Source organism: Spea bombifrons, chromosome 3 (assembly GCF_027358695.1).
Source record: "Spea bombifrons isolate aSpeBom1 chromosome 3, aSpeBom1.2.pri, whole genome shotgun sequence".
In the NCBI taxonomy this organism is placed as follows: Eukaryota; Metazoa; Chordata; class Amphibia; order Anura; family Pelobatidae; genus Spea; species Spea bombifrons.
In genome coordinates this window covers 84691258-84951645 of record NC_071089.1, presented here as the reverse complement: position 1 = coordinate 84951645, position 260388 = coordinate 84691258, and the positions used below count along the sequence as shown (strand labels likewise).

Here is a 260388-nt window from a genome sequence, read left to right as displayed (position 1 = left end):
GAATTCTTTCCATATATTTACATATCCAATGATCAATGACCAATAATGCACTATTTCGAAAAAACTGATTCCTAGTGCTTTTGACAATGAACATGATGACAATTTCATAAGAATTTAGTGTGACTATGTTCATTAAAAGGCATAGAAGAATATTCTGTAATTGATTATATGAATCAGGTAGTAAAGCTATGTAGGTATCCACTCAGTGAAATTCAGTAATTTAAACAAGCATTTTTATCTGATTGTACAACTATTGTTTAAAATGACCTATAGAATATTATATATTCTTGCAAGGGAATCCTCCTTTCTCGGAATATTGTAAATATGTCATATAAATGTACAAATGCCTTTCACTTTACAAGATTCTCGAATATGAATAAGGTCATATAAAGTAACTACTAAAGTCTACTAGCCTTCTAGAGGCATTTCCCCTAAATACGTATTATATTGGTACCATTCAAAGTGCATAGGTAACAGGTCTTGTGTATCTGTATTTCTTTTTTTTTTTATAATAGGATGGTAAAATCATTCTTACCACACCACATATGAATGCAGACATCTAGCACCATTCTAACTGTGACTTAGTAATATACTAAAACATATTGGCGGTTTCTCCTTGTACGTCTAGGAAGCTCAGAGACATTTCTGTTCCCCATTCAGGCAGCTGACCATATAACAACAATTGCCCCAAGATTGCAAATAAGGAAGACTAAGCATTTGCGTGGATGCCCAATTCTGTCCCAGGAAACAAACAAAAGCATGGCTACAACCATTACAGTTGTTTGTTTGTGATGTGCGGGGAGTAGGTTCAGATCCTTCTACATAGAGACCAGGTTCCTCTTCTTGTACCAGTATATCTTAATGTATGTCAATGTCATCGTTCAGTTTTTTATTTGGTCAGCTGTAATGTTACTGGTACTTTTGTATTTTCTTATGTTGTAATAGTGCCATGGCATCTGCTAGGGCTCTATAATTATAATGTATAGGGTTTTTCCAAATAGAAGGGTGGATTAAAATATACGCAGCTATGAATATGTATCTTACCAACATACTGCCCATTTACAGTTAGGCTAGTGTAAAGTGACCTAGTGACCCAAATGGGTAAACTAAATGGGATGAATGTTTTTTATCCTCCCTTCTTTCTATGGACAGATCTCTGAAGCACACTTTGAAGCACATGTGAATATATAGCTGGATTTGAGGTGAAAACATTCATGGACGTCAGTTGCAAATCTCGACAGGTTGTCCTTAAAAGGAATAAGGTTTTAATTTTTGTATGACTGACATATAATATATAATAAATATTCAACAATACATTTTATTTCTGAATATTTGGTGGGATTGCTTGTCCCCCCCCCAAACATAATTAACCCCTTCAGTACTGGGGGTTTTTGGTACCTCAAAACCCTGAGCAATTTTGCCATTTTTGCGCAATGTCAGTTCAGCGATGATTCTCTTTTCCTGTGAATAGTGTACCCATGTAAACTATATATTGTTTTTTCAAGGAGAGATAGAGCTTTCTTTTGATAGCATAGTTAGTTGATTAGCTGAAGATTTAGGATAAGAAATTTAGTAAAAACTACCCAAAATTAGAAAAAAAAACCCCTTATTATTTATAGTTTCCCTCTGAATCCTCACAAAATGAGGTAAAGTGATGGAAAATCCCCCCAAGTTTATCAATTCATGTGTCCTGATTTCAGAAATACCTAATTATATAGATTTTCCATACTTTCCCAATGATATCACTTAGCTCACTTTATTGCTTTTTTTAATTATTAATTATTAATTTTGTTGTATTATTTTAGTGGTTTTATTTATTTAATTTAAATCACTAACCTTTTTTTTGTTCTTCGTTTTGTGTTTCAGTATGTCACTCTCCTCTCTGCGATACCCCTGCACCGATCACACTGTGATCTCTATGCAAGTCCCCACAGACTTGCATAGAGATCACAGTGTCTGTGCCTCATCGGAGGACAGGATATCCCCTGCAGGGACTGGACAGACGCTGCAGGGGATATCCTGTCCTCCGATAACCTTCCGGGTGACATCAGCGCGACCCGGAAGGGAATGCCCGATCGTGCAATTGTGCATGTCAAAATGTAACAGTTTTCCGGCGTTCGTGCCGGAAGCTGTTACATGAGATCGGGCAGCAGAAAGCCAACGATGCTGGCTTCTGCTGTCAAGGGGGAGTCCAGGCTGTCAAACTACAGCCTGATCTTCCGTGTAGCAGCAGGGATGTGTCCCTGCCGCTGGCAAGAAGAGCAGGACGTACCGGTACGTCCATATGGGATTCTTGGGATGGGTTTTTTTGGTGTACCAGTATGTCCATAGGGGACTGAAGGGGTTAAACATATACTTATATGCCTGCTTGGATTTAAACTGTGAATTGCTGAATTTCAACATTTCCACATACCATTTAAGGTTCAAAATGTAATACATGGACCAAAGCACAAAGGAAAACTTTTGATTTCACACATCTTTGATTTTACTTTTGTTAGTGGAACATAACGCATAAGACAAAGGTTTCCAAAGATATTGAATGCTGTTTGCGCAACAGTTGTTTGTCTCTCTTACTGTTCAACAAGGTATGTACTTCAGTGAACCTAGGTATCATAGTAACAGCTTTAGAAGATGCTAAATCATTAATCATCATGGGAGTGGCACCAAAGGTATTCCCTCGGAGATCTATGTACGTCATAGACTTATCTTTCTATCCTTGACAATCTCTTTAACAACCCACTCGTTGGCCAATTATTAGCTTTTATTCTACAAGCTGAGCAGTAAAAAAGGGCATGCTTTCTACTGGGTTTCGTTTCTGTACCAAGATTTTCACAGGTAATATATGTAACACTATAACAATTTTTTTAAGCAGTGTGTCTAGGTACCATGGTCTTCAATCCCACTAGATATTTAGGATTTCAGTACATCAGAAAGGATAATACCATAATTAAGTCTTTTTAACAGATCCAGTTATTGTAATTAGACTTGTGCATTCGCATTCGTGCAAACATGGAAACGAATGTGAAGAGTGTGTTTTTATGTTTGTCCCGAAGAAACAAAGAAGCGAAGATAGCGGCGGTAAAACGTACATGAAGACGCACAAAACAAAGAATCTTCGTCTTCGTCTACTAATCTCCCTGGTTCCTTCCCCATCTAGCCTACCTTATCCACGCAGCATTGCAGGGGTTGATGGAAGCGGAAATCTGTAGGTTCGCCGTCAGAGGTTAATGGGCCTGACGGCGAACCTACGGATTTCAGCTCCCGTCAGGGGTTAACTTGGTGCAACTTGGCCAGCAGAGACCACTGGTCTCCCTACTCCAACAGTTAGAAGTCCGTACGAATGTCCAATAAAGTTGGACCCTTAACTATTGTACGGACCCTTAACTGTTAGAGCAGGGAGACCAGTGGTCTCTGCTGGCCAAGTTGCTGGACCAGGATTTTAAAAGTCTGTACGAGCAACTCTATTGGTCGCCAGCAGGGGGCTTGTCTGGCATCAACCAATCCGGGGTTAACTTGGTACAACTTGGCCAACAGAGACCACTGGTCTCCCTGCTCCAACAGTTAAAAGTCTGTACGAACGACCAATAAAGTCGCTTGTACGGACCTTTAACTGCTGGAGCAGGGAGACCAGTGGTCTCTGCTGGCCAAGTTGCGGCACCAGGATTTTTAAAGACGGGAAGGGTTCTCAACACGCAATGTGTCTGTATGTATTACTGTATATTTGTTATGTGTGCAATCTCATCCACTTAAATTGTATATCACTGTGTAATTTATTGGCTTTTAATACATAAAAGGTAATAATAATAATAATAACTTGTCATTATTTAAAGATACACTTAATTGAGTCACCTGCATTGCAGCAGTGATATCAACCATAACATCTATCTCTGATCCTCCAATACGGTGAGAGGACTTCACCAAAAGCAAAATTTTGTCCAAAAGTTAACTTCCCCCAAAATGCGGACACTATCGTTGACATCCTCCCACCCGAGAATCGGACGAGGTGACATTACCGGAAGTGCTGTCTGCGGAGATGCAAAGATACAAAGATAGAAGCTAAGAGAGAGAAGACAAAAGAACAAAGATGAAAGAGAGAAGACAGAAGATGAAGAACAAGAAGATGCGGTTCTGCAGAAGCGTAGGTGGTCAGCAGAGAAGGTAGAAAACCATTTAGAGAGCATACGAGAATGAACAAGAATGAAAGTCTGAGTGACAGTGTGTGAGAGTGAATGTGAGCACTGGGCAAACGAATGCACCAAAAACAAACCGAAAATTCTTAGTTAGAATTATTTTTGACCCATTTGTACATGTCTAATATTAAAAAAAGTGCTACTTCTTTTGTGTAAGAAGATAATATTTTTTTTATCCATACTACATCCATAGTAAATATTACCAGTCTTTGGCACAATGGCAAGAATTAGATGTGCTCTGAATTTCTTTTTATATATACATAAGCATACAATAAGGTTTAAAAGTCCACTATCATCAATTTGTTTTATCTGACCATTTTATAGCAAAATAATAAAATAACAAAACATAGTATTCAATTAATACCTATTATTCATCCTTAAAACTGAGACAGATTAATTTTATATTGCCTTGTTAAATCATTAAGTGAAATTACCATTTATATGAATAACCTTTTCACATACTATTTGCTTAGAAATGTTCAAAACTGTTGTCACACTATATATTTAATTCAAAGGATAACATCCTAACACATGTTAAGTATTTGTCTTTTAAAGATAAACACCCAATATTAATTCTGTAGATACTGAATTGCTAGTACTTCTGCTAGTACTCTTGCAAGTTCTCTTATTAGGGTCTTTGAAGATTAACATTACTGAAATACCTTTTTGTAATCATGTCAAAGGAGCTTACTGAAGCAATTTGTGGACAAATAGTTCTCCTGAGTGCCGAAACACTTTTCCAGCCCCAAATTTGCAGCTAATTTAAATATTTCTAAGGGGACAGTAGAACACACACTGAAGAGATTTTATAAAACAAAATTATGTTCCTCCAAAGCAAGAGCAGGCAGACCTAAAGTGACCACAACGCTGGAAGACCAGTATATCAAGCTAGCGTCATTATGAAACAGAACAGCATCTGCATCCACAATTCAAACCCAGCTGAATCAGAGACGTCATACATCAGCAAACAAAAGCACAGTTAAAAGTTGAATGGCAAAGTAGTAGAAGGTTTGTAAACCACTTCTAAATTGAAAAAACAAGTCTAAATGTCTAGCGTGGGCCAAACAATACAATCATTTCAAAATGAAAGACTGGAAATAAGTCCTGTTAACTGATGAATTGAAATTTTAAACAGGCTCAACTAGGATGAAAAGCAGCCCTTGAAGTATTTGCACACAGCCCCATATATTTTTATGTGTGGTCGAGCTCATGTCCCCACAAGCCACATGAGAGGCATAACTAGAAATCACAGGGCTCCAGTGTAAAAATCGCTCAGGGTACGCCAGCTTAAAAAGCTACACAACTTACAATGCCATCTTTGCCCCGCAAACAGCTTATCTGTTCCCCCAAAAATGTTTGTATAATCTTCCCAAGGCAGCTTGTCATCTCTGCTTCAGAAACAGCTTGCCTGTGTCTTTTTTGCCACCAAACACTTATATACCCACTCATTCACTCACACACTCATTCATTCATTGTGGATAAGGAGATGACAGCATGACAGCCTAATACCCCAATGTGTAAAACATACAATAAAATATGGTTTATTAAACAATCAGGTGGGAGATGCTTTATCTATTCTAAAGTTCTTGACTTGTATACTTGCACAAGATCAACTACACTTTGACCAAAGGAAAGTGCCACTCTCTTCTGCAAAGCCATCCCGTCTCTTCTGACTTAAGGTTATGTGGGAGAGAATAATTTTCCAGAAGAGCAATGATCTTAAAAAAAAAAACCCAAAGCTGTACCATGCATATTGCAAATCCAATGTAGAGCAAGGAGTGCTAATTTACATTGCTTTTCCACCACAATCACCAGACATCACTCCCATGAAATTTTTGAAAACGGAAAAGTGAAACACACTGACATCTTTAGACACTCTCTGGGATGCTCCTAAGGAGTGTTGAAATAATGGGGACTGTAAGATTCTGAACAGATTTGTAGAACCAATGCCAAATTTAGGGACGTCATAAAGGCAAATAGTGGTCCACCAAATATTGAGGATTTTTTTATTTGTATTAAGATATATTTTTACTATTAGTGAAAACAATATATTTTTGTTTGAGAAATACTGTAGATTTTGTCAAAAAACATTTTGTTTCCAGATTGTGGAAGCTGAAAAAGCCCGGAAACTACTGGCTTGGGAAATATGTGCAAGGATTTATTAGTACCTCTAAGGATATACAAAATATCCATTACAGGGAAGAAAATGTAGCTAACCCAGAACATGCTTAAGACCTGATATCGTCATACTAATAAAATTATATCAGCAAGAGGTGAACGTTCACATTATGGTTGTTGTGTAGTAATAATAGTCTCATCATTTTCTTAGGGTGCCAGAAGATAAGACATTTATTGTACCCTCCATATCTGCTATCGGAGCACAGATACAGTGTCTCAACAGCATGAAATGCAACTAGGGACTGAATCAAAGGATGAAGAATGCTAAAGCAAAAAGCAGGGAGAATGCATTGCCCCCCTCTATTAATGTCTATTTATGTCATAATTAGGGTGCATTAGTCAGTCCTGTGTGGCAAACTTGTGTCCATAAAGAAGCTATGAAAAGAAGATAAATGTATTTTTTTATTAAACCAGAAGCCACTTGCTGTTTTAAACCCAATCCTAATTCTTCAAGATAGCATCAGAAACTCATGTAAAGTCTGCTATCATAATTTATTACCTTTGGTTTAATACTTTTCACAGTAAGCGTTGTGCTATTATATTGTGTTACACGTATTGTTGTTATTAAGCTGGACTCATGGAAGAGTTTACATAATTTACATAAACTTTGGTATCCATTCTCAAGTATATGGGTTTGTTGTCTGGGAAAGCATTTGTTTAGGGGGAATGCATTGAAACATTTGTGCGTTTTGCATACACACATTAAATAATTGTAGGAGGCATTGCTGCCGCTTAAAAACTATTTTGAAGTGCATGATATGCTTACATATTACCCATAGGATTAAATTTGACAGTGGACCAGCATCACCTGTATTATATACACACCCCATGCAGCGGAGGACAGTTATTGATGTGAGTGCTTCCTTATTTGTTCTTACCATTCAAATTGGCAGTATACAAAATGGACAATAAAATAAACACATAAGCGAAAGTGATGAAGAAGTAGAAGAAGAGCTTGCTTGTACAAGCTTAAAATATATTATTTTCCCTGTCTCTTTTTGTGTCAATAGTAGTGTACATGCCAAGCTTAAGGCAGATCATTCTATAGGAAAATAGGCAGTGATTTAATTTACAATGAATAAAGAACACAATGAAGACCCATAGTGTCAGGGGTAGATTCTATAGTATCATTTCTATCACATTATATTGATTTGCAATTACAGCCCATTGTTATCCAACAGCCCCCATACCTAAAGGACACTATTAGTCTACTTCAGATACTTTTAAATTTTGAATGGCAGAATAACTGGTAACGAGTGTCTACACCATCCTCAATCACAATAAGGGGTGTGGAGCAGTTAGACTCTTCTTGGAGGAGTCCAAGAAGTTTTGTGAAAGTCAAATCGAGTTCATAGTTCAGGGAATCCAGCTCATTCTGACCAATAATTATTTTTGGTTTGAGAATGATTTTTATTTGCATTTAACTGGAACTGCTATGGGGACTAAGCTGGCGCCCAGCTATGCTAATGTCTTAATGTCATCATGGGAGAGAGAATATATTTTTTCATCTCATAGCTGGGCGTCCAACTTAAACCTATATAGAAGGTATATAGACGACATTTCTCTAATTTGGAATGGTAGTCAGAAAGAGCTGGATTCCTTTTCGATATACCTCAATAATAATGATTGGGCCATCAGACTCGTTACCAGTAGCAGTTTAGAGAGGGTCAATTTTTTTGGCCTAGAAATCTCAATAGAAAATAATATGTTACATGCAAAAACTTATTTTAAGAAAGTTGACGTAAATAGCTTCATTGACACCAAGAGCAGTCACTTTAAACCATGGCTGGAGAACATCCCTAAAGGGCAGTTCATGAGAATGAAGCGTAATTGCACAAGAGACGTTTGATGAGCGGTGTGAAGTCTTAAAGAAACAATTTTATGAAAAAGGCTATAAGAGGGCTAATGTTCAACAACAATTTATGGAAGTAAAAGCGAAAAATAGAAAAGATTTGTTAAAAATGAAGGTATGTCTCAAAAAATGAAAGCATTCCAATAATCTTTAATTATACCGAACAACACAGGTACTTGAAAAAAATAGTTAACAAACACTGACACTTGTTAAATCAAGATGAAGAATTATGTGATTATTTGGGTTTTAAACCAAAAATTATTTACAGGGGAGGTCAAAGCATACGAAACCAGCTAATTAAAAGTTATGTAAAAACAAATACAGGAAGAGAAAAAATCTTTTTTTCAAAATGAAAATGGGTTTTATAGATGTGGATGATTTGTGGGTTGCAGGGAAACCAAAAAGATGGATAAAAAGATTTTGAAATTTGAGGCCCATACAAATGGAAGAGTCTTCTCTATTAATTCATTGATAACATGTAATACCAATAATCATATTTATTTATAGTATATGGGTAAGACCACAAGACTGCTCAAAACCCGCATTGTGGAGCACGTCAGAAATACAAAAAAAACAAGTTACCAGCCATAGCGTATCATCTCACTTTAAAGAGCATCACCATTCCGACCCCAATTTAATGTCATTTTTAGGAATCCAGAAAATAAATAAAAATTAGAGAGGGGGGGATTATGGCAAAGAATTAAGTTGAACAGAGATGAAGTGGATGTTCGAAATGAACTATATATATATAGTTTTGGATTTATTATTGAATTTCAACTGTATCTGTTAGTATTTCCCTTTTTCCCCTTTTCTAAAATGGCTGCCAGATTTTGCCTTCCATAAGAGCCTTTATAATGTGTGATGCCCATATTGGACTGAGTTTAAATATGGAAGGGACACTCTAAAGGTTGCACCAGGACCTAGGACCTAGCAGAAACCGGAGGTTGCACCGGAAGTGACCTACTGGAAACCGGAAGTGACCTACTGGAAACCTGAAGTCCGTGGAATTGGCGCCAAAACCAGTGTTAGGCACATTATAAATATGTAACCAAAGGATAAGGACAATACACTTGAAAAAGACATAAAGTTGAAACAGGTTGTGTTTTTAAATATACTTTTTATATTTGGGGAAATATAGGATTTTTTATACCTAGTTCTGCTTATTTTAATAAAAGAATCCAGAAGGAAAAGAACTATGTGGATCCTTTACTGCCTGGAGTGGGTTCAGAAGGAAAGCATCCTTTTGTTTACACTCCAAGTGGGCACCCTGAGCTGTTTACTCTATACCCCATTAAAATCATAATGATCTCTCTGTGTCTCAATTTACAGGGCTAAAAGAGAGCCCCTGTAGCCCTCAGCCCTCATTGTAGAGAAGAGCCCCAAGGCCCCCACTGTGCTAGGCCTACAGCTGGTGCCACGAGACGCACTCCTTCAGTCCGGAAACACAGACTGAGTCTGAGTGACGGGATACGATGTAATTTCTCAGGGCTCAGATGTAGGCGGCCAACAAAGGTTTTTTGTATGTGTGTTAGCATGCTACTGTCTGTGTGTGTAAGTAAATTCATATGTTAGTGTGTAAGTATGTTAATGTGTGTGTTACAGTGTAAGTATGTGTGTGTTATTTTACTTTGTGTGTAAGAATGCAACAATCTTAGTGTGTGTATGTTACTGTTTATGTACTCTAGTATGCTATGAATAATAATAAAATTATTGTATGCCACTTCTATGTTATATAATACTAAAAAACATTTTTCTCTTTACAATTTCTCATATGATCAGTTAAAGGAATACTGTATATATGTTCTTATAGTGCATAAATGCTTGGTGGTAGTGTGGATTTTAAGAGTCATGCGACACAAAGAGTAAACTGTAATATGATTCTTTATAATCATTCTACTGAAGAGAACTAGATAGTCTTGAAATCTTGCAATCCATTATACTTCAGTTAGCCAATAAATGTTTACCAAATTTGAAATTCCATATAAAATTCTAGCAAGAGCAGGCACATAAAGGTATGCTACATTTAAATAAAATATGAAACAGTAATGTTATCAATTCTTCTTAAATCCTTCATTTCGGCTATTAAAAAGGACAAAATATTAAATGTCTTGTAGCTGATTCCTGTTGGTTCTGTAGCTTTAATTGCAGAAAAACTGTCAAGGTAGCATTGTTAAAAAATGGCATTCACAGATTGCTGATTAACCATTAAAAGAAGGGAAGTATCTGTAAAATGACATATCCTGTTCCTTTATGTACATTTGTCAAACAGAGATAATTAAAAAATATGAAGTCTAAATAAACGAACAGTATGTTTATAATGCTAAAGCTCATTTCTCCATCTTCTCCATATTTATTACTTCCCAGATCAGTGATTTCATCGACGGATTCTGTTATATATAATTTCATATATATATTTATGTGTGTGTATATATATATATATATATATATATATATATATATATATATATATATATAAACCAGCTAAAGGGTTCGATTTGTTATAAAGGAAGTAATAGAGTGTGTGCTTCTTCCACTTGAGTAGTAATGCATATCAATCATTAAAAAATATATTGAAAGAAATAACAGGGGTAAAATGGGAAATGCTGTGGCATTAGTTAAAAAGTGCAAGAAGAATCTAAGGAATGTCAAAAAGTTTCAAATTCATGACAAAAATTGATCACCTATATTTTGAATCTTGTTCTTATATAAGAAATAATGTTAGTATACTTGGGCACAAAGTTCAAATGATAGAGAATAAAATATTATATACTTTCTTAGCACTCCCTTTTGTTCTGTTTAGTACACATCAGGTCTAGAGGAAACTGTAATACAAATACGTTTGTCACGTAGAAACAAATGGCACAAAATGACTTTTCTTGAATTTGCATGTAAAGGAAATAATATATAGTTATTAAATAATAATCAACGTACTGTATGAATTGCTAATTATACTGTATAATCATGTATGTTTTACAATCTCGTTTTCCCAGACTTACATTCTTTACAAATAACTCTTACGATTCACATAATGCACATTAGTTAAAATTTTAAGATGTCTATTGAGGTAGGTCTATTCCCAGCAATCTAATAAATAAACAAATAAAAACACGTTGACCCTTGGCAGCAATATGACAGGCGCATAGTCGAAATGTGGGCCCCCGGTAAAAACCCCACCAGAATACCCATCCCCAAATAAAACACGGACACCAGAAATGTAGTGGAAAATTATTTATAAATCCACAGCTTAAAAACATTGAACAAAAATCATTGTCATACAAAAACAATAAAATAGAAATAGCCCGACACCACCCACACCATGACAATGACCCAAACAATAAATTAACAGTGACCAAAAACATAACAATAAAGTGCCAATAATTTACATTTCCAACTCCTAAATAGGGGTATACCCAGATACCCCTACACCCCCAGGTTCTGAGCCACAGACCAGCTCGAAACCTACAATAAATAACAACCAACAACCATTCATTAACTTTTTCCACGAAAACCCCCATTCAAAACTCTCCAAACTTGCCTCTCCACCCCGCCGCTGTGACAAAACGGGAACCACCCCCCTAAAACCATAAATAGGGAGGGAGGGAGGGACAACAACAGGTCTGACAAGCAGGTTAAAATTATGAAAAACAAAATGGATGCTACCTATTTATATGACCCAGCCCCTAACCTTAACTGACCAATGAAATTAAATCAAAACCCCTAAGGCCCACCTCCTAGCACTGTCAGGGCCTCCTCCGCTAAGCTGCGCTTGCTCCAACAGCTTCAGCCTCATCGGGACATTTTTTGTAGTTGTGGACCATACACACCCAGTTGCGGACACAACCAGTTGAAGGATTACTGAATTAAAGTCGTTTTGAATAAGGTCAAGATAATTTAGTTGCAAAGCAATATTAAAAAAAACATGGTAGCTAAGCTTCACAATGCATTACATATTATGGATACTTTTAGCTCTATGGGTTCCTGAAGTCCTACAAAAGAGGGATGGCAAAATGGGGCAAGAAAATAAATGGATTAATTTAATAGGGTGACCTTTCTGGCATAAGACTAATCATAATATATTTTATGACAGGAATGATGATGTTAGTAAGAACAGCATTAATATAATATGAGGACATCATTAAGTAAGATGGGAGATCACTTAGTCTGTGATAAGAATAGCCCCTGTATAGCAAATACACAAGAAAATCTACTTCCCACCTAGAACGGTAACAGTTCGCTTGGGAAATAAATCAGTTAAAGGCAATTCAGGAATTAACACACAAGACGGAAAAATTATTTTGCAAGTGAGTACACACCTTGCTATTTGTACTTCATTGTATATTATAAACCACTTATCTGTGGCTCAATAAAATGTATAGCCCTTATTGCAATGAGATATATCTCTTAGAAGTGTTTCAATCAAAATGTGTTTATTTCACTCTCCCTATCTTTTTATTTTAAATTGTCATTTAAAAGTTGTTATTATTATCTTATTCAGTAGTTTCTAGAGTCATTGCATCATTAACAAAACCTGGTATCTGCATGTTTCTTCATATGCATACTGTTCCAAGTTAAATTTTTCTATTTGACAGGGGCAAATATTATTTTTATTAAGACTACTGCTACTAATAATAACATCTTATTTATATAAAGTCAGAGGTTCCAATATTCCATTAAATTAAATAAAACAATATATAAAGTAGAAGTTCCCTGCAGTGGCATCTCCAGCTTTCATATTTAGGCGGGGGTACATGGGGGGGAGAGGGACCAAAGTAGGGGGCAATTATAAAATGCTACATACACTACATATATATATATAATGCATGTATATGCATGTATATGCGTAATGCGTATATGCGTTAGACATGCATTTCTAACTACATAATATGTATGTATCTCTTTGAAGTAAAGACCTTGATTGAAATCTAATTTAAACATAACAGATGAACTGGCAGTTATTTTTCATTCTTTAATATTAGACCCTGCTTCTGATATATATTAATATTAGACCCCGCTGCCAATATATATAAATATTAGCCCCTGCAGCCAATATGTATTGATAATAGCCACTGCTGTCATTAAATATAAATATTAGCCCCTGCTGCCAATATATATATAAATATTAGCCCCTGCTGGTAATATATATAAATATTAGCCCCTGCTGCCATTATATATTAATATTAGCCCCTGCTGTCAATATATATTATTAGACCCTGCTGCCAATATATATTAATATTATACCCTGCTGCCGATATATATAAATATTAGCCCCTGCAGCCAATATATATATATATGGGCATTTGCCCATATGGTGGGGCGGTCGGCCCAGGGCCGGATTCACTTAGGGGCTGATGGAGCTGAAGCTCCAGGCCCCTACCTTAAAATAGGCCCAGTCAGGACCGAACTGACTGGGCCTATGCGGCACCTACGACCATCTATAACACAGGGCAAAAAGGGCACCTACCCCTTAACCCTGCAGCAACTGCGACCGGGCCCGCCACTCTAAGGGGCCCGGGAAACCCCCACGATCAATTCTGCGGGGGCCCACTACTTACTGGCCAGACGCGTGCAAGCCAGGGACGCAGGAATCCAACGTACGTCACTTGACCCTGCTGCGCATCTGCTTCCCCTGTGCAGTAGAACAGGTTGGTCTGCGAGCGGCACATACTTTTACATCTTCAGTTGTTCAGGTAAGGGGAGGCTGTATGAAGGAGTATTTCAGATTGAGTGAGTGAATTAATGAGTATCTTTGAAGGAGTGAGTGAATGAATGTTTGTGAATGAGTATATGTAAATGAGTATCTGAATGAGGGAATTAATGAGTATCAATGTATGAATAAATATCGGCAAAGATGGCAAGTCCTATTCTTCCAAACTGGGTCCTAGGCAGATATGGGTGCCAGGTCTGATTTGATACTAAAGGGGGGTGGCTGGCATAAATACACAATGTGGGGCTGGCTGACGGGGCAATATGCAAGGGTGTGGGGGCATTAATTCACAAGCGGGTGCTGGCTGGGGCATCACATAAATCAATACTAAAGTGGGGCTGGCTGGGGGCATAAATACACAATGGGGGGCTCTCTTGAGTGCATAAATACACACGGGGGATGGCAGCATCAATACATATAGCTGCGGCCATCAGCTGTATGTATCAACCCTCCAGATGCGGGTGTCAGTGTGGCAGAGCCTGTCCTGGGGTGTGTGTTTGAGTGTCGGTGTGGCAGAGCCTGTCCTGAGGTGTGTGTTTGGGTGTTAGTGTGCCAGAGCCTGCCCTGATGCGTACGAACACAGAAAAGAACCCCAGCACTCTAATCAGCTTACAAAAAAAGCAACGTTTCTGCCAAACAGGGCCTTTGTCAAGCTCAAAAGGCCCTGTTTGGCCGAAACGTTGCTTTTTTGTTTTGCATTCTCTGAATAAAGTAACCTAAGGACTGGAAGCTGATTGGCGTGCTGGGATTCTTTTCTGTGTTTGTATACTTCAAGAGGGTTTATGCTGTCCTTTTTTTCCTGTTAGCACCCAGGAGTGCTGAACCATTTTTTCTTTTTTAACTGTGTTGGTGTGTGTGTGTGTCTGGTGTTGGTGTAGCAGAGCCTGTCCTGGTGTGTGTTTGGATGTCGGTGTGGCAGAACCTGTCCTGGTGTGTGTTTGGGTGTCGGTGTGGCAGAGCCTGTCCTGGGGTGTGTGTCTGGGTGTCGGTGTGGAAAAGCCTGTCCTGGGGTGTGTGTTTGGTTATCTGTTTACTTAATTTACAGTAGGAACTATTTTATTTTTACTATCCAGAGCTAAAACTCCCTCCTGAATTTGTAGTGACTTCAGAGGACAAAACATTCATCACATATTATGTATGTGTATGTACATACCGTATTGGCCCGAATATAGGCCGCACTTTTCCCCCCCACTTTAAGTCTTTAAAGTGGGGGTGCGGCCTATATTCGAGGTCTTGCGCCCGACACCCGGGACATGCAGTCCCGGACGCCGGGCAGGCAGCAGGGTTAGGATACAGATCCCCCGCAGCGGTGCAGGGGACCTGATACGCTCAGACAGCCTCCCCTGCCGGCACTTTCCATCGTACAAACGTTCACCGGCAGCGGCGATGCGTGCGTAAACAACCACCGCTGCAGGCACGTCTGCTCGGTGTGATCTAACAATCTCCCTTGCTGGGAATTCCCACGGGGGGAGTCCCGGCAAGGGAGATTTTTAAAGCACATCTTGCAGGCGTGCCGGCAGCGGAGGTTGTTTATGCTCGCATCGCCGCTGCCGGTGAACGTCTGCGCGAACAATCTTCCGGAAGTTGAATACACGTTATGCGTAGATGTCCCCCGCCGGCCCCGCAAGAACCCGTGGAGTCTGCACCGGTAAGTCTGGTGGGGACATCTTGGGGACAGAGTGGCAGCATATCTCGGGGGGATAGAGTGGCAGCATATCTCGGGGGGTACATCTTCAGGACAGAGTGGCAGTATATTTCGGGGAGGGCAGAAACTTTTTACTTTAAAAAAGCACCTAACTTTTAGGGTGCGGCCTATATTTGGGTGCGGCCTATATCCGAGCCAATACGGTATATGTTTTTTCATAAAAATGGGCTGCTCAGTCTGAAATGCCCGGGCCTATTTTTTGTCCCAGTTCGGGCCTGGCCACACTGACTGCAGATTAGGGGAAGACTATGAGAGTCAGTGCAGTCTTCCCTCCTTCTGACCCTACCGTAATCATCCCCAGAGTCCCTTTGTCCCTCATTCACTAAACCACACCTCTCTTTTACTTACTCCCTGTAGTTCAGGCATAGATCAACTAAACAGCACATGGAAACAGCACGTGCAACTGAATAAGACATAGAAACCGTGTATTTGCAGGTATACATACTGATGCATATCACTAAACAATAATAAACAGTATACAGTATAACAACTATAATTTATAGCTGTACAGCCATCGCTGTAAAAGTTGTATAGTTATAGCAGTAAAACAAAAACTATAAAATTTGCCTTTCTGACAATAAAAATGCACCCATTTTAATTAGTCAAACAGCAGAAACCTAAGCAAAACTGAAAGGGGAAAGTCACAGGTGCAGTATAGAGTATATAAAAATCAAAAAACAATTCATTATGTCTTGCTATCACATTTTGGTGTCATGTATCATTAACAAATAGTATGTATTTCTTGCAGTTGTCTCCTTTTTTCGCTGATAGATGAGGAAGAGGTGGTCCAGAATTTTAAAAATTTTGCAAAGTGTGGAAGAGGCGAGGTTCAGATAATGCAATGTTAAGTGACACTTCTTTAAAAGTGAGGCTGTTCTAGCAGCTAGAATGGAGGCTGCGGGTAAAGTAAAGACGTAAAGTTGTGAGAATTCTCCCTTTGCATAATGCAGAGACAACACAGACCTTGTTGCTTGAGACGTTCACTAGGGTTTGCCAATGATATTACCGTATTGGCTCGAATATAGGCCGCACTTTTTCCCCCACTTTAACTCTTTAAAGTGGGGGTGCAGCCTATATACGGGGTCTAGCGCCCGACGCCCGGGACATGCAGTGCCGGGCGCCGGGCAGGCAGCGAGGTTAGGATACAGATCCCCCGCAGCGGTGCAGGGGACCTGCATCCTACTCCCCGATACGCTCAGACAGCCTCCCCTGCCAGCACTTCCCATGGGGGGGGTGCCGGCACGGGAGGTTGTCTAAGCGTTTTACCTCTGCCCCCCCCCGGGGGATATCTACGCAATACGCGTATACAACTTCTGGTGCCGGCACATCCAGTGCTGGCACCGGAAGTTGTATTGCGTAGATGTAGGAGGACAGACGTAGGAGGACAGTGGTAGCGTATATCGGGGAGGGAGGACAGCGGTAGCATATCTCGGGGAGGGAGGACAGTGGTAGCATATGTCGGGGAGGGAGGACAGTGGTAGCATATCTCGGGGAGGGAGGACAGTGGTAGCATATCTCGGGGAGGGAGGACAGTGGTAGCATATCTCGGGGAGGGAGGACAGTGGTAGCATATGTTGGGGAGGGAGGACAGTGGTAGCATATCTCGGGGAGGGAGGACAGTGGTAGCATATCTCGGGGAGGGAGGACAGTGGTAGCATATCTCGGGGAGGGAGTACAGTGGTAGCATATCTCGGGGAGGGAGTACAGTGGTAGCGTATATCGGGGAGGGAGGACAGTGGTAGCATATCTCGGGGAGGGAGGACAGTGGTAGCATATCTTGGGGAGGGAGGACAGTGGCAGCATATCTCGGGGGGGGGACAGAGTGGCAGCATGTTTTTTTGGTGCTTTTTTAAGGAAAAAAAACTTTTTCTTTAAAAAAGCACCAAACTTTTAGGGTGCGGCCTATATACGGGGGCGGCCTATATCCGAGCCAATACAGTATATAGTAACTTCAGGGAGACAAAATGGCAGGTGAAACTGCAAATTCCTTCTTTTTTAAACAGACTCTGCCTGGATAGATATACCTACAAATACCACTAAGGAAAACCCAATGACCATCACAGAAATAGTTACTAGCTCACCCGGTGTTATGTATAATCCTAATCCTAACCCAGAATTGCACCACCTCCCACCCTCTCCGTGCCACCAATTTGTAGGCTTTGGGAATAGGTTATTGTATTTAAATAACATGTCAACAACTACATGGAAATTAATTAATGTATAGATATGTTTAGAGAAAATTCAAAATGTTTGGATTTAATGTATTGCTTTATTTCAGGAACCTTACATTTCAGTGAATGTTTCTCCTTTTTACTTACATTCTGTGGTTTATTATATGTGTAAAGTTTGTATAGTATTTAAACAGTCAATTCAGTGCAAAGAATATCGGCGTGGAAGAACCAGGCAAGTGTAATTATTTTATGTGTAAGGACTGTAAGGGTAGAGTTTAAAGGTTTCTGAGATTACACTGGGTTGTTCCACATGTCTCTGATCAAGTAACTATTTATATTATATTATTGCATTGTTTAGTCATTGCATTTAACTGCTGTCTTTGCATATTAACCTCTGCAATAATAAAACTGTACATTTCAACACCACTGACCCACAGAAGGTGACACTAGATAAGTTCAGTATCTAAAATTACAAATATCAAATATCTGGCCCTGTAAAATTCTGGCCCATTCTATCTCACTGATGCAATCTAACTGTTATAGCTGCTAATGAGATCTAGTTGGTAGATTTAGCTCAAGACTATAGTTGGTAGATTTAGGGCCTACGCAAAATCTTTACCCTTATGAAATACATTTTGAAAATACTTTTAAACAGTATGGTGGCAAAGTCTGACATTTTCTGGTGAGGAAACTTTAAACAAAATAAAATATAAAAATATTATAACTTTTTCTCAAGCTTATTCAAGTTTGGGTTCAAAAATATCAAATGGTCAAATGGGGACCTAGGCATGTAGATGAAAGATAATGAATTTTCCTTGTACTGTTTCATTTATAAACAGATGTTTATATACACATTTAAGGCTACAAAACACTGTGATAAACTAATACCCCCTTAAACATTTTGAACTTCTAGAAAACAGGGAGGAAAGATGGAAAAAAGTGGGGTCTGGTTCCAAAAAGAGACACTTGGTAGCTATGCAACTTTTTCACAAGTTTAAATATCCTTTTGACAGATTATTTAGGCGCACACTCTCTGAAAATCAAATAAGCTACCCCTAGTATATATATATATATACACAGAACAATCAATCCATCCAAAACCTAAAAATTAAAGTACCGTATTTGCTCGATTATAAGACGACCCCGATTATAAGACGACCCCCCAAAATCAAAATATTAATTTAGGAAAAAAACAAAAAGCCTGAATATAAGACTACCCTATAGGGAAAAAGTTTTACCAGTAAATATTAATTAATGTAAATTATTTTCATGTTTAATAAAAGCTATGATTGAGAAAAATATATTTTTTAAATTTCCTTTTATTTGCCAACCTGCCCCCCCCAGTTATGCCACTCTGCCCCCAGAAATGCTTTATACCCCCCTATTTGCCACTCTGCCCCATGATATGCCTTATACCCCTGTATGCCACTCTGGCATATAGGGGGTTAAAAGGCATATCATGGGGCTGAGTGGCATATAGGGGGGTATAAAGCATTTCTGGAGGTATATAGGCATATCATGGGGCTGAGTGGCATATAGGGGGTTAAAATGCATTTCTGGAGGTCCAGAAATGCATTTTAACCCCCTATATGCCACTCAGCCCCATGATATGCCTTTTAACCCAGCATGTACTGGCTGCCTTGGCTTGATAGGAGTGTGATTGCTGTTAGCAGTTTGATATATATATATATATCAAACTGCTAACAGCAATCACACTCCTATCAAGCCAAGGCAGCCAGTACATGCTGGAACCTGGGGATGATAGCAGTGGGATTACAGCCTCCATATGCCATGCTACAACCCCCACCCCCCTTACACATCCATGCTATCACACACACACTCACACTCATTCACAAACATTTAAATACTCATTCATTCCCTTAATCACACACACTTCACACATACTCAAAAACCCTCCCCCACCCCCTCACCTGAACTGCAGATCTCCCACTCGCAGACTTCTGCAGGGGACCGGCTGTAGCAACTTCTCTGGCCCCGCCCTCAGAGGAGGGAGGGGGGAGATAGAGTTCTGTGAGGACGCTGCAAGCTTCCTGCCCTGCTTCTAACAGAAGAGACGCTGCTCGCGACCGGTAAGCAGCATGGCGCCAGCATTTTTTTGGGGTCTGATTAGAAGACGACCTCGATTATAAGACGAGGGGTATTTTTCAGAGCATTTGCTCTGGAAAAAACCTCGTCTTATAATCGAGCAAATACGGTACTCAAAGGGAATTTCAGAGACTCTCAGGAAAGAAAAACATTTGAGATGAAAATGATTACACATTTTAACACCATAAAAGAGGGACTTAATGTGGATTCTGGTTTCCTTACACACTACCAGAACTTCATATGAACTTCATCCAATGTGTGTCTAATTGCTGTTATTATCTTTGATGCTTTACTGTGGTTATTGGTTTCCCTGAGTTTATTTGTTCTGTCCCTGGGTTATCTCTCTACCTCTCTGCATTTCTCACCTCCAGACCTATTATTTATGACACTCAACTCAACCCCCCCCACCCTTCTCTTATACCATCACTTAAGTTGTAACCTCTATCATGTTGATTAGTATTGCTTCAGACCTGATGAAGGGAGGAAAACTCTCGATTAGCTGGACTAATACGGCTTCACCCTTTTACATTATATAGATATATAGATATATATATATAATAGCTGATATATATATATTGAGCTGATGGAGAGAATGTACTCTACGCTACTGGATATGAGAAAGTTAGGTTAACATTATTAACAAGCAAATTTTTTTCCCATAAGTTCTGCTTTTGTCCCTTGATTGATTAAAGTGGTTTCATGACCATTTCTTCCAGGTGTGTCAAGAAGTTTATCTCACTTAATGCGATGCAAATAAACAAATAGGTGACTGCAATGCCTCTAATATTGCCCTGAAGGAAGTTCGATAGAATTAAAATGTTGGTTTGTGTTATGGTCTTGCAAACACTTCATTTATTTAATAAAATCATTTTTGTTTAAAAGATGCATAGAGATGATGTGTTTTGTTGTTACTGTTATTTAAGGAATTGTAGATACATTTCCTTCGGTTTCATCTATTTATTTTTCATCTTTGCAGTTTTATATATCATTGTTATGATTTGTGTGCTCCCCCACAGGAGGTAATAGCAGATACACGGCAGAAAAAGGAAAACTTTCGGGCTGCTCACCTCCACCATCCCCACTCTCGCAGTCCCTTGGCTAGGAGTGTCAGCACGAACTCACCCACAGGGACTGGCCTCCGAATGGAAGTAGAATCAAATATATATATATATATATATATATATATATATATATATATCCAGACGGACTAATTTGCTTATCTGATAATACTTACATTGGGAGTGCGGGACTTTTTTCTTTGAACAGTAGACACACATTGGTAACATACTAAGTTACATTTGTTACACAGACAAGATATTCTCAAATACAGAAATATCTTACAGCAACACTTCATTTATTACATGACATTTATTTATAAAGCGCCGGCAGATTCCGCAGCGCTGTTACAGTCAGAAGAACAATTTAGAAACACATACAATAACAAACTGGTGCAAAGGAGAAGAGGGCCCTGCTCTTGCGAGCTTACAATCTAGCCGGTGGTTGAGGGGGAAGTTGAGATGATAGGAGAGGACGGCTTGGATGGGGATGAGTTGATCTGGTTCCGATGATGTGTTGAAGCTGTTCAGATGGATTGATTATGGTGATGGTTGGGAGCAGAGCCGGCCTTAGGCGTTGTGGCGCCCTGTGCGGACTACTCCTCTGGCGCCCCCCCTCACTACCCCCCTCTCTGCTCCTTCAAACTACCCGCCCTCTCTGCCCCTTTAAACTACCCCCCCTCAAACTACCCCTCCCCTCTACCCCTTCAAACTACCCCTCCCCTCTACCCCTTCAAACTACCCCTCCCCTCTGCCCCTTCAAACTACCCCCCCCTCTGCCCCTTCAAACTACCCCCCCCCCACTTACCTTGTTGCCGGAGTCCTGCGGTAAGAGCGGGAGGCATCCGTCTTCTCGCTCTGCCGGCATTTCATGTTGAGCGCCGGTATAGTCCGGCGCTCAACATGAGATGCTGGCACCGCGACGGAGTCACGGAGAGTAAGGGGCGCCGAGCGGTTGCCGAGAACTTCACGAGCAACCGCTCGGCGCCCCTGACCGGGACTTAGATTAAAGCATCGTTGTTTTTTTTAAACTTTATTTAACATCAATGATGTTAAATAAAGTTAAAAAAAAAACAAAAAAAAAAAAACGATGCTTTAATCTAAGTCCCGGTCAGGCGCCCCTGCAACCATGGCGCCCTGTGCGGTCGCACAGGTCGCACACCCCTTAGGCCGGCCCTGGTTGGGAGTAATGGGAAGGAATGTTATACGCTTCCCTGAACAGGTGGGTTTTCAGAGAGGTTTTGAAAGTTGCGTACGAGGCAGAAAGTCTGACGGAACGGGAAGGGAATTCCACAGGAGGGATGCGGCGCGGGTGAAATCCTGAATACGGGGGTGAGAAGAGGTAACAACAGTAGAAGATAGCCGTGCTATACTTATGAAAGTATACAGCCCTCACTGAACATAAAAGTTTCCATTGCAAAGAGCTGGGCAGTGCTATTCACCCCTTTGTGAAACTAAGCCAGAGAGAATGTGTTTGTTTCCTGGTGATATTTGTTTGAAAAGAATATGTGAGATGAGTACATAAAATGAAATCGCTCACAATACTGGAGATTATTCATTAGCTAGGAGGTTTGCTGACTGGGTGGTTGGTTAGAGAGATCGTTTTCACAACAGAAGAATTTCCAAGATATAATAAGCAAAGTAAATAAGTGCAAGGATAGGGAGGATAGGATATAGAATAATACATAACACATATGTATCACTAAAAGAAATACTAATTTCAAAAGGCAAACACATATAATACCATATATGCCTCTTTGCACATGCACCCATTACCTAAATAAACAGACAATAGAAGGCTTTGTAGGGATACATAGAGTGGAACATAAAAATGTGCACGCAACAGGTAAGGCTATTATTAAACATCACCCCTACACATATAAATAATCAGCTTTATGAGAAAATCTGGCCCAAACAAGACTCCAGCATTTATTAGTTCTGTATTCAAGCCATTTACCTTGAATGTATAGAATTACAAGAGAAGCAATTATGACAGGACTGTGAAAAGGGTTTAAGCATATAAAGCACAATAACCCACAGGTTAATTTATTATGTAAACCGAGGCCCACTGGGCATTTGCCCGATGGCCAGTCCAGGCCTAGAAGTGATATTTAACCTTAAATGTCTGAAGATACAACTGTAATGTGGGTAAGTATAGTATGTCTAAGCTGTCCCATGTATTGCTGCCTTTCTTCATACAATCAGAAGCTCTTAAACTATTGATAACTGGGAGGTGGCATAGGAGCAGTACTTTGTACTTTTATTGTGAACTGCAGCAGCCTGGCTCAGTTCAAAGTCTCTTGTGAGCATGTGAGTACAGCTAAACCTGGTGGGAACTCAACATACACAATTTGGAAAAAGTATTGGGACACCAAACCGTTACACAACAGGGATTAATATGACATTGCATTCTAAATACATAGACAATAATATGATGTTGGTCCCCCTTTTGCAGCTATAACAGTTTCCGCTTTTCTGGGAAGATATTTCACAAGAATTATGAGTGTTTCTGTGGGAATTTTTGCACATTCATCCAGTAGAGCATTTGTGAGGTTGGGCACTGATGTTGGACGAGAAGGCCTGGTTCGGAATCTCCATTCCAGTTCATTCCAAAGGTGTTTGATGGGGTTAAGATCAGGGCTCTGCACGGGACAGTCAAGTTCTTCCACACCAAACGCATCCACAGTCATGCTGGAATAGAAAAGGGTCTTCCCCAAACTGTTCCCACAAAGTTGGAAGCACTTTAGCAGATCTGTCAATTAATTCTTTGAATGAATGTTTAACCCCTTAATGACAAAGCCTGTACATGTACGGGCTGAAAATGCATTGTTTTCAATGGGTTTTGGGACCGCCCATTGTCCTTAAGGGGTTAATCACATGAAAACTATTATTTTCTACACCTAAACTTTGGCACATCACAAAAGTATGACAACTTTTTACTTGATTAAATCATTATATCTTGGAAGGATTTGGGCATTCAATAGTTGTTTTTCTAATGTAATATATATCCACAAAAGTGCTCAATTAGACAGCATTAGGAGGAACTGAACGTTTAAGTAATATATTCACTGAAGCCAGCATGTTCTGAGCTTTGTAAATGAATGTTTTCTGAAATATTTTCAATGTGACATGGAACCGAAAAATGAGAATTATACCTAGGAGCTCTCTGGGTTTGATCCAGGACACTTTCCTCTTTTTCTTGGCAGGGTAGTGGCCTTCTCCTTCCTATTCTCATGGCACTTGAGGTATCCCAGAGCTAGCCTTACCCATGTGCATGTTAACACCACACCATATGAAGCTAGCCTTATCCCAACATGAAGACACTTTCCCAAAAGAGGGAGCTCTCCAGGCAGCCAGGGAAAGTTCCCAGGCATGATGAGAATGAACTAATCTTATAAAGCGGTTGAATTGCTAATACATGAATGAAAGTAAGCCTTGTGTTTACATTATTTTTACAAATACTCTTTAAAGCTGACCAAAGAAAACAAAGTTGTTCTCTTTTTGTAAAAAGATGAGTCCAGTCAAGAGATAAGAAAAAAAAAAAAAAGATTTGTGCAGAAGAAAAAAGTTAGGGAGGACTAAATGTAAAAAAAGGTTAAAAACATAATAAAAGAGTTCAAATGTACAGAAGTGAGTCATCATTTAAATAGCACAGGAGATAAGTAGGCATAAGGGTGGGTAACAGTAAATATTTATGCATTCAAAAACTTATGACCTGAATTAGCCATAAAACTGAACTCCTGCCAGTGAATGTGAAAATTATTGGTAGTTAAAGCAAAATAGATAAATCAAGTTTTTTATTTATATAACAGTAGTAGTCTACAATGGCGACACAGCTTGCACAGAGTTTGTGTGCAACAGACAAGACAGGGCTCTGGAAGGCAGGAGGGATGGAAAACCGCAGTGATGATGGGAAAGGGAATGTGTGAATTTGTGTTAGTGAATGGTGATAACTCCCTAATCTAAATAATGACACAGAAATGTTATTTAAAAAAAACTCTAGACCTTAATATACGGATACCCACTATCTCCATGATAGTGAAACCTGCCAAAGCTGAACTGCTGGAGAAAAGTAGGGTCAAGTAGATACTTTTATTGGGTAACTGAGTAGATTTAGAATTTCAAGACGTCTCAGGTCTCTTACAAGTAAATGTGAAATGCGTCTCCCTTAAATACATATACACATCTCATTGGAAGACAGTTTAGATCTGTTCAGTACAGGGTTATGTTCTTTGATCAGTTAATGGTGGTATAATGAAGGTTAGATTGCAATCTTCACTGGGGCCAGGGTATCTGTATCTCTGGTGGGCAGGCTGGTCAGCAATGTGATAATTGGAAAGAAACTAACTATCATGGTTGAGGCCATTATTTAGACTGGTAAATTGAAGCATTAGTTTATATAATAATTACTAAATAATTACTTCTGTTCTGTTTTTGCAGAGAAATATGAAGGTGAGGGACCCTTAGTCAAGAGAAATAGGTCAGAAACAGCATGGGTTTACTAAAGAACGATCCTGTCAAACTTAATTTGTTTTTTTCACTAAGATAACAGACCAGGGAGGAGCTGTTGATATGGCCTATATAGATTTCAGTAATGCATTTGAGACTGTCCCCCCCCCTAGAAGATTTAGGAATAAATTACAGTCTTTGCATTCAAATGCCAAAATAGTTAAATGGATAAGGCAATTATTTAGTTATAGGAGGCAGAAGGTTGTAGTTAATGGTGCATAACTGGGGGGGCAGGTTGGCAAGCAAAATGAAATAAAAACAAAATGCATTTTTCTCATAGTTTTTATTAAATATGAAAAAATAGTTTACATATGAAGTAATATTTACTAGCAAAACTTTAGGTATACCACATGTTGTAAATGTTTTACACCTTCTTTGAAGGCATGGAAATGCACCATTTTTGTGTACAGTTTGTATTGTTATTTGAAGTTATTTTGATATTTTGTGTAGAACTTCAACTTGGGGGTGGTATGTGACAACCAGTGGCACTGGAGTATAAAGAACATCATACGGGAAATACTTCAGTATTTTTTGAGGAATATTGGTGGCTTTCTGTATCTGGTTTTGGTGCTGTTTTATAAAGTCTCCTCAGTTTCTGAAGGTGTTTGACCCAGTTTAAAGTATCAGAACAGATGTGGCTGGATCTTATGGTCTAGCTGTATATAATCAGCTTCTTGTGTGTTTAGGGTTGCAGCTGTTTTTCTGGTACATGTGGATGGAATTGTTCTTAATGCTGAAAGTGCTGTTCAAAAAGTTGATTTATGTGGATGAATAGCTGATTCTGACATTGATGCTGGTGTGGAAATTATTATACTTCTCATGGAAAGAGAGAAGTATTTTAGTTTTGCCATAAAAAAAGGTGCCATTTGTGTGCCCATTGCAGTCTCTACTTTCTGGAGGTAGAGGTCCTGTCCAAATCTAAATTAGTTATGGGTGAGGGTACATTGAATGAGATGAGTTACTGGTTCTGTGTACATTTTGTTTCATATTAAGTATTCTTGGCATCCTGTTATGCCACCTCTGTGTGGAATGTTAGTGTACGGGGATTCAACATCCATATTTGCCACTAGGGTGTTCTCTACAAGTGGATCCAGGTCTACTAGTTTGTTTAAAAGGTCTGTGGTGATTTGAAGGAATCTTGACCGCATTTTGAGCCTTTCTATCGTGAGGGGGCTCGCATGTGATGTCACTGGCCCCTGATGATCTTTATAACCGTTCATGTCCTAATTTTCACCCTGGACTGCCTATATTAACTCGGAATCTTTGTTTTCAGATCACCCTCAGTTGGTGTAACACTCCTGTGATTTTCCTGAGCTGCTTTAGAGAACTTATTCGTTTGACCAAGCTAGTCACTGGATTAGGTTGCTGATCCTGGTTCCAGATCTCCTTTGGGACGCCGGGACGCCCACTCAATTTGGGACGCCTACCCACCCAGCTGTCTTTGCAGACAGCCTTATCTCAGCATCGGGGGATCCTATTATTACTATGATTATTACAGTTGACTTCTTTGTGTATTTTTGGTAGCATGTTTAAGGAGCCCATTTTCGGATCTTCAGGTACCAAGGGTTTTATCTGGTCTTTAATGGTGGAAGAGAGTTCTTGTGTTATGCTTTTGAGTTGTTTTATATATATTAATTTGTAGGATCACCTTGTAGTTTCTGCTCTGATTGCTTGGCAGATTCTGCTGTGCAACCTGCTTTGTGCTTCAACCTCCGTAGTTTCTTCCTCTTAGTGTTGATGTAGAGTGTTTGTATTTTCCTGGAGTATTGGTCGGATCTGTTCATTTAAGGTCAATAACACTGCTTGTAAGTTTGATTTCCTATTGCAACATATCTCAATGAGCTTTTTGCATAGCCTCTGACATCCAGACATCCTGGTGCATAGTTGTTGTGCATATCTGCTGTTGTAGATGGTCAGAAAGAAGATCTCACTGTGCATATCTGCTGTTGCAGATGGTCAGAAAGAAGATCTCGCTGTCCAGGTATGCAACTAGCTGAATCTGAAATAGAAGCAGATAATAGCTCTACTAACTATAGCTAAAAAATGCCCCTATGAACATAATACACTATTGTCCCCTATTGCTCTGCTATTCATCGCAAAAGATAGTACACATATTCCCCACTTCTATTTCAATGTGTATGGCCCTAAACATATTTTGGTGCTCTTACCTGTCCTACCACAGTACATGCAAGGTATACGCTTCACATGAGCCCAGATTTGACTCATAGTCTTGGGTTCAAAAAATCACAGCAGATTTTAATGCCTCTTCAACCTACCTGCCAAAGGATTAAGGTCCCCCCCTCTTCCAGGTATAGTACTTGATCTTAGTCAAAATACCACCACCTAGACCTAGACCTTGAGATCTGAGAGAGCTCTTTCTCTCTACCAATGGACCTCGTTATAGTTGAGTGTCACCTTTCCAAGCCAGAATTCAAACTTTAATGGCCATACCAGCATGAGCTGATGTCAGATGCCTTATAGGTGAAGCCATTTTGCTGATCTTGTGACATTCCATGTGTTACATGGACATTGTATAACACTTTGCATTATCTTTGAAGACACGATAGAACTTGTATTTATTAAAAAATAATAAATAAGTGTGCCTCACATACCTATTGTTTAATAAGAGTAAAATTGCATAAGGACAATTTATTTCTAGGATTTCTTAGGACACACAATAAATGTATTGCACTTCCTTATGGTTTAGATATTAATCTTATTTTGAGGAAACTGACTGCCTTAAAATAATTGTTTTGTGCAAGGGCTGTAAGTTCAACATAGGGAAGTAACCAGTTTATTTAACCACCTATCATAATAGTAGTAGATATGAGTGCACTGAAAAGTAACTGGCACGCAATGCTGAATCAGTATCTACTAGCCCTTTAAAAAATAAATGTGTATTAGTAATGGGCAGTCTAAAGACAGCTGTCAAGCATACAACCAACTTTATATAATACAACACAATACAAAAAAGGTTCCAACTCTTCGAAATATTAATACAACTTGAGTACAGTAGAGGGCAGTATAGGCCCCTTCTATAAACCAGCTTTAAGATTCATACAGCGCATCTGTAAAAAGCATCATTCCTAAGCAGACATTCAGTGGCAGTGGATTCCTTAATCAGAATTCTTGCTCATGTTGCCATTTTAAATGAACACACAGTTTTTAGAAAATAAATACCATATATATTAACATGTAACATAGTTACATAGGCTGAAAAAAGACATGCGTCCATCAACTTCAGCCTTTCCCATTTCTGTTTATTTCTTGCTGTTGAGCCAAAAGAAGGCAGAAAAACTCAGTTGTGGTCCTTTTTGACACCAGAATGGCAGTCAGATATATCCTTGGATGAAGAAGCTTTTAAAAATTATATCCCTGAAAATGATATTATTGATCCAATTGTTATTTAAATGTCTGTACAGACTCTGATAAAACTACCTCTGCAGGCAGAGAATTCCACATCCTTATTGTCCTAACTGTAAAAAAAAAACCCTTTCCTTTGCCTTAGACCTACAGCCTTAGTCCAATGTGCGGCCCGCAGGCCACATGAGGCCCTTTTAAGTCCAAGGGGGGCTGCTCACAGAAGAGTTCTTCATGACAGGGAGAGGATCGTCACGTCAGAGGACAGCAGGGGGAAAAAGACACAAAAATGTAAGTGTTATCAAAAAAATTGTTACAGGACATTGTATAACACTTTGCATTATGTTTGAAGACACAATAGAACTTGTATTTATTAAAAAAAAATAAATAAGTATGCCTCACATACCTATTGTTTAATAAGAGTAAAATTGCAGAAGGACAACTTATTTCTAGGATTTCTTAGGACACACAATAAATGTTTTGCATTTCCTTATGGTTTAGATGTTAATCTTATTTTGAGGAAACTGACTGCCTTAAAAGAATCGTTTTGTGCAAGGGATGTAAGTTCAACATAAGGAAGTAACCAGTTTATTTAACCACCTATCATAATAGTAGTAGATATGAGTGCACTGAAAAGTAACTGGCACGCAATGCTGAATCAGTATCTACTAGCCCTTTAAAAAATAAATGTGTATTAGTAATGGGCAGTCTAAAGACAGCTGTCAAGCGTACAACCAACTTTATATAATACAACACAATATAGGAAAGTGGACCCATATTCAAGGGAGGGGGGGAATTTCCTTGGGACAAAAATTAAATAATACAAAAGAGGGGTGGCTGGGTTGTGGCATTACAAAATCAATAGGGGGGTGGCATCGGGTAATATACATGGCAGTGTGGGCATCAGTAGACAAGAGTCTACTGTCCTGGTGTGTGTGTGCTTGAGTGCCGGTGTGACAGAGCCTGTCCTGGTGTGTGTGTGTTTGGCTGTCGGTGTAGAGGAGCCTGTCCTGGTGTGTGTGTGTTTGGGTGTCAGTGTGACAGAGCCTGTCTTGGTGTGTGTCTGGGTGTCAGTGTGGCAGAGCCTGTCCTGATGTGTGTGCTTGTGGGGCAGAGTCTGTCCTGGTGTGTGTGCTTGTGGGGCAGAGCCTGTCCTGGTGTGTGTATGGGTGCCAGTGTGGCAGAGCCTGTCCTGGTGTGTGTTTGGGGGTCACTGTGGCAGAGCCTCTCCTTGTGTGTGTGTGTGTGTGTGTGTGTGTGTTTGGGTGTCGGTGTGGCAGAGCCTGTCCTGGTGTGTATTTGGTCATCTGTTTCCTGGCACTTTACTTACTGTAGGAATAAATGTAACTATTTAAGTTTTACTTATCCAGAGATAAAATGCCCTCCTGAATTTGTAGTCACTTCAGAGGACAAAACTTTCTAGGTCCAGAAATCAATGCGTTTGGGAGTCCGTTTGCAGGGCACCTGGCTTGGGAGTGCGTTTGCAGGGCACTCGGCTTAGGAACAGGAACAGGAACAGGAACAGGAACAGGAACAGGAACAGGAACAGGAACAGGAACAGGAACAGGAACAGGAAGTCCAGAAACATGTCAAGGCCCAGACTGAAGGGCTGGGCAGGTTTATAAAGGCTGTGTAATCCAGGAAATAAATTGCAGCTGCAGATGTTAATCAAGTCTGAGTGCTGCAGAGTGACAAGGGCGGCCACTAGTGGTTGGCAAAGAAAGTGAGCAGCACAGAGTGTAAAGAATTCCAGACAGCGAAGAGTGAAACGTTACACAATGAGAGGAAAAGTAAAAGTTTTGTGTTATTTACTCTGTTTTAGTGGCACTAAATTGTGTCTTCAGGCTTCTCATGTATAATGGCTTTTTTAGTGTACTGTTTACTCCCAGTCCCATCACATAGGATTCGGTCTTGTATTATCTGCCTCACACTGATGTCATCTTTATCCAGTACACACCGATGCCGAGAAGTTAAGATTCTGTCTATTTTATTTATTTCTATACAGTGGCCACCAAAATCCTCAGCACCAGGCCCGTGATGCTCTTAATCCGGCCCTGCCTCCAGTGTGCGTCAGATAGCTTAAATCCAGCTTGTACCCACAGTGTGCTCCAGCCTCGTACAGTTTTATTTGGCTAAGCTTGTTCTAAATGGTTTGTGGACTGACTTTGTTTTACTGTTTAGGTAATTTAGTATTGATAGAATGACATTTAAAAGTCGATCAAAAAAACGTTTCCACTGCTTTTTTCCTTATCAACAAATTAACCCTACTGATCTTGCCCCTCCCCCATCTCTACCCCTCTAGTCCCTCTCCTTTCTGTGCTATCTACCTTTTTTAGATTTCTGCCCCCCCCCCGCCTACAACTAGTTTAAAATTCCCTCCAACCTTCTAGCCATTCTGTCCCCCAGCACAGCAGACCCTCTTTAATTTAGGTGCAATCCGTCACGGTTATAAAGATTGTACCCAAGCGCAAAATCAGTCCAGTAGGAAAAAGCTCAAACCCTCCTTCCTACACCAATAGTAGCCTCAGCTTGTCATCAGACACTTCATACGGGAAGCCATTTAAAAGCCTCTGGTCATCTGAAAAAAATGGGAAATTCAGAAATAAATAATAGGCTCTATGTCTCATCCTATCATAAGTCTTTGAATCTGAATTCTGCGCATAAAGAAAATAGGTTCTGGTCACCCAGTTTACTAAGTTAACTTCAACTTCACTCTTACCCTGCTCTTATCAGCGAAAAAATAAATTGCTTTGGATAATAACTGTGAGGGCAAGGTTGTTTGTACATAAGGCCAATGCTTCATTGCGATAAGGTCACCGTTCATCCTGTGTTGCAATAATCAGGCTTTTCTGCCACATTATTTTTCCAAGGCATTTAGGTATACTCCCGCAAACATGATTTTTCTGATATCCCTCTTACTCATTATTAAGAGTACACTGCACAAAAAAAGAAAAAGTTACTCATCAATAATGTATTTCATTATTAAAAAGGCAAAGCTCCTTGGCAAATATTGAACTAGTTGAACACTTTGGCTTCAGCAGGAACTCTTGTACATTGAATGTTTAATCCTTAGACTGCTTCTGTCGGGACTTACCTCGAAGCCCCAGCGGCACAATACAATGGCACTCTTTCCCAATGCGGGTCCCCTCTTGCAGGGGGGTCTGTCATCTCCATGCCAGTCTGGTTGGAAGACCCATGCTTGCCAACCACAAGAGGGCGGCACGTGGGGGAGGGAGAATGAGGAAAAAAACAACAAATTTCAACTATTTCGAATTCAGCGCTTCTGTCTTAATTTTTGCTTGTTTTTTTAGGGCTCTCTGCTTCTTTTCAGATATTTGTACAAATCCGAATGCTCAAATGTCTATTGCTTAAATAAACTTTACATCTAAAATTTGCAGATATAGTCCAAATCTCTCCACCATTAGCTCTCTAGTATTCTTCTTTCCAGTTTATTGTTCTATTTCTGCTTAGATCACATGTACCATTTATAATATGATAATAATCTAATTAACATGTAAAATTCTACACATTTGCTTGCCTGTATAGCTATTTTTAAGGTGAGTTTTTCTGTGTTAATAGGTATACAGTATACAGGTATACAGGTGTATGAGTACCGAGTATGAAACGTTTTATTGGTTTGATTTTGTAACTTTTTAAGACACCAATACATAATACCGAATATCAGAAACCCTTCTCTTAAAAAACTAATCTCATTTGTGTTTAATTTCTTGCTTTCCCCTCACCTCCTCATACAGGCAGTCTCTTTCAGATTTTATCTTTATATTATACTTAAATCAAGAAGGACGCTCAATTTTATTTTACCTTCCAATATTAGATTTTACTGCAAACTCAGCATGTTTCATATTATGTGTAAAATCCCAAGGGTGTAAGTTCAAGAAGAATCAGTGATGTGCTCACCTCAGTCAGAGATAACAAAAAACTGCTGAAGAGGAGAAACATGGTTTCGTTAATCGGTCATACTATATAGGCATGAAAGTGTTTCTAGAAATACAACATACGAAAAGAGGGACTTCACTGTTGGGCTATGATGTATGAAGTGCATACGGGTCAGAAAAAGTACATGCCACAAGCATTGTGTGTTTCACAATCTCAAACAAGGGAACACAACAAACACAAGAATTTTAAGGGGCCTGTTTGATTTTCAAGGTGTTAAAAGTCTGTAGGAGAAATTGAGAGAAGAGGAAAAGTTTGGCAGAAACAGTAGTGAGTATCTGGAGAGTGAGGAAAAGGATAGGGTGGTGATGGGAAGAAAATATATATAAATTCTTTTTCGCTGTGGCATGGGTGAAATAAGTAATATTTAATAATCAGGACTAGGGCAAAACTAAACTTCACACATTCCATCTTTGTAACTAATTATAGCTACTATCATGTTATCCTTATAAATGAAATTCTTTAAAACATACCGTATTTGCTCAATTATAAGACGACCCTGATTATAAGACGACCCCCCAAATCTGAATATTAATTTAAGAAAAAAAGAAAAAGCCTGAATATAAGACGACCCTATAAGAAAAAAGTTTTACCAGTAAATGTTAATTCATCTAAACTATTTTTTTAATAAAAGCTATGATTAAGAAACATATTTTGGTTTTATTTCCTTCTATTTTCCAACCTGCCCACCAGTTATGCACATCTGCCCCAGAAATGCCTTATACCCCCTATATGCCACTGTGCCCCATGATATGCCTTTTAACCCTATATGCCACTGTGCCCCCAGAAATGCCTGTCTTTTGACCCCCTATGTGCCACTCTGCCTCCAGAAATGCCTTATAACCCTATATGCCACTCTGGCATTTAGAGGGTTAAAAGGCATATTATGGGGAAGAGTGGCATATAGGGAGGTTTAAGGCATTCAGGAGGCAGAGTGGCGTATAGAGGGTTAAAAAGACATTTCTGGAGGCAGAGTGGCATTAAGGGGGTTAAAAGGCATTTCACAGAGCACTCTGCCTCCAGAAATGCCTTATGCCCCCCATTTAACACTCCCCCCCAAACTTACCGGTGCTTCTGACTTCCCTGTCATGTAGCCGGGGCAGCGTGTAGATCCCACGCACTTACGCTGCAGCCGGAAGGAGGCGTGGCTAGCAGCAGGGGTTGTCTGCGTCCATCGCGCAGACCTTCCCCAACTGTCAGAGATCAGAGTTCTGATCACCGGTGCGGGGAACTCTGATCTCTGACAGCCGGGGAAGGTCTGCGTGATGGACACAGACAACCCCCGCAGCTAGCCACACCTCCTTCCGTCTGCAGCGTAAGTTGTCTACGCGAATCGCGTACACATCTACACGCTGCCCCGGCTACACACCGGGGACTCAGAAGCACCGGTAAGTGGGGCGGGGGGGGGGGACAGGAGGATCCAGGTACCCTGCAGCTGCGGGGGATCTGGATCTTAGTCATCTCATAGTCTATTTTCTAATATGCAAAGTCCAAAATGCAAAATATCATTTTCATGAACTAATTAAATGTAACTTAAAATTATTATTCTCGGGGTGGCCAGCATGTAGTCCGGGATGTCTATGATGGCTTGGTTGCAACCTCCTGATCAGTGTTTAGCCTCCTTGTTGCCTGGTAAGAACTCATTGTATTCCAGGGAGTCCTTTTGTGCATGAGGAGGATCAATAAAGAGGTAAGCTGGTCCAGGCTAGCAGTAGTTTGGCTTAAATTCATGTCACGTGCCTAAACGGCTTCTGGACCATCACTACATGCCCTATTAATAATAATCCATAACTCATAATGCCGTGCAATCACAGCCATAAGCAATGGCTCTTACACTGTCTCTTCCCACCTCTGTGCTGAAAGGCGTACAAAACCAACAAACAAATGAACAAAATGGATAATTAATATTTGGAGGGTTCTGGAATTAGGCACAATTAGCTAAAAATTAAGTTTGGATGAATCCAAATGCAAAAGACTATAATTGAATGACCATGTTGACATTGTACCCTTCGTGATTTTATTGGAAAATTCTGTAACAGATAATAATACCTCTATACACCAATCTTCATTCAATCAGAGCAATAGAACCACCAAATAAAACCACGTAACTCACGTTATTTAAATTTGACCTTCATTTATATGCAGTCATGTTTAGATTTACACATTTATCAATTGAATGTTATTAAAAGCTGTAAGCACATGCATTGAGCTCCATAATATGTGTGGACTAAAATTGATTGGTTTTACCCAACCCACGGCTAAACAAATGATGTTTCCACCAAGTGTAAGATTCCCCCAAGACACCAGCTATTCTTGATGGTATAGGTCAGGTTCACTGTACTAGTGCTAAATACATTTAGGCCAGGATTAAATGAATTTTTATTCTCTTAAAAACCACCAAGATACGTCCCACAAGAAAATATTATAAAACCACCCGTATACCGGTACTTCATACGTTTATGTATAAATCAATATTTATCAAAAAAGCAAACACAGGAATGATATTGGCCACAATTCAAGGCAGTGGCTACTTCTCATTTTGCAAACAGAAGCTTTAAAATACTATGCAGCAAGAATGACATTTATGAAATTAGTAAAGCAGATCATGTAATGTTTCAGCTTTTATATAGTGTAAGTATCCACACAAGCAACATGTAGAAAATAAAAAAATACAGAGAAGATCTGTGCTTTTATTTTTATAAACTTGAAAAGAATGTGTAGAACAGGGGATAAAAATCCTTATAGAACCCTAGAGAGTTACATCTGCTGAATTATTGATGACCAACTAGTAGACTTCCTTATTAAAGGGGAAATGTAACTTGCAGATAGCCTACTTGCAAAAGTTCCTACAAAGAGCTCAAACGAAGAGGTCATTAGAGTTAGAAGCATAATCTCTGTGCGGTAGATGAGCAAGCAAAATGGAGGCTTTCCAGAACAGAGAATTGCAGTCTTGGAATTAGTTGGAGTTGAAGTTTGGTTAACACGGCTGTCACAGAACATCTGTGGTACTGCATGAGAGAGAGCAATTCCCTTCTGACATGATGAGAGAAGGCATTCACAGAGCCCGCAGTTGTACAGCTACACATGCCAGCTTATTAAAGATATGATGAAATCAGGGCCAAAGTCTGTACTGAATCGCTTCCTGTGTTTCATACTCTAAAATCTACTTGCAATGTAATAAGATGTTTAATTCAACCCATGCACATCTACTTGATTAGGTTTGCTCTTTGATAAATCTAGTGCAGTTAATACAATTGCTAAATTAATGAGATTTCTTTTGAACGTGATGCCCTTCATAAAGGAAACTCCAAAAAGTACACTGTAGCCCTAAAATAATTACAATTTTGGTTTTCTGTACATTTTCATTGTTGTTTTTGGATTTGTTAATTTATTATAATTAAGTCCCATTAAAAGTCGGAGATCTGTGCTCCAGAGAAGAGGTTACTGCACCTCTTTCCCGAGCTTTGTCTAAAGGCTGTAGTACAGCAGACATTTGCTCTCAAGGGATCCATGTATAAGTTGGATATAAAGGCAAAAGGTGATCATTGTTAACCTTATTTGCACACACCTACCCAGAATCCCTTGTGGCTGTGGCAACACCACAGGATTTCTGATGGAAAAACAAGGTCTGCTGGGTGTAGATTAGTGTTTATTAATCTGCTACCGCCAGAGAAGCTAAAACCAAAACTAGCCTATTAAATAATGCATGTCCAGACTAACCATATGACAAACCAGGCCAATATCAAAATGTGCGGGTTACTTACCCATACCTGGGAACTTTGGGGCCCGGGCTACCCAGAGCCTACACTTGCGGGAGGTGGCTAGGACTGCCCACTAACATCAGGGGCATTCCCGCTAACGTCACGGAAAACACCCCCATTTAAAGTGGGAATGGGCAGATGAGTGGGGTGTGTCAAGACCTGGAGGATTTGGGGGTTGACCTGGAGAACTGGCGCTTCTCCCGGAGTTCGTCTTGCCAAACCCGGAGAGTTTCCAGGTATGTTGCATATCTTGGCCACCATTCATGCCGAATATCCTTTGTTTTAATGCGGCCAGACACACACAGATGCGCATTGCACAAGCAAAAGGGCATAGTGTGTGGCCACATGTATCCGGTAGATGGACATGAAATGCCAGGGCACTTGTCTTCCACAGTCAGAAATAATGTACATGCCCCTGCTACACCCAATGGTTAAAGTTGCTTGAATAAGCTTTGATTTATTCTGATTACGTAAAAAGATTTTATGTTTAAAAAATATCTAGTTTATAATTCTGTTCAGCATAAATACTGTATATAACTACTAATTAATTCAGAAGGCATAGCGATACCTTTCTTGAAAGCTGTCCATTTGTCAAACATTGTATAATTATAAGAAATATATATATATATATATATATATATATATATATATACCTGGCAGATCATGTTTATTTATACCATAAACTTTCTTGTAAACAGTGCTTGCTCTAACATTATACAGTTACATTCTTATTGTTAGTGTAATATAATTTGTTCTAAGCATACAGTTCAATTATAAAATGTATTACAAAGTTAATATAATTAATTCCAGTGTCATTTAAATTAACAGGGCAGTCATGCTCAAATTTATTTAAGGATCAATGAAGCAAACTATTAGGCAAATTTAATATCAGGTAGTTTACTGTGCATCTCTCAATTCCTTCGCAAGTTATTATGAGCTTTGTTCCCCATTAAGATCATCAGGTGCTGAATTCACTAGTGCAACTTGTGTGAACTTGTAATGCCTAGGTTGCCATTAGTTGCTGCCTTCCACCAAGCTGTTAGAGGACAAGGATGGCAATGGGAAGCTGTTAGGGGACAAAGTTGTCACTGGGAAGCTGTTAGGGGACAAAGTTGGCACTGGGAAGCTGTTTTCGGGACAATGTAGGCACTGGGTAGCTTTGGACACGGTTGGCACTGGGAAGCTGTTGAGAGGCAAGATTTGTATTTGGAAGCTGTTTTTCGGATAATGTTGGCACTGATAAGCTGTTAGGTGACAAGGTTGCCACTGTGAAGCTGTTTTTAGGACAAGGTTGGCACTGGGAAGCTATTTTCCGGGAGATGGTTGGCAATGGGAAGCTCCTTTTTTAATAGGAAGCTGTTAGGGGACAAGGTTGGCACTGGGGAATTGTTTTTGTGACCAAGTTTTGTGAAGCTGTTTTCTGGGACAAGGTTGGCAATGGGACCCTGTTTTATGAAACAATGTTGTAAATGGGAAGAGAGTATGTGATCATGGATGTCTAATTATGTGTGTGAGCATGGATGTCTAATTGTGTGTGTGAGCAAGCATGGAAGTGTAGGTGTTTGTGCGTGAGCATGGATCTGTAATTGTGTGTGAGTGAGCATGGATGTGTATTTGTGTGTGTGAGAGCATGGATGGGTAATTGTGTGTGTGTGAGCATGGATGTGTAATTGTTTGTATGAGCATGGGTATCTAATTATGTAAGCGAGCATGGATGTATATTTGTGTGTGAGATCATGGATGTCTAATTGTGTGTGTGTGCATGTATGTGGGGTGAGATGGAGTGTGTGTTACAATGAATGGGCAAATGTGTGTAGTGAGTTTGAGTAAGTGTGTGTAATTTGTGTAAGCATGTTTACATATGTGTGCCAGAGTGTATGTTGGAGGGGGGGGCAATGATGGCACAGGCAAGCAAATTGAGGGCAATGATGGCAAAGACCATCTGTTTGGGGCAAAGATGACACAGATAAGCTGTTTGGGGGCACTGACAAGCTGGGACAAAGATGGCACAAGCATGCTATTTGGGAGTTAAGATGGCACTCAGGGCCGGCCCTACAATGGAGCCGACTGGGGCAATTGCCCCAGGCGGCACTTTTGAAGGGGCGGCACTTTGCCGCCCCAAGCGCTCTTTTTTTTTTTTTTTTTTTAAGCGGAGGAGAGAGAGAGAGGGGCGCTGAGTGGTTTTCGCTTACCCGCTCGGCGCCCCCCTCTCTCTCTCTCCTCTGCAGCGAGTCTCCCTGTTCGGTGCCGGCTTGTAATGCAGAGCGCCGGAAGTGACGTCAATTTCCGGCACTCAGCATTACAACCCGGCACCGTGGCAGAGCAGGGAGACTCGCCGCAGGACTGTTTAAAGGTAAGTACCTTTAAACAGGGGGGTAGATAATGGCGTCGGCGAAGTTTAAAATGCCGCCCCCCCCCGATGTCGGGGGGGCGGCATTTTAAACTTCGTCCCAGGCGGCATTAAGTCTTGGGCCGGCCCTGATGGCACTGATAAGCTGTTTGAACTTTCTTGAACTTCTTGATTGAGAAATGTCCTTGTTTTTTTAAAGAAGTTAATTTTGTCCATTAAAATAACATCAAACGGATCAGAAATACTCTGTAAATGTTGTTAATTACTATTGTAGCTGGAAATGGCTGATTTTTAATGGAATATCTTCATAGGGATACAGAAGCCATTTACCACCCCTGTGCTCCAATGACACGTTGTGTTCACTAATCCACGTTTAAATGTAAAATGCTAATTGATCATTTTCCAATTATGATTCAGCCAGAAATGTCCTTGTTTTCAGTAGTATATAGATATTTGCTTAGTTGATCTATGTGAATACTGGGGGTTGTTCTTTTTTCAGCAAATTTCCACAAGATTTCAAGATTTGTATTAACCTGGGTGTTAAAACCCCTATGGGTTAATAACCAGATGTAATGGAATCCTATTTGCAGGTAGCTATTTAAACTACCAAATGCATGTTTTCATTTCAAAATACTGGCATTCTTAATGAACCATTTTAGAGGTAAATATATTGGTGAATATTGTGTAGTGGTTATGCGCTGTGAAAACAGATTCCAGAGAGTAACTATTGCATGTGACCATTCATACACGGGGTCATCTGTGGTTTAGGTATTATACTTCCCCAATGAATAAATGCACAGGTAGCAAAGATATTGACAGTTCTTCAAATTGACTGAGATTACTTGACACAATGTATAAAAGGTCACATGAAAAAACATATATCTATATTTTCTAGTTTTTGAAGTAAATATATTTGTACCGGAGGTTTCCTATTTCAGCTAGATATAATGTATATAGAAACCCAAGGTACATTTAGTCAAATGTCCATCACACAGCCTGTTGATGTTTATGTTCCAGGCATTCCCATTTCTGACCCATGTAATCAATATCTTGTTTCTGTTCTCTATTTCCGCTTCAATTACCTTAGTCATTCTGCTTCTGTGGGTATTGTTCATTGCTATCAGTGTGGCTGCTTTTGCATTTGTGTACGTCTTTCTTGGCCAAGAATCTATTATTTGCTTCTTTGTATATGTGTCTTGTCTAATGGTGATCTGTTTGCTTTGGTCTGCGTGCAGCCCATCTGAATTAATCCCCTAACTTTATCTTAAAAGTGATGTTTCACCTAGGGGGCCTCTTACAATACCCCCAGATACATGCTGAAATAAAAACCTGTCATTTTGGTTTTCTCCTTAATGTTTCCTGTCTCTTAAAGTTTAGAGGATTATTAAAGTACAGATGCCTAGAAACAATGTATTATGTCACAGGAGGAAAGTTTAAAAAAATATTTATGCTGTTAGGTTAGTCCTGTATTTTTGTTTGCACCTAAATTTAATTTCCTAAAAATTTTGAATTCACCTCAACATTCATCTACCACACACTCATACTAACCACTCGAAAGTTTCATATTCGCTCCTGTGTTTTGGATCATGAGCATACCTGTGAACACTCCGGGAAGCACCGCTTCTCCAGGTCATCACAGAGAAACTCTGGGTCGTGAGAGCAGCCACGCCAATGTTTCTCCATGTTGGGCCAAAGCTACAAACTAAGCGAGAGGATTGTCGCTTAAAGCAATTCCCCACCCCACAAAACTGCATAAAATGAACCCATTCAACAGACTGTCCACACTTAACCAAGTACCCATCAGATAAGGCGGTATAAACAGAAATCTTTTCATACGTATGTCTGTAGCTGTATCTTCCTAGCTGGGCATCCTCACACATTGAATCTGGTACTTACTCACTGTAACAAAAGGAGCTTCTTACTGTCTGATCCTGCCATGCACCAACCAACTGAACCCCAATCTGGCCACACACATCATCCAGCATAGGAAGTACTGTATTCGTGCTGACACGAAATTACACTACAGTAAGTAAGCAGCTAATGAGGACCCCTTGCCCCAATGTTAACCAGCCCCTTGTAGTCATAACCAGTATTAGCCATAGCCAGCTGCTGTTGACTTACCCATTTTCACCATTGTACTGTTCAAAATGTTTTTAATATCACTGTGTTTATTTATTGTTAGAAGAAGAGGGCGAATGCAATGTGAATCTTGGCATCTATAGGATAAATGCCAACATATTACTACCTTATTGCCGCTTTGCTACTCTCCACCAAAATATTGCACAAATCTATCGGCAAGTAAACATTTATTTGTACTGGCACTATTATTGTAATGCAACTCCCAGGTATTTGATTTATATTCATAGTTAAGTGTGATGAGCTGGAGACCCAATTTACTGAAATTGAATAAAAAAAAGCAGCAGTAAAATGTATGGTAATAAATAAATTCAATATCTAAATTATAAGTGTGCGCTGCGTCCCAAGATATGCTTTCTTGGATTAGGCTGTGATTGGCTGTGTGTCATTAAACAGAGACTCATGGATGATGGACCAGGTACACTTAGAGGGAAATGGCAGCTATACAATAAGATGAACTGTGCTGCTGTCAGACTCCAGACACTCCGTTTTGATGATTTCATTAGTTGCATGATCCTTTTGAAGCAAATGTCATGGGGTAAGGCATATGAATCCACGCAGAGTTTTCAACGCTGCAACACATGAGCTGTGTGCGATATGGCTTCTGAATCTGCTTGTGCTACATAATCACCACCATGCAGTGTTTATACATTTAAATGATATGCAAAGACATCCACACAAATAAACAATTAGCCTTTTAAGTAGTTGAAACCCAACACATGACCAAAACCTGGGAAGAGAGCCAGAACAGGATGCTGGAGCAGGAAGCCACGATTAGTTCATATTCCTGTAAATTCTGAAGAACTGGTATATGTGCCAATATATATTATATACACACACACACACGTGTGTACATTTACACTTGTTGTGCTTTGTAGCCCTTATATGGTACAAAAGAAAAAAAGTAAAAAGTGGTTTTGTTGAAGAGGCGTTGGTATTCAATGGACCAGAAAGTTTAAAGGAAGAGAATTGAGAAGATGTAGAATTAGAGAATGCGGGGCAGAGCTACACCACTACTTCCACTCCTTCATCCCCCAATGCACGTATTTATTTAATACAAACCATTGTACTTTAAAAATAATGCAAAAAATTAAGTTCTCAGAATTTCAGGACATACTGCAGAGTCTATCTACTATCTGTATGTGAGAGTTGTATACCCATCTTTATATGCCCAATCAGTGCTTATTCTTGCTATAGTGCAGTATATTTATTTATGTAGCACCAGCAGATTCCGTAGCGCTGCTACAGTAGGAAGACGCTAGTTAAAATACGGTATCTAAAAAGGCAATCTAAAAATAGACATAATGGTACAAGATGACCATGGTCTTTTGAGCTTACACTCTATGTACTTGTTCCATAAAATACTTCATTTTCCCCGTGCTTTCAGCGAGAATATGGAAATTTTGTTAAATACATTAATAATATATGTTAACAGGGGTGATATTGGCTTTGAACAATAGCCTTTTATGAAGGCAAAGATAAACAATAAACACCATAGGGGAATAATCAACAAATAATAAAAAAAAAACTCCATGCCAATAACACAGCAAGGGATCGGGGCAAAAGTTCAGTATTACAAAGGACTTATAGTACAATATTAAATAATTGTATATATAATAATTGTATATTTATATATAATACAATATAATATTAAAACTAAAAAGGATATATATATATATATATATAACTGTATTCCTACTGATGGAGATATTAATAGGCGTTGTAGATTTGGAATGCCAGACCCTGAATTTAATACTGAGAGTGAAACAATGACCCTTTTATTTGACGTGTAAATAGGCAAAGAGATTTACAGCGGCCCTTTTGTTTTCCGATCCGGCGGGAGGCGGAGTCAGTACACAGAGCTCGCACACCTGCTGGCTTCATGCAGTGCAGGCAACCCTGGATGTTGATGGTTCCCAAAGAGGGCTACTTGGGCTATTAGGTCTAAACAGTCCAGACCCCTGGCTAGATCAACGAGAATTTAATTGTGATTTAACTATATAAAGAATCCACGTGTTTAGCTGTATGGTTGAGCTTTTGATTATGCTTTTACATTTTCTCCAGACAGACATGTGTAATGAACCAATGTTAGCTATAAATAATTACACTTAGTTTTCGCACTGAATAAAGTTAGCAATTAAATGTGTAAATTAAAAGCTATCTGCGATGTAATACATCAACATTAAAACATGATTTAAATAAAATTATATACGCGTCCTCACACAAGATCTGCCTTGGCTTACAATTAAAATCAGCTGAATTTGTCACAGTTTTGCATATCAGATGATGCGTAAATATACATTGCCACAGGTTATCGCTCACATATTTCAGATTAGAAATACCGCAGATAAAGCAGCAGCTATTGCTTCGTATTTTTGATCAAATCAAAGCCAAAAATAGTTGAAATACAAAGTTTTAGGGATGTAGAACACAATGATACTCCTCATCAAACATTCAGTGAAGAGGGAGGTCGGAGAAGGAAAGGGTGACAAAAGAATTTTGGATTTTGGAGAATTGTAGACAGCATGATAAATACTTTGTCACTATAGCAGATTGTGCTTTGGATCAGATAGTTTAGCCCACAGACATTGTAAAAAAAAAAATATATATATATATATATATATATATGGCCTCCACCAGGGGGAATGCTTGGTGTTAGGACCCTGGCCCCCTCATGCAACAGCAGAGGCCCTCTGTGACCAACTTTCTTGCTTGTCGCAGGCGCAATGAGCCATGTCATCAGCTGACAATTCTTCTACATTCACACTGACATCACATGCATTGCTTCTTGATTTTAATCCCTGCTTGTCACGCATTAATGGGAGGTTTTGGCATGGGAAGGATGGGCACATGACGGTGGGCACTGGAGAGAGGGAGACAGAAGTGTATGGACACTGGGGGAAGGCAGGCGGAGGTTTATAAAAACAGGGGCAAGGACATTAAAGCGGGGAGGAAGAGGACAGGGGGTATAGACACTAGGGCTGGTGAGGCAGAGGTGTATGGACACTGGGGAAAGGGAGGAAGGCAAATGAATAAGGCCACTGCAGGGAGGGAGGCAAAGGGGTATGAAAACAGGGACGTGGACACAAAGGTGGGGAAGTAGAAGACAGGGGGTATAGAAACTGAAGGTGGGGAGGCAGAAGTGTATGGACACTAAGGTGAAGGAGGGAGGCAGAGCGGTACGAACACTGTTGGGAATGGGGGTAGAGGGGTACATAGGTGGGGGGGAGATGGGCACTGAATGGAGTAGGAAGCAGAGGGTATGGCCACTGAAGGGAGGGAGAGTGATAGGAGACATCATCATTGTCATCATCATTATATACCATTAATTCATTGTTAAGGTAGATAGGAAACCCAGCCAGCCAGGGACAGGAAAATTGAAACAGAACTGGGAAAAAGAAGTGGGTTTATAGAACATGGAGTGTGGTTGTAATGCTGATCGGGGGCTATGCACAAATATCCTTTCTGGGCCCCAAAATGCCTGATGGTGGCTATATATATATATATATATGAAGCAGAGTGGGCCAAGAAATGCTTTTGGGGACCTAATGCACGATGCGCCTCTGTGATTGGAGGTCAGCTCTCGCGTGGCAGCCTGGGCGTGTTTTTCCCGGGAGCTGACACCAATTACAGAGGCGGCCAGCAGTGACAGATATTTGATCCTCATGGGTGAGCTCTCACTCTTTAAAAAAAAAAAATATATTATTTCTATACATTGAGTTGGGTTAATTCCAGGCTGAGCCTGGACATAATATAGTTTGATTTCACCTTTCTTTTCACCCCGCAATGGTATTTCATAAACTTTTGCATATAGACAAGGTACTGTTGCATATAAATTCTCACTTCCTGATAAGTTTAATTTTAGTTTTAACTTTCATGACATAACATAATGGATGTGGGCTGGTTTTTGCAGCACTTTTATTTCCGGAGGGGGGGGGGGGGACATTTCACACTTCCCCCAGGCAGGACAATGTCCTCACCTGTTGTTTCTGTAAGTCAAATTGTTACGTTATATACAACTTGTTATGTTCTGTCTGCCCATTGTACAGTGCTACGGAACTTGATGGTGCTATATAAAACAATAACTATTAATAATATATATATATATATATATATATATATATACACTATATGGCAACAATGCTATTTTTAAAAGTTGCTAGTAACAGACTTCTATGGGAATTCCACTTTACTCCAGTGGAGTAGATTTTCCCATTTACAATATACTGAAGAATCAATGGATAAAACATGCACACTTACTTGACATATGATGGGTGTAAAAACTACCTGTAATCGAAGAATACAGAGCAGTATGAGCTAAACTAGTCCCCTGTGAACATTACAAACGTATTCACTTCAATGGGCCATATCTATATAGATCGGTTAATGTAGACCAATGGGCAGAAACAATTGATTGATTGCTGTGGAGGCTGTCCACATTCACAACATTGCCTTAAATCACCTAGTTATATATATAAGTCAGTGTTGGGTATGCACTTGTTCCCCCCCCCCAAATTGACTAGAGCCATGTTTCTGGTGTCCCCCTCTTCTAAATGGTCTTACTAGTTAACATAAAAAAGAACTCCATGGTGGAACCCCATTATGGCACCATACGCATATTTATATTTATATAGTAGAAAGGGGCCTACAAGGTATAGACAAACTTTGAAGGGACATGACCAAAAGCAGTGTCACAAAGAAGGCCTTAAACGAACAGTCATATGTAATTTGTTTAGATTATTATTTATTGCTTTATATAGCGCCATCATATTCCGTAGCGCCGTACAATGGGTAAACAGGACATAACAAGTAACATAGAAACATAGAAACATAGAAAGTGACGGCAGATAAGAGCCAGAAGGCCCATCCAGTCTGCCCAACCTCTGAGTACTCTCCTTTAGTACTTGCCCTTATCCTATATCTAGCTTGGCATTATGCCTATCCCATGCTTGCTTAAATGACTTTACTGTATTAACATCTACCACTTCCACTGGGAGGCTATTCCATGCGTCCACTACCCTTTCCGTAAAGTAATATTTTCTGATGTTACCATTAAACCTTTGCCCCTCTAGTTTATGCTTGTGTCCTCTTGTTGCGGTTTTATTTCTTCTTTTAAATAAACTTTCTTCCTTTACTTTGTTGATTCCCTTTAAGTATTTAAATGTTTCTATCATATCCCCCCTGTCCCGTCTTTTTTCCAGGCTATATAGGTTAAGATCCTTTAACCTGTCCTGGTAAGGTTTATTTTGTAATCCATAAACCATTTTAGTAGCCCTTCTCTGCACTTTCTCCAACATATCTATATCCTTCTGGAGATATGGTCTCCAGTACTGTACACAATACTCCAAGTGAGGTCTCACCAGTGATCTGTACAGCGGCATGAGCACTTCCCTCTTCCTACTGCTAATACCTCTCGCTATACCACCAAGCATTCTGCTAGCATTACCTGCTGCTCTACTGCATTGTCTACCTACCTTTAAATCCTCAGAAATAATTACCCCTAAATCCCTTTCCTCACACGTTGAGGTTAGGACAGTACCAAATAGTCTATACTCTGCCCTTGGGTTTTTATGCCCCAGGTGCATTACTTTGCATTTATCCACGTTAAATGCCAATTGCCACAGCTCTGACCATTTTTCCAGCTTACCTAGATCGTTTGCCATTTGGCTTCTTCCTCCAGGAACATCAACCCTGTTGCAAATTTTTGTGTCGTCGGCAAATAAACATACCTTTCCATCAACACCATCTGCAATATCACTAATGAAAATATTAAAGAGAATGGGTCCAAGTACAGATCCCTGAGGTATCCCACTGGTAACAAGACCTTGTTCTGAATATACGCCATTGACTACAACCCTCTGTTTTCTGTCACTCAGCCACTCCTTAATCCATTCAACAACATTGGGATCTAAACCCAGAGATTGCAGTTTATTTATAAGTCTTCTATGTGGGACAGAGTCAAAGGCCTTACTGAAATCCAGATACGCAATGTCTACTGCACCACCTTGATCAATTACTTTAGTCACCCAATCAAAAAAATCAATAAGATTTGTTTGGCAAGATCTTCCTGAGGAAAACCCATGTTGTTTTTGATCTTGAAAGCCATGTGACTTCAGATGTTCAACAATCCTTTCCTTTAACATTGTTTCCATTAATTTTCCCACTACAGATGTAAGACTAACTGGCCTGTAGTTGCCCGACTCCTCCCTACTGCCTTTTTTGTGTATAGGCACAACATTCGCTACTTTCCAATCCCCAGGGACAACTCCCGTTACCAATGATTCGTTAAATATATCAGTTAACGGTTTTGCTAGTACACCCCCAAGCTCTTTTAATAACTTGGGGTGTATCCCATCAGGCCCCATCGACTTATTTGTCTTTACCTTAGACAACTGAAGTAAAACCTCCGCCTCGATAAACTCACATATTTCAAATGATTCAGTCTTTTTTCCCAACTGAGGTCCCATTCCATCATTCTCATCTGTAAAAACTGAACAGAAATATTCATTGAGACAGTCAGCTAAACCTTTATCCTCTTCTACATATATGCCTTTTGTTTTTAGTCTAACTAATCCTTGTTTAACTTTCCTTTTCTCATTTATATATCTAAAAAATGTTTTATCTCCATTTTTTACTGATAGGGCAATTCGCTCTTCTGCCTGTGATTTGGCAGTTTTTATAACTTTCTTTGCCTCTTTCTGCCTAATTTTATAGATCTGTCTATCTTCCTCACTTTGGGTATTTTTGTATCTACAAGTAGTATAGTAGTATATAAAACAACACTATGACTTACAGAAACAACAGGTAAGGAAGCTTACAGTCTAGACTCTATGTCTATGGCTCCTTGCGGTGGGAGTATGGATTTTACACACAGCATTTGATCACATAAATATTACCTTTTGTGTTTCTGTAACAATTTTCCATTGAATTTGAAAGGAATTGTGTCAAAATAAAAACAGGCGAATACACACGATAAGTAGTAGCATTTGTAACCTTTTTAACTTAACACTACTACCTAAGAAACCCGTCAGAGATGGATACAAAATTATATATATATATATATATATATATATATATATATATATATCTAAAATATAGTAAGTAAATGTGTGTTTTATTATCCCAAATGAAGGTGCAGTTTTTATTTCCATATAAACTATTGGCCCCGTTTGTAACAGATATTTTGAAGGTATGTGAGGTCTGCAGCCAGGCACAGTAGCTAGGAATGGGGATTTTGAGGCCCCTGTGGCACAGGAGGAGTTAAGTGCTGCTGTGGCTGTGCAGCTTTTTGAATGATCTCCCAGCTGCTCGGTGTCACATTGTTTCCAGTTTGTGCGGAGGGAGAGTGAGAAGCCGCTGAGCTCCGGGGACCTGCTGCACCAGCGCGCACACACTCACGCACACACACGCTCTCACTCACACATACACACACACACAGCCATCTCCTGCTATCCCAGGGAGGGGAAGGAAGGAGTTAGGGCCGATCTCGCATAATCCTGTTGCCTGTGGAACCGTGAAGATGGCGGCTCCCATCCCTACCAAGCCTAGCTGTGTAGGGGGAGGCAGCAAACCTGCTCCCCCCGAGCTGGATTTTAGATCTGGAGCCCGGATAGAGGAATTAAACAAACTCATCGTGGAATTCAGCAAGCATGATCAGAGGGAATACGATGACCAGAGAGCCCTGGAGATCCACACCGCTAAAGATTTCATCTTCTCCATGCTAGGTAATAGGCTGTGCCTGGGCTCAGCTCTCCCTGATTGTAAGCTAAAATATCACACCCTGTTCTCCGCACACATGCAGGTATATGCACATAATGATCGGAGCGCTTTAACTCCACCATTTATATGTAAAACAAGAGCTGTATGTTTCTAGCTGATCACATGCGCGATCGAACGGCTTAACACTAGTAGGAATGTTTCCTATCTTCCCATGTCATGTACATGTATGCAGATTCAGATCAAGTATGTCTTGCATCATTCAAGCATTACATGTTACAACCCCAGCTGCTCACCTCATTCTACATACACGATTTATTAAATATAAGGGCATTCACCTCATGTACACAGTAAGTGCCACATACATGCATTGTATGTATGTTTGTGTGTGTGTATATATATATATATATATATATATATATATATAATCAGTGTGTGCGGTGTAGTGTTGATCACTACACTACACATTGGGGTATCTGGATGATTAAGAGGTGGTATTGTTCAGCTGTATGTGGAAAAGCTCTCCATATACATTAAGAAATATTTATTTCCCAAGTTTCTGGATTAAACATAAAAATGATTTGTCCCCAGGGCTGTTGACTTATTTTAGAATGAATGTATTTTTCCTGCTGATGAGCCCAAATATTAGCTGCCAGGGCCATAGCAAAATACCCCCTTCCTGTACCTAATGGCACACAGAGCTTGTAGTCACATTAGGTTCCACTTGTAACTATCTGCATATTGCTTCATTGTATAATAACTAACCTGAGGCCAAGGTGTGGCATATTTACACATGGTGTTAGATCATCAGAGATACTCCTTCCCTCGGGGCTATTTTGGAAGTGAGTTCAGAATCATAGTGTGTTTTTTTTTAATTAGTTTATCTGCTATTAACATTAAGTTCTACAATAACTTCTTTCACAGTTCATTTCAGTGGTATTGAGTTATTGACAGCAATTATGCTTATCCCAGCCAAACCTCACAACTTGTTACTTCAAATCCTCATGTACAGCCTAGTATGTAATGTGCGTTAACATCACTGGAGTTATATATTTCAGAACAAATTCTGGTGCAAAATAGTGCATGTGGGCTATTCGGCAGAATACATTCTGTTGGTTGCTATTGTGCACCATGATATAATATATATGTATATATAAACTCTAATGTATTGGTTTATTATACTTCTACTGATCATGGCACAAATTTCTGTCCTACCGTTTTTATCAGTCGGTAATTTACATATTGGAATTATACATTTTTAATACCGTATTTGGTGTTGCATGTAAAATTCTAATAAACTCAACAATACATCTTTATGATAATATACAAAAATACCCATTTTGCCAGTAGGACACTGCCTGGGGCCCCTGTTGGAGTTTTGGCAGGGGCCACAGCAACCATTACAGGGTTTGTGGGGAGGCCTCTGCATTTTATATTACAGTAAGATGAGATGTCCTGATTTACCACCCTGCCTGAAGCCCCATGGTATCCATCTCTGATGTTATATTACAAATCAGAAGCTGTAGCCTTGATATCTAATTAATCTCATATGAATATAACACATATACCATAACCATTAATTGTTTGAGATTAAATAATGCCCTCGTTTTAGAGGCAGGTTTAATGGCATGGCAAATGTGTATACAATTGTAGTTGTCCTCATATGGTTTTACATTTTATGACACTCGATGATCAAGTTTCTATTGCCCCAATAACCCTGTGTTTTAGGTTATTTCAGTTTTCAAACCCAGTTTCTCCAAGATGAAAACCATAGGTCTCTTGCTGTGTCCCTGTTCATTTCGTTACCATGGTTGTTGGCGTAATATTTCCTCTATAATATATTTTATTCAAATGCTGTCAATATAACATAACATACACTGCCAAGGAAAATTCCTACTTCTCTCTTATTTATTTGTTTATTTAAATATCCACTATTCAAATAGGTCATTCTGCAACACTGCTGAGTATACTAGTTCGTAATTCACTGTCAACACAATTAGAATGTCTATCAGCTTTCTCATAGGAGATGGCAGGGTTTGTGCGGATGTGATTTGGAAGATCTTTTAACCTTCTGTTCTGTTACAAATAATCAACGCCTGCGCTTGCTCTTCAACAAAATCAGAGTTGTCTTCTTTGACATACACCCAGGCAGCAAAAAGACAGATTGGTACAAAAAAATATTGTCATGATTTGGCCAGTGTTGTAAATTCTACACCGGATGATTGTGTTCTTGGTTCTAGTACTTATTTTCAGAGACAACCTGGCAAGGGTCACAGTAGAAGGACATCAATGTGCTTTCTTACAAGTCACCTATAGATTCCTGTGCGCTCCATAGCATTTGTCACACCACAGTGCTTATAGGACATCAGTGAGAACCTCCGAAGCACTGCAAGAAGAGATGGCCCAACTTTGGGTGACCTGCTGCCATTTGTTACCCTAATAGGACTGTAGTTACCCCTTTTAAGGACAAAAGATTTAATATCATTTTTAGATGCTTGATCACTTTATTACAGAGTGATCAGCAGTCTACGTACAGCAGCCTTTACCATAAAGTTATTTTTCTTCCTTTATTACCGTATTGGCTCGAATATAGGCCGCACTTTTTTCCCCCACTTTAAGACTTTAAAGTGGGGGTGCGGCCTATATTCGGGGTCTAGTGCCCGACGCCCGGGACATGCAGTCCCGGGCGCCGGGCAGGCAGCGGGGTCAGGATACAGATCCCCCGCAGCGGTGCAGGGGACCTGCATCCTACTCTCGGATGTCCTCAGACAGCCTCCCCTGCCAGCACTTTCCACGGGGGGGGGTGCCGGCACGGGAGGTTGTCTAAGCGCATCGTCTGGACGGTCACCGGCTGCAGCGATGCGGGTAAACAGCCTCCGGGTTGTTTACCCGCATCGCCGCAGCTGGTGACCGTCCACACGATGCGTTTTACCTCTGCCCCCAAGACTTACCGGAGCAGACTCCCGGGTGTCTTGCGGGGCGCCGGCGGGGGACATCTACGCAATACGCGTATACAACTTCCGGTTGTATACGCGTATTGCGTAGATGCCCCCCGCCGGCCCCGCAAGACACCCGGGAGTCTGCTCCGGTAAGTCAGGGGGGGCAGAGGAGGACAGTGGTAGCATATCTCGGGGGGGGGGGGGAGGAGGACAGTGGCAGCATATCGGGGGCAGAGGAGGGCAGTGGCAGCATATCTCGGGGGGGGGAGGACAGTGGCTGCATATCTCGGGGGGGAGGACAGTGGCAGCATATCTCGGGGGGGGAGACAGAGTGGCAGAATGTTTTCTTTAAAAAAGCACCAAACTTTTAGGGTGCGGCCTATATACGGGGGCGGCCTATATCCGAGCCAATACGGTATTATTATTTGCTTTATATAGCGCCATCAAATTCCGTAGCGCTGTACAATGGGTACATTTAAACCTAAGGGTTGGCCTAGGTTTAAATGGCCATATCTTAGTGCAGATCCATAGATTGAAGTGAAAAAAAATCATAAACTAAAAAAGTGTATATACGTGATGCAGTTTTAACCCTACCATGTCCATGGCATCTGAAATCAGGACAAGTACCTAAATATATCTATTTTTTTCATCTGCACTGGCTAGGCATAATTTTAGTAAACACTGTTAAACTTTTTTAAAATATTGTATTACTCAAAATAGATGGCAAAAGTGCTAAAAAAAACATTTGGCGCAAAAATAAAAAATTACCCTTAGTCCTTAAGCGGTTAATGACTTCTCTGCCAGATGAGTATGGAAGTTACAACATTAGCATAATAATTATAATAATAATAATGAAAAAAATACAGTGTGACAACCCTTAGTATAAATGAATCCAGAAGAAAGTATATTTTGTTACAGTTAAAGCAGAGCTCGTGTCAGGGTAGACAATGTAGGGCAAGATGTAATAATCCATGGAGAACATATCCATTTTCTGGCATACTGAAACTACGTTTCCTGTAATGTTATTTGTGGGTTACATTATATTAATTATGCTGTTCTCTAAAGAGCAACTACATGTCTGTCATGTTTTGCATGATATAATTTCTAAAACAGGGTAAAAAATATTTTAAAAAATTGCCCAATCTCTAAAATGTTCCCCAAAAAGTCTATTTTTTTGCACATCAATACATTTGTTGCAAGAGCAATCTGAACTAGTGCCAAGTGGCAGAAACCTCTTCCAAAACGATGTAAGGAATGTGTCTCTTTACTTAGCTATTAAACTAGCTGTGACTTGTTTTGAATGGGTAAAAGTAAATGTTTAATTGGAATTCTGTTCTGTTGGAGAGCTTCGCATACCCCGCCATGGATTGCAGTGAAACTGATTAGCACAGGAAAGTGAATAGACAGCTCCCCATCTGTTGCAGAATGTTAACTCCCATGATGCTCAGCTGGATATTACTGTCAGGGGATCATGGGAGATGTAGTTCCACAAGCCCTTGGAAAATGCCTGTTGGCTGTTTTTGGCTTAGCGTTGAACATTTGTGTGAAATCTGCCTGCAGGGAATATATGCAACCGACTACTCTGTGCTGCCCTTCATATGTGAAGTATGAATGTGTGACAGGAACACATTTACATGCGTGGAAGCTGTTCCATCCATGTGGTCCTTCCATTCATGACTTTGTGTAATGGTTCTGTTAACCCTTTATGTTCTCTGGTGCTCCCATTGTAATGCATAGTGAAGGATATTGTAATTCCCAAGTGATGCCCATCTGGTCAAGTAAGTATCACTTTTGTGTCTTATACTCCGATTACTTATCCGTTTGGCATTAAAGGGGTTTTGCAACCACCATTCTTTTTAGTCTTCACTAAATGCACTTTAATGCATACGATAGCTGAGAGGCCCATTTAAAATACCACAAAGTATTTTTGTGCATGGGGGGTTCTGGTTTTCACACCCTGGTGTAATTGCCTAAGTAGTGCAGCAAACTTTATTAATAGGAATGAATTCACCGCTTTCTTTCTGTTTGCTCTTACTTTACTATAACTGGAAGCCCTTGATGATGGTGAAGCGGTAACGAGAATAGTAGCCCAATCAGCTTGGACAAGTCAGGGGTCCGGCACAAGGTAGTTCTGCATCTATGGACAGTCACACGTGGATATAGGTATCTGCTGTTGCGTAAGGTCACTTAAACAAATAAGCTCAGGCTTTCATTATTACTGACATGTGAAAATTAGACTTCTGTATTATTTAACTCATTCCTCTTCTGCCTCTACTGAAAGCAGGAAGCATTCGTATGTACACTTCTGGTACACGGCCAGTACCACTCACATCGAGATCTATAGGAGTAGCAGTGGCCAATCGCATGTATGCTATCTGAGAACTGATGTTTTATTAGAATACACAGGTGCTACTGAGCATGTGCGTAAAATCTACTTCCTGAGTTCAGTAGAGGCATGCGAGGGGAGGGAACCGAGTGAGACAGAAGTCTGCTTTTTTAACTCATGCAGTAGAATGCACACTCCAACATGCAAACAATATATCATTTTGGGGGCTATGCTGTTCCTTTAAATCCCTTATCACTTTAGCCCTGCATAAAACATTTATTTTTATAAGTGCCCCCACTTAAAGTAGCTGCCTGGTCGGTATAATAAAGGGTAGTGGTTTCCACCCCATCTTCAAGCTTATTAACAGGGCAGTATTTAGTAACTACCACATTCTATTGCAATAATGAGATGGACTGCTGTGACTTTAGGAATGGGTTGGGAATGGCAAGGATTGGGCAGCGTCCTCTCTGTCAATAGCAGCTAAATCACGCCCAGACCCATTCATGATTTCCAGCGGCAACGAGCAAGTTACTATTCTGACAGCGTCGGTGAGAGATTCCCGCGCATAGCAACAGGGTAGCTTCCTATGACCAAGTGTCTCTGACTTTTTTTGTACATGTCCCTTGGCATGTAGCCATCAGCGTTATTTAAGGCTCTCAAGGCTGCCACATTGCAATTAGTTAGACATGTAAATCACAGCATCACCAGTACATGACCTGCTAAAACCACTATGAGCTCAGCACTATATCCAGCCACTGTAATGCATTATGGGTGTTAAAATAGTCTCACACTCTGAAGATGATATAGTCTCACACCCATTATGGCACGAAAGAGACGAAACATCAATCCCTACACCAGTTGTCAGATGTTATCTGTCTCCAGAGACGGTTTTCTTCGTGGAAGCTGTAATTGGTGCCCATGGTTATGTGCACATCTAATGAATTAACAATGTATTCCCATTCGTGAGATTGAGGTCTCTTTTATTATTGTGTCATATATGAAAACCTCTGTCTAATTATTGTGGCATATACGATGGCCTCCGTCACCTTTACTAGACTCCTGAAATAAAAATTTATATACTTAATTAAATCGCCTTTAAGGACAAAAGTGTCCCACTAATGACCAAATCAAAGTACTTTGTAAGTGCTTTAACCTATAGACGTAAAAGAATTAAGGCACTAACTGTTAGGAGAAGCTGCAGCTTCAGAGCTGCAGGGTACCTCCTCCTCCACTGTCCTGTTTTCGTGCTTGGAGCAGCCAATCAGTGGCAGGAACTCTTGCTCATATCGGAGCTGGCTGGTGGTGGGTATATTTGTGCATGTTCTTTGTCAGACAGAAGATGTGTTTGGCTGAAATCATGCAACATCAGCTTAAAAGAGGCAAGCTACCAATGTTGGGGTTTCTACCTAATTTAAGAAGCAACACAATTAAATGAGGGGAAAAGATATCAAGTTATCAAGGATATTGATTCTTGTGATTTGCACACAAACAATTTTATACTTGTGGAGTTGCTCGGGATGTAAAATACGCAACAAATAAGCAAATAAATCAAAATGTACTTTTTTTTTTTCAATACCAAAGAAAAACAGAATAATTTTGTAGATAGTGGAGAATTGTAATTGAAATATCTACGGGTGCCCCACGTGAGCTAGTCTTGTCTACATTACCATTTACAGTGATTCTTAAATAAGCAGATACGCCTCGACTGCTCAGTTAAAATATATCTTGAAATAATTTCTGACACTAATAAGTGGGTTTATTGCACAGCAACTGGTAGAGTTATGACTTATATGTTACTATGTGTCTTATATAGTCCTGACATGCTCGTTTTTTTTTTCTTGGGTCATAAGGGCTTTCTATAATTACAAGCTGTGTTAGCTAAAAGATAAGTGACGTGAGTCATCCCACATAAGTCACGTGCTGTCTAGACAAATTATATGGTACAATAACATCATAGCTTTAACTGTGATTTAATGATGACAGTTGTTAATACATATATGTAATGATCTTTTATATAACAGCAGGAATGGGAAGGACAGACCAGACACCACAGCTCTCCTTTTGCTTTGTTTAGTACGGATGTCTGCTTGAAATCAGCAGAATTCACAGAAGCTTAATGTCATAAATGCAGATGACCAATTTTGTGGGAAATTATACAGTATTATTTGCAAATGTGTTAACTGCCTGTCTGATATTTCTTTTCATCGTTGCATTTTTTTGGCGCTGAAAACTCAGACCTCAAAACAAAACCTAATATTTGATTAAAAAAAAAAGGACTTGAAAGAGGAAACACATATATTGTTGTATATTTGTCATTTCTTTATTAAAGAAATGTATACAGCACCCAATTCCCCTAGTAGGAAAATATTCAGCAGTAAAATACTTATTGTAGGTATTGATCAATCTTTCACAACACCATGGAATAATGATGGCCCACTACTTCATGCCAAATCTACTTTTTGGGGTTTTCAAGCATAAGTTTATCATTTTGGGTTCTGCTTCAGTACTGCAATGGGGTTAAGGTTTGGGCATTCCAAAACTTCAAATTTCTTCAACCAAGAAACGTTACATTTCTTTGTATGTTTTCCCGTGTTTTGGATCATTGCCTTGATAGATGGCCCAGATGTCCTGACATTCTTCTATTGACTTCACAGCACGGTTCTGCGTGCCACTGATGATGGGAAATCGTCCAGTTCCCAATGCAGCAAAATGCCCTCAAACATTTACATTGCTGTTTCCATGGTTCCTAATGTGGAATGCATTATTTACTTTTCGCTAAATGTAACGTCTACTTGTTTGACTCTCTGTCCACAGAATGTTGCTTCAGGACTTTTGAGGAACATCCATGTGGTTTTTGGCAAACACGTGTTCTTTATAGAGAGCAATGGTTTATGCCCTATCACTCTATCAATCCTGTCCATTGTTTTTCTTAAGGTAGCGTCCTGAACGCTGACCTTAGCTTAGGGAAGAGAGACATGCAGGTCCCTGGATAGAGATATAGGAGTTTTATTGTGATTTCCTTCTCTTTCTGATTTGCTGTTTCAGAAAGTTTGACAGGACAGTGACTCCCACAAAGATTCATTACTGCCCACAACCATTTGGTAAATATGGCTCTGATAGTTATCAAGAACCCCAGAGCCTTATAAATGGCTGTACAACCCTCTCCAGACTAATATCAGCAACTGTTTTTCAGGAATGTCCTTTGAATGTGGCACGAGGTGTCTTTAAAACCTTGTGTCTAGTGGCAATGGTCAACCTTAGATTTATATTGGAGAGGACTGACCCAAATCAGGGCTGCATGTTTACTGAGGTCTTCAAACCCCAAATAAACCATTTGGGTTGCCTTTACTAATTGGGAGAAGAACATATCCATACCTAAATATTGCATGTTTAATTAACTAGTACGTATAAAAATGAAAAAGCATTAGCCTTTAGTGTCGTTTTTTTTTTGTCCGACATACTACAACACACAAGGTACTGTAACTCAACAAACCATGGGGCGGTCATTGTATCCTTTAAATTTGTTGGTGCTATGAAAGCTATTGAACCCTTTTGATTTCTGTACCGTTGCCTCTTGAGCTAATCCCCTAGCTTTAAACATTCACAACTGCCACAACCAGATGCCATTCTGTTTAAATGTGCGCTATATCTCTCTGACATTGATAAGGTAGAGACCTACAATGTTCTAACAGCCAGGCTATTTGGTATATAATCACACTGGGCAAATGCTAATTTTAAGCTATTGGCTCATTGAGATTTGCCTTTTCTTGATAAACATCTATTAATGCTGAATCTGAGCAAATTAAAGTGAATGCATTTACCAGCTGTTTATTTCCTCATTCTAAGTGCAGCTAATAAGGTAGAAAAGCGTTCCTTTCTAATCTAGATAAAATATTTGCCTTTCCTTCTGTATAAACCACCTATTTACCATGGGAAAAGAAAGCAGACACATTTCTCTGAAGACATTACATAGCCACTCTTGCTGAGCAGGCTGTATGTTACCGTTATGAATGTTCTATTCATTAGTGTCATTTCATTCCTTTCCAATTTTTGTATTCTGCTTCAATTGAATTAAGTGTCCAATCCTGCCCCCGCTGAAAGATGTATGCTTTATGGGGAGTTCTTCCTGTCGTTTGCAGTCTGCTGGGGGCAGTATCTGCGGCTATGAGGCAGTCACATTATCCCTATGATGCATGGCATCTCCGCTGCATTTTTCATTCTTTATTAAAATGTTCCCATCACTGGGAGTGTTTTGCCAGACAGGATAGAAGCCCTTTTCCTTTGACTTCAAGGCCTGGGAATTTGATTGCTCTCTATCTTTCGGCAAGCTTATCCACATCAAATAGTGTAATAAGAGCTTCGCTTTGATAGATGTGGAATAAATTATATCAATTTGCCATATACTTGCATTTTAACCTTCTTGTTGCTGGAGATCACTGTATTCTCCAACTTGGCACTTTGCAAAGGCAGATTTAGCGATGGCTAGACTTTTTTTTCAAAAGCAATAGTATTCTACCATCATCTAATACATATACATTCTCTGTACATTATTCACCATTCTTCATTCAGGGAAGTAAGGAAGTAGTTCTTAAGATGTGTGAAGACGTTGAAGTGTAAAATGTGTTCTTCACCTGTATTTATCGGTTTGTCTTGTCATCCGTGCGGTGAAGGTTGCTGTGTGATTGATGTCTTAGTTGTAGCTGTGAGGAGGACCAGATATCAGCTATGTTTTTGAATACCCAGTGGCATGTCCAAAGCAAGTTACTCGTCAAAGAGTATCCCCTGAGTACTTCACTCAGCAGATGTTGGTCCAGGGGGCTGGCACCTTCTGGCCTTGGGGACAGGTACAGATGGTTGCCCCCTATTAGAATCACTTCTGTGCATTGCTCCTTCTTCCCGACAGAATGTTTAACCCTTAGGATCCTTTGCCACTTCTGTTTGTTTCCATCCCTTTGAGAAACATTAGTAAATGGAAAAGATATGGTGTTTTCTTAGCTAATGTCCTGTAGACATTTAGCAGTTAATTCTTTTCTGTTGAAACCAGTGCTGTCCCATGAGAGCTTTATTTTTAAAGGCATTAAATCACAGTCCTCAAAAACATAAACAGATTTAAAATTAACATCCTATCCTGGGAATTTACTGATCTACAAAATAAAATGACTATTTTGTATATATGTAATACCATTTCAATGAAACGGTTTGCTTTCAGTGAGACCTTTGCAGACTGTCTCTTAGCATCAACAATAAATCCCGGCAGGTCTCCTATTCATGTAGACCACTTCTGGTTTTAATGCCAAGATGTCGATGGCCACTGACACGCTGTATAATAAGAATCCTCATTATTTAGTTGTAATGTTCTGTTTCTTTATATTTGTCTTGTCTGGCTCTAATGGACCAAAGGAACATGCAAAAATCTGTAGTCTTAGTCTGCCAACCTTTTCTTTTTTATCTCCGTTTCCCTGGATCTTTCCACAAATCTACCCTTTTGCCTCACGTCTAGAGATTTCATGGTTGTGAAATACAAGACATTTTATAGTATACTGTTCATGATAATGTTACAAGATCAAGCAGATAATGCCCTTAGAAATCTAGAACATATTTCTTATGGAGGTGCGTGAATGCTTCTTGAGAAGTTCTTATCTGCTTGTCATGTACAGTATATCCAGTTTTTCTAACTCAAAGGCTCGACAGTTGTAGAGATGTTTTGTGCCAAGTCTGGGGGGGGGGGGAATAGCTGCTCGGTTTCCAAAAGTAAAATGAACAATCACCCTTTATTATCCATCAGCAACCTGTCATTGTCTCAAGGGGAAGCATCAGTTTTAAATAAAAGCATAACTGTGTAATTGAGTGTTTTAAACTAGTCTGGTTTTCTTAATTGTTTTTTATCCCCCTTCCTTTTCCTGGTGCATGTAAGGTTTGTTACTATGTACTATATGGGGCAATGTCCCATTCCATCTTCATTGTATCCATGGAATGCTCTGACTTCACATATTATTTCACAGTATGCTCAATTTGGGCATGCACAGTTGCTGGGACAACTGACAGATGGGTTATGAACCCTGCTGTTAGGACTGTTCTGGCATATTCAAGACTGTTGGCACCTGTGGTTTCAATAGACGTCTACTTCCGGGCTGCCTGGCACACTTTCGGAACCAAATGATTTCCAACATCTGATTTTAAAAAGTACTTAATCATCGATGTATTTATAGCTGTGTTAGGATATTAACACAGGAACAACTATAAATAGCGGCCGTTTAGATGTAATGATATGTGGAGAGCAGAAACATTCTCATATTTTATGCTGGCTGTGTGTTCTTTGGGGAAAAATGGTTAGCTGCGGAGTAAAGGGGCTTGGCAGGGGAAGTAAAGTACAAGGGTACCCTAGAGATGCAGAAAATATGAAGTGTCTGATATTGAATAGTCAAAGGTTTGAAGCTTTAATTAATTTCTTAAATTGAATTAAATTACGCAAAAGTATAATAATAACGGAATGCCCTTGAAGCACATGCCTAAGCAATACAGATTATTTTCTCATTGATAAAATGGTTATCAAGTACATTTCATTTAGAGTTGTTTATTCTGATCAAAAAGAACATAGTTGAAGCAACTCATTGTGCAACAAACAGCAGCATTACATTTACATTTTTTAGTGTACAATGATTTAAGCCCAAACGGTAATGGCTTATATCTATTGAATTTAGAAGCTTAGATTATTAGTTGTGCTATGATTATTATATTTCTGAGTACTCACACAGGTTATGACTTATTAGTTTCAGGACGACATTCAATGACCATGGTCCACTGCCATAACTCCTGAAACTGTGTACATGGTTGCAATGCCGCTTAGGCCCATATCCAGACATGTCATTTTAATCCAGAGAGAATTGGGGTTTGTTGGTTACATTGTCATGAACGTTTGTGGTTTCAGCTTCCTTATTGAATGAGCCAATACTCAGGCCCAACGCTGACAGGTTTCTTCAGCAAAAAGCCAAGACTGTCGAGGAACTGAAACACAACGCTCCCTTTAGCGATCAGACCCAAACATATGGCCTTCATAGAAAGAACAGGCGGTAAATCTACATTTCTCATGGAAACAGTCTATACAATCAGCAGTGATTGAATAATAAGACTTGTTTGGTGAAAAAGTACATTTGTGGTACAAATTCAAAAATTTCTGTACCAACAGAATTAGTTCCTCTCTCTCGTGTTGAAGTGCCTTGAGGTCATGAAAATGGGTCATGCCCCAGCTAACACAATGAAGTCTTCTACATAGTGTGATGGCTCAGAGCAGATTAAGTGGAATATTACAGTGAGGATTACATTTCCTTAAGTGTATAAAACCTACTGCAGGCTGTTGCTGCATAGAAGAACCACTTTTATTCCGTTTGTGCGAATGCTTGAATTGGGTTAAGCTTTCCGCCTTTTTTCTTAATACCTTATAGGGAGTTAATATTATATGGTATGCTATATATATATATATTGTATTGTTTAATGTAAAAACATATAAATATTATATTATTATTATTATTATGTACCCATGACGGGCAGTAACCTGAAGTTTAGATCTTGTTATTAAACTAAATTCATGCTAAAAAATTATAGTCAGTGGGTCATATTTTATAACAAGCAATTCTAGGGGGAAAAGTCAATGTGGAGAAATCAGTGGGAACGTTCTATTGGTTTCCATGGTAACCTCTGTCCATCTAGTTAGGAAAATGTGCCACATGCATAAAAGTGGAGTGAATTGGTCATAACAGCTATTTTTTCGTATAGAAACACTGCACTTAGAGACTTTCAATTTAAAATTTAACATCAGATAGAACAAAGTAAGTTTAAATTACAATTTTATCATAAAGATAAACCCTTTATTATATGGGAATTCTTACCCCAAATAGCCATGCCCTCCTTAATTGTTGAAAACCATTATTTCCATTCAAAAGGATATGCAGGCATGCTATAGTTCCTTATAATCCATGAAATTCATTATGCAGTAGACTTTCTGAAAATTAATGAAGTGAAAAGGTAGCTGACAAGAACTGGGGCTGTTCAACTTTGGAATGTAAGGAATTTGCCTTGGGCTGAGATCTATGGCTACTCTGATCTACAATGCCGTCTCAAAGTTAACCATTTCAGCACAATCAAAAATGAAGGCCAATGATGCATTGGAAATCTTGTCAGCTGTATCTTTAAGAACAGAACATTTTGCAAAATATATGAAGGTAAAGTATGTAGAGACGCCACACTTATTGCAGGCAGCACATCACAACTGCTCGCTGTAATTGGATGCAGAACATAATTGGTTCCGAATGTTTTCTAATAGCTTTACCCTATATGCCACTTCTCCCTGGACATATCTAATGTTTACATGTTGCGGACCACCACCTATTAGGTGCTTCTCTAATATATACAAGCCTTGTTAGATAATTGACTTAATTCTGTGGATTTATACATCTCCCATATTGCACAATAGATCTATAGGAAGTGTATAAAACATATGTGTCCAGGAAAAAAAATGTCAACCCCACCACCAGTAACAGGCAGATTGTTTGCGATGACCTCTGGTATTTCCACTGAATCCTTTTAGAATTGTGTGTTGGGTTCCACCTGCACCATCTGTGCCTGCTTTATTAATCTGTATAGCATCAGAAAGAAAAGTCACATGTTCTGCAGGCAGCACCTCTGAACAGGTTTGAATCCCTTACCAGATGGCTTTCATTAAACACGTGAACCTATTGTGTCTGCCAAGTCTGCAGACCCAGCATCACTTAATAGGAAGCTGGTCCAATAATCTCACCACTTGTTTTGTGGCATATTCTCCCACCAGTCTCTGTGTCGGATTAATTCTGGTTTGTTCACACCAAGCGCAGGAGCTGTCGTTGCAAAGTCATTTTTAGTTGTGAAGTGAGAGATGCTTTGTGTTCTGGGATTTAATCAAAGCTGATTTGTAAAGGGAAGACATAAAGAATTGCTTTATTATTGATTGATAGTGTTTACTTTGGGACCTTGTTAAACCCAGCTTCTCTTCCCTGTCATCGCTGTAAGCACAGCGTCTGATTGCACGGGCACAAAATATGACAGTCGCCTAGATCATAGGTGCCTATCCAGGCATACTCTGATTGTTGTAAATGTATGAAGTAGAGCAGATTGAGTATAAAACTCATATCAGCAATCTGCTTTAATGTATACCCGGTGGAAAATAGCTTGGATTCATGCAGTTGTGCCAGTGTAGCTGCCAGGCTGTTGAATGCATACACGCTGCCAAACCCATTGAAAGACTTTTTTTTCGGTCAGAGTTTGGCAAAATAGACAAATGCTGGGTTTAATCATTAACTCAGTCACCAGTGCCTCATCATAGTGTGTGCCTGCAGCACTCGATAAATGTATTCGCCCCTGGCTTCTGAACGGAGAAATAAGCTTAATGCCTGTGCTGCCTAGTTTTGGGGCACGTCACCATTTCCATTAAATGAGAAGTTAATGAGACTTAAGATACAGTCTACTTTTTGTGTAAAACGTTCTCTTAAACGTGTTAGCCAGGCTGAAGACACCTGGTTAAACTGTTCACTTGTAACTGTAAGGATCACTTGTATCTACTGCAATGTATAGGACTATGGTTTCGTGTTGATATGTAATCTAAGGTAGATCATTAACCCCTTAAGGACAATGGGCGGTCCCAAAACCCATTGAAAACAATGCATTTTCAGCCTGTACATGTATGGGCTTTGTCATTAAGGGGTTAAACAGTTAGCCAAACACAACCAGCCTTGTAAACAAATCTTTGTGTGTGCAGTGAGCTTTCTGAGTGGGGGTGATTGGGTGTTTGCTTACCCCAGTGCCCTTTTGCTCAATGAGTTGATAAGACCTTCAGTGTAACCAGCCCATTTATACAATGGAGGTTTGTCAATGAGCAACACAGCGTCTGTATGATATGTTCCACCGTGCATTTATCTGTGGCAGATCTCTAGGATGCAACATCATGACCTGGTGTTTAGAGAAAGAGACCCTCCTTGAGGTAGATTCTGGGGACACTCCTGTAACTACACCACAGCTCAGTGCCTCTCCAAGACACCATGCCTCTCCAAGACACCATGCCTCTCCAAGACACCATGCTAAGATTGTGTAGACCATGCTACCACCATATGAGATTGGACCAGCAAGGAAAATCAAAGTTCTAGACATTGCTTCTTTGTGCATGATACAACGAGCTTTGTGATTTCCATTTATCTCCCAGAGGCCTGTGCGGGCTCTGTTTCTAGGAAACAGAATCTTCACACACAAAAACCTAAATTCCATATGCCCTGTGCTTTCAACGAAATGAAAAACTGACATCAGCTGCAGCAGCTATCGTGACATTTTTTGATTAAGTGAGTAAATAAATTATAATGCTTGCTAAGTGGCATTTGGAGTGTATGCCATTTTCTACACTGTTTCTAATTATGATATTTTTGCTAACCAATTTGTCAGTGCATTACTGCATCGAGTGAAAGGCAAACAATGGATGCACTTAACATGTAAGTGATACATCCGTTCTAATAAAAGCCTTAATGTCGATAGGGCTGGGGTAAAATTGATACTGCTCCGCTTCCATGAAATTGCATCCTCTGTCATGTTGGTTTATATTGAAATTCATGTTCTCTGCCTGATGCTCCCAATATTAACACAGAAATCACTTAGAGAGATGAGATGACCTAGGGTTAGCAGTGATGGATTTAAGTAGATCTTTGGTTTACCCCAAAGAGGTCATATTCTGAATGTGGTGCAAATATTATTCTAGGCTGACTGCATTATTCTTATCATTGATAAAGTATCATTTAATAACATAACAGGAGATTCAGTAAAGTAAAAAAAAAAGACAACAGAATATATGACCTTAATATAACATTACAGTGGAAAAGAACTTTAATTTTAGTTTGACAGGATGATAGAAAGCTGCGACACTTAAAATTATTTCCAAATGTAGACTTAGAGAACTTTAATAGAGCTGAAACCTAGAATCTGCTGGCGCTATATATAAAACCAAATGTAATATACAAAACGTCTACCATGTCACACATCCGTAACGGATCACTGTCTCAAAACACCTCATGTACAATAACGTTTAACTGGCTAGATAGATAATATTATATATTTGGTGTTTTAATAGAAGGCACAATAAAAGTTGAGAACATGCTGGTTGGGTTAATTCAATAAATTTAAACATGTTAACTCCAAAACTTAAGTATCAGGGGCAAGTTCATTCTACAACAATCTGCCGTAACTAATGCATTAATAAATGATAGATTTCTTGAAGTTTGTCACATTAGTTCAAAATACAAGGACAACTCCGTGAGTTGAAATGCTTTTTCTAGTCTAAACCCACCTCTATCTGCTGTGTAAAGATTGAACCCTTTGTATGTATATAATAGAAGCATGACAAACTACTTTTCAAGGGCCCAAAAAGATTGGGGAAGTACAATATGACAGATGTGATAACGGCTTCGCTGGTACACTTACATCTTACCTGCTGTAATTCTTGCATATAACACTACTGTTCAAAAGTTTGGGGTCACATAAAATTAGATTTTCTTTAAAAAAAATAAAAAAAAAAATAAGAACATTGCTGTCCATCAAATGGATCGAAAATACAGTATGGATATTGATTATATTGTAAATGACTGTTGTAGCTGGAAATGGCCTCATTGGTGTCTCAACAACCAGCACTCCTGTTTTCCAGTGGGACATTGTGTTTGCTAATCCAAGTTTAAAAGGCTAATTGATCGTTAAACTACTTTGAAATTGTTAGGAAGGGTGGGAACGCCACCATCGTAATTATTGTTTACATGGTACACACTAACAATTGTGCATGAGACACTTGTGTAATTTGTTGTTTTTGCTAGAGAGTGCTACCAGAATTGAGACAGCAACAATAAATAACAGTTTATCTTGTTTGTTACCTACGTATGTTTGTCTCTCTCTCTATATATATATATATATAAACAGTATTATATGCTATCCACTCTTATATATCTTTCTTCTGATTTTATTCCTTAGAATGAGCTAATACATAAGTATGCATTTTTTCTCTGTATAGCTAGAAAGATTAATATAATAATAATGATTATAATAATAATAATAGACCTAACCATGAGTTTGTTCTTGTTTGATTTTTTGGGAGTGTGAGTTTCCCCTACCTCATAAAATCATAGTGGTCCTAATAGCTTAACCAAGTGATTTACAAACAAAGAGAAACTAAGGGTAACATCTAACTGTTTGACAACACACTTGATGTAAATGTATCAGTAGGCTTCTCATTGTACCCACCCTCAGCAGACTTCATAACCTGTGATCTTTGGCACAAAGCTATTTTCCATCATGTTGGCTGCGGAATTGGAAAGTCCTTTGGGGGAATGACCTTTGTGGGAATAGGATTGCACTTTTCTAGTAGCAGCATTGCATGAAAGAAAAACAGAATTTAAAAGATCTTCATGGGGCTTCATGAAGAGCAATATGCATTAAACAACGAAGCATAGGAGTTGTAGTTAGCTCAAGAGTTAATTCTGCAGAAAAAGCGGTCTGTTTCATTCTGGTCAGTTGACTTCTGATGTCAGGTGTGTTTCCATAGCAATCAGCAAGAATGATAATAAATCTTTACGTGCAGGGTTTCCTCACATGTCTTCATCTTGGACCATTGCTCATATGAATGTTAATCATATTATAAATTTGTAATATATACATAGGCATATGTATTTTATAATGTGTGTGTGTGTGTGTGTTTGTGTAATCATCCAATAAGCATACATAGAGAAATTTCAGACTGCTAATCTTTGCCACCTGAATGGGATTATAAAAGTCATTTTTCTTTTGTCCCTGGCATTAGGATTTCATCTGAAATCTAACAGCTCTTCAGGTACCAGGCGGAGAAAGAGTGCTAAAGTTTTGAGCCTGCATTGTCCTTATTTCACCTGCTTGCTTTTTGTCTTAATATTCAAGGCATAATATCGTGCAGAAGAGGGGCATTAGACTCCAGACACACTAGGATTTCAGAGGAAAAAAAACCCTTAGCAAGCACATTGTTCCATGATACACCAAGCTAATATGATAATGAGAGAATCTGAAAATGCTGACAGAGGTGCTGAAGCTGATACCCCTCTCCGTCTGCATCCATCAACCATGCTGAAGTCTATCACTTTTCACAAATCTTACTAAATAAATGCACTAAATGAACATATCAAATGGTGAACAGCGTCTTAAGTTTCTTTTTTAAAGCTATGCATGGTTATTCATCCGCAGTTACTTATATCGGGCATTCCCTTTCGGTAAGTGTCGGTGCTGACATCAACTTGAGGAACAAGAGATAATTATCAGGGTCTTTCTCCGACTGTTCCCCCTACTGGTTGATCACACAATTTGCAATCAGCAATGTAGCATTGTGGAGCCCTGCTTGCAAATCACAGTGTGATCAGCATATAGGGGGAGGAGAGGGAGAAAAAATTACCCCCTTCCAAAGACTTAAAAACAAATGTATATCACTATCCCAAAAGCCAATAGTATTACCCTATGTAATATAGAGTAACACGTGAAGGGTGGATGCGGCCCTCTTAAATATAAATTATGTATGTGGGGTATGACTGGGGATGTTGCAAATAGAGGTGTGTTTCTCCTGAACAAAACAATTTGTACGACTTCATCAAATATGGAAAAGGGAATTCTGGTTTAACAAACGTGTGGTAAAAATACCACAAAAACTTTGGTACTTACGGAGAATATTAGAGCCCTGGTCCTGAACAAGTTAAACTAAGCAGCTTCAAAGCAATTAGAGATTGACAAACATTTCAAGCTATGTAGTGTTTATTATTATTTATTGTTTTATATAGCGCCATCAAATTCCGTAGCGCTGTACTCTTGCCCTCCCCTGACTTACCAGTGCTTCCCTAGACTTCTGCCTGTGCTTCAGATTCCTTGGTGTCTAGTGGGTCAGCCGTTGAACCTCTGCTGCCCGCACATCCAGTGGCGTCGCTACAGGGGGGCAAGGGGGGGCAATTGCCCCCCCTAGGATATTCCTTGCCCCCCCTGTTGCCCCCCCGCCGAAATTGGAGCCACCCAGGACAGTCCCCTTGACTGCTAACAACGGCATGGTGCCGTCGCTAGCAGTCACAGTCGGGTGCTAACGACGGCACCATGCCGTCGCTAGCACTATCTTACCTTGATGGAGGTCTGTGGACCTCCATCACCACCTACCCCGGCGATCTGCCCCTCACACTGAAGGGCATCACCGGGGCCACCCGATCCGGCCGGTGACGGCACGCGCAATGACGCGATGACGTCACCGCGCAACTTTATTAATAACTGACAATTGTCAGTTAAAGCGGTATGGGGGCATGCTGCTTAGATGCCTGTATCTCAGGCATCTAAGCAGCTACAGACCTCCAACATATACCGTTGGAAAGGTAATTATCTCACCTTTCCAACGGTATATAGCTTGTAAAAGAATTTTAAAAAATTACGTTAAAAAAAATGTAAAAAAATGATTTAAACATAAAGTAGTTAAACTTTAAAAAAAATTAAAAAGTTTAAGTATTCTAGCTAAATGATCACTGTGATAGGCAATGTTACCACAGCGATCATATAGCTATAAAAAGTCACATTCCCTTTTTAAAAATGGCCGATACTAATTATTAATCCCACGATCCCTTTGATCATGGGGTTAAATTTAGCCAACGGTAGAGGGAGGCAATTTTTGAAATCCTGATGAACTGCAAATATTATTAAAATCAGCCATTTAGCCTGTGTGGTACGTGAGTAACCATCTCATCCCTGCAGCGCCTTGCATTTTTACTGCAAAACTTATTTTTGCTGTAAAAGTGATTTTTTTTCTCCCTTTACCATCATTTCTTTGGGATTGTAAGGGGAAAGAATGGTGTGTGTGCTTATGTGAGTGAATCTATGGAAAGTATGGTGTGTGCTTCTGTGAGTGAATGGAGATATGAAAGGCGTGTGAATGATCAGTAATTAGGGTTGAAGCCTTGACGTGGCATTACTGCTCATGTAGGAAGTTAAATTATGGCACAAAAAGTACACATTTGCAAGAACTACACACTTTGGCGCATCAAATGAGGGGCTGTGTGTGTTTCTAGTACAAACATGGAGTGCGCTAGACACAAATGAACATGTCGCTATGGATAGAAAAAAACATATTTTCTAGCCAAAGCGACATATTCCATCATTATTTGTGCACTCAACTTTTGTCCTAGAAATACATGTAGCCCCTCATTTGAAGCTCCAAGGGGCGTAGTTTCTTAAAATGGATGAATTGTCTGAATGAGGGAGACCATGAGTTAATGTGTTTGTGTGTATCATAGATGTATAATTGTGGAAGGGCAAAGATGGCACTAGCAGGATGTTTGAGCCTTGGGGACCGAGATGGCACAGGCCGGGTGTATATGGGACAAAGATGGCAAATCTTATGTGTGTTATCTGGGTGCTGGCCAGGTTCTATGTGGACAGCGTGGACGCCAGGGCTTGCTTTGGGGTGTGCAGCCTGTAATTTAGGGGGTTTTAAATATACCTTTAATGCTGTGTTTTTATGTGAATTCCAATTGATCTGTACCTGCAAAGCTGGGTTTCTGTGTTATTCTGTAGATCCATATCTGCTATGCTATGTTTCCATACATTATTTATGTATACCTGCAAATACAGGGTTTGTATGTCTTGTTCAGTTGATTAATACCTGCAATGCTGTTTCCATGTATTTAGTTGATCTATACCTGCGATGCTACGTTTCATTTATTATTATTGTATACCTGCAAATACAGGATTTGTATGTCTGATTCTGTTTATTTGATATATACCTTCAGTGCTGAGATCACAAGTGAATTTAAATTGATCTATACATGCAAAGCTGGGTTTGTGTGTTAATGTGTTGATCTATACCTGCTATCGGCAGCAGGGTCTAATATTTATATATATATATATATCGTCAGCAGGGACTAATATTAATATATATCGGCAACTGGGGCTAATATTAATATATATGGGCAGCAGGGGCTAATATATATGTATATCAGCAGCAGGATCTAATATTAGGCCCTGAAATCATTTAGTGCAAAAGTTAAGGTATTGTGTTGTTTAAAGGATTTCAAGGATTAGTCGTACTAAATTGTGGCTTCAGGCTTCCCATGTTGAATGATCAAGTATTGTATTGTCCAATAACAAAAGTATCATTCCATAGCACATTACTTTTGGCAATATATATATATATATATATATATATATATATATATATATATATATATATGTGTGTGTGTTTTTTCAGTGGTATCATTTAATGGTGGAAATTATTAATGCCCCCCCAGTTTGACTGTGGTATCTTGTGTGCCCCCCCTATATATTGTTTCTAGAGTCGCCACTGCGCACATCCGGGGCTTCTATGATTGATGTGACGCTGGCGCTCCATTGTGGAAGCCCCGGCAGAAGCTGTCTGCCCGCATCGCACAGAGCTGCACCGGCTGCCGGAGAGAAGGATCCAGGTCCCCTGCATCGCTGTGGGGGATCTGGATCTTAGTCTTGTAGCAGTCCCGGACTGGGACAAAAAATAGGCCCGGGCATTTAAGACTGAGCAGCCGATTTTTATTTATTTATTTCTTGTTAAACCAAATTCTGACAAATATAATATACCATTTCTTGTTGTCTATTAGTTATATTTCCGCATGCTTTTGTCACTGTAATCAATTAGCATTACATAAATATATAATAAATTAATCATAACGTCATGCAATTTATAAAGTGCTATACACAAACACCAGGACATGCTCTGCCACACTGACACCTGCATCCGGAGGGTTTCCATGGACTCTTTCCCTTTGATTTATGTGATGGCCGCAGCTGGCTCTCTTGTGTATTGATGCTGCCAGCCCCCACGTGTATTTATGCACTTAAGAGAGCCCCCATTGTGTATTTATGCCCCCAGCCAGCCCCACTTTAGTATTGATTTATGTGATGCACTGATGTCCCAGCCAGCACCCGCTTGTGAATTAATGCCCCCACATTAATGCCCTTGCGTATTGCCCCGTCAGCCAGCCCTACATTGTGTATTTATGCCAGCCACCCCCCTTTAGTATCAAATCAGACCTGGCACCCAGACCTGCCTAGGACCCAGATTGGAAGAATAGGACTTGCCATCTTTGCTCCAAAAACAGCCCGCCTGTGGCATTTTTGGCCCCAAAACAGCCCGCCTGTGGCATTTTTGGCCCCAAAACAGCTTGCCTGTGGCATCTTTGCCACCAAAACAGCCCGCCTGTGGCATCTTTGCAACCAAAACAGCCCGCCTGTGGCATCTTTGACCCCATAACAGCCCTCCTGTGGCATCTTTGGCCCCATAACAGCCCGCCTGTGGCATCTTTGGCCCCATAACAGCCCGCCTGTGGCATCTTTGCCACCATAACAGTCCTCCTGTGGCATCTTTGGCCCCAAAACAGCCTTCCTGTGGCATCTTTGCCACCAAAACAGCCTGACTGTAGTATCTTTGCCCCCCCCTTACACATCCATGCTATCTCTCACACACACATATATTAATTCACAAATATTTACTCACTAATTCACAGATAATCCATTCAATCATTCAGATATTCATACATTGATACTCATTAATTCCCTCATTCAGATACTCATTTACATATACTCATTCACAAACATTCATTCACTCACTCCTTCACAGATACTCATTAATTCTCTCACTCAATCTCAAATACTCCTTCATGCAGCCTCCCCTTACCTGAACAACCGAAGATGTAAAAAGTATGTGCTGCTCGGCGCTCGCAGACCAACCTGTTCAGTGCACAGGGGGAAGCAGATGCGCAGCAGGGTCATGTGACGTACGTCACGTACGTCACGTGATTGTTGGATTCCTGCGTCCCCGGCATCCTCAGCTCGCGCGCGTCTGCCAGTAAGTAGCGGGCCCCCGCGGTATTGATCGTGGGGGTTGCCCGGGCCCCCTTGAGTGGCGGGCCCGGTCGCAGCTGCTGCAGGGTTAAGGGGCAAGTGCCCCTTTTGCCCTGCGTTATAGACGGCCGTAGAGGCCGCATAGGCCCAGTCAGTCCGGTCCTGACTGGGCCTATTTTAAGGTAGGGGGCTGGAGCTTCAGCTCCATCAGCCCCTACGTGAATCCGGCCCTGGGCTGCCCGGCCCACCGGGCAAATGCCCGGTGTGCCCGATGGCCAGTCCGGGCCTGTCTTGTAGTCAGACCTCTATTTGAGGTCTGATTAGAAGATGACCTTGAATATAAGATGATTGTTATTTTTCAGAGGATTTGCTCTGAAAAAACCCTTGTCTTATAATTAAGCAAATACGGCAGACTCATTATTTGCATCTTTATTTCTTCTTTATCCATCACATTAACCCCTTCAACAGCACACCCATTACTTTTTATTGGCGCATATTATTGTTTTGTATTTACCTTGTTTTCTTTTGAAAAATAAATGATTTATACCAAGTCCTTAATTACCATATATATTCAACTTTGACATTTGGAGGGAAAAACTATTAGTTAATGTAAAATTATGAACAAAAAATCATATGCCAGCTTTATTGCTTTTTTTTTTTTTTTTATATATTTTTTTTCTTTACATGATACTTAATCTAAATAAATCTGTGCATGAATGCAGCAGATTTTAATCTTGTTGCATAAGAGATTAAAACTGCCTGAACGATTTGGGTTCTTAAAATCTAAGCACTGGGTAGCTGACAGAGCTTTTTCATTCCTTTCGTGAACTGGAGGTGTTTCATTTGGTCATTGTGAGGGGTTCTAAAGGTAAAGTAAACTTTGGAGGAAAAAAAAAAGTGTAGACTTTAATATACCACTAGATTTTGCTTTTTAAATGGACCTAATAAAAATATTAGTCAGATTTAACGTGGGTCTGTCATCTTCTCACATTCTTCATCTTACCGTACTATACACCAAATAAACCAATGGAATGGTTAAAATAAGAAATATGTATATAGAATTAAAACATGTTTTATATTTATACAAATAACAAAAGCAAGTTGTAGTTTTAATTAACAAATGTGGTTTTGCTAATGGCTTTGATGGTGACCCTGACCCCAGTTTTCCTTTTTATGTTTTCAATATGCTCCTTACTTATTTTTCAGTGGGACAAAGAATGCAGATTTTACTAGCATACATCCAGTTTCTGCATTGCTATTGGCGTTGAAAATGATAAAAAAAAAAAAAAAAAAAGGAAGAAAATGCTTAATACTCGAGAATGCCAAGTAAATATTACAAGACAGTACTAGTTTTGTGGGTTTTTTTTCAAATCCTTGTTATTTAATAGGAAGAAATGTACCTTGACCCTTTTTAAAGGAAGGTTTGCACCACTCCTTGTTAACAGCACATACTTATCAGTCTGTAGCATTAATTGTTCATTTCATGAATCATAGCTCCAATCTTTGTTCTTCCTTTACCTACAACCAAGGATTGTTTATGGTCAACCAAATCCAATCCAGGTTTCCAACAACATATAATACTTTGCCCCTTGATAAACACCATTGATTATAAGCCAACATGCCTGCCGTGTGTATCTCTTAAGCAGCAGGAGATTCGGTTTTAAATAAAATTATACGTATCTATAAAGTACATTATTTTTATAAATGCCTTACTTGGTTATACAAATGTCACAATATCGCACAAAAGTCTTGGTAAAGCCCAGGTCTCTAACCACATCCACTAAAACAATGTGTCCACCTTTGGCCAGGAAGGGTTACCTGGTCTGTGTTAATTAGAGAAATACTAATACTTTGGCAGAATTACACCCTTTAGGTTGGACATCTTTGCATACAATGGATGAATATGCTATAGAGACTATAATTCAGGAACAAAGAGAGAATATATAGGGCTGTTGGAATAAAACTAATATTGCCTGAATATTTAATTCCTTATTCTGCATGTGCTTTTATAGAGATAACTCTAACATTTGACATCCCAAGCTGTAGGTACCCTTCTACATGAGGTCATGTGAGACACTCCAATATATGGACTATATTCATATGCCTAGTATAGTGCTATTCATCACAAGGACAATTCATGATAAGGTTATGAAAGTGGACGCACAGTGTCCATGTGATGCCCTGCATTTAGACTTAAGTATCAAGCTGTCAAAAGTTAATGTCTCGCAGTGTGCATCAGTAAGTTGTATCCATCACATCTCATAGTTTGATTGCACAAACATAACTAGAAGTATCAGTAATTTTCCCAAGTGAATATAATTTCTGCAGCTTTAGTACGTATTATAGAACTATGGATTCTTGAGGTTTAGACTTTAATCAAAATTCTTACCACTTGAGTGAGTTCTCTAGATTGCATGATAATAACAAGCTTCACTCCTTACTTACTAAAAAGGCTGCTATCAGTACAAGGAGACTTTAAAGCTTTCTTCTGCCAATATGCCTTGACACTTTGTGTAGATTTCTCCCTTTAATGGACAGTATTATTAATATACTCTTAAAGTAAATCTGGTATTTCCTAAAACTCTGAATGTTAGCATTCTATACACTAAATAACCCATGTAATATTTGCAGATTAAAATGAGCAATGCATCGCCTGGGGAATCTTTTCTCAAGATTTGCATGATTATTTTATATTTATACATAATTTAGTTATGGTTACAGCTTTGGTGTTGAGTTCCAGTTTGGGCATTTCCCCCGTTTGCACATGACCCTTCTGTGAGCTTGAATGGATCATTAAGACTACCTACAGATTTACTGTCAGTAAATTAGATTATTTGAGCAATGCTTTTGGAATATGATGGGTCGTAGAAGTTGGAGAGCCTGCTAGTGGCCAGCATGGAGAAGCTCAACTGTGGCTCACGCCCCAACATTCTTGAGTGAAGTCCACGATGCCTTGCCCAGCTTTAATGATTTGCTATAGTTCAGTTCAGTGGAATGTGGTTTTAAAAGCTACATCACTAATGTATTTGCCCTATCCTCAACTCAACTACCTTCTCCACAAAGACTGATGGATATCATACAAGATCTAACAGTGCAGAGAAATAGGCTTGGTAGTTACCAGATCACTATACATATTTAGGATTGTGTTCTTTAAAATACAGGATTTCAGAGTTCAAGTTCCACAAAACTCAAAGCTTAATATGCTATAGATAACTATAAAAATATATATTTTTTGGTCACAAAGTTGCAAAGTCTGTCAATTCTTGTCTTGTCATGCCCCTTGAGTATATGTTTTGTATAAAGTACTGCGTAAATTGTTGGCACTGTATAAATAAAAGAATAATAATTATAATTATAATAAATTGAGGTTGTCTGCGCTTTAAGTATATGTGTGTACATCTATACGTATAAATGCCACATACCTTGTTCACGTGAATGTGTTGGGTGGGAGGGGTAATAAGTGTTATCTCACAGTAAGATTGAACCCCTACATGTCAACCATTGGTTTCTCTCATCCTGTGCCTTTTTTTCTTTCTCTAGGCAGTTTCTCACTTTCCAGCAGTCTATAAACATCAAAGCAGTTCCTATTGGAATTTTTACAAACAGTTGTGGGAATTTCCCCTTTAATCCAATGGAACGCAAGACTGGTGTTTACAATGAATGCAGACATACAAATCATACAGTTACTGTGTGTCTGGATCAGATCAATTTGTGTACTACTTTTAATTGGGTTTAGAGCTAATGTTTTAGAGCTATGGTAATATACAGAATATTCCAACATCCTCCCTTTTGGTAAATATCACTGTTACTGTTACTGTTCACGGAATGTAACTACTATAACTGAAGCTTGGTCCATACATCATAATATATAGAATTATAGGTTACTATGAAAACTCTTTGGGCAAAAAGGATGTGTTCATGTACACAATTTATCGACCCTTCCTTTATAACAGTATCCTTGCGTGATATTTGGCCAGTAATGGTTTATCAGCTGGCTAATTATTATAGGATTTGAGTCATCCTTTTGCCACATTGCAGATTTCTCAAGCATTACGCTTCTCGTCATCACCAGTGATGTTACCTAATGAGTACAATGTTTAAAATTTGTGGTGGTGCAAATCAGTAACCATTGTCGGTCCTTGTGCCCAGTTAATGAACAGCACTGCATTTCCACATACACGGTGAATGGACAAAAATGTCCACTAAAGATATAGATGTACAAGAGGCTATCAAAAGCCTGAGTACAAAACTGTCCAATGACAGCTGAGAAAAATGTATACATTACATATTTAAAATACAGACTCAAAGCCTCTGTGGCTTAATAATACATGAAAACCCAGTACAGATTTGGTCAGCATGGTGATATACTGCCTGCCTTCCTATTTTGTCTTGGCCGTATGGTATATGAGACCTATATTTGTCCAACTATAGTATATATTGTATGCTGCATTTACAACTATAAAAAGTGACTTTGCCAAGCGCCTTGATTCATATTCAAGAAGAGTTCTAATTTATCATGGGAAAAAAGAAAAAATGTTTTTTGTTCTGAGAGCTCTAACATTCAGGGGATTGCTCTAAATGTAACATTTTGTCCCAGACTATCTTTAATTCTGCCCTGATAAATATGGCTGTAAGCAAACTACTTTTTCTGCTGTTGCGTTAGCTAGATGAGAGCTAATTCTAAGAAATGGTATACTGGGATTGCTGTTCTGGATTTCCGGCTAAATTTATTGCTGTGTTTTACAGTGGTTTAAAGTCCCAGAACTTTAACCTCCAGCTATGACTGTTAATCGATTTTCAAGTCCGTAGGACAGCGTCACCACCCATGCCTGACTGCATGTCAGCAAAACTGCCCGGAGGCCATAACTAAAACACTTGTTAGCACGGAGCTCTGTCAATTAGTACAAATTGTTATTGTAGTGTTCCTCCCTGCAGTACAACAAAAAGTGTATATGCTGCGTTGAATTTTGTGTCATGAAGGATCGAAGGATCATTTTACCATAAACAATGCGTTTCACAAGCTCGAATAACGCCTCAAACTGTGAAATGTTCCAGCTTTATAGAAATAATGCAATGAATTGTTTCAAAACCTTTGATTTCTGTTCACTATATATATTACATTTTATTGACCTTATTTGACGTTGGGTTCAAAAACTGGACCATAACATTGCCGTTTAGAAATACTCTCAGTAACCCTGCGTTAAACACTTAAACATTATTCAGAGGAGGTTTGGTACCGTGAAGTTATTTGGGATCTAATAACTTCAGTGCCTCCCCTGCTTTGGCCTGAAGACTACTTTCTGCAAGTGGGTCACCATCATCCCTGGAGTCTACCAGATGAAGCGGCACTTCTTGGGGCCACCGTGCTCTGAGTCGCAGGAGCAGTGTTTAAGCAAGCCCCCATTCTCTATTCCCCTCCTACCTCCCCATAGAGATTTATAGTATCTGGGGCTAGCACCGCTCTTTGTAGGTGGCGATCCTTACCACTGCGTGGCTAGCTCCATCCACGTATGCAGCCAGCCACCCCTTCGCTAAGCTGCTCCCCTCTCGAAGAGCCAGGAAGAACCCAGTTATGGTTACAATGTTTATTTTTAATGAAAAGCTTATAAAAATTCAAAATGCTAGGCTGCCCAAAGAATTATTTTTTTTCTTTCTAAAGGGATTATCTAGAAAATGAACCAGTGGTCTTAAATCAGGACTGCCATAAGTATACCGTGCTACAAGCTAAATAAGCCCACTTTTAAATCTAAAGGACTGTGTCCCTGTCACTGTGTATTTGTGCTATCTGTACTCTCTTGTGTGTAACTATATTGTAAAGCAAGTAAACAAAAGTTTGAGAATACCTAGTTATAAGCAATTGACCACTTTTGTCATTAGTAGCAGCATCAAAGCACTACTTCTGCATCTGGATGCTATGTGGGAAAGGTTGCCACACTGGCAAATTCTTTTCCAAGACAAGCATACATTTCACATGTTGCAGACCAGTACATGTAAAGTGCTGCCTTCTGTAGAATGCGGGGTATATAAGCTCACAGAGGACAGTCACTTACTTGGTTTATACATCCCAAGTACTGAAGTTTATATGTACAAGTGGCGGCGTTATTGCATTTCACTCCTGAGTTAATGAGAGAGACTAACTAACGGGCCCAGAAATGGCTAACAAAGATTAACTAAGTAGTAATACTTAATGTTCTTTCATCAGCCGCTCACAGGCCAACTAAATACATGCGTACGTGTGCTGTACTGCCTGTCTACATTCACATTAGTAAAAAAAAAACTGCAGGTGCGGCTTATGGAGATAATGCAAACGGAGATAATGTGAGCCACAAGGGAGCCTCCTATGCCAAAGATCTCTCTAACACAGCAGTGTTGAAGTCTTGTGATTTGTCTGGGTTTGATGTTATAGCGCAACGTTATCTGTCATTAGGGCCTTCAAAGCATAAAGTAGGGGCCACAGAGGTTCGTCTTCACAGCAATATGGGCTCTTGGAGGCACTCTTTTGCAGCTTTCTTCTACCAGGCCTTTAAAGATTTCATGCCTCAGAAATGTGTTCTTTCTATTCTTGAGGTGAGGTACGGGATTGGAAGAAGGTAAATCTGGTGAGGATAGCATGGAAATGTCTATAAGGATTAGAGGGAAAAGGGTAGTAGAAGACAGAATAATGGGGGAGGGTGTTTAAGGAACAAAAGGCAGAGCGGGGGCAATAAATGTCTGCTGTTCTCCTTGACTCTGCCCTGATGGGTAAATATTTTCTGACCTCATCTGCATCATCTCCTTCGTGTATATGAGGTTATAACACCTGTGTTAGAAAAATATTTAGTAGGCAGTATACTGTTTCTGTAAAGGTCTGAGGGCAAAAATAAAGGTTTTATTGAACAAGGCACGTTCTTTTTATATGTTTATTTCTTTTTTAGTGTTCAGCAGTAGGGTTGGCTTTAAAAAGGACACTTTTCAGTATAAGGCTTTTTTTTTTTCTCATTTCCATTTTTTGTCCTCATCTAAATTTAGATTTATGTAAAGATGACGGCCTGTGGAAGAAGAAATTCACACAGCCAACCTTTATTCTCCTTTTCTGTGTTTTCTGGCAGAAAAGGTTCTATTTTTCCTCTCTTTGTCCACCTAGGGATTTCACACAGCTGCGCATTTAATTTACAGAGCAAAATAATACTCTCTGCTGTCAAAGAAACATTCTATGCTCCGATGACTTTTAGCGGAAGATGCATTGTTTTAATTAACGTTGGCAGGTTTCTGTTTCTTAAACAAACACAAAACTTCTGTATTCTACTGACATTATGTCTTTGGGCGCATACACCTTAGAGAAGGCCAAGGCTAACATTTGTAATATTAAAAGACAAGCCTTACTTCACTTAACGTGGATTCTGGAAGAAGTAAATCTAAATTATGAATTTTGGTAGTGTGGGTGCATGAGGCAAACAAAATAAAATACACATGTGCTAATATGAATTTGCTAAAGTTTCTAAAGCATTTTAGGAATTCCAGTCACACATGCAGATACGGTCACTTATTAATTCGTTACCCATTGTTCCATGAGCTTTGGGCATACCTGGGATGCTCCTCCGGTTCTCCGAGTCAAGACCCAAATCCTCTGGGTCACGGGGGCGGGGTCTCGATGCCCAGCTCCCCACCCATTTTTCATTTTAAATGTTAACTCCCATTAACATTAGCGGGACCGCCCACCGTCAGCAGGACCGCCTGCTGATGTCAGTGTACAGTCCTGGCTGCGTCCCGCAAGGGAAGGCTCCGGGTAGCCGGAGCCCAGAAGTTCCCATGTATGGCTTTGGGCCCTGGAGCAATTATACATAAAGGGCCCCTTCAATGGCTTTCCAATAGGAAATACTTATATATACCTGTTACTTTATAAATAATTTTCAGCACAGCATGGCTTTGTATGATGTGCAAGCAAACCTAAAAAATGTACGAAAATGTAAGCTTGTGAGCAGCGCGCACTTTACTATATAAATAAAAGGTGATAATTAAGTGAAGATTATTATATAATAACATCACCTTGGTTAATATATATTTGGTGCTTTTTGTTATCTACATCACCATTGTACTGCTATATCAGTAGAGTTGTAATATTATATTTAAGGTAATAAAAAGCTTTCACAGGGGACCAAATCATTGAATGTTTTCTACCTACCATTTGAGTAAATGAATGTCATCAGTACAAATTCATTTTCTGATAAAAAAAATCTCTAATGTTTTATTGTAGCTTAATTGGGCAGGCTGAGCTAATTTGGTTTGGTCCTTTGGGACCTATGTATTTGGTTTTATTGCATCTGCTGTCTTTTTATGTTGATATTATTAGAGATAAGATAAATATAGTATAGGGTATAGTTAATACTTTGATAAGGGTAATACCTTCATATACAAAAATAATTGATACATTACATTACTATAGAAATGTGTATGTCTAAGCCACATCCCAACTGTTTTCTTTCTCCCTTTTTCTTTCTCCCTTTTTCTTTCTCCCTTTTTCTTTCTCCCTTTTTCTTTCTCCCTTTTTCTTATCACTTATTTACATAGTGCCAGCAGATTCCATGGTGCTGTGCAATGGGTTATACAGAGAATAACAATTATAGGCACACAGATAAGGTATGGAGGGCTTTGTTCATTAAGTGTCTAAAGGTGTCTAAATCTATAGGGTGCAGACTAATGATTAGAGGTGAGAATAGTAGCTGGACGGTCGCACATCTGGGCTTTTACAGATGAGGACATCAGAAGGATATTAACAAGCACTAGTTTCAGTGGGATGGTTTCCCATATGACTGCGGCACCTAATTTTTTGCTGATACAGCAGGGATTTAGTAACACACAGTAATGCTGCTCACAGCATACATATGTCTATTTTTCTGCATGTAAAACCTACCGAATAAGATGTCCTTCACCCTAAAATCTTCAGTTTGCAAACACAGAAATAAAAGTAATTGATGAGTATTGATTTCTCAGCCAATGTGTGAAAGATATGTTATGCTTTTCTTCTGTTCTTCCAACGTTGAAGCAACTGGCTTCTGGTAGTCTTCACAGAAGTGACGTTACTCTGCTTACCTTGAGGCTATGAAAATTTGCCATTGCACCTCCATCAGATGCTGAACCACTAATTACTTTTCCTGACCCATGGTACACTCCATAAGTCACCTCAATATGTGCAGCAGATGGAAAATACACTGATTGAACTCAGATCCACAGTAAAGAAGGTGAAATGAAAACTGTAGTTCCAAAATAAAATAAATTTCAACCCTTTGTGTTCTAAAACGATGTTATAACATCATTAATACTCTGTAGTGAAATATGTTCCAGTCCACTAATCAAAGGGGTTAGTACATTATGCATGTAGCTAATATGTTTTTGAACAAGGGCTGCCAACCATTTTTTCTATAATTGCTCCAGAGGGAGATGCCGCCAATTACATATAGCTTGCATGGGCTATATTTATAAAGAATAATTCTTGAGAGCAGTTGTGTAACTGCTGATTAACCAACACCACACTAGAATAGTTATTTGTAAGTAGAAGTGTGTTTACCTTTGGCACTGCCCTTGGCCTGACCCAGGGCAGCTCCCCCGGCTGCCATCTTCACTAGATTATACTATCATGTCATAGCTTGGCGCTCATGCAGTGTATGGACACCTTTCCGGTTTTCCCTGTCAACACCTTAATCCACTGGGTCGCATGAGCGGGGTCTTGACACGGCGCACTCCCCATTTCCCCTTTAAATGGAGGTGTTTCCTGTGATGCTTGGCGGACAGTCCTGGCCGCACCCCAAGGATAGGCTCTGGATGGCCAGCCAACAAGTTCCCAGGTATGCTGATTAGCTAAGTTGGTGATCTGCCTCCTGGTTTTGCAGAAGATCTGCGGCCCCTCTGGACCTGCCACCCTAGCCCAGGAGTTAACAGTATCTTTTTGGTCCAACGTGAAATGCTTATACATGCCTTAATAGTCTTCATACGCTTTAATATTTATTATTTTATTACTGTTCCTTTCTCTGTTTTCAGGCTGTGTGTGACAGATCCACAATAAAGAACTGTTGTCATATTTGCTGTCTATTTTAAAACTTAAATCTTAATGTGATATTTTGACTGCTTCATCCTTGGAAAGCCAGTACTTCAGGACTTATGTTGAGGGGCAAACTGTTACTAAAACAGCTTGAAAAATTCTTCTTACTTGGATAAAGTTATTGTCACATGGGATGTGCTTGGACGAGTGGTAGCTTGATTGTATTAGGAACACAACCCAGCTGAATATATTATTATATAGTCCTAATTCCAGTACTTAAAGGCATTTATGACAGAATTCATATGCAAATAAATGGAAATGTACTTAATAGCCCAACATCTGTCAGACACAAAAGTTTACAGTGATTTATTACAGCCATTTGAAAAAGAATTTTCTACAATGGCCAGCTTTGCCAGGTTTCCATTGGCAGTCTGCAGTACTATTTTCCTGACCTGGTCCCAAGCTTCAGTTCAGGTTCTCTCCCTGAGCACATCCACACTAGTAGTTTATGCTTGTCTATATCTCAGGATGTTTTCTTTGACAATACCTCCCAAGTGTCTGTTTTCGCGTTACAATCTCAGTTTTCAGTCACTGTCTTTCCGTCCTACTGTCCTTATTTTGAAGGCAGTAGGGATCATGGGCCAGTTGAACAGATCCCCTTATCGGCTACCTGGAGCCTACCCTCACGGGACACAGCCAGGACTGCCCACTGACATTGGTGGGTGGTCCTGCTGATATTGCAGGCAACATGGCAAGTTAAAGGGAAAATGGGTGGGCTGTTGGGTGGTGTCAAGACCCCTCTCCCGCGACACGGAGGATTCTGGTGTTGACCTGGACAAACGGTGCCTTTCCCGGAGTTCTCTGGCCTAAACCTGGAGAGTTTCCAGGTGCAGACATCCATCCCTCTCCCCACCTCTAGTTATAGGAAGTAGCGTTTTAGTGATTTACCATTCAAGAAAATGCATCTCTGTCAGGTCTTTATGTTCCTCCTACATTAAAGGGACACTGCAGCCTTCATATACACTTTTATGCACATTATAGCTGTGTGGCCACCTTAAATTCTCATTCTCAAACTGCATGGGGGATTCTGCTGAATCTCCCAAAATCCATTTGCCTCTTTCCTCAACCCCAGCTAAATGTTATGCAGGAGATACATTTGGTCAACCATATCTTCCTGCATATGATATACTCGCAACCTTTCAGCTCCAGTGCTGGCTCTGGTAAACACTACATGCAGGGGTCTATTCAGACCTTAGTGTGCATGTGTAACATTACATGAGATATGTTAAGCATATCTATGGATTTATTAAAGTTACCAATGGGTTGAACACCTCTTAAGATTAAGTACTCATGCGAAACATGTTTTTTTTCAGCTTTTTGCTCCTTTTTATGTGATCTGCACAAATAAGATCTCCACAAGCATCTCTTTCGGAGTTCTCATTTGTCAGCCAAGTGAGAGTGCCCAGGGTTTCTATAGTTTGCATGTGTAATATCTTCCCATTGATTTTAATGGAGCAGTTTCATGCCACTGATTGACGGCTCCAAGCAGTCAATCAGTAGCCAGAAATTTCAGATCCTAGAGGAAGAAGAAAGCTTTTTTGCTGCAACGGTTGTGTCAAGGAAGTACACAGGAACTTGATGACTTGCAGCTGTACTGATTTGAATGAGTCCTGTTCACATTGTAAGACCAGTTTCAGTAATCAGTGTGCCACTTGCGGTTTTCCAAGGGCTACAACTGGTTTACTGAAGTTGTTTCTCAATGTAATTGCTAACCGAATTTCCCGAAGATGCATTTTGACAACAGTGGCACAGTACACGAGAGGCAAGGAAAAGGGAGCATCTGGAGGAGCTGTGTGAAATAACTTCCAGCATTATTACACACACTTGACTGAGCCAAGCAGCAGTAAATGTTACCAATCAGCAGAATCAGCTGGGACTTATCATCTAGTCACTCAATAAGCTAAAGGAAATGAGGTTCTTAAAGTAGCAGTTCAAAATAATCTGTCTAGAGTTTAGATGTAATCGAGGAACCCAAGGTAATGGGAGAGAAAGCCAGTTCCATAGCTGATAAACCACTTGCCTCTAATGATTTCATTCACAGTATGAGTGTTAAGCTGCCACCACCACTAAAATAATAATGCTAGTCCAGATGAATTTTATTTTTTTCCCAAAGCTAGATGTTTCTGTTACATGTTTTGTTGAACTTGGATATTTAATTTCTACCTTTTTAAAGATCCCATACATGTCTGGATAAGGTGTGTAGGTTACCATGAACATTTAACAAGGCCCAGAAGGAAGGTTCTTCACAATACAAATAGCCAAGGCTCCCGTCTTCATTCAGGATACATGTTCCATCTACTTGAAATACGCCCACTTTTATGTTAGTCTTACAGTAAAAATGGTATCTAGAGGATTGGTGCTATTTTTGCTCCAGCGAGTGGGGAGCTGCTTCATCATGATTCTTTCAAATGCAATCCAAGCTTGTTTTACAGCCGAGAACTAGAATGAAAGCACTCAAGAAACTTCCAGTCCATAAATTAGCTGTTCTGTTGCCAAAAGCAGTTAAAGAGAAATGTCAGCAAATTATCTTGCTAGCACAACTCTTTGGTAAAGACTCCAAAGGGAAATACAGCAATATTATATGTTGTGATTTTAGTCTTCATGTGGCCTATGCCTCTCGGGGATACACACTATAAAAGCTGGGTGTATTGCTTAAAAGAAATGAGTGCAGACAATCTATGCCTTTTTTTATTTTGAAGTCCATGTTCTGTTACGATGTATGGCTTTTAAATGGTTATCTATGTATATATTAGCCCAGGTCCCTTCCATTGAAAACATTTGCCCATAAATTTTCTCCCCATGAATTATTCACTCCCACAAAACTGGTAGCTGTGAAAGCGTATTAAGTAACTTCCCTTCTGATTCCATAAAAGAATCTGTTTGCTGCAGGGACTCGGATTTTCTCATGTGTTGTAAATAAGTAATAGATAATAAATTATGATTAATTATAATGTACATATGCTAATCATGAGAGCCCCATCTTGGTAAAATGTGGAATTTCTGACAGATTTGCTGCAAAAACTAGGTTAGGACAAAATGTAACAATGAATAGGCAAGGAAAATTATTCTCAAGAAATATATTTAATTTATCGCAAATGAACCATACAGTGCATAGCATTAATTTGGTGCCATTACTCTCTGTATTTATAAATGCCTTTTTTTTTAATAATCCAGATGTGGGCATTCTTTTCTGAAACATTCTATAGATATCACAAGTTATGCAATATTAAGAGAGGTAAGCCTTTCGCCGATTTAAGCTGTGCTCATTCATATGTGTTGTAAAATTGTGGCTTATTAGCAGTATGGGAAGAGCAGTGCGTTATAGGAACCTATAAAACTTTTCTGATAGTTTGAAACACTGCTTTTATGTGTCTGATAATTCTTGAAGAAGTTCTCAATTCCATTTATTTTGCTAAAACATTACATGTGAATTGCTGATATCTACAAGGTAGTACTTGCCTTACTTGTTTTAATGGGATATGGTGATGTATTGACTTGAAATGTGTCACAATTCATTTGACCCTAAAAAAAACATGTACAGGTTTCATGTCACAAGTTACAAAACAATCAAAGTAGATATAAAACAAAAGCGTGATCCCTCACCATCATCACGATTAAAGATGTGACATAAGGAAGTCTACATATGCAAAAATGTTCCGAGCCCAATTTTTCCTTTGTCTTTGTTTCCCACAGCGTCTCTGGGGATTTAATACCAACTCAAAAGAAACGTGGGCGCGTTGGTATCCTCAAACAAGTTCGAAGCAGAGTGTCCAGTAAAAAGGTTAATCCGCTGTTGGTTACCATGGGGCATCGTCATAGAATAGGCATACCAAAATTAGCTTTTATATTACTCATATCCCCTTGATTTTGCAACCACCAAACAGGAAAAGAAAAAAAAAGGAAAACAAGACATACAACATGAGCCAGTAAAGGAACACGAAACCAGTCTTGCGTTCTTCCTCCTTTTCAGTAAAATGCTTATGTTGTCCGTCGCGATTCCGTTGTCCTCGTCGGTCTGTAATTTCGTCCATAACAGGACCAAGTCACACCTGCAGCTAAAATAGAATTATCACTCACACTGCTCCCGTAGTGATTATTATCGGGGATTGCTGTAAGAGTAGTCTCGAGCAGTGGTTCTCAACCCGTGTATCCTCACGACCCACATTTGTCTTTGGTCATTAAGTCGCGACCCAAAAATAAGTACATGCCGGACCGGAGGCTGCCTGATGGCCCTGATTGTTGCGGCCGCAGTCCTGACAGCCTGCCGCTCGCGGATTGCTGCAGAATGTGTAAGGCAGCCCCAGGAAAGTGAAATTTTCCCAGTATGCCTCCAGTCCGGCCCTGACCCTCTGTGACCCACTGAAGTGAGGGTCGCGACCCATGAGTTGAGAACCACTGGTCTAGAGCAATACCATGAAATGTATTTGAAAGTCTCCCTAATTTTAATCTTGGTAAAAACCAAATCATTTTATATCCCAATGGTCATAAGCTTTATAGCTTTGCACCATAAACCATCTGTGCCCTGCTTGCTGATGCTTCTTTAATGGGTTACCTGTAAAGTAATGGAGATGAGATTTAAAGGTGGATGGCTTGTGTAAACACCAGCAGTGCCATGACTTTGATGATCTTAAAACACAAAGGCATTTTCTGGAATAAAAATCCAGCTCCCCTTTCTTTGCTTTGAACAACATACTCTTCACTGCTCATTGTTGCTTGGAATGCCCTGCAAATTATCGTTCCATCGCCAAACTGTTCCTTCTAATAAATCACTGGTTCCTTGAAATGCTAATGCTGGCTTTCTCTTTGTACTGAGCCCTCTGGTGTCATGCTAAGAAAGAGGCAGGGGACAGGAAACCAAGCAAGCCTTGTTTATTCCAAGCTTTGTGATTTAAGTTTTAGAGAAAATCCATACAATAAAAAGAGACAACAATGGCGGCGCTCAGTTCTGCAGCCCTTTATAGCCTGGTGAACTTTTCTCCTTTTATTTCTTTCTGAGAACGTTATTCGTGTCGTGAAAGATCACACTGTAGCATGTTTGGAGGTTAAGCAGCACAATGTTATTTGCAAAACATGCAGATTAACTGAAGTGTTGATTAAAAAGTTTGTCCATTTAAAGGAAAGAATTGGAATTATAATTATATATAATTTTAAAGCATTTTTTATGAATATAGTAGGTTTAAAAACATATTTGTCTGAAGTGTCTGTTTTGTTTGTGACCGTGTGCCCTTAGATGGTTAACATCTACGAGAATTGTTTTTGTTTTTTTGTTTTTATGTGTATGTACGCCGATGCTTGAGCAATTGTTCATTCACTTCTGTCTGCTGTTGGTATCCATGACTCTTATGGTTATTCTGCACTGTTTTTTTATGAAGAAGTTGGATTCTTGAAGCACCAGTTTGAAGCATTGTTTTTCTGTTATGCTACAGTACCATAGTACAAACTTTAAATGGTTCCTTATGATTCGAGATTCAGGGAGACAGGTAGTTTCGGGTCTATGAAAAAGCTCAATGTGTCAGAGAGAGAACATGGAATTTATAGAGAATTCAAAAGCAACTGAAAAACAGCTTTGGCTTCACCCAATTATTATTATTATTATAGCTGTCCTTTAAGACATTTTTCTAGAGGGTCCGCAGCATGAAGTTTATGAGGGCAGTCACTCTTGTGACACCTGGACCAGGCTGCCCTAATATTTCAGCATTTGCTTGCTGGTGTGAACACCCTGTGAAGCAATGAATTTGGAAATCTAGAAAACCTATCCTTTTAACTGCAGTTTCAGGGCTATTGTGGTGGAGCACGCTCCAGTGAGTTTGAGCTGAACGTTTAGGCTGATGTTTGCCAACAAATTTGATTGATAGACAAAAAGACAAAAAAAATCAGTTCTGTTGGAGGAATACCTATATATGTCGAGTGATTGTTTTGTATAATGCAAAATAACGTCAGAATGTGAATTTGCAAATAGAGGCAGACAACTGGGTGAGGCTTTTGATACACCTTAGTGGAATGGTAAACAGTATTTTACCTAATGAACAGTAATACATGTAGTTTAACATTTTTGGTATCTATTATGCAGAAAATGCTTTATGTCCCCCAGGATATGCCACTCTGCTCCCTAGATATGCCACCCCCCCAGACATACCAATGCACCCCCAGACTCCCTGGTGTCACGTGATGCGCGCAGACAACCTCCGCTGCTGGCACTTCTGCCAGGGCTTCTATGGTGGAGCACCAGAAGGTTATGTCATGCCGGTTCTTCCCCATAGAAGCTCCAGTGGAAGTGCCGGCAGCGGAGGTTGTCTACGCGCATCACGCAAACATCCACCGGCTGCCAGAGAGTAGGATCCACGTCCCCCGCAGGGCTAAATGAAAGAAAAAAAAGAAAAAAAAAACACCCGACCAGAACTGCATGTTCCGTACATTGGGTGATATGAATTGCGCATTCCTGCGCTAAGCCCCGAATATAGGCCACACCCCCACTTTAAAGACTTAAAGTGTTGGGGGGGTGGCCCATATTCGGGCAAATACGGTGTGTGTGTGTGTATAATGTACACCGATCAGCCATAACATTATCACCACCTGCCTAATATTGTGTAGGTCCCCGTTTTGCCAGCAGAACAGCCCTGACCCATCGAGGCAAGGACTCCACTAGACCTCTGAAGGAGGATGAAATGTTCACTTGCTGCCTAATATATCCTACCCACTGGGATATGCCATAATAACAAGATTATCAGTGCTATTCATTTCACCTGTCAGTGGTCATAATGTATATATATATATATTTATAAAGCCTGAGCTGTGCGCACTATCACAGTTTAAGCCAATAGTTAAGTGAAAATAACTGTCCTTGATCTCTGCACCTATTTTATACTCAAAATGTGACTCCTATCATTGTCTATAATAGCATATGGTAGTATTTGGTTTTTAATAGCGGTACACAAGATGATAGAGTGGGAGCCTGGCTGCCAACACTGACAAACCTCTCTTGTTCCTGTTATTGTTCACAGCTGTTCATCGGGTTGCCAAATAATGGCATTTACCCAGCATTGCATTACACAGGATGATATGGCACAGAAGGCTTGAGAAATAGATTGAATGGTTTAAATTCATATATTTAAGATAGAATTAATAATAGTCCTCAACATTTAATGTTTCCTGAACATATGTGTAACTTGTTCGTTACATACTTATTAACCACCCAATATTTAAATTGTACAGTGCTGTGGAATATGTTAGTGAAATATTCTTCTTCTCAGTAGCGTACCTAGCGGGGGGCGGGGGGGGCGGTCCGCACCGGGTGCCGCTCATCAGGGGGGTGCCAACTTGCCGGCACCCGGCACCCCTCCAGAGACGGACAGTAATGTCCGCCGCTGGAGGAGCAGGCTCGCAAGAGAGCGGTATCGGAGGTCTTTAACAGACCTCCGATTCTGCTCCCTTGAGTGATTTTAAGCCGGTTCCCCTGAACCGGCTTAAAATCACTCAAGGGAGCCGGAGGTCTGTTAAAGACCTCCGATTCTGCTCCCTTGCGATCCGCGCGGCAACTGCTGCTGTGCAGAGGGCACTGTGGGCGCGGCTTCAGTGCCGCCGGGATCTGACAACAAACCCCGGCGGCACTGAAGCCGCGCCCACAGTGCCCTCTGACCCGGAAGAAGACAGTAGAAGAGGAAGACTGCAGTAAAAAGAAAAGACTGCTGTAAGAAGAAAAGAAGTAGAAAAGAAGGTAGGAAATCATTCATTAAGACTGAGTGACAGTGAGAGTGGATTGGTATGTGTGGAATGTGTGGATTGGTATATGTGTGGAATGTGTGGATTGGTATATGTGTGGATTGGTATATGTGTGGAATCTGTGGATTGGTATATGTGTGGAATCTGTGGATTGGTATATGTGTGGATTGGTATATGTGTGGATTAGTATGTGTGGAATCTGTGGATTGGTATATGTGTGGAATCTGTGGATTGGTATGTGTGGATTGGTATGTTTGGAATCTGTGGATTGGTATATGTGTGGAGTGGTATGTGTGGAATCTGTGGATTGGTATGTGTGGAATCTGTGGATTGGTATGTGTGGAATCTGTGGATTGGTATGTGTGGTATGTGTGGAATCTGTGGATTGGTAAGTGTTGATTGGTAAATGTGTGAGAGTGATGGGTGTTATGCTGTACCATTTCCAATGTCTTTTTCATTATAATTATGCTCTAAAGTACATCATAACTCCCATCACTCTATACTGTTCCGTACAGTGGCAGAGCTGGGAGACAGAGGCCTTGCACCCCCACCGCAGGGTGCTGGTCAGGTTCTATGTGGGCAATGTGGACGCTGGCTTTGGGGTGTGCAATCTGTGATCTATGCCTGTAATTTAGGGTGTTTTATCTATAACTTTAATGCTGAGTTTTTATGTGAATTCCAATTGATCAATACCTGAAAAGCTGGGTTTGTGTGTTAATGTGTTGGTCTATATCTGCTATGCTATGTTTCTATACATTATTTATGTTTACCAGCAATTACAGGATTTGTATGTCTTATTCAGTTGATCAATACCTGGGGTGCTGTTTCCATGTGTTGTTTATTTGATCTATACCTTCAGTGCTGAGTGATTTCCAGTTGATCTATACCTGCAATGCTGGGTTTGTGTGTTCTGTTGATTTATACCTGCAATGCTATGTTTCCATACATTATTTATGTATACCTGTAAATACAGGATATTTATGTCTTATTCAGTTGCACGTGCTGTTTCCATGTGTTGTTTATTTGATCTATACCTGAACTACGGGAGTAATTAAAAGAGTTGTGGTTTAGTGACGTAGGGGACAAATGGACTTTGGGGATGATTACGGGGAGAGGACCTCCCAATGTCACGATGCAGTCAGAAGAAGGGAAGGCTGTACTGACTCTCACAGTCTTCCCCTGATCTGCAGTTGAGGGCAGTACAGCATAATCCCTATCACTATACATCGATCTAGACATTTACAATAATGCAGCATAACCCCTACCACTATATACTAAGCCAGACACTGAAGTGGTAGGCCTACACCACATCAATGGCTTTGTATATAGTGATATGGGTTATGCTGCATTATTGTAAATGTCAGGCTCAATGTATAGTGATATGGATTACGCTGCCCCACCGTCAATGTGTGCTCAGTATAAAGTGATAGGTGTTATCCTGTATCACCGGCAATGTGGGCCTCAGTATATATTAACAGTTATGTTGTACCACCGTCAGCGCGTGCCTCAGTATATAATGGAAACAGTTATGTTGTACTACTGTCAGCGCGTGTCTCAGTATATAATGATAGCAGTTGTGCTGCACAACTGTCAATGTCTGCCTCAGTGTATAATGATAGTTATGTTGTACTACTATAAGTGTCTAGCTCAGTATATAAAGATAGCGGTTATGCTGTACCACCATCAATATCTGGCTCAGTTATAGTGATAGGTGTTATGCTGTTCCACTGTAGTATCTGGCTCAGTGTATAGTGATAGGAGTTATGCTGTTTCACTGTAATGTTTGCCTCAATATATAATGAAATTACTTAAGCTGCACCACCGTCAATGTCTGTCTCATTATAGAGTGATAGGCATTATGCTGTACCACCGTCACTGCCTGGCTCAGTATATAGTGATAGGTGTCATGCTATACCACAGTCAGTGTCTGGTTCATATGGTATATATAATCATGAGTCGACATGGCAACACCACTATATATGCAAATGCTTAAATAAAAAGAGAACAATGTTATGGTGACTCCTGATTATAATATCAGAATTTTTTTTAGTTTATAGTGTCTTTAGCTGCTTAGCCAGTACTTAATTTGTAATGTTTGTCACTCATTTGTTAGGGTTATTAAAGAAAGCACTATTATATGTTCAGTAAATGTTATTTAAACATATTTATTTTACTTATAAGTTATTAATTTATTTTTTCAGATTTCTTGTTGTTTACAGTTGACATACAGTTTACAAATTGGTGCAATAAATATTCTTGCCAACATAATTTTGTAGATGTCTTTACATTGGGGGGGGTGCCACTTACAGGATCCGCCCCGGGTGCCAAATACTCTAGGTACGCCCCTGCTTCTTCTTATTATTAAAAAAATGTCCAGCTCTGGGAATTGAAAGCAATGATATGTTTTCCAACTTATGTAAGCAACGCATTAATCTTTATATAATATCACAGCATTTTTTCTTGCTTCTGTCATTTAGCTCGCTTCACTCTAAAAAACCACAAAATCCCTTCCATTCTCATTGGAGACTTATTTCTGCATGACATGGGTATTAAATCATGCCCTCTACATTAAATCCTCTTGGTAGAATCTTTTAGACACCGTAATCCTTCTATGGAGAAAAAAAATCTTTTGTTAGCATGTCACTTCACTTTCATCCAAGGCTAATTCGTCAATGTAAGCCTTGCAGCGTGCATATTATGACACAATATTCATGCTGCACGCTAAGTGAATGGATTACTTGAAGGGTTCCACCTACAATTGGCCACTAGGTGGTGCCAGTGTTACACACAGCTAGGTAGATAGCTTCTGAATAGCCTAGTTTTTTTTCTCCAAACCATTGGCCAATGTTTATTCTGGGGCAACCTCTAAATGTTGAGCAACATCATTGAAACCGATAGAATGTTTCCTGCTAACTTATTCACATTCGGAACTGCTTTTTATAAATGTTGTCTTTAGTATTTTCTTTTGATTAAGAACCATTTGGCTCATCTAGTCTGCTCATTTTACATCCTGATGTAAAGTGTCAGATCTCAATCAGTCCTTAGTTTTGTCTTAGATTCAGGATAACTTTATGCCTATCCCATGCATGTATAAATTCCCTCACTGTATTAGCCTCTACCACCTCTGTTACCAAAATGTGTTTTGACAGGCATTCCAGACAAAATCGTAAATCTCAGCAATTAATACTTACACAAGGGCATACTGTACAATATTTCAAAAGGCTGAAGTAAGGTTGTGGCTTAGCAGAGCACTACCAGTTCATAGTACTAAACTATTTAACAATACTTAATTTACATTAAATTCATTTGCATGTACAACAGATCGGACTGGTGGCAGCTTCATGTAATTGCTATTAATTGTATTTCATTCCACAAACATTGGCTCCCAGCAGAAATAGATGATCTTTTCTTATTGTTTGTCTGGACTTTAGAGTCTTGGAACCAAATCTATATGATAAATCTCTCTATGCTTATGTTGATTTAATGATAATGACATATTTTCATAACTGATGTCTGATTTATATTTTACTTATATTTTACCGTGTTTTTCAGTTTTATTCATACCTTTCCTGGGGGGGGCAAAAAACTTTTGTTTCACAGTTACTTGAAACAACACAATTGTTATTATGTTGATTAAGCTAAGGTAACTTTGGTCCCTCAAATAATTTTGATATATTTTCAATTCCCTTGATGCACAAGGGTAACACTGCACGATAGAGAAGCCAATTTGTTATTCCTGCTTATGAAAGGCAGGTTCTGATTCCACCCATGCTTATACTTTAATCCTTACCTAAATAATAAAAAACATGCATGGGGTAGACATAAAGCTATCCTGAATCTAAGATAAGACTGATTAAGGGCTCACTCTTTACATCTAGAACAATGGGCAGAGTAAAATGGTTCTTATCTGCTGTCAAATTCAAGGTTTCTATGAACCAGTAGAATGTCCCTCGGGCCTGCACAGTACTGAAGAACAGTTTGATAAAATACCAAGGAGAAAAAAGAAATGTCTTTAATGAAGAACAAGATATCCAAACTGTATTTGTATTGGGCATTTTTGTGTAGCAGCTCCTGGTAGTAGGAATTCATGGCCACTTTAACTGTTGGCTTTTTTTTTTTTTTTTTATTAGCGAGACATTTCATCAAGTTCTTCCTAAATTTTCCACCGTAATTATAATGCAAAGTTTTCCATTTTAAAGCCATATTAATGCACTGATCATGACATTGTATTATTCAATCTCAACATTATGGATTACTAGCAGATATGGATTTGCTTAGACTATGGATCCTAATTTATCTACTAATGGGCCTGGCAACAAAGAATATCAGGACATCTTAATCAGTTTAACAATTAATAAGGTTTTCCAGTGAAACTGCCTTGGGGGAAGTTTTAATTTTAATTGGTGGTTTCCAGGGCCCTCTTGTGGCTAACAGAAAAAGTCACTCAAATGTAACAAAAACCACAATCTCATTGTAATTGTCCCCTCTCTGTAATGATGCCTAGTAGTCGCTCTTTTATTTCACAGTGTCTCACGACATATCAGTCCCAAATCCGTGCTCACTCCACGTTAAATTCAGCTCTTTTATTCAAGATGTTCTGGAATGCTATACATTCTAAACGGATTTAATGAAACTTCTGTCCCACTGTGGTTTTCTTAATGGTATATTTTATGTGAAGTTGTACATGAATATAAGGGGCTTATTTAATAATTTCTATTACATCAGATACATTTATTAAAAACCATTTGATTAGTACCATTAATGAGTTAAAAGGACTTGGGTTCTTCATCAGGAGATGCCAGAGATCCCTGTATCTGCCCAATTAAAAATAGTTTGTGGCTTTAGTTCATTCAGAGTATATCAATTACACTTTAGCCTTATAATGTACCCTGTATAATTTCACTGTTTTATTCTTGTGGCTGAGGATAATTGGAGTTTTTCTCTCCAGAAACAATAACTGCCACATGGATTATTCATTTTCCATGCCTCATTTAGATGGCATTGTAAAGCGATGCTAAAACCACAGAGAGTCCATTATTCATAGGCTTAGTCCACAGTGATTGGTTGACGGAGTTCACCCATTTGTTTTAATGTTGCATGCCGTCACTTATATAGAGGGGTATATATTTTATGGATAGGATTCAAAATACAAATGGATTGAGGACTAAACTCTTCAACAATATACTAAAGGAAGAATTGAGAACGTATGGCCATTAGCATCTAAATGCATATCTAGATTCTTTTAGCAATCGATTGCCTTCACTGTTTAAAGGTTTTTTAATTGAGGTTTAAAAGCATAAATTGAAACGGGAAAAATAGCTGACATTGATCTAGTGATGCTGGAGTTGCATATAAAAAGTCAGCAGTGCCATGCAGTCTGCCTCTTTTAGACCTTTTTGTTGGTACGAGGGGACATGTCTTTTCAGGGGTTAAACACTTTTTAACACGTTAGCGCCAACATGGAGTACAAGGGCTCCTCACTCCTATATTATTGCTTTTGTTAGCCAACATAATAATAATAATAATAATTATTATTATTATTATCTTTTATTTATATAGCGCCAACAATGTTGTTGTACAATGAGCTACAGGCAATGGTAATTTTACAAGAAGACAAGAAGGTATTAGGGCAAGTATTATTGTAAGTAAGGGGCAAATCTAATAAATGTTAAGTAAAATTAGCAGAACTGAATTCAGTGAATGAATTAGAAAATATAAAGACACCATGGTTGAGATAAGGCCATACTGCTTGACTTATTTATACAGAAGAAACGTTGAAGTCTGAGAATGGATGAGAACAAAGGGAAGATGAGGAGTTCCGTTTTTGTTGATGTCCTTGGAGGACATCTAGGAAGGGACAGTAGAAAGACAGCTGGTGATGCAAGCCAAGTATCCTGAGTGAATTTTTCTATGAAGTATCACACAGTCATTTTGATTTAATGTTTTAAGTGAATTTTTATACTTATTTTAAAAATGTGAGCTTTTAAAGTGCTCTGTGAACTTTTTAACAAACTAAGCCTTCACCTTACATATTAATATTTCTGTTTTTCTTTTTGTTACAGGAATGGTACAAAAACTAGACCAAAAGTTGCCGGTAGCCAACGAGTATCTGTTGCTTTCCGGAGGTGTCCGGGAAGGCGTTGTGGACCTGGATCTTGACGAATTAAATGTTTATGCTCGTGGAACCGATTATGACATGGACTTCACACTTCTGGTGCCAGCATTAAAGCTCCATGACCGTAACCAGCCAGTGACACTGGATATGCGTCATTCTGCTCTGTGCCACTCATGGCTAAGCCTTCGGTTGTTTGACGAAGGAACCATTGCGAAATGGAAAGATTGTTGTACAATTGTCGACCATATCAATGGGGCCACTAACTATTTCTTTTCACCTACAAAAGTTGCTGACTGGTTCCATGAATCAATTAGCATTGTTCTGTCTGAAATTCAGAAGAAACCGCAACGTGGAATGCCGAAGGTTGAGAAGGTTGAAAAGAATGGTACAATAATTTCAATCATTTTGGGAGTTGGTAGCAGTCGCATGATGTACGATATTGTTCCTGTTGTCTCGTTCAAAGGGTGGCCAGCTGTAGCTCAGAGCTGGCTAATGGAAAATCACTTCTGGGATGGGAAAATTACAGAAGAGGAAGTTATTAGTGGTTTTTACTTGGTGCCAGCATGTTCGTTTAAGGGTAAAAAAGATAATGAATGGAGATTGTCATTTGCCAGAAGTGAAGTCCAGCTGAAGAAATGCATCTCCAGTAGTTTAATGCAGGCTTATCAAGCTTGTAAAGCCATAATCATTAAGCTTTTATCAAGACCTAAAGCAATCAGTCCATACCATCTGCGTAGTATGATGCTTTGGGCATGTGATAGACTTCCAGCTAACTTCTTAGCACAAGAAGATTATGCAGCCCATTTCCTTCTGGGACTTATTGATGACCTGCAGAATTGCTTAGTCAACAAAATGTGCCCAAATTACTTCATTCCTCAATGTAATATGCTAGAACACCTTTCCGAGGAGACGGTAATGCTTCATGCCAGAAAGCTATCTTCTGTAAGGTCAGATCCCACTGAACACCTGCGGACGGCAATAGAACACGTTAAGGCAGCAAATCGGCTAACACTGGATCTCCAAAGGAGAGGAAGCACCACTAGCATACCATCCCCTTTATCAGACGGAGGAGACAATAACCAACCGGATGATCGATTAGCCAAAAAATTACAGCAGTTAGTGACTGAGAACCCAGGAAAGTCCATCTCTGTCTTCATCAACCCTGATGATGTCACAAGGCCTCACTTCAGGATCGACGACAAGTTTTTCTGAGAGTTGCCTATGCTTTCTTTGAGACTCCATGTGTAGTCTGTGTGATGTCCTGTTTTTACATATCCAGCATTGATTGGATCTGTTGAGAACAATATGAACTTCTTAATCCTGTTTGTGCAGGACTTTGCAAATTTTGAAACAGTATATTACTATTTCATATGCTGCTTTGACAGTTTTTAGTTTTAAGGGAGAACATGAGCCTTAATGACCATTTTATGTTTTCAGTCATGTCTATTTAATTTGTATACATGTTAAGCATCCACGTTTATGTTCGGAAATAGGTTTGTTGAATTGGGCTTCCATTATTTTGCATGGAGCTTGATGTTAAAGTAATGACTTGCAGTTGGATTTAATATTCTAGACTTTTGGGGTGTGTATGTATATGCATATGTATAAGACATATTATATACAAACATACATACAAACATGCGTACAGTGTATAAAATGTGCACATGTAAGTATGTGCATATAATTTATATATGTTATATACATACATTCAGAGTAGTATAGGAAAGCTACTTAAGTAATTTATGTGCTGTTTGTTTAAACTACATCTTCTATTTGTCTATTTACATAGATGTTCATTAAATGTTGATGTCAAATAGGTGCTTTGAACTAAAACTGATCATTTATAACCTTTTTTCACCACCCATAGGCAAAAATGTTGAACCGAGGAGATTCAATATCTTATGTCATATTCAGAAACCCAAAGAATATTTTACTGAAAACGCGTTTCCTGGCCCATGTCCTTTAATGGGAACATCAGTAACTCAGATTTATATTATTTTTTTTTTGTAGTCGGAATATAGACGCAGTCATTTATTTTTTGGTCGTTTTTTCAGTCTACTATATGCTGTGCATTTGAATACAAATCTAACAAGAACCGCAGCAGAAACGCATGAGTATTAATTGCAAATAACTCATACAGGTTTTAGTACTAAATGCTGCTTTGCCGTAAGATGAAAAATTGCTGTATCACTGTCTGAGCTCTGAGGATAAAAGAATATGGTAATGTTTTTAGGCTAGGCTTAGGACAGCTGCCCTGTATAAACACTTGCCTAATATCTTTCATTTTAATAGACTGAGCTAAAAAAAGTGTTCCTTTGTCACAGATCTCCATTAGTTGCTTCCTCTAAGAGCTCCATCAGTGCAGTGTCCCATGTTATGATGTCATATGCTGGTTGTCTGCACTGTGCTGCTGTTGCCAGAAGTAGCCAGCCATGGATCAATCTGTGTTTAAGAATGCAAATCTCCTCCCTCTCTCACAGCGGCCTATTGCCCCATCATATTGCTTTGGTAGACCTTGCTGACCTAAGATCACCCCAGGTGACAACTCCTGAGAAGGCCTTCCTTAGGTTGTTCAATGCAAGAAAAACTGCAAAATATCTAACTCTGGGGTAACTTCCATCTTCTGAAACTCTGCTTTTAGTAAACAACCCCAGTAAGGCTATCTGGTGTTCTAGATATCTGGTGTTCTAGCTACTCACCACCTGCTCTGATTGATAGAACTATTTTTTTAATGTATAGAGTTTCTAGCCTGCCACCATTTTTGACAGAAGCCAGCATAAGGCCAATGTTACAGGCAAGAATACGAATGGAATACCAGAATGATTCAGGAAACGTGTAAATCACTTTACCTAGACTTTACCTACATTGTCTAAACTGGACACAGACAAACATTGAAGTTTAAGCTTTTTTTCAAATCCCACTTTTTTGGTGTACACCAAATAAACCAATACCATGGAGCTTACACAAGATAAAGCAGCATTTATTATTTAAAACCTACTTTTTCATATGCCTGGGGAGCTGACATCACAACTTTCTATTTCTATTCTTTGCTTTCTCTTAAGTGGTAACTCATTTAAACCAAACACAATTATGATACTGTGGGGGGGGGGTCATCTTTTAATAAATGAATGTAGTTCTGCTAAAAGCTTTGTAGATGACAGTTCCACTAAAAACTTTATTAAACAGATGTGGGGCTTGCTTTACTTTATCATGTGAAAGGTAAATTTACATTTTGAGTTTTTGTTATCGTTCCTCCATTATTTTTATTTAAGCACTGTAATTCCCAGAGTAGCATTACATGTTGTATACAATACCTGGTTTGAAGGGTGGTTTTGGGCACTCTCTATACTGCCTGACGGCACCTTTTGCAAATTATGTATCTTATACTGTATGCATATGGATGAAGGCCCCAACCGGAAGTTGTATTGCTTTTGGATAGGCCTTACATCTGATATTAACACTAAAGTAATTCATACCGAGAAATGTAGGGAATACTGGTAATGGAATAGATAGGGGTAGACTTTATTCCAGCAATGGTATTTTGAAATCCAGTCTACTTGGACTCTAGTGGAACAAAACAACCTGGATGTAAGTAGTTTCTCACAGTCACTTTGACATGGCATCAATTCTGAAGGAAAATAATATATTTAGGAATATTGTGATGATTTAATACTTAAAAAGGTATCTATTTTAGAAAGCCAAGGAGCTGGGGGGAGGAGTATATTCTTATGAATCTCAACATTAACTTGACTGATGGCTTAAGTTTGCCTTTAGCTATACATTTGAAGGGTCAACCTTGGTAGTGTGTCCTGCAGAAAAGCCAGGGATGGGGTTCCATAATATTTAATAAAGCTGATGAAATGTTTCTTGTTGTCGCAGCTCATTAAGGTTTATTCCCTAAAGGGAGAGTAGGCAGAAGAGTTGTGGCTTCTGCTCCCTCACTTCTCTATTCATTATGACGGGCCAACATCCGTGAGTTTCTCCAGCAAGAAATGCTAAGCTGGTACTGTATAATGCATAATTAAATAGGTAAGAATATTTGGAAGACATCTCACTAATTTAAGTATACATTATACAGAGCCAGAAAAGGTCTTCCTGTAGGAGGAGAAGGACCTTTATAATGTATAGGGGAGTCAAGTTGCTGAAACCACAACTTTCATGCCCTCCTTTCAACAGTTGTTGGGCTTTTCCTTACTTAAAGAACAAACGTTGAGAAATGAAAGATAAGCCAGCCCCCTCTTCAAGACTATATCAGTACTGCACTGGTGTTACCAAAATTTTATTAGGGTGTATGTATTTAAACATATCCTTCCACATTTTCAGTGCTGCTAATTGAGAACGGGACAGTGTGCCCCCAAACCTTTGGGTGTTACCATGAGCTATCATGAGCTCAGCAGTATGATCCACTAATACATTTTGGTTACACTACTACATTGCCTATATAGTCTTGGATTATATGTTGGCCGTATGTTACACCCAAAAACATGATGAACCTGTATGGCTACTATTCTTACTTTTTGAACAAATGTTGCTGGCCTTGGTAGGGAGCACACATATATCTTCCCTATTCAGAGCTGTGTTTAAATCTATAGAGATGTAGGCTTCTAGTTGTATACATGACACAAAAGTACCTAAAGGCTCATACTGAAGAGGAGGACCGCTGGCCACCACAGACAGAATCTTGATAGGTATTTGCACTTGCAGAGGTGGAATTAGACCCCAAGCCTTTCTCTTACCAAACATAAGCCCAGATCTACTTATGTAGGTTGTAGACCCATTCTAATGCTACAAAAACTTTAGTAGCTTGAAGTTTGCTACAGGTGGCAATTTCTGATTGTCTTTGAATAGCTTTGTATAGGTCTACATAGAATCAACTTGAACCGGGAAATACACTCCAGGCATTCGGTTGTGGATCACAATCTTGGATGTAGGATTGCTCTATCCCTAGTTTCATGTAAAATTCATAATGAAATTCTTTTTTTAAAGCATCTAAATCAGTGCACACCTAAGAAACTGGTGGTAGAAAACTAAACTCACACCTTGTTTTGATTCCATATGCCTCCAGGAGGTTATCGTAAGAGCAAGTACACAGCAGACATATTTGCCCCCCCACACACACACACACACACACTTTTTAAACAGCTATACTTTTGGGCTGTAAATCTTAAATATAAATAAAAGTACCTTTGGCCAGGTTCCTATATGTAATCCGTTATATCTCAATCTAAATTGCCTGTTGCTGCTTGCATAAACTGGGAGAGTATTTCTAGTAATTATTATTTCTAATAATGAACATTACCATTCATGTTAATTTGCACTAACGTTAGTTGCGTCTTATTTTCTTTGCTCTTAAACACGTTATGGTTAAGATCCAATTGGGTTATATATTAAGGAGCGGTTCTGGTGTCATTAGAACAAATTATAATTTGGTACTATGGTGATTGCACCAGACCTGCTCTTTATGCAAGTTTTTTTTTATTTTTTTAAAACTGTTCTTCCTTCTCTTTCATATGGTATACACATTCAACCGGATCAAACCCCACCTTTACCTTGTTTGTGTAGAAAAATAAATAAATGTGTCTATCATAAGCAGAATCATGAGACATGAAACAATATGAATTCTCATTGTATGTCTGTGCTGCTATCAAACATAAAATGTATAAATTGATATGCATTTTCCTTCATGCAAATTAAAACATAAATAATATAACCTATACAAGGGTTGTTGACATTTTTTTTAGTCTAATCATTTTAATTCATCACATAAATAAGTCCAATTTGCATAGGACAGCTGTTTAGTGAACACTAAATCCAAGAGGCTTCTTTTTTTTAATGAAGAAGGACCTGCCTCTCTCATGCTATCTGTCCTTTTACCGCAGAGCATCCCCTAGGACAGACACGTACCGTACATATTTACTGACATCATATAGCAAATGTGATATGAGCAGGTAAAATGTATGTGTGTGCGACATTAATTGAATATGATATACAGCCCTGCAGTGAAAACTGTACATAAATTAACAATGGATTGAGCACTTAAAATACCGGTAATAGAGCAGGGACAGCAGATTATAAATGTGCGATAGTATCATAACACAAAGATGGGGCTTTTTCATTAAAACTCAAAGCTTTACACTGCATTACATTTACCTATGTTGCACCAGCAGATTATGTTGTGCTGTTACAATAAGGGGTAGTCAACATAAATGACAATTTTACACATACTGCTACATAACACATAACACATACTGTTACAGAAAGAAAAGAGGGTTCTGTGCTTGTAAGCTCTATTCCGTGGTTGAAGGAAGTGAGACAGTAGGAGGGGACTGCTTGGATGAGGATAAATTGATTGAAGCAAGGGTGACATGGAGAGGTCTGTTGACCTTGCAGGTGGCTTCATTCAGATGCTGGTTGAACCAGCTTGTGTAACCAGTGTGCCACATCAGTGTTAGTGTGTGCGTGTCTCACTGTATGGTGTTAGCATATTGTTACAGAATTACTAACTGATTGAGTGTGTGCCAACATATTGTTTTAGATTCCATGTACACTATATGGACAAAAGTATTGGGTCACCTGACCATTACACCAACAGGGACTTTTATGAATTTGCTTCCAACATCATTGCCTGACCTCACCAATGCTCTACTGGATGAATGGGCAAAAATTCCCACAGAAACTACAAAATCTTGTGGAAAACCTTCCCAGAAGAGTGGAAGCTATTATAGCTGCAAAGCGGGGACCAACTACATATTAATGTCTATGTATTTAGTGGTGTAATGGTCAGCTTTCCCAATACCTTTGTCCATATAGTATATGTGTTAGTGCAGGGGCGTCCAACGTGTGGCTGAGGACTAAATGAGGTCAGCCAGACGTTGAGGTGCGGCCCGCATGAAATCTGCCGTGGTAACCGTAACGTCAACCATTGCTGGATTGGGGGGGTGCAGATTGCCCCCTCCAAAATAGACAGAGGTATAATGTGGGAGTAGAGATAAGCCTGGATGTCGGAATTTACATCTTTATCTTCCTAATTTCCATGAGGAGGCAAGGTTGGGCGAGGTCACAATGTCCTGAAAAGCAAATAGGTAAAATACTTAATTTCAGAAGGGCAAACTTTGACCTGCTAAGGTCAACTATGGAATGTGTAGACTGGGATGGATTGTTCTCTGGACTAAACACAGAGGACAAATTGAATACATTTAAGAACACATTGCAAAATTACAGATCTCAATTATTAATAATAATAATATTTTTTATTCATATAGCGCCAACAGTTTACGCAGTGCTTAATACAATACATAAATTCAAGGGGTATGACAAGACAAGAATTGACAGAGTGGCATATAGGGGTATAAGGCATTTCTGGAGGCAGAATGGTGTATAGGAGGGTAAAAGCCATATCAGGGGGTATAAGGCATTTCTGGGGGCAGAGTGGCAAGCCTGGGGGCAGGTTGGCAAATAAAAGGAAATAAAAACAAAAAAATAGTTTACATGAATTAAACTTTTTTCCTATAGGGTCGTCTTATAATCAGGCTCTTTCTTTTTTTTAAATTAATATTCAGATTTTGGGGGTCGTCTTATAATCATCGAGCAAATACGGTAATGGACTTTATTTTTTTATTTTATTTATTTTATAATTTTTTGGACCTTTTTTTTTTTTTTTTTTTTTTTACATTTTGCTGGAACTGGATTAAATATTTTACTAATGACATAGTGATTAGAAAGCTGGGCTCCTTTGACTTGCATGGTTGAATGCAGACCTGTATTCAACCTGCAAGTAGAGCCAGAATTCTCTAGAGGGACCACTTTTCCAACTTTTTTTTTTAAAGGACACACCGCCATCTTGCGAGTGGCGAAATCACTCGCAGAAATCACTCGCAGTGATCACTCCAGAGTGGTCACAGCGCGTCCTGGGGTGAGTGTTCGGTGTTGCTGAATGCCTCGTGATCGAGGCATTTCAGCGACACCATTGAAGTTTAAGAGGTGATCGTTGATCGCCTCCTAGACTTTTAAAACGGCCGTCCGCTGCCACACAAGAAGGAATTTTTCCCTCTGATGGCAGAATTCGAGGTAGCTTAATTAGGTTTTTTTTGCCTTCTTTTGGTGCAAGAGTAGGAAGATTAGTAGAAGGGTTGAACTTGATGGACTTAGGTCTTTTTTCAACCTTATGTACTATATGTGACCCCAACAGAGTAGCTATGTATGTGCGTCTATGTTTATATGTCAGGCTATGTTTGTTTGTGTGTCTGGGTGTGGAAGTGTGCATGTCTCAGTATGTAAGTATGGGTAGGTATGTTAGTGTGTGAACATGTGTGTGGGTGTGTCAGCGTGTGTCTGGATATGTTAATATGTGTTTGGGGGGGTCCGTGTATAACGGTGTCTTTGTGTATGTTTTTATGTGTGTATGTTAGGGTATGCTTGTGTGTTGGGTATGTTGGTGTATGTGGGTATTTTACGCTGTAAACGTGTCTTTGGGTGTGTTTGAGTTTGGGTATGTTAGTGAAAGTGTGTGTGTCTGGGTGTTAGAGTGTGAATATGTGTCTGTGCATATGTTAGTGTGTGCGTCTGGTATGTTAGTGTGTGTCCTTGGGTATGTTAGTGTGTGTGTGGGGAGGTATTTTAGTTTGTGAACATGTGTCTTCTGGTGTGTTAGTGTGTTTATCTGGATATTTTAGGATGTGTACATGTCTGGGTATGCTAGAGTGTGAACATGTATCTTGGGTATGTCAGTGTGTGTGCCTGGTTGTTAGTTTCCGTATCTGCGTATGTTTATGTGTGTGCATGTGTGTTAGCGTTAGTGTCCAGGTGTGTGTTTGCATGTTTGCTAAGTTATACCTGTATTAACATGCATTACACAGCTATATGGTCATATTAGCCATATGTGGGAGCGCATCCCACTTACACATACAGTGAGCCTCGGGTAGCATTGTGCAAGAGAGTAGGGAGGGAGATAGTGTATGGTTTTAGAGCGAATGGGTGTTAGTATGTGCATATGTTTTAGTTACGAGGCACCTAATCCTATACTAACTCATGAGTATTGGACTATAAATCTAAAAATGGTATCAAAAGAAAGCCTTATTCTTCCTTAAAGAAAAAAAAAATGTGTGGATACACTTGAAATTATAAAGAGGGATCATCATGGGTTAACATGGTAAAAATGCATTAAAAATGCTCCAGGATTTAGAGTAAGAAATCCCTGGGTGAGAAAGGGGTTGCACGGCCAAAACAAAGGATGTAGTTTTAATGTCTTATTAGAATGAACCCAAAAAGTTAACTAAAAAAGTGGAATGGAGTGCTCCAGCTGAATGAATCACTACACTTACAATGAGACAGGGTTCCTATGTGTGTGTTTTCATGTTTCTGTGCAGAAAAAGATGGGAACAAAAAAAACTAAGTATAAATGGCAACCTTCAAAATATTGATTGGTCTACTAATTATTACATTAATGTCTGTCCTTGAACATACATTTTAAGTCACAAATGTGTGCTGTGTTTTTCTTAGTTATTTTTAACTCATATACATACTCCCAAAAGACACTTTGGATAGAGGCGTGGCTGGAGGCCGGTCTTACGGACTTTAAAAAAAAAAAATGTTTCAGATGTTTCTATGAAAAATAATGTATTTTATTTTTACAGTTCACAAACACATTTTCTATTGCTTCTATACACATTACTGCCATGTGATATACCTAATACAATCAAAACATTATGAAAATATAGTAAAGGACAGGAGGATTTAGATCCCATAGGGGCCACTACAAAATTGGTGACACCTGGGAGCCTATGGTATGATTTTTAAGAGGACGTTAAATCAAAAGGTTGCATCATGGATTTTCCTTATGCAATGCAGTAAAGTGTTTTTTATTTTATGTTTCAAAAATGTAGTTCAATTTATTTCATATAATTAATTCAAATCACTATAACCAAGAATTGGTGTTTAAATTGGTAAAGTTGTAATCATGTAAAAAATTACAGCTCTTTTAAACTTATGTTCTAAAGAGTGTAAAGACACAATGGCAAGAACACACTACAAAATAAATATTGGTGAAATAATAAGTGTTAAGTGTATAAGGTTAAGTGCACTACAGTAGACTAGCGTGGTGTCCATGGTCTGTAGCCCGTCTCTTCTTTTCAGGTGATGAGTAAATTCTTCATGAGTATGCAATGCATGGTCTGCGTGCAGAGACTTAACCTCTAGTAATATAAGATGTCTCTTCCCCATTCAGCCTGGTTATAAACAAACAACAAAGTGAGGAACATACACACATGCCAGGTCCATACTGGCCAATATTAGGAGCAAGGAAACATAAAATACGAACACACCAAAATGTATTCAACATAGTCTTGAATCATTTAGAGTAATAATCATGGTAATTTGTTGGGTGTATACAATGCAGATTTATGAAACCAAGAAGATTGGGTATATGTTATTTTTAATACTTTTATACTAATTTGGGTTTTGGAGAGTATGCAGGGCAGCTGCAGCATGATCTCTCTGACTTTACTGCATTACAAAGGTCCAACCTCGCTAAGCTTCTACTCCAAGTAAGTAAATTCAAGTGCCCCCCCTCACTCACTTATATATATATATATACACCCAAACATACATATATATATATATATATATATATATATATATATATATATATATATATATATATATATATATATATATATATATATACACCCAAACACTGTCTTAACTGGAGCCTGCCCATCTGGCATTGTTTGAAGAATCCGTCTCCTGCACCAGCCTACTCCTGGCTCCAAGAACAGCTTAGGTAGGCCTGCATAATGCATATTTAAATCAGTCAGATTTCTTGACTTAACTATGCATTATCTTAGCCATTCATGCAGAGGAATTTGCCGGGCATGCCCTTTATAATGCTTTGTGTAATCAGTGAGTAAAAACCACAGCTATCAAGCCAACTCCCCTTATAAATAGTTCACTAAAGAGGAGCAGTAGTAGTAGTAGTAATCCTTAGTATGGGATACAGAATTGTTTGCCTAACTGTCATGGTTCTTTGTAATCTATTTTCTTCTGATTCTGGTATTAGTTTTAAAATAATTTGTAACTTTTTTTTTTCAGATAACCAATAAGTAGGCAGTACAGTGTCTCATGACTGTTCCTATAGGTTAACAGCTTCACTAGATCATCAATGGTATATTCCTTTATACATGGGACACATATTGTAGGGGAGTAATATTGTTGCGTAATAATCTGATACTTCCATTCCTGGAAGCACCCGTTAAGTCATCTATAAGAGGTCTGTAGGTGATATGCTTCTGCAAATGTGCATTTAGCACTTGTTTACGTTCTGAAATATTGCATTTATCAAAAATACCAACGCTAACAAGACCGCCTGTAAAAACAAAAAAAAAAGGACTTTGGGGGCCCTACATAAAAGTAGGGTGTCCAGACATGGCTAAATCCAAATTTCATTAGTCATGAAGGGTGATCTACACAAATGCTCTACGTTGGCCTTCGGATTCACAACGATTGGCGTTCTTGAATTATTTACAGCTTGCTTTAGAACCTGTTGGTATCAACAAGCTGGACATTGGGAAGATAAACACGGTCTCCAGCTCCAGAACAGATGGATGGTGGACCTGGACCTTATTTAAAGGGCAATTATAACTTCAGCATCTCTACATGAAAGAGCATAATGTAATATTCACATATCTATTATTCTTATTTATTTTTATATAGCGCCACCATATTCTGTAGCGCTGTACAATGGGTAGACAGGACATCATAATAAGTAGTATGTGACATAACAATTTGACTTACAGAAACAACAGGCGAGGAGGGCCCTGAAACAAAATCATTATCGTAACTTGCATGTGTGAAATAATTCTGTAAAGTAAGAATAGACGTTATTAGTTTATTTTTAGCATTTAAGAAAAAAAATCAACACACTCACGGGAATTACTTCCCAAGTAAGAAAGAAAATCCAATCTTTATTACATCGCCGTTTCAGACACCAACCAAGACCCTTTATCAAGACATAGACATTTTCACAAAATAACTCTTTGGGGGGGAGGGGATGTATTAAAAGTTACAAAAAAAAGGTCAGTACTGATGCAAGATACCAAATGCTACCATATGCTTAAACAAAGCTGAGATACAGTGTACCTGAGCTGCAGTGCTCACTGTACTGTGTGTTAACATGTCAGATTGTTAAGCAGTTTGCTGCACATTACTCCACTTAGGACAGGGTGTTGTTATAGGGAGGTGACAAGCTCTTGGGCACAGCCCTATATATATATATATATATATATATATATATATATATATATATATATATATATATATATATATATATATATATATATATATATATATATATATATATATATATATATATATATCACTGTATGGAGCAATGTAATGTGACGTGAGGTGACTCCCTGCGCTCAAACACCGGTGACTGACTGTGTGATCTCTCCGGTTCCCCGTCTGTAGAGGAAACGATCCATGTCGCTTCTTACCTCCCGGCTTCGCCGACTGGATGCTACAGAAACACTTCTCAAGATGGGCCGTGCATTGCTCGGAATAGGGGAGAACTGTGAGCATGCGCAGTAGAGGGCAGCGCTCTCCCTTCTCGTACATAGAGCTGGGCTGTATAGTGGGCTGATCTGGCACTACACCTGCAGCACCACAGCCAGAGGACAGCTCCGCTCTGCAGCATCACACTCAGGTAACCTACACGAATACAATGGCTTTCACTAGTCTGATTGTTGCAGTAAACATCCTTAAGGCTTTTAATTGCATCTAACATCATCCTTACCAATGTCTTCTGCCAGCTGATTGCAGATCCAGGGCTGCAGGGATCCGGAAGGGGGGGAGAAAACCAGCATTGAAGAGGATTCCTGCAGGAGAATCTTCCGATTTCAGAGTTCTATAAACTTCCAGGCACTTAAGAAGAAATAGAAATGGAAACCAAAGGTAGGGGATCTGCTGTGTGTGGATGTGTGTGCGGATGTCTCGGAAGGCATGTGTGGGGTGGAATAAGCTGGTGACTGCAGTGCTGCCGGGGTCGATAGGAGCTCCTTATTCTGCACATTGCAGCATTGGTAAGGGATGTGTTCTGGGAGCCGGGGCCCCCGTAGCGTGCAGCATCTGCTGGTGTCATTGTGATGTGCTGGAGAGGCGAGGCTCATCACACCGGGGCTGCTGGATTGTGCATCATTAATATATGCAGTATGTCTGGGCAGGGTGCTGGGGCTGCTCCATCCACACTCTGCTTCAGCGATCACAATACTGAAGCAAAGTTCGGCAGCCCTAGATGTCATCTGCCCACCATGATGTGATCATTAGCCTCAGTATCCTACATTCTGCTTAAACTGGAAATCCTGTGGGCAGCAACTCCCATCATGCTCAGTTAGCATGGTTTTGCCAGGTCTTATACATATAGGGGGAGGCGGTTTATAGTTCTGTTTACTGTGCATGCATATAGAAAATGGTATATAGTTCTACGCTGTTAAAGATCCATGATGCACACGGCTTCATTATTGTCAGGGTGGTACGTAACGTATGGAAGTTTTACTTTACCGAGAAGGTGGTAAATAAATGAAACAGCCTCCCATCAGAAGTGGTAGAGGCTAATACAGTATTAAACATGCATGGGATGGGCATAAAGCTATCCTGAATCTAAGACAAGATCAAGGACTGATTGAGTCTTTACAGCAAGAAAAATGGGCAGACAGGATGGGCCAAGTGGTTCTTATCCACGGTCCAATGTTTAAGTATTAGATATATTTTAGAACTTGATACACGTGTAGCCAATCATTTCATGAATTCCAGAGCCGGGAAAGAGTTTCGCTATTTAGTACTCCACGGCGTCAGTGTCCTGAAGGTCACCTATTACACACTAATATTCAAAGCAGAGCGGTCGTAGACAGTTTCTGCCCTTGAGGAATTACATGGCGGGACGCGCTTTTCTACGTAGTGTATAAGGCTTTTCAACAAAGAAAGAGAACAAAAGTACGATGTCTCAGACTTTAAATCTCCAGTGGGCTCTCAAAAAGAATATTTGCTAATTTCATTTATATACATTTCGGCAGCTTGTGGTGTATTACCTTTTTATAAAGTATATTTTTGATTGCATTACCCTATTTCTCCATAAGAAGGAAGGGCAACTTTCGTTTGTTACGAATTGATTGTAAGCTCTGCTGGTCAAGAAGTTTTTTTGTCTGTTTTTGAGTCTTTGTTGTTAACACATCAATATTTACATCAATATTTCTTAACTGTGAGCATGTATATATATATATGATTTACAATGCATTTTCTGTTTAACCGCCTATTTGCCAGTTTTGAAGGCATCACAGTTGGAAGGTAGGGGAAAAATACCTAGCCCATTATATATATGGTGTTAGGTGTTATGGGTTTGTTGAGCAAATATTACATGTTACCGTAACACTGATGAAATCAATTTGATGCATGAATAGGAGGTATTCATAGTAAATGTGTAATAAAAAATAGACAAAAGTAGGGAAAAGTTTAAATGTAAGGGGGGACAGTGCAATCTTTCAGTAAGTGTGGAATCCTATGGCCTATATTTACAAAAACAAATAGTAATTTAGATTATTAAATTATTCTAGTGGCTTCCAAATATGAGACCTATTAACCCCTTCCAAGTCAAAGTCTATACATGTACGGGCTAACAATTTCTTGTCATTAGAGGGTTTAAGGACAACCAGTTGTCCTTAAGGGGTTAATCCTATTAATAGCTTGGTGACTACTCCAGAATGTATTCCCAGAGTATTGTTGAGAAACATTTCTGGAAACTTTCTACTGTTTGAGATGTTATGGAGATCTGTTCATTTTCTAACATTTATGATAATGCTATCTAGTCCTTTGTTGCTGACTTTTTACTAATTGGTAGCGAAACCCTCATTATGTTTATCCCGCATTTCTAAGAGCATGGACTGCTTTACAAATCCATCAGTATAGTTTTAGCTCATGAATCATTCAGTTGGTTTTATAATGCCAATTGTTATACTCATTTTAATTTATAAAGAACCAAGCTCTGTAACATAGAAATGGAAAATGACTAGGGGAAATAACATATTGGGGTTAAACTGATAGAAGCGCATGCAGTATACGTTTTAAAGGGTCTGTTCCACTCGCGCTACTAATTTTTGCAACTAAATGCGGCATTAGAAAGATAATACTTTTTCACATTAAGCATGTTTAGAAAAGCCTGCTATTTATCTTTGAATGGACTGTTAAACAGAGTCTGTTTCATCTTCTTTGTTCGAGAAACTCCATATTTCAACTGACTTTATAAAAGAGCTTAACTTCACCCTGTCCATGGTTAAGTTCTTGCATTAATGAGCGCTGGTCAATGGTCTGGTTGGGGACAAAGGAGATCTCGCTTATAACCGGTCCATTGATGCTACAGTGAAAAGTGGCCACCCGGCACAGCCGCTTTAGCATCGTGTTCTGGTGCATAGCATTGAAGACACGTGGCACAAGGAAGAGGAGACACTGGGACGTAGTTCCCGAGGGCCGGCTGATGGATCTGCCTGTATTTGGTACCATATTAAATGAAATATAGTGCACTAAAAGTTGGCTTTGCTAAATAACACATTCTGAACTTATGCCTCAAAATAAAACAAATATATTACTACAGTAAGAGTTATCAGGATAAATAAAAAAAAACACTTTACTGAGGTAGTAGCTGCCCTCATCCTCTGTGGTCTAACGATTCTCAGTTGGATCACTTTCCTCGCCTGTATATAGGGAGCTGACTGGCGGTAATTACCATATATCATGTGCATGGTGCCCCGCCAAAGGCAAAAGGTAAATGTATATGGGGGGATTCCACAGTAATCACCCATGCATTTACAAAAGGGACTATACTTATATTTTAAAAGAACCACTTAGCTATTATGTGCATTAAAGTGCATATGATGACTGGAGCGTCCCTTGAATTCCTACTGTGGTTTCAGGTACAACAAAAAAAAATACAAAATCATTTTTATAATAGATTTGAACCTCAACTGCTGTTCAATGATGTTCTTTTTTATGAAATATGTTTCAGTTACTTTGTAGTTATGTATAGTTCCTATTCTTAGGATACTCCTTGTAGCTCTACTTTCAGGATGCCATCAACTGAGTTGGTGCTTCATATGAACAGGTAATTAGTAGACCTTTTTGTGGCGTAAATATCAGTAAAGCCATTAGGACTTGGCATGGGACATGTAGGAGTACCAAATAATTTTGAATTTTAAGAAAATAAAAATGATCCCGCAGACAGAATGGGGATGGAAAAAAGATTTCAGACAATGTATGATTTCTCTTTTCTGGGTCATCATTTCTTAAACAAAATAAATCTTTTTAAAAGCTTCTCTAATGAATTCCAAACAGCTTTCAGCATTCAGAACATAGCTCTAAAGCGGACATGCAATTTGTTCAGTTCCGTACCTGTAAACTGCGTTGTCCAGCTTTTACACGGGGAGTGCTGTATTCCATTCAGAAACATAGGCAGTGGACCAACATCTGTTAACTGTGCTGTAAAATGAACTATATATTATTTTAATCCCTAACAAGACGTACAGGGTGTTTCTGAAGCTACGGAATGTACCTTACCATTGAAATGCAATGTTGTCTTTGCCAAAAGAGTAAGGGAATAAGTAATGGAAATATAGAGATGAAGATATGGAAGATATGGAAATGGAGATATTGCCTTGTTTTCTTGTATTTATTTTGCATTTACACAAAACCAATATTTTTTGGTATAAGCTTTGAATCCCACCACCTTAACACTACACATCTTCCATCTACATGCTAGGTATACAGAAGATAACCTTTTAGTGCCAGTCATAATAAAGCTTTGTGCTGATTGGATTGACTCACATTCATGCACACACATTTTAATTGCTACCAACCAGCTGTTCCTAGTATTAGCATTCATTCAAATTAACAGACTTGGAATAATTGGCCCTGTTTTATTATTTGTAACTACTGGATTAATGGTCCGGGGGAACAGCAGGGCTCTCTATGTTGGCCATATCCACTCCCCAACTACTATAGATGTAACATGAACACGCACCTCCGGTCAAAACAAGATGTGTGCATCAGGAGTCAACTGTCCTTACTGACCCCACTTCACAAGTGAATTAAACTCCTCTGTATCCCCCACTTACTCTTAAATGTTGAGGTAAGCGCCAGAAATATTATGTATTATTATGTATTATTAATATAAAAATTATGCTGGGCATCACTTATTTAAAATGACTCAGTTTTGATTATTGATTCATAAGTGAACTCCCAACGTGTTTCTGGTGCTCGGTCAAAGACTCCGTAGGTTTAAAAGTACTGCCACATATGTTCATAATTATTATTGCTGAATATGTATCATTCTATAAATAAAAGCAAGGCAGATCAATGGGGAGCACTCAATATAATGTCCTTATGAATTAAGATACATTCTGGAAACTGAAAGGCTTCTACACATGGTCCAGTGGTGACAACTTCTTTATGTTACTTATCTGGCACAAGCATTTGTATAAAATATTCTTTAAGGTTTTTGTCAGTTTGTGAATAAAATTACTGCAAACACATTCCTAGATATGTAGCTGGAGCCACTACATGAAGAATCTAATACAGAAGAGACACCACTAGAGCCGCCTAATCGTAAAAACATCAAAATGTTACAAAATAACAATTGGTGTATGATTATGTCATCACCAGTGTTTGAGATCGATCCGAAATTCCTTGATCCCAGGCTTACAAAGAGAGTCTGTGGACCTTCCCAGGCATTGTGAGTTGGGCACTGCCACCTAAAAGACTTCCAGCTAAACAGGTAGGGATTGTTTAATTATATTATATTATATATATTATTATATTGTATATAGTGGTCAGGCAAACTTTTTTTTTATATAGCATTCATATGGAAAACTCATATAAGAGAAACAAACTGCAGCCAACCCACTTAGAGTATTTACAATGTGGTTACTGCTGGTAACAGGACCGCAGAATTTTTGTATTTTTTACAATGTCATCCGTAATACCCTTGTTACTCAATTAAAGGTGCAGTTCCACACAGATGTTTTCCACCAACATGTATTGTGGTAATGCCAGGACTATTAAAAAAAAACTTTTAAACGCAGTTTTTAAGAATATTAAAGAGAAAACCAAAATGACAGATAGCTTTCCCCACACAAATTGTTGTTTTTTTCAGCACAAGCAGGGCCTTCTTTTGATACCATATTCATATATGTAACATATTATTTTAATATTAATAATTAACATATTATTTTAATATGAATTATTATTAATAAAATCTAAAAAAAAGAAAAAAAAACGTTTACATGTATATAAACTGTACAAAGCTGGAGCTAATAGGAAAAAATACATAAAATGTATTAATTAAATTGCCCTGATTTGCAAACTACCCTATATGTCTCAGATTTTAATCGGTTTTGTTTGTTACATGGCAGATATCACAAACGTCAAAGTTGCTCATGACGTTTTTCAAACATTTGTTTTTCCAAATTAAGCATGGTGGGACTCTAACTTCAATAGTGGTCATCGTTATGAAAATAACCCCTATATATTACTGAAAAGAAGATATTTTTTACGATATATCATCTTTTCGAATCAGACGAGGGCAAATGTTGGCGTATTAGCTGAATGTTACTTGCTGGGTTTTATTTTTATTCTGAGGATGAAGCTTTGGTGATAGACCACCCTCTGTGTGTTCCAGACACAAAGACTGCACTGCTTGCTACATAGCTATGGATCTGCAGTTTAGCTGAAGAGCTGAGTTAGCGAGATGCTCCTTCCTCCTTTTAGGTCTTGTCATTTCTCTTTAGCATGATTTCCAAATACTGAATACCTTTCAGTGCATATTATATAGTATTTCAAACATCTCATGTATGGTGTTAAGTCTGAACCAGACAAGGGCCTCTCCTCTAATTCCCTGATGTATCATGTTTGTTCCAAACCGAGTCCTGATTTATTAAACAGTGAGAGTGCTGCATGCATTCCTCGTGCCAGGCATGGACGTCTGTGTGTGATTTTTCCTCATTCAGTATTGTCAGTTATCAGCCACATTTTGCCCCTACCTCTGGCATTAGGGTTTGGAAGAAGTGCAAGTTGACCCTAGGGACCTGACATTCCCGCACTCATACCTCGGATTTTGCAGCAGGAGAAACCTTTGATGCTCCATTAGTGGTACAAAGTAGCACTGTCAGAGGCAAACATTTATTGGCACCATAGATAGGAATCCAGAGAACTACCCATTAAACCTATAATAAAGCCCAAGAACATTTTGAATAGGTGGCATTTCCAATTAAAAGGGAATAAAAAGTCATATGGATAATCCATGAAGTGCTTAAGAGAACTTGTCATTTCTGGTTATTAAGTCAAGACAATTTTGAAGTTAAACCATGGCTGCTATACCCACGTGTAACACTGTAACACTGGAAAGTCTTGCTACAACTTTAACATATTGTTATTACATTATTAGAAGTGTCTGGCTAAACAACACTTTCTTCTTCTAATCCCTATTGTTTATTAAATTGTTTCGCTGAGACTACCTTTCTTTTGGCGGTTAACCAGCAATTTGTTAGAGGATCTGACAACATTGTTGAATAAAGCTGAATATAAAATAAGTAAACAAAAATAACTTTTAGATCGTGTGACTATACAATGATCTTCACTAGATAATTCTTAAACAGAATCTAACCACATTCATATTATACAATAAGCAAAGTACGGTAATTTACTTAGCATTTGGACGTGATTCCTTCTAATAATATGTATCCCTGGGACCTACCAAGAATCACATAAATCCTTGTTTGAGGCGTCATTTATTGCTCACTCTGTAAGTTCTATATATTAAAAATTAATCAGATTGATCTCCCATCATATATGTCTGGCAGATACAGAAGATTCTTATTTCTAATTCATGAAGGCATTACTAAGTGCATTTCAGAGAGAACCATCTTGTGTGTTTTAAGCAAAAACCTAGTATGTTCAGAAATACGCATAGTGCACAGCAAGAGATGTAGATATACTGTATGCTGTATGCAGGCAATGTGTTTACTTCTTTAAGGATGGTTTGACAATATTTTGTTCACTATTTATTATGTAGTTCCTGGATTCTTCATGAATATGGACAACTAAATTGTCCAAGATCTCTAACCTGAAATCTATAAGTGTCTCAATACATTTCATGTGTAACTTCAGTTCTATTGTAATTCCCGATTTTAGACTGTCTAGAACCTACTCACTATTATTTGTGTGAACCAAACGTTCTACACTTCCAATGCCAGATAAGTAAGCTTATAGATGTTTAATGCATTGGTTCAGTCTGTGTAGTGATCTAAGATTTTTGACCTTGAGTTGGGCCCTTTATCCTTACATAATGTATAGCTCATGATGTCAGAAAGTAAGTATGCATTATCCAGTTCCAGATAAGCCCTTCTAGCAATAGAAGCTTACTGAGGTAGTGAATATGTTTCTTAATAAATGAACTCAAATATACAGATATACTATAACATTACCATCTGCCATTATATATTAAGAACTGTTAAGAATTGACATATATCCGGACAGCTTAAACCCTTGCCATGAGCTACCGTTATAATGTAGTTCACTATACATAAAAAAAATATATATTTTTATATTAAGAATTTTTTTTCTTATGTTTAAGCTGCATATTAGGATGTCACCTAAATATAACGAGAGTAAAACTATGAATACTTATACTACTGATATACCCTGACCTCCCAAATGGAAAAATATGTCTGGACCCCTGGTACTCAAAAGGTTAAAACATGATCTGCCTGGAATATTCCGTGATGTACATTATAACATTGTGAGATGAAATACTGAAAGTCTGACAGAAAATTAAGCTGGTTAAGCAAATAAACAGTGTTTTGCTGAGCATTTTCAAACATCTTTCCTTGCATTGAAAATAGAAGTCAATGTATTGACCTGTGCAGCTGTGTTCTCTGGTTTCAGCTTCTGAAGGGGGCAGGTGGAAATCTAAATACATATAGTATTACACATCACCCACAGCAAAATGGTCTATATTTAGCATTTAACTCACATGATAGGTACAAAAAAAATAAGCGCTTTAAAATAAGGGGAAAATGCATAAAGGAACCATTGTATTTAACCTTCAATGTTATAGCTGTCAGCAGTGTTGCTCTTGAGGGACAAACTGAGGCAGGATTACACTAGAATGAATAATAACATATTTTTTGTAAGGACATTATCCAATTCTGGAAAAAGAAGCTGCATTTTCCATGTAAAAAAAATATTCTAACGGGGGACTTATTCAGGATATACCTCCGTAATGCTTAAAAACTACCATAAAAAGAAAAAAGGGCGTTCACAGAGACCATCTGACTAATTTAAAGATATCAAAGGGATCCCAGGGCAGAATATCACTCCTCTCAATTCATTCTTAGACCTATATTATCAACCATCCACATTTATGTTGTGTTCTAGAATAACTTTTAGCAAACTGTGGTCCATTGCCCAATCGCGACTGCAAACTTCCAAGGACAGTTGTCAGAGTGGTTCAAGGAATGGGATAGATTTTTGTAGGGGCGAAATGATGAACCAGTAAAAAAAAAATCTTAAAACATTTTGGACCCCCCATGCTCCTGTTTTCATGCACCTGATTGAAATGAATTGCAGTTCAAGATATTGCACTCCTTATAATGTAAATGCTTCTTAGTTTGTAGAACGTTTCTAGGTGTTCTTGGAAGACTGCCTGTCTGCATGAGATTTAATTCTGAACTATACAGACAATTGTTAATCCTTTTGGAACATGACCTTAATCTCATTGGTATCACTATATATATTTCAGGGCATTGCTGTTCAAGGGTTTCAGCTGATAGTCAGAGGTTCAAATTCCAATGAGAGATATCCTTTCATGAATACATTACTTAAAACAATAACAATCCCCTCTGTGTTTTGATGCCCCTTTATTTTTCACTGGGTCAAGATGATTAGGTTGGACGTTCTCAAAGAATGGTTGATTTCCTCTTTCTCACAGAGATATTAGACCTTATATACTTAATGCACAATGCATATGGTTGCCACTTGTTCTTAAAGGTGCTTCGCTTCAGTCTAGAATCTCTCATTTCAACATAACTTTGTAGGTTTGGGGGGTGTATAAGTGGAGTAGGAAGTAAAGTTGTTCATCTTGAAAATACTAACACATCCTTATCTGCATGTGTCCCAGCACAGATATTTTACTGTGAATTTCCCTGTTTTCCCTGCACCTGAAGATGTAGTCAGGACGTGACGATGATCATAGTTTTACAGGTGACGGCAAACATGTTTAGTTTACTAGAGTGAAATGAGAGAATATAATTAGAAGAAAGGGGAGAGATAAAGAGAAATAAGATAGAATAGATTAACCCCTTCAAGACCGGGACGTACCTGGTACCTCCGGGTCAAAGGTCACCGGCAGACCATGATGATGCGTCATCGATGATACGCGATCCAGCGTGGCTATGAACTCTGGGATCGCGAGGGGCTGCTGTTACTGACCACTGGGTGTCCCCAGCGATCCGTAGCAGCCACTCCCCCTCAATTCCGTGCACGTGATCGCTTTGCAGCGAATCACGAGCACGGAATTTAAATATTTTTTTTAAAAAAAAACTGCAGTCTTCAAGGGAAGTCGCAGTTTGCCAACGCCGGTCCTGAAGGGGTTAAAAAAAGAAAGTAGAAAAAATGAATACTAATAAAAAAGAAAAAGCCCTTACATCACATTGCCCTAGCACTACATGTAGCACTGCCACCATTCACTCCCACCTTTAAGCTAGAAGTATTAAAAATACCACCCTATAAGGTACTATGTAAGCGATGGGTGTGGCCCTCTTGAACATAAAAAATACATGTATCTGGGGTATGTCTAAAATCAGGAGATGCTGCGGAACACAAATTGGGTCATTGTTCATCAGGGGCACCTAATATGTAGAAGAAATGTTCTATTGTAGGTTTTTACATACTAGCACTCACAATTATTACTTTTTTGGCATGTTTTTATGGTTTCAAATTAAAGCCCTATTTGTTCAGAAAAAAGGATGTATAATTTGTGTGTACATCAAACATAGAAAAGGGGAATATTATTTAAACTCGCATATGGCAAAAAAGGAATTTAGGGTACTATAAAACCCTTCCTTGCTGAAGGTCTTACTTATTTAGTATTGTTGGTGGGGCTGCATGGGACTTGGGAGTTCCCCAAGTATACCTTTGAACAATAAGCAATGTTCCACAAAACTGTACACCCAAAGCTTAGATTCTAGACTTCTGCATTCCGATTTCTACAAATTTTAATTTTAACAAAATTCACAACTTCTCCTTGGTTCTTTCTTCTTTGTCTGCTTCTCTGTGAACCAGGCCTCCCATCGCACTTCCACCAAAGGGTGGAGCCTCTGGGCACACACTCCCTTGATTGGAGGAGAGACTGTGAATTAGTGATCCAATCATATTATCACACTGACAGTGATATTTGGTTTTAACGCCACAATACACGTTACCCTTACATTGGTCATATCATTTGTATGTTGCCCAAAAGTTTGATGTTTTTTTTTTCTAGAGTCCCGAGGTATCTTATGCTTTTCCTAAACAGCAGGTCATCATTAATCAAAAACCACCTTTGGAATCATGCGAGGTGATACAATGCCAGTAATACCCACATCAGGAAGTAAAAGAAAATTAAAAATAAATAATCCTTTCATATCTGTATGGGACAGTATAACTGTTTCAGTATTTGTGGGTACTTCTTAAGTATTTGCATTAAGAAAGCTAAATGAGTTTCCATAACCAACCTACTCATTTTTTATTATTATTATTTAAACGCTTTTCACATAATTAAACATAATGTATTTGTGATTATATACTTTTTTTTTTATACATAATGTTCTATACAAATATAGGCTTTTTTGTACATTATGTTCTACACAAACATCCAATTCACTGAAAGTTAGCTATAGACACCCTCGGGGTTGCTATTGTTAATATTTAAGTACACTGTGAACTGTATTGTGAGAGTAGTTCAGGTTCAGTTTTGAAGACAATTAGCCCTGATGTTCACACTGAAATGTACAATACTCCTAACTGCGTAGAGGTGAGATCACATAGCGTTAGATGTGAACAGAAATAATAATTGTTTGAATGCTCCATCTTTCATAACAGCGAGCTATATTTTTTCCACCTTCTCATAAGTATATTTCAGTACATTTTGGTAAAGGTTGTTCATGACGTTCAGCCATTCAAAGTTATCCCTAATCAAACAGATCTAGAGAGTGATGTATGGTATTTAGGTTGGGCACTGCTCCAGTGCTCCTTGAAGCCCCTCAGGACATACCTCCACCAGCAACCATCTCTGGTGCCAAGTACAACTCACTCTGGAGGCTGTGCCAGCTAGGTACGTACCTCCATATTATGATATTCAGGGTAATCTCCCCAACTGGCTCAGAGAACAGGAGCACACCAGGAAACGTGACTGCCTAATAGAGATTTTCTACCAGTGTTTACCACTGGATCAACATAAAGAAAACCTACCTTCTAAGCAAATGCCTATTTTACCCAGACAAGAGTGGTGGGGGGTTGGATCCCTCTTGGCATTTGGACAGTAAGAATAATCCTTGGATCATCCACTGTATAAACTGAAAATGTTTACTTATATTTAGCGAAAAGGATTTCTGCTAGGGCACCCATATCTTAAACTCTAGATGCCCCTACATTGATATTAATTCATAATACACTATGAAACTAGTAACATTCCCCTTCTGACAACTAAATAGTATTATTTGTTTCATATATCCTGTTTGCTTATGTATTTCACCACACACCAACTGAAATCATTAGTTGCATGGTTGTCACTAAATGTTCTCTGGATTTCGCATTGAAACTGTAATTAGAAAGTTACTCTAAATTTGCATACTGGTAGTAATCTTTGTCTTTTATTTGCAAACTCAACATTAGGATTTGTCTGTATTTACCGTAATATAATTGAATGCACTGCAAGTTAGCTATATGCATGCAGGAATATAAGTGTATAGTTTATAAAATGTAAGTATGGATCTTTTATATGCAGTAGATGTGATTAATGCGGACAATCCATGCAGCAGTTTTTATAAAAATGTCTAATGCAATGTGCTTATAATTCTGTATTTGAGCCTTTGGTGTCCAGGGTAAAGGTCCCCTGTGAAGCTCTCATTCACATTTAATGCCTGTGCTGCCTCCAGGAATGAGCCTAGGGTTAGGGGCGCCTGAGTGCGGTATTTCTTTGCCCCTCCCCATAACACACACACTAACACACAAACCTGCTATAAAACCATACACGTGCGCACTCACTTTAGTATTATACACTTACATATACATACACATACGTACGCACACAAACTCTGTCTCCTTCTCCCAGGGGCCACTAACGTTCGAGTCACCCCTGACACCAGACACCGACCCTTAACACATACGCTAATACCATACACTCATACATGTGCTAACACCACACACCAACACACTTACCATACCCTTGTACTAACACACACTCTGACATCATACACATATGCTAATACACACTCACTCTGACATCATACAATTAGACTAACACATACACACACTTTAATAACATAAACATATATACATACTCATGCACTTTCTTTCTTGCCCTCTCTCCTCCTCTCACCATCTCTCACTTCTACTCTTCTTATTCTCGTCTCCATCTATCATCTCTTCTCCCCTCCTTTTCTTTCTATCTCCTATCTACAGTAGAAATCTCCTTCCCTGTCACCTCACTTGCAAAGGATCCATATTTAGTGCAACTCATACCTTTTGTGCAAGCTGCCGCTGCTACCACAGAGTGAGTTGCATGACCCTGCAAAGCCCCTCTGTTACCCTGGGTGCCCTGAACCCACGGCATCCAGCTTAGACTGTCTCCCACAGTCCCTAGAGGATGTCACTGACCACAGGGAGCCATTCCAGTCACTACCTAGGTGCATCCTCTCAACTGTCCATTATTAGTAAAAGTTTAATGGATCTCTAATTGTATTGTAGTTGCACGTGAACTTGTCTAGAGGAACTTGTTGTGAAGCACTATATATTATCAAAGTAAAAAGTAGTTTAGTAACACATGGCCAGGGATACCAGGAACGATTCTAGTACAAAGTAATAAAAAAGTGTTGCAAAAGCCATAGCAACCCATGCAAATTCCTTGTGATTGTCCCACCTTTACCACCTTACACCAGATATTTCTAGTTACATATAACTCTATATCAGTGTCATTCAGTGTGATGGCTTTGAAGTTATTTATCTTAATACAATGTAACATACCTTTCTTCATAATTGTATAATACCTTGGAATCCACGCATCTCTCCGTGAGCTGTCCCTTTATGCTCCTTATCATCGATGTATTTATTTTGGGTGCTGTTTTAGGATTAACAAGGTCCCACACTCCAAACAACCCCTTTCCTCACTGCAGAGTGCAGGGAGCCCCCATAGTTTAAATGTGCCAGTTGGGGAGATCAGAGATCTCAGTTTAACTTGCCCATTGAGCAGTAACACAACATAGGGGCTGATCGCCCACGATGGCAATCCGGCCCAGGTTTTGGTGGCAGGGGGATTGCCACCCCCAGGACCGTCTGCCTGCTGCTCCTTATAAGAGACGCAATAAAGAGGTGACCAAGACAAGGGGACAGGGCTAGTGCCAAATAACCTCAGAAGGGGTAATGAGTGGACATGATCCAGTACCACTCTTATGCTCATTAGTCTGGAAACCTAAACTTATTAGGTTACTTTTAATCATCTGATATCTCACCTCTCCGCTCTTCGTAAACCCTTCCCAAACTTGAGACTTTGTTACAATCAGCATATCTTTATCCATCTCAGTGTGTGCAATAATCTCTCTCAAGGCCATGTATTCATTTGGCACTAGCTATGAAAAGGTCAGGTTTCATCCTTACGTGTCAGTCATTATATTTAAAAAGTGTTGAACTGACATTTTGTTAGATAATTGGTTGTTTTATCAGTGGGGACGATTATGGAATGGAACACACTTAGCTGTATGCCGTGAGTTCAAACCACTAGGGTGCTTAAAGCAAGGGTGGCCTCTTTCTGGCTAAAGTTGGATTACTTAGTTATATCTATTAGAACTTCTTAATTATTATTTTTATATACAATATCATGGCTGTTTTGTTTTTAAGGCTACCTCTGGTGTTTACTGGTTCACCGCATGCTAATTAACAGCAAATGCTATTCGTTAACTAGTGTTTAGAAATAGTGCGGGAGATGAAGGAATCAATAACGGACAGCAACAACTCACTTGGCGACGTGCAAAACCTGGTATTCAAGTTGATTTATCTTGTAAATTCAGTTTTAAAAAAATAGCATTCAGTCTTCCTTTGTAGTTCCCTAAAAGCGTTGATCCATCTAGCTAACACTCGCATGGTTTCTTTTAACCCTTCCATGCCAATGGGGTGAACACCGGAATGCATTTGTAATACAAAATTGGTTGATTAATTATTGATCTAAAAAGACCGGGCCATTTAGATTTTAGTTGATGTGATGGCTTTGCAAAATGGACAATCTTCAATTTAACTTGGTATATTTATATATATAAAAAAAGGTTGTCATTTGATATCAAATGTTCTTAAATGATCAGGGCAATCATAGACTAATATTTTAAATGGGCTCTAAGTGGCCACTGCTGCTGTTCATTGTATCCTAATATATAGCAGCTGTGAACAGCATATGGAGATGATAACAGGTGGGACTGGCAGAAGCCACCCTTGTTGTCTCCCTGTCCTGCTGTCTGGCTGTTCTTTCTAAGCTCCTCCCATGTTTACTGCATTGCACATGTGGGGAACATAGCAAGTGGATCTGACTCAGCTAACGTTTAATATTGCGTTCCTGCACTCTCGTCGCCTACACCAATATAGCAAAGAAATAACCTCCGGTGGCAAAATTCATATTTTTCTTGGGCAAATAAAGCATATTTTGTGGGTGCTTTGCTGTCTCTATTATCACAATTCTGTCCTGGATAAATGTTTAGTGTACCTGTATCACAGCACATTAAATCTGCCCAGTGCTGATGTGTGTAGAAGGAACAAACGAGAAACAAAGCAGCTCCATTCCAATAAATTCGAAACAGTCAGATCATGACTGTTAACCCTGTGTGCAACAGTAGTCTCTTTTACGCAAAAAAGGGGGTTAATCTCTTCATGGAAGGATATACAATGGACAGTGCTCAGATGGCTAATTAATAATTGTTTAAAAAAAGATCAATTACAAAAAAAAAAATCACAGAATTTTATCAGGAAACATACTTGTGATTTGATATATCAATGATTTTAAAGAAAGTTAAACAACATGAATGACTAATTTTGAATAGGCAGTAAGGCGTTAGTAATAAGGTGTGGTTCTGAGGGGGCTAATTGTAATCGTTATAAATCATTTACTTTTTATTTTCTGTCCACTCTCTCCCAAAAAAGGTTTGTTAGAAAGCAGATGCAACAAAAACAGGGTAACAGGCAACTTTTATGCTCCGATAATGGTGGTTGTAATCTTTAAAGCACAACCTCCTTATTTAATAGGTGGTATTTGTATTAAAAAATACCCTTTAATGCATATTATAGCTGAGAGGTCCCTTTAAGTTTACGTGATGCACCTTTTTCAAGGTATAGGGGTATTCTGCAGAATCAGGAGAACACATCTTTATATCATATTTTATGGAATTCATATTCATATTAAACTACTATGCATTCTTCATTACTGGGGCTGTCAGGGACATTAAACTATCCCTTTTAGCATTACTTCATTGATCTGAAAGTTGCTTGTAATGGGAGCTATAGATTTATTTAGGTTTAAAGCTAGGCAGCATCCCATGGCATTAGAGACACGTGAAGTTCATTTGTTAGTCTCAGAAGGGGCATTCGTTACATGAAGGCCCAAGATCACTGTTCTAGGCCAATCAATAAGAGCCATTAGTGCTAGAGGTTGTAAAGCAGCCTTGAGAAGCCTACAGCCCTATTGCTTTTGGTTCATATGACCATGGTTAATTTGTTTATCAAACCATGTTTTAAAGATGCTGTTCCACCTAACCTTCCTGACTTTAACATTTTAGTGTGTGTGTGTATTTTTGTGTTGCAGAGCAGTAAAACATGTGTGAATAGGAATACACATTTGTAAATATTTTTGGTTTGACGCAGGCCTGATTTTATTGTCTGCATTGCATAATATCTAGCAGGCCAACATGCCGTTTACAGGGACAGGGCACAGCAGGATTCATCCCCATCTTCCAGGGGAGAATTGGGATTAAATAAGAGGATATACACGTACAGGAAACCAGGTGCTGAAGGATTTATGTCAGATGGAAGCCGTAAGTAAACAATCAACATTTCTCCTCCAAAATGCTTCTCAAATTCCTACTGACATTGTGATCGATGTCAGTTTGATCAGCTTGATTCACTGATCTCTCGGGGGGTGGGGTGGCATGTCTTCTCTTAAATCATCCCAAATCTGGCGGTTTGAAATGTTGGGAGGTATACCTGATCCACCGTTTAAGCCTTAACACAAAATGTTCTGGTCTTCTCAGCTCTTTTGTTTAAGCTCTTTATTTGGTTCTGCTGTCCTGCTTGTTTATCACCTCTAATCCCTAGCTTTGTTCAGCTGCACTGAATGGGAAGGAGTTTCCACACGGGACCTTAATCAAGCATCACCTGCCGTGAACATTTACTCCTACCCAAAGGAGGCATTTCTATAATGTACGCGATGCTCCTTTCTGTCCTAAATATCTACATTGGTACATACAAATGTACAAACATTTACTTTGGACCTAAAGATATATATATATATATATATATATATATATATATATATATATATATTATCTTCTGTGGTCATTTTATGCTTTTAGCTTTTGTGGTTAGTCATATATTACAGCTGGATGAGCCAGTGTAGGCTCGAACTCGGTGCCCATACTATGACAATTAGAGGAGTTTGAGCCTCCTAAAATGCTCCCTGAGTTTGGTTATTCACAAAGCCACCCCTAGAAGAGGGAGCACTCCAAGTAGCCTATCCCGGGAAGTTCCCAGGTATATGTGTGTGTGTATATATATATATATATATATATATATATCTCACATTTCAGACTATAGTGTGTTGAGTGTGTAATTTTGTATGTGTTGATATACTAACTCTATATAGTACAATTTGTTAGTTAACATGTTATTTCAAATGATAATGTAGAATTGCATTTTGCAAAACTCATATTCATTGTATTGTTTCTCTACTCCTGGATATGCATATTCAGTTGCAAGCTTTTCAGGCTAGCAACTGATCATACTGATGCAGAGGAAAGTATGTGTTTTATGTTTTGTGTAATAGAAGGGAGTACATGGGGGAGCAGGTAAAAGTGATTTTCAATGTGCAGGTAATACTTTGTGCATAATGCGCATCAACAAGTTATCAACAACATCTGTTGTACAGTACATTCTGTTTCTGTGATATGTATTTCAGAGACATAGTTATTGGCATACCTGGGCATTCAATATCATTTGATCTACCTAGATACATGTTTGATATGGAGATATTTAGAATTTGTGAGAATTATGTTTCTTTTGGAAAGCACTTTACTTCTTAAAACTATCAGACTCTATAATTTGGGGTAAATACAGTGCTTACAAACTTGAATTTTGTATCAGATGTTACATTTAAGGGACCAAATGGCTTCAAATGAATCTTCTGTGATATGCCAGCGCTGGCTAGGTTGAGAAATAGGAGAGACCTTTTCATTGTATAGATAGGGATTTGTCCCATGTCCTATCCACTTATTTATTTAACAATACTTGACACAAGATTTGTTTTATTATTATTGTTTCTATTCTTCATCATTTATATTTTCTTAGATTTACATGTTACAGAAAATAAATGGATTCTACATTTGCGTTTATATAACTGTGTTACAAAACTTTTCCCCAGAATAAAGAACACACGCCTATACATCATCACATGTACATATATTGTGGCCATAAAGGGATAAACTAGAATTATTTTATCTGTGCTTATTAGGTTTTTATAAGAGGAATGTCCAGGGGTCTCTTACAGACCCTCACCTCTTGTAATAACTCAGTAGACTTCATTGATTGAAGGTATTGGTTTGTAGGTATTGTGTTTCTTCTCCAAGTAATCACAGGTTGGACCTTTTATATTACATAGTTCATGATTACATTTGCAGTGGTTGCAGCTCATTTCACAGGACTCAAGAAGCTTTTATTGAGTCATCCTACATGAAGCATCTTAAAAAGCTTGAATTTTTCTTTGAATTGTCAGATACAGACAATTTACATTAAAATCTATATATAAAAGCTGTGTCATCGCTCTGTGTCTGTAATGCTGACCTCACAGGCTCAGAGGGGTGATCCGTGCAGTGATGGATTGCAGACCTGGATCTCACGGTGTGCTTTCTTGGCATGGTCCTTCTCGTTGACCCTTCTGTCTGTGCTGTCCTTATGTTCTGTAAAGCCAGTGCTCCTGGATACACTCACTTTGGTCAGTTTGTTCATGCAAATAATGTCAGTGTATCTGCTCAAGGCTAATCTTCTGATAAAGAGATAATTACTTGCTAGCAATGGAAAGTACGTGGCTGGAGCAAATCCAAAATAAAACCCTGAGATAAGTTTTAATTGGAACGTGTTAACTGGCAGAAGAATTTGTTCAGTTTTCATCAGTATGCTTGAAACACATCATGACGGCTAGCCCAGCTGTCTACAGATGGGGCCGTGCATTAGCTTGGCTTGTGGGGATGCGCGGAGGGTGACCTTATTTTATTAATGGTGTAGTGCAATTGAACCTATTGATTTGAAATATCTATACCCCAGAACAAAAGAGATAGATGTCCAGGAACTAAACAACCTTAGGAAATCACCAACATTTTACACTTTCATCCCTGATTAGCTTTCAACGACATGGAAAACCCCTGTATGTGGTAAGAGGCAGATAAACTGCAGACGAGGTAAGGTGTAATAGAGACAAGTACCGTATTTGCTCATTAAAGAAGACGACCCCCCATAATTTGAATATTAATTGAGGAAAAAGGGGAAAGCCTGAATATAAGACTATCCTATATGAAAAAAAAGTGTTACTAGTAAAAATTTATGTAAACAATTTTTTCATATTTAATAAAAACTATGATTGAGGAAAAGTGAATTTTCTGTTTTTATTTTCTTTGCCAACCTGCCCCCCAGTTATACACATATGCCCCCCAGATATGCCTTAAACCCCCTTATATGCCACTCTGCCCCCCAGAAATGCCTTTTACCATTCTATATGCCTCTCTGCCTCCCTGATTTGCAGCTCTGCCCCAGATATGCCTTATACCCCCTATATGCCACTCTGCCTCCCAGATATGCCTTATACCGCCACTTATGCCATGCTGACCCCCAGATATGCCTTATATACCCTATATGCCACTCTGTCTCCCTGATATGCCACTCTGCCCCAAGAAATGCCTTATACCTACCTATATGCCACGATACCTCGCTTATATGCCTTATACCCTCTATTTGCCACTCTGACCCCAGATATGCCTTATGCACCCCATATCCCTAGTCACTGCAATGTGCGTAGAAAAAAAGGGCACTATGTTCTTAGTTTTGTTATTGCAGGGATATGAGCAGGGGGAGGCTGGTCCAGGGGGGCAGCCAGATTTTGTGAAGGAAGGCTGTTCCAGCGTTAACCTTAACACTGGGCAGGGTTGTATATGGTGCCGTTAACGGGCCCCGCAGTAGGAGAGAGGCGAGGATGTGCTTATATCATTGTGGGTGCTGTAGGCCTAGGGCAGGGAGGCAATTACTGGTCACCTTTTCTACAATGAACAATTTTTTTTCCACTTTATCTTTTGTGTTATGTTTTTGTAGAAAAATATTTGTGTGTGAAAATAGAGCTGCTTTTTGTATAAGTGATCCAGGTTCCCAAACTCCATACCTGGCCTTGCGTGTGTCTTGGCTGGCAATAGGAGGACAATAATAATTAATTATGACCCCTTATGAATTTTCCCTTTTGAATTTGCACCTTTGCATTTCTTTGCACGTGATAAACCCACTGCCAGTCAGCTCCAGAATGCTGTGCGAGTGCGTGGAATTCAGTCTCACTGATTTAAACTGGAGAAATTTCCTGCCACTGATTGCCTGCTTGAAGCAACCAATCAGTAGTGACAATTCTGGAACCATGTTTCTGCTGCTTCTCCACTTCTCCACTGCTATTTTCTTTTACAAAGTAATATCCTATGCATTATGTGTTTAGGGACTGCCTGTGAGTGTTGCTTTACATTATTGACAATATGCAGGATACATTAAGACATACAGGCAGATAAGTAAAATAAGTAAAATATCTCTAAATATAACTGGAGCTCAGGAAGTGACTTCATCATATTACTGTAAGTATGGTAACATGCTTAACGCATTCCCAAGTGTGGCGGTATGACCTCCTAGCTCTACATTGTAAGGTTGCTTGAGCAGAGCCCTCCTTATCTTTTTTTGTTTCTGCAAGTCCAAATTGCATAGCAGTGCAGGATAGGACGTGGATATATAAATCAATATTTTGCACTTGCATTGGCTGGACCTTGGGACAGGTAAATAGCTTTGAATGCCCAAGTAAAAAAAAGGAAATGCCAGCTTTTGGGCATTCCAACATTAACGATAGGTTATGTAGAACAAAATGTAATAGTCGCACTTTCTAATTTATCTTCTGTTTATTTATATTAAGAATCTAAACATTTTAAGATGTTGCGTAGCTGACTACACTATGTTATTTTTGCAAACACAACAGTGCTGCACAGTTAGCGCACATTATTTTTAACTGCTTTCCCAGAAGACACTGTATACCCAGTAAGCACAACCAAGAAATAAGAACAGTTCGCTTGCGTTTTGCAAAATCTCTCCAGAGACACGTGGAAAGTAACCATTTAGGAACAAATGAAATGTGTTGGTAATTAACAATATCCATGAATATGTAACTAGTGTTGAACAGTGTGCTAACCATTGACAGGGACCCTATTTAAAAAGCATAAGTAACTGCTTACTAAGCATTCATTTGGGTGTGATAAATATATGGTATGCTTTAAAGAATGTAAAAAAATATAACTACTTATTTGTTTCATTCTTGCAGTTTTTTTGTTTTGTTTTGTATTTTGCTTGCATAGCATTAAGAATCTCTGGCATTTGTTTTAGCTATAAGCAGGTGCCTTCCACAAATTATTACGCAGCAAACACTGTATTTGGTTAGTTAGTGGCCAGATACTTCAGCATGTGCGTCGCAGGCATCTTAAATGTGTCTTATATAGAAGTGTTTGATTCCATGTCTATGGTATATTATGTGCACATTCATGTAATTACATATACCGTTTAAAGGACCATCTTGAAGTTTTAAGACGTTAGTTGCAATACTTCACCATCAACTCAAATTTTATTTTTCTTTGAAAACAATAAAACATTCAAGTGGACTCATTTAAATGGGCTAATTTTAAGACAGGGCAATGGGGACAGGAGCCCAAGGTCAACCATTTCTCAGAGGCCTACAACAGTGGTCCTTCTGCCTGGCTTAGTTGATATGAGAGAAAGGAAGGGGTATTGAGAGGAAGGAGTTTAGGGAATCCAGAGGGGACGTGCTTTGGGAAAAGAGTGGTGTCACATTAATTTTAATGATGGCCCTGTACGGGGGTATTTGGAAATTTTAACTTTTAAGTAGTGGATTCAAAAACAAGTATAAAAAAATAAATGGAATTCAAAGCCAGAAAATAAAAGATGGTTCAAAATATATTCATTTTCTCAACTAATCCTACATTTTAGAATAAAGACATATTTTATTATTTGCGCACATGTTTGTAAAGGCATATGTAGAGGTTGTCTGTGGTATGTGGGAGTTGCAGCTCCATAGACGCAGGCTAAGTGGCAGGCATGTTGTAGTGTAACAGGAACACAATGGCAGCGTTTTACCAGCTCATGGTTGATGTTGAACTGAGCTGTTATGTTGACCCATTATCCTCCTCTAGTAGCGAGACATTCTATTGTGATGCTGTGCATGACAATCCAATATCTGAGGAGTTAAGTCTGTGTGTTCAGCACTGCAAAACCTGACTACCATGAAACTGCTGACTGAAGTGTTTGTGTTGTGCACGAGGGAATAGGCCATCGACAAAGCAGCTGATCCAGAGCTAAAATAACAAACTCATAATTCATGTGACCGTAACAACTGTAGACGTCACAGACAGGTCTAACGGCATGAAGCCATTTCAGTATAAAGAACAGTGCTTTCCAGTGTAGTTTCCTACTGCCTGGAATTGAAATAATCCACCAAGCAAAATCTGTACCAATAATTCCCTAAATTGATTCTTTTTGCTGGTCTCCAGACAAGTCAATTCATGCTTATCACTTGTTCAACATTCAACCTAAAAATTGGATTTTTTGTTTATCTCTAGTAATATAAAAATGGAAAAAAAAAAGTGGATGTTTTATCCATCTGTTTTGGGGAAAAAGTAGAGTTCCATCTATGCATTGCAAAATCACTTGGGGAAATTTTACTCTTACCAAAGTTTCTTCACTCCTGGCTAGTGGGCCATGCAAATATCACCTCTGCACAATCCTAGAATGAATTATGCATGATATTTTCCGAAAGTAAAAACAGTATAACTTTTGTCTTCATCTCTACCTTTTCTAGCAATGTATGTCCTCTTTAAGGTGCTCCAATGTAATGTTTCAATGACAAGTGTTTCAGGAAGACACACACAGAATTTAACACATACCTATATAACTGTCTTTTCTATATATCTTGCGTTTCTGTTTAAGCCATTACTTCTATCAAAAATTAAGAAAAGTTATTTTTTCGAGAGAAAGGAAAGATAATGAGAAAGATGAGAGATGGGGGAAAAGGGGGAGATATAAGGAAAGGGAGAGAGATAGTGAAGGAGGGGTCAAATGGACTCTGGGGGTGATCACACGGCACCAGAATACCTAAAGCTGGCCCTGATCACCACTAGTACATCAGATTTTGGTCCTGCCAGACCCACACCATTCATTTAGTATGCAGTGGGCATAGTATTGCCCTCCTCCCCTGCCATGCGTGTGTGGTGCCATTTCATGCGGAGTCACTATAGGCTCCGAAAAATTGCACTGACTCTGTAATTGATGGTTGTAGCGCAAAGCATCCCTGAAAATATTTTGTAATTGTTGGCCAATATGCATAAAGTTGTAATGATGTTTTGATATCGATATATTTTTTGTTGGAAATATGACTGGGTATAGCTAGCCTTGCATTGGATCTGCATAAAGTTATCCTGAATCTAAGACCTAAGACTGGTTAAGGTCTGAGTCTCTACATCTGTTTATATAAAAAAACTGTTTATATAAAAAAAAGTAGTTTATCATTGCATATCCCTATAATAGCATACAGTACCTGTAACGATCAAAAACGTCTCTATTTCATAAAAAGATATATTTAATCCCTATGGTTATTCTTCTTAAATTAACTTTTTTTCATCGTCAAAGAAAAATTCTAGACCAATTCAAACTACTGCACTGATCTCAATATCTTAAAAAAGCATTTTAAGATGTTAATAGGTTTGTATTTTGAATATTGAAGGATAAAGGGAATTGAATTAATTATGTGTAATTACATTTATAGAGGATCTGTTTCTAACATTTTTAATAGAATTTCTCATCGCTAAACATCCACATGCTTTCACTTAATATGTTAGTAGGCACCATAATCGGGTTACACGAAACTAATCGTAATAAGGGATAATCCTTAAAATCGGAAGCTAGCGCGTTGTCGTGATCTTCTTCAGTGAGAGAAATCCCGTCATCAATAACCGTTCATGTAAAGGCAGGATTATTGCAATATCCCTCCAGCAATTTAAATGCAATTTGATGTCTTAATGTCACTTACTTTGTATTGTACAATTAACAAACAGAATGATTTGCTTCAAGATGAACAGCAATTATTTTAAGCTTTGCTAAACAATGATGTCTGTTGTGTAAATAAATGCAATGACCTAGGTCTAATCCTATAGAAATATATCTTTAATAAAATAAATCACAGTCCAAAACCAAACAACTGATCCAAACATTCAGGCTTATGGAAGCCAATGGACAAAATTCGAAACTGTGGCAGTCAAATCATTAACATCAGTAATGTATCATGTATGGCAAAAAACCAACAATTTAGCTTTTTTGAGGGGATTTAGATAATTTTGCTGCTTTCTGATTGAATATGTAAAAGTATGATAATTCCCCATGTAGTTTGTGCATTGTCTGCCAATTACTGAGGTTTAAATGCTGATGCCTGGAAGCATTTCTTGGTAGGTCAATTAGTTGGCTAAACTGAAAAAAATAGGCGATTACTCAAAAAATGAATAGTTGTTAACATTTTTAAAACCTAAAAAAGCAAAACAGAAAATCATCGCAGACATTTACCCCTGTATATATATATTTAAAGATGGCATAATATTTTAGTATTATTTCTATACTTTTAGGTTTAGTGCTTTAGGTCCTACAACCATGATTCTCAATATAATCTCATTATAATATAAAGTATCTTCTTTATTGTTGCAGTTTTTAGCGTTCTATAAATTATCAATTATGTTCGGTAACCAAAATATGATACAGAGCTATTCATTTTTTTTTATTCTTTAATTATGTTAAATCATTTTCACATTCTAGCAAAAAAAAAAAAAATGCACAAAGCCTTATTTTACTTCACATAGAAAATTCTGCAAGCGTTTATGTTTTAACTAAATGCCCCCCTTGTGTATCATGCAAGAGAAAAAAATCCTTCAGGCTACGGCTGAAATTTCTAGCTGGATTGAGAGGGTTGGATTAAAATATATGGCATTCCCTAGCGCCCAAAAATGAAAAAGCAGCAGAAGAGATTTCTCGAATATATTTGTGCATTGTAATTACATGCTCCTGTACTCAATCATTCATTGCTGAGCTGATCTGTCTAATTATAAAAAAATAAGTGCTTTTATTGTCATATTGGAGTCTGCAAGGACTTTATACTACAGTACAGTAATGAATTGCTATCATTTTTACATACGATTCTCGGGCTAGGAGTGCAGGGAAATTGAGATGTGGATAAGTGGTGTAACGTGTGCTTTGATATGGTCATGGTTTCATGCTAACACAGAATTTCGATGAAATCATGACATCCTGTATCTTGTAAAGTGATTAAACTGGCCACAGAGACTCTAAGAACTTGATTCTACGGACCTGACTAAATCTAGATGTAGTCAGAAGATACAGGATGATCGTTGTGTATAAAGTATGTACGTAGTAACTTAATGCCCCTAACTAAAAGCAAACGAAGGTCTGTTCTCACTCAAAATGCACATAAACAAACCACAAAGTGTGCAACAAGAACGGTAGAACCACTTAGCAACCAATTAGATCAAAGGAAAGTTACGAAATGAAGTTGGAGCACGACTCTGTGATACGACACGACACGATAAGCCACAGGAAGTACTTATTACAGCCAATCCTGAGATGGGAAACTAACAAAACCTTTTAACAACCTTAGCATATAAGCTATATAAACTCCTGAAACACCAAATATTACACAATTTTTAAACTTTTATATGAACTATATGTTTAATTGTGTTTCTACTGCCGCGTGTACAGCTTCGGGGCCTAGGTCCTAGTCCTAGGTATGCAGGAGTGCATGCTTTGTCATGTTGAACATATTAACAATTAACCATAAAATACAGTTACAAACTCAATCCTACACAAGAGCAAATGTAGTAGACAGTAACATTTAAAAAAATATATAAATCTTGCAGTTTTCATGAAACATAGGTACCTAAAGCCCTGACAGTCTGTAATGGGTACAGTATATGTGATTCTAGAGACTGGGTGGATGTATATGTTTTTTGCTCCTAAAAGAAAAAATGTTGTCCTTAATTAACAGGTTAATTTTCCAGCAAGTGGTTACTTAAAAATGGATTCCTGACCAATTAGTCATCATGGATGGTATTCTACTGTGAAGAGCTACATTTGGAGCAATGAAAGGTTATTCAGGAGAGTCCAGATTTACACATTTCCGTCATAATTCTGTCAGTTTCCTCTTGACAGCTGTACCGCATAATTCCCTATAAGTCCAGTTAACACACATGTCATTCTGTATACTTCCTTTAGTAAAAATGTTATGGAAAAAGAAACACCATAATGAAGTTGCTCACACTGGCTTGTCTGGTTAACACATCCAGATCAGGCTTAAATCTTGTTTCAAGGATCATACAAACACTGCTGGCTCTGCACTTGTTCCTGGCCTTATACGTTAGTTAATAAGGTATTGTGTAATTGTAGAAAGTTGATCTTCATGTTTCGCATGACATACATTCATGGCATAGACTAGGCCAGAAGGCAGCTGTCAGAAACAAAGTGACATCTCCACGTCCCTCAACAAGAGAAGATGACAGAGCCTGTGGTAGAGGAACAAGGTCAGTGTGTTGAGATAAATTACATATCTGCAGGATTTGCTACTTTCTACAACTTGTTTTAGAGAGATACATTTGCATCAAATCGATGTAGGCAACTTTTGGTCTGGGACAATAAAAAAAATACCTAGTTACCGATAATAAATAAACTGAAATTAATTTGCTGTGGCTGAGTCCCATACTCATAAACGTAATAGGAGCAAGCTATTTCTCAGCCAGGACAGCCAGCATTTCACAAACTGAGAATTGTATTACAGACACTTGTGTGTTGCTATTCATATAGTACATTGGAATACACAATTGAGCTAAATAAAATACAGGATAAGGGAGCAAAAAGTTACATCTTACCTTACAACTTTATCTTCCTGGATGGTTCCGCCTTAATACCACCCAACGCCTTGCCTCGATGTTACAGTGGATGTCTCCACTCCATCTCTTCTTTTCACTACCCAGATTAAGAAAATAGCTAAAACCTGCAGCTTCTTTCTGTGAAGTATTGCTTCTTGGCCTTTTGGCTAAGATCAAGTGAGTACGTATGGCAGGGAAAGCTTGATCCTCTGCCTTAAGAACAAAAGAGATGTTTTGATTTTGCACCAAGACTAGTCCGGTGTTTGTGTGTGCGTGCATGGAAATTTGTCTGTAAGCTCTTATTTTACCGGTTATGGAGCGATTTCCACTTGCAGTCTCTATTGGCCACTCTACTAGAGTTTGGAACTCTGGCTACAATCTAATTGTGTCAACTGGGCCTCTTTATCTGCTACAACCCTGACCTTTAATACCTGCTTCTTTCTGCCTTTTCATTATTGGGTGTTGCAGCTTTGTGTTGTAGCCAAGCAAGCACCCTGCCTGTGGAATATCCAACTTCTGCACTCTCCATGAGTTTCCAGTATGTTCTGCCTGTCTGTCTAGTCACAGCCCTGCCTTGGGGCAGCCCTCTCTTGTTTGCACCATCCAGCCCAGCCTGTACCTCTCAGTCTTTAGTCTGTAGCTTCCAATACTAAATAATGCATCATGAGTCCTTCTCATCCCCTGCAGCTAGGCTCCTCCCTGATTTTCTCCTATCACTAGGATTGGCAGTATTGGAATTGTTATGACTTAGGGAGTATGACCCCTGGAGACAACCTGGGGACCTGATGGCTGCTGTGGCCCTTACACATCTAAACACTGATCCTTGGGGCTTCAAAAAATTAAAATCGCTAATAACCTGCCAATGTCTCTCATGCTACTACCAAACACTTATGCATTCACTAATCATTTCATCTCTAGGCTACGCCATCTTCTTGATCACTTGGTCTTCCTGCTTCACAGACCTCTCCTCTATAATCCATTCTCAACTCCTAAATACTCTTCCTTTTCTCCAGGGCATTAACCCCAGGCCAACTAAAAAAAAATATAGACTAGATGGGACTAACGGCTGTACTTTAGACTTGTTTGTGCTGTTTGAATTTGTTTTTTTCCATAAGGCTGCCTGGCAGTAAAGTGTGGGATTGTTGTTTTTTTGTGCAGGAAACTGTGCTTTTCATTACTAATGGCTAATAATTAGCCATGTAATAATTGTCATTTAACAACAGTAACTTGTTGCATTCTTAAATATTACAGTGGCATTTATTTTAATGACTATAGTGTAAATGAATACAATCTGCTCAGCTTTAGACAGATCATTATTGTTATGGAGCTATTTAAATCCATGGTTAGTATTTATTTTGTAAGTGAAATGTGAGGACAGGTAAGCATAGTGATCTAGGTTGAAAAAAGTCCATCAAGCTTAACTTTGCTGATGATTCAGATGATGGCAAAACAACCTATTGAAGCAATTTCCAATTGTGCCTCAAAAGGGGGGGGATTCCTTTTTGACTCATCCACAAAGCCAGTTATACCCCAGTATTTTCTTCTTTTTTAATAAATTACCATTGACTTATACAGAAGAAAAATAATATTTTCCCCATTTGTATACATTATATTATTATTGGCCTTTGCTGCAACTGCCTGGCTTTGAACACTTTTGCTAAATGTATTACCTTCAGTTAATCCCAAGTCATTCTCATTTAATGATTTCCATGAATACAACCACACTTAAGGTATAATTTGAACATTTTATTTATTTTCCCAAAGTGCATTTGGCATCTGCCACTTAGCTGCCGCTTTTCCTATTTGACAAATAGTCCTTGCAGGGACATTGTATTTACTTATAACGTACGGTATTACCATACCTAGCAATAACATTTGGTTTTCACTAAACACTGCAATATCGTTAACCCCTTAATGACCAGGGGTTGTACTCCCCTAAGTGACCGGAGCTTTTTTGCCATTTAAGCATACTTTTGTTCAACCATGATTGTACGTATCCATGTTTAGTGTACCCACACACATAATATATTGGGGTTTTTTTAAGGACAGATAGGGCTTTCTGTTTTTGTCCCTTGTTCTATTATCTGCTATTAATGTATATAGTGTGAAAAAAACTGAAAATTAAAATATTTTTGCAATTTTATTTTGGATTTCTTTTATATTTTAATTTATATTCAGCAATATCCTGCGAGTAGAATAATACCCCACATGCATAGGTTTTTGTTAATTTTAAAAGGGAACAAATTGCTCCCTTACTACACTATTTTTTCTTAATTTTAAACTTTGGTGGCAAGGAAGTGGTTATTTAAATGAGAGGTGCGCAAGGTGTTCAGGCACCTATTTTTCCATTTAAATTTTATTATTTTATTTTACTTTTTGCAATTTTGTGAATTTAAGCCAGTTTTCAATCAAGGTGCAAGCAATATCTAATTGTCATTAAATCTTTTAATTTGTATAGTAACCTTTGATGCACGAGTGTATCACATGCAAATTCCAAATTAACCAAATCTATTTGTGGAATTTCTGCAACAAGATATCAACCTGAACTAAAGATTTGAATTTCTATAAGATCCAAACTAGTCAAAAACTGTCCTGTGGCGTGCAGGTAGTCCACTCTTAAAAATTAACGTTTGTATTGTATACCTCATCCAAAACATATTTTGCCCAAAAAATATTTTTCTAACATCTTAAAACGATTGTCAGTGGTGACATAACACCAGAGTTCACAGCCATGGTGGTATAATAATTTTAGAGGTGTACCTTGCCCATCCCCGTTCCTCCCAGGCTAAGTTGGTCAGAAACAAACATGGGAACAGGAGTATATTTGTAGGACATGAGGATTTTTTTTCCAGAATATTAACACGAAGCCTGCTCCTGTGCCCAAGTCTACTAGAAACTACTAACATAGGCATAGCCACCCACATAGCATCCTCTGCGTTGTGGACGTTGAAGTTCCGCACTAATGCCAGCCCTCAGGGTGCCTCCTCACCCCTCCACCATTGATCCTGACCTGAAACAAAGAAAAATTGGAAGGGAGGAAAACAATTTCTTGAGGCAGACTTTTCCAGAGAGAGAGGTCTGAATACAATGTAGCTCTCTCTGTTATACCCTCCCATGATACCTGCTCACAACCTCTCCCCCTTCCAAAGCATAATTTCTTATGCCCAATTCACACTGACCTGCGTCAGAATATGGAAATAAGGAATATTCTCTGGGGGGGGGAAAACAGCTCCACTTTTTAAATTATTCCCAAAAGGTCTCATATTCATCATCCCCTATACTTATTATGTTCTCATTAATGTTATTTATACATCAATATACATTTGTAGATAAATCTATATATGGTAATAGCTAGATTGTATTAGCTGTGAGCTGTGCATTTCTATCTTATGATAAAATATTAATGATAACGGTTTACTGTATATGGGAATATGGTCCATGTGTTTTCTGTGTATATACCACCATCTAGTGGCTGCATAAAATGCTTTAGATGCCTTCCCAATTGCATTGACAGTTATTCGTTATATAGGTTTTGCATTAGTTCTATTATTATTTTTATTATTAATATATTTTATTTATATAGCGCCAACAATCTATGCAGTGCTTAATGCAATACATATATTCAAGGGGTATGACAGGATGAGAATTGACAGACTAAGACAAACATACATTATGTGGAGAGAGCCTTGCTTGTCTACTATCTATCTATTTGAAGTGATGAGGCTTATATCAGTGTAAAGGATTCTGGGACAGCAGGGAATCTGGAAAAAAAGAGAAGGACTGAAAATATATATATTTTTAAAAGATATTCATAGTATAAAAGCTATTCATTATTTTTTTTAAAAAACATAATGCACTATGGCAACATCTTTTGAAGGATTCACTCAGCACCCACTAAATGAGGTGTCTCTCTTTGTATCTGGCGTATTTCACCAACAAAGTATATCAAGGTCCATGGGTAGGCATGCTCAACAATCACCGAAGGAACCAGTCTCTCTCAAACTAAACACACACAAAAAAACCAATATAGTGATGTAGGAATTTTACTGTGGAATCAGGCCATGTACTAAGAATTATGACACAGTCTGCATTATTTTATGCTTGCATGGCACAAGATTCTGGGTAATCTTTAATGTTCCATCTTTGTTTAAAGAAACATAAGACTAGGAACAGTCGTCACCTGCAAATATGCAGCCTCAGGAACATCTGTCTCACAGCACAATAGCTGTTATGATTAATTAGGGTAATTCTAATTCCTTCTAAATTTGTATAATCGTCCTAGCATAGTAAAAGGATTGTGCATTTAGAGGCAGGAAAGATCGTTACAGAGGCAGTCTAGTTACTCCAGTTGTTTGTTTTAATATTCCATTTTCAATTTTGTGTTGTTTTCTGCATGTTAATAACTGCATATATATTTTGTTTTTGGAGGACAATGGGCGATCCCTAAACCAATTGAAAACAATGAATTTTGAGCCCGTACATGTACAGGCTTTGTCATTAAGGGGTTAAAAATCGGCTTTTGTTTAATTTTGTTCTCCTTCTTTCTCCACTGTATGCAGAAAGCACACTTAAGCATACAACACATGTGTAGAAAGTGTATTTAAGTACATGGAAATGATTTGGAAATCTAATTTCCTTACCCTACTAGCCCAAAAGAGAACAAGCTCTGATTTACATGCAGTAAATCTAATTGAGGTCCATTGCAATCACTACACATTTTACTAAAATAAATGACTGGAGTGTTCCTTTAACTAATAACTAACCCGTAACATTATATTCAATGAAACAAATCATCTTTATATACCAGGCAGGCTGAGTATCTAATTGCTTTATATTCCTCTTGAATCCCATTTTTCTTTTACACTATATGGACAAAAGTATTGGGGCACTTGATCATTACACCAGTACACCAACAGGAACTTTTAAGACATTGCATTCTAAATGCATATTACATTAATATGTCATTTCCCCCCTTTGCAGCCTCCCACTCTTCTGGGAGACTTCCCACACACTTTTGGAGTGTTTCTCCGGGAAGTTTTGCCCATTCATCTAGTAGAGCGTTTTTGAAGTCAGGCATTGATGTTGGACGAGAAGGCCTGGCTCGCAATCTCCATTCCAGTTCATCCCAAAGTTGTTCGATGGGGTTGAGGTCAGGGCTCTATGTATACGTATACATTTTAAAATACAAGTTCTATAATTCTGCTTACTCTGATTGACTGCTCTCTAGAATTCTTCCCATCTATATTATTAGAATAACGGATAATCTAAGGGTTACGAATCCTGGTCGCTATGTGGGGCAAAATTTAAATTTAAAGCAATCAATAAAAGCATTCCATTTGTATATATGGTAACGGCTGCCAGACTAAACATAGGTGATTATACAGGCATTTCACATGATTTACTATTGGTTGGAAATGTTATGTGGTATATATGACTATAATAGTCTAAAATGCCATTATGAGGGTAAAACTGTCAATCATGAGGAAACCCTCCTCACATAATGAGCAAGACGCCTTGATGATGATGTTCATCTCACTTACTAATGTGTGCCCTTTATTACTCGGCGCAAGCAGAAGTGATTCAGGAGGCCAAATTAAATTGCCATTTTGCAGGTGATATTACTTGTTTTATGAACAATAATGAGGTGATTAGGAAACTGGTCCATTAGCAGCAGGACTTTGTAAGTAGGGCTGAAAAGTAACAATTACATGGATAACGATTCAAAGTATTTTATATAAGAGAGGTTGTGCTGAGGGGTCCATAATAAAGTCTCGTGGTATGGCTACCACCTTCATTTTTACCTCACAGTAACTGTTGTCCAGTTTAAGTAAGCAGAAAATCTTTGGAATTCAACTGAACCTGGCCAAACTCTTTGTGGCCCCAGTAGTCACACGCTAAACGAATTATGTTCTTTGCTCCGCCCAAACTTTTTCAAGTTTTCAAACAGTTTGCTTATGTTTTAACGCTTATGTTTTGATGTCATAAGAAGGAGTAGGCAACAGCAGAAATCGTGACATATCGTACATCCACTAGATGACTCATAGACACCTCATGCCTTGCATGGACATTTGGTCTAGCCCTGAGCCACTAACAGCAGATGGCTGGTCTAGTACAAGTAGTGCAGAATTCTTAGGTATGTCATATTGAAATATTGAATACGTATTTTGACATGAAATGTTCTCCTCCAATTTAAAGAACAAATCTTTGAAATGTTTTCAATCGCTCTGCCATACTGGGACATTTTTCAAAATTAAAAATGTGTTTGTTATTGCAATATTCTCAATATTATTGTAATGCAACACAATTATTACAGCATTCTCAATAGTTTTGCAATGCAACATGTCCTATTATTGAGCTGTATACTATTATGTCACTGCTTGTGCCTGGTAAAGGGGAGGAAGATCTTGTGTAAATATTTCATGTTCTTATAAGACACTGAGAGCTATTCTCTAAAAACTAAAATACTCAAAATATATTGTTATTCCGAGTACTCTGCTTCCCTCTGCTGGATTAGTTTGTACTAACAGTCTGTACCAAAAAAAAAACGTCTGCGAAGCGCTAACAAAACAAATGAATGCACAACTCATTGTCTGGGTTTTATCACCTAAACAAGCAATATGCAATGAACACTAATTTCAACTAATAGGATAGATATCTGGGGCAGAGGGTTTTTATAGGTCTTCTACATTAAACTCTTGAAAAATATAACACTAATAACCTGAGATGTTGATTGACCTGACCGTGAATTTATTTTTTTCCTTTTCAGTCAACAAATGTTTTTGCCCATTCAGTTCGGCAAAAAATTCGGGGGTATTTTCAATCCCCTGTGTTCAAGTGAGGGAAAAATAATGGCACTTGTGGTGACATCCTCTCCACCGATTGGAGGATCATGAGGAAGCTGAACTAAGGAACAATAATTAAACAGTTATTAATAAATATTGAATAGAAACATCAAGAAAACTGTTTTCTTTTAGTAATGACAAGAGAAATTAAACCTACGTATTCCTGTGAGAGCAGCAAAGAAACAAGATTTTTATTACCGGACATGGATCTTTGTAAATCCAAGGACTTTTGAGTTAAGGAGGGTTAGTTGAGATCTGTGTTGAGTTTTACCTATTACAGGGGTGTCCAACCTGCAGCCCTCCAGCTGCTGCGGGACTACATCTCCCATACTCCTCAGCCAGCCCCTTAGCTGAAAGAGGATTATTGGAGATGTAGTCCTGCAGCAGCTTGACCTATTATGTTCCTGAACATGTATGTTTGATTTTATTTTGGTGGGAGTTTAACTAAAGAAAATATAACATAATAGGAGCCTCCTATCTGCCATAAAATCAGTGATTGCATAGGAAGAGCGTTCACCATTAATTTAAATGTAATGTATTTCCTGATTGGAATATAGTATTGTTAGGGATACCCACCAATGCAGTATATTTTGATGTTGTGATACTTATAATTCAATGCATATCCCAGGATAAAAAAGGGTGCATATGTTTGGGGCAGGAGGAGCAGCAAGTCAAACTCCAATGAAAACAAACCAGCGGTCATATCTGCCACACTGCCTGGATGGGAGGCCATATCTATCAGCAGTTGTCTATTCCCATAGAGCTTCTAGTCTTCCCAGAGTTGTGTTACATGGTGTTGGATGGCTATATGAACTATCGACTGCCCTTCTTATGACACCCAGTACAACCAAAGGCCAGCCTTGAGAGACAGTAAATAAAAAATTAAATAATAGCCACGGATATTAATTTATCTTGTAAAAGTCGCCCCTCGGGTTGCTGCCATATCGGTATCATTACTTTTGTTTGGTCTGTTCAGATAAGCTTGTCCCTGTCTGATGTTGCCTGTGGCTTACAGCTGTAGGACACAAGTTAAAAATAAGTCTTCTTTTTCACAGGAGATGAAGTACCTGTGAGATGAGGGATTATTTTCTTCTTACTTCTAGTACAGACGAGTGTCTATTTTTGTCATGGCTCTTAAAGCAGACTAACATGTTTCAACTTGTTCATCAGACTGCAGCCACTTCACGCAGATTATTAACCAGAGCTCTCCTGCCAACACGAGAACCCAGGATAAAAAGTATTACTGGAAGAGGATAGTGGATTGCCAAAAGTCTGCTATACCTGTCTACTTGTCGGTCACTCTCCTGTGAAAAGGAGTAGTAAACTGACCTTAAGGGCTATAAACATGTAGGGCACCAATAGAGTGATTAGTGGTCCAAGGGCCAGTTCCTTTTTTTTATATTATGCCAGAGGGAAGTTTGGTGAATTTTCATTTTGGCCACCCATTGTGCTGAATGTTTAAATTCGGGATTATTAAATTCTTATCCCAGTCATACCCTTTTTTCCCATATTTATGTTTACACATTTGCTTATATTTTTATAGATATTCATATAGCTATGTTGTTATATAGCGATTTACTAATTTTTATATGATTATCATCTCTGTGATTAACTAATTGTGTGATTTTTTTTTCCAAACAATTATTTGCTTGTGATATATGATGTTATTAATTTATAAATACTTTTATGTCTACATTTTCTGCCTGTCGCTTTAATTGTTTGTACTGTATGTTAATTGGTCCCTCTATCTCTATGCCGGTTGGTTCTGGAATTGCTTGTCAGGTGCCTTAAGTTCGGCGGCTGCCGTAGTTGGTTTGTAACCTACAAACTTTGTTGCCTTAGGATTGTGTTGCCATGGTGATTTCTTCATATAATATACATCAGGCCTACATACCTCCAGATGGATAGACATAAACTAAAGCAATGGTTAAAGCCTCTAAACATTTCATACAATAATGAAACAACTGGTGAATATCTTTCTCTGTCCATTGTCCCCACATATACTTTTCCCTACCTCTTTTGCACTTGTTCCCCCCGAAGCTATATTTTCTATGCTGTTGCTATAAAGAGTGCCAGCTGAGTTTGACTCATGAAGCGTGGCAGAATCATTGATTTGCATGCAAGGTCCAAGGTTTAATGAGCATGCGGTAGCGCACATTTAAGCACACAAATAATTATGATTATAGAATAGAAGTAAATCTGTGAATTTACCCAAACCCTATATATTTAGTTCTTTGTACTAAATTAACCAATGTAATTATTATTACAGATTAAAGTAAACAAGATATATATGTATTATTATAGCATAGGGGAGCCTATGGTATCTCTGGCTTATTGTTAAGTTGCGGGAGGGCAAAACCTTCAGGAACAGGCATTGATTAGAAAATGTTGGCCCTGCCACTGATTGCAGGCTCCACAAGGGGAACCTTTAAACTAGACGTTTCCAAAACAATTACTCGCAAAAAACGAAATGCACTCCAGGCCAGATTAAGGAGCTTTGCCCTGGAGCAATTACTCGGGAAGTGCCCTCTCCGGGATTTCCTTTCCTTAGCAAGCACCTTGTGATGCAGTCCCGCTTCATGACACTGCCCACCAGGCCCGGACTGGCCATTGGGACCTTAAAATAGGCCCAGTCAGCACCGGGCTTAAGGGGCTCTGCGTTAATGCGGCCGTAGAAGCCGCATAGGCCCAGTCAGTCCGCTCCTGACTGGGCCTAGTTTAAGGTGGGGGCCTGGAGCTGCAGCTCCATCAGCCCCTTAGTCAATCCGGCCCTGCCGCGGGCCCGGTCGCAGTTGCTGTTTGCTCCGGCAACAAGGTAAGTAGGGTGAGGGGGGGTGCAGTGAGAAGAGGGGCAGAGGGGGGGTTAGATAGTGAGAAAGGGGGAGAGGGGATAGATAGGGGGGGTACATATTGAGAAGTGGGGAAGGGGGTACATAGTGAAAAGGGGAACATAGTGAGAAGGGGCAGATAAGATGGGGAGAGGGGGTAGTGTGAATGCGTATGAGAATGAATGAATAAATGTGTGGATGAATTGTGTGAATGCGTATGACAATTAATGAATTCATGTGAGGATGAATTGCTTGAATGATTTGTGAGACTGCATTAATGAATGTGTTAATGATTTGTGTGAATGAGTAAATGCAAAGATGGTACATGAAGTGTGGGCTTTAACAATAAGTAAATAAATAAAAATGGGCTGCTCAGGCTTAAATGCCCGGGCCTATTTTTTGTCCCAGTCCGGGCCTGCTGCCCACCAACAAGTTAACACATTTTCGGGTGCGCAGGGTCAGCGAGGGGGATGGTTGACGGATATCTCGAGACCCCGTCGGATCGCTGCTTCGTGGGACAGGTGAGAGGTATGGCCCAGTCAGAATGCTGAGGCCCTGGAGCAATTGCTCATTGTGCTCCCCTGCTAAACCAGCCGTGAATGCACAAGCTATAAGGGGTTTATATTTATTTAAACCTGTGATGTCGGGAAGCAGCACAGTACTTTTACAATGTTTATCATTAAAATGCTTTGCACAGTATTTGACGTAATGTAAAGTGAAGTAAAAAGTATTATCGGCTTTAGATTTCCTTAAGAAACCCATTTGCCTGCTTTTATCGTATGTCAAGTCAAAATATATAACGCAATTACACAAAATGGCATATCTTTTCCGGATAAATATCGTGATACCCATCCAGGCACTTTAATTGGCTTTAATCTTAATTGTTTGTATTTTGGAAGTTTGGCAAAAACTTTAAAAGTCTTAGAATTCCAGCAGATTTAGATCAATCATCATGAAACCACTGTGACACTTGCCAGGGGATACCAAAGCACGCAGTGAAACGTAAACGCTGCTTACATCTCTTCCCGTGTTTGTTCTAAACTGTGTATTAAGTCCCAGCTCTTCTGACATTGCTGTTACCAGGGGCAGTGCACTCGCAAGTGGTATTATAATCCTCCATAGACTGGGAGCTGTTTAGCACATTCTGCTTGACAGCAGAATCTGTTAGCATTTCCTACAGGGAGATTATCTCTTTGTGGAATATTATCAAGTGGCTTCTCCCTAATAGGTAAATACTGGTCTTTCATCACTTGTGAGATCAAGGTTGAATAGACAAACAAAAGCACATAAAAATGCATTTAACATAAAAGTTTGGATGTTGTGAGGGTTTGTTTCAAACTGGCTTAAATGAAATGGCAAAAGCAAGCAGAGGAGAGAATGGAGTACATTAATACACCAATACTGGCTACCATCTGGTCCACCAGAGCCTTCTGAGGGTGGTGGTGGAGCCATTTATTAGCAGTTTGCCAGCTTTGTATTGTGTCCATGAGGTGGTCAGCTAAATCGGTTAAACAAGAAATCGATGATCAGCAACTGGATGAGTACAGTGGCCACAAAAGAGACAGGGCTAATCCTGAATGTCTCTATGATCCACTGACACACTGGGCATGTGCTAGGTAACCGCACAGTTCATTGTGGTACAGTGACATACACTAACGTTGTCTTATTGTCCTGTTAGGTATTTTGATGTTTGCTAACTTACCCCTTACCCCAGGAGATACTCACCGGGGATTGTTCTTCATCATTCAACCAGGGGCAGCCCGACAATGGAGCTGGAGTGGGGCAACCGCTCCAGGCGGCACTTTTGAAGGGGCGGCACTTTGCCGCCCCAAGCCCTTTTTTTTTTTTAAAGGGAAAGACAGAGAAAGGGGCGCCGAGTGGTTTTCGCTTACCAAGCTGTCAGTACCCGCTCGGCGCCCCTCTCTCTCTCCTCTGCGGCGAGTCTCCCTGTTCGGTCTCGGTGCCGGCTTGTAATGCTGAGTGCCGGAAGATTACCTCATTTCCGGCGCTCAGCATTACAAGCCGCCACCGAGACCGAACAGGGAGACTCGCCGCAGGACTGCTGAAAGTACAAGGGGGGGGGGTAAGGCTAGATAAGGGGGGGGCGGCATTTTGCCTTGGGACGGCCCTGCATTCAACTCACATTGTACTGCAACTCACCTAAAATTACTGTTTAGTAAATAACCCATTGTTACACATACCTTTTGATTGGGCAGGAGCCTAGTGTGCATAAACTGCTGTTGTCAAAATCCCCAGAGAGAAATAGTTCTCCTTCCCCAGCAGGCACTTTATTGTTTGTTAAGAGTTACTATAATCTATAATATGGAGGCTATACCCAGTAGAGGGCTGGCTAACTCCAGGTGTCACCCACAGGCAAACAGCCAGTTTACATATGCCAGACAAAATGCCCAGTGCTTGCAATCCAGTCCTGTCCAACACATATCTACCAAAAGATGCCTTTTGGTAAGCTAAACAGAACACAGAGATGATCATGATATAAATGCTATATAAAAATCCTTGTTATATAAAACCCCCATTTATATATGAAATCGCAAGTAAAAAAACATCAAAGTATCCAACTTGTAGTGACTTTTAAGTTCAGCCGAGATGGCAAATGTCCACTGTCCCCCTGACAAATCAGTAAGTTACTGGAGACTTGATTTGTTTTTAAATTATAATTTAATATATTTCTTTTCTACCATGTGTTGTCAGTTTGCAGTTTTGTTTTTATTTTGTTAAAGCGTAACTTTGATTGCATTTGTATTACCTTGACATATGTTACTGTGGAGGTTCTTTTTAGTATCATGCAAGCCTTTGGCATCAGGTCAGCATTAAAACCTGATAACAGCATGACATTCTAAGGCTACTCTGTCTCTAGGGCTCTTGACAGTTTGTAAACACACACCACAGTTAAATTAGGAAGCTTTCCATATGCTTCACTATAATCCTGTGTTAATACAGTGCAATTGATAGGACCATTTCTCTTAAAATATTTGTAATTTTGATGCGTTTTTGTTGGATGCAGATTTTTGGTGGTGTTTTCTCTAATTGTGTTAATTTCAGTATTTCATATATTCTGGCTAATTTCCCGTGGAACCAGAAATGTACTCATTGGGCTGTTAGGTTGACGTGTATATCACACCTCCTGCAGTGCCTGTGACACGGAAGGGTTTATAGTATGATAAAGGCATGTTGGTGTAAGGGTTAATTGTTGATAAGATGGTTAATATGCTTTCTGTTCAGTTATTCTCTGTATACAAGTATAACAGGGACTTTAAAACATTATCTGAAACATATTTTTGATTTAGTGGGACTGAACACAATTGAACATGTCCTTGAACCTGGGATTTTGGGAGCTGGAGTACCCTGACTTTCAGGATAGGGAGTACAGCATGGGAATCGTGTTAAACTCAATGCAACGTTGCTAAAAAAAATAGTTAATGTACATAATAAAGGTAGACAGACACTTACATAGACTGTCGTGTATTACTAAAGGTATAAATTTGTGACCCAGCAATTAAGAGACACTTTTCCACATATCAGTTTGAGATGCCTGATTTCTAACCCTGCAACCCATCTCACACTGAAGCAGCGTATAGCTTTGAGGGTCTCCCAGTGCAGAAAGGCATGTGAACATATTCTGTTTCATTGCTCTTTTATTGCTGGTTATTATGCATGTATTTTGATTTGGTTAATAAACTATATGCATGATCGCATCCATTAAGTGCAAGTTTCATCTCTAATAGCCTCTGCCACCTCCCAAGTGCTCCTCTTTTGAAGGGACAGTCAATATTTGGCCCCCAAATCCCTACAGCTATCTATCTTTTCTCCCCATATGTGTCTTTTCTAGGAGTTCAGCTGGGTATGGGTGTATCACAGCATTCTGCAGGACTAAAAGTCACAATTATATGTCTATAAAGAGCAGAAAGTAGTTCTCACATGCGTGTGTATGTCATACTTCCCAACATTTCAAAATGTGAAAGAGGGACACTTTTTTTTTGTTAAATCTTGCGGAACTCACCAATACAAGCAATTGCACTTTATAATGTCGCGCCTGCATCAACACTTAAAACACACTTTTTTTTTGTCAGCAGTCATGCATATTAAAAATAGCCAACACATTGAATTGAATTCCCATGAGGCTCAGCCAGACATACTACTTCCATGGTGCTGGCTGAGCGTCATGGGAAGTGCAGCAACAGTAAAGCTGCAGATGCTAGCTGTGAACAAACATTCTCATGATTCTCAGCCAGGTGTCCACCATAATGCTGGCTGAGTATCATTGGAAGAGTAGTCAACAGCAGCAGAGATTTTTTTAAATGAAAAAAGGCTAATTTAAGCCTCCCTTCCATGACCCCTACACACACCTGCCCATAAACACACATATATACATACACTGCCTTTACACACACACATAAACTGCCCTTAAGCACACCTGTCCATAAACACACGGATACACATACACTGCCTTTACACACACACATATAAACATACACTGCCCTTACACACACACACACATATACACGTACATTGCCCTTACACACACACATACATGTACACTGCCCTTACACACACCTGCCCATAAACACACATATACACATACACTGCCTTTACACACATATACTGCCCTTACACACATACACTGCCCTTACACACACATATATACATGTTCACTGTCCTCACACACACATACACAAACACTGCCCTTACACACACATATACACATAAACAAGTACACTGCCCTTAGACACACACACATATACACGTACACTGCCCTTAGACACACACATATACACGTACACTGCCCTTACACACACACATATATACATGTACACTGCCTTTATACACATACATGTACACTGCCCTTACACACACATACACTGCCCTTACACACACACACATATACATGTACACTGCCCTTACACACACACACACACACATACACTGCCTTTACACACCAGTTAACAAATACCTATACTGCTCTTACACACACCGGCCCATACACACACAAGCTTACAAACACATACATACACATACACTGCCCTTACACCCTTTTCTCCCCATCTCTTACCTCTTCCACCATCCTTCATCCTTCTTCATTCTGCCTCCATTTTGTAGGGATGACATGGGTAGTGATTAGGGAGCAGTAAAGCAAGGTCTGAAGTGACAGACCTCGCGCTTCCTAATGTTGAGCCAGCTTGTCTTCAGGCTGCAGCTGCTGATCGGGTGGGAGATCCCCAGATCTCAATCCAATAGTGCATCTGTGGGATGTGCTGGACAAACAAGTTCGATCCATTGTGGTCCCACCTTGCAAATTACAGGACAGGATCTGCTGATAACCTCTTGGTGCCAGATACCATAGCACACCTATTCTAGTGGAGTCCATGCCCTCACGGGTCAGGGCTGTTTTGGCGGCAAAAGGGGAACCTACACAATATTAGGCAGGTGGTCATGTTTTGGCTGATCGGTGTGTCTGTGTGTGTGTGTGTCTACACACCCCTGTTAAAATACCAGGTTCTTGTGATTTTAAAGAATGAGACAAAGATAAATCATGTCAGAACTTTTTCCACCTTTACTGTGGAACGCCTGAAGCTCTCCTTGTTCTGCTAGGAATGGCTTCGGGTGGAGGCGTGCCTAGCGTTGTTGGAGGAGGGGCTATGTCTATGCACTTGTCCATAGGTGTCTTGAGAGAGAGACAAAAATAGGGAGGGGGTAGGTAGTGGGTGTGACTAAAAACCACTCCCTTGCCTAGAGGAAAGGGAAAGTTATAAGCATTGCCCTAGTAAGGTATTCAAAAATAAGTGCCCCTGTTTTAACATAAAAGATGCTGGGAGGTTTTTCACCTGTCACAAAAAATCCCTTAGTCAGTAGTATGACCAGATGGTCCCTTAAACTCACAACATAAATGTCTGGCCACCCTACACAAAAGCAAATCTTTTTGTACATACTTAACAATTAAAGAAGTTAATAAGAAGTCTGTTCACCAAAGGGAAAGTTTTCAGGAGAGAATTACATTTCTTCACTATATATTATGAAGGTCAAACCCCAGAAAACTTTTCATGCATGAAGAGCCGGCCCTGTATAGTTTAAATCAATGAGATTCTTTCAAAATGTCCTAATCTGTTGATAAAGCATTATACAGGGCCAGCTCAGCCCTTTTTGCATTGTACGCTAAATGAATGGGTGCATAAATTTACTACCGTTTAAAACTTTGGGGTTTTCATGGAAAACAAAAACAATTTCTAGCTGTAACATACCGTATTGGCTCGAATATAGGCCGCACTTTTTTCCCCCACTTTAAGTTTTTAAAGTGGGGGTGCGGCCTATATTCGGGGTCTAGCGCCCGACGCCCGGGACATGCAGTCCCGGGCGCCGGGCAGGCAGCGGGGTTAGGATACAGATCCCCCGCAGCGGTGCAGGGGACCTGCATCCTTCTCCCCGATACGCTCAGACAGCCTCCCCTGCCAGCACTTCCCACGGGGGGGGGTGCCGGCACGGGAGGTTATCTAAGCGTTTTACCTCTGCCCACCCCCGACTTACCGGAGCAGACTCCCGGGTGTCTTGCGGGGCCGGCGGGAGACATTTACGCAATACGCAAATGCAACTTCCGGTAACGGTACCGGAAGTTGCATACGCGTATTGCGTAGATGTCCCTCGCCGGCCCTGAAGACACCCGGGAGTCTGCTCCGGTAAGTCGAGGAGGGGGGGCAGAGGAGGACAGCGGCAGCGTATCGCGGGGAGGGAGGACAGCGGCAGCGTATCGCGGGGAGGGGCGGCAGCGTATCGCGGGGAGGGAGGGCAGCGGATCTCGGGGAGGGAGGACAGCGGCAGCGTATCGCGGGGAGGGAGGACAGCGGCAGCGGATCTCGGGGAGGGAGGGCAGCGGATCTCGGGGAGGGAGGGCAGCGGATCTCGGGGAGGGAGGGCAGCGGATCTCGGGGAGGGAGGGCAGCGGATCTCGGGGAGGGAGGGCAGCGGATCTCGTGGAGGGAGGGCAGCGGATCTCGGGGAGGGAGCGCAGCGGATCGCGGGGAGGGAGGACAGCGGCAGCGTATCGCGGGGAGGGAGGACAGCGGCAGCGTATCGCGGGGAGGGAGGACAGTGGCAGCGTATCTCGGGGAGGGAGGACAGTGGCAGCGTATCTCGGGGGGGGAGGACAGTGGTAGCATGTTTTTTTTGGTGCTTTTTTTAAAGAAAAAAAACTTTTTCTTTAAAAAAGCACCAAACTTTTAGGGTGCGGCCTATATACGGGGGCGGCCTATATCCGAGCCAATACGGTAATTACAAAAGAGCCAGGGATAAAGCTGCGGGAGCAGAGGTAATTGGGGGCAGGTGGGATGTATGTATATGTGTAAATGTGTTAGTATGTATGTGAGTATGGAAGTGTAATTGTGTGTGTGAGCATGGATGTGTATTTTTGTTTGTGTAAGCATGGATGTGTAATTTTGTGTGTATGGGTGTGTAGGTGTTTGTGTGTGTCAGCATGCATGTGTAGGTGTGTGTGTCAGCATGCATGTGTAGGTGTGTGTGTCAGCATGCATGTGTAGGTGTGTGTATCAGCATGCATGTGTAGGTGTGTGTGTGTGAGCATGCATGTGTAGGTGTGTGTTTGTGAGCATGCATGTGTAGGTGTGTGCCAGTATGCATGTGTAGGTGTTTGTGTGTGAGCATTTTTGTGTAGGTTTTTGTGTGTGAGCATATATGTGTAGGTGTTTGTATGTGAGCTTATATGTGTAGGTGTTTGTCTTTGAGCATATATGTGTAGGTGTTTGTGTTTGAACATATATGTGTAGATGTGAAATGGAGTGTGTGTTTCCAGCTACAATAGTAATTTACAACATTAACAACCTGTACACTGTATTGCCGATCTATTCATTGTTATTTTGATGGACACAATTGACCCCAAACTTTTGAACGGTAGTGTACATATTATAATAATTACATTTAGGGTTTTTGGTGGCAAGACAAGGTTGTTTTTTCCGAGAATATTTTCTACAACTTTTTTTAAAGAACCTTAGCAAATAAGGTAACATTAGCAGAACTGTAATAATGATTGGCCTTGAGTTTTGGCTATTTGTATATTTAAAACTGACAATATGAAAATGAACCTAGGGAAAATATAAAATGAATTGTCATCTGTGCAGCTTTGAACATATGGTCAGTGGTCTGATCACTTGCATGTTGCTCTCATCACTTGCATGATCATCTTGTCATCACAACCTCTGTAGCCACACATCTCGATCATGCTGCTCATTCATGCAAACATGTATGGTGCATTTGGACAGCTGTACTGATGAAAGCATGGCAGTGCTCGAAGGTCTATAAGTAGAACGTTACTATAAACTAGGTAAAAGTTAAATATATTAATATTATTTATTGATTTATTTAGCAAGATCATATTCCATAGAGGTGTACAACGGGACAAATATGCAATCAGATTGAGTTCTACTGTCACAGAGTCATGGTCGTAGGTAAATGATGCTCATGCTCATAACACTAACCATTTCAGCAATGTTATATTAGTATAAGTAGTATACTTATACTAGTATAAGTATTTTAACCCTGCACTATTTTATGACAAACAATGTGAGTCACCCCCTGCTCCTGCCTAGGCATTCATATGCTAATGCACTCATCCTCCACAGACATGCATAATAAAGTAATGTGCACTATGCAAGACCAAACAGTGGCAGATAATGCAAGGGGAAAAAAGCTATACCGATTTATACACTTAGAATAGGCAAGCATGTGTGACTGTTTTACATAATGTGATGTCTCTATCTAAGTTTGCCCCTATAAAGCTACTCACAGAATCAGAACTTTCCATGGAGCTGCTGTAGCCTAAGACTCTGTATGGCCAAATCACTTGAGACTGTGGGGTGGTGGTGTAGCGATATGCCTTTTTATATGCTTCTTATGCTTTGATTTTAATATGAGAATATTTTTTTTTACTTTTATCCAAGTTGGCACTCTGTGGTTTATTTCATTGAGTGACACACACCATTTTGTAGAACAAAAAGTGGTTGCCATGTAAATTCCCCCAAACAGTTTCCTGTTTGCAGATAACAGAGAACAAAGTGGACCTGTAACAATGCTGCATCCATTGCTTTAATATACGTAGATCCAGACATTACCAGTATGTTTCCATCTAACAGACAATGCAAGTTTGACAGCACGCATTTTTGTAAAGTATGTCCTGTTGATTGATAATAAGTTTAGCTAACTCAACAAAGGTCCACGTAGCACACAGCTGCTTGCCATGTCTTTTGGGGAAAACAGGTTTCTGAAAAGAAAAAAATGAATAAATAAAATAAAAGCCATCTCCGAGTTGTTGTTGTTTCCTGAGTAATACTATAATGCGTGTCTGGTTCTTTCTATAATCAAAGATGATTGTATATACTTTTTTATAGTCCATTTCCTTTATTATATTTAATGTCTTATATTACATGCTCTTCTGTTTTTCTGAGTAGCCACTGCTCATGTGGGACAAATATCAGCACTGTGTGTTTTTCCTTTATGTGCGTATGGATGTATAGCAGGCCTGGTGAGGTAGAGGATCGTTTCCTTGGCTAATCTCATGAGGATGGGAACTCCCTTGTGTATCCTCAGTATCTGTCATTTCCTATGCTTTTTCCACAGCCCAAGGCAGAAACCAAAGCCTCTTAAATACGTTCTCCTCTGGGTTATGCCTCTGCCCTTCTCTTCTCCCCAGTGGCATGAGGCAAACAAGTGTTGCTATAGTGGCAAGTTGTGTAATTCTTACTTTATCTTCAATAGGGTTTTCTAGGTGATTTTCACAAAATCCAAAGTGGTATTTGGTTTTCTTGTGGTGCATACATCAAACACACAACTCTGTTTGCTCAGAAACTATAAATGGAAGCCAGGGACTAGGTAATGTAGGCTATGTGGCATGCATTCTAAATGGTTATATTTGACACCAGTTCACAAGGTAAATGTGGAGGGGGTTGTTTTATACTCGGTGCGGCAGCCACTCATCAATTAAAATCTGATTGGGATATCACGGGGTTAATTGTTCTAGAGTTTTATTGGTTTATCCTTCTATTTTCAAATAAAATTGTGTTAACACAGAAAATACTCCCTCAATTGTAATAAATGTGCTAAACAGTCATTTTTTTTTTACATTACATTTACAATTAACCGTGTGTGCCCAAGCCTTCCCATGTCCTGCAGAGTTTCTTTGTGAAACACTTTGCAGGGGACCTAAGTGTGTGTGCGAGCATATGATGAGACCCAGCATGACTGTCTCTTAAACAACCTGTGACAAAGAAAGCAATAAAATACTATATAACAGTAGCCCAATTGCAACCATCAACTCGCATCTGGTAGATAATTCTAGGAGCTGTAGTCCAACACGTTCAAGACAGCTCTTTTATAGAACCACAGAAACCCTGTGTCCCTTAAAGTTTTGGTTTTAAAAGAACCTTAACATGGAATCTAAGTTCTAAAACCTTGCAGTACATCTCATAGTTCTGTGGTATCAGGATTGAGAATAACAAGTACTATTTTTATTTACTCCATGGAAATCTGGTATGTCTACCAGCCAAATACACGAATCTTTTGAAATTCTGTTTCCATAAACAAGTGTAGAATTAGGTCAATCCAAGACTATAGGGTCATAAAGAAAAAGAAAAAAAAATTGCATTTACTTATAAATGTACACTGTATTATAACTTTACCATCCGACAACATAGAAACATAGAACATCTGAAACATCAGATTCTAGTTTATTACCGGTACAAAACCTAAACTACCATTGTTTTAATAAAGCATAGTAAATAGGACATATACTGGATTTTTGGAATTGGATTTTTGGTCTGGCTTGTAGCCTTTTCCTTCTGCGTATTGTATGTGTAGTTAACTGTACATGTTCATTTCTGTATGAGTTGTATGGGGAGGCATTCCTGCTTCTACCAGCTGATCCCTGTGAAGTGAAAGCTGGAGCAGCCTGTTGTCTAGATGTTCAGGCTCTATAGAAGGAGGCAGGGCTAAGAGTAGAGTCAGTGTTTTCCGGCTGACGTCCTCACAATGATCTCCCCAGCTCTGCCCTTTTTGGCAAACTGCCTTCATTGAAAAGTCCCAACATGTCACGTTTGATCAGTTTTTAATCCTCTGATCTCGACTGCTACTCGCAAACCAAACACCAGTCCATGTCACGACGGCAAGACAACCCGTGCACTGGGTGACGAGCTGCTGACTCCTTCACATTGTGAGCCTGTCAAGGATTCAGAAAAAAAAAAGTCAATCAATGAAGATTCTTGGGCATTTCCTTAAGAAAGGAGTGCATATGCTGCAGTGTCTATGTGGAAATCGCTTGAAACAGAACAAGAATTCAAGTGGTGAGTGAAGATGCTGAAGTCTTCTCCTGTACTATAGCTGCTTCCCTGTTACTGATTCATTCAACAGCTCTGGAGAGAATGCATTTCACTTTGATGCTTCTTTACCATCCATTAGAAGCAGGCCTGCTGGTACTGCCTCATTTACACATTCATATTCATACAGCAATGAAACAAATCAACAATTCCATTATGTGTTTATCGAGTGAATGACCATTTTACATTGTAATTGGTGCTTAACTAAAGGAGATAATGTTGAACCGACAAACTCAGGGATACATCTTAATCGGGGATAGAAATGCCTTAGTTTGTTATAAGTCAAAAATGCACAAAATAGTAAATGTCATATTTATGTATGTTTTGAACATTGAGTAAAAAATACTTTATCAAAGGCTTTTTTGTCTTGAATGTGGAAGCTGCTGACTTTTATAATGATACCGTCATTAACCGTAGATTTCTTACTTGCTATGATAGTTGAGAAGGTACCGTGTTTTAATACAAGAATTCTGCACCTTTGAATACCCATGGGTTTAAGACTTTTAACCAAGGCGACGTGACTTTAGGTACTTTTATCGCACCGGCAGAAAAATGGCTTTCTTTTGTTATTGAAATAAAGCGATATCTGTATGAATCACAGTTACATTTCAAAGTAATCGCAGAGAATGATTCAGGACCATGGACAGATCATCACCATTTCCATATAAATGCCTTCGTTATTTCGTTTACTTTCTGTACTATTTGTAATAGACAAAGCTTTGCTCTGGAGTACGTTGCCTAACCCAGCAAGTGCTAAAGATCCAGAAAACAGTCTAATGATCTCTTACGTGGTGAGTGAGTGTGGGATAGGTTGTAGGGCATAAACTTAAAAGCATATAAAACAAGAATGTGAAGTAAGCATGTATGTGATCGAAACTTTCCACTGCCTGAGCTGAATAATAAGCCATTTGTAATATGTTTTGTTGCAAATGTTGTTGCTGTTATTATCACTTCATTCCAATAAGTAAGCTTTTTTTAATTGAGACTGAATGTGTTGGTCTCTTGTTTTTATATACTGTTATGATATGATTTTAACCCTTTATGAGTCAGAGATGTGGGCAAAGAGTTTCTGGGTGATACTATATGGTTTATGTGAGTAACTGAATCAGGCATATGAATTTATATACGGATTAATGTGTGCTCATGGTATCTACATACTTTATATTGGTGCAGTTTATTAAATGTATATCATATTATAAGAAAGGTAAATACAATGTGTTTTTTTCCTAATGTGTTACTTAAACCATATTTAAGTAAAGTATTTAAGGTTATTTTAGCTCCCAAAATCTATTTATAGGGCTTACATTTTGTCTGAGAGCGCTTGCTGTTCTTGAGGTTGTCTTTGCTAATTTCCTATACGCATTTTTGATGACTGTGAATGAATTGCATACTGACCGTGTGGGGGAGACCTCATCACTCTTACAGTTAGTATGTATAATGTGAAATGCACTGCTGTGGTTACATTTGCCCATCAATACCTTAGTGTGAATGTTCAAGTGGCACTGAAACTTTTTTTTCACTATTTCTTTCCCCGGACAGGTGCCTAAATCTCAGCAAGCTTTGTCTTGCTTTCCCCACTGCATAGGGCTTGAGATATATTGATGTAGAAGTGTCAGAGAATGTTTCAGGTATTATGGATTTCAGTGTTAGAAGGAGTAGCAGTGAAGCATGTAGTGAAGCACATAGCTCAGTCAAAGACCTATTGGTAATATATTCAATTAATAGAATAAAATAGGAAATCTGACTTGGTTTCAGTAGGATTACAATTTTAAAAACAGTAAGTTGGCCTCTTCCTTACCTGCTCGTCAAACTACATTTTTGAATTCCCTAGTGGAGAAGTTCCACCAAGTGACCTGTTTGCAATAAATGTGCACGAAGATCTTGTTGATTTGGGGTATTTTGGTACTAAAGAGGATTAGATGAATATTTAATTAGCTCTAACATCCAGCAAGAGCCACATGAATAAAATGTAGAAGATTGTTTTAAGCTTAATAACATTTGTTCTTGACTTTGCTGTATTCTAAGAAGACAATTATTACTGAAAGAGTTCCTTAAATAAAAAAAAAATGAAAACATTTTGTGCATTGTGCTATTGTTATTTTAATAAGATTTATTGGTTGATCAGTGCTGAAGAGGAGTTGTTCACTTGCTGTCGGTCACTTGAAGGGTTAATACTTTACATGATTTACTCTTTGAAGGGACGGTGTTATAATGAATTCAGCATAGCCACTTGATATTTTGGTAAGAATAAGCTGGCTAATCCCCTTGCTACTTTAAATCGGTGATTATAGGGTTTTCTCCTCACATATACAGCACATAATCCCCTTCTAGATTGTTATTTGTGCAGGATCCTCCTCATCTTTTATTTCTGTAAATCCAAAGAATGATACATAAATCATTAATAATAATAACGCTATATGTTTGTTACATATACACCATGCTATATGGCAAGCCAATCGGAGATATGCCCATCAGCATGAATATGACTGTCATGGGGGGGCTTTCCATATGTATTTTTGTAGAAGGATGTACGGTGCACTTGAGTTTCATTCCAGGTCTCGGAACGTGACTTCCTAAGATTCTTTTCAGTCTGGGCTGATAACCGCGCTGCTCTAGAACATTAAGTAGCCCATTATACATACTCGATATTCTTGTTCATACAGGCAGTGTTTCTAATAAATCTCCCAATGGCCATGATGTCGCTTTAGTTTTGACTTAATTGCATTTACTCGGCTGTCCTAAATAGGAGAAAAAGTGCAATGCAGATACTAAATATAGAAATGATAAAAGCTTTATTTATTTATTTTTAGCGCTTTGCCCTTACTAGCTCACTTGGTAATAAAATTACCCACAACCTGTTGCAGTTGCCCATGTTCCTTTCCTGATAAATCCAATTAAAAAGATGCAGGAAACTGAGATCGAGATCTGTAGCTGCTAATAGCGCATTTTTCAACTGAATCAGAGGAAAATGTGTATATGATTACAGTTGGAAGAGTGGATATTTCAGCAAAAGATTACTTTTTCTTAACCAAAAAAAAAATCTGCCTGTAGGTAGCATTCTGTAATAAATTCAGACTGTGGGAGTGCTTGAGCCGACCTTCCAGACATTTCGACCATTGAAAGGGTGAATCAGTGTTCAGTGCTTTGCATGGCAGTGAATTAGAAATCAAATATTTTTTTTAAAGTTCAAAACATTTGCTATTACAGTGTTTTCATACAGCGACATCAGATTCCTTACTGTTCTTACGATAGGAGAGAGTAAAAATTAAAACAATAAAAAAATTAAAAAAAATGGAAAATACTCAATAATATTAACATGTTCACACATAGTGGTATAGAAGGAAACAATGGTCCTGCTATTGTAAACTTACCAGTGTATATCTATATTTATCTTAGATTATATAAACTGGTAGTATGTCTTATGTTTAGACATCATTGGCTATGCTCCATTCATTGGGGTTTATGTGGAAAGAGTAGTTCTGTTTAAAAGTAGACAGAGTGGTGCAATCACCAAAGCAATCAATGGAATGGTGCCCCTTATTGCTCCATTCTTAGTCTTTTATACATATCTCAATCTCAGTTGTGCAGTGTCAGAATATAATGTATTATTTTTTTTCCTTGGTTCAGATTAAGGCTACCATTTAACTGCAAAGACTCGCTTTAAACCCCATTCAGAAAAATATTAGCACTTAGTTCTCAGCTGTAGAGTAATGTGCCAATTTGTTTATAATATTTCTAGTTAAGAAGGGCATTTCGGAAGTGACAGTCACATTGCAGCCCTCTGGCATGTCTTTCCAAAAATGCCAGAGCTGAGATGAAGAACGCAGAGATTAAGGCAGAGAGGCTTTAATAATGTATTTTATTTTAGGATGTATATGATGAATCTAAAGGTTACCTAATTTTCCCCATGATAATTTAATAATGTGGACCTTTGGAATATCCTGTATTTACCAGGAAATGTCAGTAGGATCCATATGTGTTTGGGACCCTGCTGATTTTGTTCACTTATGAAGTTTTTGCTTCAGCTCAACACTTTTAGTATATCCACCAAATTTTTGGCCAAAAGTGTTACTGACTACGCCATAGGTTACAAAGAGGTTAAGACTGATCCTGGAAAGACTTTCTGACTGTAGGTACCAAACCATGATTAGGCCCAGGTGAGTACAAACTAAAACTTGGGGATTGGTTTGCATACCTCCTAGGAGGATATATTTTGGCTATAAATTTTGATTTATGAAAATGATTACCAAGCAATTGCTAGATAAGTGTTTCAAAGGTTAATAAACGTTGGTGAGCAAACTACTAAACACCCAATGCTTCCCTAAATTTATAAATAATGTATATGGCAAACAATTAGATGTTGCTCTGGTGTGAAGGCCACACTGAAATAGGTGTGAACAAACATAAAGAAACCTTTTAGATACATGGTGAAAGTTATCCTAACAGTCGACCGTGAAATGTGGGAGTTGGGGGAGTTGCAATGGCTACAATTAATTTACACTAATTTCAAAAAGTAACAAAAAGGATTTAGCATCATAACTGAAAACTCTCCAGGTTTTGCCTGGAGTCCCGGAGTAAAGTCCTGCTTGCCTGGGTCTCTGATTCAGTTTGTTCTTTCTCCAGGCAGGGGAGTGGATTTGGCCACCCCACCCCCATCCTCCTCTCTCTTACTTTCCAGCCACTCCCAACCCACCAAGGGATGTGTAGTGCTATCCCTGCCCCTAATCATGACTAGCCTGGCTCCATCACAAGAACAGACCTCAAGTAGACCTCAAGGTAGCCTCACTGGGACTTTCCCATGTATGCCACTCATGTATACTACTCAATTACTTTAATTAGGGGAATTGTTTTCAGAATGTATTAAATCAAACCATGTCACAGAATGCCCCTTAAAATTAGGACACTACGTCAAGGACATTCAACGGTGTGTGACATCATTTTCAGTACCACCATTACTTGGGATGTGTTATGACATCACATTTAAAAACAAATCCCTCTATTCCACCATTTTTATGCATGTGCAGTCCCCAGTTTGGGGACTGCACATGCAACTTTGTGCAACTGAGACACTGGTCTGGACATCAGTCAAACAGGATATATGTTTCTATGAGCAAAATGATCTGTCGTATAAAATGGTTTTCGTTCTGTGTACAAAAATCAGGGATTGTACACTCATTTTTGTTTCTGTTCATTTTTAGTATGCACTCCCACAACATTTCTCTGCCTTTCTAAAGTTATGTTACCCTATATTTATTTGCATGTATACCCTCATGCTGGTCCTTGACATCACCATTTTAGTGATGTCACAGTTACATATAGTGAGCTAGTTCCCATGGAAACAAGTGGATACATTTTAAATATCAATATAAACATAATAAACAAAGGGAAGATATATTTTGTTTGCAAGGACATAATGAAATAAAAAAGAATGTTGTGAGTTACCATAGAAATGCAGAGCTCAAAGTTAGAGGCTACATAAGTCGTCAATAGAGATCAATATATTATAAATAATGCAAGAAGAAAAGTTCAAATGTAAAACGTTGCATACAAAAAAATATTCACATGAGATTATTGTTTAAAAATGTAATTCACAGATAAACTGAGCTGAAACACCAACATAACTAACCATTATGGAAGGCACAAAATTGGCTGGGCCGCCCATCAAGATCTATATTTAAATCAAAAGTTTAACTATGCCTTAAACAAAAATACCCTTTTTGACTATTTAAAATTTTGGGTGATAACATCGTATCAGCTAATAGCAGGATTGGTCCGTCTTGATATGACCTTGTTTAAACTTTTAATCACAGTCAGTCTTTATATATAGTTGCCAACGTTCTTGTTCAGGACACCATTCCCTTGGTTATGTCAGTTTGGCCCCACCCACTTTGTGCCAGCACATCCCCAGCACATCATGTGTGTGTATAAAAGGGGGGGGGGTGTAGGTAGCATTGCCTACTCAGCATTGGCTGTACATGATTTCTATTACACCTGCCCTTCTTTTTCAAAGAAGAACACTCATTTTTCTCACATTAAAAGCAATAATATTAAACTACATGTGATTATACCCCCTTGCGCATTTAAAAGCCTGTTTGATCACACCAGGATGTTGTAGGGGTTCTGTGTAATTGTGTGTAAATGGCAATGGGTATTTGCTGTGAGTGGCAGGGTTTTCCTGGGATGTTGCGTGGTTCGTTGTTCTTCAAGACTGTCTCTTGCATTTGATGAGTTAACAAAGTTGCAATAGTTACGCCAAGTGAGATAGTTTTAATGGCAAGGAATAACTAAACCCACCCTGAGGGCAGTGAACTGAGATGGATACTCACACCACACATATACACACACACGTGCACGTACACATACACACACACGCATGAAGAGACCTGGGAAATTACCTGATTTCACCCATAATCTCCAGGTGAAACTCTGCTTCCCCAGTGTTCCAGGTTTGCGTATTCAACCATTCCCTGGGTCCCAGTATTTTGTCACATAGTATTATTATTATTATTATTATTATCTTATATAGCGCCAACAATTTACGCAGCGCTTACTACTCAGACAGAAAAGTTTGCAAACTAGAGCAGAAAAGTTACCAAAAACCAATTGGGGCAGGTATATAATATATGTTGACTGTGACATAGGAGCCATGATCAAATACTGAAAGTGGAGCAAAGGAGCAGTCTAGGTGGTACACGTGATTCCCATCAAATTTCTGTTTCTGTGTCTCTATGAAAAACCTCCGCAGGGCTGCGGATCTGTGCTATAATTGCTCTGTGAATAAGCTGATTTTGTTCTATGTCAGATGCGTGAGTCATACCTCAGTAAAGAGGGAACCTCAGGGATACTGTAGATACAACAGGTTGTCATGGTAACACTTGTTTTCTTACTTGAGCCTGGTCTCCGGAGAAATAAATTATTCACAACTCAACCACATAAGTAAAAGGGGCAGAGCAAGGGGCATATTTATGCTGTTATTATGTAATCAGAAATATGACAAGTGTGTGACTTACTACCCTTGAGTCATATTTTTTAATGCAGGAGAGGCACCCCTGACCTTTGTTGGACTACAAATACCATGATCCCCTGCCTAAATTTGTGTATACCCATGGATCAGAGTGATATATGACTTATTCTACAGCTCCATCTATAAAGCATCGCATATACTCCAAACTGAATTTGGTGCAGGGTACATTTTAAAATGCATGCATTGAAATTTTAGGCATAGCTGCCAACAGCCCTGATAATATTACATATGATTTACCTCCATTATATTCTGCACTGCATGTGTTTGTGATTTCGGCTACGGACCACAGACCACAATAAAGCTATAACAGCTGCTTTTATATAGATCTGGATTGAGCCTAATTCCTTTGTTCCCATGATGACCTATTAGACATTGGCTTTGGGGTAAGCTCTTATTGTTCGTCTGCCTTGTGAGGCTAATTGCATAGTGCTGTGGGACTGAACCAGCGTATATTGTGCTGCGATATATTTCATGATTATATAATATAATTCATAAAAACATATATACACAGAAGTGATCCATCTGTGGAGTAAATGTTGCGTTTAGGGCTTGTTGCTGTAGACACTTTTACTTTAAATAAAAGTGCAAGACTCACAAAATAAAAGGTTTCTGGAGCAAAGTGTTCGTACTCTCTATGCCGTTTGGCTTGGTTGTGATCTTCTCCTTTAAAATATACTCTCGCTTATGTTATATTTTGGTTAAACCTTCAGTCTTCTTTCTATTTTATTGATTACATTAATTGTGCTTTTATTGCTATAACATGGAGTTCTTTGAACCTCTCATAGCATTTTTGGGTTGGAGGATCTGGTTGGCTTCACCCCCACCAGGATGTTCTTGGAAGGTTTGATGGATATGGACTTCTGCTGGATCTCTTATTCTGATGGAGTTTTGCAGATGTTTTATTTACATGTTTAGTGTTGAAATCAACTCTCGCAACAATCAAGCTCATTTTCACAGGGATGCAGCTGCAAAAGACGGTGGAGTCATACCATTCTTGGAAGCACTCAGTGGGACTTATGTATGAAACGAATTCTGGTACGAAGTTATAAAAGTGCAAAATAATATAGTTTGCTGTTGAAAACAAGACTTTTTAAGGGGTCTCTTTATGATAACCCTTGCTAGGCCACCAGCAAATTCTGTAAGCGGAGCTTTGTGACACGCGTGGATAGGGGCTATTTGTCGAAATGTAAGTACACTTAAAGTACATAAGTACCAAATTTTGGTTTGATGTGTTCTACATTTGCTAACTAACTATGGAGACAAAAATTGAATAATTAGACCAAAGAGTGCGATGAACAGAAGAGAACTGTACTGCAGATGTGGCATGTTTTCCTATTTCTATAGAGAAGGAAAGTTTGTGAATGCTTTTTTAGACGCTTGCTCTTGACCATCTGAGCGTATTCATCAAGTTTAAAACACAGTCAGACTCTTGCTAGCCTCTGATAATAACACTGAACCTCTCCGCTGGGGATATGGAAGCTGTTGCTAAATTTATGTCGAACCACCCACAAGCTTCAATCATGACTCACGGATGTTGTGTATTCAGTTATCCATTGGAAATCATACTGAGTTATAGCTGCCGAACGGCACTTTTTCCCCATATTGAATGGCAATATTGAATGAATGCCAACCATTAAACCAGTCTTTTATTCAAGAGGCACTTCTATGTTCAGTATCCATTGTGCATCTACAGAGTGGGATGTCTGACAACATATATATATTGTGTTCACTGATTACATTGCCTATTTTGTATTTGTAAATTACTTTTTGTATTCGTCGTCTGGATATGCAAGGCCACTTTTTTTTTGTATGGCCGGGCATATGCTGCTGGCATACTGCGGCACCCAATCTGCTGCTGGAGTGGTAGATCTGGTAAGCGGGGTGCTGATTGTATTAATTCATTTATATTTGTGTAATAATACAATATTTGTTACATTTACAATCACAGTGGCAATCGATTTTCACTTGATAATGTTTTATTTAAAAATGTCCCATAGAATAGACCTATCTATATAATGCTGGAATGGGCCACCCCTTACTAAATCACGAAGGAGCCAAACATGGTTCCCACGTGGCCCACCCAATGGGGTTAACCAAAAGGGTGTCACAGAATTTTCTGTTTATGTATAGTTAAACTTTATTCAACAGTATGATTACAACAAGAAACAAAGTATGTCTTTTTGAAATAAATATATCCCACAGCTTTGAATCTAAAAATAGGGTGTTTTAAAAGGAGATTTGCCTGGAGAGAACAGACATGCAGAAGGAGAAATGATCAGGGGTGGAATAAATCCAGGTTGATTAACTTTTCATTCTGGCCTTTTCCCGCTTCATATTAGCCTAATGTGAATGCCTTGATTCCATGTTTAGGTAAATAACAAATGCTTCAGATGGTTGTTTCTAGGGGAATGAACAATTACCCATATGGGTAAAGCAGTTTCATTAACTCTTCCTTGCTGTAGAGGATAAAACACGTTGAAGGCAGAAACAGACACAGTGGAAGGATTGTGAATGGAGGAAGGATAAGGAACAAGCATCTGTTGGGGTGTGACAGGTGTTTTATAGCCTTCTGGGGTTATGCTCTATTGTCCTATCTGGAGTAGTAGCACCACAGGTGTGTGTAAAGTGGGGGGGGTTGCAGGTAGTATTGTCTGCTCAGGATTGGCTGTACATGATTTTTATTATTATACCTGTTCTTCTAAGAACACTCGTTTTTGTCACATTAAAAGCAATAATATTGAACTTTGAACAACCTAGTGCTGAATTTTGATTCAAACACTATTTGCTTCCTTGATACTTCTGAGACATAGCGGATTTATATTCCAGGACGCTGCCTTCTGATGTATGCAAGTTATTTATTTGTTTTACGCACACACAAGCTTATTATCAGTGGGATTGAAAATCCTTCCGTGGCTTGAACCTTGAAATCCCTGCCTAAACCGTTAAACCATGCCTGGGCACAGCTGGCTATAGATGCTGCGATAAGTCAGAGAGCCCCCCCATTGGATTCTCTTCCACATCTGCTTAATGTGAACTGGGAAGGGATTGGACATTTGCTCAGTCAGGCTGAATTTAAACATTGCATTGCTCTATAACTGGGACAGTGGTGTCTTTTTATGTCCACATTTCTTCTATATTTAGAAATAAGGTCACATTATGAGCATTTCTGGCAACAAACAGGCTGTACTGAAATGTCTCCGAACCACATTGCTTAATGTAGTACATGGTCCATTGCTCCTAAGAGGACTTTTTTGAGTATTATAAATCACACCTGCAAAAGGCAAGTCCTAGTGTCCTATTCGGTACCTTAATAGACAGCTCCTTAGTTACAGTAACCAATGCTTCCATAATGCATGAGAATAGCAAAACCAAGGCAATGTTGCCCATTCCTTCAAGTCATCTGTCTTCGTCTTAAACTTCTTCGATAGACCCTTAGGCCACGGGGTAGACAGAATGCAAACAAGCAAAACATTTCTTTCAGTGTCATACAATAAGCTTTAGTCTTCTGGAACAATGCTGCCTGATTAGTAACTACTCCAGAAATATCCATTCTTGTTCTCCTCTGGCAACTCCAAAAGTGATTAGTTTGCAGTCTCTGACACTTTGAAGTTCTGCTCCATTCAGGATTCTCAGCACACAGCCTGAATCCAAGCAGCCTCTGCAGCTGGAAACTCTTCAATCAGCTCATTTTATGAAGTCCAAAGATCAAATACTTTTTCTGAATGTTTCTCACCATCTGGATAACAAAAAAAATAAATAAATAAAACTTTTCTAAGATTGTGTTCTGGTACAGAAAATTTAAAGTAGTAGACATATTTCAAGTGGCTTGGTCGAGAGATTACACAGCATTCATAAGAGATAATCGTGTAAAAACGTATTTAATATAAAAATATAGATAATAATGTGTGCAGGAACATATCCTTGCCGATAGTTTGATCAGGCACCCAGTGCACCGCTGCTCAGTGGGCCGGTTACAAAGGAGAATCCTGATCTCTCCAGGTGGCCCATTCGCACAACGGAGGACTGAGCTTCTCCTTTTGTACCAGTATGTCTTACTGTGTGTTAGAGCTATTGTCAAGTTTGTATAGTATTATTTTTTATGTTATTGTTCATTTTCACTGTCTCCTATTGTAATAGTGCTATGGTATATGTATAGTGACAACGGTTCTGATCAAAGCGATACTTGCTTAAAAAAACAAACAAACAAAAACATCAACTACTAAACTTATTTCTACATCAGAAAATGATGTAGATATAATATGAACATTATTTGGAAAGGACACAAACGGAAACTGAGGGGCGATAATAAAAAGACCCAACTCAGGACTTATTGCTATGTCCCGGAGAGAGTTTTTGAAGATGATTTCTAAAATTACAATAATTGTTTGAAGCTAATTGAAAGAGTGGTACCGGAAAAGGGTTGCACTTTCTCACATGTTAAGAGGACATTAGAGCTTTGGAGGTTGCTACAATTTAGGATTCTGTTTTCCATCATTATGAGCCATAAAAAATTCAGTAGGCAGATTGATTGTAAACATTCCAAGTATATTTATATGTGCGAGCCAACATTCCGCATCATGGATATGTTGTTCATGTGACAAAAGATTTTATCTTTATCTTTTTTTTCCTGGCTTAAGAGAATTTCTGTTCATGAACATACTTGAGATTTGTAAGGTCCAGCAAATCATTGTATAAAACAGGTTTAGGATATTATTGTGTTGGCTACTGTTATCTGGAAGAGAAAAATCCAGGCCAAAGAAGGAAACAGTACCAATAACATCAAACAAATTAAGTACTTTAAATTTATAAAAAAAAAAAAAAAAAAAACTATCATTTTTGTCTACCCTGCATCTTTCACCACTGCCGTTAGTGGAGACGTGTATCCAAAGCACATGAGCACAAGCATCAACAGTATTGTACAACATAAGAGAACTGAATCTAGCCAAACCAGTAGTAACAGTACTTTAGCTGGGTTATCACCACTCTGATAAGGATATGGACTTTCACCCTATTTTTAATTATGGCCTTCGCACATCTAAAGGGTTAACTAGGCAAGGTATGATTATTATTATTCAAGCTATCTCAGCAGTGCTGTCGCTGCAGGGCAAAATGTCACCTTCTTATACCATTACTTAAATTATTTACCTAATAAAAATAAATAAAAATTCTCAGTCTATGGAAAAGCCGGCAACATGTTCATAAATAAACTGTTCAGCAGGGATAAAAGAGAATCATAATCCCTTTATTATGAGCACACTGAAATGTATCTGTAGGTATAGGCATATATTAGCTTTTCCTGTTTCTTTCTCTAATGTGACAGAACATCTTTGTATCTCACTTAGATGGTAAAGATTGTAAGCTTGTGAGCAGAGCTCTCTCCACCTAATGTATCAGGTTGCCTTAGTCTGTCAATTCTAGTCTTGTCATACCCCTTCAATATATGTATTGTATTAAGCGCTGCTTAAATTGTTGGCGCTATATAAATAAAGGATAATAATTATCATAATAATAATAAAACAGAAAGGTACTTAGCAAGTCATATGTGATGATGATTGTCCATCAAAAGATAATACATTATTATTACTATTATTTTTTATTTATATAGCGCCAACAATCTACGCAGCGCTTAATACAATACACATATTCAAGGGGTATGAGAAGACGAGAATTGACAGACTTAAACAAACCGATACATTAGGTGGAGAGAGCCCTGCTCGCAAGCTTACAATCTTGAGGGAATGGGGTGACAAACATAAGGCACAGAGAAAGGTTGAGAGATAGTGTGGTGGTTCTATCAATGAGAAGGAAGTTCTAGCAGCTAAGAAGGTGCGGTTTCTCTGAAGAAGTGAGTTTTGAGATGTTTCTTTAATGTCGGAAGAGAGAGTGAATGCTGAAGGTTCAGTGGAAGTAGATTCCAGAGATATGGGGCAGCCCGAGTGAAATCTTGTAGATGGGAAAAGGAAGAGGTGATAAGTGAGGAGTAGAGCCTAAGCCGATGGGAAGAACGTAAAGATCGAGTAGGGGAGTATTTGCTTATGAGGGCAGAAATGTATGGAGGAGCAGTGTTATGGAGGGCCTTATATGTTAGTACCAGGATCTGATGGGCCTCCAAAATGCATAGTTAGTAGACTTGTGCATTCATATTCGGGCGAACATGAAAACAAGACGAAGGGTGCGTTTTTGTTGTTCAGCCCAAATACTGAAGAAAGTCAAATTAGTTGCGCTCATTGCTGTTTTCATTACAACTGGTAAAATATGCTGAAGAAGCCAATAAAATGTTTAAATGTTCTGTAAAATGAAACAAGCACTTTGGTGACAAATGACTTGACCAGGTAATAAAACGGCTATCATATCTTCTAAAATTATAATTAAAAAAAAGAGTATTGGAGTATGTGGTAGTGCATTTTTAATAGAGTAACAGTTTCTAGGAAAAGGTTTGGAAATTATCAACATCTCCCTGGAAAAGGGAGGTTGATTTTCTTGAAAGTGTGTAACAAACAATTAAACATTATTTCACTAAAAAAGGTATTTTTTGGTCTAATGCTGTTATCTTGAACTGCGTAAATTACAATGAAACCTTAACTCTGAACATTGTGTTAATTCTTTTTGTACCACTAGGTGGCGATATTGTGCTTCAGGTTTGACTAAAGAAAATCTTTCCTTTTACACGTTATACATTTACAGTTCTAAACATACTGTTGTTTTTAACTCAGAATGTCCCGGAATATATGTATATTTCACTAAACTTTAATTTGGAACCTTTGTTTCAAAAATGAAACACAGATTGTTCACAAAATGTTGTTCACAATTCTGCTATGTTTTAGATATCATTTGGAAGAGGTGAGCATGCATAAGGCAAAATTCCTCAATATTGGTTTACACGGTTATCCATGGCTGGGTTCTTTCCTGGCTTCTAAAATAGACCTACATAGATTTGCTCAGTTCTGCATACGAAACCCTACATCAATACCCTACCTATACTCTGCCAGTCTTTTGGTGTTATTCCTGTCACATAAGAAGACCTTTGTCTGCTGAGGGGCACTTGGATCAACTTGCACGCCAAGTAAGCTTTTACTTGGACCTTCCCTTTAGATAGCAGACTTGTGCTGGGTCTGCATGCACATAGAAGTCCGCTCACAAAGAAATCTCAATCTGCCTACTACCTTATGTTGCAGAGTGCCAGGAAATTATCCTGGAGACCAACATTAGGTGGTGCACAGACTGCAAACGAGGAATGGTTAATTTGCTGATGGCAGACTCATCTAGACTATGGAGGTACTAGGGTAGGCTTGCCCAGGGTCATCATCAGGCCGGACTGGGACAAAAAATAGGCCCGGGCATTTAAGACTGAGCAGTCCATTTTTTTTTTTTTTTTTGTTAAACTAAATTCTGACACATTTAATATACCATTTCTTGTTGTCTATTAGTTATATTTCAGACACTGTAATCAATTAGCATTACATAAATATATAATAAATGAATCATAACGTCATGCAATTTATAAAGTGCTATATCTTTAATGAAAGATTCAAGGCAGTAACTAATTTTTTACCATTTAGTTGGTACTTAGAAAAAAAACTAGTGGCAGTGTGGCACTCCTTGGGCCTTGGCTGGTCAGATCACCGTCACGACTCACAGCACAGCACAGCAGGGAAGAAACTCAGACCTCAGACCACCCCAACTGAATTGCGGCGCAATGTGACTAAAAAAAGTCATCATACACAGGACCCCTGAAGCCACAATTTAGTGCCATAATCCTTTTTAATAAGATACGCAGGTTGAAATAGAGTAAATAACACAATACCTTTACTTTTGCTCTCACTGATTTCTGGGCCTAGAATATTTTGTCCTCTAAAGTGACTACAAATTCAGGAGGGCGTTTCATCTCTGGATAAGTAAAAATTAAATTCCTTTCCGTTCAATTTATTCCTACAGAAAGTAAAAGGCCAGAAAACAGATGACTAAATACACACTAGGATACACAGAAACAAAGGTTGGAATACAGCACTCAGTAGTGAGATGGTGCACGAGCCAGGGTACCACCAAGTCCTTCAATAAATCCACGCCAGGACAGGCTCTGCCACCCAGATACACATGCAAGGACAGACTCTGCCACACCGACACCCTAACACACACACCAGGACAGGCTCTGCCACACTGACACACAAACACCAGGACAGGCTCTGCCACACTGACACCCGCATCCGGATGGTTTCCACCGACAGTTTCCCTTTGGTATTGATTTATGTGATGGCTGCAGGTGGACCTCTTGTGTATTGATGCCGACAGCCCCCACGTGTATTTGTGCACTCCAGAGAGCCCCCCCAAACATATACACCAGGACAGGCTTTGTCACACTGACACCCAGACACACCAGGACAGGCTCTGCCACACAGACAACCAAACACACACACACCAGGACAGGCCCTGCCACACCGACACCCAAAAACACACAACAGGACAGGCTCTGCCACACCGACACCCAAACACACACCAGGACAGGTTCTGCCACACCGACACCCAAACACACACACCAGCAGAGGCTCTGCCACACCGACACCCAAACACACACACCAAGACAGGCCCTGCCACATCGACACCCAAACACACACACCAGGGCAGGCTCTGCCACACTGACACCCGCATCTGGAGGGTTTCCACGGACGGTTTCCCTTTGGTATTGATTTATGTGATGGCCGCAGCTGGCCCTCTTGTGTATTGATACCGCCAGCCCCCACATGTGCACTCTAGAGAGCCCCCCTTTGTCTATTTATGCCCCCAGCCAGCCCCACATTGTATATTTATCCCACCAGACAGCCCCACTTTAGTATTGATTTATGTGATGCCCCAGCCAGCACCCGCTTGTGAATTAATGCCCCCACACCCTTGCGTACTGCCCCCAGCCAGCCCCACATTATGTAATTATGCCAGCCAGCATAAATCAAATCAGACCCAGACCTGCCTAGGACCCAGATTGGAAGAATAGGACTTGCCATCTTTGCCCCCAAAACAGCCTCCCTGTGGCAACTTTGTCCCCAAAACAGCTTGCCTGTGGCATCTTTGCTATCAAAACAGCCTGCCTGTGGCATCTTTGCCACCAAAACAGCCTGCCTGTGGCATCTTTGCCCCCCGTACACATCCATGCTATCACACACACACATATTCATTCACTTGTTCACAAATATTTATCCACTATTTATCACAGATAATCATTCACTCATTCAGATATTCATTAATTGATACTCATTAATTCCCTCATTCAGATACTAATTTACATATACTCATTCACAAGCATTCATTCACTCACCCCTTCACAGATACTCATTAATTCACTCACTCACTCAATCTCACATACTCCTTAGATGTCAGGGTCTCCCCTTCAAGTGATCAGAGGAGCCATTTCTGTAGTGCAGGAGAGACTGCTGGTTAGCTTTTAAGTGATCAGGCAGCAAGCCAGAGAAAGTCTTGTACATCCAACAGAAAGTAAAACTAATATATTAATATATAATTAATATATTAATATTATTGCTTGCTTCCATGATAACAGACTGATGGGGGAATTAAGGGGCAATTACAGTGTTAGTTCATGCTCACTGTTCCATCAAGGATGAAACAGCTGTCCATGAGTGGCAATCTGGTTTTTGCACCTTTGTCCATGGCTTTGTTTAAAAGCTATCTAGCACAACAGACATTAGCAGTAAGGGATCCATGTATAAAGTGGCAAAATAGATGATCATTGTTAACTTGATTTGCATATACCTACCCCAAATCCTTTGCTTTTTAGGATTTCTGTGGGAAAGTCTTAAGGCTTGTCTGGTGGAAGGGGCGTAACTTGAAACCACCAGGCCCTGATGCGAAAATTTCCCCTGGGCCCCCCAACTTGAACAGCTAGTCTATACCATCATTGCCCCTCCCCCCCCTCCTTCCAACATAAAACGTATGGAACACACAAATTACACAGTTACTCATGCTCACTAACGCTCTCACCCCGCTTACACATCCATGCTCACACACACAATTACACATCAATGCTCACACGCACACACACACAAATCCATGCTCACACACAAAAGTACACATTCATGTTCACACACAATTACACACCAATGCTCACACGCACAATTACACATACATGCTCACACACACACATACGCATCCATGCTCTCACACACACGTACACATTCATGGTCACACACACACAAGTACACATCCATGCTCACACATACACAAGTACACATAAATGCTTACATACATACATATATACACACACACATATACATATACATAAGTACACATCCATGCTCACAAACACACACACAAGTACACATAAATGCTTACATACATACATATATATACACACACACATATACATACACATATACATACATCCTTAAACTGATAGATTAGGGATGAAACCGGATTAGTAATAGTAATCAGGACATCCGCCGCGTATAAATTAATCTTAGCTTCTGCCGAGCCTGATATAAAAGCTTTGATGCTATCAGTATTCCTTATATTAATGGCACAGGGCTCTATGTATGGACAGAATATAAAGAAGTGGAGACAGTAGGCATCCCTTGCAAGTTCTGTTCTGCAGGGGAACCACCCTGCACAAATGTTCGGGCCTACAGTTCTTGCCATAGGGTTGTCATATAAAAGACAAAATTGCTCTATATATATCTAACCTTTGTATTCCAAACTTTAGCAACGTGCTTTTTAGAAAGTTCCAATTGACTCTGTCGAACGCCTTTTCTATCACTTTTCTTGTCCCCACCATAATATATTTTGTGTGTTAGTCTTAAAATGCTAAATGTTGAGGGGGAATTCTATTTGTCCACAAGGTGGCAGTGTGGGATGACTAATACCATTTAAAATGTAACATCTTTGTATCTGTTAGACTTGCGCATTCTGATTGGTATGATTCTCAATTTTCACAAAATTGGCCAATATTGTGAATTGGTACAGATCTCTGAAAATGAGCAGGGACCACCAAAGGAGTAAATGAAAATTTAGCTAATCAAATAATAATGCAAACATAATATACAATTTTTTTATTATTTGCATTTACATTCATCTTATTTTTTGGCAATTCTTAATACTCAAGTCCAATATTAAGAATATAAGTAAAACCTGAATCAAGCACTCAGCACAAGGCATGTAAGTAAGGGATAGTGCAAAATATGCAGGAACCCAATAGCTATCACATTAAAACACAGCAGATGAATACAAACTGGAAGCTTTAACAGACTGCTGTTTATGTTAAAAAACATCCATAGGAACATTTTTAATGTCAAGGGCAGATTGAATGAGATCACTATGATCAGTGCAAATACACACACACACACACACACACACATATATATATATATATATATATATATATATATATATATATATATATATAGTAGAACATCATTGTAGGGTTACCATTATCAATTTCTTCCTAAGCACAAATACACATTTCAAATATTAATGACTAGTAGTTACTGCCCCATACAAAATGGAAAGAATCACAAACGCTGATGTAACTACAGTGGTCACAGCTGCAACAGGACCATGCCTCTAAGGGGACCGGTGCGATCCCTTCAACCTCTTCTTCCTGTCCCCCCCGTGCCGGTTTATAATTGTTTAGAAAAGGCCCTTCAGACTTGAACCGCACCTATCCAAGTCAGAAGGGCCCTTTCTAAACTATTTTGAACCAGCTCGGGGAGACAGGAGCATATCGGGTCATGTAACGTCACTGGTGGTGAAACTGAGGTTGCCCGGAGAGAAAGCTGTGGGGGCAGAATGTATATATGTATATATATATATATATATATATATATATATATATATGTATATATATGTATATATATGTGTGTTTGTACAAATGTATGTATGGATATAAGCATGGGTGTGTACTTGTGTGTGTGAGCATGCATATGTAATTGTGTGTGAGCATGCATGTGGAATTGTGTGTATGTGTGAGCATGTAGGTGTTTGTGAGCATGGAAGTGTAAGTAGGGTGGGATGGAGTGTATGTTATTGTGTACGAGTAAGTGAGTGTAATTTGTGTGTTTGGGGGGGTTTCTAGTTACGCCCCTGGACACAAATGCTCAAAGTTCCCATCAGTATTTATGTCACTCAAAATGTGTAAAAAGAGGTGCCATTAGATGTGATACACAACATAATAGTACATGGACAAATCCCATGCTCGCTTATGTATAATGGAATATTAAAGTACATGGCCATGTTGTAAAAGTATAGTAAATAATGAAGTTGCTTGCTATGCAAGAGGACCCCTCAACAACATTGAAGATGAACCCTATCATTCCCTGCTTTACTGATTGCAAGAGCACTAACTGTATACACAAAACTGTGAAATTCTGTTGTTATAGTGCAGATTGTGGTGTCCTTGAAACTCTTACAGTATTTTCGAACAAATCAATCATATATTAAAAGGACCTTGCTTAGCACTTACACAACCGTATCTGTCTTCTCATTCATTATCTGTATCACTTTGGAGGGGTTTACTGCTCACTTGATGGTGTTTGCAAGTATTCTGACTAGCTTTATCCTCTTTTTGTAGATGACATTGTTTTATTTTTGTGTTCTAGACATAGTATCCTTCTTATTGAACATTAGCATCAGTATTCTGCAGTTTTATAGACGGGCACCTTGTGCCCTGTGACAGAACCTGCATTAGCAGATGCCTGGCCAACATTTTTGGCTGTCGTTCAGCCAATAACAAAATGAGACAGCTAAGCAGCAAGTGCCCCCTTCTCCTGTTGCTTTGATGGATATGTTGCTGCCGTCTTTTTGACGTGACCCCGGAAAAAGGTCGCTATCTGTCTTTGGATATCTTGTAGCTACAGTTCTATACCTTTCCATACATAAACACTGATACACCCAATGACAGCGCAAGCTCAATGAATTCTGGATGAATACAGCATTTCCAAATCAGACAAAACTGTAGTGTGACATGTTATGGGAGTAAAACAAGTAATGCAATGATTGCTTACAGCCAGTGTCAGATACAAACCAGAAAACACACACATTAAAAGGTAACTCCGCAAAGAAAGTCACCAACAATATCCCATTACTGAATGTAAGTGGCAGCCTTCAGATCTACAGATAAAGGAAGTAACATAAAACCAGGTTTCGGTCAATTCCAACCTACATTATACAACACTGTATTTTATGTTCAAATATTATTCCCTGAGACTTTACATGGGATCACTTGCTGTCACAGCTTTTGACATAACGGAAATCATTTGTTAAACTACCTAGAGTTTGGGGTTTTTTCTTGTCCGCCTGTATAGTTGGCTTAGAGATATTTAGTTAAAATGTTTACTTCAGAAAAACTAAAGTCTGTGTCTCAAACTGGGGCAACTGGAATAATATAATCCATATTCTCTTCTGAAGTTGTCTCCTCACCAATTAACAGTCTTCAGAACATAAACATGAGTCATTTATAATGTACAATTTAATATGCTTAACATCTTTTTAAATACAGTACAATATTGCTTTATCTACCAGAAAAAAATAGTGGTTACATAATTGGTAAGTGCTATTTAGTTTGGTAAAAATAACTAAATGGAATTTAAGTTAGTAAATGCAGCTTTCACTTCTGTTGTGCTCCTTATATCCATGGATTCCAGAGTATTCTTTGTCAATGTCCTTTGGAATGATTTTTGGCCATTGTTGGTCACACTAGGTGGGGTTTAAATATAAGTGGAGCAGGGCTCCTGGGCAGTGTTGTGGGGTAGGGGCTGCTGGACAGTGTTGTGTGCAGGGTTGGGGAAAAGTTGTTGTATAATTGTGTGCAGGGTGGGGGAGGGTCTTCTGAGAAGCATGGCGTGGGGAAGGGCTGCTTGACAGGGTTGTATCTTAGGTGGCAGAGGGGTTGCTGTGGACAGAGTGCTTGTATTATAGTGTTTTGTCCAAGGGGTAAGGGACTGCTGGACAGTGTGTTATGGTATCAAAAATTGAAAAGAAACAGAGAGATGAGAAAGAAGAGAGGGGGAGAGAGGAAAGATTTGAGAGAGAAGAAAGGGGAGTGAGGTAGAGTGTAAAGAAGGAAAGAAACAGAAAGAAGAGGAGGGGAGAGAAAGAAGGAAGAGGACGAGAGAAGAAAAAAGAAAGAGAGAAAAATGTGTGCATCATTCTCACAGACAATGCTAATGGATTTTTTGAAGCAGGATACCTGCTGTTTCATATGTTTAGAGGATGCCAGTGCTATGTTATATTCCACTCATCCACAATGTGTCAAGAAATTATAGAGGTATATTTTAGCTCTTACAGTACCAAATGTGCACACTGGAATACAACACAATGCATTTCACACGTTTCTAGAACTGAATGAGTTAAAATAACACGTTCAAATTTAAAAATAAATATTTCGGGCCTTCACGTGACAAAGGTATAAATGCAGATTTTAGGTTGCTGCTTAAACATGTTGAATGAAAGACAGACCTCAAGGACAGAGGGACTGTAATGCTCGTAAATGGTGGAGATTCCAATCCTCACTGAACCAAAGAAGGAACGAGACAACCACGGCAACACAGTCTCGGGAAGCAATGCGAGTTTATTAAAGTGCCGTAGCCTCAGTTGGACAAACTGAGAGGCCTCAGTGCTTAATCATGAATGTCATGCCCTGAGGAGGCCAAGATTTATTTTCCTTATAATCTAAGGCTAACAACAGAGACCTACAACATTCTTGGCTTTATTATAAGCTTCCATTAAGAATTGATGAGAATACCCTCTAAAAATAATATTTGGATCAAATCTGCTGCTCGCACCTGAAGCAATTTGAGCAATTTCTACATAAAAATGTCAAAACTGTGCATTCCCCAAACCAGTATTGACTGGAGATAAGTATAGCATGAGCAGGGAGATCTGCTCGGCCGAACACATCTCCAGCATGGGATTTGGCAGGTGGTTAAAGGGGCAAAAGAACCCCCCCATGCATTCGCAAAACTGGCAATACAAAAATTTAAAGGGAGCATGAAGCTGTCAAATGTATTAAAGTGCATATGATGGCTGGACTGCCCCTTTAATTCCTCCAAAACTAATCTCTAAAGAAAAAAGCTACAATTGTATTTTGGCCTTTTAAATAATTTATTTTTTTCTCCTCTACCCACATTTGAAATATATCAGAGAATGTTTCTTTAATAGGCTGAAAATCAGAATGTGGTTTTAATCCTGAATTACATTTCGTTAATGATGAACCCACTTCATTATAAAAAAAACATCTAAAGCACCGGGTTTACAAAAATTCATAAAAGAGAATGGAGGGCCACATATTTAATCCTGAGAATTATCTGGGTCATTTGAAGTCTTCATTTTATCTTTACCAGGCGTATCTAAATCAAAAATTTTCTCTCAATGACAGTTTTTCCTGACCATCTTTAAGACTCATATTATGTTTGTCTTTAAGACAGTAGTACACACATCAAAATGTTTTCTCAATACTAAATTATGTACAAAATGGTTTATATCAAATATAGTATTAAAATATATATCAAATGATTCATCAGGACATTTTCAATAGAAGTTTAGTTGTGCGGATATAAGTTGATATTTAGACATGTTTATAACATCCAGCGATGCCATGGTGTCCTTTCTCTCATCCAGTGACTACCTCCCTCTCTTGATATTGCTGTCCTGTGGGGTATTTTGTACTGTTTCTCTTCTCTCTGTTTTTTTTTTAACGTTACTGTCGACCAGTGGCGACTCTAGAAACAATATATAGGGGGGGCACACAAGATATCACAGTCAAACTGGGGGGGGCATTCATAATTTCCAAAAGTAATGTGCTATGGAATGATACTTTTGTTATTGGGCTAAAATAATACTTGATCATTCAACATGGGAAGCCTGAAGCCACAATTGAGTGCGACTAATCCTTGAAATAAATATTATAACACAATTAATAACTTTTCCACTAAATGATTTCAGGGCCTTGAACGTTTTGTCCCCTGAAGTCACTACAACTTCAGGAGGGCATTTTATCTCTGGATAAATATAAATTAAATAATTCCTACTGTAAGTTAAGTGCCAGGAACAGATGACCAAACACACACCAACACAGGCTCTGTCACACCAACACCCAGACACACACACCAACACAGGCTCTGTTACACCAACACTCAGACACACACACCAGGACAGGCTCTGCGACACCGACCACCAAACATACACACACACACACCAGGACAGGCTCTGCCACACAGATACCCAGACACACACACCAACACAGGCTCTGTCACACCAACACTCAGACACACACACCAGGACAGGCTCTGCGACACCGACAACCAAACATACACCCACACACCAGGACAGGGTCTGCCACACAGACACCCACACACATCAGGACAGGCTCTGCCACACCCACATCCCAAACACACACACACACCAGGACAGGCTCTGCCACACAGACACCCACACAGATCAGGACAGGCTTTGCCACATCCAAACACACACACACCAGGACAGGCTCTGCCACACAGATACCCACACACACCAGGACAGGCTCTGCCACACTGACAACTGAACACACACATCAGGACAGGCTCTTCCACACCCACATCCAAACACACACACACACACACACACACAGACAGGCTCTGACACACTGACACCCAAACACACACCCTAGGACAGGCTCTGCCACACTGACAACTGAACACACACACCAGGACAGGCTCTGCCACACCAACACCTATACACACACACCCGAGGACAGGCTCTGCTACACTGATAACCAAAAACACACAAACAGCAGGACACAATCCACGTCACAGACGTCTGCATCAGGATGGATTTTTCACACTGCATTGTCGTTTATACCCCCTTAGTGTTTTTGCCCCTGCTGCCCATATATATTAATATTAGCCCCAGTTGCCGATAGCAGGTATAGATCAACACATTAACACACAAACCAAGCTTTGCATGGATAGATCAACTGAAATTCACTTGTGATCTCAGCACTGAAGGTATATATCAAATAAACAGAATCAGACATACAAATCCTGTATTTGCAGGTATACAATAGTATATGAAACGTAGCATTGCAGGTATAGATCAAATAAATACATTGCAGGTATTAATTAACTGAATAAGACATACAAACACTGTATTTGCAGGTATACATAAATAATGTATGGAAATATATAGATATGGATCTACAGAATAACGCAAAAACCCAGCTTTGCAGGTAAAGTTCAATTGGAATTCACATAAAAACATGTCATAAAAAGGTATATTTAAAACCCCCTAAATTACAGGCATAGATCACAGGTTGCACACCCCAAAGCCAGCCCTGCCGTCCACACTGCCCACACAGCAATCACACTCCTATCATACCCAGGCAACCAGTAAATGCTGGTACCTAGGCATGATGGGACTGTGCTCGCTGTGATTGCTGTTAGCAATCACACTCCTATCATGCCAGGTCAGCCAGTACATGCTGGTACAGGGTGGCTGTAAGTGATGTGTAGACCCCATACTGCTGGCAGCATCAATACACAAGGGGGGCAGCTAGCTAGGTTTTAGCATGTACTGGCTGACTTGGCATGATAGGAGTGTGATTGCTAACAGCAATCACAGTCCCATCATGCCTAGGTTCCAGCACTTACACATCCAACCAGTAAATGCTGGAACCTAGGCATGATGGGACTGTGATTGCTGTTAGCAATCACACTCCTATCATGCCAAGTCAGCCAGTACATGCTGGTACAGGGTGACTTTAAGTGATGTGCAGACCCCATACTGCTGGCAGCATCAATACACAAGGGGGGCAGCTAGCTAGGTTTCAGCATGTACTGGCTGACTTGGCATGATAGGAGTGTGATTGCTAACTGCAATCAAAGTCCCATCATGCCTAGGTTCCAGCACTTACACATCCAACCAGTAAATGCTGGAACCTAGGCATGATGGGACTGTAATTGCTGTTAGCAATCACACTCCTATCATGCCAAGTCAGCCAGTGTATGCTGGTACAGGGTGGCTGTAAGTGATGGGCAGACCCCATACTGCTGGCAGTATCAATAGACAAGGGGGGCAGCTAGCTAGGTTTCAGCATGTACTGGCTGACTTGGCATGATAGGAGTTTGATTGCTAACAGCAATCAAAGTCCCATCATGCCTAGGTTCCAGCACTTACACATCCAACCAGTAAATGCTGAAACCTAGGCATGATGGGACTGTGATTGTTGTTAGCAATCACACTCCTATCATGCTAAGTCAGCCAGTACATGCTGGTACAGGATGGCTGTAAGTGATGTGCAGACCCCATACTGCTGGCAGCATCCATAGACAAGGGGGGCAGCTAGCTAGGTTTCAGCATGTACTGGCTGACTTGGCATGATAGGAGTTTGATTGCTAACAGCAATTAAAGTCCCATCATGCCTAGGTTCCAGCACTTACACATCCATGCTATCACACACACACTCATTCATTCATATACTCATTCATTCAGATTCATTCCCTCAATCACACATTCTCATTCAAACTCCCTCCCCACCCCTTACCTGCAGTGCAGCTTCTGGACGCCGCTCACAGACTTCAGCAGAGGGCGCGGCCTCCCTCTGCGTTCTCTGGTAAAGCACAGAGGAAGCGGGACTGGAGCAGAGTCATGTGATGTCACGTGAACTCTGCTAGGTTCCGCTTCCTCTATGCACTACAGAAGACCCTCCCACAGGTAAGTAGCAGGGCTCGAGGTGCGGCCCGCGTAAAATCGGTTGCCTTGGCTGCCGACCTTTCTCGGGCCGCACCCTCTCTCTCCTCTGCGTGAAAAAAAAAAAAAGAAGAAAGACGGGATCCAAATTCGGCAGGGGGGCAACAGGGGGGGCAAGGATTAACCTAGGGGGGGCAATTGCCCCCCCTTGCCCCCCTGTAGCGACGCCACTGCTGTCGACGTCATTCAAATAGACACTGTCCTATTAGCTTGAAAGTGATTGTTGGTTAAACATAAAGGTATATGAAGAAGAAGAACCAAAGGACAAAAAGGTACCGTATTTGCTCGATTATAAGACGAGGTTTTTTCCAGAGCAAATGCTCTGAAAAATTCCCCTCGTCTTCTAATCGAGGTCGTCTTCTAATCAGACCTCATTTTGCTTCGGCCGTGCTGCTTACCGGGCTTTGGTCGCGAGCAGCGTCTCTGCTATTAGCAGCAGGGGAACAGGAAGCTGGCACAGTCCTCACATAACTCTACCTCCTCCCTCCTTCCTCTGGGGGCGGGGCCAGAGAAGTTGCTCGCACAGCCGGGCCCCTGCAGAAGTCTGCGAGTGGGAGATCTGCAGTTCAGGTAAGGGGGTGGGGGGTTTGAGCGTGTGTGTGTATGTGTGATTAATGGAATGAATGAGTATTTAAATGCCAGAGTGGTATATAGGGGTATAAGGCATATCATGGGGCAGAGGGACATATAGGGGTTAAAAGGCATATCATGGGGCACAGTGACATATAGGAGGGTATAAGACATTTCTGGAGGCAGAGTGGCATATAGAGGGTTAAAAGGCACATCATGGGGCAGAGTGGCAAATAGGGGGGTATAAGGCATTTCTGGGGGTAGAGTGGCAAGCCTGGGGGCAGATGTGCATAACTGGGGGGGGCAGGTTGGCAAATATAAGGAAATAAAAATATATTTTTCTCAATCAAAGCTTTTATTAAATATGAAAATTAGTTTACATGAATTAATATTTACTAGTAAAACTTTTTTTTCCTATAGGGTAGTCTTATATTCAGGCTTTTTGGTTTTTTCCTAAAGTAATATTTTGATTTTGGGGGGTCGTCTTATAATCAGGGTCGTCTTATAATCGAGCAAATACGGTATTTTAAGCAAGGAATTCTGTGCTAGAAAAGGACACTGATCTATTTTTTTCTTAAAAATAGATAAGTTATGAACAGTTAAAGGTCTGTACAAGCGACTTTACTGGTCGTTCGTACGGACTTTTAACTGTTGTAGCAGGGAGACCAGTAGTCTCTGCCGGCCAAGTTCCTGGGAAAGGATTTTAAAAGTCTGTACGAGCGACCCTATTGGTTGCTAGCAGGGGCTCGTCTGCCATCAACCAATGAAGTGCAGGTGTACTTCATTGGTTGATGGCAGAGGAGGCCCCTGCAGGCGACCAATAGAGTTGGTCGTACGGACATTTAAACTCCTGGCACCAAAGCTGCCGCGTAGTCTGTACCGTGTTAACCCCGTATTAACCTCTTCTAAAGAAAAAACGGACAAAACCAAGAACGCACACGAATATTCTCCCGAACAAAAGACAGGAACGGGCGAATATTTGTGGAATACAAAGATTTTTCCCCCCACGAAGACGAACACAAAGAGTTGGCCGGCGCCCAAGTCTCTTTATTATTATTATTATTATCTTTTATTTATATAGCGCCAACAGTTTAAGCAGCGCTAAAGTGCATTGAGTAAATAGATACATACAGTAATAATAATGGAAGTCACTAAGAACAGTAGAGCCAGGCTGCTTTTCGCATAATAAAATGAATTCCATATTCCATAGAAATAGTACATGGTGGGTATTATCTGCCTCATACTATATGCTGCACACCTGAATCTAAAATACATTATACTCTTAGGAGTGATAATCTCTATAAAAGCTTTATGCTAAAATGCAACATTCTCCACATTAGGAAGTTCCAAGAAATATCAGTGTTAATACATGCAATGGCTTTTTTTGCCTTTAAGCCTGCCTAAGGCTATGTTTCCAGACATCTGCTGTAAAAGAGGGTGTTTATGGGGAACACAGCCCAGTAGTGTTCATTTTTTAATAAATATCTATTCTATAAGAAGTCTGATAATCTTCTGAGTTATTGCCTAGGGCTTTACATTTGAAAAGCTGCATCCTGATAAGGTTTATTTTCTAGCAATGTCTACTTTTAGATGACTAGCCTCTATGAATACTGATCCCGACAATTACTGTAACAAACCTTGCTCTAAAGTTGGTTAAATTACACAGTGCAAGTTATATGGGGCAGGGACGTTCTGCACTTATTGTACCTTTTTAACCTAAATTTGAGCAATTTATATTATATAGTCACTTTAGCTTTCTCAGCTTTTCCAACTGATTTTACTAAAGCCAAAAATAGAAGAGTATGCATTTTATTTTAATAAAAACAATCTACAAGACAATGACAATAGAATGTCACAGAAATCATTGTTCCAGACAGTGTGGCAACTGAACAGGTGAAAGGATAAACTATAGGCATAAGCGAGGATTTGCTCAACAGTGAGTTGGTTAAAGTCCAAACCACTTCAATCATACTCGAACATACTTCATGACAGGCATCATGGCCATATGGAATCTAGTGATGACAATATAAATTCCCAAGTTACACCTGTCGGAGCCTTTCTACAAAACACATGTCCACACATTGACTTCTTCAAGATGACACTACCACTTGGTCATCTTAAATTCTTAAATTATCAAAACCTGGTACAGGGCATTCATGTAGATGTTTTGTAGTTGTTTTGTGATTTGTTCTTGGTGGAAATCACATGAATCTGTTTTAGAGTGTTTACCAATGAACACATATGTATTGGTTATAACAGGAGGCACAAAGACATTGATAGACCCGACTTGTCTTGCTTAACACAGGAGAAGACATTACTGGAACCTTTGATGGGAGGCCCTGGACAAATGTCCCATATACCTTTTTAAATAAAACAACCCTCCATATGACCTTGGCTTTACATGACATGACCACAATTCAGTGCCTGCTTAGTTTTATCGGAAAAGGTTATATTTATAGCTACACTGTTATATAACTAAAAAATAATGCATTGTCATCAGTAGAAAATCCCACTAACACCTGAGCCATTCAACACACATCAAAACAAACATCAACTTGACTGTAATGAGCTTCTGCTGTGGTAAACCTTTACTTGTGTATTATCCACCTATTTTTGTATTAAAAACAAGTAATTTTCAACAAAATAATATTTATAACATTTTATTTTTACTTAACTTTCTTAACAAAATTATTAATACAAACAGGTACAGTGGCTCCCCGGATAATAAACAAGTACCCTAATCAAAGATTCTGAATTAGGAATGCATCCTCCAGTTTGCATGCAGTAAAATCCACTTGAATCCGAGCAAAATGGATGCAACATGCATTGAAAAATAAAAACTAGACTGGGGACTAAACCTTTCTCTTAAGAGAAATGACAGATGACTCCACAAGGCATCAGACTGTCTACTAAACTGTGGAAGCTCCTTATGATTCAGTGCTGATTTGGGTAAGCCAATATAAGAAAAAAATAAGTTAGCCATGTGAAGGTGGGCCAGCCCTAGCTTGTTGCAAAAGGGGAAGGGATTCGGTGGAACCTGGGCAGGGTGGGCATGACACCTCTCCCCTACCTAGACAATTCAAGTACTAACTTGGGTGTATCACCTTTTAATGTGTCTCCTTTTTTAAAAAAAACAAAACAATAAACCTAGCAACATTTAAAAACAACTTCAAACATGTTGTGTCACTTTCTGTTAGAACAGCTATTTTCACAAGATACTTACACAATTTTTGTAGCAACTGCATATTGGCGATTTGTACGTGTTTAGGTCTGTCATCCAGGTCCAATCTACTATCAAGCACACTAACCCTTTATGATACTGCCTTGCATAAGCAATAGAATAAATAGATAAATAGTCTTTATCTTTACTTTTATTGGGAAAATTGTGAGACAAACCCCTGTACTCTTTAGTGTTACACTGTATTACTGTACACTACACCCCATTTAAGATCAACCTGATGAGTAATCCAATTGGGTTACCTGGTCTCCTCATGTCTATGAGAACTCCTTTTTCATATCATTACTCTGATACTGTTTTGCTTCTCCATGAAGATGGAAGGTAATAGTCACATTCTCCAGTTGTCTCAGCTGGACCTGAGTTCACTTGAGATGCAATAAAATGCTCCATAAAACATCTGGTTTGGGAGATTCATCATTGCCTCTTGAAGTCAGGAATGGAAAGACATGCTGTTGAAAAGATTGTCAGTGAATTAAAAAACACGAAAAGCTGATTTTTTTGGTATATCAGACTGTTTCTTTGCTCAGTACCACCAATGTTTCATGTGATATGACCATTTACACAGGATGAGCTTTGTTATCATCCATCATCTACAACGTATAACTGAAAGTTGAGTTGAGACTTTCAGAGAGTCAGTTGGCATTACGAAGAAATAGTTGCACAGCGCCAACACAGTTAACGGCCTATTTTATGACGGCCTAGTAAGAATGGCGTGTTACCCTGTATGCACTTTTCCCAGTACCGTGAATAATTGAAAAATCTGCTTTAGCTGCATGTCCATTGACACGGAGGTAACCTATGTGCTTTCCTCCTTCCTTTAGATGTTCTGTGCCTAGGGGAGAAGCATGTTTCAATAAAGTGTTACTGCATTTAAAAGCATAGCTTCATAGATTTGAAATGGTATAAAGTATAATATGTGGGCAGCATCTTGAAAGCACTCAATTAGGGCACATTCATGACTTATAATATCATCTGTTAGCATTTAGTGGAAAAGTAAAAGACTTTTTTTATAAAGCTCCATGAGTCTGATGTGCTTTACCAGGTCACACAGCTCACAATAAAATCGTTTGTCAGACAAAGTAGACTTTAACACTGCTCTGGGTGCTACTTCAGTACGCAGGGTAGGGGGTTATTGGATTATGAAGACCATTCAAAATATAACATAGTATGCTACAGAGTCATATGGTGAGCAGCTGCGGTGGCACTTGTCTGCTTTTCTCTGTGCTCGCTACAGACTATCATTTGAAAATGCATTTTCTGAATTCCCGCCTGTCACATTTGCTAATGCTGGTGATAAACACGAGGCGCTTAGTTAAAATTCCAGTAACTAGTTCCCCTCGTTCCCTTGTCATCGGATTCATCATCAGATAACTGTGGCAGGGAAAGCTGGCATGAATCGGCCATTTTCCTGGAATAGATCCTCTTTCCTCATCCAAATCTATATATATTTTTAAGAGAAAAAAAATGAATCTCTACAAGCAAAAAACCCTTATTGAGTCATTCTTTGTACAACTTGAAAATTCCGCTGCTGTGAAGTAGGGTGCGATTAAACTGAGCGATTTAAAAGAAATTCAGAGTCCATATACTACATTATTTATTGAAAATCTTTGTGTGTATATATATATACATATATATATATATATATATATATATATCTTTTGCATTGTTATCTGTTGTGTTCAGGGAGAGCATGTATTTTATAAAAAATAGTTTTCTGACACATATACATTCATTTTCTCGAGTGTTTTCATTAGGTTAGTTGCAGAATGCGCTCATTGGCACCAAATTAATATAATCCCATGTTACTTTATGTGCTGTTGGTGGCAGACCATGGGTGATTTGGTCTATATACATTGTGCCATGAAGACGCCATTTTGACTTTATCCCTGAGTATGTGCTAGGCTGTAATGTTCCACATTTGTATGACCCAAATCCAGCTCTACTAATTGCCACATACGGTATAAGACTTGTAGTCCGGCATTGAAGAGGTTAACTACACAAGCACAAAGTAAAAAGGCAGAGCGTTTAGTGCTTAGCTTGTTGGGTTGCTTACAATAAATTGAATACTTTGTATCCAGACTGTTGTAAGTGTTTGTTACATTGTGTCTGACAATAAGGAGCCAGCTATATGGCTTCTACATGATCTGAGTATCCCGCTGGCAATGGGCTTGACCCTAACTTGGTCAAATACTGGTCACTTGGCAATAGTGGATGGCTTTGCATGCCACATCCTGAGGTGCGCTGATCTGGCTTAAAGACAGGAGGTTGGGATTCAATGCCAGTGCCTGTCAAAAGCTGAATGAACCTATTGTGTCAATGGCGAGACGGCAGATCGCTTTCACAGATAAAAGAGCCTGACTTGATGAGTCTCCAGAGGGGTATAATAAAATCGTTTGGTATCCAGAATTTGGGCATTCTTCAAGGAGCATACATCAGTAGGGACACAGAATATGGCTCAATAGAATCTTAATCAGACCTTGTTAAAACCATTTCTGTCTGTGTCAGCAGTAAAGTTGTATAAAAAATGACTAAGTTACCTGTCATGGTTAACTGATCTCAAACAATCAGAGGATGGGGTGACCTGACAACTGTCAAAATACTGCTCAATACGTGCCTTACGGATTATTAGACATATTGAAGAGGAGTTACTTAATGAATCCACCTTTTAACAATATTTCATTATAGTATCCTCCCAAAAAAGGAGCAGGCATTTTTACATTTCCCTTGGCTTTGATTTAATGAGAAAACTTCTCTCATTTTTGCAAAAGTTGGATAAATGTGAACTTAAAAGGGGGAAAAAAATATTCACATAAAATAGAAATTAGGGAACTCCTACATTTCAAAGTCATCTTAACGAGATAGTTGAATGAGGTGGTCCATTCCTTTGGCCCCAGATTTTTCTAGATGGAACTAAAAATGTTAAGTGTGTATTTTATTATGTACATTATGTTACATTATACGGTGTTAATTGTACGTGAAATTTTGAGATTAAGGCTATTATGAATCCAACCTACATTTCAGCCTATTTAGTAATAGATTCAGCTTGGCTTTATGCCTATCCCATGCATGTTCACATTCTGTTACAGCTTACGCCCCTACCACTTCTGCTGGTAGGCTGTTACACTTATCTACCACCCTCTTAGTAAAGTGAAACTTACATTATTTCTAAGCCAATGGCCATCTAGTGTTAGATTATGACCTCTTGTTCTAACATTTCTCCTCTGAAACAAATGTCCCTCCTGTACTTTGTTAAATGCCTTTATGTATTGATGTATTTGTTTCTATCAGGTTTCCTCTCTCTCTTTTACTGGAAGCTATACATATTGACATTACCAAATTCAAATATTCATGTTTTGTAGAATACTTGTAGGGAGTCTTCGAGTTCCTCTCTGGGATTGTTATATTGTAGAACTAACTGTATGCCATAGAACATTCTAGATTAGTCATTTAGAGGTACATGGTAGCCTGGTTATACTTCTGAACTGAACATAATCTCTTTTCTTTATGGATTTATTTATGGAGGTCAGATGATCATAATAATAATTATAAGTATAACCCCCCCCCCACACTGTAGTTTTGGGGATGTAAGTGTTGATTAGATTTGTAGTTTGACACTGCCCAATTCATATGACATCTGTAGACATTTTATTACATATATATTTAAAGGGTACCAATGCCACGGGTATCTGTCTCAGGTGTGCAGGTGGATTTGGTCATACTGGTCATACTTAATAATGTTTGAGGTTTTACCACTGATGAAAACTGAGCACACGAGATGCACCAAAAGATCTATAATTTGACAATCTGATAATTTTTTTTTTGTTTACTAGGCAACAGCTCTCCATACAACAAGAGGTTTACTTGATGTTTTATGATATGATCTGCAATTATTCATTTATTATCTCATGTCAGTGTGTGAATTGTCGGTCATCCTGGACAGCTATGTTATGTTTTTGTCCGCGTGTGTGTCATACATTCTGAGGACTGCAGTGTGACTGTGGTTTGAGTTAACATATTAATACCCCTCATGAACCCACCAATATTTGTATCATATTTAACAGTCCTGTTATAAGTGGACCTGTCCTGCTTCCCAGCCAATCTTATTCAGGGGCAATAAACTTTTCTACATTTAATGGATCACACACACATGGCATGCACACAGCCAGTCACCTTGGCTCATGTGAGTGTTTCAGGTGATCTCCAGGGAGGTCCTTCTTGCCAGTGATTGCCTGCTTTAACCAAAATTTATACCAAATGTAAACAGAGGGACGTGACAGCATTGAAGCTGCAGTGTTTTCACCAGGTTTTGGAGGGCAGTAAATGCATATGATAGTACTTGCTCTATGGGACATTAGTCCCTTTTAACAGCTTCATATTATTATGCAGTGTGCAGGGTTTTTCTATTTTAATATATTCCACCTCCAACCGACTTGATTTTTCTTAGTTTGGAGTGTTTTTGGATATCAGAGTTTTCTAGATAACATGTTGAGGATAAAATAAAAATTAGAATTCATTTTCTGCAGTGTCTTGGGTCATTTCATATTCCATCTTCATGCTTTAAAAGCAAAAATCACTATAAAAAAGTGAAAAAGTTAAATGAATGTTTGGGGGTGTAAGTATTATTCATTAAAATGACCAAATATTCCACTATGACTGCAGATATACAAAATTACATTTAAGACTTTAATAAAGCATATTTGAGTGACTACCGTTCCAGTGTAAACTGCATACACGCCATTGTCCCATCCTCTGCATTGCTTGAATAAATTAAACGTAAGGTTGAAGATAAAGTATTTACCTGATACGTGAGACATGGAGTCAGTTTTATTTTGCAAAATTCCAGACTATGAGTCTCCAAAGCGGGACTATGGGGAGGGTGGTGGTTTGTTTAACATGGTCAAAGATGAAACCATCAAAGGAGAAACGCATGGGAATCTCTATTAAAATGTTAGGGTAACAAGGTAACAGAGGGGTTAATAAAGGCATGGAGGTACAGCAGGTAGACATGGAGTAAGAATTGCTGAGTCCATTAAGTGGCAGCAGGTAAACGGTTAATAAGGGTATTGCAAAAGCAGCAGAGATGAGGTTAATAAAAGCATACATGGGACAGACGTGACATGGTTAACATAGGCATGAAACAACAGTGAGATAATGTAGCCATGAAAGAGGAATTAACAAAGGCATGTGAATGCAGCTGGAATGCATGGTCAAGGAGAGGTTAAAAAAAAATCCTAAAAATTACAGCTAGTGAGTTAACTGGGAAAAGGAGAGAAACCAGTGGGAAAGCAGAGACTGGGATAGGAACACTTTAGTCCCGAGTAGCTTGCTTCTTCGGAGTGCTGTAGCCAAGCAGGGCTTTCTGTGACCGGCTGGAACTAGTCTGGGAGAGCTGCTCTACTTCTGGCTGATCCTGCAAGACAGTGAAAAAAAAACATTAATTATACAGGGACAGGCAGCTAGCCTTGGCTGTATTGAGTCTTTGATTATTCTAGTGCCTTAATCCCCTCCCTTGGATCTCCCGTCCTGAGCGCTGGTCCATTCTGCAGTCCATTGTTCTGCTATTTAGGCAACAAAATGAGATAGTACAGAAGCCATTAGGAAGGTCGTGAGGGTTAAGCAAAGCACAATGTTGCTCACTCCCAGTCAGCTTCTTGCCTTTTCTTACACAGAAAAACCCCACACGGGGGTTTCCAGCCTGAGAAGCCAGGGGACAGATTGGATGTGAACTGCAGTTCCTTTGGTCTGCCGGTGAGAATTTCTCATCCAAACCTCGATCACGTAGGATTGCGTAGAGAGGAGAGATAGCGGAGACGGGAAGAATGAGAGACACGGGGACGCTGCAATACAACAAGCTGTAGAGGAGCTTCCCATGCAGCAATGCCTCACACAGGTCTTGTGGCTGCGTTCTCTTCCGAGTGGCTGAGCCCTGCGGACCTATAAAAGCGTGGTGCTCCCCCACCTGCAGCTTGTTGAGTAACGCTGTACTTCCTCCCAACATCAGTGGGTTCTTTAACCCTCCACCACGCAGGGTTTTATGCTGCCTTTAACATGGTCCTTTCATTGCTAGGTTACAGGGACCCTTCAGAATTTAAGAACCGAGGCCTCTTGGATGGTCTGCATTCAGACTATAAGTTGGATTTAGGACAAGCACGGGGGTGTTGTGCGTTCTCCCCTAAATGAGGAAGTTATACCATTGGAACTTGGGACCTCCCCTGCTACATCGGGAACTCCCCCTCCTCCGATAAGTTGTGGGTTGGTGTGTGTGTGTGCATAATGTGCCTGTGCTGGCTGACTTTGTGAGAAGGGTGACACTGCCACACGCAGGCTAATGGATTTCTTGTAGCGTTTAGAAGATCTACGTGTGCTAAATGAATGACAAAATCGCTCGGGATGTTTGATCCCTGCTGGGATTTGTGACACACACACTTCTGTGACCTGGCAGCGACAATTATAAGGGATGCATCATGCCTGGGTCTCGATTGTGCAATAAACCAGCCGACTGTTTGATATATAACAGGAAAAAACCGTGACCTGTTCGTGGGATCTGCCAGGATGAAGCTGCAGAATTCTGTGTGTTTCTAGGAATGAGACACCCTCTTCTTATATAAATCTCTTTTCACCATCTGCTGGGACCTGTTGTGGCTGAAGTCCCTGCACCTGAACCTTTTTCCGACAGCATCTATGCAGCATTACAGAGCAGGGGGACACACGGTGGAGGGTCCCAGTGCAATGGAGAACTCCTGATCATACAACCCCCTATCCTGGATGCTGATTCAACAATGGCTAGAAAAACCTGGAATTCTTTTACAGAAGATTGTATCTATTTTTCTAGCTTGTTTTACCATTAAGGAGAGGGTCACTTGGTGACTTGCATTGACTTATTTATACTCCGATATAAAGTGATTGGTATTTTTTTTTCTTTTTACTTTATTGTCAGAGGTCCTTGAAATTATAGGACCTCCCTTAAGACACTGACAATATTCCGGGGGGCTTTAGAGGAGCCATGGCTGCGGCGATAGCCAGCTCCCTGATCCGGCAGAAGAGGCAAGCCAGGGAGAACAACAGTGACCGAGTCTGCACGTCCAAACGGCGCACCAGTCCGAGTAAGGACGGACGGTCACTGTGCGAAAGGCATGTCCTGGGGGTCTTCAGTAAGGTCAGATTCTGCAGCGGAAGAAAAAGGCCGGTGAGGAGAAAGCCAGGTCAGTGCATCATAACCCCAACCTTGAGTGTGAGGGACTCTCCTCTACCTATGGTGTGTGGGAGAAGCCCTCCCTACTTAGTAGCCATGGTGTGTGATAAAACAGGCATCAGTGACCCAAAACTTAGTGTATGATTGTTTCCCATAAACAGCCCTATCGTTTAGTGAATGAGGGGTACAGTATTAGCTCATATTACACAGGGCGGTTGCATGCTTCACTTTTACAGGACATATGACCTTTATTAATGAAAGATTCTGTCTTGATCTTGCACAGTCCATCAATGACCTGCCTGGAATCACATTTGACACCTGCTCAGACCCTTCTTTAAATTTGCCACTTTTCCCCCTTCCCCCAGCTGTAATAATCTAAAATAATCTAAAATATACATACAGTACGCAGATCAGCTTCCGACAAACATTTTCCATATAGATAATTTACACTCCCTGTGTATGGATGTTAAATTCCAGTTAATTGCACCCTTTCACAACATTCTCTGGGAGACGGCTATACTGTCAGCTACCATATAGCACAGGCAAATCTAATTGCTTCACTATTAACCCTATGCATGTACTGTATCAAATAGGACACATCTATGATTACAGCTAATGGGAATAGCAATAATGTGTGTATGTATGTGTGTGCGTAAATATATATATATATATATATATATATATATATATATATATATATTCATACACACATAACCTTTACACTTTTAAAAATAAATAAATAAACCGCATTTCTTATCATTGCAAAATGAATATCTAATAATTCAATTGAAGTTCCTTGTAGGTAAATTAATACGGTAGTTATTATTTTTCCAAGCATATGAAATAGCCAACTGTACTAAAAGGTAACACAGTTTTTATATATTTTTTTTGCTAATTAGATATTGTACCATACACTGCTTACAGCATTCTTGTCATAATTCACATATATCTGTACTGTTACGAGGTTTTACAGAGAGTTAATCACTATGTACAGAGCTGTTTCAGCAAGTTTTGCACCCATATATTTAGGGGCCGTCTTTGCTGGTTGATGTAATTAGGAAGATGAAGCGACTTGATGTCATCTTTAATTATAGCTTGTGAAATAAATCCTAAATCTTAAGTAATGAATGTGTAACTTTAAAAAGCAGTACCGGGAAACATTACAGTTGTAAAATCCATGACAATCCTCTACACCCACAACAAAAAAATAACATTTTGGGATACACTATATATGTTATGGAGTATAAATTCGACAAAGTCTTCATTAGTCCCATTTAGAGCCAAGGCTGCATTCATCTCACAAATACCCTGTGCATACACATACCTGCAAATATACAGGAGAACCCCATATGTCTCCTGTTCTATCTGTTATATCTGTTCTATACTTTCATTTTTAGGAGAGTCTATGACATCATCTACAGTTCCGCCCCAAAATACGGTATGTGGGTAGTGTTGTGATGTGATGTCATTCTCCGTCCATGTAATGGCGTGAATGCCGTATTTGTGCCCTATTTCCCCCCAGTTGTTCGGACCGTTACTGTTGAGGGCCGCTTCTCGTGGTGATAAATTAATGGGGTGAGTGCTGCCCTAGGCCAAGCCAAGCCCTCTCCAAAAGTCTTTGTATTGTTCTTATATACAGTCAACTTATACCCCTGTTTAAATGAGACAGTGCCATGTTTGAGACCCACGTCCTCAGAAAGCTAAAAGAGTAAAGGCTACATATATTGCAAAATTGTATTTGTGCCAGACTGTTTCTTTAGCTACCAGAAAATGTATCTAGCATAATCCAGGTCTTTGTAGAAATACACAGTTTTTTTTACAATTATATATTAATAATAGTGAGAAGATTAGAAATAAAATTAACTACTATCACCTTTAAAATGTGCTTTCTGATTAAATATCATCACATTATCATGCAGTGAGTGTATCCTCTTCGCTCCTCTATGCAGATATCTCGTTTTAATAACTGCATCGTACAGAGTGCAGCGGTATGACATCATACCTGTGTTCATGACCTGTGTTCTAGACAGTCCAATGGAAGTAGCAAGTTGCAGAGATCTTTGCCAGAGATGCACAGATCTCTGCTTCTAATATCTTGCAAGCAGTTTGCTGCCCCTCAAAGCATTATGGACTAGACCTATAAACAAGACTGCATCCCATTTAGTTCTAGTAAAGGTTAATGTTAATGCTACAGCATACAAAGACATTTTAGGCAATGCTATGCTTCCAACTTTGTAGGAAGAATTTGGGAAAGCCCTTTTCTATTCCAGCATTACTGTACCCCAGTGCACAAAGCAAGGTCCACAAAGACACGGTTGGATGAGTTTCATGTGGAGGCACCCACAGAGCCCCGACCTAAACCGCATCGAACACCATTGGGATGAACTGGAATGGAGATTGCAAGACAGACCTTCTCATCCAACATCACTGCCTGATCTTACAAATGCTCTACTGGATGAATGGGCTAAAATTCCAACAGAAACTCTCCAAAATATTGGGGAAAGCCTTCGCAGAAGAGTGGAAGCTGTATAGCTGCAAAGGGGGAGCCAACTCCATATTAAAGCCCATGGATTTGGAATGGGATATCCAACAAACTCATTTAGGTGTGATAGTCAGGTGTCCGACTACTTTTGGTCATATAGTGTAGCCTTAATGGCTCACCTACAAACAATAATGTTGCTGTATTGTTTATGTTGTTATTTCCAATATTACTTGTTTTCGTAAAAGAGTCCCATTCTTTTAGACGTGTGTTAAAAATGAGGCAATGTGCATGTTTCTGAGCGTAGGAGAGTTAGCTAAATGTTAACAGCTTGGCTATCATTAAACTTAAAATGTAAAATGTACTGGGGATTACCTTCCAAGTGTCCCACTCCAGGAGGGGCAGCTTCTCTCTTTCAGACCCAAATCATTCTTAACTTTCTTGTCCTTCTGTCTTTTTTTTGTACATAGTAATGTGTGGGCAATAGACGTAGGTAAGGGTCCCTCATAATGTTTGGATTTGTTAAACTGTAGTAAACAATCATATATTAAATTATGAATTGGGAATAAAGTAGCGGAGCAGGCTTTGGTTACTCCACTAGCAGCTAGACCCTAGTTGCGTTCCCTAGTGGGTCTTCAAGAAATAAGAGACATAGCCCGGTGTACAGTGTCTACTCTGTGCCTACGTGAAATGTAGTTTACTTAAAGCAGAGGCTATATTTTTGTACTTGTTGGCAAAATACATTTGGCTCTGGCAATCTTGGTTGAGGAAAGTGTCACCAAATGGCAAAAGGAAATTGTAATTATCAAGTATAATGCCAAAAAACGTAATTCTCATATGTTAGTTTAAGCCCGAGTAAACATTGAGTTGAGAAATCTCACACCAGCGAGAAAGCGCTGTTATTAAGCTCTCTGTGTGTTCTTTAATTTACCCTTTCTGGTAAATTACATTTGTTGAAAGCAGACTATTATTACACTAATTGAAAAACAAAAAGTACAAACTATGTCTTTTTGATTCATTGATTATTTCAGTTATGCGTTAAATCCATTTATTAAAACTACTTAAAGCTTTGTTTGCTAAAGACGCTAAAGTCCAGTCGCAAATGGAGTTAAAACCTGCATGACTGATTTAACATGAGTGGAGTGTGCCGAACTCCTCTCCCACACCCTCACCGTGAAACCAATCAGCACAATAACTTAATGGGGAGGAATAATCATACATATACGAAGAACGGGAAGCTAAGATGGCTGCCCCTTGGATATAGACACAAGATGGATTTATGAATTGGTTATTTTAATCGGTAAACATTATTACATGGGTTTATTTTGTGTACTGAAACGTAAAATGGATTTGGGGAAAGTGACAGGTCTGCTTTAACGATGTCAAGAGCTGAGCAGATGACAGATCCGTTGCCACTAATGGACTGCATATGAAATCACGCGTGAAACATATAACTTTGTGAAATCTGATATCAGGGGGAAAAAAACAAATTAGAGTTGAATATACATTTTTTACGTATGTATAGAAAATAATATGTACATTAAAAAATTAGAAAGTAAAACAAAATAGAGAATTAAAACCTACTAATAAGCATTATATGTATAATTTACATATTTAAGGGAAAATGCTACAAGATGAATAAATGTTGTCTATGATTGTTTATCTTGAGTAGATCCGTTATGGGGTAACCCAAATAGAGACTGGCTGATGGTGATGAGAATTGTAGTCCAGCAATAAAGAAAGGACTACAGGTTGGATAAAGTACAGCCTCAGCTATTTTAAACTTTCATGGGCAAAACGCATTTAAGTGGTCATCCATGGCTACCCACACACCCTCAAGGCCAAGCTTATAACCTGATTTAATGGCTTCTGCGCTCAAGAAATAAATGTTAGATGCCTCTGCTAGAAAGATGTGATATTTAAACGTATAAGTTGTATGTTAGGTGTTGGCCTTCCTTTAAAGTTTAAGTAGTGCTAAAACGTACCTGTCTCTATCTACCCATCTATTATCTCTCTGTCTGTCTGTGTGTTTATAGACGTTAATATGTCTATAGGCACAATTCACAATACGTGGACCAGTAATGCATTGCTGGATCCCCTGGACCTCTATGGGTTAACAAAGAAGCCAACATGTTACTCTGAATACAGAACGATGTTCCTTTTAATTAAACATACAAAGCTGGATGTGTAAATGAAGTATAAGTCACAAGTCATTATACAGGATCTTTTTGCGAGTTCATATACAATTGCGGCAGCAACAGGGAGCGAGATGAAAGCTTCCGGCATTCCAAAAATATCTTAATAAATCCGATATATACCCGACGTTAGATCACAGCACGTCTACTAGTACCTAGCACATTATATGGATTAAAAAAACACACGAGGTGAAACTTGTCCCCAAGGGATTGTATTCTACCTAGATTTAGATGCATTTTGTGCATTTCTAGTTTTTCACTTTTTTAGCACATTTATACCCTGTATTAATTTTAACAATTGTTGATAATGACTTTTTGCTGTTTTTTTTTACATTTTACAAAATTGTATATTTTTCTCATTTCTTCCCGGCTTTCGCATCTAAATCAACGACAATGTTGTAACCGTTTCACAATCCCAAAATTTACTTTAACAAATATTTACAACCTAACGCCATTACATACAATACGCATTGTTACTATCATTAGTACACTTAGTACAACAGTTGATGTAGTAGACTTGGGGGGACAAAAAACACAAAAAGACGGAACAATGTATGTATGAACGTTTGTGACATTTGGTTCACTGGAAGGAATCACAACCTGCTTTGTGGAAATGACTGCTTTGTGTAGCCGCCGAGCACCAGGCTGTTACTGAAGAGGCATCTCTGCTATTAAGTGGGGCACTTGATTTCGACGATTGCGTGCCTCTTGTGTGTTGTGTGTTGCCCTGCAGTGAAAAGGCTATAGAGAGAAGCTGTGAAGGAGATATTAAGAGGGTGTTCGGTGATCAGAGACAGAACGTGTCGCCTCCAAATAAGACGTGGACTTGTCGTTTAACCCCCTCCTTTTGTCTCTGCAGGAAATATGTGAGATAACAGTTATTGGAGTGGTGCCTTGCGGGGCGAGAGGACAGAAAACCACTGAGAGCACTCTAATACTCTCTAAGACGGTATTACTTTCATTACAGTGACAGAGCTGTCCAAAATTACATTATGCATTAACTGCTTGAGGATAAGATCTGGCCAGTCAGCGGGATGAATAGTAGTTCTGCATCAAATCACTTAGGATCAAGCAAACAAATCCTGAAATCCATGTAAAGAAATGACAGATAATGAAACACTTTCCATTTATTTGTCATAGACACACTTTACATACATTTGTTTTAACTCTATTAACTTTCTTTCTTTAACAATGCATAGATTATAACACTGCCTTCATGTGACAGTTATCCATGAATTGCAGTCAGTACAGAGATTCATGCCTGTATTCAGTTATAAGACACTATGCCCTGAATATTATAAATAGTGTATCTGTAATATTTTCTATCTATAAATTGTAGACCAAATAAGCGGTAGACAAATACTAAACTAACAAAAAAAAATTGGCACATGGAAACGCATACAAAAGAATGGTTAATGTTACAAGTGTCACCTTGAGAAGGTAGCATCCAACCCTTATAGTATCATAATCTGTTCCTAACGCTTGGGGCAGTTCCAATACGTCTAGTGAGTATTTTGGTTGGCCTGTCGGCAGCATAGTTGGACCAGTTTGTCCATATCTTATGAAAGGAATACATCGTATTAGATACCACGTGAAATACGTGTTCCATTGTGTAGATATATTCCAATATTAGGACATCTTTAAGATAGGGTGGTTGCTCATTTCTCCACCATCGAGCTATAGCAGTTTTACCTGCCAACAAAATATAATTGCGAATTACAACCGAGGCAAAGTATATTCTTCAGAAACAGACTCAAAAAATCAATTTTCAGCTCAAGTGTTTGGTTGATTTGGGTTGTCTACTTAACCCCTTAAGGACAATGGGCGGTCCCAAAACCCATTGAACACAATGCATTTTGTGCCCGTACATGTACGAGCTTTGTCATTAAAGGGTTAATAATATCATAAATCAAGACTCTCCTTTCGGGCAGGACCAACATGTATGTATAACTGTGCCCCTTTTCATACAGTTTATCGGCTTTGCATATATTTTAATATGTGTAATACAGTGTGCTTCCATTATAACATGTTCACATTATAGATCCTACTCTATTTACTGTAAAAATAACAATGCCTGTAGTCATATTCTGCGGAAATTAATTTTATCTATAATGAGCAAAAGTACTAGTTTTTGTTCATTTTTTTTCCTACCACCTGCTCAATAAATACGAAATTTGTTTAAACCTCTCGGAAAGCTTTTTTGTTCCAAATGGATAAGAAAAGGTTTTTGATTATTAATACTGAACAGTGGGGTTATATGGTTCAAAAGACAATTCTGGTCATTTATCACAACCACTGGGGACAAGAACAGAATCAGTTTTTTTTCTATAGCTTTTTAGCACAGAACACATTTTGTTATACAATACAAATCGCATATATATTTTCTAGCCTTGTTTAAGTTGTTCTGTAACTGTTTATTGTTGAAACTTATTTTACATCGTGAATACAGATAGAAGATACGTTTATATTCTGTAGATAACATTCCACATACTTTAGAAATTACAAGTTCTATTTAGGAGCACCTTTTTGGTCATTTTTAGATAGTACTGATTACAAATTATTACATTTGGATTGCTTCGCATGAAGAATCTTGTCACAGACTAGATCTTAATAAATATGGTCCATCTATCATCAAAATTCTACGTATAGGACATAACACTGTGTTTTATATCACGAAAGCTGGTAGGGGACTCTGCTTTCCTTATGTGAGCAAGCAAGTACCTTCAACAGAGGGAAGCACCAGAGGCATTCATTTTACCTAACTCTATCTCTATGTATAAAGCCATGCCAGCTTTAATAACTTACCAGTTGTGCTGGGAAGGACATGAAACCAAAGCCCAATTTGTTGCAAAATGATTGAACCCTGTGCCACTAAATGTTCCATTTTCTACCCTCTTCTCACACATTCCGAGCTGCTGTCGTATGCCCTAACATACTGCGCTGACAGCCCTGGTTACATACCTGCAGTGCACCTTGGTGGCTTAAACGCAGGTGCTGAATGGGTCAGTATTGCCTCCCTATGATGCCCTCAGGGACATCTTTCCCCACCACCCAATGACACTTGTGGAGCTCCCTTACAATGCTTTTATGCTCATATTGCCCCAAGGAACTTTTAATTAGATCACTACGCCATACTCATGGTGGTACCAAGACACTGGACACCTTCGGAGCAACCATAGCGCTTCACATCCTCCCATCTTCCATCCCTTAAAGGGGTCAGAGGGAGAGATGATATGCTCAAAAATGCTAACATTCTTTCAGGCGATATAAGCTTTCCTAAGTAGGCTACACATGGAGTGAATCCATCTGAACGTTTGTGGTCCTCAGTCTGAATATAAAATGTTCTGATGGGTCAGATAGGGTAGTACCAGGGTTAGGCTCATTCTTAGCATGGCTGGGTGTAGTGACAAGAGTTCCCACATCTGCAAATATTTCCAAAGCATGTGTGTGTGTTTTTTTTTTTACTTGTTGCTGACCAAAACCTATAGTGCTACCCTGGTGTATGCATGGTATATAAACTCATATGAGGAGAGCAATATCTCAATCAAGTGTATAGTCCCCCACATCCCATATTTTGTAACATGTAAAAAGTAGATCTTCAAAGGTACCTGCAAGTATACCCGGAAATGACCCTGGGCTATGTCAAGCGTATAGTATTACAGAAATTGTAATTTTTTATTAAATTTTAGATCTTAAATTCATCCATTCCAGACCTCTAATGCTTCTTTGCTTTAGGTCAGAATAGTGATGAGACAATTATGTATGTTCAAAGATTAAATGTGATTTAATAAAACATTATAAGGATCCTAATAGTGCAGAGAAATATGGTTAGCAACCAGTCACTGCCAGGCTAGGCTCTCACTGCCTGCTATCACCGCCTTGATGTATGTTAGTGTTATAAATAGTTTATATCTCAGTAATTTTCTGTTATGCTACTTCTCTGTCTTACAAAATGGCCTGATTTTTACTGTAACATTTTAATGGTCAGAGTAACAAGGTGCTTAAATATCTTTCACTTAAAAACTTGATCGCTGTTATCTCATAAAACTCATAAAATCTTTTTTATAATAAAACGAGTTAGGAGGTTTATATATATATATATATATATATATATTTGCATAGTTTTTTGCATTTTTTTAAACAATGGCAGTTAACCCCTTCAGAACATGGAACATATCTTCATTTTCATCACGATGAATAAATGAATCCAACATGGCTTTCACAGTTTGCTGGGCTTGCGGCTGTTGTGCACAGTAGTTTCACACAGATGAGAAGGTTTATTTAGCATCACTACTCATGAATTTGAGCTTCCGTGGAAGAGCTAAATAATACATTACATTGAGATGCGTTTCACCCAGCCACCCACGCAGAAAGCTCCACTTTCCCGAGTTTTGGTCCCAGATCTCTTTGCAGTTACTTTCAGCATCTTTGGCAGCCTTATGCTGACAGTTTTATGGATGAAAACTGCATTTCCCGATTAAGATTGGAAATGGTATACAAATGAAAGTCTCTTGCCGGTACCTGTTATGCTCCAACACTAAAGGTCACCACCGACCTTTGACGTATTTAATTCGGTTTCCTGTAAAAGAAAAACAGATAAAATAGCTTGTAAGTCGACACGTTAATAAAAACAAAACAACTCACTGGTAATTGTTTTCTGGATTTAGGCCCGTATTAGTAAAACATCTTATTGTTGCCTAGGACTTCAGATACTATACAATTAACCCTTAAAGCACCCAGTACATTGTAAGCTTGAAAGAGCAGGGCCTGTTTCTACTGTACTAGTACGTCTAATGTTAGTTATTATAATAATAGTTTAAATAGTCTTTTTAAATATTTTCAAACTAGAAATATTACGTTGCAGTGGAGAGGAAAGGGAATCATAATTTTATATCTATATATATATATTTATTTGTGACCCCTCTCAAAAACGACTAAATGTCTTATAGATTGAGGAATCTATTCGCTTGGTTAATTTGATTCTGCACAGCTGCACCTTGATTGCAAAATGGACATTTTTACCACAACAGAAACATGACTTTTAGTGAAATAACATTATGCTTCGAGTGTAGCCAAACATTGAACGTTGAAATTATGTTGGTTGTGCTTACTTCAGCCAACAAGTTATTTTCTAGCTATTCTTCTGCATGACATTGATTAAGCAGAGTTTAGTGTTTTGGTCCCCAAAACAATAACCGAACATCACTGCACCTTTAATGTTAAAAGCAAGGGACTTCATAATGAAAGGGTAAACACTTACTGAAAGGGTTTCATTATTTGCATCAAAGAGCCCTGATTTGTAATCCAGGCAGCGTAGTGACCTTCATCTGCTTGGTAGCCTATGCAGTTTAATTTCTGCAGGTACTGACGATTCTCTACAAAATTGTGTATTTAAGGACTCCAAAAAAGAGAGAACATTGGTTACACCGAGAACAAATGCATATTAGATCAAGTTCATTTAATCAGCATTTAATACAAAAGGGACTATTTTGAATTCTCCGCACTGTGAATTAGTGTGCTGCAGTATGTAAAGATTCCAATTACTTGTATGAAATCTGATCGCTCTCGGGTAATGGAGCAGTTGTAGGAGTCATTTGAGTTTTCTGGCTATCCCCAGAATTATCAAAGGTTAGGGATAATTATTTCATAAACAGCCTTTGTTTAGATTGTTTTAAAAAAAAAGATGTATTTGCCCAATCAATGTCTATTTAATAGAAGACCTGTGTTGATTTTTTATATTTTTGTATACCCTTAAGAAGTCGGCAAAATCAATCATGAGCCACTTTGTATAATGTTTTCAGGAATTTCCTGAATTAACATTAATCAGTTAATGGCTCAGGTGGAAGATATTCTCAATATTCACTATTATAGGACCCGAAGACAAACTTTGCTCACTTATCATAGGCATTCAAACAGATGTTCCACCAACAATGCTAATTTTCTTAATCTCCTCATGTCCCCGTTTTTCTTCGTTTCTTCACAAGATCTGCATTCTTGCGAGTCAGTGTTTGATTACAGTAAAGATTTAATATCATAAAGCATATAGCATTCTCAAGCATGAGTACGGGTGGGTTTTTTTTTTAGAGTGAAAGATCCATCTGTTTGCTACTATTTCAGATTTGTTCTACCGTTGGGTAGCACCTTGGGATCCGAAATGGCTTATGGCTTAATAGGCTTTTTTTGTTGATGATGTTTTCATAGCATGCTACTCAGATCAGTTGTACAGCTCTGAACAAACCCATACATCCAGAGATCGTGCATGCTGGGAGCTGCAGTTTAACCTCGACTGGAAAGAAGCCCTCAGCCTTCGGAGGTGTAGCGTACCATAAATAAACAACCATGGTGGAAAAAAATAAAATGCAGTGTTTACTTGGATCTGCAGGGATTATTCCAATAAATAATAATTTGAATAATACAATATATATATATATATATATATATATATATATATATATATATATATATATATGCCCCTTTTATCTAGTTTTTTAGTTTTTAAACTTATTTTATTGCTTTCATTTCCCAAAGAGTGCATACAAAAATAGCATTAATTGTGCAACAATAAAAAAAGAAAACGCTCAAGGTGAAAAATACAGGCCTTGAGGTTAATGGAATATTGCCGCATCAAGGGGACGCTGTTTATCGAAGGACCATGCTGATTTTGTTTCTAGCGTTCACAGTTTTCAAGTGGACTCATTCTGTGTTCTCTCTTTGTGGAGAGGTCAACTAATTTAGTGTTATTGGGAAGGAAAACATACATAAAGACTGAATGGAAAAAATGTGTACTGCTGAGACATGAATATTCTTCTTATTTTAAATGCGTTATAGGGCTGGGTTGATGCATTTGGAAATGAGAGTCATTTTAGCTATATGAGGTGTGGCAGGATAGATTGCAAGAGAGTTGTGGTTTTAACTCTTTCACTATTTATTATGAAGGTCCACAGCAGGTCTCTCTAGCAAGGCTGAGCTGGCCCTGCAGAATGCATAATTTAAAGGGTAAGGGGATTTTGGAGATATTATACAGGGCCAGCCAAGCACTTGAGCTGAAACACAACTCTCCCACATACTCCCATGTCAACTGTCCCTTTAGTAGTGTGGATTAACAAGCATTCAGTAAATGATGAGGTTGGACAGACAAGCGGTCATACAAAATGAAGGCTCAATAATGATGTTATAAAATTCACAGAGCAGACCCTTGAGGACTCAAGCTGCCTTATACTAGAGTTACTAACTCATCCAACATGATGGGAGTTGTAGTCAGATGAACTGTTGCTAATTCATAGCCTAAATCGACAATGAATATCCGTTCAGAAAATGTGATTGCTGCCAGGAGAATTAGTAGCAAAGTAATGAGATTTTTCCCTTTTTTATTCAGCCAAATATAATGGACTGGATTCTAATTTCTAAAGTAATAAATACAGTATATAAATAGTTATATTTCCAATTCATTCCACGGCTTGAAACAGAACAAATTGAGACAAAAACCAAAAAAGAAAATTAATCCAGTACAGTTACGGAAACAGGCAAATTAAATTAATTTAAATCCCCATTTATTCTGAAAGGCCCCAGATCATTTGAATACTGTTTGATATACTATTTAGTTAGTTGTTAAAAGAAAAAAAAAGAAATCTATTTAGAATGCATACATATTGGTGTGTTTCTGTAACAGCAGTTACTAAGTGACCCTAAAAATGTATATCACATTGCGCAGTTAATGTGCTCTGGTTTTATAGCCTCCATGCTGTTATTGTGAAAGCATATAATCCATTGTACTGTTTATGTTTCCCATACAGATTTTATTAAGGCAGCATTTTATGCATTGTTAACACAGGACTGCCTATGTTTTATAAATGTAATCTATCTAGGCTTCTTATAAAAGTAGAGCTTTTATTGGTCATTATCGGTATTCCATTTAAACATAACCAGGGACTTCTAAAGGTTGGCTACCTGGAGCGTTCCCTTTTTCTGGGGGAGTAACTTCATGAAGGTGTGGGACTAGCTACCAAATAGTTATATAGTCTTTAGTGGATGGGAAGGGCCGGGAGTAGATAGGTCATACCACTCCCCTGCCTGGAAAAAGATGAAACTGATGCAGAGCCCCACTGCCTAGGAACCGGCAGGCGCCTGAATATTAGTGTATTCAGAGATTCTGTGACACTAACATCAGACTTTTCAGCAGCAAATAGAGTTAATATTCAGATCATCCCAGATCACTAATGGAGGATATGGTGCGTGAGGCAGATATCATGTGACATCTCCCGCTGGGATATATCAGACTTTGATGAATTTGGTTCTAGACTGTTATGCTGACTATCTGAATAATGACAGCTTTGAGAGTCACATTCTCTGGAAGTTTATTATACTGCGCCCAAATAAGTTAATGCACAGATCAGGTGTGAATAAGCCATCTGTGTTGTCTAATTGTGTTCCCAACCACATTTAATAGACTTTAATAGATTGTAATATTGCACACCTGTATAGTATTGTAAGTTGAGTGCACCTCAAATTACATATTAGACAGCACATATGAGTTCTACAATGCCCCCGAGATCCATTTTCTTCCATGTCTCACCATTGTCCCTCAGACTGAGCCCAGATGCCACAGAATTTTTCACACTGCTTTTCTGTGCGATTAGAGAGAACACAAATATGTTTAATGTAAGTTCTCCCAGTCATTATGACTCATTTCTTCTCTTCTAAGCCTACATTGTTTGCATAATGTTCTCATGTTCTCCATGCTTCTCCCTGCCCTTGCTTCCTATGTCTTCTGGACCACATCTTGTTGTGGCAAGATTGGGTAGAAGACATCCAGATCACATCTACACAGTCATACCCAAGTCTTTATATGGTTGATATTGAGACATAATTGATGTAACCACAATGGTGCGAAATGCAATGACTTTTTATGTGCCACCAGCAGTGTGTATAACAATCAAGTTATACGAGATTCACTTCAGTTATGCTCTAAACCATGGGATTACTTCACATTTTGGTCTTCATACCTTCCCTCTACTGGCTTATGCCCAACAATGACACTTATTAGCTTCCTGACAAATAGCAAAAGAGAAAGCTGATGTTTGAATGCAGCCACTTCCAACATTATTTTATTATTGGAAAATTCAATCAAAGTATCCATTGTCATTATAAAGTAGTCTGTCACAAGGGTTAATTTTATCTTCTTGCAGAAAGTGTGTCTTTAAATTCTGGGTGATCTGGGTGAAGTCACATATGGACTTTGACCACATTGCCTGGGACAGTGAATTGGGTTTCAGTTATGAGCATACCTGGGAACCTTTAGGCTCCGGCTACCCGGATCCCCCTCCTTGCAGGATGCGGCCAGGACTTCCCACTGACGTTGCGGGCGGTCCCACCGACGTCAGTAGACATTCCTGCTAATGTTGTGGGACACACTCACCTTTAAGGCAGGAATGGGTGGGGAGTAGAGTGTGTCAGGACCCCACTCCGGCGACTCGGGTAAACCTGGGGAACCGGAGAAGCAGCGCTTCTCCCAGAGTCTCCGGGCAAAATCTGTAGAGTTCCTAGGTATTGTTATGAAGGTAAACTTATTCTATCAGACAAGAGCTGTATCTCCCAAGTGTGAACGCTTGCTAACACTAAAACTGAATGCTATCCCACACTGTTATCAGAGGGGAAATATATATACTTTTTTTTAATGTAGATGTTTACTATTAATTTGCCTTTTCCATCTTAATTGGACTAATTCTTTCACTGCTTTACCAAATCAATTTTCTTTTTCTTGCTCCAGTAAAGTGAAAGCAGTTTATGGCCTGTTTGAAATATTATTGTTATTTTCTATGGAAGGAGATGGTAGTTTGAATAGAGTCATAAATCTAACACCTTGTGATAGTTCACATAGAGTAACTGTGAAACAGAGTGACGTATGTAAATTGCAGATGTGAATGCTAATCGCCCTTAGCCATGTTTAAACACATTTCAGGTTTATATGCACATAGACGTACACGCACAGAGAACTCATGACTGCGGGATTGCCTGGTGCGGCCTTGCTCTTACCCTCGTCCCCCTTAGAAGACCTCACAGATTTCAATTACAAATAAATTTGACTTCCGCTAATACAGTCGTGTGAAAAAAGAAAGTACACCCTCTTTGAGTTCTATGGGTTTTAGATATCAGGACATAATAACAATCATCTGTTCCTTAGCAGGTCTAGAATTTAGGTAAAGACAACCTCAGATGAACAACACAAGACAAATCTCTCTTCTGTGTGTGTTTTGGAAGCTTTTATAACTTGCTTTGCCTCTTTCACATAGGTCAGCGTATAATTTACCATTACAAAGCCATAACAACTGGAAAATCAACAACCCTGGCCCCTAATGGAGCAAAGCCATGTCTTAGACAGCCTGTTTCTGCACCATACTCAGGCCAAATAACCCCAAACCAGTCAAACCAATAAACAGGGCGGGCGGATGGGAAAATCGCTTTATAGGGTGAAGTTTTGGGAAAAGAGGGAGAAAACACAATACCAACTGTGGTGTTAAACCACACCACCCACTATAAATTCATTTTTACTGTGCCCCGTCTACTGATCTATGCTTAAATCCAAGTGGAATTAACCCATTCCTGCCAAACATATGTGCGCTATCCTCCCCCAGTCATGCCACTTTTCTTGGGAATTTACCGCTTATCCTTTCTTTCCACTGTAATACTGTCCTGCTAGGATATGCAATTCAGGAGATGTTCTTAGGTGTAATAATTAACAGAGCTCTCACTCCATGGAAAGCAGTCTCTCCACTTTGTATGCAGGTCTTTGGAATGAATGTTTCAAAACAGTCTAGGGGTTTGTATTGCACAACATTGAGTTGCCCTGAGGGCTTCATACTGGCATCCAGTTTATGATTTAATAGGTATCCATGTGATTTCTACCTCACTGGTGGAATGGTCAATGTCTACTATGGGCAGCAGATATCTCAAGCTTATGCTAGAGGAAATGAGCTTTTTCATTGCATTATATAACTCAATGGCCTTTCTGGATGAGACTCAGTGTGATACATTTAACGCTATAACAGGAGACGGAGCTAACTCAAGTACTTCCTAACCTTTGGACCACTGCTATAGAGTAATCACTTGGACAACAATGGTCTGTATCCTATTTTAAAAGATGGCTAATCAGATCAGATATGCATGAAGTTGGTCTTAAAGCATTATGGAGAATGCATGTGGTTGAGCTTTCATTTTACGTACATAAAAAGATCATCTGAATTAACAAAGTTAACATGAAGAAATTAGGGAAATGCTCTGTATTCGATGTGTTTTAACCTTTTACGTGCTGTGCAGGGTAAAGCAACATGAGACTTTCCAGTGTGCGCTCAAGCTTCACTGGAGTCCACAGGGTACGGAATGTGGGAACCCTTATACCGTATTGCTACGGGCCTTTTGCAGCCTGACAGAATGTGTTTAATAATGCGGAAGACACACACCACAAGGGATTTTGCAAGGCAGAGAGAACATCTGTCTTTAGATCCAAGTGATAAAAGGAGGTTTGCCCAGAAGCATTTCATAAATACAATTGTGCCACATTTTCAGATTTTCACTGTTGCGCTGCCAGATTGTAAAATGGAACAGATTGCCAGCTAATAAAGCCAACGTAACACATTTACAAAAAATGAAGGAACGCAGGAATAAAATAACAAGTAAATCCAGCTTACTGACTGGTTATTAGATATTAGTAACTAGGGTCTGCTAACATTTGGAGGATGTTATATTATATTTTATTTAAATTCCTTAGCAGGACTGAACGCATGTATACAGAATCCAGGGGCCAACAAGAACTGTTAGGAGCCAGCTTGATTTTCTTTCAGTATACTGGAAAGGAAATATCAATGCGACCTCTAACCCTAAATTTTCTTAATTTAACAGATCTGTTATAAAGGCCAGATCTTTGACTGTACTAGCCAAAATAACTAGGGGCCAATAACTATATATATATATTGCCTCATGCCATCAGTGGCATTTATTACATCATATTGTGCTCATCCGGTGCTTGACGATTTCCATTCTAAGCCATATCATTGTCAAAATGAAGCTGTAGAGCATAATAATAAGTTGAAACATTATCTATTTATAAATAGATAATTAGATGCATATAAATGAATAATACCAGATATCATTAAATCGTCAAACAAAATTGTAGCTAAGAACATAATTGCTCTTGGCTAGCTCATTGGAAGGGTGTCGCAGCTGTCCCGCTGTAGCACAAGCTTCTTGTCGGTCCCATAAGCATGGTTATAGTTTTCAAACTGGGTTTAATAGACTCAGTGGGTTTCGTATGTAAATGCCCACGCTGGTGCAAAGTGGTTTATATAGCAGTCACTGGAATGGGGCAATAAGCAGGATAACTCCATTGTCTGATTTGATGATACAATTACTTATGAAACTTTGATCAAGAATCCCATTTTGACATGGAACCCTTCTCCTTGAAAACTGTTGTAATGCTAGTATATTCTCTGATCAGTTGGTATATATCAGCAAGTCTAATTTGTCCAATTGGTCCAGCAACTTGATGCCTTCAGGTTTTTAAAAAATTCATATACAGACCAAAATCAATTGATTAACCCTTTGTGTAGAAGTGGATTATGTCCATAAACCCCATTTGGTGTTTGTGTGTGTGCGAGTCTATATGTGTTCTTATTAAAGTCTTTTATCCAATTACCATATATTATGCCATTGATGATAATATTGGATTTCACCTTTACATGGATCATAAAGGAAGCTGTGCGCCAAACAGGGTTACTATTAGTTAAAATGAATAGCTTTATAGATGGCTAATGAATAGCTTTATCTGTGTGATACGCAGAACTAGTACAGTTTATAAATGGACTCATTTCGTTTGCACTCCATCCTTACCATTGCAAAGCAGATAGAAGGCAAGCAATGGTTTCATTACAAAAGCTACATTTGACCTTGCCGGAGACTGGAGGCTATACGTTGTCCATTTGTTCGCAGTAATTTGGTTTACAATTTTCCGTGCATGCTCTCTCTTAATACAATTGCACCTCTTAGAATCCCATATGGAAGGAACCAGGGGCAGGTGATCCAGCCTGCCATAATTAGCTCATTCAATCGCTATCTTGGCCACTCAGCATTTTTCCCCACATACAATCACGGAGAATGTTTCAAAGTGTTGTATTTATTTTACAGAACCCCAGCTGAAAGGAATTGTGACAAGGTTATTCAGCCAGCAGGGATACTTCCTGCAGATGCACCCAGATGGCACCATTGATGGGACCAAGGACGAAAACAGTGACTACAGTAAGGAAAATCACCCTTTTAAGCCCAATTGTAAATCAAGTTCATGGCCTGTTGAGTTTCCTATCAGAGCCTTAATTTAGCCAAACATCAGAAATAAATTAGGGCTACAACAGCTGTTCAGTATGAGCATGTTCATTACTAAAGCACTGTGTTTTTTTCTAATAGCACACTAAGGCTAAGAGGATGGTTTTTTTTTTTCACCATCAAAGAATGGCACCATAACAAATAATATTAAATCAGACCACTCACCATATGTGTGTATATATATATATATATATATATAACACACACATATACAGTGTATATACATGCACATAAATATATATTACTCTATATATAAAGGGAAGTCGGAGCAATCCGACTTCCTAGCTGTGGTGCACTGGACTGATAACGTACAAAGGAGACAAAAAAGGGCAAATGAGATTTGCACAAATGAACAGATACCCATTGCCTAACCCATTTCAGCCTTTATCGAGATATATATATATATATATATATATATATATATATATATATATATATATATATACATATTGCGCAAACAAGTACATAGCTATGGTGTATTGTATTTACTGCAAACAGCTTGATATTATGTAGTTATGATTGGTTGGCACCATACCTGGGAACCCTTCATGTTTGACCTGTAGTCTCCTGGTCATATTCTTCTTCCCTGGATCTCCAGTTTTGTCTTTCTCTGGGCAAAAGGGTAGCTGGTGTCTGGAGATAGCCCTGTCCCTATGTGCAACATGGCCCACCCCGTCATGAAACCACTCCGCTAAAAGAGGGAGTGCTCCAGGTAGCCCATCCCTAGTCTAGGGAATGCATAAGATAGACTTGTGAGTGAGGGTCTCCACAGGAGACATATACCCTTCCAATTACATATATACTATGTTATTGGTATGGTATTGGTAAAATACAAATAATGCAATACTTTGATGCCTACCCATTATGTTAATACACACAAACCTTACACGTTACACAAATGCTTTAATAATTGTTTTATGCATTAACATGTGGTTAGTTTAACCCTACTATGCTTTCACTTATCATATAATATTTCTCAGATACAGATATGTATCTGTGAATTCAGGGAGGTGCATGCAGTATAATGGCATTGGGATGTTTTCATACCTTGTTGGGTCAAACAGTAGAGGTCATTAGTCTCCATGCGCTACATTGCCTTTTATTTGTGCGTATATATAAAAATGTATACAAAAAAACCTATGTTGAATACAATGTACACATTTGACAAATCTCTATTTTGCCAAAGCAGCTTGTAGTCATATTTAGGTATATTTGTGTGATTTTTTTTTTTTTAATGAAAGCTTATAGTTGACTCATGATGTGGAAACCAAAACTCAGTGTGATCAGTATTCATTTTGTATTTAGAATGAAGCAGTCAACTAATATCACACAAAAAGCATTGTATTGCAACCTCTTAGCTATTATGTCTTGAGTAATATATTGCCGGTTTACTGTTTTCTGAGAAGTGGTAGTAAAGAAATCGGAATTAGTATGTCATTTTCTTTTCCTTGTAAGAAACCATTCTATCAATACAAAAGAGAAAATAAGTCTTTATTGTCACAGAGTAGACTGTAAAACATTATAATAAAGCCCTTCTTTTTCTATTATATAGTGTATTATCTTGTTACAACCTTACTTTCATTATGAGCAAGGTGACAAACCATACAAAAGACATCAAGGAATAATGGAGTGCAAATTTTACGTGTTTGCCAAACCAAAGAGACACAGCTGTTCAATATAGCGAACCTCGAGACTCTTCAAATTGGGTTGTAGTGTTTAGACTCAAAGATAATTAACACATGTCACAAGTTTAATTATTGTTAAAGATTTCTATTGCTTCCAATATGGTCTTCGATTACAATTAATATATTTCTTCCACTTTCGGCCATCACCTAGTAAATGATGAGTCATAAACTGTGTGTTTGACAAAGCAATTAAAAAAACGCAATTAAAGTTTTGTACGCCATTGTTGTTGTGTTGTGTAGTCCAGGTTGTTGCCCTTCTAAACACAGAAGCTCTGTGATTGTGCTTTGCATATGTAAAAGTCCTGGGATGTATGGCTGTCCATACAGCTGTTTTTTTTTTATTGAATAAACTGAAACATAACATTTTACTGTGAATTCAACCAGTCCATAGTCTTCTGAGACACCTCAAACCTTACATGGTTCTTAGCTTAGAGTCCTTAAATGCAGTTCGCCTGCATATGACATCATATACTGGGGTTCAGCATAGGTGGCTGCAGAGGTAAGTTGTGGGCAGTGGCTGGCACCTTGTCCTGAGCTTTAGGGGATCAATAAATAAATCAAAATTATATTAATAATAAATATAATGAATTATATATACGAATTAAGGCCCTATTTGGGCCCCTAGGTGCTTACCTGTTACTTTACCTGTTGCTTACCTGTTACTTTACATTCTTTATGAGAAGCGGCGTTTAATTCAGATTAGTTATTTATTTTGTTCCCCTGCATATTTGAGCAAATAATGAAATACAGTAATGAAATAAACTCCAATACTATTATGAGTATGCTCACAAACTATTTGAAAACCCCTCACAGTTAATATGTACTGTGTTGTAGGTAAGGCATTTGCGAAATACCATGAAGCAAGTTTTTGAGTTGTCACCAATGGAATGGTTTAATTGAACGGGTTCCTACAGTATGGTGATGAAAATGCTTTTCATGCGGTCATTTAGTATGCATACCCCTAATTAAACAGTTTGATTGATTGATTCTGTTTTGTAGATCAATAGAATTAAAGTAGATTGAAGGGCACTGACCCTGGAAAAATAAGCTAATTTTCTATCTTTCTTCTATCACAGCCCTTTTCAATCTAATCCCTGTGGGTCTACGTGTGGTTGCAATACAAGGTGTTAAAGCAGGACTCTACGCGGCAATGAATGCTGAAGGTTTTCTCTACAGCTCAGTAAGTTTGGGGACATTTTAACCCCATACCTTTGATTTATCCAGATTTGAGTGCTGGTGCAGCAGGTTCAAGTAATTAACCCATTAATTCTTTGTCTGTCTTCTTGAGACCCTCATCATTAGGTGCTTTCCAATGTTGGCATATACTGTATCTCTTTATACTTGAAGTAATGTAATGGATGCCTCCTTAATGCTATAAAAGCCCAACATCTCTTCTCAAGACATCGCTAAACGATAGTTGAAGATATATTTTTAAAAAACACTGCCAAATTATCAGTTTATTAGGTGTCTGAAATATTTATTGAGGGGAAACATAATGTTTTACAGAAAACTGATATCTCCAAAATATAGCTAGATTTTATAACCAATATACCAGTCATTTTCATGTGTACAATTAACTTTTTTATTAAAGCAATTAAAATTTAAACAAAAGTATATTTTCCCAGTTTCAAAAATGTAATCAAGATGAAGAAATGCAGGCACCTTGACTATATCACACAATTAAAAAAACAACGCCAATTTGTCAGCTAAAAAGTGTGGTGTGGCTGATCTCCAAAACGTATATTTAACAAATGTTGCCTCGGGCATTTGACAGAAGATCAAGATGGCTTTGTGGTCATTTTGCTCCAATGTTGGAACTACCTTCCCTTAAAGGTAACCACTTTGATCATGTCTGGAGTCAATAAAACAGTGAAACATTTGAAAGCATAACACAGTAACGTGACATAAGTGTGATCATAATACAGTATATGTATCCCGACCACAGGATAAGAGGTACATACTGGAAATCTGCATTTCTATTTGTAATGTCACAGTCATTTTATTTCATGTTGTTTTGGATTACGTTGAATTAGTTTCCACAGTTACAGTATTTAGAAAACTTTTTAGACTACTAAAACAATTCTGGATTACAATATTTCACATAGCAATGCTACGAAACTTATCTTGACATTATAATTTACAGGGGAGGGATTTTGACTCCAAAACGTAATGTTTTCATCTAACATACAAGGCATATGTATATATCCAACCTAGATTTTCATTATATTAAATGAGTTAATTAATATAATGAAAACGTATTTCTAATCCTGAAGACCTTTTTAGAGATTATCCCAGTATATCTACTTGTGTAACTTTGCTTATGTGACCTATGGATGACTGTGCGTGTAATTGATTACACATCGAATATTAATTTATTTTACTTATACAATGTAGTGTTTGAAGCCATTTCATTAAGATTTTATGGCTGTTTAATACCCTCATACCGGCAAACATTCTAAGGAAAGAGGGGGCAGATTTGGGTCCCAAAGAAGGATACTAGGAAGGACTGTCAATACATTTGTTCTGACAATATGTATATAGTATCAATGAAAGTATTTATGAGAGGAACAACCCTGTCTGGGCCTAACTTGCACAGAGGCCTCTTCCTCATGTATTCATGCGCTGGATACACTCCTACTTGGAAGAACAAGAGAACTATTGAGGTCTGTACTGGGCAAACATAAATTGTTCCGGTGTAAATGGGATGCTTGCAAGCGAGATCTCTTGTCCCCCCCATGCAACCCACTGGGACTCGGATCAGCCAGATCGGGACAGTTTCCAATCCCCCCTTCCCGGACCTTCTGTCCTAGGCAGAATATGCCGTGGAGTAGTTTGAGAGTAAGGACATTTAAATATGTGTTTATTGCTAAACATTGCGGATCTAAGATGCATGAAAGTTTCATGCCTGGACTTGCGCAGTTTCCGGATCGTCAAATGATTTTCTTGGCATCCTTTATTTTCCACTTATAACACCTCACTATCAAGAAAATAATGTAAGATCTCGAAGCAAGAATTGACTTGCTGTGCTGTGTTGTTGAAGTTGTTTACCTTCTGATTTGCTGTAGTATAAAAACGTGTTTGTTTTTTTATTTGCTTACGAAATCATATATTTTTTTGTCTGCGGAGGCAATTGGAATGTTTATTTATTTAAATATCTGTGTTTTTTATTAAAGTGAAATTAATTATCAGAAACATTCTTGTTTTATGTGGTTTAATATGGCTTGGAATCCTCTGCCCTTTACATGTCACATTTGTGCAATAATTGTGGCACAAGGAAAGAGTTCTTGAATTGACAAACCACAGAGGTTGTGGAATTTGATGTTCATATGTAAATCAATTAATAATAATATGAATATATTGCTGCAGACCAAGTAATTGACCAGCAGCATGAGCTCAGATAACAAACTTAGTGGGGAAGTGTGTGGCTGATAAGGGTAGATCCACATCAACTCTAATTTTAGGATTAGAGGTGGGCAAAAAATAGCTGAAAATAATGTGCTTTCCTACAGAGTTCCCAAGGCCAGTCACATCATGTGCATTATGACTATTATGTCACATAAAATTATGCGGGGAACTCTGATCTGACAGGCGGGGAAGGTCTGCGCGATTGACGCAGACAACCCCCGCTGCTAGCCACACCTCCTTCCTGCAGCAGCGGAAGTTGTCTACGTGAATCGCGTAGACATCTACACCCTGCCCCAGCTACACACCGGGGACTCAGAAGTACCGGTAAGTGTGTGTGTGGGGGGGGGGGGACAGGAGGATCCAGGTCCCCTGCAGCTGTGGGGGATCTGGATCTTAGTCGTCTCATAGTCAGACCTATTTGAGGTCTGATTATAAGACGACCCCGATTTATAGGACGAGGGGTATTTTTCAGAGCATTTGCTCTGAAAAACACCTCGTCTTATAATCGAGCAAATACGGTAATACATGGCAGATATAAAGTAGTGAATAATTAAATGTGTATATGAGCAGTTGTTCCTGGATTGGACTGCAACTTTAACAGCTCAGTTGCCTTGAATAGATGTAAAGATGGATGAACCAGTCTTTTGAGAATATTCATAGGTTATGCGAGGAATAGGAAAATGTCAAAACTGAAAAAGATGTAATGAGGCAAATACAAAATCTAAAGAAATAAAATTCATATCCAGTAAGAATTCCACATATGTGCACCATTACAAAGGAACAGTCAGCAGCACAGCTCATAGCATTCATTTTAAAAACTATAGCTTATGCTTTTGTCTTTTGTTTTTTTAATTTTTCAATCAATGCACCAAGAGCTATTTGGTTTCAAAGTTGGGGCTGATTTTCATTGTGGAAGCTGAGATCCGTTTTAGAAGGTGTCATTGCCCCTAACGGTATAAAGATTGATTGGAGTATATATATATATATATATATATATATATATATATATATATATATATATATATAATGTGTATAAAGATTGCATTTCGCAATGGAAAGCAAGCAGGTCCATCATTTGGTATCTTCTAGTATGTTAGAGACTTATCTCTAGAGTGAGAGAACAAGAGGTCATAATCTAAAACTAGAGGGTCAGAGGTTTAGTTGTAATGTAAGGAGGTTTTACTTTACTTTAGAGGGTGGTTGACAAATGGAACAGTCTCCAATCAGAAATGGTAGAGGATAATACAGTGAGGCAATTTAAAAATGCATGGGATGGGCATATAGTTATGATGAATCTAAGCTCAGACCAAGGACTGATTAAGGTCAGAGTCTTTACATGGCCAGACGAGATGGGCCAAATGGTTCTTATCCACCATTAAATGCTATGTTTCCATATTTCCATTCTGTATGGGATTGTGCTGTGCCAAAAACATCTACCAGGTATTAAGGATGCACCAAATGCAGCAGTACTCTGTTATTAGCTCTTACCATGTGAAATAAAGCAAAATGCAAGTGATTTTACATTGAGACTAGTGATAAGTGCTGTATGATCACAGCTTTGCCTTCCTTGATCAAGCTAATTTAACACTTCTGTTGGATGAATTATTTTTACTTTCTCAGCCTTATGAGGTGTGTTTTAGCACATTTACAAAAATACCAGAGCTTAAATTCACCCTTTATATCACTCACATTCAATGGCACTGCTCCTTTTCAGGTAATACACTGGCTGTGAGGATCTGGGGATCAAACCCTTAACTCATTATTCTGCTGCGTACATTACCCCTTTTACCTCAACCTGTGTCCCAAATCACTCTGTCTGCTTTATTAAAGGGAAAGTTGACCGTCCCTGACTTCCCTTCTAAAGAAAATGCAGATTAGGAATGACATTTTATAAATAAATTAAAACATGGTTACTTGATGTATAAACGTCATGCATCTGCAGTCATATCCCCCTGTGTGGTCAGATGATTCTTGCCATGTATTGGCTGCTTAAAGTAGTCAATCAATAGCAGGAAAGTGCTCCCATTTAAATCAATGGGGAGCTTTCAGAGCATGCACACGAGGGTCTGACTGTCACCTTCTCACAACGTTCTCCAAGCACTGCAGCTGTTAGGGATGAGACTATGATGTGCACGGCCTAACACATCTTGTGCACGGGAAATGCAGGAATGCATGCGGGGGGGGGGTTGCTGCGGAATCCCCTCACAGTTTCGCAGACGGGACACTATGAAAATATTTGTCTAGTCAATATCCCTCATAGCAACTAACCCTACCAAACAGAAGTACCCTTTGAGGTAAATGTGCCATACTAGGTTAAAAGAAACTGTGGAAGTTTATAATAATGTTAACAAAAAAAACACATCCAGGGGTTGATCAGTTTGCTAATAGTTGGGTTTCTGCCGTAACTCTGTAACCGCTCTTAGCCTAGAAGTCATTTTCGATAAAAGGCAGCTTGTCGGAGCTGCAGTGTTGCTTCCCATTTCGGAGATGCTTACATTGCTTGCATATCCTACATACACTAAAGCTGCGCCATTGATTGGTTTGCTTCATTTGCACTCAGGGCATGCTACGTTTCTGCGGTAAGATTGCTAAAGTGAGATTACTGCAGGCTTCCTTTATTAATGTATTGTCTGTGCTATCTTTGTCGGTAACTCCACTTGTTATGCATTAAGGTGAGCTGCCTGTGCTGCTCTGTCTGCCGTTATATACACGGCGCGCGTGATCTGGGCTTCCTAAAACTTACTAAATCGAGGGAAATTGCAGCCTGTTTGTTTTGAATTTGTCCTGATTACAGCAATGATGTGAGGTGACTGGCAGCATTTCGGCCGGGAGGTGATTGATTGTTACCGAATGTGAACGCTTTGCATTGGAGTTGTAGAAGTAACATGCTTCCGCTGCTTTTGAGCCTTTCCATAAACAAAAGCGGACATGTAGGTAGAAAATCAGATTAGACTGCAAGATTTTTAGCTCTTGTTTGACCACAGGCAGAATTTTAGCCGGCTGTAGCTGAAATTTAGTATATTTTTGTCTCTTGTAGTGTCGAATACTCTGCCTGTTATGGAGAGTATCATGTCTTTCCATTTTTATGTTAATGAACAAATTTTGATGATTGTCAGATGTTCTATCATTAATATGAAACATAGTTAAATGGACGTTATATAATAAACTACAGTCCGTCCACAGTTTTGTTTATCTTGATGACTACTAAGTCATGTTATATGACAATTCCATCTGAGATCTCTCAGGGTAATGCAATGGCTAAAGTGCTGCGAAGGTTGAGAACCCACAATAGTTTTACTGTCCAATTTATAGTAATTTGTACTGACTTTCAATAAATTAACTTTTGATTGACATCTCAAGGTACACAAAGGGCAGGATGACAACTTTTATTCTTAGTGGCAAGAATAGCCATACGGCCTAATAATACCGGTATATCTGAGCAAATCCCAGGTAGTCCTAAAAATGGCGTTTGTGTCTCTTTTTTCATCCCTGTGCATGTTTTGGATTTTGAACACTAAGTCTTTGTGTCACAATGGTCTGCTAAACCCAGTCTCCATCTTTTTTTGTGTGGAGGTGTTTAGTAATGGATTGGTATTTAAATAATACACTGCGTTGGATTAGCCATAGTACCTCTCAGTTTCACTTTGATACAGATGTATATGAAATAGGTAGTTGCAGGTATTGATGAATATGCCATTAACCCCTTTGGCAATCCAGTAAATAAAAGGAAAATCATTGAAACCCTATCAGCTGAAATGGAATTTTTATGACCTCATAAGAAGGAGTACTGAGATCAAAGTGATTCCGGTGTAAATGATGCTGATGCAGCAGCCTGTGCAAAGGTGTCTGCTTTATTCTGGATTATCAAAGAGAAAACATAAACCCTAACAGAACAATGCGTAGGTGGGAAATAGTCCATTAAATCACACGGGCCTTCAGATTCGCATGAGCTGAGTGCAAAACATTATATCCTTCAATGCTGGAAAGGACGCAGTGTTTGGTTCCCTGATCCCTGGCGTAAATGAATAAAACTTTAGACCATGCTAATTACATTCATGATACACTGCACAGCTATATACAGCACCTCAAAGTATTTCTACTGAAGATAGCTATTGTTATTATTTATTGATTTATATATCTCTATAACGGACAAAGAGGGCATAACAAGTAGGTTATTCCTCCACACCACAGCTATTTGCTTTACAGGAGATGTTTGGCCAAATACATCTTCTGACGTGTGACCTACTCACTGCCATCTATCTCTAGGGCTGGCTCAGTGAGCATTGCAGGGGTATTAAGAGGTACCCCTTTTGCATGTGTGGAACACTTTCCTGCCACTGATTGGCTGGTTCAAGCAGTCAATCATTGGCACAATATGTCTGGCCACAGAGGGGGTGGGTATTCTGGAGCTGCAGGTTCTCCCCAAGATAAGTAACATCTTTATTTTTTTTCAGCAGGTAAATTAATATATATAGAAGTACTCACAATGTTCATCACTAGAGTGTCTCTTCAACTAAGCGCCCTCTATATATACCTTCTGCTCAAGAACTACGAGGCAGCTGACAGAATAAAATGTATGGATATCTAATACATTAACATTTTGCAAAATGTCATTGTCACATTAAAAGACGTTTCAGTAACACTTAAGAAATGGTGTGTTTGAGACGCAAACTTTCTTTACTGAAAAGGAACAGATAATGCATTTTGAGACTCTTAAGCAGCTTTAATTGCTTTGTGACAGATCCTCTTCAAAAAAGAAATATAAAATGTTTGTAAAAGACAAAATCAGTGAAAAAGACTTGACAACCAAAGAGACACTGTGATCAAAAATCAAACTTGTCACTAACCAATAGAGGACTAGAAATGTCAGCAGAAGAAGCAGGAAAAGTAATTGCGTGTCTTTTATTTCAAATAACTTAAAGAAAACTGCCATATGGTACCTTAGAAAATATTATAAGCAGATAGGCAGTGTTTATGCTCTGTCGATGAATGTCAGGTTCATATTTCTTGACTGTCACCTTAAGCAATCTATCATTAAAGGGACAGTCTCATCAGGTAGGATCATAGCCTTTCAGTGTAGGAAACTGACATCAGAAGGGAACGTATTGATCCTCATTGAATAGCAGAGGCATTGGAAAGCTATTGAGGACCTCAAATGTAAATATATGTTAAATAAAAACAAATTGACATGACCGCTTTGTTAATTAATGCTATTGAACAGTAAAGTCAGCAGAACTTGTGTTGACTGGAAAGAATAATTGATTTAACATTTTGTTTTCTGGGGAGGGGTATAATAAATTATAAAAAAAAATCACGTTCCCTGTCATGCAAAACAGAATTGATTATGTAAAAAATTGCTACTGAGTGCATGCGATTTGCCACATCTGTAAGTAAAGTATGTTATTCATTTTAGGGACATAGTCCTTACTGCTATCACATTTAGTTACATGGTATCTGTCCAACTAACACAGTATAGTATAGCACTTAGACAAACAGAACCAAACTAAAATGTAAAAATTAGATATTTACGTGCACACCATCCAGGTTGCCAGTCCTGAAATTTGAGGTCTTTCACACCGACCACCTTCAGCTAAACTGAAATGATATGCAACAACAGCCATCACCCTGGCCACCCTTGACCACCCTGGCCACCCTTGACCACCCTGACCACCCTTAGTACAATCAAACAGAACGAATACCTGTCTTAACCGAACAGCATTGGCAGCAAAATCACAAACACTCAACCATACCCGTCGTTCTCAGCCACACTCCTGTAGGCTTTATAAAAATAAAACCATTATTTTGTTATTTCATAGTTAGCAAGGCTAAAAAAACACAAGGCCAACACAAGGATTAAACGTTTCCAAGAAATACCTCATAACTAAAAGTTGCTTTCCAGGTCATGGCCTTCTTTGCATATCAAGAAATATGAAACCAGGTATTTGGGTGCTAGAGGTGGGGGCCTGACATCCAAGCTACATTCCCACCTTAAAACATATTTTACTCAGACGAGATAGAGTCCATATTTAGGTGCTCATTTTCATTTCTACAAACTCATGGAACAATCACTATTTTTGAGTCTTCAATTGGAGAGCATGCTCCCTGTAGATATTCATTCCATTTATATTAGCATTATTGATCAAAGTCAGAATCATTTGTTATCCTTCTTTAATCTTGATTTGTATGCCAACTTTTAAACTACTTTGCGTCTAGCATACAAAACCACTAGATTGTCTTCTTCATTCACACAATGTACATTAACCCTTCAAAATATGTTGCATTGATATTCTAATGTCAGCCCACACAGGACATTGTAGCCAGGCACATACAGGCCGTCTGGCATTCTTGGCAAATGTCCGGTGAGCCTCTAGCAGACAGCGTCACATCCTCACTCCGCTTCATCTGCAGATTTGGGTGCTGCAGCAAGTGACCAATGGCTGGATATGTCCAGCTGCACGCTAAGTGTGCATGCAGCCGCGCATCTCCAGCACTCATGTCATCAGGTGGCCACTGTCCTTAAAGTGCCAGGGCTTCCTGGTCATGGCCAGTCCAGCTCTGTTTGTAGCACTAATCCTGGAATTAGTCTAGTGCTAAAGGTGGTTTACAGCCGTGCAGTTCCCCTGTAAAGCTATTATCACAAATATCTTAAAACCAGCTTGAAATGTGTTTCTGCAGCAAGAGGGCCGCTCCCAGAACATGCAGTTTTTATATTAATAGTTGAATGAAAAAGACAAAAATATTCAAAGATATACGGGGGATAAAAATTAGGATTGATGATCATCTGTAATGTAAAAAAATCCCCTTAAAAACTGGGGAAGCTAGACAAAATCTGAGATTCAATTTACTGTTGAGCCCTTGGGAATGTATACTATTGTGCAAATATCTGCTCCCATCATGTGAGACACAGTATATCATTGCGCAATAATTCATTGAATGACAGTCACATTATTGATTAACTGATCCAAGGAAAACTGCTGGGAAGTAGTGATGTGTTTCTTTTTTTTTCTGTTGATTTATAACGAGTGTGTGTTCCCCCCCCCCCCGTCTTTTTTTAAATGTCTATTGATTAGAGAGCAAAATAAATATGCCTGTTCAGGCATCTTCTTAAAAAAATAAGGAAAATGATATAGGCGTATTGGTCCAAGAGAAGATGGAGGCATTAGTCAAAGTTGATGCATTTTATTGGGCGAACGTAGAAAAAGCTGTGGAGTCACATAATCTTTTGGGACCTCAGCGGTCTATTCTTCAGTTTTCTATCGGAAGGTGTTATATTTGAGATCCTGTGAGCTCATTTCACTCTACCTTTGTTTCTATGTTGAGCCAATAAAAGGTACAACTGGTGAAGACGCCTTTAAAGTTAAAGAGAAGGATAAAAGGGGTAATTTCTCTTTCCCATAAATAAAAGCCAATCAATTTATTATGCAATTCATCTTTTCGTTATGCATTAAAGTAGCAAGTTAAAAGTAATTAAAATGAATTCACTAATGGGAGTGACATGACACGTCTCTAATCAATTAGTTACAATTCATCATTAGCTTATTGTTCAAATAAAGCATCACCTTGCATGTCCAAGGCTGATGTTGGAGATGCAGCGTATACACTTACCCTCAGCTTACTAAGCAGAATTTTTTTTTTTGAAAATGATTAAAAAAATATTTCCAAGCTATTCTTAAATTCCAGGACATGATTTTCATTATAGCTGAGCATAGGTTTAGACACATTTGCAATTAAATGAGAAGCAGCCGCCTGTGAAAAAACAAAATAGTGAAATAAAAATCAGAAGTGTGTACAGTAAAATCGCTCCAGGGACAATGTAACTCCTAGATTGCTTCTAGTCTATAGTATAGCCATATAGCTGTACAACCAATCTACCTATTGACATGGGACGTTGCAGGATAGATGTGTTTTCCAAAGGACATTGAATTGCTTCCAATAGGAATGGACTGGGGATTAAAATCGTAGCCCTAGCACTTTAAGGCCAGTGGCCAATAAATAGTATGAGTATGGATACACAGCTGCGTGTTACGCTCTTACACTTTTGCAGCCGCAATAAAGAGAAGCGGAAAGCGCGATCTATTGAAAAAAAAAACATAGGGTAGTTAGGTTTAAAATAAAAATAATCGTATGGGTTAATTGGGGCTGAGTATCGCCTAAACTCGAAAGACACCAAGGTGCTTCCTAAGCAGGTTATATTCTTTGTAACTCGTCTATGTATGAGACAGAACTATTCCACTTAGAACAGGTGTCAAGCTTTGTGTTTTTTCCCCCCACGTAGCCATCACTCATTACTGCTCACCTACTGTTGGAAAGCAAAGGCAATTTGGTAATTAAGCAGACAATATGGTTTGCTTTCTGTTTCATCACTTCTTTATTATTCACCGGAGACCTCTGGCTACAAATAATTTTACCAGATGAACGGAAACGTAGAAAAATAAGTTGGGGACTTGTGACTGTCAAGTGATTGGGTTAATGTGTCTCGGGGCAAGGTTTTTCTTAGAGATCAAGGAATCTGCGTTAAAAAAATTCAATATTTTATGTTATATGTAATTTTTCATATATACCCTCCATGCAATCAGTGCATTTTCTTGCTCGCCACTACATTCTTGATGTAAGTGTTGTTGAAAATCCCGATGTAGACTTCATCTGAAAGGGGACATTGGGAAAATGGTAGTAACATCCCATAAGAGACCCAGTGTCATTGCAATGCCAACATAAAAACGTTGCTTAAATTTCCACTTGTATTGTACATGGAGACAGGACATAATTGATTGATCATTCATGATCCAGCATTCAGGAGCAATTCCCTGAGTGCGCGTGCCGCCTGCCAATGTTTCAGCCGTGGTGTTCAGCCAGTCAGAACCGCAGAAGCAAGGTATTCATCAGACGGGCTGATCACTGCAGCTGTTGCTATAGGCATTGGCACTTAACCCCTTAAGTACCAGGCAGGCAGATTTTATTTCCCAAAGTCTCGACCGGGACATTTCATGATAGAAGGACCGCAGAATCATCGCTAACACGAACACCATAATAGTTTAATGAAAAAACATTTGCCTTGCATTTTTGGTTCTTTTTTTTTTGATGTTTCGTTGTATTGATTTGCAACAGTTTAGACTGTTTAGTCAAGTGGAATCTGAAGGGGAAAAATGATTGATTTTGAGCTACTAGCTACCTATGTGTACGAGGATGCGCAGCATGAGTTTGATGTATCGAACTGGCTTTGTTATTGCGATCATACTATGTTTTATCGATTAAATACCTGCTTGCCCATGTACTCGGTAACACATTTGTTGCATGGGTATTACTGGTGGGAATTTTAAATTTATATATATGTTGCCCCAGTTACATGTTTGACTTTTTATCAGCTTGTATTGTAAATTCTTTATGGATCTTTACAGTATTGATAGAAGGGATTTCGAGGTAAATGAATGTGTTGTTTTGATGCAGTTTGGTTCGGAATGAGAATTTCACTGTGAATAGCAGTTTCTTTTTTGGGCATTCTCTGTCTATGATTAAGAAGGAGACGTAGGTTTCATCAATGGAAATGGAGAATATTTTAGTTAAAAAGGGGCAGTGGTCCATCACCTAGTTTAAAAAAGGTAGTGGGCGCCTGCACTTTGTCCTTTCTCATCAACCTTTTTAGGTGTTGTGCTTGTGTTTAGGGAATAAGCAGTTTGCTAAAGCACAGGGTTAAATGGACACTCCAACCATCACATGATGGATGGGAGATCCCTTTAAATGTTCATGGGGTCCCCTGGCAAATGAATTTGCCCCTGTCCCCCAAACACGTCTCCTGCCATGTTTTCTTACCGCTTGACAAACGTAGCTGAGGGGTTCTCATGAGATCCCTCTGTGCAAGTACGCAGAAAATGATCCCATTGATCTCATAATGTACTTTACTATGCATTCTTGTTTGTCTTCCTGCTTTATCAGCAGGACATAGACTGTCTCTTTAATGTATATTTGCAGATATTAATGTTACCAGATGTCAGCAGTACACTTCATCTGGAAATCTTGTAACCTATGAGAAAAACCTGACACCTACATGTTACTGTTGGGTGCTTTCATCTACACTTGAATCTTGTGTTATCAGCAGATCTGTCTTAGTAGGCAACCAGTCTTTATTAAATGTGTGAGCTCTCGCTAATGTCAGATAATAAGGGAAGCAAATCCTTACCGCACTCACTGCGATGTTGCCGATTAACAAGATTTGGTGAGCACCAGGGAGCTTCTTGTTTTATTTATTTATACTTTTATTTGCAAAATATATTCCAGAAGGAACCAGAACTTGTTAATAGTGAGTATTACTGAGATTTCTTAGTAATAAAAACACTATAACAGGTAAGACTGCATTGTTAGTATTAAATATTTACATAATGTCAAAATATGAACCTTCCACAGTCTCCCCTTTGGTAAAATAAAATGTAACTAATAGGGAATCCTGATATTCACACAATATATATATATATATATATATTTATGTGTTAATGTTAAGCTAAAACTCCATGAGCATTAAAGTGCTTAATGGGGAGAAATATATTACCCCACAATGTGGAACGATTGAAGCCGTTTATGGACCTTCACAGTTGTGTTCCCTCTGGACTGTATCCAGATGGCAATGTATTCAACTACATTTTCATTAATAAAAGGGAAGAAAATGTTCTTCTACTATGCAAGTTACTAACTTTAAGATTCATATTTTTTTGAAGCAGGGGCACCCAAAAGCTTCATGATACACAGGTAGATTCTTTGATGCTGACACTTATGAAATCTGCCTCTCGTGAATTTTGTAATTAAATATTACCAGCCATGTACAAAAGTGTTTGTCATAATAAGACTGGCTTATTCATGTGCAAACCTGACATCTAGGATTAATAGTGCCTATATAAATATAACATGCACATAATTGAGTTCTGACTTCACACAAGCATTCAGATCTACAATATGGTAGATGCTAAAAGATGGAGGCATGAAAATGTTTTTGCACTAACATTTCATATAAAGTTTCTCGCTGTCTTTCTTACTGTTTTCATTCTTCCAGTAATTTATAGAGTGCCAGCAGATTCTGTAGCGTTATTGCAATAGGGAGAGAGGTCAAAATTAACAATAAAATTAGAATTATCAATATCCAAAACCTTCAATAATTTTAACTCATGTTAACAAAAAACAGGTGCAGGAGAAGAAGCAAACTTTTTAATTGTCTGTTTCTTAATTGGACTGAGAGCCTGAGAGTAGATACAGTGCATACATGTTCTAAATTGCAACATTTTATACACAATCTGTAAAGGGGTAGCTGGATTGGAATGAATAAGAAATACAATGCAGAACATCCAAGCACATATTTCCTGTATGGCAGAAATCATGTAACTGCTGCAGTAATGCCTATAGTACAAGTGCACAAGACCGATTTATAATGAATATGTGACTTCACACCAACTGGTTTTAAATGTTCTTTTTCTATGATACTGTATCCTGATAGCATGGCAGACATGGGATCTAGACTTGACCCGCTCTGATTAGGTAAATGTGGGCCACCTCCAGCCTTTTTGCATATTGTACTTTCAACGGTACAGATGCACAATGCCCCTATAGGCTGTATGGACTTACATAGTATGTGTTTTCTGCATGTGCTTAGTCGACAAAGCGAATTGGATCGGCCTAATGTTTTTGTACTGATTTATTTCTGAGCTTGTCTTGTCCCTTAGAATGCATGTCTGTCGTTTTCCCTACCTCTGTGTTGAGTTACCAGCCCTATCTTGGATCTAGATATATTGCTGCTTGATGTGAGCATCATGCTACTTTTAAAACGTAGTAATTTATGAAGCTTCTATTGAGCAGTTATGTTTTATTATTGCTTTGGGATGCCATTGTGGAATACAGACTTTTCTGGAAAAACATCAGTAGTATCCAGGCTATTTTGTGTTGTCCTTCAGTCGTCCTTCGGTGCGTATTTTGCTAAAATTCCGATGTCAAAGGATTTGGCAGAAAACTGAGAAGTGAGTCAGGAATCTAAAATGGGCTACTTTGCCATAAAAATATAATCTAAAGTCCACATTGTGTGTCAGGGAGTTGGTTAGATACATTTTGTTTTCTAACACGTCGAAGCATTTCCAATTTCTCAGACTACAGTGCAAGGATTTCAGTAACTTGTACTGAGCTTCAGGTTTAAGCTGTATTGTTATTTCAGTACAATATACATACATTTCATAGAGTTAGAATACTTTGTCTTCATAGCTAGCCTTTATATAAGATTGCCCTACGGCTCCTGCAGGGAGGTGAGGTATAGATATCGCTTAACTTTATCATTAATATTAACAATCTGTACAGTCATTCAGTGGGTTAACAATTGTTATATACTAGTGCTGCATTTACTTTGAAGAGTATTGCATGCTTACCCCCCCTCCATACCCACAGGCACACGTATGTTAGTGTAAGATGTGTATACAATTATGTATGCCTACTCAACACACACTGATGATAATACAAACTTACACTAACATACATGTACTCCTACTTAACACACACTTACACACTCATACTAACACACACCTTCTTACACACACTTACACATCCACATTCATGCTTACACACATACACATTCTTCCGCACATACACATTAATGCTCACACACACACATATACACATTCCACATTCATACCTTACCTTATTCGCAGTTTTTTTTTCAAACGTTTACTTACCACAGGTTACGTGACCCTGCAGCATTCCTGTCTCTATGGGCGACCAGGCCAAAGTTATTTACAAAGGGACGGTCCTACAAAACCCTAGGTGACAGAGGGTTTTCTTGCCAGTACACGGGAGATCAGAGTGTGGTTAGAAAACCTGGGGTCTACCCTGTCAGCAGAAGCTAGCTTCTCTAGCTTCCAGCTCACTAATCTGAGCGCAGATTACATCAGAATAGTGGGAAATGAAGAACCTCACAAAGTAAAAAGGTTTCCAGAGGGTCTGTCCAACCTGTGACCAGCAGTAGTCATGATTAAAGTTTAAAAAAACATATAAAAACATTTAAAAAGAGCTAACAAAATAAGTAAATAATAAATACAATTTAAAAATTATATATAATTAAAAACTCCATTGATATCACTAAGACATCATAAGGGGTGTTATCCATTTCCAAGAGAGATCTCAAAATGATAATATTAAAAAAATGTAAATTGAAAAGGCTCACCTAGAGGGTTAAGCGTTGTGTCACAAAAGGATTAAATGGAATGTTAGACCAATACAAAGGCATTATTTGATATTGCAGTATTCATAAAGAATAAAGAAACATGTCTCTCTGCCTTTGGATGTGCCAGCAGGGGGAACTTGAATAGTACATAGTATGTTCATGTTTAAAAATTACATATACTTAATATGTAGCTTGAGGGTTTGACATCCTTAAAGGGTTTCTCTCTCAAACCGTGACCTGTCCTTGGTGAATTCATTTTTTCTGTTTAAAGATAGTGGCATTATAAAAGGCAGTAGCATTTTGCATAATGTATTATGTAATTTATTGTTTTTGTGCTGTATAATTTGTTGTCTTTAGTTCTGTTTGCTTTTCTTGTTTAGCCAGTAAATCTTAACATTATGTGAACTGCGCTTCTCAGGGCTTCCTTTAATGCTCAGGTACACAGATTCCTGCACATCGCCATATGGTCCACATCCATCAACTCATCCAACTGAATCGTCAGCTTCAATACCTTCTCACTACTTTAATATATCTGCCCTAGGGATTATTAAACTATTTAGTGTTACAACAACTTAACAGCAAATTTCATTTGGTTGCAAGTGCAATATTTTACTAAACTATAAATCATAAAAGGAGGACTTAGGAAAAGTTGGTTTCCTAGTGGAAAGATTTGAGTCAACTTGGATGGTTTACCTTATTCAGTCCTACAATAAAACACATATAGCTGGATATGTATTTGCTAATCATTAATTCAGCTGTATATCTTTTAATGTTTTCCTGTCTTCTTAGCTTATTCCTTGTTTAGTTATCTGTGCCCTACCAAAGAAATGTTTGTATGAATTAATAATGTATTAATAAAGGTGGGACAGTGTATTCATAAAGTATTTTGTAGATCCACAAAAGTTTTCAAGACCTCAGACATCCTATGAGCAGGGACTCTTTGAGCTTTGTGAATCTGAGGACTCTAAACGGTATCTCTAAGAGAGTCCTTTGTTGTCAACATGGAACTGATCCACCAGGGGGACAGGGGTTGCACCAACAATGTGTTTAAGCAAGAACTTGTGCATGTGTGTGCTTAAGTGTATGCAGTAACCCGGCTTCCCTTACTGACTAAGCATTAAGCCTACGACACAAGGAAGCTCCTATGATGCACTTGCATCTCTCATGGACCCACTGACCAGTTTTGTATTCCACTAAGGCAGTGAAGCAAAGTTTGATGATTCACTGTTCCCTGGAAAACAAAATAGCAAGACTGTTCTTTTATTCAGGCTTTCAAAGGCTGCAGTGATTTAAACGATTACATATAAAACAGAAAGCTGCTATAGCTGTTCAGGGATTTCTGTAAATCAATAATGGCCATATAATTAACGTTGAATATTCACCATTAAACAAATAGTATCAGGCGGAATTTATTAAGCCTGTTCTTAGTTGTTAATTTTCTGAAGATTTATTTTGGGTCTCGGCAGCCAAGTGTTATTTGTTCTCTAGCTACAGTTTTAGATTTTGACCATTACTTTTATTTTCAGTGACAGATTTTGTGCTCAGTTTACACTCAAAAAGACATAGAGCCTGCAGTTCAATGCAAAGATACTAATAATGAGGCCTATGTAAATGGTGATAATAAAACACTCACTGCCGAGTCAAGGGGATTATTAATTCAGCCATTGTCTAGTTCAGATGCTGATGACAGACCTTTTTTCCCCCTGAATGATAAAGCATGTAGTAGTGGAGGTGCAGAGGTAATTGGTAGAAATATTGATTAGAACTGTACTGTGTCTGTTAACATTAACGTTTTCCCCTCTTTTTACTTAAAAGGGGTGTCCTGATAGCAGAGGATACAATGGTAACACTGATGGAAATGGAGCTTATGTTCTCCAGCAAACTTCCTGGCTTGATTGAAGATGTTGGGGAGGGGAAGACAGAAATAGTTTACCTGGGGCAGACTGTTCTTCCTAACACCCAGGAGAACAGCCTCCAAGCCTACAAGAAAATACAGACAACTTGTTGTGGTGCTGGATTCTGTAATTTGGCCATTTGACATTGTGTCTAATGGAAAGATGACCTTTAAAGTAAGGGGTGGTAGGCCTAGGAGTACTTGTACATGGACTGAAATAAGAAACTAAATTCGCTGAATGGTTCTTATTTGTCATAAAAAAAAATGTTTCTATTTTTCTAATTCATAATATAGATATCACTGAGTTAAAAAGGGTACAAAGAAGGGCTGCAAATTAAATTAAGCGGACTGAGGCATTTTAGCTAAATAGGATTTAGCGAATTAGAAAAACAGCATCTCAGGGTTGACCTCATCACAATGCAGAAATACACTTGAGGCCCATATGAAGCTATCACATGGGAAATCTTGAACCCGTGCAAGTGGGTACTAATTAAGAATAGAGGAACCATGGTTGAATGTTAAGCAAAAGGACATGAAACCTAGGGAATGCACTACCTATTAAGGTGGCAACAACCAAGAATTGCAGAGGATTTGAAGACTAAACCAGATGGCTTATTTGTAAGTGTATTCAGGGGTAAAATACATTTATTTAACCTTTGCTTTATCCAAGGTTTATTCTGGGGTATTGTGGCTAAACACAATGGATTTTTTCAGTCTTACTAACCACAGTACCTAATTGTGATAGAACTACTTTTCCCAAACCCTGCATTTTGAAGCTCTGTACACTAAATAAACCTACATAATTGTGTATATGTAAATAAGCAATTTAGAAATACACTTTATGTTGTAGGTGTAGTCCTTTTCTCGAAGATCTGCATGACTTTCACCTTTAGGTTGCTCAAGCAGGTAAGTCTGGGGTGAATAGAAAGGAGATAATTTGAGGACAAAACAATTACTATGACAGAAATGAAGCACCAGATGATGGTAGAAGCAAAGTCCATATCTTGCCTGCTCCTATTGTGTATTTATTGAATGGTAAGCCACCTAAATAGCTCTTATAGCTTCATGGGAGATGAATTGTAAATTCATAGTTTTGGCAGTCACAAAGTGCACTTAAACACTGTGATCGCTTTACATAAACTATCGATATCGGTATGAATTTGTTTCCATTACTTGATAAGTACATGTCACAACAATTATTACATAGAGGGATATTTGTATATGTGCCTTTTTTGTTAACCAGCTGGAGGAGAAAATAAGTGAGCTTAGTCTCCTTAAAGTAAGCAGGGTTTTTTTGTAGAAAAAAATACTGACATTAGTACAAAGCACTGTAGTCATTTTCATAATGAAGATATATATATAACTGTATGATTATATAGCTGGCATTTGAATCCCCATCACAAACCTTTCCTATAGTAAAATCCCAGAATTGTCGTTCTTATGGTTCCTTTTATTTTATAATAAGACTATGTTTCTTAAAATGATTCTGGAGGCCTACAAAAAGCTTCAAACAAGAACAGGTTTATTTTCTGCCGTAAATTAGGGTTGTATCACAAGTATCTTTTATGCCCATAGCTAAATTCCGAAAATCTCTGGATGAAAAGTGCGTTTGAAGATTAGTCAGAAACGTGTCTGATAACTCCTAGTACACTGCGTTTCACTCCTAGAAACCCTGAAGGTGAAGCGCTGAATGTAAAACGAAATAGTCTGACACGTTTGGAGTCTGACTAGTGCGTTCTGCATCTTTATGGCTCCAGGCGGCGTAAAGTGGGTTGCACAAGCAGAAAAGTTTTAGTTCTTGTTCTGTCTAAAGTATTAATAGGAACACTGTAATGAATTTGTGCCACAGAAAATACTTTAAGTTTTTAACACAAGGTAGGCATACAAGAAATGTCTTCTTTCAACTAGCAAACTCCTTTCCAGGCCTCACTGGGCACTTCACTTTGGTCGATTCACGAGTGTTTGGCTTCCTTTGCCATCATTTTTAATGGAGATTAAAATCCTTACTGAGACTAAATGTGTCGCAGTTTTGTTTTACAGCTTGGTTGATACATTATGAGTTGACGCTGCTGAGTGGCCTCAAGCAATAGTGTGTCGGAGCTAACATATTTGGGTTACAAAGGGTTTATCGACTAGTTAATAGGGACATCACTGTAAAAATGTAAACAAAAAAATTGCAGCCACATTTGTTCTAGAGTATTTTTACTATATATATTGCAGGAAAGGGTGCCAATAATATTACAAACCTGGCAAACCCTGAAATAACATATGAAACATTTGAATCGACAAAAGTATGGTGGACAGTTTAGTAACCATGTCTAAAAGTGGAGTTTTGCAATTTCTATTGTGTAATATCAAATCTTCATAATTGGTAACAAATGTTATAAGATAACCATTTGTGCTTATGGAGTCATAAATGCTATTGTATACAGAGATGTGGTAGTTAATATAATAATAACATACTCCGTAGGTAAAGAGAGGTGAGAATGAATTTCCTTAACATGAAGAGTCAGAAGAGGGACTAGTTTTGTACAACAAGGCAAGCTTAGTGAACCATTAATATGCAAATGGCGGCAAACCTCTGCTTTTTGCAGCAGACAAATAAAATCTATAGCCTAAAAAATTAAGAAATCTAATGTACTTGAGGCGTGTAAACAAAACATATTGAGAGATAAATACCTTATAGTTAGGAGGGAGGTGGCAAACGATATAACAGCCAGAGATGGATCATTGCTGTTAATGTTAGTAGCACCCCGCTGGTTAAAGATAATAGGAGGAAGCTCTGCTGTAAATGTAATTAAAACGATAAAATAAAGATATTGCCATAAGATAAAAACAGAGAATAATGACTGGGGGGGGGTTACAATAGTTTTACTTAAAAAAATATGCCTTTTATATCCATTGTATCTTGATTGAGTTACCTTTATGTTTTAATAATTTTCCCATTGCAGTGTGTGGGAGAATTGCTGTCTGCAAAGATCCACAAGAATTGGTAACTTGGCAAACCTTAAATGTGGGTCCCGAACGGTATCTGCAAGTGTTTCCGTAGATCCATAGAAGTAGGTCTTGTCATCAAGCAATGCTGATAGTAAAGCCACTTTACAAACAATGGTAACAGTAACATACAGCATGTATTATTTAAATAGCGAAAAACAAGCTTTGACGTCCATGGCATGTTTTGGAATTTTCATATAAAAAATTACATATATTTCATACACTCCAAATGAAACTGGCTATTCGTTGAATACTGACATTGCGATAAGCCTGATTTGAAAAGAAGAGAAACTCTCAGGGCATGGTGTGAAAAATACTCGACATTGAATCTGATTATTATTTCGTGTGCCTTGCTTGCTTCAAGTCATATATTTGCTGATTTTGTCGTTGAAAGGTCAGTTAACCCCTTTTGGATAGATTAAGCAACAGAATAAAGGTCAATGTTGAACATATCAGACAGGGGGCTGCATTATACTTGCGATATCTCAAAGCTCCAAAGAACAGTTATTAGACAAATGACAATTTGTTTTTGCTTTAAAAAGAAGCGGGTGTACACCATTACTTTAAAATGAGATTAGCACAGTTTAGTACGAACAGATATTTCTCCAGGAGGATGTATTGTATTCCATGCCAGAAAAGTAATAGGAGGCATAATAAAGTTAATATGGAAATATATATTCTTAACTGGGGTGAGCTGATCTACAGGAATTTCCAAAAGCGTTTAAGTCAATAAATAGCTAGACATTCATATATAACCAACCATCAGATTCTCTGTATTTGAACCAAGTAGGGCGATAATGATAAAATGAGACTGGCATATCAATAACATCGTAGTCATAACAATTGAATACTATGTATGAGATGAAGAACTTAGCGGATTTCTCCGCTTTATCAGTACAGCATGATTGATTACATAATATCCACCAGGCCTTGTGCTACCAACGAAAGAAAAACTTATACTTGAAAACATTAATCAAGAAAGCACAAGGTATTACTGGAATATATATTCTGCAGATCATAGTGCAGGGTAATGCACCACAGAGATAGTTACATAGTTATATAGGCTGAAAAAACTTTCCCATATCTGTTAATTGCTGTTAATCCAAAAGAAGGCAAAAACAACCAGTTTGTGGCTCTTTCCAATTTTGCAACAAACTAGGGGAAGAAATACCTTCTTGGCCCCAGAATGGCAGTCATATCTCTCCTTGGATCAAGAAGCTGTTTCCCCATTTTCCCCAAGTTAAAAATGATACCACAATTTCATTATTAAAAAACATATTTTAGGTATTTGCCATTTAATTTAAAACTGGTGCTCTTTGTAGGGTTTGGAAATTCAAAATTCCATTCATTGACATGACCCTATATTATATATATAATTATAGTTCTTTAGGTGACATGGTGTGCATGCTTACCATACAATTGATTGAAGCGCATCACACACAGCTCAACATTAAAAAGGCTAAATTAAAAATTAAAATTATTTTCTAAAACACAGATAGTCCCTGAAATGTCTAATTGGCTATTTATTAACAGTGTATGTAGAAAACAGTAGGATAGATAATTGAGTACAGATGCCTCTCTTTGAACAAGTGGTATATTTGGACCAGGTAGCAGTTGAACTATCTGCAAATTAAATCAAAATAAAAACCCTAAGAGACAAGCAAGACATAAAAGGAGAATCCTCTCTCAGCTGAGCATTTAATGCCGGGGTCACGTGAGAAGCAAAGAACAGATTTTTTTTCTCTTAAACTTGGCAGAAAGGATGAAGCAGAGAGATTTATTGAGAAGACAATAAAATGATTTGGGGAGAGAAAGCTGGGAATCCGCAAGGCCAGTAAACAACCGACTGCAGTAGTCTGAAGAAGAGGATAAGAGATGTGTTTTCGGATCTTTCTTGGATAGCAACACAGGAAATGTTTTAATCCGAAATATTAAGAGTGGCTAGAAAATGCAGTATTAACCAAATACCAAATAACCAAAAAAAAAGACATACAGTTCCAGTCTCTGAAAGAGTTGTGAAGTTTTCTGTACTTTTATTTCTTACAGTAAATTAACTGCTAAAGGTGTTATGAGGTGGCGTTTGCTGGCAGAGTTACTAGGTACAGGACCAAGGTGATAAATGTAAACTGCATATCTGCTTTATAGCCACCTGTACTTCGGGGCTTACCCTGCCACTCAGAGCCATTTGTCTATTAAGGGCAGCAGTGAGATAGAAAAGTATCAATCACATAATGAAAAAGTATTACTCTAAGATGTTGGACTTTGACATAAAAAAGATGAGTCCAGGAGAGAACCTGAAAGGCTTAACAGATCATTTTTATGCATTGTAAAGTTTTGAGTTGCAGTATTTTTCTCTCGGCACAAATGGCAGAGGTTAACACAGTAATGGAATTTAAACATGCATGATATAGGTGTACTGTATATCTATCCTGAATATAAGGATCAACCAGTAATTAAGGTTTGCCTGTTTTTTCCTGCTTTAGAAACTCACACTAGATGGGCCAAGTGGTTCTTATCTGCCATCAAATTCTATCTTTCTATTTCTTTATCTTGAAACCAATGTGCTCTTACTCAGAGTGTCATATTTCTAATAAGTATAATTAAGGGTGCTTGTCTCTGGGGTTTATCCAAGGTTACATTTGCTTAGGTCAGCTCAACTGATTTGGCTGAAATTGAGCAGCTTATCTTATCGCTAAAGTAGACTCAGCTGTCGGCTCAACCACTGTTAAAGCAGGTTTGACTCCCAATTTGCAGTTTCTATGGAAAGTATATCCTTACTTGGAAGTATTGTTAAAAAAAGGGCTCCAACTCAATAAATGTAACTTGCCTCCTCAGTAGGACAATCCTTGCATCAGAGATACCCATAGGACGCCATACAACTTAAAAGATGGCGATCTAATAGGCTTACCCAATATTCATCACTCAGGAACTAAAATGGCTCATATATACCTGCTGTTGTTACTTAGTAATGTATATCATTCCTTGCCTAGAATTATTATCTTTTAGACTTTTTAATATACATTTTGTAAATTTTCACTATGCAGTGCCTGCTGTTGCCATATATTTCTGTCCAGCACAAGCAAAATATTTTGTTTGGATAATGTATTTCTGGGGCAATTTGAAATCTTTTCATTAAGAATGATTTTTAGAATTGAACAAGCTGTTCTAGAGACTGTACATGTTGGGTTTGCATAAATGTAGGTTTATCACATTTGTGAATATATTGTATAAAACCAGACAAATGAAATGTATTGTTTTATATTCTCAGTTTGATATATAAAGGGTTGGTCACCTGCTTTGTAGGATCTAAGCCTCTTTGACGAGCTAGTTTGTAAAGCCTGTTTATTTTATGGATTTCTCCCCAGAAAGAAATAACAGCATTTTCATAAGTACCTTATATTTTATTAATGACAGATCAAATGGTAAATTTACATAAAAAGCAGACATTAAATACTGTTGACTTCCTCAAGATAAAAAAGGAAAAAAAATATTCATGGTTAAATGCACTGAGCTAGACCTAGTTAAGCAAGTGATCTACTGTGGTTAAAATAGTCTGCAATGAAAGTCACAATCATGAAAATACACACAAGGGTGCTTTGTAGATAAGAGTCTCCTTCTTGCCATGTCAATACATTTCACCACGGCCATAAGTTTCTCAGGGGCTCTTCAAGTTTGTTGAAAGCTTCAGTTCAGTGAAACAGTTTAGAAGCCTTGTTTTTAGCAGGTTTTGTCCAGAATTACAGATTAGAGTCCACCAGGTCCTTAATGAAATCAACAAAACAAAGTTGGTAGCTAAAACCAGGTTTTGTGAAAAGACAGGTAGACCTGTCTAGTGTTGAGCATACAAAACCTGTTCTACTCCTGGGCAGTCCTTACATTCAAGTCTAGCATTTTTTGTGGCAGCCATGTACAGTACCATTTGTGCACGTCATTAGTACATACATATTTTACTTTCTACCGCATTGGAAAGCAACACCTATAGTTTTAAAATTAATAAATGTGTGGGCATCTTGAAAATATCATAGTCTTCCAACAAAAGCAAAATGATTGCTTCCTTTACTTCTCTTAGTCAGCTTTATTCATATGTATTCATTATCCAATATCATAATCAGGTTTTTATAATAATCAGGTGGTTTATATTTAAAGGGCCAAAAGGGGTCTTTTAAATGTTACAGATCAAATAAAATTATACAATGCAGGTTATTAGAGAGTGATCAAACTTCATTCCACTTATTCCACAGCCATGTACTAGTTTGATATTGTTTGTCATTATATACAATATATGTTCAAATCATTTTTTTAAAAATATACCGGTATTATTTTTTTTTGTCCATTTGTGCCAACGTATTTTAATTGGGTCGCCAGTGAATGAGGATCTTAGCCTGAGATTCTCAAGTGATTATACCTGTATTTAATACATGATCCCTTCATGACACAGCGGAACGCAACAGTTTTCAATTAGTGAGCAGTTTCTGTAAAGTAATAGAAGAACCTTTACAAGCCTCACAAATAAATGTTTTGGTTTATTTAAATGTATGTTCCTAATTTATTTGCATAATCTTCCAGATAATTTTTTGGAGTGTTTTTCAAGTAGATAGAGCCCTGCTGCTGCTGGTCCCTCAACCCCAAGTTCTCAGAGTTTTTCAGATGTACAGCTCTGGAGGTGTAGTCATTTGTGGTCTAGCGGGTAGAACTATGGAGATCTGGCCTCTTCAGGAATCATGTATCAGTACTGAAAGACCGTCCTTCTCCCTTCTGCTGATCACTACCTAGGTGGTACAGATCTGGTAGACATATAATAGCCGAATCCTCTACAGACTCTACAGTTATTGTATTCATTAAAGCAATATTAAGATTCTGGCTGCAATATGTGAAATATTATGAAAAAGCCCATCTCCTAAATTTGCTATGAGACTAGACTTCTTGACACCAGCTTTGCAATATTTTGTAGTACATTAAAAAAAAAAATCCTCATTTAGTATTTTTAGTTTTTGTAAGCTGAAAAAATAACATAATTACCCTCTTTTTGTACATTTCCTTCCTCTAGAGGGCTATAAACATTATTTATAGTGCTAGGTGTCATAAAAAAAGAATGTGCAATCTAATTTTGTGCACAAGATTCTTTCTGATAACAAACCCATTAACGGGATTCATAAAATGCGCACAATGATGTTGTATGTCTGGAACATTTCACTATGAAGGAGAAAAAGTTTATACAAATCTCCAGAAACCATCAACCACCTTGCCACTGGACTCAGACATTTAATTGGCTTTAGGATCATAAACTTGCAAACTGCTCTATGTTCTGAAGGTTTTATCCCTCCCAAGCATGAAAAAGCCTAATGGAATTACTGTACACTTCTCTCGGCAGTTCTACGTGATATAAAGTAAAAGGATGCCGGTAAAGGAATAAAACATAATTCTGAGCAGCCCAAGAAAGCGCCAGAGAAGGTGGTATAATTTCTGGAGATTATTTTAAAAAGCGAAATCAATCATAATCAGCTTGAAGTACGATCTGAGATCAAGGGACAATCAGGGCTCCCTTATTCAAAGGGTAAAATAGCTCCATGTGGTCTATAAATGATCTTTTAATGGTTCAGCACATAACCTCTGTAGGTTGGTGCCAGGCGAGACAGTAAAGAATTAAGTATTTTTTATCTACAATCATATCAAATTCTTGGCAGATTTCATTTAAAAAAGAATATTGTAGTTTTATACAGGTGAGCAATATATCTGATATTCCTCAATGTGGTGAGGGTTAACTTTAGTAACACATATATATTTTGATTTAGAAGTAGGAAAACAGGAGCAATTCAAAATAGGTCTGAAAAATTGCTTAACGATATCCCGGATACATTCACCGTTGATTTTTTTGTAATCGGTATCCAAGTAAATATGTTTTGGTTTAGGAGGTTTCCTCTTTACATTTATTTTATATTCTATAAATCCACAATGAAGTGCCTTCCCATAAACGTAAATATCTAACTTTCTGTGCTCTCAGCATATTTGAGCACCTCAGTCTTTATTAATTACAACTGCTGTACCTAAGGCACAGAATGACCTTGAGATTCCTTTGTCTCTAAATTGTACTAAATAAGGTTTTACTAATCAATACGAATTCAGAAGAAATATTAGCCGTCAATATTCAAATCCCGGCATCACTCACTAGAGCGGTGCTTTAATCCTTTAATGCTAATAAAAGATCAGTAACATTTTTTTTAACTTTTCTCACAATTTGCAAGCTGGGAACATACATAGACTCATTTGAACCCTAACTGAATTACATGCAAACTCTCTTCTCAATACTTCTTTCTGTATTCAAAATAGAAAACCAAATCGAGATCACTTCTTACATTTACAAAATATGTGAAAAAAAGAGACAATAAGACAAGAGAGCAGAGTGATAAGCGATGAAAGAGACAACAATATTGATGACGCAGAGGGATGTGAGCAGTGCTGCTCTTCTGCCTCCTAAGGCACACCTAAATGTGGGGATCTGGTCGAACTTGTGGAGAATCCAGCCCTTTGTGTAAGATGTGTAATACCTCCAGGCAGTATAGACTCAATACATACAGAGCTTAGTGAGAAAGCATGACAAGTAGTGACCCCAGATCATTTTCCATCAGAATAACATTTATATATATATATATAAAAGGGAGAAAGAGATTTGGTTCACTACTGCAATACTTTTATGAAATTAATTTTCTGTTTGAATTAGTACCTGTAAGCTCCACCTGGAAACGTTAGCCTTTAAAATGTGCAGTAAATATTGATAAGCCGGTCATAATAGCATTATTACTCTGACAAATCATTCTCTTTCAAGTGTCACTGTTTCATTTTACTGTATGTCTCACCTGTATGTTTTCCATTCTGTGTTATGAAGGTGAAAAAGTAATTTTCAGTAGACTTGGGTGCCGACAAACTCTTCGTGTTCGCCCGTTCCTGTGTTGGGTTCGGGCGAACATTCGTGTACATTCGTGTAGAAAGGGTTAATACGGGTTTAACGCAGTTCGCACTACGCAGCAGCTTTGGCGCCAGGATCTTAAAGATCCGTACCAGCAACTCTATTGGTCACGGGCAGGGGCCTCCTCTGTGTCAGGGGTTATGAAGGCAAGTTACCGTGGAGTCCGGAATGCAGGACACGAGATAGCCGGAGTCAGAGCACAGGAATCAAAAAGAGCTATTTAGTAGCCAGGGTCAGGAACAAGGAGGTTAGCGGAGACCAGAATCAATAGCCAAGGTCAGTACACAAATATCTGAGAGAGACGTTTAGTTGCCAAGGTCAGGCTTCAGGAGGTCAGCGGAGTCCAAGGGTATAGCCAGGTTTGGTACAGGGGAATACAAGAAGATAGAATTCACAATAAAAGAGCAATACTCCGCACTATAACTGAACACTGCTCAGTGCTGGGTTTTAAACCTGTCGCTCGTTGGACGCCTCGCCTCCGTGCGTGACGTAATCCGAGCGCGTTCCCGCCGTCTTCATTCAGGGAAGCATAAAGTTTGTTGAGGGCGCGCGTCTAGAAACAGTCATGCAGGATGCAGAGGAGGAAGCTGGAGGCGCGCCGCTGGATCCGGTACCCGTGGATAGCGGGTACTCAGGCGAGTGACTTTGACACTCTGCCATCAACCAATGAAGTGCACCTGCACCAATTGGTTGATGCCAGAGGAGGCCCCTGCCGGCGACCAATAGAGTCGCTTGCACGGCCCTTTAACTCCTGACGGCGAACCTACGGATTTCTGCTCCCGTTAACCCCTGCGATGCTGCGTAGATAAGGTAGGCTACATGGGGAAGGGACCAGGGAGATTAGAAAACGAAGACGAACACAAAGATTCTTCGTGTTGTGTGTCTTCATCTTCGTATACGTTTTGCCGCCACCATCTTCGTTTCTGCGGTATTCGGGCTGAACAACGAAAACGCACCCTTCGCGTTTGTTTTCATGTTCGCCCGAATATGAATGCAAAAGTCTAATTTTCAGTGTGAGCATTCATAAATCACTAAATGATTAATCCAACCATTATGTTCCATTAAGAAAGGGAGAAACAGTCCCTCATCAATTCCATTGCCACTTGTTTGCTGTGCATTATATTTCAGTAAATCATCTCTTTTTCACTTTAATGTTTGTACAATGGCAAGGTGGAAGATTTATCCATTTGAAAGGAAGCTTTCATGGCTATGTGTCTGTGTACTTTTAAAATTATGGTGGCAATATGTATTCCAGTGCTTATTAAACTTTTGAAAGCAGCCCATTTATTGATCTAAAATAATTGTGCGTAGAGCTGCGTCGCCTTCACAAGATCTCATAAAGTCTCACCTAATAAAACACAACATCTTTTTTTTTTTTCCAGAGCTGGACAAAGTCTAGCTGCTGGCAACTAGAAAGTCCTAGTGTCCTGGCAGTCAGGAAAGAAACCAGAACCAACAGATCTGTGTGTATTGGGTCACTTCCAGGAGTATCCCACAGTGATCGTATCCTCCTGTAGTAAGGGTGCTGTAATGAGGGGGGATCAAGATAGGAATTTCATTAAGCAGGTTTTGCCACCGTTTGCCACAAAAGTCAACTTCGGTGTGGTGCAATACCCTGTTAATCCTAAATTATCATCCTGAGGAGGTGTGGCGAGCAAAACCTGTACAAACTGCCCTCACAGTTAATACTTTTCTTGCCTGCAGCTGATGTATCAGGAAATGAGATTGCAACCCATTTATTTATTTATTGGTTTGTCTGCTTATTTCTCTAAAAAATGGGTAAAAAAAATTTGTAGTAAAAAAAAAAATTACATCATCGATATAACAGAAGGACAATTGCTTTAAGTGTTATTGAATATTTAGTTAGGACGAATGTGTGATCTCTTTGCAATTTCTGATGCGTTTGAATATTATGTTTTTTATACAGTACATTAAATAATGTTACATCAACAGTATATAAAGTATCTGCAAAGCTTTGGATGGCTGAATTTGTCTCTCAAGGTCTAAGCTTTAACATTGCATTAGTACAGTCTGTGACAAGCCTCAATATACAAGAATTTGGGGAGTAATTGTGTTTTTCCAGCAATGCTTTAACTCCAACTAATGCACTGGGACTGATTATCAGTTTTCACTATACATTATAAACACATATCTCTGCACATAGCATATCCATATGGACCATAATCTTTGTTTTTAATACTATGGTTATGTGAAGCTGTTTGTACAATGGATAGATATTAAATGTATAATATCTACAGCAGCATTTTAACAAATATTGGTCAAATTGATTTGCTTTTAAAGGAAAAGTAACATTCAATTCTATTTACTTTCTTAAACTTGCGTTTATGATTTTGAGGGCCTTGAACATTTTCCTTCTCTATGGCATAGTTTTTTGTTGGTGAAGTAATGCTTGGATACGAAATGGTCAATTAGGTGTGCCAAAATATACTGGTTTTAGGATACATGTATTAACCAAATATTGGTAGCTTGTGTTTCTAAAATCTATGGAGACCATTTTTTTCAAACAGATTTTCCCATCTTTGAAGTGGAATATTTAATTATCATGTATAGCTTATCATCTGTGTATGACATTTTATACTATAGAATCCCCTATATGCATTATTTAATGTGTTTATTCCTTTTCCCCAGGATATTTTTACCCCGGAATGCAAATTTAAGGAGTCTGTATTTGAGAATTACTACGTCATTTATTCTTCGACGATCTATCGTCAGGTAGTATCTGGACGCCAGTGGTTCCTGGGACTTAGCAAAGAAGGTCAAATCATGAAGGGAAATCGAGTGAAAAAGACCAAAGCATCTTCACATTTTGTACCAAAACCTATAGAAGGTGAGTTTTTTTTATATAGACAACCCGCAAACTGCATCTCTTGAAGGAACAGTCATCTTTACATAATATTTTGATGATTTAATTTGAAATATAAACTCCAAACAGCTGCTTAGTACCTTTCAGACTGGTAAGGCCCAACTCACCAGCACCCCAGGCCGTTCGGCATGCATCTGAGATATCGGCACAATAGGTCACTAAAATATTTAGTGATGATAACAGCCGCCATAGGGAAGCACGCTAGAAGAGCATGAAGCTAACTCCCAGTACGAGTGCCACAGCTGCACGCATGGACAATCTGTCAGGAGTTTTAAAGAACAATACACCATTTCACATACAGTTGCCACACCGATTCTTCAAAATAATGGCGTTCCCTTGACTTTAAAAAAATATATATATTTGAATGATGGAAATTATATAACTTTTGATCATTAAATGCAAGAAAACAGAACGTGGGTACCACATGCAGAGGATGCTGTTACTATTCCATATACTTTTTTCTGAACAAAGCAATACTTTTACCTCTTTTGTAGAACCTGTATTTCTAAGTTACAAAGCTTCATTTTCTTTTGGTTAATTTGCTTTTAATAGTAACCAGATGACACCTGTACTGTATGTAATTGTGCTTTCCTATAATAAATAAAACACATCACCAAATCTAAACATAATTGTACAGACCTTAACTAATGCTCAGTATGACAATAGAGAGATGCTCACCAAGAACAGACAGCTGCTTCATAGCCTGTCCGCCGGTGCCTCCCCACTTGGGAGCATTTTTCCCCTGTAATGGCACAAGAGAGCTACATTTTGAGGTGCTCCCAAGTGGGGGCACACCGTAGGACAGGCTATGAAGTCTGTTCTTCGTGAGCATCTCATACTCTTTTTGTCTGGTAATTTTCTGTATGGAGCAAATATAAAATTTAAACACGTCCTGTAATTTCATTACAACGGTAAATAAACATTCCACATTCAATTTACAGCAATTTCTTTATATTGTGTCCAGATCTAGAACGGCTTGGCAGATTCCGTTTCTTCAGCGCTATTGCGGTCCTGCTTTTCTCTGGACAGCTATATTTTCGCATTTTGTCAGGCAGGTCAATACACGAGAGTCGCATTCAATTTTTTTTGGCTGCCTTTACACTGTATAATATAATGTATTCATCATCAAAACTCCCACTGGGTTCTTGCCTGTTTCTTACTCAGGAGAAATTACAAAAACAGTTTTGATCAATCCTGACTTTTTTTGTACAGGGAATCCTGGCAACCAGTCTGGGTGGTTTTGTTATTCATATTTCAGTTTCTCTTTATTAATAAATCAATAATAGTGGATAGTGTACGGTGACTGCTGTAAATGGACACTACAGCTGTCATGTATACTTAAGTGCATGACAGCAGAGGTCCCAAATCTCCTAGAAATTCTGTGAGTCTCCCGGAAATGCTGCTGTTTTTCCCACATCCCTGAGGCAAGAATATGTCTGATGCACGCGCTGTCTCAGTACCTCCCTACCTTCTCCTCCAACCGCATCCGTGTCCCCTTCTTCACGTTTTGGCCTCTCCTTGTTCTTCTATATGCGTCTCCCTGGTATCAGGTCCAATACCAGTCTCCCTGAAGCCTATTTTCTAAACTTGGGACCTCTGTAATAGCTGAGAGTCCTCAGCAAATTCACAAAAGGATTCATCCCCAGCTCCTTGACTTACAGGACTTGCTTTTGGCCAAACACACCTGCTTACCAGTGGGCAAAAAAGCACAAAAGTTAATATTATAAAAAAAATTGAAATTATTTTTAAAACTACACACAGAATATTTCCAAGATACAAATCCTAATTATTTAAACTGTTTAATCTTCTTTTTTTGTGTGGGGATTTTTTTTTTATTAATTTCATCAGATATTAACATATAAAGAATTTGAAGCACCATTCCAAGAGAAGACATTTAATATGTCTATGTAATACTAGATTTGCCCCTCCTGAGTGGCAGTAGTAGTGACATACTTCCTGTGGCTTGCGACAAGCAGGAGAGGGCGATAAGCAGCGGCACTGCCTAAGAGTGGTCCTGCTTTTGCTCATGTCCCACACTTCCTACCGGATATATACATATATATATATATATATATATATATATATATATATATATATATATATATATACACACACACACTAACATTCATGTTTTTAATTTATGGTTGTGTAAATTTATAGTAGTATAATCAAAAAGGGCTTTCTAGTGATCAATTTTACTTTTGAACTTTGATTATCTAACACAACATGCCGTTGGCACCCAGGAATGATGACTGCTGATGAAGGGCCTCTGTACGTTTATAAAGTTATTGCATAAAAATCAGCCATTTCCAGCTACAATAGTCATTTTCAACATGAACAACAATCTACACTGTATTTCTGATACATTTCATGTTATTTATTGGACAAAATTAGCTTTCCTTCCAAAAACAAGCAAGTTTCTATGTGACTTTTGAATGGTAGTGGGTGTATCATCACACTTTTGGGATCTTCAGCACAGTCCTCTAGGGCAATAAGAAACAAACCCAATATAAGCCTCTCTAGCTATACGATGCTGGCCCACTAACTAGATGTCCCAACCAGACCCAGGTAAGCCATGCTCTGTAAAACCTCCCCCAGACAGCACACAAAGGTCTAGGCAGGTATTGCCTTGTTTGGCTCAAGGATGGTCTTCTTTAGGGCCTCTCCTTACCCTGGGAGCGCAGGGGAACTTCCTCTCCACATGACAAGCGCATAGTTGAGTTTGTGCCCCAGGAAGATCGTACCCCTATACCCAAATAATGACTCAGACACTTTACTTGGGTGCAAAATATTTTGTCCACAGCTTTATTAACATATATACAATATTTAGAGGTCATTGTCAACCCAGCCACCCCGGTTAACATTATTAACAGTTTACATCTTATTAACACTGACAATGACCTCACATAACCAATAAATTAACCATATAATGGCACCAACACATACCAGGTGCCTCCACATTAACATATTAACATATTAACATATTGACCACAATAGGGATGTACCGAGACACCCCTACCAGACCGTTTAACCAAATTATAACTATGTAGGGGCATACCGAGACACCCCTACACCACCGATTTAACCAAATTACCACTGCAGGGGCATACCGAGACACCCCCACACCACCAATTTAACCACACACCAATGCAGGGGCATACCGAGACACCCCTACACCACCCCAGGTTCTGAGCCACAGGCCAGCTCGAAACCTACACAAATAACTTGAACCAAGTCAAATTATTAACCAAAAACATAACAAAACACCGTATTAGGCAATAATCCCCAACTAACCCCGCCGCTGTGACAAAACGGGGTAGTCACCCCCCACAACCCACCTTAAAGGGAGGGAGGGTGGGACAACCAGGATTTGGATAAGCAGTTAAGTGACAGTTTACAAAATGGTTGCCACTTATATACCTTATTAATAACCCCACCCATAACAACTCTAAACCAATTAAATTAAATCCTTCCTTTTTGCACACCACCTAGCTCTGTCAAGGCCCACTCCGCCTAAGCTGCGCTGCTCCATGGGCTTCACAACAGTCTCTCTGATCTTCTGGCTCCAGGGGTTTTAATGCCCAATACCTGTGCCTGATGCAGGCCCCATAGGAACCTTGGTCTGGATCCTGCTCTTAGAAAAGCCGCCATGGATTTTCCACTGGAAGGGGTAATGGAGCATTGTCCCACCCTGCATATGCATGACTTGTATAGCACCTGCACCCAAATGCCAAACAAAACATCTACATGGAGTTTACAGAATCACATTATGTATATAATGTATATGTTCTTTAAACTTTAAACACAATAACATGAATTCATTTAGTATATAGAAGTATACAATGCAGAATCTGGAATAGTGATAGCTTAGCTTTAACACAGTCCTTTATAGTGATGTTATTGTGATGTAATTTCTCACATGTTAGCCAGATGTAAAAGATGTTGCAGCATCTTTGACTCTTGACTTATATATATCGTCTAACAGTAGTCAATCTACGCTAAATTCTAAATCCCTAACGTTTATTCCATATTCTATAGATTGCATTAAGTTTCATTATGCAAGCTAACAGAAATAAAAGCCTTGCATGATGATCCAAAACGAAAGTTGCTATAAAGAAAGCTAGCTCATTTTCAGTAGTAGTATTTTGCCGTACATAATTTAGATGTTTGCACTATTTGAAGTCGTAGCATCTCCACTGTGTCGCTCTCCATTTTACCTATTTAAACAGTTTGGTATCGCCAAACAAGCATGAAAAGCAAAGTGTTGGGAAATTAATAGAGGTCACTTTTTCTATAAATCCCAAATGTTTGGAGCTGTGAGGTACAGAGGTTTTTGCATGGTAAGTGACATCATAGTGAGTGAGGTAAGGGATACTGCTCGGCCTTTTTATGTTCTGGAAATACAGGAGACTAAAGTCACCTCGTTATCTAGAAAATGTATATAGGAATAAACGATGGCCAACAGCTATTCATTTTATTAATGCTTTGATTATTTTACATTTTTTAAGCACATTTTACTTTATTTTATTCATTTTACTGCATATGAAAAATAAGATGAATACTCTAGAATAGGACTATAGTATGGATTAATACAAATTAAATTGTTTACAGTAGTTAACTTTCCTCTTTTTAATGCACAGCTAAGATAATATTAAATAACATTTAATTCTGGAGTAGCCGACGGGTTGCTCAGCCGCTTCTGCGGAACTACAACTCCTATAATTGCTGGGATAACCCCGTGTAAGTGGAAGCATCATGGTGATTGTGGTACCACAGTAGATGTGTGTTCCTGTCATAACCTTATTCCAGCTAGAGGTGTGAGCAGCTCCTTTAACTAAGCTTATATTGCATGTTAAGTTGTAAAATAATAATATAAAATATAAAATGATAACAATACAGCTGCATTTTTATTTTTTACTAATACAATACAAACAGACGTGAATATGGGACCATTTGGTATGTAAATAAAATATTATTTAGCAAAAGAGCTAGAAAATATCATTCATCTGTACCAGATAAATACTAGTCATGAAAAAATTACACAATTCTACCAAATTATTTTGAAAATGGATAGAATTTGAATCTCTGTGGACTTTTTTGGGGCAGCATTGTGGAAATTTCCATATTTTACTCTTTTACTTATTTATTTACTTATATTGGAGATGGCACTAGAGTCTCATGAGATGCAGTAAAATATCTGCCACTTTGGCTGTAGAAGGGACTATGTTCTTCTCCCAATGATTGTCCTGTTCACAAATACCGTGTGCCAACTATGTTTAGCATTGTATTAATGACAACACAATATATCTCATGCTGCTGCGTGCTACAACCCCTGAGATCTCATTATGTATAACTATAACTATGCAGTTCATGGGCTCCATACATTTATTCCATATAGAGCATAAACTATTTTCTGGAATGCTCATTAAATTCTGAGCCTAGTTTAGGAGAATAATGTAACAGTCTATCTTCTATTTATCTTATATTTAATTAATGGATGTTTTTATCACTTGAATTGCTCTGATCCCTTGCAATAAGGCATAAAGGGCTATTGCAAATGTCCCACATCTATGCTGTCAAGGAGGGCCACTACTTTATGGTACCTGACATTAAATCAAATGGTATACGTGTTATATAATTCCTAATGTTATTGAATCATAATTTAAATAAAAATTATAATTTATATTATAAAATAAATGACATTATAATTATAATGTTATAATAAATTTAGTTTATTTTACATTTTGTCTAGGAACACTTAACTGTTACGTCACACAAAAGCAACCACTGAAAATGTTTTTATCTTGTTTTGATGTGAAGAAAAATGTCTATGAAGATAATTAGTATTCCCATGGGATTATTACGTTTTCCATCATAGTTAGTTTCAATCCATCATAGTTGGGTAACTTATCACCAAAAGTTGCTGTTTTGGGAATTTATGTTGAGCCAGTGCTCTCCGAAGCCTGTAAACTGTTCTTTCCAAACACGTCCTTACAAGATGTGATTTTTGAGACAAGCCAGTAAAAACCATACATTTTAGAATGGGAACCCAGGCAAAACAGGTAAAGTTCAGGTGCTTTAACCCCTTAAGGACAATGGGCGGTCCCTAAACCCATTGAAAACAATGCATTTTGAGCCCATACATGTACGGGCTTTGTCATTAAGGGGTTAAAAAAAATATTAAGCAAAAAAACCAACAACAGCATGACTAATCTTTAAAGTTTTATTCTGCTATACTGGACATAAACACCACGACCTACCTATTACACAAAACCAAACTTCTGCACTACCTCTGTAACCCATTGTGTTCTATTACAACGTGAAACTATCATGTATTACTTTCCTTATACCTTAATGCCTTTCTCAATGACATAGAGACTGTGTGTTACAAAGTAGCATAAGAAAGTGGTAGCCTAGCCCCATGCCCTCTAAAACCCGCGTGCCCCTCTGGCCATGTGAAATGCTGTGTACAGAGATATAAAAAGCATTGGTTTCAGGTATTGCCAAGACCACACATAGTGCGTATAAAACTCCAACATTTCATTGACTGGAAACTCACCTGCATTTGAAGCAGCGGGACAGTAAGAAGAAGCTTTCAGTCAGCAGATCCTTGCATTCAGCGTAATTGCATTTAAAAGCTTCTTGGTATCAAACAGCATGTAGGAAAGTAAATGAGCTCATTGAATTTTCTGATACAACATATTGGTTTTTCTTTCCCTTTTTATGGGAAAAGCAGATAGCAGGGAAACCCTGATTCCTTTGTTCGAGTGTAATTACTCATTCAGTATACAATCAATTCCCTTGGATAAACCATTAGACTTTTTCATGTTCCTATCTTTCCAGCGCAGTGAGTCTGCATACCGTATTTATTCACATTCGGCTGATGTATGGTTGTGTAAAGAAGCACTCAATAGGCAGTGTTGAATTTATATATATGCTTTACAGACAAATAAAGCATTTATTTACAACATTTAAGGCAGTAGTTTATAGTATCGCAAAATATTAATACCCTGACACACAGATCAGTACATGTATCATCTTTGACGACTGCGACATGACACCCTCCATAATTACTTTCCTGAGGACTAGTAAGCTGTATGATTAAAAGTGAGCTGAATAACTACTTGGCTCTCTTTCAATGTTTTGTTACCTTAAAGGTCTTTAAAAAGACTTGAAATGTTATCGAAAGGGTTGCAGATCAAAATAATTGTTTGCAAAGATAAAAAAAACAAAACTCTTATATCATTGTTTTTTCTTTGAGAAGGTGCCCAATCTTGTTTTAGGATTTTCATGTCTTTTAGAGGCTTTCCTTAAAGATGTTAAAACTATAGTATTTTAATAGGCTCTGCAATGATAGTGATTGACCCAGGCTTTTTTGGGGTAAAATTGTGAGTTGGGAAATGCGTTATGATGTTTTTAATTTACTGAATGTGCATTGGAGTCAAGGTGAGCGAGGAAATGTATTTCTCAAAGGATTTAAAGATGCAGAAGTAATGGTAAATGTTACTTTTTGTGCAGTAATCTCTCTATATCTATGTAACATATAACATCAAACATATAAGTCTTGTTCCCTTAACGATTGGAACAGCAAGGCTGCATGCTTAAATCTGCCATATACATCGCACATTCCTTATTTCATAAACTGGAGAGAAGAGGATTATTCTCCATTATATTCCTGTTTTTCCACATTTCGTGTTACGGCCAGGTCGTTCCTATACAAAACTGTTATGGTAATGTTCTTTATTAAGGCTCAAGACATATATATAATGATAAAAGCATTCATTCTTGGGTTAGATTGGATTTTTCTCCTCTGTGTGTACAATTCTAAATAATTCTGCTGTTTTCTACTTGTGTAAGCTTCTTAGATGACAGAGTGAGATTATATGTCTTAAGGTGTTTTGATTCATTAGGTGGAAAGAACAGAAAATGCTAATGGGACCAATGAAGTTTGACCCCTTGCTTTGCAAGAACTAATTGTCTTCATTTGTTTTACAGTGTGCATGTATAGAGAACCATCACTGCATGAAATTGGAGAGAAGCAAGGACGTTCAAGGAAAAGTTCAGGGACACCAACCATGAATGGTGGGAAAGTTGTTAATCAAGAGTCAACATAGCCAAGACACAGCCGTGTCCCGACAGCGAGGCCTCATTAAAGTCAGAAGTTAAACATATGAACTGACAAGGTTCTGTTGACTACAGTTTTTGAACTAAAGCATTTTTCTCTTTGGATAGGACAACAAAATGGAAATTAAATTGCCTGTGCAATACTTTGCACCAACCAGAACAAAATATGAAGAAAACCCTTTGAATCTGGATTCCATTCACATTTTATGCAAAGTTTGCTGTGTGATCAAATAAGTTCCCATCTCTGCATACAAAAAAAAAAATAAGAAAAGAAAAACAAAAATATGAAAAAACAATAAAGATATTACCTTTAAAGAAACGTCGTGCTGGAAAATAAATGTTTAGTAATTGAATTTTTCTTTATTAATTAGATACCTGTAAGGAGTAAGGTTGAAGATGCAAAACAATATGTTAGGTAGGAAAGGTTTTTGCTTCAAACATATGCACATATTAGAGTGCTGAAAAAACACACATTTTAGAGATTTTTCTTAGTGGAGTACTTTTCCCCCAAATGCTCCTTCCTAATAGTTTTGTCAGTTTGAGAATGAATTTTCTTTAATATTGATATATTCTTTATTCTAGAGGTGTAATCACTACTCTTATGAGTCTTCCTCCCTGTCGGTCTTCCTTTCTACTTTATCGTCTTCCTAGCTTTTTGTCCACACATGTGTATGCGTATCTCACACATGCAACATTTTACTCAGCTTAAATGTACTTTGAAGCATGAGCTCATAAAAAGCACAAAAAGCAAATTATATACATGCGGGGATTTGACAGGGGCTTTTAGCAGACAAAAAAATAAAACGAACATTATGAAATCATTGTTCATCTTCAAGAGGTGATTTCACAGCGTGAGACTGGAAGACAGCAAACATTTGTAAAAAGGAATAGTTTGTAATATCGGGGACCACAGCTGGTAAGGCTTGTCAGCTGCATTTTTAATGGTACATATAAAACAGTGCACAACATTCAGTGCCCTGAATTTATCTGAGATATTGCCAGTGACATAACTATAAGTAATATGGGTAGCCATTAATTCGGTTTCACCATTTATTGATTATTTATTATTATTGTGTTATATTGGAGAGTTGAGCAGACAAGAGAGGACAAGCAAAAAAAGCAGCTAAACGCCTAAGTTTATTCTGATTGGTGGCTGTTTGTTGGTCAATTGCTCTGGCCAATCACATGCTGTCTTTTGCCATCATCAATATTTTTATGCTGAAAAGAACAAATTCAAATACTACAGTAAAGACTCCTCAGTCATACCTAAAGCCAAGCTTATAATGGCACAAATGTTACTTAGTAAAATCATTTATCTGTGATAACCCAGGAAGCTTATTCGATAATATCCGATTTTATGGTGAAGGTTTCTAATTAATATCATTCTTTCTAAAATCAAATCTAGGGGTATGTTGGTAATAAAGATTACCTAGTACAAAAGGCGCTGCTTGAGATTTGTTCAGCCAACTGCAGCTAACTGCATTAGGAATATAGAAGTCTATTCACTAAAAAGGAAGTTTACTGGGAGAGTTCAACATATCAACTCACTGATAAGATAGGCTCATTGAGATTTTCTGTTTATAACTCATAATGATATTGTGAAGATCTCTCCTAGAAACATCCACTTTAGTGAATAGACCCTGTAGTACTGGACTGGCATAAATGACATTCTAATAGTTTGCCTGTTGTCAATGTAAACCAAGACCAGAACAACATCCATGTCCTCCTAAGGCCCAAAGACCACAAAGTACTTAGGAAGATATGGTTAGGTCGTGGGTGAAAGTATGCAGAATATGACTCGTGATGGTGGAACAAGCGGGCATTTGCCTGTTTTGGGACCTTAAGAAAAGTGATGGTGTGGACAAAAGCCTAATTTGCTCTTTGAGGAGGAGAGTAAAGCACACAAGAGAAAATTAGAGCTATTTCTTCATTGCATGTGTTGAATCAATAAAACCATGAAGGTTTTCCTACCTGTAACTGTTCCATAATATCCCCTTCTGCATAATGTAATATACTTTAGCTTGATTTACAGAAGCTTTGCAGATAAATGAAAATTCATTTGTCATTTTGCCTAATTTCTGTTGATGAAAAGCATTTATTCAATGCAGTCAATTTTAATTTAAAAAGAGTCAGGGGATGAGCAGCTTATACAAGAACATTCAATTTTTTTTCTGAAAAGAAAATGTCTCCAAACATTTGGATTTATGAGAAGATAACAAGAGGAGAGAACAATTTGTCCCAAAATATTTGTTTTCATTCTGAAGGTTCTTGATAAAGGCTGCAAAAATGTGAAACTTTGACCAATAATTGGTGCATGTATCAATAAATGAATACTTTTAAAATTGTACATCTTAACCATATATATGAAAATTTTAAATTTTTTCATAATATCTGAAAGAATTGACACTTTTCAGATGTCAAAATGAATGGCAACAAGTAGTACAGCTGGGACTTCTATATTTATAAATACCTTTTGATCTGAGCTGCACATACGCAGACAAGGGATTCATATGTGAATCATTACTTGCAAAAAAATTAAGCATTTTCTGTTCGAGAAGCATGAGTCAGATGCTTGCTATGGTCAAAATATTGCCACTGTTAATTTAAAGGTATAGTGTGAGTGAAATCACGTGTGACTTATACATCTGCCACCCCTACAACATGCACTTTCTGGTAGTCCATTTGGTGATCGGTAGAAAAACAAAATAAAATACAGAATTAACGCTACCAAAAATTCTCACAGAAATAAAGGTATATGTGACGCACTCACAACGAGAAAGCCAATAGAATATTTGTTTGAAGAATAAAAACTTTACTAAAAAGGGATGCACATATCACACCTTTTCATTTTTCTTTTATAACATTATATCAAACAAAGCATTGCATCAGTTTCACAGGCCAACATAAGTGATAGTGACTTTCAGTTAGAGTTTGGTAATTGAACAACTGAGAACCCTTTTAACTTGTGAAAATGGAAACTCTTTTCTTGTAAACAAACACCAAAGGAATAATTTCTATGAAATAATGAGGGGGAAAAAAGCCTGCTACTTGTCATTCATCGATGGCTGCTGTGCTTTGTGTTTTTTTATAAGCTGCTCACTGGTGTGCTATAAGTCTAAATGTATATATGTTTATATATATATATATATATATATATATATATATATACACACACACACACATACATATATGCATACATACATACAGTATATATATATATATATATATAGCCAAGATCCAACTCTAGCACATGTAAATTAGTATGGAAGAATGGATTAAAAAAAAAAAAAAAATATATATATATATATATAAATATCGTATATACTCATATAGTATATAGTACTAGTATATTTAACAAGATTAATGATAACTGAGAAAATGATATAAAACAGGCAAAACATTATATATAAATACTCATACATGCTTTATTTAGTTATTTGATTGATAAAAAACAATGTAATATTTGAAAATAACCTTTTTCAATGACCTTGTAAGACACTGAGAATGGATTATAATATTTAATGTACTAAACACAAATGTACTATTAAATAAAACCGTTCGAAAACAGCAATTTCTGTCATCTATCTCGATGAAGAAAGGGGGAAGGTTACAACAGCAAGACTCAAGAAGCATATCAGGACGTTAGACGGAATGCAAGTCAGTCTAACCCAGAGCCTTGTCTGTAATCCCTATTCTAAGCAAAAATGGACAGATATCCCTGAAATTTACCTGAACAAAACAGGAACAAGCAGATAAGCAACACACTCACTAGATTGCATCGTAAATCATATCCACATGCGTTCAATGTTTTTCAAAGTTTCAAAATGTATTGATTTTCACAAAAACATAAAAAAACAGAGAGCTCAGAGTCTCACGCCTTTCGCCTTAGCAGCTTAATCATTGACAAGACTAAGAACTGAAAATGATTTTACATTTTTGCGGAACAAAAAAAAAGGGCAGACAATCGGCCAAATGGTCCTCATCTGCCATAAAATCTATGTTTCTATTATTTTATTAGTAGGCTCTGGTCTAATTTTGAACTGGGTACAGCAAGCCGGCAGCTATGTGTATACGTATTTATCCATCATTAGTTTATCACTACATTCATGTGTACATAATGCTCTGATATCTCTGTTATTCGTAGTAAATGGCATCTCAGTAAGTGTAATAATTAAGCCACATAATATGCATCATACTTTGAAAGCACACGTTCTTCACCAATATACTTCTTTAAGCGTCTTGTAAAATCTGTAAGGTAGGCTTTATTGAAGGTACTTTCTTACACTCAGAATTACTGCAGCAAATGTAAAAGCTGCTAGTGGCTGAAATCCTAACAGCTCACTTACAGTACGCATTTGTCTCATTGCAATGGGGAGGATGAGACCAGAGTGTCTGCTTGTTGTCTTAGTGCCATGAAATTGTCAGGGACATGCTGTCCTTTGTAAATACATAGACAACTGGCATGAGTCTGTGGGAAATTATGTAACATAGATAATTACAGCAAACCACCAGAATATTGTGCTGAAATGTGTGCCAAAGTTTCCTAGCATGATAGTATTTTATCAATGATGTGCTTATGGAGGTTGCTGCACTTGGTCAGCCCCGCATCTACAACCTCAGCTGCCCCAACTTATCTTGCTGAGAGAGTCCTCCTGCACTGCATGTCTTCTTTTCCGCAGAGACCTAGGAAATAATGACCCCCTCCCCGTGCTCTACATAAGATTCTATGGAGATCTACACAGACACCCATACTATAAATGGTCCAGGGGTACTATCGACTAGGGAGACAAATTTCCCAATAGTAAAGAGACTCTCTGGACCTGCTACCCTAGACCTAGGGCAGGTAGTCCCAATATAATATTTTAAAGCTTTGCAGTCACAATTTACTCAAAGAAAATTAAACAAGAAAGCTTGGAAAACCTCAGGAAAACAATCAAGAAAAGGATGCCCAAGAAACAGACTGGAATGAGAAAATTAAAATAACATTTTTATTAGGGCTAAGTAAAAAGATTACTGATGCAAATGGGACTTCTCTGGGGAACCGAAAACACTTACATTCTGATTTTTTTTAAATTCCTTAAAAGCTAAACTCACATACTTATTTTTCCCAGTAAGCAACCTTGTATCTATCATGCCTTTACATTACCATTCAAACGGCCAAAAGGGAAATTTGTGTTTATGTTGAGTGTGGTTTGGCTGCACAACACTTATAACATTTGTAGATATACACAAACTGAATACATAATATAACCCCCCATCCCCTTTACAAAAAACTCCACAGGGTACACTTACTATAAAAATAGAAGACCATGGGACGGGCATAAATCATCTCGTCCCCTTGAGAAATTGTTATTTTACTCCAACATGCAACTCGGATAAATTAGATTTGGAGTATATTTCCCCTCCAATTTCTTAAAAGTACTGAAATGGCTGTTTACTGACCCCTGTTTGTTAAGTATGCATTGATTTAATTTTCTGCTCACATGAACAGAAAAGGCTATGAACAGTTATTCCAAGCAGATTCAGCAACTTGGTATGAAATCACATCATTTGGAAATAAATCAGTAAATGATCATCTCAGCTACGAAGTGGACAGCAGAAGCTATAATTAAGTGTACGTGGCTCGCAGAAGTAACTTACTTTTGTGTAAATTGGGAAGAAGGATATGAAAAACCAAGTAAAATGGAGGTGTGTTTTCAATGTAGAAAAGCAGAACCAGATTAATATGCAGTTGATAGATTTGAGTCATCAAGTCCAGATATCCTTGGACTGAGAAAATATTTTCACCAAAATCGACCTCAGAGTACTCTGCGCACCTATGCTATAACACAAGAGCATCTTGAAGCAATGTGTACAAGAGGCGCCATGAGGAACCAAAAGGCATCATAATAAGCTTCCAGGCATAGCTTCTAGGCAGTGTACAGATTTGCTAAAACCAAAACACACAGGCTTGTAGAAGCTACCAAATCATTTAGTTTTGCATTATTTTAGGAGGATTTGTGACACTGGTTGACTGGTGCCCACAGTGCCTTTTGGCCTAGACTAAGCCCAGAGGACAGGTCTTGAGATGTTATTGTCTATAAGCACTAAAGTTAAAGGTTCATTCTCCAAAACCATGAAGTTCAATTGTGTCAACTTTTTTATTCTTGTTTTTCTAATTCTTCAAGCATTGCTGTTTTTTGGTGGTGTTGTTTATTTTCAATAAATTAACTAATAAATGAAGACTAATTGTTGTGGATAGTAGGGAAGACTGTGTGCCATATGTTTGGCTTCCTAACATCATCAAACAACCCACTGAAGCAGTTTTAATGGAATCCTGCCACACCAGGACATCAAGTGTGAAAACTCCTCCAGTTTTTTCATTTTTCTCTTTTAAATCCTTGCCTTTAAGGCTCAACATGGAGACAACCACAGCAAATTACATGACTTCCCTACTTGTCTTCCAGAGAACTATTGATATATTGCACCCAGATGACCACACTTGCCTATTTATAATTTACTATACCAAACACATATTATATATTGCCTTTTTAAGGAAGAGCAGTATTTTGAGATTATATGTATGTAGGTTTGATCATTTTGTATATTGCTACAGTTAAGTTAATTATGAAACCTTGCCACTAAGCACCTGAAGTTTGGAAATTTCACTATTCTATGTACAGCTTTATTTTGTATTTGAAAAAAGAAAATCTGTTGGAATACTACAGCACAGTGATACATTTTTGACTTAGAACAAAATGTGCTTCTTCACCATGGATGTAAAAATCGGACATTCCCTTGAAATATGGATTACGTTTATAGAGGGAATAACTGGAACAAGTTAATCAATATCATTTTTGTCAGACAAGATTTAGAATACAGATACGTCCCGATAGATTTGGCTCCAGAAGCCAAAGAGATGGACATCACTTTCATTATTTAGTTAAGTGCATTATTCTTGTTTGGGTGCCGTTGAGTTTATCTGCTCGCTCTCTCTTTGGTTTGCTCGCTAAGACAATTCAGAACTCAATGCCCATTTTTCCTCTTTCTTCACTTGGAAGAGAAATAATAGTTTGCTGGAATACACACAAGCACAGTACATTAAACAATTTCTCATGCATTGGTGATGAGCTGGGTGAAGTAGGAAAGCTTGAGACAGCTGAGATCTAATCAGTATTTATGCTGAGCATACTACTTTGCACAGAACATATTACCTGCGCTTTCAGCTCTAGGTTATTGCAACAAATACATGGACAATAGTTGGAAAACACACATTTTTTCCCAGATTACCAATAGAAACCAATAATAGCATAGAACTTCCAGTGCCCTATTGTTTACAGCGTGCCACAAGGTTAAGTCAGCAGCATTAGTTAAAGAAGTTTAGTTCCCAAAAGTTCTTAAGGAGCAGGCAATTCAGTTGTTTTTAAGCCTCACTAGTTAATTCCCCTCCTGTGCCTGGAACATATATAAAATAATACATAGGTAATACAAATATAGCTTTATAAGATTAAAATCCAGTAGTGGTTAATTGTGAATTTAAATTAGTTTTTTTTATTCACTTCTTAATATAATTGCCTCTAAAACTTTCTCTTTAAGCCATTTACAATTGCATAGGGTAGAGCGCAGGAACACTGTTACAACATGCTAACTGGGTTTGCAATTTAATTCCCCTATAATCTTATTTGAGGATTGGGGAAATGGCAGAAAATGGCTTAATTTTGGATAGAGGCAGACACTGTTGAGTATAACTTTGAGTAATTTAAAAACAGTACATAATACAC

The 260388-nt window shown here is 38.7% G+C and overlaps 2 protein-coding genes across 5 annotated transcripts; both read left to right on the top strand.

Annotated features, from left to right (window-relative positions):
- The first annotated feature begins 48424 nt into the window (after nt 1-48424).
- On the top strand, nt 48425-97650 carry MB21D2 (Mab-21 domain containing 2). Its single transcript, XM_053459341.1, has 2 exons — nt 48425-48755; nt 95782-97650. The coding sequence occupies exons 1-2, from the start codon at nt 48551-48553 to the stop codon at nt 97044-97046; spliced, it is 1470 nt and encodes a 489-aa protein (XP_053315316.1). The 5' UTR covers nt 48425-48550; the 3' UTR covers nt 97047-97650.
- Nucleotides 97651-108455: 10805 nt separating this feature from the next.
- On the top strand, nt 108456-252947 carry FGF12 (fibroblast growth factor 12). Of its 4 annotated transcripts, XM_053458707.1 has the most exons (6): nt 108456-108531; nt 108638-108779; nt 211301-211411; nt 214257-214360; nt 244270-244468; nt 252500-252947. In XM_053458707.1, exons 2-6 carry the CDS (start codon nt 108767-108769, stop codon nt 252616-252618), a joined length of 546 nt encoding a protein of 181 aa, XP_053314682.1. In that variant the 5' UTR covers nt 108456-108531; nt 108638-108766; the 3' UTR covers nt 252619-252947. The 4 variants fall into 4 exon arrangements, with proteins under 4 accessions (XP_053314682.1, XP_053314681.1, XP_053314680.1 ...); XM_053458706.1 differs by lacking the exons at nt 108456-108531; nt 108638-108779 and adding an exon at nt 135194-135301; XM_053458705.1 differs by lacking the exons at nt 108456-108531; nt 108638-108779 and adding an exon at nt 156162-156673.
- Nucleotides 252948-260388: the final 7441 nt, after the last annotated feature.

Excerpts from the sequence above, each read along its gene's own strand:
- FGF12 (XM_053458704.1), top strand. The coding sequence starts at position 193,262 with ATGGCTGCGGCGATAGCCAGCTCCCTGATCCGGCAGAAGAGGCAAGCC. Across the intron at positions 211,412-214,256 it reads GGACGAAAACAGTGACTACA|CCCTTTTCAATCTAATCCCT; the intron begins GTAAGGAAAATC and ends CTTCTATCACAG. Across the intron at positions 244,469-252,499 it reads TGTACCAAAACCTATAGAAG|TGTGCATGTATAGAGAACCA; the intron begins GTGAGTTTTTTT and ends TTTGTTTTACAG.
- MB21D2 (XM_053459341.1), top strand. The coding sequence starts at position 48,551 with ATGGCGGCTCCCATCCCTACCAAGCCTAGCTGTGTAGGGGGAGGCAGC. Across the intron at positions 48,756-95,781 it reads TTTCATCTTCTCCATGCTAG|GAATGGTACAAAAACTAGAC; the intron begins GTAATAGGCTGT and ends TTTTTGTTACAG.